The sequence below is a fragment of the Dendropsophus ebraccatus genome, chromosome 10, assembly GCF_027789765.1.
Source record: "Dendropsophus ebraccatus isolate aDenEbr1 chromosome 10, aDenEbr1.pat, whole genome shotgun sequence".
In the NCBI taxonomy this organism is placed as follows: domain Eukaryota; kingdom Metazoa; phylum Chordata; class Amphibia; order Anura; family Hylidae; genus Dendropsophus; species Dendropsophus ebraccatus.
In genome coordinates, this window is record NC_091463.1 from 13,133,837 (window position 1) to 13,422,194 (window position 288,358).

At 47.2% G+C, this 288,358-nt stretch overlaps 8 protein-coding genes and 1 long non-coding RNA gene across 21 annotated transcripts; 4 read left to right on the forward strand and 5 right to left on the reverse strand.

The window, feature by feature from the left end:
* Nucleotides 1-8,033: 8,033 nt before the first annotated feature.
* On the reverse strand, nt 8,034-50,585 carry KCND1 (potassium voltage-gated channel subfamily D member 1). Its single transcript, XM_069985868.1, has 7 exons — nt 50,502-50,585; nt 30,248-31,748; nt 16,839-17,001; nt 16,209-16,292; nt 15,034-15,126; nt 14,025-14,257; nt 8,034-9,737 (listed from the first exon to the last, which is right to left on the reverse strand). Exons 2-7 carry the CDS (start codon nt 31,360-31,362, stop codon nt 9,536-9,538), a joined length of 1,890 nt encoding a protein of 629 aa, XP_069841969.1. The 5' UTR covers nt 31,363-31,748; nt 50,502-50,585; the 3' UTR covers nt 8,034-9,535.
* An 11,292-nt stretch (nt 50,586-61,877) lies between these two features.
* GRIPAP1 (GRIP1 associated protein 1) lies at nt 61,878-121,039 on the reverse strand. Of its 2 annotated transcripts, XM_069943331.1 has the most exons (28): nt 120,861-121,039; nt 115,667-115,733; nt 114,749-114,810; nt 114,333-114,359; nt 113,579-113,686; nt 113,358-113,505; nt 112,620-112,750; nt 112,483-112,531; nt 111,994-112,064; nt 111,212-111,247; nt 110,425-110,456; nt 108,712-108,759; nt 108,527-108,626; nt 107,121-107,198; nt 106,902-106,994; nt 105,700-105,834; nt 104,614-104,709; nt 104,327-104,539; nt 103,825-103,938; nt 101,748-101,825; nt 101,453-101,548; nt 100,030-100,086; nt 97,695-97,794; nt 86,479-86,606; nt 80,826-80,948; nt 79,574-79,667; nt 69,825-69,979; nt 61,878-63,902 (listed from the first exon to the last, which is right to left on the reverse strand). In XM_069943331.1, exons 1-28 carry the CDS (start codon nt 120,900-120,902, stop codon nt 63,813-63,815), a joined length of 2,571 nt encoding a protein of 856 aa, XP_069799432.1. In that variant the 5' UTR covers nt 120,903-121,039; the 3' UTR covers nt 61,878-63,812. The 2 variants fall into 2 exon arrangements, with proteins under 2 accessions (XP_069799432.1, XP_069799433.1); XM_069943332.1 differs by lacking the exon at nt 106,902-106,994.
* Nucleotides 121,040-125,094: 4,055 nt separating this feature from the next.
* On the reverse strand, nt 125,095-144,283 carry TFE3 (transcription factor binding to IGHM enhancer 3). The gene is made up of 10 exons (XM_069943145.1): nt 143,935-144,283; nt 138,941-139,057; nt 137,057-137,276; nt 136,242-136,493; nt 135,526-135,618; nt 134,545-134,662; nt 134,398-134,454; nt 130,029-130,104; nt 128,859-129,006; nt 125,095-126,977 (listed from the first exon to the last, which is right to left on the reverse strand). The coding sequence occupies exons 1-10, from the start codon at nt 144,036-144,038 to the stop codon at nt 126,612-126,614; spliced, it is 1,551 nt and encodes a 516-aa protein (XP_069799246.1). The 5' UTR covers nt 144,039-144,283; the 3' UTR covers nt 125,095-126,611.
* Nucleotides 144,284-161,425: 17,142 nt separating this feature from the next.
* CCDC120 (coiled-coil domain containing 120) lies at nt 161,426-189,695 on the forward strand. Of its 11 annotated transcripts, none has more exons than XM_069943140.1 (12): nt 161,426-161,521; nt 174,726-174,774; nt 176,976-177,202; nt 178,568-178,640; nt 180,288-180,421; nt 181,455-181,571; nt 182,753-182,993; nt 183,356-183,406; nt 183,493-183,655; nt 184,288-184,389; nt 184,943-185,830; nt 188,801-189,695. In XM_069943140.1, exons 4-12 carry the CDS (start codon nt 178,604-178,606, stop codon nt 188,907-188,909), a joined length of 1,842 nt encoding a protein of 613 aa, XP_069799241.1. In that variant the 5' UTR covers nt 161,426-161,521; nt 174,726-174,774; nt 176,976-177,202; nt 178,568-178,603; the 3' UTR covers nt 188,910-189,695. The 11 variants fall into 11 exon arrangements, with proteins under 11 accessions (XP_069799241.1, XP_069799234.1, XP_069799244.1 ...); XM_069943141.1 differs by lacking the exon at nt 161,426-161,521 and adding an exon at nt 171,571-171,633; XM_069943133.1 differs by lacking the exon at nt 176,976-177,202.
* LOC138765947 (uncharacterized) lies at nt 176,167-193,086 on the reverse strand. The gene is made up of 3 exons (XR_011358652.1): nt 193,050-193,086; nt 190,974-191,089; nt 176,167-177,079 (listed from the first exon to the last, which is right to left on the reverse strand). It is a non-coding gene; the product is annotated as an uncharacterized lncRNA (long non-coding RNA).
* Nucleotides 193,087-193,127: 41 nt separating this feature from the next.
* Nucleotides 193,128-220,595, forward strand: UBA1 (ubiquitin like modifier activating enzyme 1). Of its 2 annotated transcripts, none has more exons than XM_069943131.1 (26): nt 193,128-193,225; nt 200,959-201,072; nt 201,160-201,218; nt 201,908-202,076; nt 202,254-202,388; nt 203,737-203,843; nt 208,922-209,012; nt 209,352-209,484; nt 209,584-209,681; nt 209,768-209,914; nt 209,998-210,174; nt 210,254-210,364; nt 210,455-210,535; nt 210,940-211,095; nt 211,187-211,352; nt 212,820-213,016; nt 214,164-214,228; nt 214,761-214,956; nt 215,045-215,119; nt 215,198-215,387; nt 215,474-215,562; nt 216,903-216,995; nt 217,284-217,475; nt 217,558-217,659; nt 218,021-218,121; nt 219,661-220,595. In XM_069943131.1, exons 1-26 carry the CDS (start codon nt 193,169-193,171, stop codon nt 219,794-219,796), a joined length of 3,237 nt encoding a protein of 1,078 aa, XP_069799232.1. In that variant the 5' UTR covers nt 193,128-193,168; the 3' UTR covers nt 219,797-220,595. The 2 variants fall into 2 exon arrangements, with proteins under 2 accessions (XP_069799232.1, XP_069799233.1); XM_069943132.1 differs by lacking the exon at nt 193,128-193,225 and adding an exon at nt 196,355-196,465.
* A 9,202-nt stretch (nt 220,596-229,797) lies between these two features.
* On the forward strand, nt 229,798-238,807 carry LOC138766249 (transforming protein RhoA-like). Its single transcript, XM_069943695.1, has 5 exons — nt 229,798-229,896; nt 232,354-232,511; nt 232,830-232,950; nt 236,776-236,906; nt 237,627-238,807. The coding sequence occupies exons 2-5, from the start codon at nt 232,356-232,358 to the stop codon at nt 237,798-237,800; spliced, it is 582 nt and encodes a 193-aa protein (XP_069799796.1). The 5' UTR covers nt 229,798-229,896; nt 232,354-232,355; the 3' UTR covers nt 237,801-238,807.
* Nucleotides 238,808-247,786: 8,979 nt separating this feature from the next.
* On the forward strand, nt 247,787-256,422 carry LOC138766341 (ficolin-1-like). Its single transcript, XM_069943882.1, has 8 exons — nt 247,787-247,900; nt 252,042-252,146; nt 252,257-252,310; nt 252,471-252,506; nt 252,802-252,929; nt 253,223-253,352; nt 254,618-254,752; nt 255,970-256,422. The coding sequence occupies exons 1-8, from the start codon at nt 247,828-247,830 to the stop codon at nt 256,215-256,217; spliced, it is 909 nt and encodes a 302-aa protein (XP_069799983.1). The 5' UTR covers nt 247,787-247,827; the 3' UTR covers nt 256,218-256,422.
* An 8,621-nt stretch (nt 256,423-265,043) lies between these two features.
* Nucleotides 265,044-272,417, reverse strand: LOC138766373 (class I histocompatibility antigen, F10 alpha chain-like). The gene is made up of 7 exons (XM_069943949.1): nt 272,360-272,417; nt 271,488-271,748; nt 266,998-267,276; nt 266,375-266,647; nt 266,015-266,101; nt 265,176-265,205; nt 265,044-265,066 (listed from the first exon to the last, which is right to left on the reverse strand). The coding sequence occupies exons 1-7, from the start codon at nt 272,415-272,417 to the stop codon at nt 265,044-265,046; spliced, it is 1,011 nt and encodes a 336-aa protein (XP_069800050.1).
* Nucleotides 272,418-288,358: the final 15,941 nt, after the last annotated feature.

A 288,358-nucleotide genomic window follows, 5' to 3' on the forward strand; every position in this document is an offset into this window, starting at 1 on the left:
TAGAGTGCTCACTGATCAAATACTATGGGATCTGCTGTTATATCTAAGCAGTAGAGTGCTCTCTTATTATATAATAAGGGATCAGCTCTTATATCTCAGAAGTAGAACACTCTCTGATTATGTAATAAGGCGTCTGCTGTTATATCTGAGCAGTAGAGTGCCCTCTGATTATATATTAAGTAGAGATGAGCGAACCAGGTTCGGGTTCGAGTCCATCCGAACCCGAACGTTCGGTATTTGATAAGCGGTGGCTGCTGAACTTGGATAAAGCTCTAAGGTTGTCTGGAAAACATGGATACAGCCAATGACTATATCCATGTTTTCTACATAGCCTTAGGGCTTTATCCAAGTTCAGCAGCCACCGCTAATCAAATGCCCAAAGTTCGGGCTCGGATCCACTCGAGCATGCTCCAGGTTCGCTCATCTCTAATATTAAGGGATCTGCTGTTATATCTCAGCAGTAGAGTGCTCTCTGGTTATACAATATGGGATATGTTCTTTTATCTAAGCAGTAGAATGCTCTCTGATTATATACTATGAGATCCACTCTTATATCTCAGCAGTAAAGTGCTCTCTTATTATTAGAGATGAGCGAACCTGGAGCATGCTCGAGTCGATCCGAACCCGAACTTTCGGCATTTGATTAGCGGTGGCTGATGAATTTGGATAAAGCCCTAAGGCTATGTGGAAAACATGGATATAGTCATTGGCTGTATCCATGTTTTCCAGACAACCTTAGAGCTTTATCCAAGTTCAGCAGCCCCTGCTAATCAAATGCCGAACGTTCGGGTACCGATCGACTCGAACCCGAACCCGGTTTGCTCATCTCTAATAATAAGCGATCTGCTCTTATATCTTAGCAGTAAAGTGTTCTCTGATTATATTATGTATGATCAGCTCTTAGCAGTAGAGTGCTCTCGTATTATATAATAAGGGATCTGCTCTTATATATTAGCAGTAGAGTGCTCTCTTATTATATAAGGGATCTGCTCTTATATCTTAGCAGTACAGTGCTCTCTGATTGATATATACGATCCTCTTAGTGCTCAGCAGTAGAGTGCTCTCTAATTATATGGCATCCGCTCTTAGCGCTCAGCAGTAGAGTGCTCTCTGATTATATAATAAGGGATTTGCTGTTATATCTCAGCAGTAGAGTGCTCTCTGATTATGATATATACGATCCGCTCTTAGCGCTCAGCAGTAGAGTGCTCTCTGATTATATAATAAGGGATTTGCTGTTATATCTCAGCAGTAGAGTGCTCTCTGATTATGATATATACGATCCGCTCTTAGCGCTCAGCAGTAGAGTGCTCTCTGATTATATAATAAGGAATCTGCTGTTATATCTCAGCAGTAGAGTGCTCTCTGATTATATTATATGGCATCTGCTCTTATATCTCAGCAGTAGAGTGCTCTGTGATTGTATAATATGGGATCCGCTCTTAAATCTGAGCAGTAGAGTGCTCTCAATACAATAATAAGAAAATGTTCATAATAGTTTTATGATCTTTTATTTTGATTCTTTATCATCAAAATAATCAATTTAAAAGGACAAATGAGATGCAGAGTCTGAAACATCCCCCCTCCCCCCAACAAGGTGACGACAGTCAGACAATCAACATGCATGGAAGACAAGAAGTGACAACTGCTCTGAGCGGGTCCATTATTGGGGACTGGATGTGACGGCTGCTCACAGAGTCCATGGCTCTAAGTAGATGAAGGAAAATCTGCGCATGTTGCTTTAAGGATGTAGTGGTCGTCCGCTGTGTATGTTCTGTGGACGTTGTGTCATGGTGCTCCCTCCAAGCCTTATAGAAAACCTCCAGTCATCACACTTTAACCCATCATTGATGAATATAGATACCAAATGTTATAAATGTCCCATGATGCATCATTTTCCAACCCTTTATTACCATAGCTTGTATGTCACATGACGCTAGGAATATATAATAACAAATAGGGTGGGTGCTGGCCCAGATCTATCATGAAGGGGGGTAATAACCACAAGCTGCTGCATTGTAGAAACCATACTGTAACAATGAATATCTGAAGCGGTAGCAATGTGCAGGTAAAGAAGCATGCTGGAGCGTTCCTTTAAGGACTCTTTTGTGACATACACCATAGCAGCCTAGTAACTGTAGTAGATTAGGTCACTAAAGGGCTATGGAGGCCTGCAGGGCTGGAGAAATCCTATCAGACAAGTAGAAATTTGCTGGCACCTAAGTTTATGGATTATTTGCTATTGATCTCTATCAAGGTTCAAAGTGGCTCCTGCCTGCAGCGCCTCCGCAGGGGAAGTGGTGCATTACACAATTCAAATGGAAATCAATGGGCTGTTTACCTAATGTATGGATGTGCCGGGTCCTCCAGGGCAAGAGATGAAGTCACAAGAGGCTCCTATAACTACGCACCCTAACAGTTATTAGGATGTGTGAGAGAAGTGGTGTTCTGCAGCTCTCACATTAATGAAGTGCAACTCTGTACTCAGTGCAGATACTGTAGAGGTTTCAGGATAGGTGACGTGGTGCACATATTGCAGAAAGGAGAGCAATACTCTGCATTTATCATGCAATATGAAATGCTCTGCAGATACCACTGGCAGGGTGTGCAATGTTCTCGATTCAGGATGGGGAACCATGGGAATTGTAGTTTTGCAGCAGCAGGAGGAGGGTGACTGGTTCCCCATCCCTGTTCTAGGCAGAAGTTGGGTACGGGTCAATCTACAGGTACCATGGACAAGGTGAGCGATTCTAGACAGAGAAAGTAGGAGATGAGTCTGTAGATTCAATGGACACGGGGAGCAATGTTCGGCAGATATCTAGAGCAATAATCTGCAGATGTCAGGATGCAACACTCTGCAACAGCTGATGGTGGCATATAGGATAATCTATAGGAACCACGGACAGCGTAAACATCACTATAGATGTTAAATAAAGGCATTATCAGAGCAACGCTCTGCAGCTAACTAAAAGCAATAGTGACATTCTGCAGATAGAACAGATGGGGGTAGCAGCATACGGCAGATATCTCTGAGTGTAGATGCTCTGCAGGTATCACTGATTAGGGTAGCAACATTCTGCAGATAAGACTGAAAGTAATAGCGACATTCTACAGATAGCACTGATGGGGGTGGCGATGTTCTGCAGATAGCACTGATGGGGCAGTGTAGTTCTGCAGATAGCACTGATGGGGGCAGTGTAGTTCTGCAGACAGCACTGATGGGGGCAGTGTAGTTCTGCAGACAGCACTGATGGGGGTGGCGATGTTCTGCAGATAGCACTGATGGGGGCAGTGTAGTTCTGCAGATAGCACTGATGGGGGCAGTGTAGTTCTGCAGACAGCACTGATGGGGGCAGTGTAGTTCTGCAGACAGCACTGATGGGGGTGGCGATGTTCTGCAGATAGCACTGATGGGGGCAGTGTAGTTCTGCAGATAGCACTGATGGGGGCAGTGTAGTTCTGCAGACAGCACTGATGGGGGCAGTGTAGTTCTGCAGACAGCACTGATGGGGGTGGCGATGTTCTGCAGATAGCACTGATGGGGGCAGTGTAGTTCTGCAGATAGCACTGATGGGGGCAGTGTAGTTCTGCAGACAGCACTGATGGGGGTGGCGATGTTCTGCAGATAGCACTGATGGGGGCAGTGTAGTTCTGCAGACAGCACTGATGGGGGCAGTGTAGCTCTGTAGCAGGGGGGTTCTGCAGGTAGGGGAGTGGACCAGGACAGAGCTGGACATTATGTGACCACCATGTTGTGGCACAATATATGTAATTCTCTATCTAGAAGCAATACAATGAAGAAAAAAACAATCCAAATATTCTCCCCAGGTCTTGTACATCAGGACCATGTGGACAGATACCTAGAACGGTACCTAGTAGAGCGCATAATACCCATACATAGCCCTCCCCTGCCCCCCGCACCCTCACATATGGCTGTGTGTGATTTGTGTGCCCACATGTGCATATATGAAAGTCACAACATGCATAGAACGGCCCATTGTGGCCTGCAGATGGCGCCGTCACCACCCAAATTCTCCCTGGCATCACCCCACTGTAATGCTGCAGATTTCCATCTGTGACCTGATTTTGCTGTCTTTGGCCACGCAATGATTGTACAAGAATCGCACAATGAATGTCATATCAAGAATCACCCCATGACATCATACCTCAACAAGAATCACCCCATGACATCATACCACAGCAAGAATCACCCCATGACGTCATACCTCAGCAAGAATCACCCCATGACATTATACCTCAGCAAGAATCACCTCATGACATCATACCACAGCAAGAATCACCCCATGACATCATACCTCAGCAAGAATCACCCCATGACATTATACCTCAGCAAGAATCACCCCATGACATCATACCTCAGCAAGAATCACCTCATGACATCATACCACAGCAAGAATCACCCCATGACATCATACCTCAGCAAGAATCACCTCATGACATCATACCACAGCAAGAATCACCCCATGACCTCAGCAAGAATCACCCCATGATGTCATACCTCAGCAAGAATCACCCCATAATGTAATATCTCAGCAAGAATCACCCCATGATGTCATACTACAGCAAGAATCACCCCATGACATCATACCACAGCAAGAATCACCCCATAATGTAATATCTCAGCAAGAATCACCCCATGATGTCATACTACAGCAAGAATCACCCCATGACCTCAGCAAGAATCACCCAATGATACCTCAATCATACCTCAGAAGGAATTATATGACATCATACCTCAGCAAGAATCACTGCATGATGTCAGCAAGAATCACCCCATGATGTAATACCTTAGCAAGAATCATATGACATCATACCTCAGCAAGAATTGTACAGTGATGTCATACCTCAACATGAATCGCCCAATGACTTGTCAGCTCAGCAAAATCACACAATCACGTCATACCTCTGCAATAATCATATGATGACATCATACTTCAGCAAGAATCATAAGATGACATCATACCTCAGCATGTATCATATGATGACATCATACCTCAGCATGTATCATATGATGACATCATACCTCAGCAAGTACCACACAATGACATCATACCTCAGCAAGGATGATATGATGACATCATACCTCAGCAATTATCACACAATGACATCATACCTTAGCAATTATCACACAATGACATCATACCTTAGCAATTATCACACAATGACATCATACCTCAGCAATTATCACACAATGACATCATACCTTAGCAATTATCACACAATGACATCATACCTCAGCAATTATCACACAATGACATCATACCTTAGCAATTATCACACAATGACATCATACCTCAGCAATTATCAAGAATTATCAAGAATCATAAGATGACACCATACCTCAGCAAGAATCATATGATGACATCATACCTCAGCAAGAATCATATGATGACATCATACCCCAGCAAGAATCTCACAATGACAGGTTTCTTTAAAAAGAGAAGAAAATGAAATGCTAGGGAGGGTGGTGTGGCTGTCACAGTTGGGCTGTCACCTCCGGGTGGTCCTGGCAGGCGGTGGGCAGGCAGCACAGTGGGGCTGGTGGCATGCAGTGGTCACTGGTTGCAAGGATCAGACTGTTACGTTCTGCGAGGCCTTAGACATGGCGGCCGACGAGAAAGGAAGAAGAAAATCTGTGTGTCCCTGAGTCAGAAGCTCTTACTGATCGTCCCCGCTCCTCGGACCACCCTGCTTTATTATGCATAGTCGCCTAACACTGTAACCTGCGCTGCATGGTAGACCCTGGAACACATTGCCCCTCCATTTATACAGTGCTGTACATATATATACACATACATGCTGTACCTACTGTATATATACACATACATATCATCATCATATACAATGCTGTGCATACATCCACAGGGGCTCTGCATAGTCAGATACATGGCTGTGACTACCGCTCTATACTGTGCATACATGTAGATATATATATACAAGGCTGTGCATAAATATACTGTACATAGCTCTGTGCATCGCCCCCTATAGACGTGTACTGTGCTGTACAAGTATCGCTATCTACAGGTCTGTACATACATGTCCATACCAGACGGCTCTGTATACACACGTGTGCAATGTGTCTCAGTTCCAAATGCAAGGACCCCCTCCCCCAGCGATATATGTATAGAGAATAATATGTGCATAGATTTCCTCTCGGTTTGTGCATTACTCTAGACTACAGAATTGTCCGTCCAGTGGGAACCAAGGTGTCTGTGTGTCCGGTGTGTAAGTCCAGTGTGTGTGTGTGTGTGCGTGTGTGTGGGTACGGTATGTGTGTCCAGTGTGTGTGTGTGTGTGTGTGTGCGTGTGTGTGTGGGTACGGTATGTGTGTCCAGTGTGTGTGTGTGTGGGTACGGTATGTGTGTCCAGTGTGTGTGTGTGTGTGTGCGTGTGTGTGTGGGTACGGTATGTGTGTCCAGTGTGTGTGTGTGTGGGTACGGTATGTGTGTCCAGTGTGTGTGTGTGGGTACAGTATGTGTGTCCAGTGTGTGCGTGTGTGTGTCCAGTGTGTGCGTGTGTGTGTCCAGTGTGTGCGTGTGTGTGTCCAGTGTGTGCGTGTGTGTGTCCGGTATGTGTGTGTTCTTGGATGGATCAGTGACATAGGAAAGAGATGGGCGATGTGATGGATCAGTGACATGGGATAGAGATGTGCTGTGTGATGGATCGTGGACATAGGATAGAGATGTGCTGTGTGATGGATCAGTGACATAGGATAGGGATGTGCTGTGTGATGGATTGGTGACATAGGATAGAGATGTGCTGTGTGATGGATTGGTGACATAGGATAGAGATGTGCTGTGTGATGGATCAGTGACATAGGAAAGAGATGGGCGATGTGATGTATCAGTGACATAGGATAGGGATGTGCTGTGTGATGGATCAGTGACATAGGATAGAGATGTGCTGTGTGATGGATCAGTGACATAGGATAGGGATGTGCTGTGTGATGGATCAGTGACATAGGATAGAGATGTGCTGTGTGATGGATCGTGGACACAGGATAGGGATTTGCTGTGTGATGGAGTGATGACATGGGATAGGGATGTGCTGTGTGATGGATCGGTGACATAGGATATAGATGTGCTGTGTGATGGATCGGTGACATAGGATATAGATGTGCTGTGTGATGGATCGGTGACATAGGATAGAGATGTGCTGTGTGATGGATCGGTGACATAGGATAGAGATGTGCTGTGTGATGGATCAGTGACATAGGATAGGGATGTGCTGTGTGATGGATTGGTGACATAGGATAGAGATGTGCTGTGTGATGGATCGGTGACATAGGATAGAGATGTGCTGTGTGATGGATTGGTGACATAGGATAGGGCTGTGATGTGTGATGGATCAGTGACATAGGATAGGGATGTGCTGTGTGATGGATCAGTGACATAGGATAGGGATGTGCTGTGTGATGGATCAGTGACATAGGATAGGGATGTGCTGTGTGATGGATCAGTGACATAGGATAGGGATGTGCTGTGTGATGGATCAGTGACATAGGATAGGGATGTGCTGTGTGATGGATCAGTGACATAGGATAGGGATGTGCTGTGTGATGGATTGGTGACATAGGATAGAGATGTGCTGTGTGATGGATCAGTGACATAGGATAGGGATGTGGTGTGTGATGGATTGGTGACATAGGATAGAGATGTGCTGTGTGATGGATTGGTGACATAGGATAGGGATGTGCTGTGTGATGGATTGGTGACATAGGATATAGATGTGCTGTGTGATGGATTGGTGACATAGGATATAGATGTGCTGTGTGATGGATCAGTGACATAGGATAGGGATGTGGTGTGTGATGGATTGGTGACATAGGATATAGATGTGCTGTGTGATGGATTGGTGACATAGGATATAGATGTGCTGTGTGATGGATCAGTGACATAGGATAGGGATGTGCTGTGTGATGGATCAGTGACATAGGATAGGGATGTGCTGTGTGATGGATCAGTGACATAGGATAGGGATGTGCTGTGTGATGGATCAGTGACATAGGATATAGATGTGCTGTGTGATGGATTGGTGACATAGGATATAGATGTGCTGTGTGATGGATCAGTGACATAGGATAGGGATGTGGTGTGTGATGGATTGGTGACATAGGATAGAGATGTGCTGTGTGATGGATTGGTGACATAGGATAGGGATGTGCTGTGTGATGGATTGGTGACATAGGAAGGGATGTGCTGTGTGATGGATTGGTGACATAGGATAGAGATGTGCTGTGTGATGGATCAGTGACATAGGATAGGGATGTGCTGTGTGATGGATTGGTGACATAGGATAGAGATGTGCTGTGTGATGGATTGGTGACATAGGATAGGGATGTGCTGTGTGATGAATTGGTGACATAGGATAGAGATGTGCTGTGGAGTGATGTGTGATAGGATAGGATGTGTGCTGTGTGATGGATCAGTGACATATGACTGGGTTGGACAGATCCAACTAGCCAAGTAACCAAAGGGACTGCATTTACTGTCAGCCTCCTAGAAGAAGTCATAGCAGCTTCTAGCGCAGCCTGAGTGACTCTTAATATATTGTCCATTCCTGGGTTAAAGATGACAGAGGAACAATCTGAGTGAATGTGGAATGAGTAGTGGTGATGATGATGATGGAAAAACCTTCTGACCTACACACATATTCATACAGATTCCCCCTAACTCCATGACCTGTAAAGCTTCTGATACCGACCAACCTGATTCTATAAAGGCCCCGACACATTATTACCCTCCTCTCCATCTGAGAAGGTTCTAGATTATAACCTCATGACCTGGAGGATTCGGACCCCAGTACCTGGCACTCTGTATCTGTGATGGTTGCCCTATAACCTGGGATCATACAAAGTCCCCTTACCCTATGTATGTACCCCATAACTATATCCTTTGTATCTGTGATTTACCCCATAACCTGCCCCTAAAGGTCCTGACACCATATTCCTCGCCTTGACCCTTCTTACTCTCTCTGGTCACTGTATGTGGTATGACTGACCCTGGCACTGCCATGTCCTCCCTCACCCTGGATCACTTTAAAGAAGTGACGGCTTACATCTAGTTGCCACTCTCTTGGTCAGGCCCTGATGGCCCAATACAATGTTTAATGGTCCTCACCATGTTGACTATGCCCTCCTGCCAATCACTACTACCCCTAACATTACATAGTAAAGGTTATATGTGCTTTTTATATGGCAGTTTCCTTCCCTCACCATGAATCCAGGGTGCTGTGGTGGAGGTGGCGCTGCGTGTAGATGTGATGGACAATGGAGATGAATAAAGTTGTGCTGTTTTGAATGAGAGAAGTGTGTGGTGTGTGGTGTACATGGTGTGGTTGTGCAGTAGCAGCGGTGGTTGTGGTCACGGTGTGTGTGGTGGTGTCATGGCTTTTGCATTGGTTCTGCTGTCCACATGGAGATGGCTTGATTGTCTGGTATATATGGTTGACGTGAGGTGTTCTGTGTCTGTGTGGTGTCACAGTGTGTCTGGAGACGTCCGGGGTATACCAGACCCTACAAGCTGGAAATCCTGACAGTCTCCTGGTAGTATCTGGCGGTGATGCTGGAGTTCCTCATCACGCCGGCATTTGGTGACGAGGGCTCGTCCGGGGTGTTGGCGGGCGGCGTGGGGATGCTGATAATGGCTGCCGTTAGATCCGACGTCTCACAATTCAGCTTCAGGTTTCCGTGGGTTTTGGCATTGAGACTGGAGCGGCTAAACCGAGAGAAGACAAAACTGCGAATGAGACACAGAAGTTTCAGAGACGCAAACTTTCAGAGACGCCAACCCTGAGGCAATGCCATGGACGTCAACTGGAAAGACTCCTCGTCTATAGTAGAAACCCCCCCCCCCCCCCACTGTGTTACTGTGCAGAGGTGCGGGGTGCTCTCACCCCAGATATTGGAAATGGAATCTTCCGCGCACAGAGGAACTCGCCTTATCCATTATTAATGTGTATTAATGTGTTTATTTAAGCCATTTATCTCATCTATTGGAGTTTAGGGTAATAGATGAGGATGATACATGATGGATCAGTCATTGCATAGTATCAATACCTGCACTGAACCAATGTGTAGCTTATGTCTCATCCCCAGAAGTGTTCTTCATACTTGCTGGGGATTGATAGCAGCAAAACAAAGACAACTTGTAGGTAGGGGGCACAGGTGAGTACAGAGGAAGGGTACGGACTTGGTGAGACCACTGTGACTTCTGATGGGGTGGCCGAGGCAAGGTTTGCTGTGACTACTAGGGGACTGGTAGTTATCCCTGCAAATACTGGGGGGGTGCTGTGACTACTGGGGGAGTGGTAGTTATCCCTGTAAATACTGGAGGGGGGGGGGGGGGGAGTGGTAGTTATCCCTGTAAATACTGGAGGGGGGGGGGGTGCTGTGACTACTAGGGGAGTGGTAGTTATCCCTGTAAATACTGAAGGGGGGGGGGGGTGCTGTTACTACTAGGGGAGTGGTAGTTATCCCTGTAAATACTGGAGGGGGGGGGTGCTGTGACTACTGGGGGAGTGGTAGTTATCCCTGTAAATACTGGAGGGGGGGGGGGCTGCTGTGACTACTGGGGGAGTGGTAGTTATCCCTGTAAATACTGAAGGGGGGGTGCTGTTACTACTAGGGGAGTGGTAGTTATCCCTGTAAATACTGGGGGGGGGGGAGTGCTGTGACTATTAGGGGAGTGGTAGTTATCCCTGTAAATACTGGGGGGGGGTGCTGTGACTACTAGGGGAGTGGTAGTTATCCCTGTAAATACTGAAGGGGGGGGGGGTGCTGTGACTACTGGGGGAGTGGTAGTTATCCCTGTAAATACTGAAGGGGGGGGGGGTGCTGTGACTACTGGGGGAGTGGTAGTTATCCCTGTAAATACTGAAGGGTGGGGGGGTGCTGTGACTACTGGGGGGGGGGGGGGGGTAGTTATCCCTGTAAATACTGAAGGGGGGGGGGTGCTGTGACTGCTGGGGGAGTGGTAGTTATCCCTGTAAATACTGAAGGGAGGGGGCTGCTGTGACTACTGGGGGAGTGGTAGTTATCCCTGTAAATACTGGGGGGTGGAGGGGGCTGCTGTGACTGCTGGGGGAGTGACAGGCGCTGCTGTGAATACTGGGGGGTGGAGGGGGCTGCTGTGACTGCTGGGGGAGTAGGAAAGCACTGGACAGAATGTTTCCACTTAAGGGGAGAGGGACACTGCTGTAACTAATAAGGGGTTCTCTGTTGTGACTACTTGGGGGCAGACACTGACAGGCTCATTCATCCCTGTACAGACCCCTGGGCTGGAAGCAGAGCTCTAGTAATAACTATACAGATAGCGGGGCAGTAAAGGATCTCCCTTGTATACAGTGCACAATGCAGTATATACAGTGAAGCGGAGCAGTTTTCAGGCTCCAGGCCCCTTTAAGACCCTTTACCCACCCCAGTCATCAGTACTGCAGGACGTCTGGATGTTCTGCTCATCCCTCTGTACAGAAATGTCCGTCTTGCAGAAATATATTGTCTTGTTTACCTCTATGTAAAGTGATGTTCCTGCCGGGTCAGTGCTGACAAGTCACTTCACTAGCTGCCAGTCTCCAGTCTGCGCCTGAGTAATGCCTGACAGCTGACAGCCCATCGCCATGCAAGATATACGATGTGGTGGACTAAGTGCAATATGTGGACGGGCGGTGAGCGAGCAGCACAGGATGCTGACTACACACTGCTGGCTCTACACACACACATATATATATATATATATATATATATATATATATATATATATATATATTTGTGTGCTACTGTTCCACTTTCTCATTCGTGCTGCTGATGGGGCAATCCTCAGCTGGCAACATTTATAAGGTGTTCTCATCAGCTGGCAATATTTAAAGGGGGCGCTCTCTAGCTGGCAATGCACATAGCTCTGGTGTACAGTGGATGGCACGGCAATTATGTACAGTGGTTGTCGTGGCTTTGGTGTACTGTGGTTGTCACAGCTCTGGTGTACAGTCATTTGGTACAGCTGTGGTGTACAGTGGTAGTGCGGCTCTGGTGTATAGTAATTGGCATAGCTCTGGTGTACAGTGGTTATCGCGGCTCCGGTGTACAGTGGTTGGCACGGCAATGATGTACAGTGGTTATAAAGGCTGTGGTGTACAGTGGTTATCATGGCTCTGATGTATAGTGGTTATCGCGGCTCTGGTGTACAGTGGTTATCGCGGCTCTGGTGTACAGTGGTTGTCACAGCTCTGGTGTATAGTACTTGGCGTGGCTCTGGTGTACAGTGGTTGTCATGGCTCTGATGTACAGTGGTTATCGCGGCTCTGGTGTACAGTGGTTATCGGGGCTCTGGTGTACAGTGGTTATCGGGGCTCTGGTGTACATTGGTTATCGGGGCTCTGGTGTACAGTGGTTGTCACAGCTCTGGTGTACAGTGGTTATCGCGGCTCTGGTGTACAGTGGTTATCGGGGCTCTGGTGTACAGTGGTTATCATGGCTCTGATGTATAGTGGTTATCGGGGCTCTGATGTACAGTTGTTATCGCGGCTCTGGTGTACAGTGGTTATCGGGGCTCTGGTGTACAGTGGTTGTCATGGCTCTGATGTATAGTGGTTATCGCGGCTCTGGTGTACAGTGGTTATCGGGGCACTGGTGTACAGTGGTTGTCACAGCTCTGGTGTACAGTGGTTGGCGTGGCTCTGGTGTACAGTGGTTATCGGGGCTCTGGTGTACAGTGGTTATCGGGGCTCTGGTGTACAGTGGTTATCGCGGCTCTGATGTATAGTGGTTATCGCGGCTCTGATGTATAGTGGTTATCGCGGCTCTGGTGTACAGTGGTTATCGCGGCTCTGGTGTACAGTGGTCATGGCTCTGATGTACAGTGGTTATCGCGGCTCTGGTGTACAGAGGTTGGCACGGTAATGATGTACAGTGGTTGTAAAGGTTCTGGTGTACATTGGCTCTGGTGTACAGTGGGTGGTATGGCTCTGGTGTACAGTGCTTGGCACAGCTCTGGTGTATAGTAGTTGTCGTGGCTCTCATGTACAGTAGTTGCCGTGGCTCTGATGTATAGTAGTTGGCGTGGCTCTGGTGTACAGTGGGTGGTATGGCTCTGATGTACAGTAGTTGGCGTGGCTCTGATGTATAGTAGTTGGCGTGGCTCTGATGTACAGTGGTTGGCATGGCTCTGGTGTATAGTAGTTGTCGTGGCTCTGATGTACAGTAGTTGGTGTGGCTCTGATGTATAGTAGTTGGCGTGGCTCTGGTGTACAGAGGTTGGCACTGCTCTGGTGTACATTGGTTGGTATGGCTCCGATGTACAGTAGTTGGCGTGGCTCTGATGTATAGATGTTGGCGTAGCTCTGGTGTATAGTGGTTGGCACAGCTCTGGTGTACAGTGGTTGGCATGGCTCTGGTGTACAGTGGTTGGCATGGCTCTGGTGTACAGTGGTTGGCATGGCTCTGGTGTATAGTAGTTGTCGTGGCTCTGATGTACAGTAGTTGGTGTGGCTCTGATGTACAGTAGTTGGCGTGGCTCTGGTGTACAGAGGTTGGCACTGCTCTGGTGTACATTGGTTGGTATGGCTCCGATGTACAGTAGTTGGCGTGGCTCTGATGTATAGATGTTGGCGTAGCTCTGGTGTATAGTGGTTGGCACAGCTCTGGTGTACAGTGGTTGGCATGGCTCTGGTGTACAGTGGTTGGCATGGCTCTGGTGTACAGTGGTTGGCATGGCTCTGGTGTATAGTGGTTGGCACAGCTCTGGTGTACAGTGGTTGGCACGGCTCTGGTGTACAGTGGTTGGCATGGCTCTGGTGTATAGTGGTTGGCACAGCTCTGGTGTACAGTGGTTGGCATGGCTCTGGTGTACAGTGGTTGGCATGGCTCTGGTGTACAGTGGTTGGCATGGCTCTTGTGTACAGTGGTTGGCATGGCTCTGGTGTACAGTGGTTGGCATGGCTCTGGTGTACAGTGGTTGGTATGGCTCTGGTGTTTAGTGGTTGGCAGCATTGAGTGCCGATCCACTCACCTCTGGCTGAGACCCTTCTGTACATGCAGGGTGTCCAGCTCTTGCATGCTGCCACGACTGACGGAGACAGTGGAGTTAGCAAGTCGTATGGCACGGCGCTTGGCTCGTCGCGGGCAGCAAGACGTGGTCAGACCCTGCTGGGACGAGACGGAGGTGCTGCGGCTGGTCCGGTAGCCAATGGACTCTGTCATGAGGGCCTCGCTGTAGGTATGCTCATCTGTAAATTCATGGCACTGGGAAGAAGGAAGAAGAAGAGAGAGGAAGACAGCAATACAAGCTCAGAGCTCAATTGTGAAGCATTAAGCGTGAAGATGTTGGTCAGTATGGAGATCTTATGCCACAATGCCAGACGTCAGCTAGAGCAATGTGAAGCACTGGAGTAGAGAAGAGGCGTTCTGTGTGGTGATGGATCGCACATCTCTATCTGGAATCTGATGGATGAATCTGGCTGATGCATAGAGAACACTACATACCGGAACATATGGAGTCTACAGTGATGTGCTGGAAGGGAACTGACCTCACAGATGAAGCACTAGCCCCATACACCAGTGGTATTAAATCTGTACCTCCCCCTTTACTGATGCAAAACTACAATTCCTATCATGCCAGGGCAGCCAAAGCTTTAGGCATGATGGGAATTGTAGCTCTGCAACAAAGGGAGACTGTTACAGATGCAGATGGGGACTCAATATCACATTACTGATGCGAGGGTCTGGGGTTCACATACTTTTGGCCATATAATGTTTATACAATATATATTTAACCAACATTCTACAAACGAGGTAGGATTCTACTTTATGTTATTAGATCCACAATTGTAATCAGATTTTTTTCTTCCATTTCACATATACAATAATGATAGAATTCTATATATCTTTATTCACCACTAGGTGGAGCTGGAGAGCTTATTGTATACAGTGTATACATTGACCTTCATAATAACGCTGTATGCGGTCAGATCATCATTGTGTAGGATATCACAGACATATAGACGTCTATAGGTTCTTACCGTGGTCTTCTCCAGACAGTGCAGGAGGTGGTGATGCTGGAGCTCGAAGGCCGAGCGGTTCTTTATGCAAAGGGCGTGCAGTTCAGTATCCTCCTAGGAAGAAGATAACATTGAGAACTGATAAACCACTATAGAATCTGGGCAAGTAACTTTGCTTCTCCTCAGCCGTTCTCCTTGTCATTCCTTGACCTCTAAGGCGGCTCTGATTTCCCCTTAAGAACTCTTCCCTGTCTCATCACCTTACTGATATCCCGTTCCTATGCCAGATGCCAATATAACGTCTTGCCCTTATTCCGTCCCGCCAGCGATTTCTTCCTCATTGATTTTTTTGACTGCGTCTTCACAGCTTGCACCACTCTGCAAACGCCTCGCTTCTTCACGCCTCTAGTCACCCCCAGAGCTGCATTCACAATTTTGACAATTTCTAGCAGCAGGTCTTGACAGAGGGCATTCTGCCAGCCCTTCTGCCTGTTCCCCTAACCTGTGCAAAACTACATCTCCCAGCATGCTCTGACTGTCTATGAGGGGCATTGTCTTATTGGATCAATACAGGTCAGGCTCTGTATTGTGCCCAATGTAGTATATACACTAGTACATAGATGCTACCCTCCAGCTGTAGCAAAACGACATATCCCATCATTCCTTGACATACAAAGCATGATGGGAATTGTAGTTCAGCAACAGCTTGAAGGACACATGTTTGACCCCAGTGTTCTGTACAGAAACCTGATGTAGAATAGAACATAACATCAGTACAATGCATTATGGGACTTCACCTTCTACAGGTAGTGTCTAGTGTGCAGTGGATGTTAGAAGTGAATTGACAGCCTGCAGAATTATGATTGCAGCTCTGGATGTGATTAAAGTTTGGAAGCATTTATCACTTAGGATCAGTGGAGTATAAGAAGAAAGGTGTCCCTGCTGCTATCCGCCACCTAGGTTACTGACTTTAAAGGGGTGTTTCACCAAAATTGTTTTTCTTTCAAATCAACTGGTGCCAGAAAGTGCCAGAGAGTTGTAATTTACTTCTATTAAAATACTCAAGTCTTCCAGTACTTATCAGCTGCTGTATGTCCTGCAGGAAGTAGTGTATTCTTTCCAGTCTGACACAGGGCTCACGTCCTGCGGATCTGGGTGTGAACAAACCCTTCATAATTCATAGGAGCGTCCCTTACCTCAAGGCCTCCATTCTCCTTGTAGCGCAGGAAAGCGTTGGTTGTGTTACTCTTTGCTAGTCTTATCCTGGCCAAGCGGATTTTCTGCAAAAAGTTAAAGAAAGATCACTAACGTGTTAACCCTTGCAATAAAATGTCCATATACCCAGCCCCATATATCCATCCTGACTCCTTAGTAAGCTCCGCCCATTCATGACTCAAGAATTAGGATTGGTGCTGGAGCTTTGTAAATTTACTACACAATTAGGTCACTGGGGGCGCTATTGTATTCAGCTCTATGGAAAGACACGGTGGTGAAAAGTAGTACTGCAAGTTACAAAAACAAGCAAAATTTTATATGAAGTGTATATAAATTATTCAAAACACTTTTTAAAGGGACTTTATGAGATCGTAAAAACATGGCTGCTTTATTCACATCTTATTACATGAATATGCTTTATTTCGGGAAATAAAGCCCTGCTGAGTGGCTATACCAGACACAACCTGTGGGCCAGAGGGGCGCTGTGTCTACAAGTAAGCAGTCATGTTTTCCTAATCTCAAACAACCCCTTTAAGCATGATGAAGCCTTAGCCAGGCATATGATACAATACTGTATGCATGTAAATAATAACAGCAGAGGAGGCCCTTACTTGCTGTGCCCGGCGCTTGTCGGCTCTCTGGTTTTGGTGATAAATCCGGCTGAAGTTGGATACGATGACAGGGACTGGTAGCGCAATAACCAGCACTCCACTCAAGGAGCAGATGGAACCAAAGATTTTGCCAGCAATGGTGTCTGGTACCATGTCTCCATACCTGAGGGGAGAGCAAAGACAACCCATAACTAGGCAAAGTTCATTCCTGCATGAATTAAAATCCAGGACGCTGCGTTCCCTTTACAAAGGCGATGAGATTAATGTACTTGCAGCATAACAGGATATATAGTTCATTATTAAAACATTAGACTATAACATAAGAAATACATCAGCTTTCAAAAAACCTTGCTATGAAATGAGTGCAGTACCGGCTTTGTCCTGACTTGTGGTGGCGCTGTTGTACAGCTGGTTCTCAGCCATCTGTCCCTGATCTCTCATTCATCCTCAGTAATATTTCATATTAGTAATGACCGCTCTATTTCTGGCATCTCCCATTAATCCAAGATGTGTAAAAAAAAAATAGTCATTAATGAAAAGTGACACCGAACAGCGAAATATAATTATAGCGTAAAAGATGCCGCCGTCCGCCTGTAATTAGGTGGGCACAGCAGCACAGAATATTTCAGAGACAGAGCATTCGGCTTTGTAGAGCCAGTGACCTGACAGGGTCCTGGTGTGAGTGACAGGAGCGATCAGCAGCACAGAGCATTTCAGGAAGACATAAGCTCACCTTGTAGGAGGCGGTGTGCATGGGGTCAGAGCTGCAGGTGAGAGCAGCACAGAGTATTTCAGGAAGACGTATGCTCACCTTGTAGGAGGCCGCATGATGGGGTGAGGGCTGCAGGTGAGAGCAGCACAGAGCATTTCAGGAAGACGTATGCTCACCTTGTAGGAGGCCGCATGATGGGGTGAGGGCTGCAGGTGAGAGCAGTACAGAGCATTTCAGGAAGACGTATGCTCACCTTGTAGGAGGCGGTGTGCATGGGGTCAGAGCTGCAGGTGACAGCAGCACAGAGCATTTCAGGAAGACGTATGCTCACCTTGTAGGAGGCGGTGTGCATGGGGTCAGAGCTGCAGGTGACAGCAGCACAGAGCAATTCAGGAAGACGTATGCTCACCTTGTAGGAGGCCGCATGATGGGGTGAGGGCTGCAGGTGACAGCAGCACAGAGCATTTCAGGAAGACGTATGCTCACCTTGTAGGAGGCGGTGTGCATGGGGTCAGAGCTGCAGGTGACAGCAGCACAGAGCAATTCAGGAAGACGTATGCTCACCTTGTAGGAGGCCGCATGATGGGGTGAGGGCTGCAGGTGACAGCAGCACAGAGCATTTCAGGAAGACGTATGCTCACCTTGTAGGAGGCCGCATGATGGGGTGAGGGCTGCAGGTGAGAGCAGCACAGAGCATTTCAGGAAGACGTATGCTCACCTTGTAGGAGGTGGTGTGCATGGGGTCAGAGCTGCGGGTGATGGTAGTGGGGCTGTGATGGGAGGCGGAACAGCACAGAGAATTTCAGGAAGACGTATGCTTACCTTGTTAGGAGGCAGTGTGAATAGGGTCAAAGCTGCAGGTGAGAGCAGCACAGAGTATTTCAGGCAGCAATGAGCTGTTCCTGTAGGAGGAAGGGTTAGTAAGTGCTGCAAGTGACATGATCAGTTCCTTAAAGATGGTTATGGGAAATGGGGGAGGGAGCAATGTCTCACAGCAGCACAGAGTATTTCAGGTAGTGGTGTACCCATCTTGTGGATAGCAATGTTATAGGGAAAAAGGGCTATGCTACGATATGGACAGTTTCCTGATTGGAGGTGGATGAAGATAGGAGAGGGCACTGGTAGGGGAATAAGTAATATTGCACAGCAGCACAGAGTATTTCAGGGAGCAGTGTGTTCATCTTGTCGTATGCAGTATTATTGAGACCAGGGCTGTATATAACAGGAGGGATCACCTGATGGAAAGATGGGGAGAGGATATAGGGGAGGCCACACACAGGCAGGGGAAGAATCGTTGTTGCACAGCAGCACAGAGTATTTCAGGCAGCAGCTACATGTTACAGGCAGGAATGTAGCTATCGGGGGTCATCGCTGTGATAGGAGGGGGAAAACAGATAGAACACAGAGGCAGGCGATGAAAGGAGCAGACTCCAACAGCAGCACAGAGTATTTCAGGAGATAAACACATCCTACAGCCCTAGGAAACAGGTGAAGATCAACAGCTTCTACATGAGACAAGAAATCCCTATACAGATCATTAGAAGACATGAGGACGCCCCCTAGGGGCCCCAGTGGGAAGATACAATGATTTTATATTAGTTGCATCTGCTGAGCTATACGCCAGGGGATTCACGGTTCTCTATATAGCGAGCGCAGCAGAAGATCCAGACAAGACCATTAGCAGACGGCAATATTAGCTGTAGATGACGTGTGGCCTCCTGTGGGTCTACTTAGATGTGTCACACTTAACGCCAAAGGCTACATAGGTTGCAGATGAATTTTTAAAGGGATTGTGTGAGATTAGAAAAACATGGCTGCTTTCTTCCAAGAACTTTTGTCCAGTGGCTGCGCCTGGTAATGCAGCTCAGCCCCAACGGGGCTGAGATTCAATACCAGGCACGGCCACTAGACAAAAGTGGCGCTGTTTTTGGAGAAAAAGTTTAGGATGTCTAGTGGGTGACCCCTGCTGGAGAAATGTGGTATTACCTGCAGTGCTTGCAATGAGTCCTCCAGGGGGCGCGGTTTACATTATAATGAGTTGAGTTTTTATACATATGAGATTTATCAAACATGGTGTAAAGTGAAACTGGCCCAGTTGCCCCTAGCAACCAATCAGATTCCATCTTTCATTTTCCAAAGAGCCTGTAAGGAATGAAAGCAGGAATCTGATTGGTTGCTAGGGGCAACTGAGCCAGTTTCACTTTACACCATGTTTGATAAATCTCCCCCTATTATAAAGTCACATAACTTTTCAGTATTATAACAATGGTCGCTAAACGCGTCAATCAGGCAGGGATGCGTCTGAGTGTGTGTGACACCGCCATACACCCTGCCGGGCACATCACTACAGAGCGGCCAATGCAAGCAGACAGGCTCAGGCAAGCAACAAAATGAGCAAGGCCCAGAATCCTTAGCTCCCGGCAGGAGGACGCCGATATCCATAGCAAGCAGATAATCCTATATCTTATACCCCACTGCCTGCCATACTGAGAGGGCAGATACCAGGGTACAAGGGAAAACAAGGAGATGTGCAAGAAGTTAAAAAAAAAAAAAGGATTGCTCTATTTACAGAACTTTACTTGATGGAGCTGCGGTTAGTGCTCCAGAGCTGCACTCCCCATTAGAAATAGGAACCTGTTGGGAACTGTCTGGTCATGGAGGTTGTATAGGGTACAGTATATGGACTCTTCTGTCTATTATTCTTCTGCATGTAAATTAGAGGTAACTCTATACTGCCACCTATAGGTAGCTAACGGTATGTCACTATCCCTCTCTTAAAGGGGTTATCCAGCGCTACAAAAACATGGCCACTTTCTTCCAGAGACAGCCCCACTCTTGTCTCCAGCTTGGGCGGGGTTTTGCTGCTCAGTTCCATTGAAGTGAATGGAGCTTAATTGCAAACCGCACCTGAACTGGAGACAAGAGTGGTGCTGTCTCTGAAAGAAAGTGGCCGTGTTTTTGTAGCACTGGATAACCCCTTTAAAGGGGTGCTTTAAAATCAACTGGCTTCAGAAAGTTATACAGAATAGTAATTTATTTCCATTAAAAAAAATTCTCCAGTCTTCCAGTACTTATCAGCTGCTGTATGTCCTGCAGGAAGTGGTGTATTCTTTCCAGTCTGACACAGTGTCACGAACTGTCCAGAGCAGCAGAGGCTTTCGATGGCGATTTTCTACTGCTTTGAAATTCCCCTTTAAAAGAGAGATTGCTTTCATTCTGGGCTCATTTGCATATGTTTTCCCATGAAGCATTGCCTGTAAGGCTTCATCTCTTCAATAAGAACCAATACCCTCCAATTGTAAGCAATTAATATAGTCCATATAGTCTTTGGCTTTTCAGCTGGTAAGAAACCACAACTCCCAGCATGCCCTGATAGCCTGCACATGAGCAATCCCCAAACTATGGTCCTCTAGTCTGTGGCTGTCAGAGCATGCTGGGAGTTGTAGTTTTACAACAGTTGAAGAGTCACAGATTGGGGAAGCCTTTTATAGTTGCTCCCTTGATGCCTTCAGGGACTAATACACAAGAGGTAGGGACTGTTATGTAGGTACACTTACAACATGGGAGAAGCGTTAATGAGGGGGCGGAGCTGTGACTACCCCCAGTGTCACAAGGCCGGTTGTCATGGTGAGCGCTGTATTATAAAGTGAATCGAGTTGGTGGGTGGAATAATGTTTTTTTTAACAGAAAAATTTGTATAAAGAACCACAGCGTGGACCACCGCATACCAACAAGAGGGGGCTAAAAAAATCCTATAGGGGGTGTGAAGAATCCCTTAGTGAGTAATTACAGTGAGTGATGAGGACGGCTTCTCCGCCCCCTCCCTGCACAGGTCACAGAGCATGCCCACAACACTCTCCCCAGAGAGGTCAATATATCATTTTCTGACAAGGTTGATGAACCAAGGATCTATATCGGTCTAGTGTTTTATTTCTTGTTTTACTAAGGGCTTGATGCCCCCCCCCCCCCCCATGTGTGGCAGCTAGCTCTCAAGAATACTTAAAGGGGTAGTTCTGTTTAGGAAACAGATTTATATACCATCTATGGACAGAACATGGACAGAGGTGGCAGCAGAAAACACTATGTCAGAATGGAGAGAATACACCACTTCCTGCAGGACATAAAGCAGCTGATAAGTACTCTGGAAGACTGGAGATTCTTAGATAGAAGTAAATTACAAATCTGTATAACTTTTTGACAACAGCTGATTTTTTTTCTCCCTCTGGAGAACCCCTTTGAAAACAGCAGTGATGGCTAGGTGTGTATATATATATATATATATATATATATATATATGTATGTTACATACATCTCGGGCAGCAGTGATGGTTAGGTATATATATATTACATACATCTCGGGCAGCAGTGATGGTTAGGTATATATATATTAAATACATCTCGGGCAGCAGTGATGGTTAGGTGTGTGTATATATATATATATCTGTTACATACATCTCGGGCAGCAGTGATGGTTAGGTGTGTGTGTATATATATATATATATATATATATATATCTGTTACATACATCTCGAGCAGCAGTGATGGTTAGGTGTGTGTATATATATATATATATATATCTGTTACATACATCTCGGGCAGCAGTAATGGTTAGGTGTGTATATATATATATATATATATATATATATATATATATATATATATATATATCTGTTACATACATCTCGGGCAGCAGTGATGGTTAGGTGTGTGTGTGTATATATATATATATATATATGTCTGTTACATACATCTCGGGCAGCAGTGATGGTTAGGTGTGTGTATATATATATATATGTCTGTTACATACATCTCGGGCAGCAGTGATGGTTAGGTGTGTGTATATATATATATATATGTCTGTTACATACATCTCGGGCAGCAGTGATGGTTAGGTGTGTGTATATATATATATATATATATATCTCTGTTACATACATCTTGGGCAGCAGTGATGGTTAGGTGTGTGTGTATATATATATATATATATATGTCTGTTACATACATCTCGGGCAGCAGTGATGGTTAGGTGTGTGTGTGTATATATATATATATATATATATATATATATATATATATATATATATATATATATATATATCTCTGTTACATACATCTCGGGCAGCAGTGATGGGCGCTCTGCTCCCCCCGGATTGTGTCAGGTCGCATTACCATACATTAGTATAAGCCTGGATGACAATATCTGCATGTGATAAATTCTCCGCTATCACTGCGGTGCAGTACAGTACGGTATACGCTGCTACAGAGCTGCAAGGAGAAGAGCCATGATCCACTTATCCCCGCTAGATACACAGCGGGATTAACTATTTACATCCCTGGGATTCAAGAATATCCCCTATTCTACAGCAGGGACGGGAAACCGTCAGCCGTCCAGCTGTTGCAAAACTACAGTTCCCATCATGCCTGGGCAGCTAAAGCTTTGATGGCCGCCGCACCCCCTGTAGGAATCCATTACTGACTGGTGATAATCTCATCAGTGAGCTATATCTGCTGTAAATGAGCGCAGGTCCCACTTACTGTAATATAATCCATACAAGATGGCCAAACACTGGATGTAAGTGCTGCTCCCTGCCTGATGTCAGGATAGGAAGCGCAGCCACATGGGGGCACTGCAGGGGTCTGCCCTGCTATGTGTATGCCAGTCTTCACCCCTGATATTACATTATATGATATTTCCCCTCAGCTGCTCTTCCTTCCCTCTCAAAGCATACAGACTCAGCAAATAGACGGAGGCACAATACCTGCAGCTTCATCTCCCTCCTCCCCTCCCACAGCATACAGACTTAGCATATAGACTGAGGCACAATACCTGCAGCTTCATCTTCCTCCTCCCCTCCCCTCCCACAGCATACAGACTTAGCATATAGACTAAAGCACAATACCTGCAGGCAGCTTCATCTCCCTCCTCCCCTCTCACAGCATACAGACTCAGCATATAGACTGAGGCTCAATATCTGCAGCTTCATCTCCCTCCTCCCCTCCCACAGCATACAGACTCAGCATATAGACTGAGGCACAATACCTGCAACTTTATCTCCCTCCTTCCCTCTCACAGCATACAGACTCAGCATATAGAGTGAGGCACAATACTTGCAGCTTCATCTCCCTCCTCCCCTCCCACAGCATACAGACTTAGTATATAGACTGAGACACAATACCTGCAGCTTCATCCTCCTCCTCCTACTCTCTCTCAGCATACAGACTCAGCATATAGAGTGAGGCACAATACCTGCAGCTTCATCACCCTCCTCCCCTCCCACAGCATACAGTCCTCTAGACATACTGTACTGAGGCAGAATACTGCAGCTTTATCCCCCTGCTCCCCTCTCACACACATACAGTATCATAGACAGACAAAACACAGCAATCACTCAGCTCAAGGAGATCAGCGAAAAAAATCCAGTGAAGTACTCAATCAAGAATCTCCACTGATGCCCCCAAAAATTTAAATATGCAAAAAAGGGCTCAGTGGAGCCTCGGTTGCGAGTCTCAAAACACGGGAATAGCCAGATATCACTAGCCTGTTGCTATCCACAGACAGCCGTTTCGGGGTATTTGCCCCTCGTCAGTCTGGAGCAGGATTGTGGCTAGTTGGAGCAATGACATATCAACCAACAAAACACAGTAATGACTGAACTCATGGAGAAATCGAAAAATTCCAATGAAGTACTCAATCCAGAGTCTCCACTGATGCCCCGGCTGTCTGTGGATGGAAGCCTGCCTTGGCAAGTCCTTGTCATGTCGCAATACTCGCACCTTGAGTTAGACTTTGACACTAAAGGGGCCACCCTGTTGTTTCCCTATTTATGTTCCAATACTCGCAACCGAGTGGGGCTTAAGGGGTTATCTATCGGGGTGGTGTGGTGTTCTCCCCATCTGTAGGTACCCCGTGGCAACAGGCTAGTGATATCTGGCTATTCCCGTGTTTTGAGACTTGCAACCGAGGCTCCACGGTCTACTTTTTTGCAGTATCATAGACAGGCCGAGGTAAAATATTGCAGCTCCATCACCCTCCACCCCTCTCACAACATACAGTCCTATAGACATACTGAGGTAGAATACTGTTTCTTTATCCCCTGCTCTCCTCTCACAGCATATAGTATCATAAACAGGCTGCCGCTGAGACAGAATACTGCAGCTTCATTCCCTCCTCCCCCCTCACAGCATACAGTCTCATAGACAGGCTGAGGTAAAATACTGCAGCTTCATTCCCCTCCTCCCCTCTCTCAGCATACAGTCCTGTAGAAATACTGAGGCAGAATATTGCAGCTCCATCCCCTTCCTCCCCTGTCACAGAATACACTTTGATAAACAGGCTGAGGCACAATACCTGCAGCTTCATCCCCCTCATGCCCTCTCACAGTATACAGTATCATAAACAGGCTGGGGCACAAAAACTGCAGCTTTATCCCCTGCTCCCCTCTCACAGCATACAGTCCTATAGACATACTGAGGCAGAATACTGCAGCTTTATCCCCTGCTCCCCTCTCACAGCATACAGTATCATAAACAGGCTGCCGCTGAGACAGAATACTGCAGCTTCATTCCCTCCTCCCCCCTCACAGCATACAGTCTCATAGACAGGCTGAGGTAAAATACTGCAGCTTCATTCCCCTCCTCCCCTGTCACAGAATACAGTTTTATAAACAGGCTGATGAGAATACTGCAGCTTCATCCCCTCCTCCCCTCTTACAGCATATAGTATCATAAACAGGCTGAGGCACAATACCTGCAGCTTCATCCCCCTCATGCCCTCTCACAGTAAACCAGTGGCGTAGCTACCATAGAGGCAGGGAAGGTGGTTGCTATGGGGCCCATGGAGGGAGGGGGCCCAGGGAAGATAAGAGCCTCCTGTGTCCTTTTTCTTAACCCCTTATGTACTGCAGTGTGTAAGTGACCATGTGTTCTCTTACATGCTGCAACACAAAAAAGGGTTAATATAAGCTCAAGACAATTAGCTCTCCGATAACCTCTGACCTCTGAGCTCCTGCAGAAGTCAGGGGTTATCAGTGCAGGAATAGCAGGAGAGCCCTAATTGTCTTCTTCATTGACCCTTTGTGTTACATCATGTAAGAGAATACTGGGTCACTTACACACTGTAGTAAATAAAGGGTTAAGCAAAAGGTAGTCTGCTCCTGCACCTATGTATATAACCATGAGGCTCCTAATAGGCTGTTATAGATAAATACAGTGGACTGACAGAACAAGCAGACATTGGCTTTCTCCTCTGACAGTCACTGTTGTGGTTACATGCAGGGTTCTGTCTCTGGCCACAAGAGAATTTTTTTTTGCCACATCACAGAGTATATATATATATATATATATATATATATATATATATATATATATGGGAAGGGGGGCCCCATACAGTTTTTGCTATGGGGCCCCATGAATTCTAGCTACGCCCCTGCAGTAAACAGTATCATAAACAGGCTGGGGCACAATACCTGCAGCTTCATCACCCTCCTCCCATCTCACAGCATACAATCCTATAGACATACTGAGGCAGAATACTGTGGCTTTATCCCCCTCCTCCCCTCTCACAGCATACAGTATCATAAACAGGCTGAGACAGAATACTGCAGCTTCATTCCCTCCTCCCCCCTCACAGCATACAGTCTCATAGACAGGCTGAGGTAAAATACTGCAGCTTCATTCCCCTCCTCCCCTCTCCCAGCATACAGTCCTATAGACATACTGAGGCAGACTATTGCAGCTCCATCCACCTCCTCCCCTTTTACAGAATACAGTATCATAAACAGGCTGAGGCAGAATACTGCAGCTTCATCCCCCTCCTCCCCTCTCACAGCATACAGTCTCACAGACAGACTGAATGGAATACTGCAGCTTCATCCCCCTCCTCCCCTCTCACAGCATACAGTCTCACAGACAGACTGAACGGAATACTGCAGCTTCATCCCCCTCCTCTATTACTATTATTCACTGTTTTACTCTAGATGACTATTTTGATGGCCAAGGAGGTTCCTGAACATTAACATCTTGCATACAGTGAAAGACTCCAGGGTGCCAGTACATTTATGGACTATGGTTATCAGAAGGTGGAGGCTGGCACAGATGGGCATAGCCTTGTTTAGGTGTCATTTAAGCACCACATTGTTTTATGCCTCAGGCCCTGGCTATTATATATGTTCTATATATATTGTTGGCAGTTTCGGGACGCGTTCCAGGAGAAGGACATTACAGTGAATGCGGCCACAGCTTCGTTTTAAGATTCTTACTCCTAAGGAGAGACTTGGCAGATGGTTCATGTTCACGTCTCGGCCGCGCTAAGATCATTATTCTGAAATACATTAAAGGGAGAACATAAAGGGGGGGTCGAAGCGGCACAGCTTCCAGGATCTGGTGTCATCATGGAGGCTCGGTGATTACACTGCCACAACCTTCTTTCCCATCCAGATTCACGTAACTGGAACAGCGCCACCTAGTGATGGGATTATCATGAAACATCATGTATAGGTATGAATGGCATTCAGAGCATTGCTTATTGTTCAAATACTCTGGGAATACTGATCCTAAAATTAGGGAAGTCCTCTAGATCCAGAGATCTGCTATAAAGAATATCTATCTGGAGGACCCAGCACATCCATACATTACATAAATACCCTATTCATTTCAATGGGAACTTCCCCTATAGTGGTGGTACAGCAGAATAAAGCAGTGTATACAGGGCAGCCTGACACTGTATACAATGTTATCCTTTATATACTATGGATAATTCTATATACAATAGAAGATACTGTAAATAATAATGTGTACGGTATCTTCCATTGTATACAGAATTATCTATAATGTATACAGGATAGTCTAACATTGTACATAGAATTATCTGTAGTGTATACAGTATCTTCCATTGCATATAGTATTATGTACAGTGTATGCAGGATAACATTGTATATAGAATTATCTATAATGTATACAGTCTCTTCCATTGTGTATAGAACTATCTATAGTGTATACAGTATCTTCCATTATATACAAATTTATATATGGTGTATACAGTATCTTCCATTGTATATAGAATTATATATAGTGTATAGATTATCTTCCATTGTATATAGAATTATCCATAGTGTATAAGGTATGTTCCATTGTGTATATATAATTATGTACAGTGTATACGGTATGTTCTATTGTATATAGAATTATCTATAGTACATATGGTATCTTCTATTATATATATAATTATCTATAGTTTATACGATATCTTCCATTATATATAGAATTATCTACAGTGTATACAGTATCTTCCATCATATATATATATATATATATATATATATATATATATATAAATCCATAGTGTATACAGTATTCTCCATTGTAAATATAATTATCCATAGTGTATACAGAATCTTCCACAGTATATAGAATTATCTATAGTGTATACGGTATCTTCCATCATATATATATATATATATATATATATATATATATAAATCCATAGTGTATACAGTATTCTCCATTGTATATATAATTGTCTATAGTGTATACTGTATCTTCCATAGTATATAGAACTATCTATAGTGTATACGGTATCTTCCATCGTATATATAATATTCTATAGTGTATACAGTAGCTTCCATCGTAGCCGTATCTGAAGTCTTTAACCCTTCCATTGCCCGGAAGGGTTTAGTAACCACACATACAGCGTCCGTCTCTCTCGGCCATATTCACATTACAGCCGCTGTAGATACATGTCGGCTCTGATGCACTTCCATATATAATAAATCATTGCTGCTCTTTTATTCCCGCCGCCATCCTGTAAGCGTATTATTACTGCCGTAATTAACCCAGAGCCACCATTGTTTAGACGACGGGGATGTGGGCAGAACATGACAGCTCCCGAATCCTCTGCATTCATCCTGCCAAGAGCAATGCTTCTCTATGATGTACAGCTGTGTCCGTGTATGGATTAGCGTATACATTACATGATATATACAGGGTGAGTCATAGGTCGGCAACCCTTAAGTATTATATGATATGCTGTATATATATAGTTATATATATATCCTTCCTCCATCTTTAATGCCACCATTTTCCATTGGCAGCACCACTGTGTATACATGAGGCTTGGTGCATGGAACTGCCGGGCCCTACAGCCTTCTCGGGTTCTTCACCCATATGTATTTTTAGAAACCCCTGATCAATAATGCAGGCTGAGGTGGGAAATGGAGTGCTATGGCTGCTGCCAAGCTGCCTTTCCCCTTCCCACTGACAGCACAGTACCAGCTAGGAGCTGAACAGCTGAGTCACTTGAGGCAGAGCGGTTGCTGGGGGCATACTCCCTGACTACATTAGGGTTGTCAGGAAGCATGCCCACAGGAGCCCGTCTGCCTCAGATCAGTGATACCTGACAACTACTAAAAGTTTGTCAGGTACCATTGAGGATTTCCTGTATGACTATGTTACTCTTATACTGTTTTGTACGGATCTTAATAATAAAAAAATTACCTGATTTAAAAAAAAAAGTTTGTCAGGCAGCACATCCTTAGCAACCAGTATGTCTCAGAAATGTCAAGCCAAATCGCTACAATAGCATTGTCAGGCCACACATCTTTAGCAATCTGTTTCATATTAGTCAAGCATAACAGCTTCAATATGGTTATAAGGCAGGACATTCTTAGCAACTAGTCTTTCTCAGGTCATTTAAGCCTAATAACTATGATAATGTGTTCAGGCAGGACATCCTTAGCAACCAGTCTGTCTCAGATCAGTCAAGCGTAAGAACTACAATAATGCTGTCAGGCAGCACATCCTTAGAAACCAGTCTGTCTCAGTTCGGTTAAGCCCAATAACTGCAATAAACTTGTCAAGCAGGATATCCTTTGTTATTGTTCTGATAAGTAATGTCTAAAAAAATACAAAAGTGTTGTCAAGCAGCATATCCTTAGCATACTGAAGGCCAACAACTATTAGTGTTAGGCAGTATATCCATAGCAACCAATGTGGCTCAGATCAGTCAAGTCAAATGGCTATGGTTGTCACTCAGGAACCACATGCTTAGCAACCAGTCTGTCTCATGTCAGTCAAGCCTAATAACTATAATAGTATTGTCAAGCAGCACAGCCTTAGCAACTAGTCTATCTTAGATCAAATAAGCCCAACAACCAATAATGGGTTGACAAGCAGAACATGCTCAGTAACCAGTCTATTTTAGATCAGTGAAGCATAACAACTACTTTAGTCTTGTCAGGCAGAACATCCTAAAGTCTTTAGTCTTTGATCAGTTACCATAAAAACTACAATAGGGTTATCAGGAAGCACAACCTTAGCAACATCTCTATCTCTAATCAGTCAAGCCTAACAATTATAATAGATTTGTTAAGTGGCATATCCTTAGCAACCAGTCTGTCTTATCCTAACAACCACTAATGAGTTGCCAGACAGCACATCCCTAGCAACCAGTTTTTCTTAGATCTGTCATGCCGAGTAACTATAATATGGTTGTCAGGTAACATATCCTTAGCAACCAGCCTGTCTCAGTGCAGCCGAGTCTAAGGGTCAGAAGTGACAGATTTATTATTGTTGATGTAGAATTATTGTGTGATAACTTTTTCACCATGGTCACCGTTTCTAGGAAAGGAAATCACAATTAAGTTGCGGGTCGGCATAGTAACAATAACACACTTAATTGCTAACAGGAGATCATGTGACTCACCCTAGTGTTGTCATAGTAACAATCGTGTACCAGAAGGCAGCAGGAATGCTTGTGAACTTCGTCTTGCTCGTCCCCTTCTCGGCATAGAACATCACAGTGGCGAAGATGATGATGGCCATGGTTAAGGAGAAGAGGAGGAAGCCAAGCTCAGAGGCACAGCTCTTCAAGGTGTACCCGAGAATCCGTAGTCCTTGGGAGTGGCGGGAGAATTTGAAGATCCGGAAGACTCGAAAAACACGCAACGTGACAAAGGCACCACTGACATTATCGTTCTCTGGCATGACCAGTTGTATGTAGTAGGGCATGATGGCCACCACGTCAATGATACTCATAACACTACGCATAAACTTACAGCGGCTGGGGGCTGCAAATAGTCGCATGAGGTACTCAAAGGTGAAGATAAGGACACAAGCTGTATCCATGCAGTCAAAGGCTGTCATGTACTTTTCCCCACAGGGCAGATCCTTAAGGCGCCCGGGCGGTGGACGGCAAGGCACCGTTTCCACAACATTTGCAATCACCGAGACGGCAATGAAGAAACCAGTGACATAGTAGAAAACGAGAGCCATAGTGCTGGTGTGAGGGTTCTCAAAGGCCCTCCACAGTCTCTGACGGAAAGTGCTGTCAGGTGGTAGAGGGGTATCAGTAGCCGTTTCCGCCTCTGTATCCTCCGCTAGCCTCTCCAGGTTCTCTTTTTTACGGTCGCGATATTCTTCTAAACAACAATCTCCAATGATCTCCGGTATGATGCCATAGAATGACAGCTCTTCGTCAAAGGCCTGGATGCATTCATGACGCGGGTAATGCAACTTGCCAGTCCGGTAGAAGTTGAGGATGTGTCTGAACATTTCGGGATCGCGGTCGAAAAAATATTCCTGTGTCTCCTGGTTGAAGAAGAATTCTTTCTCGGTGCTTCCTAACAAGGTGTCTGGGTAGCGGTCCAATGTGTTTTTCCATGTCTGGAACTTCCTTCCGCTGACGTTGACCACCAGTATTTCGTCGTTCCTCTTTCTCTTGTCACTTGGAGGCTTTGGCATCGGCCTCTTTGCAAGAGGAAGCCATCCCACCGCCGCCGCTCGGGCGAAGGGTAGCCACGTTGCCACTCCAGCAGCCATAGTTCAGTGGCTAAGTCTTCAGTGGCCACAAGTCCAGTGTTTGGATCCAGTATGTGACCATGAAAAGGTGGACCTTCCTTAGGGAACTAGATGACCATTGGAGAATTCTGGCATTTAGTTCCAGTCCCAGAAGGCAGACATGAAGGAAAGCTCTACCTGTCGTAAGCTCTGGACCGCCAAGGTTCAGTAATGTTCCTGAAGGTCTAGATCCACAGCCGCACCGGAGGCTTAGTCACACCATAGTGCACCATAGTCATCCGCTATATTGCTATTTTTCTTTCCAAATTCTCGCTCTTCTTGGATTCTCTGCCTGCATCCTACAGATTCTTCCTGTGTTCTTCTCCCACACAATCTGTAATTAGATTTCTTTCCAATATACTCTTGTTCTGTTGGCAAATTAAGAAAATATCAGAAAATATAAGATATACAGAAAAATTACAGTCTTATTCAGTGTTTAGTAGGTGCTAAGATACTATGACTCATATACGGACATCAGGATACAGCGCCCCCGAATACTGGATACAGAACATTAATGTTTTTCTGTCTTATATCCTCTACCTTAAAGGGGTTGTCCAGTTTTAAAAATCCATTTCCATTCCACTATCAGGAAATTCTGCATTAACACTTTTCTTAGGGTCCTCTCAAAGTTGAGGATAGTTAGAAGGAGCGTCTCTCACTTTGGAGGACCTGTCCTGTTCAGGTAACCCATTGGTATGAATGGGCACATTGTAATGTAAAGTGAACACACCAGGACTCCCCACAGATTACAGCTGATCACTGGCAGAGGGGAGCTTTACTATCAGCTTATCATCATAAAATCTTTCTCTGAAGAAGTTATTGTCCAGAGTGGAGAACCCCTTTAAGGGTGCGTTCACACCTACAGGATCCGCAGCAGAAAATAAGCTTCGGATCCGGTAAGTGTGAACGTACCCTAAAAGAGTCTTGAGCACCACCTCTAATATGTTATCATGAAAATATAAACCTTCTAATACCTACACAGTCATGAGTCTCCTTACTATCACCTAATATACAAATGAACCTCGACCTCCATCTATACCCACATTCAGGTCTGAACTTTAGAAATTAAAGGGGGGCTCTCCACACTCTTCCATGTAATTAATCTCAATGGTTGGCCTAAAATATTGACCTGAAATATACATGTCACCTGCAGGGGCCAGTTAGACAAGATACCTGGCTGTTTGCGTCCGCTGTTTGCTAGGGCTGTTGGTCATAACCATCGGTGACAACACAGGAATACTATACACCTATATGGCCAGCGCTGTCACCTGCCATCAGAAAGGCTCCCACCCCTCTAGGATTTCTCTATAGAAGGTAACGGCTGTCGGTATCCATTACTGGATGTGGAAACTAAGGCAAAGCTTTGACGTTATTGGGGCAGACGGACTACTCTCCCTACTATCCGCTTTGTGAGTAATCCCCTTCCTGAGCACGCTGCTATCTACCCAGGAGCTGTCATCCCGAGGAATCGGTGTAATGAGGAGACATGGCAGAGCGGGCAGCATTGTCACTCAGGATCCCGAGCACACACGCTTTATCTTTCTTTACTTGCTGTTATAGATGGAAATTCAAGGAAATCTCCATGTTAGTGTGACAGTGAGTAATGTCACTTCTCTGAACCCGATATACTGTCATAGAATTACGGCTCTGGCTAATAGATGGGGATGGGGCTGGGCGGGGTCTGACTCCTCCTGTTATCTTTATCCGGCCTAATAGGGAAGATGACAAAGTGGACAAAACCTTTAAAGAAATACTCTAAGCCTGACTGGTTGGAGCCTGACTCATGAATACAACAGGACACAGTACACACCTTTGCTTTAGTGGTCTTTGAGGGTCTCAGCACCAGAACCAACACTGATCAAAACTTAAAGGTTAAAATGTTATTAGATAACAAAACTCACACAGTAATTGTCAAGTTAGCTACCTATAGGTCGAACTAGATAGTTTTTTTCCCCTTTTGTTTGGGAGCTAATTTGCATATTTCCCCCCCATGATGCATTGCCTGTCTCTATACAGCAGCTGTGTCTCTTCAATGAGAACTAGTACTTCTCCTCCCTGAGCTGCACTGCAGGCCTCTTACTAAGCTGCCTCCATATACCTTCAATGAGAACCAATAACCCCCCCTGTTCTGAAGCCTCTCACCAAGCCATCCAGTACCCAGCACTGTACTGATGAAGGGCCTCAAACAGCTGCCTACAGATAGGTGTCTGGTTTGTTTGATATCTCTAATCATGTTTTAAAGCTTCTTTATTGGTCAGGCACTGACTTAAAGGGCTATTGATGGACTTAGGGAGTCGGTATTCTTCCTCCTTAAGGAGAGCTTATTTGCATAAATATTTCCCATGAAGCCTTCCCTTTTCAATACAAACCAGCACCCCTCATCCCCCTGAGTTACTGCAAAGGCCTCTCACCCAGTCAGCCATTACCCTGTTCTTTACTGATGACCCCAAAACAGTGAGAAAGGAACAGTCGATGGGTTTTTGGTCTGATTTGTTTCTGCCCATATAGCGTGGATTAGACTATATACAAGGGATAATATATACAGTCAAAGACAATGATAAAAAAAAAAAATCTAAAACAAAAAAGACCAAAAAAAATATTGGTCGGCCTCCATAAAAAAGTGAAGAATCACCAGAGATGTATGGAACGGATACAAGAGAAAAATCTTCTGATGCCGTTTATCACAATCCTGACATCCTAATGGGCTCGGAGAATATTGAACTTTTATAGGTCAAGAGAAATACAGTATACTTAATGGATAACATTAGGTCACGGTATCCATCTTGCCGGAGTCCAGGGCGATGATGGACAGTAGTGTTGGGCCTGACTGCACCGCGGCAGGAGACTTGTATTAGCCTTCAAAATGGTGAGTCTGCCAGAGGATGTAATGGTAAGCACTCATTCCTTAAAGGAATTCTCCCGATAACTATGGAGGCTGAGATTAGTACTGTGATGTAATCCAGAGCTGCAATGATAATTCTATTGCTTTTCATTTAAAACAGTTGGCAGTGTAGGTGTCTCTCCATTATACCCTACTGATCTATGGGGTATCAGGTGCAGAGGGAAGCAGCTGTCATCATCATCAGTATAGGAAGGATTCCTTTCGGTAAGAGCAGTTAAGCTGTGACTACATTAGGTAACGCAGCAGAAACAAAATCAATATGCATCTCCGATAACCAATGACTAAAACATAAGTCTGGAGACCGCGGATTTATCCAGTTGTCCCTCTTTTCTTTACCTCTGCAATTTTATAAAGAAGAGGATTACTGACAGTGCGAGAGCCCGGAGATCCTGACAGTGCACTTACAGGACGAGACAGTAACTGTCCATCTATCTATCTATCTATCTCCTATCTATCTATCTATCTATCTCCTATCTATCTCCTATCTATCTATCTATCTATCTATCTCCTATCTATCTCCTATCTATCTATCTATCTATCTCCTATCTATCTATCTCCTATCTATCTATCTCCTATCTATGTCCTATCTATCTATCTATCTATCTATCTATCTATCTATCTATCTCCTATCTATCTATCTCCTATCTATCTCCTATCTATCTATCTATCTATCTATCTATCTATCTATCTATCTATCTATCTCCTATCTATCTATCTATCTATCTATCTCCTATCAATCTTTCTATCTATCTATCTATCTATCTATCTCCTATCAATCTTTCTATCTATCTATCTATCTATCTCCTATCTATCTATCTATCTATCTATCTATCTATCTATCTATCTCCTATCTATCTTTCTATCTATCTATCTATCTATCTATCTATCTATCTATCTATCTATCTCCTATCTATCTATCTATCTATCTATCTATCTATCTATCTATCTCCTATCTATCTATCTATCTATCTCCTATCTATCTATCTATCTATCTATCTATCTATCTATCTATCTATCTCCTATCTATCTATCTATCTATCTATCTATCTATCTATCTATCTCCTATCTATCTATCTATCATCTTTATGGCAGCTATAAACCCTGACCTGTCCAGGGGGGTGCACTCTCAGAAGCGCCGTATAAGCAGCTCTCTTGGCTGACATGGGGGATATGGATGGTGAAAGGTTTGGAGATGAAGGTGTAGTCTCCATGTCCCGGTATATTTAAGGGCAGTTCCTGCAGCTCCATCAGTAAATGGCATCTTAAATAAATAATTTACTGTTGTTTATGGAAGTATTATGTTATGCAGAGCACTCCGCCGCCGCAGCATAGACGACAGCCCCGCCTCCTCATTTGCATAGTGCCACATTGCTAAAATATTGGGAGGAGTTATTGTATCATTGGCCATAACTGAGATATTGGGAGCCCCAACAATTCCCATTCAAGTGAATGGCCACCATGTAATGCTACCGTCTCCCTGCAGCGCCCTCTGCAGGAAAGGGTAATAATCAGACATGTAACTTGCCCAGGACTGGAGGGATCAGCTGACCCACCCTGGCTTCTTTTATAAAGGGGCTGTCTTTGTGAGCAGAAACCTTTAACTATTAATATGGCCGCCTTGTCTTAAAGGGATTGTCCTGCAGTTGATAATGGCTTCTAAGGTGGATCTTACATTCTTGGCAGCAGATTCCAGTCCCATAGATATAGATGGGATTATAGGAGTCTGATCCCTATGCTGTGTATAGCAGCACGCCCAGGACTCTCACCAATGCAGAGACATCATCTCTTGTGGATTTTGCTCGGATTCGTTGTGGATTTGTGGTGAGATCCACAGCAGAACATTCCCTCTGTATGTGGCCCCGGCCTTACAATGTGGCCACCATGGAGAGGAATGGGGTCTAACATTCAGGACCCCTGTATGAGCCCCTAAGCCCTGTAGGCCTGTGTATATGGATGGGATATGCTATGTATTATACACTGGTGAGGACGCCATGACAGCCACCCTAATGTGACACTGATGGATCCGGTCACTCACACTAAGCTGAATTGTTCATTTCCCAACAAATACAGTGAAATCTTGATTATCTGCACTAATGATGCTGTACAGCTGGGGAGTGCTGCTCCGGAGAACAACTTAACTGGAGAACAACTTAATTATACAACAATTCTGAGATACAGATGGGACATAAGATACTGAAATCTACTAAATATGCAGCATACTAATCTATCTCCTATCTATCTATATCTATTATCTATCTATCTATCTATCTCCTATCTATCTATATCTATTATCTATCTATCTATCTATCTATCTATCTATCTATCTATCTATCTATCTCCTATCTATTATCTATCTATCTATCTATCTATCTATCTATCTATCTCCTATCTATCTATATCTATTATCTATCTATCTATCTATCTATCTATCTATCTCCTATCTATCTATCTATCTATATCTATTATCTATCTATTATCTATCTATCTATATCTATTATCTATCTATCTATCTATCTATTAATCTATCTATCTCCTATCTATCTCCTATCTATCTATCTCCTATATATCTCCTATCTATCTATCTATCTATCTCCTATCTATCTATATCTATTATCTATCTATCTATCTATATCTATTATCTATCTATCTATCTATTAATCTATCTACAGTATCTATCTATCTATCTATCTCCTATCTATCTCCTATCTATCTATCTCCTATATATCTCCTATCTATCTATCTCCTATCTGTCTATCTATCTATCATCTATCTATCTATCTATCTATCTCCTATCTATCTCCTATCTATCCATCTCCTATCTATCTATCTATCTCCTATCTATCTATCTATCTATCTATCTATCTATCTATCTATCTATCCATCTCCTATCTATCTATCTATCTCCTATCTATCTATCTATCTATCTATCTATCTATCTATCTATCTCCTATCTATCTGTCTATCTATCTATCTATCTATCTATCATCTATCTATCTATCTCCTATCTATCTATCTATCTATCTATCTATCTATCTATCTATCTCCTATCTATCTGTCTATCTATCTATCTATCTATCTATCTATCTATCTATCTCCTATCTATCCATCTCCTATCTATCTATCTATCTATCTATCTATCTATCTATCTTCTATCTATCTATCTATCTATCTATCTATCTATCTATCTATCTATCTATTAATCTATCTCCTATCTATCTATCTCCTATATATCTCCTATCTATCTATCTATCTATCTATCTATCTATCTATCTATCTATCTATCTCCTATCTATCTGTCTATCTATCTATCATCTATCTATCTATCTATCTATCTCCTATCTATCTCCTATCTATCCATCTCCTATCTATCTATCTATCTATCTATCTATCTATCTATCTATCTATCTCCTATCTATCCATCTCCTATCTATCTATCTATCTATCTATCTATCTATCTATCTATCTCCTATCTATCTATCTATCTCCTATCTATCTATCTATCTATCTATCTATCTATCTATCTCCTATCTATCTGTCTATCTATCTATCTATCTATCTATCTATCTATCTCCTATCTATCCATCTCCTATCTATCTATCTATCTATCTATCTTCTATCTATCTATCTATCTATCTATCTATCTATCTATCTATTAATCTATCTCCTATCTATCTATCTATCTATCTATCTATCTATCTATCTCCTATCTATCTATCTATCTATTAATCTATCTCCTATCTATCTATCTATCTCCTATCTATCTATCTATCTATCTATCTATCTATCTATCTCATATTCTATCTGTCTATCTATCTATCTATCTATCTATCTATCTATCACATATCATCTATCTATCTCCTATCTATCTATCTATCTATCTATCTATCTATCTATCTATCTATCTCCTATCTATCTATCTATCTGTCTATCTATCTATCTATCTATCTATCTATCTATCTATCTATCTATCTATCTATCTCTATCTATAGACAGATAGGAGATAGATAGATAGATAGATAGATAGATAGATAGATAGATAGATAGATAGGAGATAGATAGATAGAAACAGGAGGAAGCCGCACATCCAAAGGTTCATGGAGCAGGTGCTGTACAGAGTCAGTCCCCTGGCTCGGGGATCCCCAAAAGTATGTAAAGATGTTCCGCAGCACACCAGCATGCTTGATAATGATCTCGTGAGGAGGTTGAAACGTCGCATCCTTTGTATTTTTCTGTATTTTATGGAATAAAGCACCTTTTACACGTATGCTGGTGTGCTGGGGAACATCTTTACATAGATAGATAGATAGGAGATAGATAGATAGATAGATAGATAGATAGATAGATAGATAGATAGATAGATAGATAGATAGATAGGAGATATATAGGAGATAGATAGATAGATAGATAGATAGATAGATAGGAGATAGATGGATAGATAGGAGATAGATACATAGATAGATAGATAGATAGATAGATAGATAGATAGATAGATAGATAGGAGATAGATAGATAGTAGATAGATAGATAGATAGATAGATAGATAGATAGGAGATAGATACATAGATAGATAGATAGATAGATAGGAGATAGATAGATAGATAGATAGATAGATAGGAGATAGATAGATAGATAGATAGATAGATAGATAGGAGATAGATAGATAGATAGATAGATAGATAGGGGATAGATAGATAGGAGATAGATAGATAGATAGGAGATAGATAGGAGATAGATAGATAGATAGATGGATAGATTAGGAGATAGATAGATAGATAGATAGATAGATAGATAGATAGATAGATAGATAGATAGATAGGAGATAGATAGATAGATGATAGATAGGAGATAGATAGATAGATAGGAGATAGACAGATATATAGATAGATAGGAGATAGATAGATAGATGATAGATAGATAGGAGATAGATAGATAGATTGATAGATAGGAGATAGATAGATAGGAGATAGATAGATAGATAGATAGATAGATAGATAAATAGGAGATAGATGGATGGAATAGGGGCGCACAGAGGGCAGTGTGATCTCCTATATATCATAGTGAGCCCCTATACTGAGAAGATATTGGGGGGATCAGTCCATTCTCCCCTCTCAGGCAGCTTCCTTGCATTGGACCCCATTCTCCTTATAGATGGGGGGGTTTGTTAGGTGGGACCCCCGGCCTCGGAGACATTGGGGGGTCCCATATGAATAAGCACCTGTAGCTGTGCAGTCTGTACGTGCTGCTAATGCTGTGTGCGGTTCTTGCAGCCACTTAGTGTTCGGCCTCCAGTGACCGCACAGTGTGTACAGGAGCCTGAAGGCCTGTGTATTCCGGATTACCGGACGCTTCCTGTACATTAGCTGCTTAGTGCCGGGCCCGGCTTTATTGCGCTGCGGCTTTCCCCATTACTGGAGTGCGGTAGCGGGAGGTGCCTGTACACACAGCACGGCTCTGCAGCTCATCCATCCCTTGTGTGCTGGAGGTAATGGGGATCCATTCTCACACTGCGGGGAGGAAGCACAGAGCCTGCGGCAGATGGATGCCAGCTGCTGTGTGCCATGCTGCCCTGTATACTGAGCTATATACTGCACGTGTATCATCTACTGTGTCACACACTGCATTACACCATGCCCACCCTGCCAGCTGCCCATATCACTGCCAGCTGCCCACCCTGCCAGCTGCCCACCATCACTGCCTGCTGCCCACCCTGCCAGCTGCCCACCATCACTGCCTGCTGCCCACCATCACTGCCTGCTGCCCACCCTGCCAGCTGCCCACCATCACTGCCTGCTGCCCACCATCACTGCCTGCTGCCCACCCTGCCAGCTGCCCACCATCACTGCCTGCTGCCCACCCTGCCAGCTGCCCACCATCACTGCCTGCTGCCCCCCATCACTGCCTGCTGCCCACCCTGCCAGCTGCCCACCATCACTGCCTGCTGCCCACCCTGCCAGCTGCCCACCATCACTGCCTGCTGCCCACCCTGACAGCTGCCCACCATTACTGCCTGCTGCCCACCCTGACAGCTGCCCACCATCACTGCCTGATGCCCATATCACTGCCAGCTGCCCACCATCACTGCCTGCTGCCCACCCTGCCAGCTGCCCACCATCACTGCCTGCTGCCCACCCTGCCAGCTGCCCACCATCACTGCCTGCTGCCCACCATCACTGCCTGCTGCCCACCCTGCCAGCTGCCCACCATCACTGCCTGCTGCCCACCCTGCCAGCTGCCCACCATCACTGCCTGCTGCCCACCCTGACAGCTGCCCACCATTACTGCCTGCTGCCCACCCTGACAGCTGCCCACCATCACTGCCTGATGCCCATATCACTGCCAGCTGCCCACCATCACTGCCTGCTGCCCACCCTGCCAGCTGCCCACCATTACTGCCAGCTGCCCACCCTGCCAGCTGCCCACCATCAATGCCTGCTGCCCACCCTGCCAGCTGCCCACCATTACTGCCTGCTGCCCACCCTGCCAGCTCCCCACCATCACTGCCTGCTGCCCACCCTGCCAGCTGCCCACCATCACTGCCTGTTGCCCACCCTGACAGCTGCCCACCATCACTGCCTGCTGCCCACCCTGACAGCTGCCCACCATTACTGCCTGCTGCCCACCCTGACAGCTGCCCACCATCACTGCCTGCTGCCCACCCTGCCAGCTCCCCACCATCACTGCCTGCTGCCCACCCTGCCAGCTGCCCACCATCACTGCCTGCTGCCCACCCTGACAGCTGCCCACCATCACTGCCTGCTGCCCACCCTGACAGCTGCCCACCATTACTGCCTGCTGCCCACCCTGACAGCTGCCCACCATCACTGCCTGATGCCCACCCTGCCAGCTCCCCACCATCACTGCCTGCTGCCCACCCTGACAGCTGCCCACCATCACTGCCTGCTGCCCACCCTGACAGCTGCCCACCATTACTGCCTGCTGCCCACCCTGACAGCTGCCCACCATTACTGCCTGCTGCCCACCCTGACAGCTGCCCACCATCACTGCCTGATGCCCACCCTGCCAGCTCCCCACCATCACTACCTGCTGCCCACCCTGCCAGCTGCCCACCATCACTGCCTTCTGCCCACCCTTGCCAGCTCCCCACCATCACTGCCTGCTGCCCACCCTGCCAGCTGCCCACCATCACTGCCTGCTGCCCACGCTGCCAGCTGCCCACCATTACTGCCTGCTGCCGACCCTGCCAGCTGCCCACCATCACTGCCTGCTGCCCACCCTGCCAGCTGCCCACCATCACTGCCTGCTGCCCACTCTGCCAGCTGCCCACCCTGCCAGCTCCCCATATCACTGCCAGCTGCTCACCATCACTGCCTGCTGCCCACCCTGCCAGCTCCCCACCATCACTGCCTGCTATCCACCCTGCCAGATGCCCACCATTACTGGCTGCTAACCACCCTGCCAGCTGCCCACCATCACTGCCTGATGCCCACCCTGCCAGCTCCCCACCATCACTACCTGCTGCCCACCCTGCCAGCTGCCTACCATCTCTGCCTTCTGCCCACCCTTGCCAGCTCCCCACCATCACTGACTGCTACCCACCCTGCCAGCTCCCCACCATCACTGACTGCTGCCCACCCTGCCAGCTCCCCCCATCACTGACTGCTGACCACCCTGACAGCCGCCCACCATCACTGCCTGCTGCCCACCTGGTGCCCTGCTCCCCACCATCACTGACTGCTGACCACCCTGCCAGCTCCCCACATCACTGACTGCTGACCACCCTGACAGCCGCCCACCATCACTGCCTGCTGCCCACCTGGTGCCCTGCTCCCCACCATCACTGACTGCTGACCACCCTGACAGCCACCCACCATCACTGCCTGCTGCCCACCTGGTGCCCTGCTCCCCACCATCACTGCCTGCTGCCCACCCTGATGGCTCCCCACCATCACTGGTGTCAGAGCTCTGCCTGCTGGCTCTCACAGCTCTTCATCACATGTCTCATTCTTTACTAGAGGTCTCTCACAGCTCTCCATCACATGTCTCATTCTTTACTAGAGGTCTCTCACAGCTCTCCATCACATGTCTCATTCTTTACTAGAGGTCTCTTACAGCTCTCCATCACATGTCTCATTCTTTACTAGGGGTCTCTCACAGCTCTCCATCACATGTCTCATTCTATACTAGAGGTCTCTCACAGCTCTCCATCACATGTCTCATTCTTTACTAGGTGTCTCTCACAGCTCTCCATCACATGTCTCATTCTATACTAGGGGTCTCTCACAGCTCTCCATCACATGTCTCATTCTATACTAGGGGTCTCTCGCAGCTCTCCATCACATGTCTCATTCTTTACTAGAGGTCTCTTACAGCTCTCCATCACATGTCTCATTCTTTACTAGAGGTCTCTTACAGCTCTCCATCACATGTCTCATTCTATACTAGAGGTCTCTCACAGCTCTCCATCACATGTCTCATTCTTTACTAGAGGTCTCTCACAGCTCTCCATCACATGTCTCATTCTATACTAGAGGTCTCTCACAGCTCTCCATCACATGTCTCATTCTTTACTAGGGGTCTCTCGCAGCTCTCCATCACATGTCTCATTCTATACTAGAGGTCTCTCACAACTCTCCATCACATGTCTCATTCTTTACTAGGTGTCTCTCACAGCTCTCCATCACATGTCTCATTCTATACTAGGGGTCTCTCACAGCTCTCCATCACATGTCTCATTCTTTACTAGGGGTCTCTCACAGCCCTCCATCACATGTCTCATTCTTTACTAGGGGTCTCTCACAGCTCTCCATCAGATTCCCAGGAGCAGATACTGACACCTTTCCATCTATCTGTTTGACCTCCTCTCTACAAGATATTACTGCGGTCTTCTCCAGCAGTTTTCTCCCCCTTCCTGGACCACTTTCCTTATGGTCCCATCAGCTGCTCCTCCTGTATACTGACAGACAGGTGCTCTTCACAGTCCCCACCAGCTGCCTCTACCTCTTCTTTACCAGAAGTTTGATGTTAGACTCTAGTCGTCTATACATGATAAAGTCAAAACTTACCTCTATTCCTGGTTAACTCTTTGATCTCCTCTCTATAGTTGTTAATCAGCTCTCAGCTCCCTACAATAGTCCCCGCTACTTATCCCCCTTCCCCAGTCCTCTTCTGCTCTCCATCTGGAGCCTCTGTGCTTTCTAGCAACAGTGTCATCCTCCTCTGTTACCTGTCAACAACCAGCAATCCCCTCTCATCTCCCCCAGCAATCCCCTCTCATCTCCCCCAGCAATCCTCCTCTCATCTCCCCCAGCAATCCCCTCTCATCTCCTCCAGCAATCTCCCTCTCATCTCCACCAGCAATCCCCCTCTCATCTCCCCCAGCAATCTCCTCTCATCTCCCCCAGCAATCCTCCTCTCATCTCCACCAGCAATCTCCTCTCATCTCCACCAGCAATCCCATCTCACCTCCACCAGCAATCCTCCTCTCATCTCCATCAGCAATCCCCCTCTCATCTCCATCAGCAATCCCCTCTCATCTCCACCAGCAATCCCCTCTCATCTCCCCCAGCAATCTCCCTCTCATCTCCACCAGCAATCCCATCTCATCTCCACCAGCAATCCTCCTCTCATCTCCACCAGAAATCCCATCTCATCTCCACCAGCAATCCCATCTCATCTCCACCAGCAATCTCCCTCTCATCTCCACCAGCAATCCCCTCTCATCTCCACCAGCAATCCCCCTCTCATCTCCACCAGCAATCCCCCTCTCATCTCCATCAGCAATCCCCTCTCATCTCCACCAGCAATCCCCCTCTCATCTCCACCAGCAATCCTCCTCTCATCTCCCCCAGCAATCCCCCTCTCATCTCCACCAGCAATCCCCCCTCATCTCCACCAGCAATCTCCTCTCATCTCCACCAGCAATCCCCCTCTCATCTCCACCAGCAATCCCCCTCTCATCTCCACCAGCAATCCTCCTCTCATCTCCACCAGCAATCCCCCTCTCATCTCCACCAGCAATCCTCCTCTCATCTCCACCAGCAATCCCCCTCTCATCTCCACCAGCAATCCTCCTCTCATCTCCACCAGCAATCCCCCTCTCATCTCCACCAGCAATCCCCCTCTCATCTCCACCAGCAATCCTCCTCTCATCTCCACCAGCAATCTCCTCTCATCTCCACCAGCAATCCTCCTCTCATGTCCACCAGCAATCCCCCTCTCATCTCCACCAGCAATCTCCTCTCACCTCCACCAGCAATCCCCTCTCATCTCCACCAGCAATCCCCCTCTCATGTCCACCAGCAATCCTCCTCTCATGTCCACCAGCAATCCCCCTCTCATGTCCACCAGCAACCCCCCTCTCATCTCCACCAGCAATCCCCCTCTCATCTCCACCAGCAATCCTCCTCTCATCTCCACCAGCAATCTCCTCTCACCTCCACCAGCAATCCCCCTCTCATCTCCACCAGCAATCCCCCTCTCATCTCCACCAGCAATCCCCTCTCATCTCCACCAGCAATCCCTTCTCATCTCCACCAGCAATCTCCTCTCATCTCCACCAGCAATCCCCTCTCATCTCCACCAGCAATCCCCTCTCATCTCCACCAGCAATCCCCTCTCATCTCCACCAGCAATCCCCTCTCATCTCCACCAGCAATCCCTTCTCATCTCCACCAGCAATCTCCTCTCATCTCCACCAGCAATCTCCTCTCATCTCCACCAGCAATCTCCTCTCATCTCCACCAGCAATCCTCCTCTCATCTCCACCAGCAATCCCCTCTCATCTCCACCAGCAATCCCCTCTCATTTCCACCAGCAATCTCCTCTCATCTCCACCAGCAATCCTCCTCTCATCTCCACCAGCAATCCTCTCTCATCTCCACCAGCAATCCCTTCTCATCTCCACCAGCAATCTCCTCTCACCTCCACCAGCAACCCCCCTCTCACCTCCACCAGCAATCCCCTCTCATCTCCACCAGCAATCCCCCTCTCACCTCCACCAGCAATCCCCCTCTCACCTCCACCAGCAATCCCCTCTCATCTCCACCAGCAATCCCCCTCTCACCTCCACCAGCAATCCCCCTCTCACCTCCACCAGCAATCTCCTCTCATCTCCACCAGCAATCCTCCTCTCATCTCCACCAGCAATCCCCCTCTCATCTCCACCAGCAATCCCCTCTCATCTCCACCAGCAATCCCCTCTCATCTCCACCAGCAATCCTCCTCTCATCTCCACCAGCAATCCCCTCTCATCTCCACCAGCAATCTCCTCTCACCTCCACCAGCAATCTCCTCTCACCTCCACCAGCAATCCCCTCTCATCTCCACCAGCAATCCCCTCTCATCTCCACCAGCAATCTCCTCTCACCTCCACCAGCAATCCCCCTCTCATCTCCACCAGCAATCCCCTCTCATCTCCACCAGCAATCCCTTCTCATCTCCACCAGCAATCTCCTCTCATCTCCACCAGCAATCCCCTCTCATCTCCACCAGCAATCCCCCTCTCATCTCCACCAGCAATCCCCTCTCATCTCCACCAGCAATCCCCTCTCATCTCCACCAGCAATCCCCCTCTCATCTCCACCAGCAATCCCCTCTCATCTCCACCAGCAATCCCTTCTGATCTCCACCAGCAATCCCCTCTCATCTCCACCAGCAATCCCCTCTCATCTCCACCAGCAATCTCCTCTCACCTCCACCAGCAATCTCCTCTCACCTCCACCAGCAATCCCCCCTCATCTCCACCAGCAATCTCCTCTCACCTCCACCAGCAATCCCCTCTCATCTCCACCAGCAATCTCCTCTCACCTCCACCAGCAATCCTCCTCTCACCTCCACCAGCAATCCCCCTCTCATCTCCACCAGCAATCCCCCTCTCATCTCCACCAGCAATCTCCTCTCACCTCCACCAGCAATCCCCCTCTCATCTCCACCAGCAATCCCCTCTCATCTCCACCAGCAATCCTCCTCTCATCTCCACCAGCAATCCCCCTCTCATCTCCACCAGCAATCCTCCTCTCATCTCCACCAGCAATCTCCTCTCATCTCCACCAGCAATCCCCCTTTCATCTCCACCAGCAATCCCCCTTTCATCTCCACCAGAAATCCCCTCTCATCTCCACCAGCAATCCCCTCTCATCTCCACCAGCAATCCCCCTCTCATCTCCACCAGCAATCCTCCTCTCATCTCCACCAGCAATCTCCTCTCACCTCCACCAGCAATCCCCTCTCATCTCCACCAGCAATCCCCCCTCATCTCCACCAGCAATCTCCTCTCACCTCCACCAGCAATCCCCCTCTCATCTCCACCAGCAATCCCCCCTCATCTCCACCAGCAATCTCCTCTCACCTCCACCAGCAATCTCTCTCATCTCCACCAGCAATCCCCCTCTCATCTCCACCAGCAATCCCCTCTCATCTCCACCAGCAATCCCCCTCTCATCTCCACCAGCAATCCTCCTCTCATCTCCCCCAGCAATCCCCTCTCATCTCCACCAGCAATCTCCTCTCATCTCCACCAGCAATCCCCCTCTCATCTCCACCAGCAATCCCCCTCTCATCTCCACCAGCAATCCCCTCTCATCTCCACCAGCAATCCTCCTCTCATCTCCCCCAGCAATCCCCTCTCATCTCCCCCAGCAATCTCCCTCTCATCTCCCCCAGCAATCTCCCTCTCATCTCCCCCAGCAATCTCCTCTCATCTCCACCAGCAATCCCCCTCTCATCTCCACCAGCAATCCCCTCTCATCTCCCCCAGCAATCTCCCTCTCATCTCCCCCAGCAATCTCCTCTCATCTCCACCAGCAATCCCCCTCTCATCTCCACCAGCAATCCCCCTCTCATCTCCACCAGCAATCCCCTCTCATCTCCACCAGCAATCCCCCTCTCATCTCCACCAGCAATCCCCCTCTCATCTCCACCAGCAATCCCTTCTCACCTCCACCAGCAATCCCCCTCTCATCTCCACCAGCAATCCCCCTCTCATCTCCACCAGCAATCCCCCTCTCATCTCCACCAGCAATCCCCCTCTCACCTCCACCAGCAATCTCTCTCATCTCCACCAGCAATCCCCCTCTCATCTCCACCAGTTTGTCCCTATTTGCCACCAGCAGCCCCAGTTGGCCACTTGGAGCCTCCCTTTTGATGTCTTTCAGCAGTCCCTATTGGCACTTGCAGCCCCCTCTGATCTCCCCCAGCCGTCCTATTGGCAACTGCAAACCCCTCATATCTCCTCCCAGCAGTCTCTATTGCCTCTCGCAGTCCCCCTGTGATCACCCTCCTGAAGTTCCTATTACCACCTGCTGCCCCCTCTAATCTCCCCCAGCAGCCCCCTCTGATCTTCCTCAGCAGCCCCCTCTGATCCCCCAGCAGCCCCCTCTGATCCCCCAGCAGCCCCCCTCTGATCAACCCCAGCAGTCCCAATTGCCACCTGCAGCCCCCCTCTGATCTCCCCCAGCAGCCCTCCTGATCCCCCAGCATCCCCCTCTAATCTCACAGCAGCCCCTCTGATTCCCCCAGCAGCCCTATGTGATCTCCCCCTGCCATACTCTCTGATCTCTCCCAACCGGCCCCTCTGATCCCCCTAGCAGTCCCTATTGCCACCTGCATTGCCCCTCTGATCTCCCCCAGCATCCCCTCTGATCCCCCAGCAGTCCCCTCTGATCTCCCCCAACACCCCCTCTGACCCCCCAGCAGTCCCCTCTGCTCCCCCCAGCAGTCCCTTCTGATCTCCCCCAACACCCCCTCTGATCCCCCCAGCAGTCCCTATTGCCCTCAGCAGTCCCTCTTATCTCCCCCAGCAGCCCCCCTCTAAACCCCCCAGCAGTCCCCTCTGATCCCCCAGCATCCCCTCTGATCCCCCAGCACTCCCCTCTGATCTCCCCCAGCACCCCCTCTGAGCCCCCTCTGATCCCCCCAGCAGTCCCCTCTGATCTCCCCCCGCAGTCCCCTCTGATCCCCCAGCAGCCCCCTCTGAGCCCCCCAGCAGTCCCCTCTTATCCCCCAGCAGTCCCCTCTGATGCCCCCAGCACCCCTCTGATCCCCCCAGCAGTCCCCTCTGATCCCCAAGCACACCCTCTGATCCCCCCAGCACCCCCTCTGATCCCCCCCAGCAGTCCCCTCTGATCTCCCCCAGCAGCCCCCTCTGATCTCCCCAGCACCCTCTCTTATCCCCCCAGCAGTCCCCTCTGATCTCCCCCAGCAGTCCCCTCTGATCTCCCCCAGCAGTCCCCTCTGATCGCCCCCAGCACCCCCTCTGATCCCCCCAGCAGCCCCCTCTGGTCTCCCCCAGCAGTCCCCTCTGATCTCCCCCAGCAGTCCCCTCTGATCCCCCCAGCACCCTCTCTTATCCCCCCAGCAGTCCCCTCTGATCCCCCCAGCACCTCCTCTTATCCCCCCAGCAGTCCCCTCTGATCTTCCCCCAGCAGTCCCCTCTGATCTCCCCCCAGCAGTCCCCTCTGATCTCCCCCCAGCAGTCCCCTCTGATCTCCCCCAGCAGTCCCCTCTGATCCCCCCAGCAGCCCCCTGTTTCCCCCCAGCAGTCCCTTCTGATCCCCCCCAGCAGTCTCCGCAGTCCCCTCTGATCCCCCCAGCAGTCCCCTCTGATCTCCCCCAGCAGTCCCCTCTGATCCCCGCAGCAGTCCCCTCTGATCTCCCCCAGCAGTCCCCTCTGATCTCCCCCAGCAGTCCCCTCTGATCCCCCCAGCACCCCCTCTGATCCCCCCAGCAGTCCCCTCTGATCTCCCCAACAGTCCCCTCTGATCCCCCCAGAAGTCCCCTCTGATCTCCCCCATCAGTCCCCTCTGATCTCTGGCAGCAGTCCCCTCTGATCTCCCCCAGCAGTCCCCTCTGATCCCCCCAGCACCCCCTCTGATCCCCCCAGCAGTCCCCTCTGATCTCCCCCAGCAGTCCCCTCTGATCTCCCCCAGCAGTCCCCTCTGATCCCCCCAGCACCCCCTCTGATCCCCCCAGCAGTCCCCTCTGATCTCCCCAACAGTCCCCTCTGATCCCCCCAGCAGTCCCCTCTGATCTCCCCCAGCAGTCCCCTCTGATCTCCCCCATCAGTCCCCTCTGATCTCCGGCAGCAGTCCCCTCTGATCTCCCCCAGCAGTCCCCTCTGATCCCCCCAGCACCCCCTCTGATCCCCCCAGCAGTCCCCTCTGATCTCCCCAACAGTCCCCTCTGATCCCCCCAGCAGTCCCCTCTGATCTCCCCCAGCAGTCCCCTCTGATCTCCCCAACAGTCCCCTCTGATCCCCCCAGCACCCCCTCTGATCCCCCCAGCACTCCCTCTGATCCCCCCAGCAGTCCCCTCTGATCCCCCCAGCAGTCCCCTCTGATCTCCCCCAGCAGTCCCCTCTGATCCCCCCAGCACCCCCTCTGATCTCCCCCAGCAGTCCCCTCTGATCTCCCCCAGCACCCCCTCTGATCTCCCCCAGCAGTCCCCTCTAATCTCCCCCAGCAGTCCCCTCTGATCCCCCCAGCAGTCCCCTCTGATCCCCCCAGCACCCCCTCTGATCCCCCCAGCACCCCCTCTGATCCCCCCGGCACCCCCTCTGATCCCCCCAGCAGTCCCCTCTGATCTCCCCCAGCAGTCCCCCCTCTGATCCCCCCAGCACCCCCTCTGATTCCCCCAGCACCCCCTCTGGTCCCCCCGGCACCTCCTCTGATCCCCCCAGCACCCCCTCTGGTCCCCCCGGCACCCCCTCTGATCCCCCCAGCACCCCCTCTGGTCCCCCCGGCACCCCCTCTGATCCCCCCGGCACCCCCTCTGGTCCCCCCGGCACCCCCTCTGATCCCCCCGGCACCCCCTCTGGTCCCCCCGGCACCCCCTCTGATCCCCCCAGCACCCCCTCTGATCCCCCCAGCACCCCCTCTGATCTCCCCCAGCAGTCCCCCCTCTGATCTCCCCCAGCAGTCCCCTCTGATCCCCCCAGTCCCCCCTCTGATCCCCCCGGCACCCCCTCTGGTCCCCCCGGCACCCCCTCTGATCCCCCCAGCACCCCCTCTGATCTCCCCCAGCAGTCCCCCCTCTGATCTCCCCCAGCAGTCCCCCCTCTGATCCCCCAGCAGTCCCCTCTGATCCCCCCAGCCCCCCTCTGATCCCCCCGGCACCCCCTCTGATCCCCCCAGCACCCCCTCTGATCCCCCCAGCAGTCCCCCCTCTGATCCCCCCAGCAGTCCCTATTGCCACCTGCAGTCTGTGCTCTCAGCAGTGCCTGCTCCCACCAGCTGTGCTGTCTAGCAGGGTGCTCAGTCCTTACCTGGTGTCCCTGCTGTCCGGGTAGCTGCTCCTCTCCTCAGTGGTCCAGCACAGGAGTCACCCCGGGGCTCCTTCCCTCATCTCACAGCCTGGATGAGGAGAGTTCCCCCCTCCCTATCTCCATCGCTCCCTCCCTCCTCTCTCCATCCTCCTCACTCCCTTCTTCTCATCTCTTAATCGTTCTGCAGGAGGAGGAGGAGGGACCTGGCGGAGGCTCCAGCACTGATCCAGGGACCAGTGGGTGCAAGGATTGGGGATCGCATGGGGCATTAACCCCTGACAAGCCAGGCACCACGAGGATTAACCCCTAGATTGCTGCATCCCTCATGGACAGCAGTGTCAGCCTCTGCACTGCAGCACTGGAGCCAGATGTGGGGACAGGATGACAGCAGCAGTAACTTAGAGACCTAGGTAATAGCATGAGAGCAGCTACAGGGGAGGATGGGGGGATTCTATCTGCAGGGAACATGAGGGGGTATTACCCTCTGCAGGGCAGCTCTGGGGTCCAGGGAGTGCAGTGCAGCTGGAGGGAGAACCCTGGGACACAATGGTGGGATCTCTGCACTGCAGTCTGATACAGGTGCTGGGGGATAAACCTGTGCACTGCAGCCAGATGCAGGGATATGATGGGAGTAGTAGTATATGTGCACTGCAGCCAGATGCAGGGATATGATGGGAGTAGTAGTATATGCACTGCAGCCAGATGCAGGGATATGATGGGAGTAGTAGTATATGCACTGCAGCCAGATGCAGGGATATGATGGGAGTAGTAGTATATGTGCACTGCAGCCAGATGCAGGGATATGATGGGAGTAGTAGTATATGTGCACTGCAGTCAGATGCAGGGATATGATGTGAGGAGTAGTAGTATATGTACTGCAGCCAGATGCAGGGATATGATGGGAGTAGTAGTATATGTGCTGCAGCCAGATGCAGGGATATGATGGGAGTAGTAGTATATGTGCACTGCAGCCAGATGCAGGGATATGATGGGAGTAGTAGTATATGTGCTGCAGCCAGATGCAGGGATATGATGGGAGTAGTAGTATATGTGCACTGCAGCCAGATGTAGGGATATGATGGGAGTAGTAGTATATGCACTGCAGCCAGATGCAGGGATATGATGGCAGTAGTAGTATATGCACTGCAGCCAGATGCAGGGATATGATGGGAGTAGTAGTATATGCACTGCAGCCAGATGCAGGGATATGATGGGAGTAGTAGTATATGTGCACTGCAGCCAGATGCAGGGATATGATGGGAGTAGTAGTATATGCACTGCAGCCAGATGCAGGGATATGATGGGAGTAGTAGTATATGTGCTGCAGCCAGATGCAGGGATATGATGGGAGTAGTAGTATATGTGCACTGCAGCCAGATGCAGGGATATGATGGGAGTAGTAGTATATGTGCACTGCAGCCAGATGCAGGGATATGATGGGAGTAGTAGTATATGTGCACTTTAGCCAGATGCAGGGATATGATGGGAGTAGTAGTATATGTGCTGTAGCCAGATGCAGCGGATATAATTGGAGTAGTAGTATATGTGCTGCAGCCAGATGCAGGGATATGATGGGAGTAGTAGTATATGCACTGCAGCCAGATGCAGGGATATGATGGGAGTAGTAGTATATGCACTGCAGCCAGATGCAGGGATATGATGGGAGTAGTAGTATATGCACTGCAGCCAGATGCAGGGATATGATGGCAGTAGTAGTATATGCACTGCAGCCAGATGCAGGGATATGATGGGAGTAGTAGTATATGTGCACTGCAGCCAGATGCAGGGATATGATGGGAGTAGTAGTATATGTACTGCAGCCAGATGCAGGGATATGATGGGAGTAGTAGTATATGTACTGCAGCCAGATGCAGGGATATGATGGGAGTAGTAGTATATGTACTGCAGCCAGATGCAGGGATATGATGGGAATAGTAGTATATGTACTGCAGCCAGATGCAGGGATATGATGGGAGTAGTAGTATATGTGCTGCAGCCAGATGCAGGGATATGATGGGATTAGTAGTATATGTGCACTGCAGTCAGATGCAGGGATATGATGGGAGTAGTAGTATATGTACTGCAGCCAGATGCAGCGGATATGATGGGAGTAGTAGTCTATGTACTGCAGCCAGATGCAGCGGATATGATGGGAGTAGTAGTATATGTGCTGCAGTCAGATGCAGGGAAATGATGGGAGTAGTAGTATATGTGCTGCAGTCAGATGCAGGGATATGATGGGAGTAGTAGTATATGTACTGCAGCCAGATGCAGGGATATGATGGGAGTAGTAGTATATGTGCTACAGCCAGATGCAGCGGATATGATGGGAGTAGTAGTATATGTGCACCGCAGCCAGATGCAGCGGATATGATGGGAGTAGTAGTATATGTGCTACAGCCAGATGCAGGGATATGATGGGAGTAGTAGTAGTATATGTGCTGTAGCCAGATGCAGCGGATATGATGGGAGTAGTAGTAGTATATGTGCTGTAGCCAGATGCAGCGTATATGATGGGAGTAGTAGTATAAGTGCTGTAGCCAGCTGCAGCATATATGATGGGAGTAGTAGTATATGTGGTGCAGCCAGATGCAGGGATATGATGGGACTAGTAGTATATGTGCTGTAGCTAGATGCAGGGATATGATGGGAGTAGTAGTATATGTGCTGTAGCCAGATGCAGCGGATATGATGGGAGTAGTAGTATATGTGCACTGCAGCCAGATGCAGCGGATATGATGGGAGTAGTAGTATATGTACTGCAGCCAGATGCAGGGATATGATGGGAGTAGTAGTATATGTGCTGCAGTCAGATGCAGGGATATGATGGGAGTAGTAGTATATGTGCTGCAACCAGATGCAGGGATATCATGGGAGTAGTAGTATATGTGCACTGCAGCCAGATGCAGCGGATATGATCGAGTAGTAGTATATGTGCTTTGCAGCCAGATGGGTATGATGGGAGTAGTAGTATATGTGCTGTAGCCAGATGCAGCGGATATGATGGGAGTAGTAGTATATGTGCTGCAGCCAGATGCAGGGATATGATGGGAGTAGTAGTATATGTGCTGCAGCCAGATGCAGGGATATGATGGGAGTAGTAGTATATGTGCTGCAGCCAGATGCAGGGATATGATGGGAGTATTACTATATGTGCTGCAGCACTGGAGGCAGATGCAGCGGTTATGATGGGAGTAGTAGTTTATGTTCACTGCAGCCAGATGCAGTGGTTATAACGGTAGTGTTAATGGATATGATGAGAGTAGACATATATGTGCAGCAGCCAGATGCAGCAGATATGATGGGAGTATTGATGGATATGATGGGAGTATTGATATACACTGCAGCACTGAAGGGATGGAAGAATAATGTCAGTGCTGTATCCAGATCCAGGGATCAGTCCTGCAATATAACTGTCAGGTTGGCGGGGGAGGGGGGGGGGACGCCATTGTCAGGTCTCTCCCATTGGGTTCAGGTCAGGGGTCACAGAGTTGTGGCCGATCCTGTGTGGCCCCGGCTGTGGATTAGGGTCATTGCTAGAAGATGAAGCTTGGGCCCAGTCTGAGCACCAGAGCGCTCTGGATCAGGATTCCATTAGGTCCATTGCTTCATTCGGCTTTCCCTCCACCCTGACCAGTCTCCCTGACCCCCACCCCCACCCCCCAAGTGTGATGCTGCCCCCACCAGGCCCCGAATACGCAGAGGAAAAGCTCTCCACAATATGGATTACAGGGCAGATTCCAAGAGGAATCAATAGGAAGCAAATATAGAGGCCAAATCCATGGGAAGAAAAATCTGGAATAAAATCAATACGACGCAACATACACACATACATCTCCTGTATACAGCATGCTGGTATAACCTGGGTATATATACCTGTATATAATTATATATGTATAACCTGGAGATCTCCTGTATATAATTATATATGTCCATCTTTGTCCTGTATATAGTGATGAGGACCATGCTGGTATAACCTGGGGATCTCCTGTATATAATTATATATGTCCATCTTTGTCCTGTATATAGTGATGAGGACCATGGTGGTATAACCTGGGTATATATACCTGTATATAATTATATATGTCCATCTTTGTCCTGTATATAGTGATGAGGACCATGGTGGTATAACCTGGGTATATATACCTGTATATAATTATATATGTCCATCTTTGTCCTGTATATAGTGATGAGGACCATGCTGGTATAACCTGGGTATATATACCTGTATATAATTATATATGTACAGCTGGTATAACCTGGGGATCTCCTGTATATAATTATATATGTCCATCTTTGTCCTGTATATAGTGATGAGGACCATGCTGGTATAACCTGGGGATCTCCTGTATATAATTATATATGTCCATCTTTGTCCTGTATATAGTGATGAGGACCATGCTGGTATAACCTGGGGATCTCCTGTATATAATTATATATGTCCATCTTTGTCCTGTATATAGTGATGAGGACCATGCTGATATAACCTGGGTATATATACCTGTTTATAATTATATATGTCCATCTTTGTCCTGTATATAGTGATGAGGACCATGCTGGTATAACCTGGGTATATATACCTGTATATAATTATATATGTACAGCTGGTATAACCTGGAGATCTCCTGTATATAATTATATATATCCATCTTTGTCCTGTATATAGTGATGAGGACCATGCTGGTATAACCTGGGGATCTCCTGTATATAATTATATATGTCCATCTTTGTCCTGTATATAGTGATGAGGACCATGCTGGTATAATCTGGGGATCTCCTGTATATAATTATATATGTCCATCTTTGTCCTGTATATAGTGATGAGGACCATGCTGATATAACCTGGGTATATATACCTGTATATAATTATATATGTCCATCTTTGTCCTGTATATAGTGATGAGGACCATGCTGGTATAACCTGGGTATATATACCTGTATATAATTATATATGTACAGCTGGTATAACCTGGGGATCTCCTGTATATAATTATATATGTCCATCTTTGTCCTGTATATAGTGATGAGGACCATGCTGGTATAACCTGGGGATCTCCTGTATATAATTATATATGTCCATCTTTGTCCTGTATATAGTGATGAGGACCATGCTGATATAACCTGGGTATATATACCTGTATATAATTATATATGTCCATCTTTGTCCTGTATATAGTGATGAGGACCATGCTGGTATAACCTGGGTATATATACCTGTATATAATTATATATGTACAGCTGGTATAACCTGGAGATCTCCTGTATATAATTATATATGTCCATCTTTGTCCTGTATATAGTGATGAGGACCATGCTGGTATAACCTGGGGATCTCCTGTATATAATTATATATGTCCATCTTTGTCCTGTATATAGTGATGAGGACCATGCTGATATAACCTGGGTATATATACCTGTATATAATTATATATGTCCATCTTTGTCCTGTATATAGTGATGAGGACCATGCTGGTATAACCTGGGTATATATACCTGTATATAATTATATATGTACAGCTGGTATAACCTGGAGATCTCCTGTATATAATTATATATATCCATCTTTGTCCTGTATATAGTGATGAGGACCATGCTGGTATAACCTGGGGATCTCCTGTATATAATTATATATGTCCATCTTTGTCCTGTATATAGTGATGAGGACCATGCTGATATAACCTGGGTATATATACCTGTATATAATTATATATGTCCATCTTTGTCCTGTATATAGTGATGAGGACCATGCTGGTATAACCTGGGTATATATACCTGTATATAATTATATATGTACAGCTGGTATAACCTGGAGATCTCCTGTATATAATTATATATGTCCATCTTTGTCCTGTATATAGTGATGAGGACCATGGTGGTATAACCTGGGTATGTATACCTGTATATAATTATATATGTACAGCTGGTATAACCTGGGGATCTCCTGTATATAATTATATATATCCATCTTTGTCCTGTATATAGTGATGAGGACCATGCTGGTATAACCTGGGGATCTCCTGTATATAATTATATATGTCCATCTTTGTCCTGTATATAGTGATGAGGACCATGGTGGTATAACCTGGGTATATATACCTGTATATAATTATATATGTCCATCTTTGTCCTGTATATAGTGATGAGGACCATGCTGGTATAACCTGGCTCTGTAACACATGTATGGGCCAGCTCTGGCACTATTACAGTATCGGTAATGTATCACCATGTATTCTCTCGCCTTCCCTCAGTGATGTACAGATTTCCTGTCTGGCCACTTGCAGGCCGCGGGTAATTGTGTCTCGTCTCCGGCTTTGTCCTGCTTCGTGTGATGCTCTGACCTGCTCTGAATTGTAAATGTGCAGCGTGTGAGGTTAGCCGGGGCTGCATCGGGGTAATAAGCTGCTGGTCAATGAGCTGTGCTTCTTCTCGGGGCGTCACATGCTGCGGATCGTTGGCCGTCACCAATGTTACGTTAATTGAAAATCTTTACGAGGACGAGACGTGTGACTCACTAAGTCTGCTCATAGGGAACTAAGACCAAGACCTGTCCTCTCTAGCTGTTGCAAAACTACAACTCCCAGCATGCCCGGGAAGCCAGTTTACATTAGATGTGATGCAGCCCGATCCTGGAGTGGATCCATGTGGCCAAAGTTGTACCACACACACTGCCCGTGGTGGGACCTTTATTTTCCGCTCTATTACAGGGTCTCCATGTGGCGTACAGGCCTCAATCATAGCAATATCTTCTAATAGGGCATTTGGTGGGTAAACCAGGGTCACTGGGAGACCACACCCCATTGTTTTTCCTCATAAACACTAAAAGTAAACAAATAAAATATTAAATATATCCCAATAGAACGAGACTCAATGTTCCCTGATTCATTGCAGGATCGGTGCACAGAGGAGTCGCCCCCCGCAGTGTCGGCGCAGCACTGCCAATAGCTGCGCATTTATTATAGCAAATTACGCCATTGCGATATGTCCCCCTCCAGCGAGAAGAGGGGGAAAGTTTACACTTCGTATTATCAAGAGGCAACAAAAAAGCAGAAAAAGTGTAAACGGCATCTGTTCTGCCCGGAGATGATGGAAGTGACGTTTATATCATCGCTGGGATAATTAGACGAAAGGAAAACTGTAATTAGAGGAGAGAGATTGAGCTGGGAGTAAGAAGACAAGACTGCGGCTAGCTACAAGGAGGGACTCGGCCCTTAAAGGGACAGTCCAGGCAAAACTCATGAAAGAGGGCGGAGCGTGACACATAGGTTCAAAGATTGACAAAGAGAGAACTGTTGTGCCATGCCCCGCCCCCATGACACACGGCATCAGCTCCTTACATTATAAGTCTATGTTCACGCAACATATCTTTTCGTAAAAGTACGGCCGTTGTTGCCAATTACAAAAAGATAGGTTGCCTTGTCTTCTACAAAATCCCGTCCGGAATGTATATACATAGTATACGCTCTGGCCAGGATCTCTCGCAGCATCGTAGTAAACCTACATGTCAGTTTTCTGCAGCCGTTCTGTGAGCTGGCCGGGTCACAGAACGGACGTTTTTTTGCGCATGCTCCATGTAAAGGGAGAGTTAGCCATGTATTACAGCTGACTGTCAGTGCCTGTGGCCAGTATAGGTGATAACTCCGATTCCAGCCATTTAACCCAGTAGATGCCATGGTCAACCATAGCATCTAAGTGGTTAGTCCCCTCGGTCATCCAACTATCCCCTAAGCAGTGAGAGCACAAGGTGTTGTGGGTAAAGGGGTACTCCAATACAAAATCTTTTTCTTTCAAATCAACTGGTGTCAGAAAGTTCTAGACATTTGTAATTTACTTCAATTTAAAAATCTTAAGTCTTCTAGTACTTATCAGCTGCTGTATGTCCTGCAGGAGATGTTGTTTTATTATCAGTCTGACACATGGCTCTCTGCTGACATCTCTGGCTGAGACAGGAACTCTCCTGAGTAGGAGAGGCTTTTTTATGGGAATCCCTATAGAAAACCTCTCTTGCTCTGGACAGTTCCTGACATGAACAGAGGTGGCAGCAGAGAGCACTGTGTCAGACTGAAAAGAAAACATTTCCTGCAGGACATACAGCAGCTGATAAGTAGTGGAAGACTTGAGATTTTTAAATAGGAGTAAATTATAAATCTATATACCCCTTTAAGATGGCAGCTAGGGGTCTATTAATGTCAAGGACTGCCATGTTGGGGCTCCTAGTTCACGCTGCCAAAGGCTGGCTATACTAATGGAATGGTCAGATTAAGCAGTGCATTGTACAAGGAGTAACTTGTTCAGGTCCCAAAGGAGGACTAAATGTATAAGTAAAAAAAAAAATGTTAAAAACAAAAACCCACAACCATTAAAAGTGATAATGCATCCTTCTCCTATTTATCTTATGAAATAATAATTAACATAATTGGTAAGATGACGACGTTTGGAAGTAAACTATTAAAATAGAATGTTACTTATCCGCATGGAGAATGTTATCAGGAAAAGGACATTTACAGTGAAAAACTGTACTTGTAAAAACTTTCGGACTTAAAAGGGGAACTCCAGAGGGAAAAAAATGATTTTTTAAATCAACTGGTGTCAGAAAGTTATATAGATTTGTAAATGATGTCAATTAAAAAATCTCCAGTTTTCCAGTACTTATCAGCTGCTGTGTATCCTGCTGGAAGTGATGTATTCTTTCCAGTGTGACACAGTGCTCTCTGCTGCCACCTCTGTCCATGTCAGGATCCGTTTCAAGTCCGCTCAGATCCCGCCTCTGTCACCGACTGGCTGGACGTCATGTCTCCAGCCCGCATCAGACACCAGGAAGCGACCGAAGTGCCGCGATACGGGACCCGCCGCTGGATCCGGGGAGGTGAGTGGACATCTTTTCTCTCAGCCACCTCCTCCCTGGCCAGATCCAAAAATAGCCCCCCCCCCCCCACTGGAGTACCCCTTTAAAGGGGTTATCCAGCGCTACAAAAAACATGGCCACTTTCCCCCCCTCTCTTGTCTCCAGTTCAGGTGCGGTTTGCAATTAATCTCTATTTATTTCAATGGAGCAGAGTTTGAAACCCCACCCAATCTGGAGACAAGAGAGGGGGAAAAGCGGCCATGTTTTTGTAGCGTTGGATAACCTCTTTAAAGAGAACCTGTCACCCGCCATTACGGCGCAGAGCCTGCGCGACCCCCCGGTGGAGCCCTGGATACTTACCTTTTCCTGCAAGTCCCGCTCCTGGACCCGTTCCCGGGATGGAGATCTCGCCTTCGGAAGCTGTACGCGCGCTGCAGGGATGAGTCCGACGCCCATAGAGAATGGCGGCTCCAGCCATTCTCTATGGGCATCGGACTGATCTATGGTAATTTGCATACAGCACGCGCTCACCTTCTGGCGCCAATATCTCCATCGAGGGCCCAGGTCCAGGAGCAGGACTTGCAGGAAAGGGTAAGTATCCGGGGCTCCACCGGGGGGTCGGGCGGGCTCTGCGCTGTAATGCCGAGTGACAGGTTCCCTTTAAAAGAAATGAGTTACAAAACCTGCACACAAACTGGAGACAAGAGAGGGGCTGTCTCTGAAAGAAAGTGGCCATGTTTGTTTATTTTGGATAACTCCTTTAACCTAAATTGTGAAAGTTCAGGTGTGACTGCAGTTAACCCTTGCATCTCTAAAGAGCCCTGCAGCTCCATAGATCTCAGCTTCTTCGGAAACTTCCTAGGGAAATATATTTTCATTCCCTGCAGCGCTCCAACAGGAGACATGAAGCATTACACAACTCTAACAAAACAGGGCAGAACTCACCGCTAAACTCTATACAGAATCCCCAGTAAACGTGCTAATACTTTACTGGTACTGCTTCTGAGTTACATGACCACTTTCCCTTCATTCCTGACTATGGCTAAATTCTAAATGTGGTCCTCAAGGACTAACTGCTGCTCACACCGGGACCACACTTGTGGTCGTTGCCATTTACACTAAAAACTATTGTTCCCTGGAATGGCCGGTATTTGGCCAAGTTCGGCCGATAATCGCTTGGTGCAATAGGACCCTTACTTATGTGTGAGAGAGGGGGCCCAACTGCTGTGAAGCCCCGCCTAGGTGACACTGTGCATACAAGTGAGGGGCCCAACTGCTGTGAAGCCCCGCCTAGGTGACACTGCATACAAGTGAGGGGGCCCATCTGCTGTGAAGCCCCGCCTAGGTGACACTGTGCATACAAGTGAGGGGGCCCAACTGCTGTGAAGCCCCGCCTAGGTGACACTGTGCATACAGGTGAGGGGGCCCAACTGCCGTGAAGCCCCACCTAGACGATACTGTCCATACAGAAGGCAGGGCCCAACTGCTGCCAATCCCCGCCTAGGTGATACTGTCCACCAATTAAAATAAGTGATTTTAGAGCAGAAAGAAAACACAGACAAGTTTTATACAGGTATATATCGAAGGTGCAGCATCTAAGCTTGTTGAGAACCGCACATAGTAAGTGAGGTGACAGTATCCCTTTAATTTTAATACCGGTCACAGCCTGTTGTAAGAGTGGCGCTCTTTCTGGGGGCTGTCATACACTGTGTGCCTATAAAGGGGGCGGCCATACATGTCCAGCTCCCTACTATTAATAAAAGCACCTCTATTATTGATGGCTGTCAGCCCAACACTAAAAGGGGCTGTATTCCTTCTCCTGCTGTAGTCACGCTTGCTCTGGGATTGGTTGCCTTGGTAACATCAACAGAGTGAGGAAGAGATTTATCACCTTTGCCCATAGCAACCAATCACAGCTCTGCTTTCACTTTACCAGAGCAATGTGAGAACTGAAAGCTGACCTGTGATTGGTTGCTATGGACAACAAGGAGAATCTTTCTATAAGACAGGGTGATAAATCTCCACAATAGTTTGCATGGACATTCTGTCATGTGACTTGCATAAGTGGCAGTCACATGACAGGAAGTCTTTGTAGATTTCCGTTCCTGCTACCATGGCAACGCCAGAGCAAGCGCAAGACATAATCCCAAAAAGAATATGTTTTGCATTACACTCTATTGAGTTACACGCCAGGCACAGTAAATCTTTAATGTATTCAAAATGGCCTCCCTCAGAGACTGGCAATGGAAACGCTGCTGTGTATACTAATGTTAGCGAGTAATCGATAGATGAGACAGAAGGTGACGGACTGTCTGCAGAGAACACGGGTCAATTGGCCACATGTCTTATGGGATGAGGCGGAAGGCACACGCAGGCCAGAGGTGGCCCTCAGACGTCCACATTAAGCCTGACTAAATTCTGGTCAGTCGCCAGGCAGTGCCGGCTGGCTGCTCAATGTCAGGTCAGTGTCACCTATGATTCCACATGTGCCCCCCTGCCTGCCAACTTTAGACACCAACGAAACAACACCAATGTGAATGTTCAACACTTTATTTTCCAGTCACGTACATGTTGCAGTCCTGTGCTGGCAGGTGGCATGCGTGACGTTAGAATATGGCTGTTTGGACGTCCTCCTGCACAATATAAAGAAACTAAAGTGTCCAGAAAAAAAAATAAAAATTAAAAGACGTTGGTCACCGCTGGCCGTGGACGGCCAACATACCTCCAGTGTAACATGGTCCGCCCAGTCCAAGACAGACACAATCACGCACAATGATAGATATATATATACAGGTCATTGCACAGGTCATGGTGCATTAAATATATATATATATATATGTATAGCTAGCAGACCCGCACGGCAGTCAGAGCAGAGCACATAACATTATATACAGTATATGGACCTGACGCTTCTGACCGCAGGGCACTGGATACGAGATAAAGCTGCAAGGAGCCGCTCCCACACACATGGCGGACGCAGCCGCAAGGTCTAGCCATCAGCGACAGCATGAATCATAGACTAGCCTACAAAATGGCTGCCTCGGCTGTGTGCAGGAAACACGTCTGCTGTAAGGATATACAAGACTCAGGCCTCACTCATCCTCCTCTACTGTGCTTGGAACCAAAATAAATAGGACAACACTTGCTGGCATCTATAGAGTGCGGGGACTTAAAGGGGGAGAATCTGGGAAATACAGGGTTCAGAAATGAGGACCCCCCTCCTCCTTGGACTACTCAGAATTTCTGTCAGAAGGAGATAATGGGTTAATCAGTAAGGGGGTCGTTCACTTTAGGTGGAATCTCCTCCATAGCTGGCTGAGATGATGGAGGTAGTTGTGACATGACTACGTCCAAGATGGCAGTCCAGCTCTGAACCCTTTTGTCAGACTGGTTGCTATGAACTCTCTAACAACCAAAACATTTCACATCATGTGAAAAATAACTCAAGTGCTAGTTTATGGTTTACCTGGCCAGGGCAGGATCAAGGAAGATCGGAGTAGTGTCACCACATCTCTTAAAGGGGTTCTCCACTTTAGACAGTCCCTATTTGTCAGAGTGTTCCTTCTCAATCAGCAGAATACACAGAGTCCACCTGCGGGCGCCCCCAGTGATCGGCTGTAACCTCTGTCAGTAAGTGATCAATTTCCCTGCAGCGCCACCATAGGGAAAATGAAGCATTACACCACGTCTATTCACATGAATGAGCTGTCTGTAATACAGGACTGGTCAGGTCCTCCAGATATATAGAGACTCTGCTTGCACTCCACTCATGGCTGTGTACCCAGTCACCTTGGTATTACAGGAGTGACAGGAATCAGATTATAATTCTCCCCGTAAGTGTGCGGCAGATCTTTGGGGGGCACCTTGTAAATATAATAGGAGGAGGTAATTGAAATGTTCCTTTTCACATTGAACATCAGAAGGATATGTGAGATGAGAGTGCTGGCTGGTTGCTTAGCTCTAGTAGTACCATCTTAAAGTGCAAGTCCACCTTATAACACCATTTTGTTTTTAGGTCCTAACCGTTATAAAAAACATGTTGCCCTCTGGCACCGGTAACTATGCCCTTAGGGTCTAGAGGGGAATAGGCCTCATGCAGCGGATGGAGGTGGCCATGCCAGGATGGCTCTATGCATCGGAAAGGAAGTATAAAGAATTAAGATAAAATCCAGAGAGAAGAACATAAAGGGGGACCAGGAATATTGCAAGGTGGAGGTGGGGGACCCTATGTACATCACCATTATTCCTGTCCTTACATTATATCCTGGACTCACTGCAACCCCACAACATCCGGAGAAGAGAGGCAACGGAGATAAAACGGACGCACATACATGGAATGCACAACCTGGGGGGACGTAAGACTAAGAATGGGGGGGGGGGATGTCCACATCCAGATCAACTAAGTCACCAAGGGGCTGCAGCTCTAGTGGGAAGAGTGAGATGATCGGAGTAAAGCCGCAGTCCGGGTCTCAGCTTTTGGACGGGGTCTGGGGGCTCCCCTGGGCGGACACACATTCCTTGCTTAGTCGGACGATCTCCTGGGACAAAGCCTCTAGGTCCTGCGTGAAAGAAGGAGAAAGGGTTAAAGCTCTTTACAGGATTAGTAAAACATGGCGGCTTTCCTCCAAAAATAGCACCACCCCTGTTCTCAGGCTGTGTGCGGTATTACAATACAGCTCCATTCACATCAATGAAATTGACTTGCAATACCATCCATAAACTGAGGACTGGTGTGGCGCTTTTTCTGAAAGAAGGCAGCAATGTTTTCTCTAATCCTAGATAAATCTGATCCTCTAAAGCATGAATGTGATTCAATATGGCCGCCACTCCACCTCTCACAGTGTTATCTCGCTATACCCCTTATGTAGGGCACGACTAGATGTCTGGGAAAGTAGTGCCCTGTATCTCATTACAGACTTCGATACCTTGGCTCAGTAGAGAGTATCACCCTAGAGATTAGATACACAAGCTGTTACTGTATTAGTAGTATATGGTCCTGCAGGGTATACAGATGGGTAGTATATAGGGGGGATAACTTTATTAGGAGAATTCCGCTACTTGTCCCATTCAGGCATGGCCGCCACTTGTCCTATCACTTTCATGTCTGTGGACCATCCCCCTCCCCCGGTGTTGAGCGATCATGTCTGTCACGTGGCGCCCCATGCCTCGTACATGAAGGTTAAGGCGACACTTAAGAAATCTGCTTCTCCCAGCAGTAGGAAGAGGCTTTTCATGTTGCTATTCCCAGGCTGCAGGTTCTATGCAATCGGAAAATCAATGGGATGGATTCCTTGCACAGTGGCAGCCTGAGATCTGTTTGACCTTCTCATGTCCTGCTGGTATACAAGAAAGGAACAATGGCAAGAAATGTGCCAGGAGTGTGCCGGGCTGTGTGCATAGAGACCGGAGGGGACGGGCTGTGTGCATAGAGACCGGAGGGGACGGGCTGTGTGCATAGAGACCGGAGGGGACGGGCTGTGTGCATAGAGACCGGAGGGGACGGGCTGTGTGCATAGCGACCGGAGGGAACGGGCTGTGTGCATAGCGACCGGAGGGAACGGGCTGTGTGCATAGAGACCGGAGGGGACGGGCTGAGTGCATAGAGACCGGAGGGGACGGGCTGAGTGCATAGAGACCGGAGGGGACGGGCTGTGTGCATAGAGACCGGAGGGGACGGGCTGAGTGCATAGAGACCGGAGGGGACGGGCTGAGTGCATAGAGACCGGAGGGGACGGGCTCAGTGCATAGAGACCAGAGGGGACGGGCTGAGTGCATAGAGACCGGAGGGGACGGGCTGTGCGTATAGTGACCGGAGGGGATGGGCTGAGTGCATAGAGACCGGAGGAGACGGGCTGTGTGTATAGTGACTCGATGGGACAGGCTGTGTGCATAGAAACCGGAGGGGACGGGATGTGTGTATAGAGACGGGAAGGGGGGGGTGGGGGTTGGGCGGGCTTTGTGTATAAAGACCGGAGGGGACGGACTGTGTGCATAGAGACCGGAGGGGACGGGCTGTGTGCATAGAGACCGGAGGGGACGGGCTGTGTGCATAGAGACCGGAGGGGACGGGCTGTGTGCATAGAGACCGGAGGGGACGGGCTGTGTGCATAGAGACCGGAGGGGACGGGCTGCGTGCATAGAGACCGGAGGGGACGGGCTGTGTGTATAGTGACCGGAGGGGACGGGCTGAGTGCATAGAGACCGGAGGGGGCGGGCTGTGTGTATAGTGACCGGAGGGGACGGGCTGAGTGCATAGAGACCGGAGGGGGCGGGCTGTGTGTATAGTGACTCGATGGGACGGGCTGTGTGCATAGAAACCGGAGGGGACGGGATGTGTGTGTATAGAGACGGGAAGGGGGTGGGGGGTGGGGGGGTGGGCGGGCTTTGTGTATAGAGACCGGAGGGGACGGGCTGTGTGCATAGAGACCGGAGGGGACGGGCTGAGTGCATAGAGACCGGAGGAGACGGGCTGAGTGCATAGAGACCGGAGGAGACGGGCTGTGTGTATAGTGACTGAAGGGGACGGGCTGTGTGTATAGTGACTGAAGGGGACGGGCTGTGTGTATAGTGACTGAAGGGGACGGGCTGTGTGCATAGAGACCGGAGGGGACGGGCTGTGTGTATAGAGACCGGAGGGGACGGGCTGTGTGTATAGAGACCGCAGGGGACGGGCTGTGTGTATAGTGACCGGAGGGGACGGGCTGTGTGTATAGTGACTGGAGGGGACGGGCTGTGTGTATAGTGACAGACTGTGTGTATAGTGACTGGAGGGGACGGGCCGTGTGTATAGTGACCGGATCCTTTATTTCTCAGTGTCCCTTCACACACATTACTAGAAGTAGGAAATATCGGGCATGTGATTCACAGTGTAGTGTAAACCATTTACAGTAAATTACGGAGGCATTTGTACAGGCCATAAATGAATTATCCCTCTCACTGTGCACCGGGATTCAGTGCTGAGCCAGGACATTGTGAGTCAAGCTCAATGCAAACAGCTTCATCATTATGACTTGAGAAAGGCTTTACTGAGATCCTGCCATTGATTGATATCCCTTCCTTCCCCGGCAACACAACTGGGGATTCACGCTACCTGCTCCTCACATTGTGAAGGGAAAGAAATACATCACATCCACTGCTGGGGGAATAACTCTTCCTATTGAGCAGACCTCCCTAACTCAGACACTACTACTCTCATCCTCCCTATGAGACCCTTGGTGTGCGGCAGATGTTACTACTGAATGGGGAAGTAGTAACGTAAGCTGTGAGATGTTATTAGTGAATGGGGAAGCTATAAGATGTTACGCACACAGGTATACTGTATCCAACCACAGGCCATTGATTTCCTTTACACTTTCTGATCTAAGCAACATAAGTCGGAGGTGACCACACGTATCCTTCCTCCAGCCCGGTCCGCTCTGCAGAGCAGTATCATCTTCCGGCATAGTCTGCAGTACAGCCGGCTGTATGGCGATACTCTGCGGCCCAGGACACACTGTATGGAGTCCGGTTCAGTCCAGTGCACTGGCAGAGGGACAGCCCCTGAGTGCTCCTGTATCAGCACATTGCTAAAGCGGTCATTTCCTAGTATTGATTAAAAGTCTTGCAAAATGATTAGGCTGATATTGCCTCCTGGCTTATTCTGCACTGAGCTTTCCCCTATTACCTGCCTCAGCAACATCAAGCGACAGGAGACCTCAGCTAAGTCACGGGATTACCCCAGAGGGGGGCCGGGCTTAGCGCGTGTCCCCCTTTCTGTAACGTTTCCACTCACTTTATAAAGAGAGCGGAGACGACTGCCGAGTGGGCAAGTATTTTCCCTATCACCAAGTCACGGAGCTCGGAGAGTGTGGGCTGCATTTCCCAGCATGCCGCGTGCTGTACAGAGCTTCGCAAGGCGAGATAGGAAAATAAATATAAAGTGTGTAATGCGAGACTGTAAGACTGAAGCTGCAGGGGAAACCCAACAAAATGGTCATTCTTTAGTATGTGGGGTATATGCGAGAGAACCAGCTATGGACGATACACTATACTGGCATGTATCTATATGATCTGCTGCTCCATGTACATGGAGGGGCCACAGAGCCACCCCCACTGTTAAATGATTCTTGGTTTTTGCACAGTATGCTCAGTTTGTTCTTTGCTAGTCACCCCAAGCACTAGCGGTCCCAGCATGTGGGCTCCGGTAACAGCGGGCACAGCTCATCATGTCTCTGAGCACGCTGCTATAGTCTCTCCGGTTGAAGTGGTTGCCTCCCAGGATTCACTTAGTCTCTTGTTGTGTTGAAATCATAGAGAGATCTCATACAGAGAGCAGAACGGGTCACTGGAGGGGGAGGGTAAATGCTGTAAATCGGCGCTCCATTACAGAGACTATTACACGGCTCGATGATCGTGCGGCCCCGGTGTTAATCACGAGTCGGCCCCACATCTGTGATAATGCCGGAAAATGTGCTGCTGCTTTTTGTCAGAAGTGAGCGATCAGCGAACAGCAAGCATTTACTTGTTCATCAGCTGATCACTGGCCCTAGTACACAGGGTGATATCTGTCTCATATAACCAATAAGCAGCCGGTGTTATAAAGTCAGATATGGTCACCTCGGGGAGCTGAACCCCACCTAATGCTGTGCTGAGCAGGAATAGTCAGCTGCAGGCTCCATATCTGGCTGTATCCCTGGCTATATCTGGTTGTATCCCTGGCTATATCTGGCTGTATACCTTGTTATATCTGGTTGTATCCCTGGCTATATCTGGCTGTGTACATGGATGTATATCTGGCTGTATACCTAGCTATATCTGGTTATCTATGTGTATGTATATCTGGCTGTATACCTAGCTATATACCTGGCTGTTTACCTGGATGTATACCTTAAAAATTACGGCGTGAGGCAGTCGAAACGTTGCACCTTGCTACTTGTTTGCTTTGCTGTATACACTATGAAGGGTACGCCACAGGCATAAGCCAGGGAGAAGGTGCAGATTCACCCCAGTACCCCTCCCGTACGCCCGGATCGTCCGATGGGCGGGCTAGCGGAGCTTGCGGAGGCGTGATGAGGTGGGGAGGAGGTGTGGCCTCCTCCAGCGCCTCATTTATCATGATTTACGCCTGCTCGCAGGCGCAAATCATGACACAAATCTACACCTGCTGGAGGCAGGTGTAGATATGGTACGCCGGGCGCAGATTCGGGCGCCCGGCCGGCAGGATTCACTAAGAGGCGTAAACCTCTTAGTGAATCCTGCCGAGAAAAAGGGGGCGGGGCTTAATATAAGACTGGCGTACTTGTACGCGGGTCTTTATAAATCCCCCCCTATGAATACTGTTTGATGCACTGATGCTTTGCACAGAATAAATGTACAACTTTTCTTCACCTGAACCTGGATATGCCGCGGAGTATCTTTTGAACTTTAGCTACTTTGGACTATTGGTCACGTCCAACCTGCAGGCACCCACTACTGCATTGAAGGATTGTTGCTTTATGATTTTGTTTCCTCTGGTTGTTTACCTAGCTATATCTGGCTGTGTACCTGGCTGTATACCTTGCTATATATCTAGCTATATACCTGGCTGTTTAGCTAGCTGTATACCTGGCTGTATACCTTGCTACATATCTGGCTGTGGACCTGGCTATATATCTGGCTGTGTACCTTGCTATATATCTGTCTGTGTACCTGGCTGTTTACCTAGCCATATATCTGGCTGTGTACCTGATTGTATACCTGTCTGTATACCTAGCTGTATATCTGTCTGTTTACCTGGCTGTATACCTGGCTATATATCTGGCTGTGTACCTGGCTGTATACCTCGCTATATATCTGGCTGTGTACCTGGCTATATATCTGGCTGTGTACCTGGCTGTATACCTCGCTATATATCTGGCTGTATACCTGGCTGTTTACCTGGCTGTATACCTAGCTGTATACCTGTCTGTTTAACTGTCTGTATACCTAGCTGTATACCTGGCTATATATCTGGTTGTGTACTTGGCTGTATACCTGGCTATATATCTGGCTGTGTACCTGATTGTATACCTGCCTGTCTACCTGGCTGTATATCCTGCGGTTGTATATAAAGGTTGGATCAATCCAGATAACCATGTGTACGGTGACGCTGCTGCATCTGCTTCCATAGTGGCCTCCTGTCAGTATTCTTGTTGTACACAGCAGCACTCGTCCATCTCATTTATCTTCACTCATCCCATCTTGTGTCATGGTAGCATCCTCACCGTCTGACCTGATCAGTAGCCTCCTCTGTTTCCCGCCAAGACAAAAGACTTTTGCTCTTCCAAAGCCAACAACTATCCTTACTGATCCCGCCTATAAACATGGAAGCTCAGCTGACAGTCTCCTCTGGTGGGAACCCCCATGCACACTAGACATTGATGTGATCCCACTGCCATCGGCGGGTCCGGCCGTCACACGTCTATTGTGTACGGCCAGCTTACTAGTTATGATCGGTCACTTATCTGGAGTCATGGCGCGCTCACCTTCTGCAGGTGCATGTTCTTGGTTAGCTGCTCCTCCAGCATGTTCTGCAGCTTCTTGTTCATCTCCCTCAGGTTCTCATCACCCGGTTTCACCAGATCTCGGAGGACACTGCTGAGGCTGCTGCGGTCTACCTGCCCGTGCATGGCCGACACATCTGCAAGAAACAGAAAAGATGGCCGTCACTGGATGGGTGTCATAGACCAAATATCATCAGCTAGGGAAGGAACGGGGAACTTTCAGCTGCTCAGCTGTTGCAAAACTACAAATTCACTTCATGCATGATAGGAATTGTGGTTCTGCAACAGGACTGAAGGTTCCCCATGTCTGAGCTATAGGAAGAGCAGATCCTTTTAGTTGCCCTACTACAAGTTCTCATGCCCTGCAAACCTGGGGGGCTTCCTCCATTACAATGAGTATAATCTTCATCCGTTTCTCACCAGCTGAATCCCCCCCCCATTCGTCCGCCCGCTCCGTCCTCGGCACACCCTCACCTCTCCGCTTTCTGCCCTAGTAAATAAAACATCAGCCAATCTTCCTGCAGCTAAATTATTCACACCTTGCAGCCCCCCACTTGCTGACTGCCTCAAAAAAATCCACAATGCGTGTCAGGTCCTGTTAGTCTCGGATCAGGCGGACGGGGGTCGAAGCCAGGCATGGCTGTGTGATCCATGATTGGAGAAGAAGCCTGACACTGCATTAGGCACGGCCGAGTCCCCTGACACCAGGCTATACTAAGCGAGCCGTCAGTCATGGTGGGTCGGGGGGGGGGGGGGTGTAGGGGGTACAGTCTGAGCTCGGCTGGCACCAATAACGTGATGATGACAGGGCTGAAGTCATCCAGATTATATCCATCCAGCATGGCCTGATCACTAGGGGGAACTACGTCAGGCCCTGGCGGTAACATATGTCAGACTGGCAGGGAAAGCGTTAGAGTCTTACACCAAGCGAGGAGTCAGGCATCCAAATACATTATGAAGTCAGTGTGTTACCCAATCTATGCCAGACCACCTTAAATATTATACAGCAATGGTTAACCCTTTCCAGAGCCCCTGACATAAAGCCAAGTCTTCTCCTTTAAGTAGGATTCCGGCCTAACACGGCGATATTAACCCCTAATCCTCCAAAGCCAAGGGCCGCATTACTGAGCTATGCATCGCATTGATCGCTGCCAAAGACCTACTTATCCTCTCTCAGGATACGGCTCTATACCATTCCAGCCTCTTATTTAACTGGCGCATGTGTCTGAGAACCGACTATTTCCTGACAATCGATGTCGGTAAATTTTAGCCCCTTAATATATTATTTCTCTAATCATAGTCTAGCAGATTTGGCGGCCCCTTATGTTAATGCTAGTAAATCTATTCTAATGGATCTATTAATAACGTCTTGTACGAGAGGCATGAGTCCGCCATGCCGAGAATCAATGAGAGCCTCACTGTGTTGTATAGAAACCCCAGGTGATGTCACAAAATGACATCACAGCTATGACAGCTGTGCACCCATTTGGCACAGAATCTCCTTAGAGGGGTATTTAGCTCAAAAATAACTTGCTGCCCATGGGGATAACATAACAAACAGCGTCTCCTTACCTTACCGCACTCTCCTGGTGTCCTCCTGCGTCATCTTCAGGTCCCCAGCTAAGCGATGCCGCCTCCCACTTCTGAGGGTGACAGTCTGCATCACTGGCCCAAACAGTCTGGCTGTTGGCTGAGCTGTCTGTCACACCCAGACAAGTCTGTTTCGGAACGTTCAACTGGGGCCCGAAGATGGCGCAGGAGGATACCAGGAGAGTGCAGAAAGGTAGGAATACACTGTTTCTTATATTATCCTCATAGGTATCAACATAGTTTTGTTTTTAGAGGAATGCCCCTTTACCCTTATACTGAAGTAAGGAAACCATCAACAAGCAGGCCTAGCTGCTGCTGATGGACCTAATTATGACTTCAATTATTATTCCTCTAATTGCTTACGTACAAGCTAACATGGGAGATTTAGGTTTGACTAAGCCCGGTTACTGAAACCATATGGTATTCACATTATTGGTAACAGATCCACTAACTGCTGCTTGCTGACTGTTTCAGGATTTTTTTTTTATTTTCTTTTAAATAGAATCTCAGATCATCTTCCACCATTTCCATTGATACTATGAGTTATATAACAATTATTATAATACTGGTGATTTTTGGGTAACCCCCTGGTAAGGGGACGCCGCAGCCGCCGTCTACCTGTACCCGACAGCACTTTTTGAGCCGTCAGGTATGAAGCATTAGTCCGATGGCCACTTAAGTTTTGCTGAAATATTAATGGAGTTGTCAGGATGTTAAGTGAATCTTTTTGGGCCTCTGTGGAGCTCAGCAGATTCCCTGATTCCACCATAAATAAGAAGAGACTGACATCATAGAGCGCAGGGAATGGACGAGGTCACAGAGAAGCTACATCACCGCACTGTCTACTGTTTATATGGCGCTAACCTGCTCCATAGCGCTGCACTCACCACACTAGTCCTGTAACCTCAGAGCTCACAATCAAATCCCACACACACCAGCTGCAGAGGGTTCTACTTGACATAAGCGGCACCTCTGTATCTGGCGGCCGTGTAGAGGAGTTATCCAGGGTCAGAAAACACAGCTATTCTCTTTAGCAAAAAACAGCGCCGCCCCTGTCCTCAGGTTGTGTGTGGTATCACAACTCAACTCCATGTACATTGCTGCAATACCGCACCTAAACTGAGGATGGGAGAGGTGCTGTTTCTGGAAGAAAGCGGCAGTGTTTTTGTAGGCCTGGATAACCCATTTAAGGTGTATTCCTATCATTTCCTGTCATAGTATATTGCTAGGCTATACCATAACATTACGATCAGGCTTCTAACGGACCTCTCATGTCTATGGAGCACAGGTCGCACCTTGGTGTCCTAGGTTATGGGCAACTTACCCTGTTTCTTCCTGCAATATTACAGCAAATAATGGGGATGTATTGGGACACTTTAAATATTAAGTGCGGCCTTCCAGTAAAGGTGTATTCCTATCATTTACTGCTAGGATATACCGTAATATGATCAGCGAGGGTCATCAGTAAGGTTTAGCTTACCCTAGCCGTATGCTGATCGTATAGGTCCACCTTAAAGGGGTATTTCACTCAAACATAACTTTTGAAATGTTGCTGCCCATGGTGAGACTAACAATTCCTTCCATACTTATTATTATCTATTCAGTCTCCTTCCCCCAGTTCTCAGGCTACTGCTTTCTGCTGAAAACACAAAAATCAGTGTGTGAGCTTTTCTCTCTGTCTCCTCCCTCCTCCCCCCCATCAGACAGCTGATGTAAACAAGTCCCTGGCAGGCTTTTTTTTCTGCAACTTTGTAGCTTCTTTGTAATGCCGGCAGTGAGCTCATCAGCATCTTGACCTCAGAATAACCCTCCCAGCATTACAGAGAAGCTACAAAGTTGCAGATAAAGCCAGTCAAGGACTTGTTTACATCAGTCGTCTCAGAAGGAAGGGGGGAGGGGAGGACAGAGAGAAAAGCTCACACACAAATTTTTGCATCTTCAGCAGAAAGCAGCAGCTCAGAATTGGGGGGAAGGAGACTGAATAGTTAAAAACAAGTATAGATGGAATTGTTACTCTCACCATGGGCAGCAACATATCAAAAGTTTCAAGAGTGGAATAGCCCTTTAAAGTGGACCGATCACTATACCGGATGGGGAGAGAAGCACACGGCTGATCGCTTCTCTCCCCGGTCTCTGTACCTGTGACTGAAGCGGCCCCATTGTCTTATTCTGTAATTCCGCCTTGGTCACCTGCCATAGGGTCGGGAAAGAACAAACAAAGCACACGCTTCTCACGGCTCGCTCTAGAGTAGGGGTCTAAACACTCAAAACTTTTGACAATATGTAAAAATTATTATAATTTTTTTAAAGTGGCAGTGCCCTTTTAAATATTAATAATGAAAATCCTTCCATTAAAGGTGTGTTCCTATGACTTACTGTTATGCTAAACCACCAGTACAAGTCCTTATATTGTGATCAGTGCGGCTCTGATAGGAGATTGTACAGCATTAGGCCATGTTCACACAGTGTAAAATAAGGGCAAAATCAGGCGTATTTGGATAACTATGGCCTGAAATAACGATCAGGTTCTTTATTTCAGGCCGTATAATGAACATAATGTTACGGCTTATGTTATCACTCATAGTGGAGAAACCTCCCATAAGATGCCATCATAACCATTAGGGAGGCTGGCTCTATGAATACCATGATCTCCCTCTCCGTCTTTCATAAGTTTGTAGGTCGCGTTTTAAGGCTTCGCAAGTGGAGAGAGAAGGAGGGAAGAAGATCCAGTGACAATCCAAGGACGGATAGAGAGAGGAGAGCCAACATAAGCCGAGGAAGAAGAGGGGGGCATACAGGCAAGGATGCCAACGCAGACTGGCAAACAGGTGGTGGGAGGAACAGTAGCGCTGGCATCTCCCCCCACATCCGCTCAGACACCCACAGCGCTTGGCAATGAGCGGAGATGAACTGCGAGCTGCTGAAATCTCTACAGGAAAGTGTTTACTTAATGAGAGCGAGCGATGGCTTACACGAGTAAATAACCGCAAGGAGAGGGGAGAAGAAAGGCCGTGTTATTGGCAGTGCTTCCTCCCATGCTGCGATCCTGAGTAAACACAGCGAGCCCCCCGCCTCTCACCGACATCTATTTAAGATGCATTAAGCCGAGTAAAGAGCTAATGAAGCCCAAACCTCAGAAAGGAACCGGCGAGATCTATACCAGGACTGTACAGGGCCAGCACCGACCGCAGGGGCTTCTGGGACCCATGGGGGAAGATAGGAAATACATGGAGGAGGATGGGATAGTATAGGAGTGAAGGAAAGAGAAGTGTAGACCCTGAACGCCATAGGTTATATGTTCTCTGTAGATATATTAGTTGTGTTACCTGATACAAAGCTCCAAATCTGCAGCACTGGCATAGAGCTGAAACAGATCACACAGAAAAGAAGTGTACTGTATAGGACATAGAGCGCCCCCTACTGTATGCAGAGAGGTCCTCCTACTGTACATATACAGAGCGCCCCCTACTGTATGCAGAGAGCGCCTCCTACTGTACATATACAGAGCGCCCCCTACTGTATGCAGAGAGCGCCTCCTACTGTACATATACAGAGCGCCCCCTACTGTATGCAGAGAGGTCCTCCTACTGTACATATACAGAGCGCCCCCTACTGTATGCAGAGAGCGCCTCCTACTGTACATATACAGAGCGCCCCCTACTGTATGCAGAGAGGTCCTCCTACTGTACATATACAGAGCGCCCCCTACTGTATGCAGAGGTCCTCCTACTGTACATATACAGAGCGCCCCCTACTGTATGCAGAGAGCGCCTCCTACTGTACATATACAGAGCGCCCCCTACTGTATGCAGAGAGCGCCTCCTACTGTACATATACAGAGCGCCCCCTACTGTATGCAGAGAGCGCCTCCTACTGTACATATACAGAGCGCCCCTACTGTATGCAGAGAGCGCCTCCTACTGTACATATACAGAGCGCCCCCTACTGTATGCAGAGAGCGCCTCCTACTGTATGCAGAGAGCGCCTCCTACTGTACATATACAGAGCGCCCCCTACTGTATGCAGAGAGCGCCTCCTACTGTATGCAGAGAGCGCCTCCTACTGTACATATACAGAGCGCCCCCTACTGTATGCAGAGAGCGCCTCCTACTGTATGCAGAGAGCGCCTCCTACTGTACATATACAGAGCGCCCCCTACTGTATGCAGAGAGCGACTCCTACTGTACATATACAGAGCGCCCCCTACTGTATGCAGAGAGGTCCTCCTACTGTACATATACAGAGCGCCCCCTACTGTATGCAGAAAGCGCCTCCTACTGTACATATACAGAGCGCCCCTACTGTATGCAGAGAGGTCCTCCTACTGTACATATACAGAGCGCCCCCTACTGTATGCAGAGAGCGCCTCCTACTGTACATATACAGAGCGCCCCCTACTGTATGCAGAGAGCGCCCACTACTTTGCATACTGTGCGCTCAGTATATGTACAGTAGGAGGCTCTCTGCATATTGTATGGTCAGTATATATACAGTAGGGGGCGCTCTCTGCATACTGTGCACTCAATATATGTACAGTAGGAGGCGCTCTCTGCATATTGTATGGTCAGTATATATACAGTAGGGGGCGCTCTCTGCATACTGTGCACTCAGTATATGTACAGTAGGGGGCGCTCTCTGCATACTGTGTGCTCAGTATATGTACAGTAGGGGGCGCTCTCTGTATACTGTGCGCTCAGTATATGTACAGTAGGAGGCACTATCTGCATACTGTGCACTCAGTATATGTACAGTAGGGGGCGCTCTCTGTATACTGTGCGCTCAGTATATGTACAGTAGGGGGTGCTCTCTGCATACTATGCACTCAGTATATGTACAGTAGGGGGCGCTCTCTGTATACTGTGCGCTCAGTATATGTACAGTAGGGGGCGCTCTCTGTATACTGTGCGCTCAGTATATGTACAGTAGGGGGCGCTCTCTGTATACTGTGCGCTCAGTATATGTACAGTAGGGGGCGCTCTCTGCATACTGTGCGCTCAGTATATGTACAGTAGGGGGCACTCTCTGTGCATACTGTGTGCTCAGTATATGTACAGTAGGGGGCGCTCTCTGCATACTGTGCGCTCAGTATATGTACAGTAGGGGTCTCTCTCTGCATACTGTGTGCTCAGTATATGTACAGTAGGAGGCGCTCTCTGCATACTATGCGCTCAGTATATGTACAGTGTAGAGAGCGCTCCTACTGTACACACACTGACCACCAGTATGGAGACAGCACCCCCTACTGTACACTGTACATATACTGAGCTCACAGTATGCAGATAGCCCCCTACTGTACATATACTGAGCTCACAGTATGCAGATAGCGCCCCCTACTGTACACTGTACATATACTGAGCTCACAGTATGCAGATAGCGCCCCCTACTGTACACTGTACATATACTGAGCTCACAGTATACAGAGAGCACCCCCTACTGTACATATACTGAGCTCACAGTATGCAGAGAGCACCCCCTACTGTATATATACTGAGCTCACAGTATACAGAGAGCGCCCCTTACTGTACATATACTGAGCTCACAGTATGCAGATAGCGCCCCCTACTGTACACTGTACATATACTGAGCTCACAGTATGCAGAGCGCCCCCTACTGTACATATACTGAGCACACAGTATGCAGAGAGAGCCCCCTACTGTACATATACTGAGTGCACAGTATGCAGAGAGAGCCCCCTACTGTACATATACTGAGCGCATAGTATGCAGAGAGAGACCCCTACTGTACATATACTGAGCGCACAGTATGCAGAGAGACCCCTACTGTACATATTCTGAGCGCACAGTATACAGAGAGCGCCCCCTACTGTACATATACTGAGCTCACAGTATGCAGAGAGCGCCCCCTACTGTACATATACTGAGCTCACAGTATGCAGAGAGCGCCCCCTACTGTACATATACTGAGTGCACAGTATGCAGAGAGAGCCCCCTACTGTACATATACTGAGCGCATAGTATGCAGAGAGAGACCCCTACTGTACATATTCTGAGCGCACAGTATGCAGAGAGAGCCCCCTACTATACATATACTGAGCTCACAGTATACAGAGAGCGCCCCCTACTGTACATATACTGAGCGCACAGTATGCAGAGAGAGCCCCCTACTGTACATATACTGAGCTTACAGTATACAGAGAGCGCCCCCAACTGTACATATACTGAGTGCACAGTATGCAGAGAGCCCCCTACTGTACATATACTGACCATACAATATGCAGAGAGCGCCCCCTACTGTACATATACTGAGTGCACAGTATGCAGAGAGCGCCCCCTACTGTACATATGTTGAGTGCACAGTATGCAGAGAGCGCCCCCTACTGTACATATGTTGAGTGCACAGTATGCAGAGAGCGCCCCCCTACTGTATATATACTGAGCACATAGTATTCAGAGAGTGCCCCCTACTGTACATATACTGAGCTCACAGTATTCAGAGAGTGCCTCCTACTGTACATATACTGAGCTCACAGTATACAGAGAGCGCCTCCTACTGTACATATGTTGAGTGCACAGTATGCAGAGAGCGCCCCCTACTGTACATATACTGAGCGCACAGTATGCAGAGCGCCCCCTACTGTACATATACTGAGCACACAGTATACAGAGAGCGCCCCCTACTGTACATATACTGAGCGCACAGTATACAGAGAGCCCCCTACTGTACATATACTGAGCGCATAGTATGCAGAGAGCCCCCTACTGTACATATGTTGAGTGCACAGTATGCAGAGAGCGCCCCCCTACTGTATATATACTGAGCACATAGTATGCAGAGAGCCCCCTACTGTACATATACTGACCATACAATATGCAGAGAGCGCCCCCTACTGTACATATACTGAGCTCACAGTATACAGAGAGCGCCCTCTACTATACACTGTACATATACTGAGCACACATGCAGAGAGTGCCCCCTACTTTACACTGTACATATACTGAGCACACAGTATGCAGAGAGCGCCCCCTACTGTATATATACTGAGCACACAGTATGCAGAGAGCCCCCTACTGTACACTGTACATATACTGAGTGCACAGTATGTAGAGAGCGCCCCCTACTGTACATATACTGACCATACAATATGCAGAGAGCGCCTCCTACTGTACATATACTGACCATACAATATGCAGAGAGCGCCCCCTACTGTACATATACTGAGTGCATAGTATGCAGAGAGCGCCCCCTAGTGCTCATACTCTGACCTCATAGTAACACAGTATGTAGACAGCGCCCCCTAGTGGAGGCTACAGACAGAATGATATCTTTTACCCCTATTCTATGCAGTGGTTGCAGAGTTCTGAACACTACACAGAGACATGAAATGAGTCTGGACACAATTTTTGGACCTAAAATAACATTGCGTTTAAACAGTAAGGAAGAGAACATTGCTTGTCTTTCCTCTGGAGGGGCCGATCAGCTGTTCCAGTGACCACAACACTCGTGCAAGCACTGCAGCCTTCAATGTTGCCTTCTGTACTATCAGTAGTGATGGTACCACAGCGCTGCCCTGGTCACTGGAGAGGGACGACGCTGCGCTACCCTGCAATGCCTCTACTAACACCAGGAATAAACACTGAGGAGACTGGTGGGGAAGAATGATCCAATCCTGAGGAAAGACAATCAGTTTTATATAACTAGAAAACCCACTATAAAAGGCCGCTTTAAAGGGGTTGTCCAGATTTGGAAAAACATAGCCGCTTTCTTCCAGTAGCAGCGTCCTCAGTTTGTGTGTGGTACTGCAGATCAGTTCCATTGAAGAAAATGGAGCTACCTTGTGATACCAAACACAACCTGACGACAGGGGTGGCGCTGTTTTGGCAAGAAAGTAGCTGTGCTTTTACTAATCCTGATTAGGACAAGGTGACAGGAGACACTCATTTCGCTTTCTCTGTCTAGGCGGCTCCATTATAAAAGTCTGTAGGGCTGCCTGGATGGAAATGATTGACAGCAGGGAGCTGAAGCGCTGTACTGTGCACTTCTCCCTGCTCCTTCTCCTGATCTCTATATATGTAATGAAGCAGGTGCTCAGCTCTGCCTGTAATCCGGGTATGAATAAGGTTATACATCCGCCATATTGTACACCTGCCTGGCACATGCCACCCATCACCCGCTGCACCCACCTATCCGGCTGTCCATGACGTAGGCCTCGATGATGGCGCTCTTCCTGCACAGATCCTCGGCCATAGATGCGCTGCTCACTTCTAAGTGCTTAACCTGCAGGAGAGACATTAAACCCAAATTAAATCCATTGTCAGCGCCGGAGAGAGATAAAAGTGAAGGATGAGCGGTGCGGACGCTGCAGTGAGCGGGCGCTGCCGCCGTACATGAAGCCGCTCTATTACCATTATGTACATTAAAAGCCATGTTAACACAGCAGCCATCCAGGCAGCCAGGATTGTTTATAGCCCCATCACCCCGCGCTAAGGAGAGCGAGAAACCAGGAGCCGCTGATAGAGAGCGCCACTCCTGCCTACTGGCTGTATCTGGTACTGCAGAGAGGCGACTAGGCCTGAAAATATATAAACTTCAAAGTGGTGCCATCCCTTCCTCAGGTAAGTGACGCACATGCACCCGACCGTTCACATAATGGAGAATGTGACCCATCAGACCAGATACCTTCCTCCATTCCTCTATGTTCCAGCTCTGATGCCACAGTAGACACTCCCTGGTGGACAGAGGTCACATGGGCTCTGCCCCGTCTGTAGGGCCCCATACACAGCAAGCTGCCATATCTTGTGTGACCTGACTCCTTTCTATCATAGACAGCAAAAACGTATGAGCAATTTGCTCTACAGCAGCTCTCCTGTGGGATCAGATCACATGGGCTAGCTCTCACCCCCACACATACATCTCCATCCAACATCAACCTCAGGATCTAAATGATCACTTGTTCATAACATATCCCACCCCTGAGAGGCGCCATTGTCACCAGATATCAGTGGTATTCACTTGACTTCTTGGGTTTTATTGTCGGATAGCTGATCAGGTTGGATAGACAGACAGACAGATAGATAGACAGACAGACAGACAGACAGATAGATAGATAGATAGATAGATAGGAGATAGATAGATAGATAGATAGATAGATAGATAGATAGACAGACAGACAGACAGATAGATAGATAGATAGATATAGATATGAATAGAACATAGGTACATAGGTACAAACACAGCTACTTTCTTGCAAAAATAGCACCACCCCTGTCCTCAGGTTTTGTGTATTATTACAATTCAGCAGCTCACTATACTGTAAATGGAGCTTAGCTGCACAACCCCACACCCAAACTGAGCACAGGAGAGGAGCTGTTTCTTGGAGTAAGCAGCCATGACAGTCTAAGTCTGGATAACCCCTTTAAGACTCGTCCATGTTACCTTTTCTTCCAGCATCCATTTCTCCTGCTGGATTTCGGCCAGTCTCTGGAACAGGTCGGACACCTCCTCGTCAGAGAGCTCGGCTGGTCTCTGCGGCTGGGACTGGGGGCTTCCACTGTTAGACTAGGGAAGAGAACAGGCATTTAGGACAAGGCATGAACACTTTTACCTTAAAGGGGTGCTCCAACAGGAGGTAAAAAAAAAACATTGTGCAGAAGCATATAGCACTGCTTACATGTCTGAGCCAGTTCTAAATCCACGAAAAAATCTATTTGTTCTGGGGGTCTTAGTTCTGCGTTTTGTGGCCGTACTTCCTGGTTCAGCAGTTACTAATAACTACAAGTCCCAGAATGCATTGCTTTGTCTCAGCTGTTGATCACAGTCCTCCACCCTGCCCACTCCCCGAAGCTGTTGCAGAACGTCTAGGCTGTGAGCACACATTGCATTTTCATTGTGCTACCAAATTATTTAATTGCAGTGCTATCATGTCATTGTGGTCCCGGACACCCAGCACGCTGTATTCTCTACCTGTAACACCACACAGCACTGTATTCTCTACCTGTAACACCACACAGCACACTGTATTCTCTACCTGTAACACCACCCAGCACGCTGTATTCTCTACCTGTAACACCACACAGCACGCTGTACTCTCTACCTGTAACACCACACAGCACGCTGTATTCTCTACCTGTAACACCACACAGCACGCTGTACTCTCTACCTGTAACACCACACACCACACTGTATTCTCTACCTGTAACACCACACAGCACGCTGTATTCTCTACCTGTAACACCACACACCACACTGTATTCTCTACCTGTAACACCACACAGCACGCTGTATTCTCTACCTGTAACACCACACACCACACTGTATTCTCTACCTGTAACACCACACAGCACGCTGTATTCTCTACCTGTAACACCACACACCACACTGTATTCTCTACCTGTAACACCACACAGCACGCTGTATTCTCTACCTGTAACACCACACAGCACGCTGTATTCTCTACCTGTAACACCACACAGCACACTGTATTCTCTACCTGTAACACCACACAGCACGCTGTATTCTCTGCCTGTAACACCACACACCACACTGTATTCTCTACCTGTAACACCACACAGCACGCTGTATTCTCTACCTGTAACACCACACAGCGCACTGTATTCTCTACCTGTAACACCACACAGCGCTGTATTCTCTACCTGTAACACCACACAGCACGCTGTATTCTCTACCTGTAACACCACATAGCACTGTATTCTCTACCTGTAACACCACACAGCACGCTGTATTCTCTACCTGTAACACCACACAGCACTGTATTCTCTACCTGTAACACCACACAGCACGCTCTATTCTCCACCTGTAACACCACACAGCACGCTGTATTCTCTACCTGTACCACCACACAGCGCGCTGTATTCTCTACCTGTAACACCACACAGCGCGCTGTATTCTCTACCTGTAACACCACACAGCACACTGTATTCTCTACCTGTAACACCACACAGCACACTGTATTCTCTACCTGTAACACCACACAGCACGCTGTATTCTCTGCCTGTAACACCACACAGCACGCTGTATTCTCTACCTGTAATACCACACAGCGCTGTATTCTCTACCTGTAACACCACACAGCACACTGTATTCTCTACCTGTAACACCACACAGCACACTGTATTCTCTACCTGTAACACCACACAGCACACTGTATTCTCTACCTGTAACACCATACAACACGCTGTATTCTCTGCCTGTAACACCACACAGCACGCTGTATTCTCTACCTGTAACACCACACAGCACACTGTATTCTCTACCTGTAACACCACACAGCGCTGTATTCTCTACCTGTAACACCACACAGCACGCTGTATTCTCTACCTGTAACACCACACAGCGCGCTGTATTCTCTACCTAATAATGGATAACTAGATCCAAGGTCCAGTAGGAGGTATCATTAAATTGTAATCTACTGAGGCATAAACCCCAAAGAACACCTATATTCCCTATTGGTTAAAATATAACTTTTATTAAAGGAATAAATAAATCGCTAAATCGCTCAAGGGCTGAGATAGGCAAACCCAGTCACAGTGTCTTCTCTTGTATATATACTTTGTAGGATAGGAGGCATCTATACTCTCAGGGGTGTCTTGCTTTATCCCCTCTGGGTTAGTAAATTGTATGTGGTGACTCAGAAGTGAGTACTGACCGTTCATTGATGCACCCCTATCCCCTGTGTATATTGTTCACTATCTAGTACAAAGGCAGACTGTCCAAAGCCTTTTAACTCACTGTTCACATTCTGCGTTTATTACTGTTTGTCAAATTCACTTTATTACTTCAATTCTGTTTTATTTATTCCTTTAATAAAAGTTATATTTTAACCAATAGGGAATATAGGTGTTCTTTGGGGTTTATGCCTCAGTAGATTACACTGTATTCTCTACCTGTAACACCACACATCACACTGTATTCTCTACCTGTAACATCACACAGCACATTGTATTCTCTACCTGTAACACCACACAGCACGCTGTATTCTCTACCTGTAACATCACACAGCACATTGTATTCTCTACCTGTAACACCACACAGCACACTGTATTCTCTACCTGTAACACCACAGAGCACGCTGTATTCTCTACCTGTAACACCACATAGCACGCTGTATTCTCTACCTGTAACACCACACAGCACGCTGTATTCTCCACCTGTAACACCACACATCACACTGTATTCTCTACCTGTAACACCACACAGCACAATGTATTCTCTACCTGTAACACCACAGAGCACGCTCTATTCTCTACCTGTAACACCACACAATGCTGTATTCTCTACCTGTAACACCACACAGCACGCTGTATTCTCTACCTGTAACACCACACAGCACCCTGTATTCTCTACCTGTAACACCACACAGTACACTGTATTCTCTACCTGTAACACCACACAGTACACTGTATTCTCTACCTGTAACACCACACAGCACGCTGTATTCTCTACCTGTAACACCACACAGCACCCTGTATTCTCTACCTGTAACACCACACAGTTTACTGTATTCTCTACCTGTAACACCACACTGCACACTCTATTCTCTACCTGTAACACCACACAGCATGCTGTATTCTCTACCTGTAACACCACACAGCACCCTGTATTCTCTACCTGTAACACCACACAGCACGCTGTATTCTCTACCTGTAACACCACACAGCACCCTGTATTCTCTACCTGTAACACCACACAGCACGCTGTATTCTCTACCTGTAACACCACACAGCACACTGTATTCTCTACCTGTAACACTACACAATGCTGTATTCTCTACCTGTAACACCACACAGCACACTGTATTCTCTACCTGTAACACCACACAGCACACTGTATTCTCTACCTGTAACACCACACAGCACACTGTATTCTCTACCTGTAACACCACACAGCACACTGTATTCTCTACTAGAAACACTACACAGCACGCTGTATTCTCTACCTGTAACACCACACAGCACTATATTCTCTACCTGTAACACCACACAGCACACTGTATTCTCTACTAGAAACACTGCACAGGACGACGTATTCTCTACCTGTAACACCACACAGCACGCTGTATTCTCTACCTGTAACACCACACAGCACGCTGTATTCTCTACCTGTAACACCACACAGCACTATATTCTCTACCTGTAACACTGCACAGGACGACGTATTCTCTACCTGTAACACCACACAGCACGCTGTATTCTCTACCTGTAACACCACACAGCACGCTGTATTCTCCACCTGTAACACCACACAGCACGCTGTATTCTCTACCTGTAACACCACACAGCACGCTGTATTCTCCACCTGTAACACCACACAGCACGCTGTATTCTCTACCTGTAACACCACACAGCACGCTGTATTCTCCACCTGTAACACCACACAGCACGCTGTATTCTTTACCTGTAACACCACACAGCGCGCTGTATGCTCTACCTGTAACACCGCACAGCACGCTGTATTCTCTACCTTTAACACTACACAATGCTGTATTCTCTACCTGTAACACCACACTGTATTCTCTACCTGTAACACCACACAGCACGCTGTATTCTCTACCTGTAACACCACACAGCACGCTGTATTCTCTACCTGTAACACCGCACAGCACGCTGTATTCTCTACCTTTAACACTACACAATGCTGTATTCTCTACCTGTAACACCACACACCACACTGTATTCTCTACCTGTAACATCACACAGCGCTGTATTCTCTACCTGTAACACCACACTGTATTCTCTACCTGTAACACCACACAGCACACTGTATTCTCTACCTGTAACACCACACAGCACACTGTATTCTCTACCTGTAACACCACACAGCACACTGTATTCTCTACCTGTAACACCACACAGCACTGTATTCTCTACCTGTAACACCACACAGCACCCTGTATTCTCTACCTGTAACACCACACAGCACACTGTATTCTCTACCTGTAACACCACACAGCACACTGTATTCTGTATCTGTAACACCACACAGCACACTGTATTCTCTACCTGTAACACCACACAGCACGCTGTATTCTCTACCTGTAACACCACACAGCACGCTGTATTCTGTATCTGTAACACCACACAGCGCTGTATTCTCTACCTGTAACACCACACAGCACCCTGTATTCTCTACCTGTAACACCACACAGCACACTGTATTCTCTACCTGTAACACCACACAGTACACTGTATTATCTACCTGTAACACCACACAGCACTGTGGATTGCACAGAAGCCAGTTTTCTTTACTTCCTGGAAGTCAATCAACTACCACTGTGGCAGAACCATGCAGAGACAGTAATACAGTATATAGATACATCTATAAAACTTATGTACTTTTTAGAATTATTTTTTTCACTATCTGGAGTTGCCCTTTTAAAACCCTCCCCACCACTGGAGTTGCCCTTTTTAACCTCTGCAACTATGTTTTTTCTTTTCCCGGAAGGAGTGCCCCTCTTGTTCACAGACTCCATCTGGCTTTAAGGCATCCTTTAAATGAGGCCAAGACGCAATACTATGAATGAACAAAGGTGGCGCTGTTTGTGCGTGGACAGCAGAAGCTTTTGTCATCCTCTACTAAGTCTTTATTGTTTCCGAGTACAATGCATTAGGTCTGTGTGAAGTACGGCACATCACGGCCAGGCTATCATCAGTCATCATTTCCTATGCCGGCGCTCCTTGGGATGAATTCATCACAGATCGCTCCGTGCCACGCGCATTAACTGAGAGCAAAGATCCCGCCAGACAATTAACCCGCTTCTCTGGTTTTCCTTGTAAGGAGATCAGAGTGTCTGGAGGAAAGCCACCCGGGCAATCATAATAGGTCTGGTAATATCTGCTCGCTCCATTACAAAGTCCTATCTGCTACAGACCCGGAATTACTGAAGATCTGAGGGCGCTCGGGGTCGTCACATCTTCTGGTAATGCTAATGTTGTATACAAGGAGAATCCAATGACATCTAGCAGCAGAAAAGCTGCAACTCCCAGCATGCTGGGACATACAGGGAGTTGTAGTTTTGCAACCACTGAAGAAGTGTAACTATTAGGGCAATGTGTCTCCATACATGCCATACCTTATTGCTGCTGGGGGTGGCGCTCTCCTTCATGATCTCCCTGTAGCTGAAGGATGAGACGCTGCTGCTATCACCCGTCTGCGTCCGGCTGGGAGAGCTGATCTCCGCCAACACCAAGTCCTCCAAACCTAAGGAAGAAAATGTGGGTTATTAAGAAACTTGGAGGCAAAGTGCATGCACTATACACAGTGATAGGACTCCCTGACACCACTATACACAGTGATACGACTCCCTGCCTGCACTATACACAGTGATACGACTCCCTGTCACCACTATACACAGTGATACGACTCCCTGCCTGCACTATACACAGTGAAAGGACTCCCTGTCAGCACTATACACAGTGATACGACTCCCTGCCTGCACTATATGACTCCCTGCCTGCACTATACATAGTGATACGACTCCCTGCCTGCACTATACACAGTGATACGACTCCCTGCCTGCACTATATGACTCCCTGCCTGCACTATACATAGTGATATGACTCCCTGCCTGCACTATACATAGTGATACGACTCCCTGCCTGCACTATACACAGTGATACGACTCCCTGCCTGCACTATACACAGTGATACGACTCCCTGCCTGCACTATACACAGTGATACGACTCCCTGCCTGCACTATATGACTCCCTGCCTGCACTATACACAGTGATACGACTCCCTGCCTGCACTATACACAGTGAAAGGACTCCCTGTCAGCACTATACACAGTGATAAGACTCCCTGCCTGCACTATACATAGTGATATGACTCCCTGCCTGCACTATATGACTCCCTGCCTGCACTATACACAGTGATACGACTCCCTGCCTGCACTATATGACTCCCTGCCTGCACTATACATAGTGATATGACTCCCTGCCTGCACTATACATAGTGATACGACTCCTTGCCTGCACTATACAAAGTGATAGAACTCCCTACCTGCACTATACAACTCCCTGTCTGCACTATACACAGTGATACGACTCCCTGCCTGCACTATACACAGTGAAAGGACTCCCTGTCTGCACTATACACAGTGATACGACTCCCTGCCTGCACTATACACAGTGAAAGGACTCCCTGTCACCACTATACACAGTGATACGACTCCCTGCCTGCACTATACACAGTAATAGGACTCCCTGTCTGCACTATACACAGTGATAGGACTCCCTGCCTGCACTATACACAGTGATACGACTCCCTGTCTGCACTATACACAGTGATAGGACTCCCTGCCTGCACTATATACAGTGCTAGGACTCCCTGCCTGCACTATACACAGTGCTAGGACTCCCTGCCTGCACTATACACAGTGCTAGGACTCCCTGCCTGCACTATACACAGTGATAGGACTCCCTGCCTGCACTATACACAGTGATAGGACTCCCTGTCTGCACTATACACAGTGATAGGACTCCCTGCCTGCACTATACACAGTGATAGGACTCCCTGCCTGCACTATACACAGTGATAGGACTCCCTGCCTGCACTATACACAGTGATAGCACTCCCTGTCTGCACTATACAGAGTCACAGGACTCCACTGAACTATACACAGTGATAGGACTCCCTGCCTGCACTATACACAGTGATAGCACTCCCTGCCTGCACTATACACAGTGATAGCACTCCCTGCCTGCACTATACATAGTGCTAGGACTCCCTGTCTGCACTATACACAGTGATAGGACTCCCTGTCTGCACTATACACAGTGATAGCACTCCCTGCCTGCACTATACAGAGTCACAGGACTCCCCTGAACTATACACAGTGATAGGACTCCCTGTCTGCACTATACACAGTGATAGCACTCCCTGCCTGCACTATACAGAGTCACAGGACTCCCCTGAACTATACACAGTGATAGGACTCCCTGCCTGCACTATACACAGTGATAGGACTCCCTGCCTGCACTATACACAGTGATAGGACTCCCTGCCTGCACTATATACAGTGCTAGGACTCCCTGTCTGCACTATACACAGTGATAGGACTCCCTGTCTGCACTATACAGAGTCACAGGACTCCCCTGAACTATACACAGTGATAGGACTCCCTGCCTGCACTATACAGAGTCACAGGACTCCCCTGAACTATACACAGTGATAGGACTCCCTGCCTGCACTATACACAGTGATAGCACTCCCTGCCTGCACTATACAGAGTCACAGGACTCCCCTGAACTATACACAGTGATAGGACTCCTTGAACTATACACAGTAACAGGACTCCCTGCACTACACAGAGTGTGGTTTCTGTATGTGCACTATGTGGGGCTGCATCCTCATCCTCCGGAGCAGCCATCACTTCCAGCATTCCTTCAGCTCAGCACTTTCCACCCTGTGAGGACGGCTTCGGCTGTTCTGCCTCCCACCTCCTGACTCATCACAGCAATGAAATATTAATGCCCTGCTGAAACTCTTAATGCTTCTAGTGGGATTATGGGGAAGGAGGGAGCAGCAGGGCGGCCTGCGCTAGAGCTGCGGAGGGGCGGGAGACGGGGTCCCCATACACAAAGCCATGAATATAGCCTGGTGACGCTGTATCCTCCTCTCTCTGAACTGGTCACCCCGTCATATACACCCTCCCCCCAACCATAGCCAAGAGAGTGCACAACCCCCGAAGGGGATCACCGGCAGAATTTCCACTCCGTACTGGAATACACTGTAATATTTATGGGTACACAATATATTTACTAGGGACAGCGGAAAGTTAATATATTCCACATCCTCTATAGGACACGGGCCGCACCATCACGTTCCTATTAATGTGATATGTCCAGAGTCAGACAGTCCATTCAGCTGTCTCCTCTGTTCCTGGAAACTTGTGTGCCAACCAATATGGCCGCCATGATAGCTGGGACAGGACTGCAACCAGCTTTTCCGGACTCTTAAAGATACGTCTACTGCCCCTAGAGTGGTGTTTCCCAGGCAGCATCTCTTTAGCTATTGCAAAACTACAACTCCCATCATGCACTGACAGCATATGTCCGGGCATAATGAGAGTCATAGTACTGCAACTCCCACCACATGTGCTTTGCAAGCACTGAAGGTGGTATGAGCATGATAGGTGTTGTAGTTTTGCAACTCTCAGTCTATGTAGTCACAGTCAGGGCATGATGGAAGCTGTAGTTTTATAACATCTGGAGAGCTGCAGGTTAGGTAACACTCACATAGAGGATCAGCCTATGAACAATATGTCAGAACATGATGGGAGTTGTAGTTGTGGAACAGCTGGAGAGCTGCAGGTTGGGGACACTCACTTGGAGGATCAGCCTATGAACAATCTGTAAGGACATGATGGGAGTTGTAGTTGTGGAACAGCTGGAGAGTTGCAGGTTGGGGACACTCACTTGGAGGATCATCCTATATGAACAATCTGTAAGGACATGATGGGAGTTGTAGTTGTGGAACAGCTGGAGAGCTGCAGGTTGGCGACACTCACTTGGAGGATCATCCTATATGAACAATCTGTAAGGACATGATAGGAGTTGTAGTTGTGGAACAGCTGGAGAGCTGCAGGTTGGGGACACAGGCCATAGTATCCAGTATATTAAGGAATCAGTAAGGCCATGATTGGATTAGTAGTTCTGCGCCAGCTGGAGAGCAGAGAGTGACCCGCTGGGACCTCACCCTGCAAGCTCCCAGTATCAGGAGGAGTAAGCATCTTTGGAGGGAGAAGGCAGACGGCCATACTGGACGTCACCCGTCTTTCTCAGATACTGAGCAGGATCTGCAATACTCTGACAGCAGAAGTCGGCCTGCGGACTATTTTCGGTTCATGCAGAGCAGGGGTCAATGTGAAATCAATAAATAAAAGTCATGCCGAGGCAATTTCTCCTATCGATTGACCATTACGTCCTGAGAGAAAACCTGGATTCCTCCACAAATAGTTTATTTTTACCCTATTTCTATATACCTGTTCACTGGGATATACAGAAATCTGCCCCATCAATAGTTAGCTGCATCCATAGACTGCAATGGAACAGCACCCCTAGTGGCCACTAATATTTCATTACATTGATATAATACAGTGTTTACCAAGGGTAGGGAACCTTGGCTCTACAGCTGTTGAAAAACTACAACTCCCATGATGCTAAAGCTTTGGCTGTCCAGCCATGATAGGAGTTGTAGTTTTGCAAAAGCTGAAGAGCCAAGGTTCCTTACCCCTGGTGTATACTATTCTAGAGACGATATCCTGGACCATAGTCATTGTGTGCATGCTCTATACTGGTGGTCCCCGACCACTTTTATCGGTCACCCATGAGCCTTTAGGTCTTGCATTTGCTAGAGAGTGATTAAAGGGTGACTTGCCCTTTAAGTCCCTATGCCTATGGATTATGTATGTCTTGCAGGGCTGCAGTGATGATGAAGCAGGGGACGCGCAGCTTAGTGGCAGAATTATATGAAGCCCCAGGTGACGAGACGGGCATGAAACGCTCCTGACCCCAGACGCTCTCATTGACTTGGAGGCTTAGTACTGCAGCAGGATCACTTTACAGCGTGCGGCTCCACTGCAGAGTATTGGAGATATTGTGTCAGGGCTAAAGGAGGAAAACAAAGCCCTGACAGCTCCATTTATAACCGGGCAGCCGAGTACTGGCAATGATGTGGAGATAACAAGACGTCTCTGGAGGCCGAGCCTCACACTGCAGAGCCTGGAGGAGAGCGGAGCGAGGAGCACGTACACTGCGCCTGGCATCACACTGCCCGGGAATAACAGGGAGATGTGACACACTGCCCGGGAATAACAGGGGGGATGTGACACACAGCCCGGGAATAACAGGGGGGATGTGACACACAGCCCGGGAATAACAGGGGAGATGTGACACACAGCCCGGGAATAACAGGGGGGATGTGACACACAGCCCGGGAATAACAGGGGGGATGTGACACACAGCCCGGGAATAACAGGGGAGATGTGACACACAGCCCGGGAATAACAGGGGAGATGTGACACACAGCCCGGGAATAACAGGGGGGATGTGACACACAGCCCGGGAATAACAGGGAGATGTGACACACAGCCCGGGAATAACAGGGGGGATGTGACACACAGCCCGGGAATAACAGGGGGGATGTGACACACAGCCCGGGAATAACAGGGGGGATGTGACACACAGCCCGGGAATAACAGGGGGGATGTGACACACAGCCCGGGAATAACAGAGGGATGTGACACACTGCCCGGGAATAACAGGGGGATGTGACACACTGCCCGGGAATAACAGGGGGATGTGACACACAGCCTGGAAATAACAGGGGGGATGTCACACACAGCCCGGGAATAACAGGGGGGATGTGACACACAGCCCGGCAATAACAGGAGGGATGTGACACACTGCCCGGGAATAACAGGGAGATGTGACACACAGCCCGGGAATAACAGGGGGGATGTGACACACAGCCCGGGAATAACAGGGGGGATGTGACACACTGCCCGGGAATAACAGGGGGGATGTGACACACAGCCCGGGAATAACAGGGGGGATGTGACACACAGCCCGGGAATAACAGGGGGGATGTGACACACAGCCCGGGAATAACAGGGGGGATGTGACACACTGCCCGGGAATAACAGGGGGATGTGACACACAGCCTGGAAATAACAGGGGGGGATGTCACACACAGCCAGGGAATAACAGGGGGGATGTGACACACAGCCCGGGAATAACAGGGGGGATGTGACACAATGCCCGGCAATAACAGGAGGGATGTGACACACTGCCCGGGAATAACAGGGGGGATGTGACACAGTGCCCGGGAATAACAGGGGGGATGTGACACACAGCCCGGGAAAAACAGGGGGGATGTGACACACAGCCCGGGAATAACAGGGGGGATGTGACACACAGCCCGGGAATAACAGGGGGATGTGACACACAGCCCGGGAATAACAGGGGGAATGTGACACACTGCCCGGGAATAACAGGGGGGATGTGACACACTGCCCGGGAATAACAGGGGGGATGTGACACACAGCCCAGGAATAACAGGGGGGATGTGACACAGTGCCCGGGAATAACAGGGGGGATGTGACACACTGCCCGGGAATAACAGGGGGGATGTGACACACTGCCCGGGAATAACAGGGGGGATGTGACACACTGCCCGGGAATAACAGGGGGGATGTGACACAGTGCCCAGGAATAACAGGGGGGATGTGACACACAGCCCGGGAATAACAGGGGGGGGATGTCACACACAGCCAGGGAATAACAGGGGGGATGTGACACACAGCCAGGGAATAACAGGGGGGATGTGACACACTGCCCGGGAATAACAGGGGGGGATGTGACACACAGCCCGGGAATAACAGGGGGGGGATGTCACACACAGCCCGGGAATAACAGGGGGGATGTGACACACAGCCAGGGAATAACAGGGGGGATGTGACACACTATGTATAATCCTGCAGTATAAGGAATAACACAGTGTGGACTATGTATAATCCTGTATATCACAGTCTGGACTATGTATAGTCCTATATATCACAGTGTGGACTATGTATAGTCCTATATATCACAGTGTGGACTATGTATAGTCCTATATATCACAGTGTGAACTATGTATAGTCCTATATATCACAGTGTGGACTATGTATAGTCCTATATATCACAGTGTGGACTATGTATAGTCCTGTATATCTCAGTGTGGACTATGTATAGTCCTATACATCTCAGTGTGCACTATGTATAGTCCTATACATCTCAGTGTGGACTATGTATAGTCCTATACATCTCAGTGTGGACTATGTATAGTCCTGTATACCACAGTGTGGACTATGAATAATTTTGTATAACACAATGTGGACTATGTATAATCATCTGTAACACAGTGTGGACTATGAATAATTCTGTATAACACAGTGTGGACTATGTATAATCCTTATAACTCAGTGTAGACTATGTATAGTCCTATATATCACAGTGTGGACTATGTATAGTCCTGTATATCACAGTAAGGACTATGTATAGTCCTGTATATCACAGCGTGGACTATGTATAGTCCTATATATCTCAGTGTGGACTATATATAGTCCTATATATCTCAGTGTGGACTATGTATAGTCTTATATATCACAGTGTGGACTATGTATAGTCCTGTATATTACAGCGTGGATTGTATAATCTCCAGCATTAGGGTCTCTTGGAGACGCCATCAGTGGGATCATTGTTCCTGCCGGAGAATCCTGAGTATTACAGAGGAAATAGATTCTCGCCCCGGTCCAGTAATCTTCCCATTAGCTCCAGTAATAATAACCTCAGCAGGATATCACTGGGGACTGACCGCCCACCCGTCAGTCATGGAGGCGCACCATCACTATATTACTGATCCCCTCCCCACCCCCCCAGAGAGTGCGCAGCAATGATGACTACTAGAGGATGGCAGAGGTGACGGGGGAGGGAGAATTAGATCAGGAGATGGAGAAAGAGAGGAGAAGAAGGGTAATGGAAAATGGGGAGACTAGAGATATCTAGAGGAGAAGAGGGAAGACTGAGGAGAAGGTGGAGGAGGAAGAGGAGTATGGACAACATGACAGAAGACCATCCAATAGACAGAACTGCATTACTGAGGGATTCTGATGCCATGTGTCAGCTGCAATACTGTCACAGACACCATCTACAGCTATAACTCGCAGCCCTCCCATCATGCCCGGACAGCTGAAGCTTCAGATCCCCATCCCTGCCGTACAGAGACACATTCTCCATGATAATGTCTGTGTGGCTAGCCGCGAGGAGAATGAAGAGCTCTCCCCTGGACTCTGCTACCCCGCACTATGCCGGCTCCACCTGTGTAGGAGATAATGTATCTGCACAGTGTAATGAGCCGTCCGCAGATAATTATATTCAGCGTTTAGAGTGTAATTTGCCAGGAATAAAGCAGATCCATCAGCCACAGATTCCCTCTCTGGTTTTAAGGAATATAAAATGATTTCCGCAGCTAATGGGGCCGGAGCGGACACAGCTACTGCTGTATACACCGGGCCCTGCTTATATATATATATACACGTGAGGGACCCCTCTATATACATCTCCTGTACACCCACTGCACCGCACCGATATACACCTGGGTTCACCAAACGGTCGTTCTCCACCTGCTGCAAAACTACAACTCCCAGCATGCCTGACCAAGAATGGTATTGGGGTATGGCACCGTCTCCTAACCTCTAGTTCTCTAACGGCTGCAAAATGACAAGGCTGTCGGGTCATGATGGGAGAATAATTCTGCAATAGCCCGAGAGACACCGCTTAAAAGGACACTGGCCTAGAGGTCTGTCCTAGGGAAAGTATATCAGCGAATAATGGGAGTTATAGTTCTGCAATAGGTGGACAGCCATGGATACAGCCTGCAGTGGAAAGCATGGAGGTTTCCATCCTATGTGCTGTGTAAAGCATGGAGGTTTTCATCCTATGTGCAGCCTGCATTGTAAAGCATGGAGATTTCCGTCCTATGTGCAGCCTGCAGTGTAAAGCATGGAGATTTCCGTCCTATGTGCAGCCTGCAGTGTAAAGCATGAAGATTTCAATCCTAGGTGCACACCGCAGTATAAGGGCCAGTTCACACAGGGCAAAAGCGGCAGAATTCCGCTGCAGAGCTCTCCCCTGCAGAGTCCCGCGTGCCTCAGTGTCCCACAGTGTGTCAATGGGATGGCTCGCGCACGTCTGCTTCCGTCACTCTCCGCTCAAAGAGTGCCCCTTTAGGAGCCATTACTCCCTGCATTACTCACCTGTACAGAGCGGTTAGCCGTAGCTTGTGCTGTCTGGGGCGGTGGCGGTGAGTAATACCTGACTCACACTCGCATCCACTGCTTTAATTTCCTATTGAAAAGGAATTAAACCACCGGCGTGATTTTTTTCCAGCCGTTTTAATCCTGCAGTTTGTCCATTTGTAAACTAATGGGAATGATGTAAAGGCGGCCATTAGGGTAATTGGATTTTTATGTGAGATTAGAAGGAGCCACTTTACTGTGTTTGCTGTTTTCCTGAGGATCCGGTCCCGCGCTCGATCATCCGTGCGATCTGGTTCTCCCGTTCATCCGTGTGAAGTCTGACGCCGCCGCTATTCCCAGGGAGGCCGTTCTCATCCGGCCGGTAAATGATTGGATTTTCTCTGGTGATCGGCTCTGTGGAGAGCGGCCGCCATTGATCAGCATCCTCTTATAATTGTATCTTGTGTGGTATACGGCTGGGTTCTTATAACTCCGGCACAGCAGAGGCCGGCAGTGTGGGGGGACGGGATAATAATCCGCTCATTGTGGGAAATTATCATTACCGAGATTCATGAGAAACTTTACAGCAATTCCCTAATATACGGAGTGAGAGAAAACATACCGGACAAGTACATGTCGCACAGACGCCTATCCAGGGCGCTCATCATCAGTATCTCCTATTATAAGGCTGTGTTCACACTGGTGCTTCTTCCTATTGTATTTTGTGACGTGATCTATTGGGGTCTCGGTGCTGAGACCCTCCCCAATGTAGCTGCATAGGGTTAATCTGTATCCAAGATGCCAACAAACACTGCAGGTACTCTAGGCCTCCTTTGCATCACATTATACATATCCCAAGGTCAGGTTCACTTTACCCCTTTACAACAGATGACATATGGAGTATGCGGTGGGCTCTCCACACATGGCGGAGCTGTGCATTACAGCTGACACTCGCCGCCAGCGCCTGGAATAGGAAATGACTCTAATCTGTTTACCCCCTCCGGATAGGAGTCAATAGCAGCCGCGACATTAGATAAGGTAATGTGTAATCACATCAGGATACATTATAAAGAATTGCTGTGTATCGTACTGCATAACAAAGAACAAAATTGTATGGAACCCAACTACACGTCCCAAGTGATCCGACTCAATAGAAGAACGGAGACATTTATTCTGTAACTTATATCTTGACTTCCACATATTCAGCTGCTGTGTTCTGCTTTATGTTCTCTATATAAGGATCCTACATATGGATCCCAGTACAGAGGTAACACAGATAGGGGGTCACTCAGTATGATCGCTGCTGCCCCCTTCTGGGCATTACCTGCAGCGATATACAGAATGCTTACAGGTATCAGCAATGTTTATGCAGCTCATGGAGACTCCTGAGGGTAAAGAACAATGCCAGGCATATTACAGCGCCTCACTCAGGCCTCCTCAGTAATGTACAAGGCCATCTGCAGCTTTACCTGGGGAAGAGGACGCAGTAAAACCTTCTGAACCGTACCAGCACACGTTAACTCACAAGGAGCTTCCAGAAATACATACAACCCAATGACAAGAACTGGGCACCAAAGAAAGAAGTTTACCAATTGGTCGTCTATAGGGAATGTTAATAGGGTTATCCAGTGCTACAAAAACGTGGCCACTTTCTACCAGAGACAGCACCACTCTTGTCTCCAGTTCAGGTGTGGTTTGCAATTAAGCTCCATTTACTTCAATGGAAATGAGTTACAAAACCTGCACCCAAGCTGGAAACAAAAGTGGTGCTGTCTCTGGAAAAAAGTAGCCATGTTTTTGTAGCTCTGGATAACCCCTTTAAAGGGGTTATCCAGCGCTACAAAAACATGGCCACTTTCCCCCTACTGTAGTCTCCAGTTTGGGTGGGGTTTTGAAACTCAGTTCCATTGAAGTAAATGGAGCTTAATTGCAAACTGCACCTGAACTGGAGACAATAGTAGGGGGAAAAGTGGCCATGTTTTTGTAGCGCTGGATAACCCCTTTAAGGATCCGATAGCCGTTGACCTAACTCTTATTCAGGTAATAGGGAATACATCTCAGAAAACCACTGTCCCCCATCAAGAGCCCCCAATCCTCCATCACACTTCTCTGTCCCCATCCAGAGCCCTTTCTTTCCCTGCTTAGGTCAACCTGATATTACTGATGACCACTGTGCCCATAGATAGAGGTGGGCCCCTCCCCCCCCGATAGAGGGAGACCACATGACTGCTACGGGCCAGGGCTAAACTGCACAAAAGTTTGAGATCTGCCATAAAACGGAATAAAATAATAAATTAGCATTTATTTGCAGTGAGCGCCACCTAGTGGTGACTGAAGTTTTGTCATGAAACTAGAGCTCATTAGAAGATATGTTGGGCTTTAATAAACGTATATTGGGTAGGGACCATTCTGAGTGGTGCTGAGGCCCTGGCCAGAGGTAATACAGCTGACCACCAAAGAACAGACCAATGATCCCATATCAGAGGTGAGGGGTCACCTGCACACTCACCTGTCCGGGTTTTACTATTGGTCAGTATCTCCTGGAGACGCTCCTGCAGTTTATCCGCCCTCTTCCGTTCTAGGTGCAGTTGTCTTTTCAGGTCTTTTAGCTACAAGGAAAGGCCAATATCTATAAAATGCATATTATCATGTTCTGTCAGGGCATGATGGGAGTTGTAGTTTTGCGATAGTTAGGAGCCACGGGTTAAGGAACCCTAGTCTATGGACAGACTTTAACATGGCAATGTAAATATTCAGTAAATGTGGTAAAATACACAATAAATCATCTATAACAATGAATTCTCCTGTCACGGCTTCTATCGTCACCGTGCTCATTGGCTGATAATAATAACCCCTACCTGTAAGTCACTGGAGATGTGACCTCATATTTCTATGACCTGAATAAAAGAGCTACATCTACCAAGGGAGCGCTCCGCTGTATTATACTATACTTATATGTACAGTCATTAAAGGGGCCGTCTCATCACTTCATCTTCAAGGTTCTCCTAAAACCCCATAAGACTTAGGGAAGGTGCCGCCATGTAGACTGCTGAGTGATCAGACAGAGCAAGGATGACGTTCTCGGCCCGATTATAGAGAGAGATGTCTACCACCCTCTCTATTCCTCTCTGAACTGATCTCTATGATCAGCGCTGGGAAGAAACATGGAGCTGAGCAGGGAGGAAATAAGAGGAGACACGAGGGGAAAAGAAGTCTAGGAGAGAGGAAACATGGGAAAAAGTGTGCGAGAGAAAAGCCTCAAAAGGGGCTGTCTGCCAGAGAAGAAGGGGGGAGCAGTCTATGAAAGAGGAGGCATAAGGAGCACTCTGCAAGAGAGCGTAAGGAGCAGTATTTGAGGGAGGGGGTGTAAGGAGCAGGCTCTGAGGGAGAAGGTGTAAGGAGCAGTCTTTGAGAAAGGGGGTGTAAGGGCCCTATTCCACCGGACAATTATCGTTCAGATTATCGTTAAATTGCTCGAATCTAAACGATAATCTTTCGGTTGAAATGCAGTTAACGATTAACGACCGAACGAGAAATCGTTGATCGCGTTATAAGACCTGGACATTTTTTTATCCTTGCTCGTTCGCAAATTGTTCGCATTGAATAAGACGTTGTTCGGTCATTCGTAGTAGATACGAACGCAATTGCGAAGAAATAGCGAAGAAAAAACAATCGCAAATACGATCATAAGTAAAAATTATCGTTCCATGGAAATGAGTGAACGTTTTCAGGTCTTTCGCAATAGCGGTCGTTTGAGATTGTTAATCGTTAATGATTATGCGAACGATAATTGTCCGGTGGAATAGGACCCTAAGGAGCAGTCTTTAAGGGAGGGGGTTTAAAGAGAAGCCTTTGAGGGAGGGGTTGTAAGGAGCAGTATTTAAGGAAGGGGGCATAAAGAGCAGACATTGAGGGAGGGGGTATAAGGAGCAGTCTTTGAGAGGGCGCTGTAAAGGGCCGTCCTTGAGAGGGGGGTGTAAGGGGCAGTCTTTGAGAGGGGGTGTGTAAGGGGAAGTCTTTAAGGGAGGGGAGTGTAAGCGGCAGTCTTTGAGAGGTGGGTGTAAGGGGAAGTCTTTAAGGAGGGGAGTGTAAGCGGCAGTCTTTTAGAGGTGGGTGTAAGGGGAAGTCTTTAAGGAGGGGAGTGTAAGCGGCAGTCTTTTAGAGGTGGGTGTAAGGGGAAGTCTTTAAGGAAAGGGGTGTAAAAAGAAGCCTTTGAGGGAGGGGGTGTAAGTAGCAGTCTTTGAGAGGGGGGACATAAAGAGCAATCTGTCAAAGAGCGGATATAAGGAGCTGTCTGAGAGAGAGGGAGCATAAGGAACAGTCTGTATACCACAGGGAGCAATGAGGGAGTAAAGGGGGAATAGGCAGCAGTCTGTCACAGTAATGTCTGTTCAATCTGGTCAAAGGGCCCTTTTACACATAGAGATATCTGACAGATTTTTTTTTAAGCCAAAGCCAGGAATGGATTTGAAAAGAGGAGAGATCCCAGTCTTTCCTTTATGACCTGTTCTCTGTTTATAGTCTGTTCCTGGCTTTGGCTTCAAAAATCTGTCAGATAACTTGGTAAAGATATTTGTGTGTGTAGAAGGACCCTTAGACTTTGTGAAGCAGGGAGAATGCTGATGCTAGGATGAATAAGTAACCCTTTATACAGGTATACAAGATTAACCCCTTATCCACTTGAGACCCCCCACCGATTCTAACATTAACCCCTTCACTGCCGTAGTTAACACAAAAGTTATTATAAACTACTCCAGCTGCTTTGCTTCTGCAACATAACAGCACCTCGCTGTGGTTTAAAAAGGAAACCCCTTTACTACTTGGCAATAAGGACATATACTTACAGCCGCGCTCCCCCTCTTCTCCAGGATTCTCTGTCCATCTGCTGTGTCCTTTACTTCCTAATTATAAAAATACATAAAAATATTAACCCCTTAAGGACAGAGCCAATTTCTAATTTTTGCGTTTTCATTTTTTCCTCCTTGTGCTTAAAAGGCCATAGCACTTACATTTTTCCACCTAGAAACCCACATGAGCCCTTATTTTTTGTGTCACTAATTGTACTTTGCAATGACAGACTGAATTTTTTTATATAGTACACTGCGAAACCAGAAAAAAAAAATGTGTTAAAATTGAAAAAAAAAACGCATTTTGTTTATTTGGGGGGTATTTGTTTTTACGCCATTCACCCTGGGGTAAAACTGACTAGTTATATATGTTCCTCAAGTCGTTACGATTAAAATGATATTTAACATGTATAACTTTTCTTTTATCTGATGTCCTGTAAAAAATTCAAACCATTGTTAACAAATATACGTTCCTTAAAATCGCTCCATTCCCAGGCTTATAGCGCTTTTATCCTTTGGTCTATGGGGCTGTGTGAGGTGTCAGTTTTTGCGCCATGATGTTTACCATGGATACCTTGATTGCGCATATGCGACTTTTTGATTGCTTTTTATTACAATTTTTCTGGATTTGATGTGACCAAAAATGCGCAATTTGGGATTTTTTTGCGCTTACGCCGTTTACCGTGCGAGATCAGGAATGTGATTAATTAATAGTTTGAGCAATTACGCGCGCGGCGATACCAAACATGTTTGTTTATTTTTATTTATAACCTGGGAAAAGGGGGGTGATTCAGACTTTTATTAGGGGAGGGGGCTTTTTATTGATAACAACACTTTATTTTTTTTACACTTATACTAGAAGCCCCCCTGGGGTTAGGGTTATTCCCCCTGGGGGACCTCTAGTATATACTCACTGATCTCTCATTGAGATCTTTGCTGTATACTTATACAGCAAAGATCAATAAGATCGGCACTCGTTTGCTTTCGGCTGCTGCAGCCGAAAACAAACGAGTGCCGAGCCGGGGTCGGCGCCATCTTGGAGCGGACCCCGGCCGGCACAACACACGGAGGACGTTGTCCCGGAGAAGCGATTTCCCTCACTAGAAACCAGGGAACGGCTGCCTCCGGTAACCGGAGGCAGCTGTTAACTTTGACAGCTGCCTCCGATTACCTTATTAGCGGGCACGGCGATCAGACCGTGCCCGCTAATAGCCGCGGTCCCGGGCTACATGCGGCACCCGGGACTGCGGCGGTTCAGGGCGGGGTCGACGCGCGGCCCCGTTCTGAACGCCCTTAACGACAACAGGGCATAAATATACGCCCTTAAGGGGTTAATAAATCCACATGATGGAGACATGTAACCCCCTGTATGAATGAACAGTCTGTGTGTAGTCTGTGCCCCGGCCGGCCATGTTCTCACCTGCTTTAATCTCTCGATTGTTTCGTTCAGAGCATCCTTGTCTTTCTCTGCAGCTTTTATCTGCTCTATCAGAGTCTCCAGCTCCTGCTCCTTCACCTGTGGAAGTGAATATGACAAAGTCAGCTGTCAGCAGGGCTTCAAGGGGCAGATCAGCAATAAGCAGTCTATGCTGATGACTTCTGTTCACTAGGTGAACGTCTAGGTCACATGACTTGCTTTCACCAGATAATGATATCATAATGGAGGACAATGTTCTCAGCTTCACAGCACATCTAACCTAACGTTTCGGCCTTACCTGCAGATCGCCTGTATGCTCCTTTCGCAGTTTGGCCAAATCTTCTTCGTGCTGTAAATGGTTCCTCTCAATTGTCTCCTAAGATAGATATCAGGTATATTACTACACATAATGCCGACTGTATTATTTCTCTTCACCCTTTTCCCAATTATACATAACCCTGGGGACATTCCCAGTTACTCTTCTATCTCCAACTTTACCACAGTCATGTCTGCAAATACTGCCTAATTATTAAAGTGACTGTACCACCAGACCCAGGCTGAAGCACTGGAGGAGGGCCAACCCACTCTTAGTGGGAGGAAACCCTAGCCCCTCTATGATAGGGTTCTGTTGATTCTAATCGAGTTCCGTCATGGAGGGGCGGGGGTTTCTTCCCACTAAGGGTGGGTCGGCCCGCCTCCAGTGCTTCAGCCTGGGCCTGGTGGTACAGTCACTTTAAAGTACCATAACAAGGAAGGTTTGCAACTCAGTACTCCATGAGAGCTGGTGGCAAACAACATGACTACTACCCCCTTAAGACATGGATGGGGAACCTTCATCCTTACAACTGTTAAAAAACTACAATTCCTATCATGCCACTTGACTTTGGCTACGCAGGCATGATGGGAATTGTAGTTTTCCAACAGATGGGGGATTGAAGGTTCCCATCCATAGCCCTAAAATAGTCTTAGTGTGCTGTCCCAGCACAGGGCGTTGTTCCTTAGCACCTGTGTAAAGCTTTTTCTAAGGTTACCCAGTAAGAGAAGGAGTACCTTATTTTCCCCACTAGGTGTCACTACTGTTTTTATGTCTTTTATGCACAGCTGAAGAGTATTAGGGTTAACTGTGTTGTATCATGTGTTGTATGCTGACCAGTCACAGGTACTCTCTTATGCTATCCTTCTTCTCTTTCACCCACACCACTCTTAGGAGGGTTAACATTAGCCCCTGTAGGAGGAGTTAACCTGGTGGAGGAAGTGAGTCAGTCTCTAGTTAGTTTCCAGAGTGAGAGGACACACAGAGACCTAGTTCCTACAGAAGTTAAGCCAGGGCCTAGCAGGGACTAGGGACCAGATATGGTAACAGAGAGGCTTTCCCCACGCCAGGAACCTCTCAAAAACGTACAAGGCAGTCTCCTGATACGAGAGGAGCTGACCTCAGTTGGACAAAGCTACCAAGAATAGGTCTACGTATAGACCATAGGCTATATGTGAGTACAAGTATAACTTATCTTCTTCTTACCTACACTTCAGTTCCGGCAGAGCAAAATATCCTACATTCGGCAGGGCTCCTCTGGCAATTACTCTCCTCTTCCTTCTCTTCACAAAGCACTTACTACTACAAGCAACTACCTTTACAAAGCACTGGTTTTACTACACTGTCAGACACTATGTTTTCCAGTATCAAGATTGTACTGTTCACCTTAAACTTTGTTCAGTAAAGTGTTCTATTTATGTACTAAACTCACGGGACTCTGTCTTATCTTCCTGCACCCACTGCCTACCTTGGGTTATTTTTCCTCTCTCTGTGGGTGGCAGTACAACATTCTGGGGGGGGGAAGGGGGGGGGTCTACTACCACTCCAGGTTACCGTGACAAGTGTCCAGGGGACCAGCAACACTCCCGGAGGTTACCAACCATTTGGGAACAAACCAGCCAACACAGGTACTAACATCACACCTGTATAGTACCACAGTACTGGCGTCAAGAATAACAACATAACACCATTGGCCGAGTACCACATTAGCTGTCAAGACAAACGTCTATTCCCCCTGAATTCCCCATACACACATGCACACTGAGCTTAGCAGAGATACATCCACACTAAAGATGAGCACGACTCAAGCATGCTCCCAGAGTCACGCTCTCCAACTTCAAACACATTAGATCATCAACCCGTCCCACCAGCAATCATCTATCATGCATGACCACCATTAGGGCCTGTTCACATCTAGTTCGTGCCCTATGTGTGGTTTACGCATCCAGACAGCTCAATAATTCTCCACTCAGGATATTCCAAAAGAGCACACTGCCCTATGTGTAAGATCTACGTGTAGTCTCTAGGACTGGAACAGTAACCCGACTAAGCCCGCACTTACTTCTGCTTCCTTTAGTCGCCGCTCAAACCAGCCTTTGGTTCCTTCTAGTGACTGAATCTGTAAGCGGAGTTCCTCTGTTGTTTGCTGCAATCCTTCCAACTCTCGGCATCTAGCCTGAAGAAACACAGCATTGTGTAACCAGTATATACAGATACATACAACTATTCACTTCCTATTGTTGTTACAGTCTCAATAGGCGCTCCTCTTCACTGTTTTCTGATAACCTCTGATCCTTGATGGATCCCAATATTATTGCAGGGGTTCAGAAAGGTCGCAATAAACAGCACCCAGTAATGATCCAATTTAATGTAATACAGGTATGAGCCATGGCTTCCAGCAGATCCCAGCGTTTCCTCCTATATTCTTACAGGCTGATATTACTCCATGTTTATCATGAACTCACATAACATCTGATGCCAGGTGCTTGGTACAATCAGTAAACCTGCTTCTGGCCCAGGTCATACAGGTCATATCATGGCTGTCACCAGTCCGTGGACATTACCTTTTCATCCCTCAGCTGACCTCTCAGCTCTTCCTCCCCGCGGTTCTTCTCCTCGTGAAGCTCCCTCAGCTCCTTCTCGTACTTGGCTCTTATACTAAGCACTTCCTTCTCATGCTGGAGCTTGATGTTTCCCACCTCTTCTTTGTGCCGGGCCTTCTCTTGCTGCATTTCGATGGCCATCTCGTCCAGCATGCCTTTCCTCTTATCCGCACTCTGCAAAAAAACAGGAGCGTGTCTCACCCGCTAGATGTAATAACGGGAAAGGGAGATCCAAGAACAAGAAATACCTTTCTGGCTTCATCAAGATCCTGCTGCAGCTGCTGAATGTCCTGCTTGTGTTCCTGTATCTGCTCCGCAAGTCGCCCATTGGCACGGCCGGACTCCTGACCAAAACACAGAGAGATGAGTGATAGAGAAAACTCACTACATATACCTGAAGGCAGCATGCCTATGGTTATGAGACTTTCTAAAGTAATTCTCCAGTGTTGTAAGGAACTTTCATTGCTCACTTCCAGTCCTGATCGTGTGATCGGTGGGAGGTCCTTATAGTGGAGTCTCATAACATACAGTGCAGGGTGACCACCGCATGGCCAGGACAAATATAGATTACCATGAAATTTTAAAAACTTTTGTTATGTTTGGGTCAGAGTGTTTGGACCAGTAGGGAGAGTGAGAAGTGCACGCTTAGCATATTCTCTCCTGGATCTGTGCCACGTGATCAGGATGTAAGTCTATAGGGCCATCTCGCTCCCATAGAGCCAAATACAAGTGCCAGTCAGATTCTTTGCTGGGCCTTCACACAGCACAAGAAATCGAGCTACTGGGCTGAACGAACGTTCCCTGTATTATTTGTGCAGCCCTGATATATGTAAATAAAATAAACCGTACATACAGGATATGCATATATCAGTGCTGTCCCCTCCAGATCACGAGCAGCAGTCTATACTTACCATCCCCACTGCTTGTGATCTAGCATCCTGCTCTCCAGTCCTCCGGCTGTATCTTCAAGGCCCCGCCTCCAGCGGCTGTCAATCATTCTGGAGGAGGTGGCGGCCTAAAGATAAAAGTAGCGGCCGAGGACAGGAGGGAATCTGGTACATAAGCAGCGCTGATGGTCAGTATACACTGCTTATCTGTGCTGTCACTTTCCATCTATCGTTATTGGCCACACATAAACCTATTTACACAGGAAGACGTGTGACCGGTAATGATAAATTCTGAAACAGAAGAGACATGAGAGATCAGACTCTCTCGGTGGTGCAGCCTCAGGCCTGTGATCCACTACTAAGGACTCAGAAAATCCCAAAGAAAATAAAAGACTCTCCCCTTTTCACTGACACAATAACCCTATGATCACTACTGTTGTCTCCCACCTGCAGCTGAGTTTTCAGGTCTTCTCTCTGGGTCAGCAGAGCCTCCTTCTCATTCTGAAGCTGCTGAAGTTCGGCCGTCAGGGCTGCACTTTGGTCCCGTAATAGACTTAGCTCCTGGGTCCTGGACGTCTGAATCTACATAGTAAAGAGAATGGCTCAGATTTATCAAAGTGTGCAACATAAAAAGTGGTGTAAACAGAGCAACCAATCACGGCTCAGCTCTCTGCTCTAGTAAATGTAAGCTGAGCTGTGATTGGCAGCTGTCAGCAGTTTACACCACTCTATATGTTACACCGTTTGATACATTTGGGGCCATAGACGTGATGGATATCAATAAGATTATAATCCGGAAGATGCAAAAGCGTCAGCATCATACACAGCGATGCAAGGGTTAACTGTGCAAATTGTGTGTGGATCTAGTGGTGATCAGATACAAGGTGTGGGGGAGGGGCTGAACAAATCATTAAGAATCATCAATAATCTGCTATTGATTCAGGCACAAGTAGATGTATTTGTATTGTACAGATGGTAAATACGTTCAGCTTCAGTGCTTCTCCCCACTTAATAACACAGCTGCCACATCAACCTCCCATTCACTTCAATAAGAGCTGAGCTGCAGTACCTAACGTGGCCACTACACAATATATGGCGCTGTCTGCTTCTGTTTCTTTCTATTGCATATGCAGATGCCGCAGCTCTGATAAACAGGTCCTGGACCCCTGAGTCAGACTCCCACCGATCTCAATAAAAAAAAAAAAAAGTTCTGGAAAAAAACTTGCAGCCCACATGATTCAGGTTAAAGCCTAATGTTTGAGCAGACAAATGTTAAGATGGAAGCGTTCTTTTCAGCACTCTATGAGTGCCGCTGCCTCTATGTGTACTTGTGGTCACATGACAGATCCCAGGATGGCCGGAGCATCAGGAATATAGTGACAGCAGTCACTATAACAGGGTAGATCAGAACCTAAACACACCAGGCAGGGTTATAAGAGAAGCTGCTGCCATCAGATACATCCACCTGTATACAGCCACACATCTGCCCTGTTCACACAGAAGGGAATCAGGCATTTAGTGGCTTTAATACCTATTGATTAAAAATTTGGCTCGAGGCAAAAATAATCAGTTGTCAGACATGATTGAGAGGATTTGTGTTACTTGTGGTACTTCATAGGATTGGGCTGATGGTGAAGGATGGTATATACCTGCTCCAAGGCCGCCAGGTTGGTACGCAGGGCATCATTCTCTGACAATATGTTGTCAACCTGCTCCTGGCTTTCTGCACTTTGCCACGCTACCTAAACCCGGGAAACCAGCCGCAGAGGCGAGCAGAAGACAGGAGAAGAGCGGAAAGAGGAGAGTTCAGTGATAGGAACAGAAGTCAGTGTTCAGCTCTGGCGGGACTTGTGTCAGGGACTGTATACCTGCTCCTGCAGACCGTGCAGCGCCTTGTCATGGTCTTGCTTCAGGCTCTGGATCTGCTCCTTCAGTTCAGTACACGTCTGTAGAGAGAGAAAGTCATATACAGCACAGAGAGATCACCATCAAGCGACTCTTCAGCTGTTGGGAAACTACAACTCCCAGCTGCCACAGGGTACGTCGAGGGTTGTAGTTTTCCAACAGCAGGAAAGCCGTAGGAGACGGTTGACAAAAGGCAATGGCTGTTCTAGAGTTGTGAGATATATTTCTCATCATTGAGGCGGAAGAGGAGAATGACATTACCGCACCTTATTTTATATCACAAGGGCTTTGGCCCCTGTCTGCCCCCTCTGTCCAGGTGAGAAGGATGGTATGAGGCAGACTGTATACGACAATATATACAGTGAATCCAGAACAGGATCACCTCCTTGTACATTAGCCTATGTGGCTCTCCCCCTATAAGCTGCCTTCTGTCTGCTTCCTTCCTATCTACAGCCGATGTGAGCTGCCCTCCTTGACTGCTCTCCCACATACCATGTGACGGGTCCTTTATGTATAGATTTCATGTCCACCCACGGCCACAAATGAGCACCATAGAACAATAAATCGAGTGGCCTGGCTACAAGAACGATCCTTGTATCATTCCCATGGCCATAGAGACTGACAGCACAGGTCTGAATACATCCATGCAGTGAGTTTTCAGAACATACCTTCAGCACTGCTGTGTGACCTGGCATCTTCTCACTTTCCGGCCCCCACCTGTACCCTACTATTGTCAATCATTCTGGAGGAGTCTGATACAGTGCTCTATGCTGCCACCTCTGTCCATGTCAGAAACTGTCTGGAGCAGGAGAAGGTTTTTATGGAGATTTGCTACTCCTCTGGACAGTTTCTTACATGGTCAGATGTGGCAGCAGAGACCTCTGTGTCAGACTTGAAAGAATAAACCACTTCCTGCAGGACATACAGCAGCTGATAAGTACTGAAATACTGGAGATTTTTAAATAGAAGTAATTTACAAATCTACTAAACTTTCTGAAACCAGTTGATTTGAATAAATATGATTTATTCCTACTCTTCTCTGCTACTATCTCCTCCATTAGTCCTGAGAATCGGTGTGTTGCTGTATCCCCTTCTCAAGCTTTCCTGTACAACACTTACAGTGCACTAGTGAAGGGGGCAGAGAGCTGCTTCAGGTTGAACGCCCTTCATTCTCAGGACTGGTGGGTATCACAGAGGTCCGACCCTCACCGATAGCACATGGAAACAATCTGTCATTACTTTATAAGATGGCAAAACTCTTTTCACTTTGGATTCAGGAAGTGGCAGGGCAGGGGTGAGGCGCAGTAAAAGTTCCTGATATAAAAGAATTTCACAAACATTTCCTAGATGTACATGGGCCCTCGGTTACCTGTTGAGCAGCATTCAGGTCTTGCTGCAACTTCTGGTTCCGTAAGGTTAAGGCTTTCAGCTCTTCCTCTTTTCTCTGCTGGATTTCCTCTATTTTTGTCCTGGTTTGGAGACAGTAAAAGTCACAACAGTGTGGTCACCCTGCACCCTCCCCCAGACCTGTACAGCCTTGGGTAGCAGACTCACCGGCTGTCATTGTATAGGGCTTCCTTGTCTGTTTGGAGGCGGAGGTAACTGTAAGGGAGGAAAGAAAATATTAGAGATGGACAATGGCTGAAGGCAGGATCCATATATATGACACTCTGGGTGTTATTACACGGGCTGATGGGGGTCCGATAATAACTGTAAAAGAGCACCGATCTGCTAGATTCAACGGCCTGATTATCGTTTAACATTGCATGGACATTGTTACCACTGTATATGTAGCAAGAAAAAGAGGCTTCAGCTCACCCTTGTTTGGCAATGCGTGGTTATAATATCATGCAGTTCCCCAGGAACCAGGAGCGCGTGAAGAAAAATTTGTGTTGCGGGCCGTCACCCGTATGACTGGTATCAAAAACCAAGGGATATTCACAGCTCCTTAAAAAGTATATTCGTTTTTATTGGTACAACTTAAAAAAAGGCAAGAACATTAAAATCGCGCCGACGCGTTGCGGAGGAGACCCTCCTTAATCATGGTATGATTAAGGAGGGTCTCCTCCGCAACGCGTCGGCGCGATTTTAATGTTCTTGCCTTTTTTTAAGTTGTACCAATAAAAACGAATATACTTTTTAAGGAGCTGTGAATATCCCTTGGTTTTTGATACCATTGTTACCAATGTCCTTGCAGCCCTTGCTTAAACTTTATACATTACCTATCCAGGCTGCAAGGCTCCTCTTGCGGTCTTCTCCCCGGGTCCCATGCGTCTCAGCTGACAGGCTGCTCAGCCAATCACTGGCCGAGGCGACCTGTCAGCTCAGACAGACCGCTCTGAAGCTGGAGCGCGCGGGAGAAGACAGCAAGAGGAGCCCTGCAGCCTGCATAGGTAATGTAAAGTCAGTCAGTCGCCGGACGCGCACCGCTATTACACGTAGCGAACCTATATCTCAAACCTATATCAACGATCAGCCAATGATCGTTGTCATCAGCTGATTGTTGTATTTATTCTACAGAGCGATAATCAGTGGAGTAGGCCCCTCTGGCCTGCAGACCTGACTCCCAAGATGCCAGATCTGTGCTTAGGGAGAAGATTTCATAGCTATCATATATATTTTCTGGGACTAACCGTCAATATCAGAACAGGTGAGGTGGTGGTGGTGGGTCTGACCTTCTGCACCAATCAGCTGATTGAAGGGGCTGTGATGCTAGGACAAGTACTTTACCAGGCACAGCTCTGTGCTTTATGCAGTGGCTATGCCTGGTACTACACATAGCTTAGTACTATTCAGTCAGTTGGGTATGAGCTGCAGTAAGCTGCAATACTAGGCATGACCACTAAGGCTTTTAAGGAGTCTCATGTCAAATCTATACAACATTTAAAGGGTACCTATTTTAAATAAACTTCTGAGGTTTGTATGGGTGCTGAGACCCCAGCCACTTGCTAGAATGAAGGGGCAGACGCGCACAGCAGCACACACTCTGCCTCTTCTGAGTCTCGGTGCGGTGGATGGAATCATAATGGAGCCTATGGAACTTCCGGTAATCGCTGCCCCTTCATTCTAACAAACGGCAGGCATCTTGGCACCCAGACCCTGAGTAATACAAACCTCTGACATGTCGCTACGGTATTACATGTCAGAAGTTTGTTTAAATGATGGGTACCCTTTAAATGGATTTTCTCATCCTAAATCGACATCACATAGTGTGGAGTCTATACAGTCGGCTTTCTCCACCCTTTACTGTATTCATCCGTCACTTACCTGTCATGTTTCTTCTTTAGCTTTTCAGACACCTGTAAAAAAAAAAAGCATAAAAACTTAAGAATATGAGAAGAATATGAGCAAAGTTCCAATAATTTCAGACTGAATGCCGGATCACCAGAAACGCCCAATCATTGGATAATAATGTGTTTATTACAATTACCTCTACAAGGATGTCACCCGATAACATACAGGGCTATAAATTCCTGCTAATTCAACACAGGACTATACCTGTCAGGCAGACCCTAGTACAGGCAGTATGGGCCTGCCATTGTTCTGGATTGTCTGTCCCAGCATCTGAGGGTCAGGTCACACCACAGCTACATGTATGTGCTATTTATGAATCATTTACTCCTAGGGAACTGACTCCCATGTAAAATTAAAGGGATTTTCCAGTCTTCTGTCAATGAACCTTTCATTGTAGAACTCTTCTTTCAAAACACAATTGCTCACAGTTTCCAAGATGTCAAAACTTTTGCCATTAGAGTCCAGACCTGATCCCTTCACGATCTGCTGTGGCCATATCCAGTATGGTCGATCCTAAACACATCAGCATCACATAACTCTGCCGTGTCTGGGTAATTTATAATACTATATCAGAAAATGTAACATGTATCGGTTCAGGCTGTTTAGCTCACAGAGTGTGGCACTGCCTGCATACAACTGTAGCAAACCCTCAGCTGTGAGAAGGATTAGGTCTGCATTGGTTTTGAGCCTCCAAAATGGTGATAAATTGGAATATAAAGTATTAGACTGTGGCAGAGCTATTCTTTATGCGCCTTCATACCTTTGTGTTTTCCTCTTGAAGCTTGGAGATCTCCCCCTGCACAGAAACAAAGAGAACATCAGATAGCAAGGAAACGGCACTGGTGCAAAAGATCAAAAAGGGGTCATCAGGATACGAAGAAAACATTAATGGCTGTAAGCAAGAAAATAAAAAAAAATTAAATACATACTCACTTACCTGATTCCCCTGGCTCCCGCCACTGTGCTTCCTACTTCTAAGAAGGACTTATCTCAGCACTGACATCCCCTTCAGCCAATCAGTGGCGGCAGCAGTGTCCCGCCCCATTCAGTGGCTGATCCGGCCGTCACTGCTGACATAAGTCTTTCTAGGAAGTCAGTAGAAGAGCGGAGAGTGGGAGCCAGAAGACATCACAGGTGAGTATTTTATAATTCTTATGTTGTTCCCAGCCATATATTTTCGGTATCCAGATAACCCCTTAAAGTAAACTGCATATTAAAGCCTGAGTTTCTAGAATGTCTGCTACAACCAGACCGGACAGGAGCTGCATGAATACCCACCATCTAACAGTCAGGGAGTCACATGTCATCATGCACCCATGGCAGCAGAGGGTTGTCACTTACTACTTCATGAGACATGTAACAGTACACCATGCAGGACACAGCTCTAATCTAAATGGAACCGCCCCAGTAATGATGGGAGGAGAAGCTCTATGATATATGAGAAACTTCTGATCAAAGCCTCTGAGGGCAGCAGAGCTACAGCGTCACGGCACATTGGGCAGCGGAGTATTATCACAATGGCTCCTGCTTCGCAGCACTGACCTGTAAGGCGCTGATCTTGTCTCTTAGCAGTTTGTTCTCTTCCGTCTGTGTCGCCAGTTTCAGCGTTACTCCTGGAGGAACAGAGAACAAAACAGATGATAGAGGACTACTGAGCCCAGCATGTGCTGTATACAGAGAGGACTACTGAGCCCAGCATGTGCTGTATACAGAGAGGTCTACTGAGCCTAGCACGTGCTGTATACAGAGAGGACTACTGATCCCAGCATGTGCTGTATACAGAGAGGACTACTAAGCCCAGCACATGCTGTATACAGAGAGGACTACTGAGATCACCCAGGGCCATTGATTGTTGTCCTTCAAACGAGTAAATAATATAATCAGAATTTTATTAGATTCATAAATACTCTCCGCTGTGTGGGTGTGTAGTATATATATATATATATATATATATATATATATATATATATATATAAAATCAGTGTAGTGTGGTGTATACGGCAGAGCTGACTCACTCCGCAGCCCACTCACCCTGCAGATCATCATCCCTCAGCTCCCAGCTACGGGCCAGCACACCGTCCTGTAAGAGATGGGTGTCATCCTGTAATGTCTATATGGGATGTGTCTATCTCACACATTATACTACACACCAGCTCCCTGTCCATCACCTGCTGTATATGAGCCTGTCCATCTGTCTGGCCATCCTGGGCCTCACCCTCCGGGCCAGTGCGGAGGCCATTGGCTTGGGGTTCTTGGCTCCTTAGTGACGCTATTTCCTTCTCGTGTCGTTCTTGAAGAGCTGAAAACAACAAAAGAACAATTTCATACAGACTCATAAGCATCAGCTGGGTAATGGCCAATATTCAGCTTCCCCAGACATCTGAAGGACAAGTCTGCCGCATCCATTATGTATCAATATGTAACCAGTCTGGGAAAGCTGAGTGATCAGGATGACACTCCATATCTGCAATATACGACCTATTTAAGGGTCCTATTACACGGAGCGATTTTTAAGGATTAACGACTAACAATAAACGATCACAAACAAAATTGTTTATCGTTAATCTGAAATCGTTCACCATATTACACAGAACGATGGTCGTTAGTTACGTTCGTTACTAAGATGGTTTATTCCTTCTGATCCCAGCAACACAATGAACAATGTGCTATTACACTGAACGATTAGTGAACAAATGTGGAACTTGAGCGAACGAATGTGGAATTACAGCGAACGATTAACGATAATTTTAGGATCAGATCTAAATCAACGCTCCACGACATACGAACGATTTTTTGATCATTGCCTGCAATTACACAGAACGATTATGGTTTAAATTTGAACGATTTAACGATTTTTCGCACAATAATCGTCCCGTGTAATAGGGCCCTAAGGTTATGTGTCTTACAGCCAATGGTCCTCTGTAGTGCAGTGTTCTCAGCCTGAAGTCTCCTCAGCTCGCCCTCCTCCGCCGCCCCGGGGACTGCCTCCTGAGACGGACCACCTTCCTTCAGCTGCCGGTTTTCAATTTCTAGTTGCTCGATTTGGGAACATAGCTGCATAGAAAGCCAGGAGTGAGCCCAGAGGAGACATGACCCCCCCATCCCCCCACAGATGACGTCACCCTACCTTGGACAGCTCCTGCATCAGCGTGCTGTTCTGCAGCCTGAAGTCATCCTCCTGACTGTGGAGTTTTCCTTGCAGCATTTCATTCTCGCCCAACAACGCCTCCACCTCCTGCACAGACAGCGAGCGCATAACTCACACTTGGCCGTCAGGTATAACCTCGCTGCCAACTGCACCCCCCAACACCCCCTTCTCCGCCATTAGCCAATACAATACTGCCAGTAGAGCCCAAGGTCTGTCCCCTGTGATCCCCAGCTTCTTCTACAGCTTTCCCATCATAACAAATAGATCAGGGGTAGGGGAAGCTAAAACTTGGCTCTCCAGCTAGTGCAAAACTACAACTCCCATCATGCCTGTACAGCCAGAGCTATAGGAGGCGCTGCAGAGAGATAGTAATAGCTACATGTCATCCACGATAAGTGTCAGCGGCTTACAATGGTTGCCATCCTCATGGAGGACATGTACATGCTCGGCTGAGATGAATGTGCACACATATGGGGGTAAACAAGCGGCCAGCCATATACAGTGTATGGAGGATAGGAGAGCGGCTCGTACAGCTCCAGAGAGATTGCAATAGTTGCATTTCATCCATATACGATAAGTGTCAGCAGGACCGGCTTACAATGGTTGCTATCCTCAAGGAGGACATGTACATGCTCGGCTGAGATGAGTGTGCACACATATGGGGGTAAACAAGCGGCCAGCCATATACAGTGTATGGAGGATAGGAGAACGGCTCGCACAGCTCGGCTCTCACCTGGGCTTTCTTGCTTTTGCTGAGTGCCTGTGAAGAAACCAGAAACGTAAGTGAAATACAAGAGAAAACACAGACATAGAAGACACAAGCAGGAGGGCGGCCGTAACATCAGGGCCCACACAGCCGTCACTGCACTGGGTTCAGGTTACAGATGGTTCAAGGAACCGTCCAGGTAAAACAAATGTACTGTCCTGGGGGAGAAGGGGTGGTGTCTGACACTAGAGGGTCCTTGTGTCAGGCTCCGCCCCCTGAGACCCTCACCAGACATAACACAATGTGGTGATCAAAACAAACACAAGGCAACCAATCAGGCCGAGTCTCTGGAAGGTTCTATGGCCTCTGTAATGTCCTGGATAAATCCCCCCATGTTCTGCCGGCAGCGTTCCCTACAGGGGGGCAGCAGCCACAGCACCCACCTTCTGAGCCTTCTGAAACTCCTTCTCCAGGGAGCCATGTTTCTGGCGGAGTGCTGAAAGTTCTGGAAAATATAAAATACATAAAGAGAGTTTATACATTATACGACTGATCTCTATAGAACCCCCCGGGCTACAACAAGATAGTAAAGGGAACCCCCACCTTATACTATTACTATAGCTTTAAGGAGCCCCCACTTTATACTATTACTATAACATTAGGGGTCCCCCACCTTATACTATTACTATAGCATTAGGGGTCCCCCACCTTATACTATTACTATAACATTAGGGACCCCCCACCTTATACTATTACTATAACATTAGGGGTCCCCCACCTTATACTATTACTATAGCATTAGGGGTCCCCCACCTTATACTATTACTATAACATTAGGGACCCCCCACCTTATACTATTACTATAACATTAGGGACCCCCCACCTTATACTATTACTATAGCATTAGGGGTCCTGCACCTTATACTATTACTATAACATTAGGGACCCCCCCACCTTATACTATTACTATAACATTATTGACCCCCCACCTTATACCATTGCTATAGCATTAGGGGTCCCCCACCTTATACTATTACTATAACATTAGGGACCCCCCACCTTATACTATTACTATAACATTAGGGACCCCCCACCTTATACTATTACTATAGCATTAGGGGTCCTGCACCTTATACTATTACTATAACATTAGGGACCCCCCACCTTATACTATTACTATAGCATAAGGGACCCCCAACCTTATACTGTTACTATGGATACAAGATGGCATTGCTCATGTGATGCGGAGTCCCCTCTGCCCTCAGACCTGTGGTAATTCTGCTTGGTATTAGAGGCAGACTGGTTGCTAGATGTAAGATGAAGGTGAGGCTAGTCAGGGATGGTGGGGGTCATCCACTCACCCTGGTTGTTTTTCCGCAGGTTGTCAGACAGCTGATAGTTCTGGGTCCGGAGCTCCAGGAGCTGAGCCTGTTATAGAGGAAGAAGCTAGAATAATGAAGTGGCTGATAACAGAGAACAACAGATGTGGATTGGGGGTTGCTGCCCCTTTAAACAGAACACACTGACCTCGTACCACCCGTCTCCTCCAGTCACACGCAAACCTAGTGACCCCGCAGGGCAAGGGATGCAGAACTAACCACAGCCATTCACTAACATGTGACCGGCCACCCCGCTGCATGCTGGGAGGATCAGGCTGGCTGGAATGTGGGGAATGTACTGGGGAGAGCGACCAGTGTCTACACAAGGACCTGTATGCTGACATCATGTGCCCACACCCTGCGGGGCCAGAGATGGTGGGCAGTGCCCTGCGGGGCCAGGGATGGTGGGCAGTGTCCTGAGGTGCCAGGGATGGTGGGCAGTGCCCTGCGGGGCCAGGGATGGTGGGCAGTGCCCTGCGGGGCCAGGGATGGTGGGCAGGACCCTGAGGTGCCAGGGATGGTGGGCAGTGCCCTGCGGGGCCAGGGATGGTGGGTAGTGCCCTGAGGTGCCAGGGATGGTGGGCAGTGCCCTGAGGTGCCAGGGATGGTGGGCAGGACCGAGGTGCCAGGGATGGTGGGCAGGACCCTGAGGTGCCAGGGATGGTGGAGAGTGTCCTGAGGTGTCCCTGTCCTGAGAGTGTCCTGACAGGAGAGTCCAGCGCTCCGTCATTCTCTATGGGTGTTGGACTCATCTCTCAGCGCGCGCGCCGGGCTGCAGCGGCTGAGATCTCCGTCACCCGACCACCTCCAGAAGCGGGACCCGGCGGGATTAGGTAAGTATATGGGGCTCTAACGGGGGGTCGGGAGCCTGTCACCCCGGCACGGGGGGTGACAGGTTCCCTTTAAGTGGCTCTATAAGTCAATGTAATGACAAGGGAAAAACCAAGGCTAAGTAACCACCCACATACAGCTGTTTCGGGGGTGTTGCCCCTCATCAGTGTGGAGCAGGATTCTAGGTGGGAGCAATGCCTAGTAGAGCCATAAGAGAAACAGATATCTGGCTAGTCCTGTGTTTTGAGACTCTTCAATGAGGCTCCACATGCTCTTCTTTTGCATATTCATGTTTCCCAGGGGACAATGCACCTAGGATTTCACTGCATTGAGTGCTGTCACTAGCAGCCGGCAGTGTTATCATTTGTCTGGTCTCCCTGAGATCAGCGATCTGTTTCTCTTATGGTTACACATCACGGGCACTATGTGGGATGACAGCGGGCACACGTGCTGCAGGTATATGGGGTGTCTATGGAACATCTGGTAGCCATGTCTGATATAGTCTACACATCTGGCAGACAATCCATCATCCTGGGCACACCTGGCAGGCATGCTGGCACACCTGGTGGCCAGGTCTATTATTCCAGGGCACAATGGTCAGACATGTCTATTATTACAAATCCAAGAAAGAAGACACACAAAAAAGAGAGAGGACGGGGGCGCCTCCTGGTGTAGTCCGTCAAGAATCCCGATTTTGAAGGGGAGAAGGATGAGTAGCACTCACCTAGTAGAGTTGTGCAAAGATAGGCACGACTCTATGAAGCACATATGAGAGCGGATGAGACACCGCAGCTCCTGCCAGGGATACGTCAAGGGAGGCGTACCAATCGCAATCTTGAAAACGGCCACAGCGGGCTCCTGGACCATAGAGCGGGCTCCTGGACCATAGAGTCCTGGCTTTGTACGGGCGCAGATGCTCAGTAGAACCACACTGTTAAGTGGTTTATTCCGCATAAGAGGTTTATTATGGATACACAACGCGTTTCGGCCACCAATTCCAGGGGGGCCTTTCTCAAGTGAACAGTATTGGCATGAATAGGCAGTTTAAATAGCACATCACATCAGATGACTTCTGGGTCCTGGAAGTCATCTGATGTGATGTAATGTGATGTGCTATTTAAAATGCCTATGGTCCAGGAGCCCGCTGTGGCCCGTTTTCGAACCAAGAAAGGTAACGGCATCCCACAAAGGCGGATATAATGAAAAAATAGAATTTATTCCAGCATGGCACAGATGCAACGTTTCAACCGCAATGGTCTTTTTTAAGCAAGAAACGATTGAAACGTTGCATCTGTGCCATGCTGGAATAAATTCAATTTTTTCATTATATCCGCCTTTGTGGGATGCCGTTACCTTTCTTGGATTTGGACTTTGTTGCCCCATTTGGACACTGTAACTATTGCATCCACTAGATAATTGCTTTGTAAATACTGACTGGCAAGTCAATGAAGAGGAGTGCTATAGTGTGTCTATTATTACAGGCACAGCTGGCAGGCAGAGCTGTCATCCTGGGCACATCTCATATCATCTCCACACCTGGCAGGCATGTCTATCATCCTGGGCACACCTCATATCATCTCCACACCTGGCAGGCAGAGCTGTCATCCTGGGCACATCTCATATCATCTCCACACCTGGCAGGCATGTCTATCATCCTGGGCACATCTCATATCATCTCCACACCTGGCAGGCATGTCTATCATCCTGGGCACATCTCATATCATCTCCACACCTGGCAGGCATGTCTATCATCCTGGGCACATCTCATATCATCTCCACACCTGGCAGGCATGTCTATCATCCTGGGCACATCTCATATCATCTCCACACCTGGCAGGCATGTCTATCATCCTGGGCACACCTGGCATCCACCTCTATAATGCTGGTTACTCCTGGTGGCCATCACTGGCACGTCTAGTATCCCAGGGCACAGCTGGCAGGCATGTCTATCATCCGGAACACGCATATCTATGATGCTGGGTACACCTGGCAGCCATGCTGACATCACAGGGGCCCGCTACTGACACGTGACATCACAGGGACCCGCTCCTGACATGTGACATCACAGGGACATGCTACTGACACGTGACATCACAGGCACCCGCTCCTGACACGTGACATCACAATGACACGCTCCTGACAGACATCACAGGGACACATGACATCACAAAGAACCGGTCCTGACACGTGACATCACAGGGACACATGACATCACAGGGACCTGCTCCTGACACGTGACATCACAGGGACACGCTCCTGACACATGACATCACAGGGGACACATGACATCACAAAGAACCGGTCCTGACACGTGACATCACAGGGACACGCTCCTGACACGTGACATCACAGGGACACGCTCCTGACACGTGACATCACAGGGACACGCTCCTGACACGTGACATCACAGGGACACGCTCCTGACACGAGACATCACAGGGACATGCTCCTGACACGTGACATCACAGGGACACGCTCCTGACACATGACATCACAGGGACACATGACATCACAAAGAACCGGTCCTGACACGTGACATCACAGGGACACATGACATCACAGGGACCCGCTCCTGACACGTGACATCACAGGGACACAATCCTGACACGTGACATCACAGGGACACGCTCCTGACACGAGACATCACGGGCACCCGCTCCTGACACGTGACATCACAGGGACACGCTCCTGACACGTGACATCACAGGGACACGCTCCTGACACGTGACATCACAGGGACACGCTCCTGACACGTGACATCACAGGGACACGCTCCTGACACGTGACATCACAGGGACACGCTCCTGACACATGACATCACAGGGGACACATGACATCACAAAGAACCGGTCCTGACACGTGACATCACAGGGACACATGACATCACAGGGACCTGCTCCTGACACGTGACATCACAGGGACACGCTCCTGACACGTGACATCACAGGGACACATGACATCACAAAGAACCGGTCCTGACACGTGAGATCACAGGGACACATGACATCACAGGGACCTGCTCCTGACACGTGACATCACAGGGACACATGACATCACAGGGACCTGCTCCTGACACGTGACATCACAGGGACACATGACATCACAGGGACCTGCTCCTGACACGTGACATCACAGGGACACATGACATCACAGGGACCTGCTCCTGACACGTGACATCACACGGACACGCTCCTGACACGTGACATCACAGGGACACATGACATCACAGGGACCTGCTCCTGACACGTGACATCACAGGGACACATGACATCACAGGGACCTGCTCCTGACACGTGACATCACAGGGACACATGACATCACAGGGACCTGCTCCTGACACGTGACATCACAGGGACACATGACATCACAGGGACCTGCTCCTGACACGTGACATCACAGGGACACGCTCCTGACACGTGACATCACAGGGACACATGACATCACAGGGACCTGCTCCTGACACGTGACATCACAGGGACACGCTCCTGACACGTGACATCACAGGGACACATGACATCACAAAGAACCGGTCCTGACACGTGAGATCACAGGGACACATGACATCACAGGGACCTGCTCCTGACACGTGACATCACAGGGACACATGACATCACAGGGACCTGCTCCTGACACGTGACATCACAGGGACACATGACATCACAGGGACCTGCTCCTGACACGTGACATCACAGGGACACATGACATCACAGGGACCTGCTCCTGACACGTGACATCACAGGGACACGCTCCTGACACGTGACATCACAGGGACACATGACATCACAGGGACCTGCTCCTGACACGTGACATCACAGGGACCCGCTCCTGACACATGACATCACAGGGACACATGACATCACAGGGACACATGACATCACAGGGACCTGCTCCTGACACATGACATCACAGGGACACATGACATCACAGGGACACGCTCCTGACACGTGACATCACAGGGACACATGACATCACAGGGACCTGCTCCTGACACGTGACATCACAGGGACACATGACATCACAGGGACCTGCTCCTGACACGTGACATCACAGGGACACATGACATCACAGGGACCTGCTCCTGACACGTGACATCACAGGGACCTTGCACAGATAAATGCCCCAGTCTGCACAGCATTCACCACACACATACAGGATGACAATGACTGGCAGCTCGTCAGCTGGCTCCTCTTCCTCCATTCATTTCAAAGGCTGCAGAGACCGAAGCCACAAGCGACAGCTGTGCCACATTAAAGCCTCCCCAGCCGGTCAAACGTGACGTCACCGTGTTGTTTCTCATGACGTCACACGTCAGCCGTCACCTGAACAGGCCTGAGAGCAGCCTCACCTGCATCCGCTGGAACTCGTCCTCAGACAGAGCCTGCGCCATCTTCCTGTCACCCTCCGCAGACACCGGCACTGCACCCCCGCTTCCCTGTTCAATGGTATCGTCCAGCAACCACCATAGAGAGAAGCTGACAAGAGGACAGGAACTGGGCGCTACCAAGGAGGACGCAGCAGCTGGGATAGAACGACAGAGGGGCGCACGCTCGCCACCTGCTGGCCGTACGCTGCATGGCACCATGAAGGATGTTTTTCCAATTTTTTTTGTTGCTTTTTTCCTGCAAGTACAAACCGGTCTGCGACATTGTTCTTGACCACAACTGCAAAACCGGAGAGAGATTTAACTAAGTTCACAGAGGATTGCTTAGATTTGATGCAACAGACTCTGAGTATTAACCCTTTAAGCATGCAACCATTTGTTTTTATTTAAAATCTTAGTTGTGTGAACATGGTCTTATAGTAAAAATTACCATTTTGCACCGTGATCCATAGTCTGTATCGGTATCATACTGGGATAGACGGTACGTTGTTGCCATTTTTTTTTTTTTTTCATGTTTTAATGGGAGCAAAAAAAAAAAACAGCAAGTCTGACCCTTGGGATTTTTTTTACGGCGTTAATCTTGTGGGGTAAATAACATTATATTTTATTAATTTCCGCACGCTGTGGTACCAGTTATGCTTATTTTTGGGGAGTTTCTTTTTTAATTGGAAAAGAGGATGTTTTCAGTAAAAAAAAAACAAAAACGTAATCAGTTCTAGTTTCATCCTCATTCCTTTTGCCCCCGTAGAGATCCTGTCCTGGTCCCGCTCCTGGTCACCTCCGGCGGGCAGCACCAGGGTGGCATCCAGGCCCGTTCAGTAAGTTCACTCCAGCTGACCCCTCCCACTAGATTTGGGCAATGTCGTGACTATGTCGTACATGACTATACGTGACTATGTAGCCACAAAATAACAGCAATGCTGAAGGGGCAGCTACATGATGTGCCGACAATAGAGATGAGCGTAACTGGAGCATGCTCGAGTCCAGTGGTTTAGCATTCAAATACTAGTGATTGAAGAAGTTGGATGCAGCTCTAGTAAGTCCTGGAAAACATGGCTGCAGCCATAGACCATAAGTTGTATCCATGTTTCTCAGGGCGGCATCCAACTTCTCCAGACGCCAGGAGTCAAATGCCGAGCCTTCAGGTTCGGAGAACGTTGCCTAACCCAAACAGTTTGGCAAGTCCACTCAACACTACTCATACGCTTATTAGTCTCACAATAATACAATATACACATAGGTATGGACTGAAGGAGTCACATATAGTCTTCTGCCTGTCCCCAGCTTTGGTTTGGTAATTCTATGTTCTACTTTTTGTGCATTTGTTGATTTTGCTACAGCCAATGGTACTCGAGATTGGAACCCCCCCCCCCCCCGGTAGGATCATGGTTTGGGTCTGTTTTGCAGCATCTGGGTCAGGACGCTGTCATCATTGATGGAACAATAAATCCTGAATCTAATATCCATGAGCTGAATCTTAAGAGCGCACAGGTCATTCTACCATAGAATGGTGAAAAAAGAATAAAGGGAAAGATTTGCAATGACCAAGTCAAAGTCCTGGCCTTAAAGGGAACCAGTCAGTGTAAAATCTACTGGTGATTTAACGATGACTGGTTCCCATTCCTCCCGTGCAATTCTTGCTTCAGGTCCTTCCACAACATTTCTATCGGAGCCAAACTTAAAGGGGTACTCCAGCGGGGGGGGGGGGCACTTTTGTGAGTGGATGTCTTTTCCCTAGGCCACCTCCTCCCCGGTTCCAACGTGACGTCTCAGGTCCGCTCAGCCACCCAGTGAAGGAGGCGGGATCCGTTTCAAGTCCGCTCAGATCCCGCCTCCGTCACTGAGTGGCTGAGCGGACCTGAGACGTCACGTCTCAGGCCGCGTCAGACACCCGGAAGCGGGAACAAGGCAACGGAGCGCCACGATGCGGGACCCGCCGCTGGAACCGGGGAGGTGAGTGGACGTCTTTTCCCTCAGCCACCTCCTCCCCGATCCCAGCACAAAAGTGCCCGCCCACTGGAGTACCCCTTTAAGGCCATAAAACACTGGATTTATAGCTGAATGCACAATTTTCTTGTGATTGATTTCCTTTAATTTGATAGAAAAGTTGTGAAAAGACCTGAAGTGAGAAATGCATGGGAGGAAGGGGAAACAGTCATTGTAAAATCCCCAGTAGAGCTATAAATATGGCCCAGGAGTGGTTCCAGGCATATAAGTAATCGCTATGACCATTACCTATATGACCCGAGTTTGTAATACTTACCTATGCAGGTAGGGGGCGTCCGGGCCTCCTCACTAGCCATAGGCTGTATCCCAGTTTTCTAGCCGGTCCTCAAGCTGTATCCACCCTCTCCACGGGAGTCAGAAGCCGAGAGTTCAGGTTCATACGAACCCGATCCTCGGCCGGTTTGCTCATCTCTAGTGACTGCTGGCATGATATAGCTTTGGCAATCAACTCTCTGGGAGCTTTGGTGCTCGGGGACGGCCCCTCTGCCAGGGAGGCATGATTACTGAAGCTATTTCCTGCCAGCCGTGACTAGTTACAAGCAAAGTGCTGCCCACATGCCTACACAGGTAAGTATTACAAACTACTTTTTTGCGCCATATTTGTAATGTTGATAGTGATTACTTATATGCCTGGAAACACTGCTGGGGGCCAAATAGGGGCGAATTTATTACTCTACTGGCGAATTTATAAACATTGGTTCCCTTTAAAACAAGAAAATTGTACCTGCAGCTATAAATACAGTGTTATATGGCCACCAGCCCCCAAGTAATGGCCATCAGCATTACTCATATGGGCCAAATATTTACATTTTAAATGTCCTGATTGGTTCCCTTTAATCTTCTTCTTGCCCTCCAGGTGTTGCAAAACTACAATTCCCATCATGCCTGGACAACCAAATCCCTTGAAGCTGAATGGCAGAACTAATCAGCAATTCCAGAAATGTTCAGATGCAGTAATTGCTGTACGAGGCGGCCATACCAGATACCGAAAGCAAAGGGTCACATACTGAGGACACGTCAGAAGTTATTACTAATGGCGGGAACCCTTTGACTCATTCTTTTGGTTCTCTTTTTCTACTTCTAGGAAAATCTGATGTGGTTCTCAAGGGTTCACAAACTTTCAATCATTTCTGAATATAATAAAGCTGGGACCTCATAATAATATTGGGGCCTCATCCCTAGTGTCAATGAAGTTGTAACTCTTTCCTGCAACCAGGGGATGGAGAATCTATGCCCCTCCAGCTGTTGCAAAATTTCCCATCATGCCTAGACAGCCGATTTGTAGTTTTGCAACAGTTTTGCAACAGGGCCAAAGGTTCCCCATTCATGAAGTACAAGAACACCCCCTAGGTGCGCCCTCTTGTGGCGCTGTCAAAGCTGTTGAAAAACTACAATTCCCATCATGCCTGGATAGCCAAAGCTTTAGCTGTTCAGGCATGATGTGAAATATAGTTTTGCAACAGCTGGAGGGCCGCAGGTTTGACACCTGTACCTCAGAGGGAGAAATGTAGTGGGCGTGCTTAGTGCATGTCTTTACCTCAGTGTCTGGTGTTGCAGTGGGGGGCAGTAGTGGGTCGTCTCTCACCATGTACCCTTATGCATTGCTTAGATCAGGGATGGGGAACCTTTGGCCCTCCAGCTGTTGCTAAACTATAATTCCCATCATGCCTAAAGCTTTGGCTGCCCAGGCATGATGGAAGTTGTAGTTTAGTTTTGCAACAGTTAGAGGGCTGGGGGTTCCCCGTCCCTGGTGTAGATGGTGAATCAGTACTTATCTAGGGCAGGATAGTACATGTCCAATGTCAAAATTACATATTAAAAATCCATGATTATGCGAAATCCCAAACATGTATAATCTAGCAGCACGGGAGCCCCTGGGAGACAATCTGTGAGAGTGTAAATTGTGTATCATCACATTGTTCTCTGGAGACATCCATTATAGCTCCTATAGAACTGACTGGTATAAGGAAATTAGAATGTCTCCTCCGTCATGGATTGATCTATGGGAAAAAACACATGCAGTAGCAGCTGTGACCATGAGGTGGCGACACAGAGTGCTCATTCACATTCTATAGTAAAAGCGAGGACGTTCCCATAGCAGCTTCTCCCTTCGGATCGGGCCATCTGCGCTCCTACGTCCCTGTAGTGCGCTGTGCTCAGGGTAAGAAGCCGGCGGGCAGCAGACAGGTAGTAGTGTGTAAAATGTTTTATTTAAAGTATATAGTAACATTTAGTAGTTTGTAGTATATAAAACACATAACATAATTCTCTATATAGAAACACATTCTCAGCGAGGAAATAGGGGTGAGACCTGCACCCACAATATACTCGCTATCCAATATCTGCCCCCCCCCCAAAGAGACGCTTGTATCTAAACACTCACCAAGCATGTGACCATCAACCGCACTCTCTAACGCAAAGTTCACCAAGCTGCCACTCTCCAGCTGTTTCAAAACTCTGACAGCAGGGCATGCTGGGCATTGTAGTTTTGCAACACCCAGAGAGTCTCAGCTTGGCGCCTGTCAGGCTGTACACTCTCTCAGTGACCCACCCAGACATATAAGTGCTACTCTCATACCGCACAGCCCAACATTTCCTGACACCCCTCTTAGAAGCTAACCATACACATGAAACTGAATATATCACTTCTATGGCCATCTTAGGTCAATGCTAGAGCCACAGACTCAGATTGCCATTGGAGTGAATGGGAGTTCAGCACCCATATGCCCACCATATTGTCATACTGTATCTGTACCCTATAGACTGCCATGGATTCACGTATTCTCATATGTAGCTGATCCAGATTAGTGTTTTTATCTATTACAATATGAGCGGCCCTTTAAATGGCACAATCTATGAAGCCATGGATAGACCGGTTACCGGGGTCTACTATCTACTGTCCATATGGGAGACCCCAAAGGGCCAAATAAAAAAATAGATTGTTACCAATATGGCACCATCATACTCACTTTTCTGCTGTATAATGCCCCATGACATTGATAGGGAACCTTCGGCACTCCAGCTATTGCAGTACTACAATTCCCATCCCGCCTTGGCAGCCACGTATGCTTGGTTGTCCAGGAATGATGGGAATGGTAGGTTTGCAACAGCTGGAGTGCCGAAGGTTCCCCATCACAGCCCGAGTGTTCACCAAGAAAGATCTTGAGCTTGGTTCTCACCCAGACGCCATCCCTGTCTTGCACCATGCCCAGTTTAGTATCGTACACCATGTTGTGTATCAGACACCATCTCACCAGTCTATACACAGTAAGTCATCCACTCATAACCAGACACCATTGTGCGCCTCCCACCCTGCCATCTCCACTCCCTGATTCACGCTCATCACCCATCATGCTCCTCGCTCCACACTTTGCATTGTGCTGATGCCGTGTTTAGGGGGGATGACTGGCTCGCGACTATACGAAAGATGTAAGAATGAACTACAGGTTACTGTCTCCTCTACAAAGTCTTTGCTTGCCCACATCCTGTCCTCACCAAGCAGAAAGGAATAGGGAACCGAATATTGCCTCCCCACCCCCGTCAGGGTGGTATCAGGCACTACGGTCAATCCCAAGAGTGACTTTTTGGAGAAGGAAAACGCATGTGTCAGCCCAGTGGAAGGAATACGGACTGGGAGCTCTTGGCATGATTTTAAAGAAAGGAACTAATGGAGTCACATGGTTAAAATGTCAAATTTCCACGGACGGATCAAGAGTCGTCCTCCATGCTAAAGCTGCTGTGGCGGCTGCTGGTCTTCGAAGCTCCGGGAGAGACGGATGAAAGAAGAGGATCCGCTCCTCCTAAAGGTGACATCACGTCATCCATAAGAATGTCTGCAATGGCCGAGTCCCCAGTTAGGCTCAGCTGAAAATTCAGGCTCTGGTCAACTAAGTCATTGAGCTGGTCTGCGAAGTGAAGGGTGTCGAGGTCTAGGGTGGAGGGGTTCATGGGCTGGGTGGGTTGGCCACCAAATCTTGACATTACTTCAGACATTGGCTCAATCTTGGGAACATCTGCTGACATGGTGGGTGCAGTGTTCTGAATCCCATGTAGCTGGGCCTGCATTTCCAGTTCCTGTAAGATAACATTTGAGTCATTGGTACACTGATGCTCCTATACCATTGGTACACTGATGCAACTATACCATTGGTACACTAATGCTCCTATACCATTGGTACACTGACGCTACTACACCATTGGTACTCTGATGCTACTATACCATTGGTACACTGACGCTACTATACCATTGGTACACTGATGCAACTATACCATTGGTACTCTGATACTTCTATACCATTGATACACTGATGCTACTATACCATTGGTACACTGATGCTCCTACACCATTGGTACACTGACGCTACTATACCATTGGTACACTGACGCTACTATACTATTGGTACACTGATGCTCCTATACCATTGATACACTGATGCTACTATACCATTGGTACACTGATGCTCCTATACCATTGGTACACTGATGCAGCTATATCATTGGTACACTGAAGCTACTATACCATTGGTACACTGATGCTACTATACCATTGGTACACTGATGCAGCTATATCATTGGTACACTGAAGCTACTATATCATTGGTACACTGAAGCTACAATACCATTGGTACTCTGATGCTACTATACCATTGGTACACTGATGCTCCTATACCGTTGGTACACTGACGCTACTATACTATTGATACACTGACGCTACTATACCATTGGTACACTGACGCTACTACACCATTGGTACACTGACGCTACTACACCATTGGTACACTGACGCTACTATACCATTTGTACACTGACGTTACTATACTATTGATACACTGACGCTACTATACCATTGGTACACTGACGCTACTACACCATTGGTACACTGACGTTACTATACTATTGGTACACTGACGCTACTATACCATTGGTACACTGACGCTACTACACCATTGGTACTCTGATGCTACTATACCATTGGTACACTCACGCTACTATACTATTGGTACACTCACGCTACTATACCATTGGTACACTGACACTGTTGTACCATTGGTACACTGATGCTACTATACCGTTGGTACACTGACACTGTTGTACCATTGGTACACTGACGCTACTATACCATTGGTACACTGACGCTACTATACTATTGATACACTGATGCAACTATACCATTGGTACACTGACGCTACTATACCATTGGTACACTGACGCTACTATACCATTGGTACTCTGATGCTACTATAACATTGGTACACTGACGCTGCTATACCATTGGTACACTGACGCTACTATACCATTGGTACACTGATGCTGTTATACCATTGGTACACTCACGCTACTACACCATTGGAACACTGATGCTACTATACCATTGGTACACTGATGCACCTATATCATTGGTACACTGACGCTACTATACCATTGGTACTCTGATGCTACTATACCATTGGTACACTGATGCTCCTATACCGTTAGTACACTGACGCTACTATACCATTGGTACACTCACGCTACTATACCGTTGGTACACTGACACTGCTATACCGTTGGTACACTGACACTGCTATACCGTTGGTACACTGACACTGCTATACCATTGGTACACTGACACTGCTATACCATTGGTACACTGACACTGCTATACCATTGGTACACTGACACTGCTATACCATTGGTACACTGACACTGCTATACCATTGGTACACTGACACTGCTATACCATTGGTACACTGACACTGCTATACCATTGGTACACTGACACTGCTATACCATTGGTACACTGACACTGCTATACCATTGGTACACTGACACTGCTAAACCATTGGTACACTGACACTGCTATACCATTGGTACACTGACACTGCTATACCATTGGTACACTGACACTGCTATACCATTGGTACACTGACGCTACTGTAATCCTCCTTCCTATATAACACATGGAGTGCCAATTACCTGTACACGCAGCAGCAGGCTCTGGTTAATGTGCTCCAGTTTACGCTGTCGGCCCTCCAGCTCGCGCACCCTCATCTGATCTTTCTGTAGCTTCCGGATATATTCTACTGAGGCCTTCAAGATGGTTCCTTTGTTCCAGCGCAGCTCCCTGTAAGGGGTGAAGAGACGAGACATATACGCAATGATGCAAGAGATTAAAGACTGAAATGAAAAGAGGACAAGGGGCAAACAGGGCCATTAGTAGTGTCACATTAAATGATGTCACACCCAGCTGTAATTATATGATGGCTATATACTGCAGTGGTAATACCATGCTATATATATAGCAGAGAGGCCAAGAGACGGTGGTGATTACCCTGCTGGATGGGCTATAGAAGTAATACTACTACAAATACATGGGCCATAGCCCAATGCATATATATAGATATGAGGACAGATGGGAATATAGGTGGACTTTACAAGGGAGGGAAGATACAGGTTGGACTGTCACATTTTGGGCAGTGCAGCATAAAGGGTTAAAGAGGTTGTTCATCCATTTTTTTTTCTTTTAAATCAACTAGTGCTGGATATTTGTAATTTACTTCTAGTCTTCTAGTACTTATCAGCTGCTGTATGTCCTGCAGGAAGCGGTGTATTCTTTCCAGTCTGGAGAGCAGGAAAAGATTTTCTGTGGGGATATGTCACTGCTCTGGACAGTTCCTGACATGGACAGAGGTGGCAGCAGAGAGCACTGTTAGACTAGAAAGAATACACCACTTCCTGCAGGACATACAGCAGCTGGTAAGTACTGAAGTTTTTTTTTTAATACAAGTGGATTACAAATCTCTGGCACCAGATTTTTTTATTTGTGGTGAACAACCCCTTTAATGCCTAGCTTGACCACAGTCATAGAGGCTGATACAGAGCTGACCAACAAATCTTACAGTGCCAAATCCCCTTGTGTTGCATAGCAATGGGCCACCTATTTGATAAGACCACCCTTTATCAATTCTCCTATATCTTATGTATATTCTTCTTTAAGAAGACCACCCCATAGAAGACCATTTACTTTTCAAGGCAAATTTGGGTGGTCATCTCAAAGAAGCTTCATTGTATATTAATCCATAAAGGCCATTGCTTTCTATAAGATGTTACACAGGAGGGAAAAGTAACACTGCTAAAGAAACTTACGGGTCACTGGATTTAGGGATCAGCATCCCGAGCTCTTTGATTCTATCATTGATGTTGAATCTTCTCCGACGTTCAACTGCAAAGGGAAAGAATATGGTCAGTGGGTGATATGGCTCAGAACTGGAGACAATGGTGTAATGTTGCCCATTGTAATCAATGGAATTAGGATTTGTGACCATCTGACTGGCTGCTACCGTGTCTAAACAATGGTCAGCCGCCTCCTGGTTCTTCCCAGATCTTTAGTATTATATAACAGGGAGGAGAAGTGTAAGGAGCATTGTGCGGCCGTCCTTTGCAGCCAGGACTGAACATGTACGGGCAGATCGGCTGCACCTCCAGGCCTGGAAGATGTTCCCTTATGTTACAGGAATGCCGGCCCAGCCTGTCAAGCCAGTTTCAATGTTATTCCTACTGACAATGACTTTTGTTTCGATCTTGTTACCATCACGTCACCCTCATTCACCCTTTGTATTTGCAGTTGAGGAACTTGTGGTGAACGGGTGAAGCAAAATGTGATCTTATGCAAAAAGATGTAGAGGGAACGTCCGATAGATGGGGAAGTGAAAACGTAGGAAGCATGCCAACAGGGTGATGTGTATGAGGCATGACTGCGGATAGATGTGTAGTGTGTGTACAGCAGGGTGATGTGTATGAGGCATGACTGCGGATAGATGTGTAGTGTCCGTGTACAGCAGGGTGATGTGTATGAGGCATGACTGCGGATAGATGTGTAGTGTCCGTGTACAGCAGGGTGATGTGTATGAGGCATGACTGCGGATACATGTGTAGTGTCTGTGTACAGCAGGGTGATGTGTATGAGGCATGACTGCGGATAGATGTGTAGTGTCCATGTACAGCAGGGTGATGTGTATGAGGCATGACTGCGGATAGATGTGTAGTGTCCGTGTACAGCAGGGTGATGTGTATGAGGCATGACTGCGAATAGATGTGTAGTGTCCGTGTACAGCAGGGTGATGTGTATGAGGCATGACTGCGAATAGATGTGTAGTGTGTGTACAGCAGGGTGATGTGTATGAGGCATGACTGCGAATAGATGTGTAGTGTGTGTACAGCAGGGTGATGTGTATGAGGCATGACTGCGGATAGATGTGTAGTGTCCGTGTACAGCAGGGTGATGGGTATGAGGCATGACTGCGGATAGATGTGTAGTGTCTATGTACAGCAGGGTGATGTGTATAACTGTGTACAGCAGGGTGATGTGTATGAGGCATGACTGCGGATAGATGTGTAGTGTCCGTGTACAGCAGGGTGATGTGTATGAGGCATGACTGCGGATAGATGTGTAGTGTCTGTGTACAGCAGGGTGATGTGTATGAGGCATGACTGAGAATAGATGTGTAATGTGTGTACAGCAGGGTGATGTGTATGAGGCATGACTGTGGATAGATGTGTAATGTGTGTACAGCAGGGTGATGTGTATGAGGCATGACTGTGGATAGATGTGTAATGTGTGTACAGCAGGGTGATGTGTATGAGGCATGACTGTGGATAGATGTGTAATGTGTGTACAGCAGGGTGATGTGTATGAGGCATGACTGCGGATAGATGTGTAGTGTCCGTGTACAGCAGGGTGATGGGTATGAGGCATGACTGCGGATAGATGTGTAGTGTCTATGTACAGCAGGGTGATGTGTATGAGGCATGACTGCGGACAGATGTGTAGTGTCTATGTACAGCAGGGTGATGTGTATGAGGCATGACTGCGGATAGATGTGTAGTGTCCGTGTACAGCAGGGTGATGGGTATGAGGCATGACTGCGGATAGATGTGTAGTGTCTATGTACAGCAGGGTGATGTGTAGGAGGCATGACTGCGAATAGATGTGTAGTGTCTATGTACAGCAGGGTGATGTGTATAACTGTGTACAGCAGGGTGAAGTGTATGAGGCATGACTGCGGATAGATGTGTAGTGTCTATGTACAGCAGGGTGAAGTGTATGAGGCATGACTGCGAATAGATGTGTAGTGTCTGTGTACAGCAGGGTGATGTGTATGAGGCATGACTGCGGTCGGATAGATGTGTAGTGTCTATGTACAGCAGGGTGATGTGTAGTGTCTGCGTACAGCAGGGTGATGTGTATGAGGCATGACTGCGGAAAGATGTGTAGTGTCCGTGTACAGCAGGGTGATGTGTATGAGGCATGACTGCGGAAAGATGTGTAGTGTCCATGTACAGCAGGGTGATGTGTATAACTGTGTACGGCAGTTATGTGATGTGATGTGTATGAGGCATGACTGCGGATAGATGTGTAGTGTCTGTGTACAGCAGGGTAATGTGTATAACTGTGTACAGCAGGGTGTTGTGTATGAGGCATGACTGTGGATAGATGTGTAGTGTCTGTGTACAGCAGGGTGATGTGTATAACTGTGTACAGCAGGGTGATGTCTATGAGGCATGACTGCGGATAGATGTGTAGTGTCTGTGTACAGCAGGGTGATGTGTATGAGGCACGACTGCGGATAGATGTGTAGTGTCTATGTACAGCAGGGTGATGTGTATAACTGTACAGCAGGGTGTTGTGTATGAGGCATGACTGCGGACAGATGTGTAGTGTGTGTGTACAGCAGGGTGATGTCTATGAGGCATGACTGCGGATAGATGTGTAGTGTCTGTGTACAGCAGGGTGATGTGTATAACTGTGTACAGCAGGGTGATGTGTATAAGGCATGACTGCGGACAGATGTGTAGTGTGTGTGTACAGCAGGGTGATGTCTATGAGGCATGACTGCGGATAGATGTGTAGTGTCTGTGTACAGCAGGGTGATGTGTATGAGGCATGACTGCGGATAGATGTGTATAACTGTGTACAGCAGGGTGATGTGTATGAGGCATGACTGCGGATAGATGTGTAGTGTCTATGTACAGCAGGGTGATGTGTATAACTGTGTACAGCAGGGTGATGTGTATGAGGCATGACTGCGGATAGATGTGTAGTGTCTATGTACAGCAGGGTGATGTGTATGAGGCATGACTGCGGATAGATGTGTAGTGTCTATGTACAGCAGGGTGATGTGTATAACTGTGTACAGCAGGGTGATGGGTATGAGGCATGACTGCGGATAGATGTGTAGTGTGTGTGTACAGCAGGGTGATGTGTATGAGGCATGACTGCGGATAGATGTGTAGTGTCTATGTACAGCAGGGTGTTGTGTATGAGGCATGACTGCGGATAGATGTGTAGTGTCTATGTACAGCAGGGTGATGTGTATAACTGTGTACAGCAGGGTGATGGGTATGAGGCATGACTGCGGATAGATGTGTAGTGTCTATGTACAGCAGGGTGATGTGTATGAGGCATGACTGCGGATAGATGTGTAGTGTCTATGTACAGCAGGGTGATGTGTATAACTGTGTACAGCAGGGTGATGGGTATGAGGCATGACTGCGGATAGATGTGTAGTGTGGGTGTACAGCAGGGTGATGTGTATGAGGCATGACTGCGGATAGATGTGTAGTGTCTATGTACAGCAGGGTGTTGTGTATGAGGCATGACTGCGGATAGATGTGTAGTGTCTATGTACAGCAGGGTGATGTGTATAACTGTGTACAGCAGGGTGATGGGGATGAGGCATGACTGCGGATAGATGTGTAGTGTCTATGTACAGCAGGGTGATGTGTATGAGGCATGACTGCGGATAGATGTGTAGTGTCTATGTACAGCAGGGTGATGTGTATAACTGTGTACAGCAGGGTGATGTCTATGAGGCATGACTGCGGATAGATGTGTAGTGTCTATGTACAGCAGGGTGATGTGTATGAGGCATGACTGCGGATAGATGTGTAGTGTCTATGTACAGCAGGGTGATGTGTATAACTGTGTACAGCAGGGTGATGTCTATGAGGCATGACTGCGGATAGATGTGTAGTGTCTATGTACAGCAGGGTGATGTGTATGAGGCATGACTGCGGATAGATGTGTAGTGTCTATGTACAGCAGGGTGATGTGTATAACTGTGTACAGCAGGGTGATGGGTATGAGGCATGACTGCGGATAGATGTGTAGTGTCTATGTACAGCAGGGTGATGTGTATGAGGCATGACTGCGGATAGATGTGTAGTGTCTATGTACAGCAGGGTAATGTGTATGAGGCATGACTGCGAATAGATGTGTAGTGTCTATGTACAGCAGGGTGATGTGTATAACTGTGTACAGCAGGGTGATGTGTATGAGGCATGACTGCGGATAGATGTGTAGTGTCTATGTACAGCAGGGCCGCGTGCGGGGAAACACGCATAGTCCTTGCCATATGTGCTGCTTGCTGTATGACCATCAGAAATCTCTGGGCCCATATTCCTGTCTCCATAGTGTACAGAGGATGCACAGAGCCCCTATTATTATTATACTTACTCAGATTGTGATTGTCTTTCTTCTGCCGCTCCTTCATTATTGCTTTCACATCTTGGTCTAAGGGGAAGGAGAATGAAATAAGACTGAGCTGCCTTCCTTTGTACGTCACACAGTCCACACCAAAGAGCCTTCTTCTTCTTCACTTACCTGAATATTCTTTCTTAATGTTTGGCAGGTCGGCGGGGCAGGAGTTGCTCACAGTGATGGCAGGAGTGGTCATTCCAGGTGCACAGTACATGTCCAAGAGATTACCAGACACAGGAAGCTGAGAAAGTATATATGAGATGGTGTTAACACAGTACTGTAGTTATTGTGGGAAAATGACTGTAATCTTATATTATTGCAGCCTGAAAGATGTATATGTATATATATATATATATATATATATATATATATATATATATATATTCTGGTTTATCAGATAGTGACGTATATAAGGCGCCATTCACACGTTTGTAAAATACTGTCTGTGCATGGACAGTATTCTGCAGACCAGACAGCGGGGCTCCCAGCATCAGCTCTGAAACTGTTTAAAGGTGTACTCCAGTGACATTTTTTTCCTTTCAGATTAAGTGGTGTCAGAAAGTTATATATATTTGTAATTTACTTCTATTTAAAAAATCTCCAATCTTCCAGTACTTATCAGCTGCTGTATGTCCTGCAGGAAGTGATGTATTCTTTCCAGTCTGACACAGTGCTCTCTGCTGCCACCTCTGTCAATGTCAGGAACTGTCTAGAGCAATATTAAAGTAGTAAAACATCTCATGCTCTGAGGCATCCTGCAGGACATAAAACAGCTGATAAGTACTGGAAGACTGGAGATTTTCAATTTTTTTTAAACTGACTTGGAGCTCCCGGCATCATAATGAGTGCTGATGTGGGGAGCATCAAGGTCCAGACTGCAGAATACTGTCCATTTTGCAGATGTAAGAAAGCCCTCTACAGGACACTTCTCATTCCCCTCCATTGCCCTGTTTCTCATATTAGGGCACCGCTGGGACCCCTCTGTATGAATGGGCTGCGCTTCCTGCCACAATAAGATTTCACATGTAGTCTTGTATGATTCTACAGCAGTAGCCCCTAATGTTACCAGATATCAATACTAAAGAAATATCAGGTATCACTTACTGTGCTGGGTAGGTTTGCTCTCTCCACATAGCCCATAAATTCGTCATTGAGGCTGGACTCCAAGCTTATGATCTCATCGATGACATCGTCAATCTAAAATGGCGAATAAAAACTCTTACAGAAGAAAGATACAACTCCCAGCATGTCGTATCAACCACGAGCTGCAGACCTCTATTATGGCTATGAGACGTGGGAATATACCTAATGGAAGCCCCAGATGAAAGAATAGGGTCCCTTATGTGATAACAAGAGATGAGCGCAACTCCAGCATCCTTGTATCTGTCCGAACCAAAGCGTTCGGCATTTGATTACCGGTGGCTAAAGAAGTTGGATGCAGCCCTAAGGCTGCCTGGAAAACATGGATATAGCTATAGGCTGTATCCATGTTTTCCAGGACTCTCTAGGACTGCATCCAACTTCTTCAGCCACCGGTAATCGAATACCCCATGCTTGGGTTCGGACAGACACAAGCATTTTCGAGTTGCGCTCATCACTAGTGATAATGTTTTGGCTGATCCTGCCAATCATTGATCTTGCGGGACAAGAAAAGGAAGAAAGTTGTCCCATAAAGATGCTACTGGTTCACCCCAACATTACCATTTATCATCAGACACGAGTCTGCTAATATCAGGAGTATTAGGCCCCATTGCCCATGAGGATGCGTTCACCTCCCTGGCTGACCACATAGTATGTATGACACCTCCTTTAGCACCTACCTCTTTTTCAGAATTAGATCCAATTTTCAGCATTGCTAGAGGACTATTAGGAGCACTGCTGGCCGTAGGGAGCAAGGTCTGTTCAGGCTGGGGGGATGCTCCGGTAGAGGCAGGGTTAATGGTAGTGGTACTGGGGGCAGAAGTGTGTAAGGGCATCTTAGTCCCCATGGTGGTGGAGAGGTACTGCTTGACCTGCTGTCTCTGGGACTGCTGGATATGATACTTTGTCGGATTTTCTAAATGGGTCTGAACCTGAAAAACATGGAGACGGATGAGAACATGTAACATGGTTGCTTCATATAGATAAGATGTATGCATGCACGCGGTGGCCTCATTCCTGGAGGGTTACGTCACCCAACCCGCATTTCTAAGCATTACTAAGCACGAGTGAAATGCAGAGTGGAATTTGGACTAAACCTACATAAACTAAAAAAAAAGCTATCAAGTGGCAGAAAGCAGAATAGTCAGGGGTGTTGGGAACTTTTACAGCTATTTTTCCGCATTGACAACTTACATCATGCTGGTAAAAGGGGATTTCCACTCTGGTTAAGGAGGGGTTAACAGACAGAGCACCAATAGATACTGCCAAAATCTGGTCCGAGGTTGAGGGCTCAGCCAGGATGGCCGTATGCTTACATGGCTGTGATCGTATACATGGGTATGAATAGGAGTCTAATCTACAGGCTGGGAATGGTGGCATCAAATTTGGGCAGTGCCAGTCATGCCCTCATTCTTTCTTGTCCATAAAATTAATTGTCTGTACATAGAATATTATGGCAATGCTTCATGCCCTCATAGTTCCATTACCCTCTTACCTTTAGGACCTCCAAGGGCACCTGTGCCGGGGTGGGGCGGCTACCATTGCTGACACTGATGGCAGGAGTAGATGGCGCAGTAATCTGGACTTTCTGCTCTTGTTCTCTCCTCTCCTGTTCCTGGGCCTGAGCCCTCATCAACTGCTGCCGGAGTAGGATACGTGAAGACATTGTGCCCGGTGTCTGGAAAGAGGACTGGGGAGACTCCGATGGGCTCTGACTGTTAGGAGTGAAAAGAGTGAGAATGATGCCCAGTCTATATACTACATATACTGCATATATTATTAGGTACTTTTTGCAGTGCTGTTTCAGTACTTAAATGACGCTGCAGCTTGTTCTCCACCCAGCCTATGAGCTGCTCTGTTCTGCACACATTACATCTCCCAGTCCCTCTATACACAAGCATACTCAGCTTGATAGAGCGTGCATGTGGAGGAAGCTGCTGCCAGACACCTCTGGCAGCCACTTATGTCACTTAGGAATGTAAGGATCGGACATGCTGTAATCCAACAGCTTCCTCCATCATCAGGAAACATTAGATGATGATAGTTCTGCACTGGGTTCAGCCAATCTATATGGCCGACTTTAGTAAAAATGTATAGGCATGGCTCCTGCTAAACATTTAGCATCCCAGGACTCCCATATGATCACTATAATCAGTGCATTATCATCTGCTCCTATCTATGACAGCCTAATGCAGCAATGGTGTGATGTACTGTCCAGGACAATTAAACGCTTTAATACATGTAAATGCAGATTTCTCAATAGTATTAATCATGCAGATGCGGCTTCGCCGGCAGTACATTGCACAATGGTGTGGGATTTCACAACTGCTTCCAGCAGAAGAGAGAGAGACGTGACAGCAACCCCTTACACATTAGATGCAAGTCAGCCAAGCTTGCCGATATATAGGAATATGGCAGCAGCCGCTTCCCCTAGACCAGGGGTAGGGAACCTTCGGCCCTCCAGCTATTGCAGAACTACAACTCCCATCATGCTAAAGCTTTTTCTGTCCAGGCATGGTGGGAAATTTAGTTTTGCAACAGCTGAAGGGCCGCAGGATTGACACTTGTAGTCTAGATGAAATCCTATGCGGGCATATAACAAGGATTGTCACCCACCCCTCCCTGATCATATAGTGACAGATACTTGCTATCTCAAGCACGTTGAGTGTTCGGCATTTGATTACTGATGGCTGTGGAAGTTGGATGCAGCCCTAAGAAGTCCTGGAAAACCTGTTTTCCAGGGAGCCACAGTCCAAACCCGAGCGCTCTTGAGATTGGCTCCTCTCTAATACTTGGTTGAGTACATATCACTATGTAACCAGCCAGTTGTGTAACCAGCCTTGTACTAGCGGCCATGTTGGTTATCAACCACCAAGAAGAGATAATACTAATAACCTGAATAGATTTTCAATCAGCCAGAAGGTAAAGCATTTAGAGGAACACTCCACCAAAATGTAAGCACTGTCAAATACATGGCATGACAGGCCCCACCCTCTCGGGCTTTGTGCACAGTATAAAACAGAATGTGTCAATTTTTTGGAGTGTTCCTTTAAGGCGTCGACAGGCGAATTCAGAATTTGTTGCAGAAAAATTATTATAAGAAGGAAATTTCTGCCATATGTGAATTCCCCATAAGCTGGACAGCCCTTCTCCATTCATAAGGAATGATAGGTTTCGTTGCTGTCAGGATCTATTTTTTTGCACTGTAAAATGCTGAGTGTGCGCCGGCTGGTGCCAGGTATTATCAGGGCGGTTGTTTTTGTGCCATACGTCTGCCGCTTATCTCTTCTTCCTGTTGACTGCAGGACTGCGGGTGTCCTGTGAGGTCTGCTTTCTTCCTGTCTGTGTGTCTGAGCACATCCTGTATCTGATATCTCACCTAGAGGGGATCGGCTGGCTCTTCAGCTGGTAAAACTGCTCCTCGCTCGGCTCTAGTGCGGTTTCAATGTCGTCAATGTCAGCGACAATCCCGGACTCGGGCAATATGGGGCTCAGACTGTTGGGATGAGATAAAACAGGATGTTGTTATTATTATGAGAAATTCTCAATGACAACACATAGACACAATGGGCCGCTGGGCCATTACTAGAAAAGCATACCTGCGTTTTTCCTAAAACAGCAGCACCACCTCTGACTTCAGGTTGTATGTGGTATTACAACTCAGCTACATTTAATGGAACTGAGCTGTGATAAGAGACACAAAGAGTGACAAGCGATGCTGTTTCTGGAAGAAAGCGGCCATGTTTTCCTAATCCTGGATAATCCCTTTAAGTAAACAACATAGGAAAACAATGCAATTTTCTAATTTACTTGCTTTAGTTAATCTAATTTACTAATACGTATGCTTGCTGTCAAGTGAAATCAATGTTACCCTGGCAGAATTTTAGGGGTATTCCTTAGCATAAAGTTAATATATGATATCACAGTTCTCGCTGTCCAGTGGGTATCCTATCTCTGCAATGCCCCATCCCCATGGATCTTGAGGAGTTGCACAACAACCCTCTTGTAAACAAGTGACGGCATATTCTAGCGATACGCCATCTTGTGACCTGTCTGGAGTACCTTATGTCAGGCTTAGCGCTGCCTTATAGTCAATGGGATCTATGAGTGTCTTTGGCGTCCGACATGCAATGGATCCGCCATCATTGTTCTTCTTCAATGACGGAACAGAACAATGTAAAAGGCAAAGCAGGTGAGAACCCAACCTGTCGGCAGAACACTGGAATCAGCCAAGCGTGTATGTGTTTTCAATAGAGAGAGAGAATACATATGGCGGCCACTTATCCTCCAGGGCATCGTTCCCCACCTGTGGCTTTCCAGGTTTTGTAAAACTACAATTCCCAGCCTTCGCTGTCCGGGCATGCTGGGAGTTGTAGTTCTGAAAATGCTGGCGAGCCACTGCCATAAGGAAACCAAGTATAGAGTGGTTGCCCATAGCAACCAATCAGATCCCAGCTTTCAGTGTCCAGTGCCCCCCCCCCCAAACCTAATTGGTTTCTATGGGCGACTGTTTTACTTTCTTTTTGCATCACAGGAAATGGAGCAGTTGCCCATAGCAACCAATCAAATGGCTACTTTAATTTTCCACCATTGCTTAGAAACATGAGAGCTGATTGGTTGCTATGGGCGGCCATTTTCTGCCCGTACTAGTTACTGCCGTATACATGTATCTAGCACCTATACATTGAGTTGTTTGCAGAGTGATTCATGCTCACTACTAATATGGAGGAGGAAGCTTCCGGGCCTGGCATATGACCCAGCTTCCCTGCTCAGGAAACATGATGCTCTGTGGTGTCCTCACACTGAACCCTGCACTACTGAGGGGAGGGGGACCCTATATGTATCTTCTATGGATTCACTGGGCACTGCATGAAAGCTATTGCTCTCTGATATCAGCCCATGACTATGTGTGGTTCTGTACATATACCAGGCTGACTGTCTGATGGTGACCCCCATACATATGCACGCTCAGCTCGACTGAGCATACACGTGTCTTGGCTGGGAGGAGGCATAATCCACTGGTGGAGCATTCATGTCAACCAACTTTATCAGGAACGGACAAAACTAAGAAATGGCAGAATAGAAGGTCAACACCTGACAGTCAATCAATCTGCTGTGCGTCATCCATCATGTAATAGACCCACCGCCACCAATGAACAATGGCGGGTCGGCTCACTGGATCAGTATGGCGGCTCAGACTTCAATGAACGTTGCTTTTCGCCCACATCTATTGTTTGCATTTCCTTCGATACCAGATGAAACATTTACTTTACATTTGCATTTCATTTGTCGTGCTCCCAAATCGCTTCCACATGTTCTGCATTTCTCTTGTCCCGGAATATCCTCATGTTTTTAACAAAGCACAAAGACACGGGCGGGACGTATCTATAGAAAGCTCAAGTCTGCAGAAAGCAGCAGCTAGTAATTCTGTTACCTACTCCAGAGCTGCATTCAGAATTCTGCTGGTTACTCTCAGCTACAGACTACTGTACAAGTGATCTCTACATCACTGTCAGTCACCTGGGCTTCTATAATGCTCCACTTTTATGAGAACAGGGAAAGTGGCAGAATTTTGAATACAGCTCTGGAGTATAGTTTATGTGGAAAATGTTATAGGATTTATTTTCATTCTACAACTTAATGGATGGCTCCTATAAATATAACCTGGAAGTGTTTCTTTAAGAATCTAATGTGCGTGTTCATGTATAAACCTTAATGTTACATTTCCCGTCATCAGCATTTACAACCTGGTGATAAAGCTCTTCTGCACATTGCAGGATCCATCTTATCATCCACCCTGTAAATGGACTTTCCACACAGTAGTGGAAACAAATCTCATCTCTCCTTATCTCTACAGACCACATATTTCTGTACTGAATGTTGCAATATGGCTGCATACCGTACCACAGCCCCCGCTGCAAAACTCAGCATTCAGGTTATATATATATATATATATATATATATATATACTATATTCTACTCAATGCACAATGACAGCCCCAGACTAAAGCCCATAGACTGCCACTATACGACCATCAAACACACGTGTGCCCAACAGCTATCTATTCTACCAAATGTCATTTTATATATATATATATATATATATATATATATGCATGCTCACTTTGGCCAAGCATGCATGTGTTCTCAATGAAGAAGAGGGGACTAAGTCACTGTCACCTATCTAGCTGTATCTCCATTGTGGTCTTCTTTCCCCATTCAGTTGAATTTGCTAGTGAAGTAAGAAGTATGTAACATGAATGAAGATTGGCCTCCTGTAGTATTGGTTTTCCTGCCATTTTGGGACAACAACTCTCAACAGGTGTCTATGAAAGTCAGGGTATGGTGGGAGATGTAGTTGCACAACAACAGGAGAACCGCTGCAATCACTGCTGGTTTAGATCCTGATTCATCTATAAGTTTACATGTATGTTATTTTATTCAGGCTTAGAAAAATATGGACGCTTTCTGCCAGAAACAGTGCCACTCTTGTCCTTAGTTTGGGTGTGGTATTGCAGCTCAGTTCCAATAAAGATTTATCTATCAGCTTACATGTATGTTTTTTTATTCAGGCTTAGAAAAACATGGACGCTTTCTGCCAGAAACAGTGCCACTCTTGTCCTCAGTTTGGGTGTGGTATTGCAGCTCAGTTCCAGTGAAGTGAATGGACCTGAATTGTAATAACACAGACAACCTGACAAAAGGGGTGGGGCTGTTTTTGCAAGTAAGAGTGCACAACCAGAATACAGTCTAACATTACACTATTGCTTGATCCTGGAGAAACGAATGAAATATTCCCTGGCAGGAGATCGTTCTAACACAGGTCCTCTGCTTGCCTCTGCAGATTAGATGTCTGATCGTAAAATCAATAGGACATAAGTCGTGATGATCAACAAGTGACAATATGAAGGTAATGGACTTTTCTGGTACAAATGAAACAACACAACGTGTTTCGGCTCCTTTGAATCACACTGAAGCCTTCATCAGGCATAGAAATGAATGGGATCTGCCAGAAAACATCTCATGTGTTTGCCAGATGTAAAGAGAACCTACACACACCTAAAGCAGTGGCTCCCATCACCCATCACCCATCATGTCCCGGACAGTTGAAGGCTAACCGCAATATGATGGGAGTTGTAGTTTTGCAAGAGTTGGAGAGCTGAAAGTTAGGGCTCACTGGCAGCAGGCTGTCAATGCATGATGGGAGTTGTAGTTCTGGAATCACAGGAGAGCCGCAGGTTGGTAACCATTTAAGTCTTGTTCTCCAGCTGTTGCAAAACTGCAACTCCTATCATGCCTGGACATGAAGGAGTTGTAGTTTTGCAATATTATCCTATATAATATTTTAGAAAAAAAAAAAAGAATGTTGCAAGGAAAAAACATGTTTCGCTGCTACAATCGACCCAAATCCCCCCAAATGTATGACAGCACAGGCGAATACACCTCACTCTATTGTGCTGAGGATTTTTCAGGCTCTCGTCTATGTCATTTATCCCTCGTAGCTCTTTCTACTATTACACACCTATTGCGTGTTTTGTTTTTCAGTGTACTTCATGCGACGGACATTAGGGGGCGACAGCGAGACCCCTTCTATAACATGCCGGGGGCCATCAAACTGTGACAACACAGACTTTGCCGGAGTTGCACAACTTCTAGTTAGTGGAGGGGGTGGCGGGCACAGTCCGGCTATGTAAGCCATTGTCTGGATAGAAGAATTAACCCTTAGTAATACGATTAGCAGTTTGCCTATCGATTAACCCCTATAATGCTGAAACAACTGTTCGATCAGAGCCCTAGTAAGTGTAAGTGCTCGCCGATATACCTTTAGGATCCCGCCTGGAGTCATGCCCGGCATGTGTACTGATAGATGCCAATGGCTGTGCCCATGTGTTTTCATCCGCCGCCTGTTTCTGAATGACTAAGCAAAAGCAGAGTATTGCTCCATCCTCCCCCCTGCGCACGACGCCAACAGCGCTGCCCATCTCTACATGCAATATGTATACAATGTCCACGTAGAGCCCCCATGGCGCCTCGAGGGGTACGAGTACCAAGATGGTTAGACTGTGCATCCAGATACGGAGCCGAACAAGCCATGCCCACCCACCTCCTCCAACAACAACAGCAACGCTCCTATACGCACCCCTTATCTATACATACAACACCCCAACATCTCTACATACAGCACCCTCATATCTATACGTACAACACCCCAACATCTATACATACAACACCGTAACATCGAAACGTACGACACCCCAACATCTATACGTACGAAACCTCAACATCTATACGTACGACACAGGAAAGAAAGGGGGGGGCTACATTCAATGGCAGAAAGTTGCCGGTGCATTATGATTTCAGCTCTGGCGTTACCTGAGCAGCTGGATGCTGTCAGCGCTGGATCCCACCAGGACATAGACTGTGTGCTGTGGGTTGTCGTGCACTTTGGGGGTCTCACAGCTTATATCATGAGACATCGCTGGTGAGTTCCAGAATTCGTAGCTGGGGGTCCCTGTCACTCCGATGGCTTAGGCCCCCTCCTGTCTGACTTTTTGGGGGAGGGTCCGCTTCTTCCTAAGCTTACGGTATAGAATATCTGGTGCGTCGTGGCCTTTCGTAGATTCTGTGCCTATTGCGTGGCTCGGCCCGGCTCTGCCTGCGTCTCCACTATGGGCTCAGTTCATACTGTACTTCCCATAACTGGAACAGAGCAAAACAAGCCCCCCCTCCTCCTCTGCTTGCTGTCTCTGCCACCCCCTCCCTCACTTTCCTGGCCACCCCTCCTTCTTACTCTTCCTCTCTGGGCTGAGCTCTGCCACTTGCACCCTTGCTGTCCTGGATCAGGTGTTTTCCTGCAGCTCAGCTCTTCCCATGGCCCATGGCCGCTCTCTGGCAAGTAAAGGGTAACGATGACTCATAGACTAGGGAAATTCCGCAGCAAGCATGGGCTGACATAGGGACAATAGGGCAGCCAATCACCGGCCACCAACAGGGGACGTCATCTGTTAACCCTGTGCTGCCTGCCAGAAGGGCAGTGTAAACACAGGCTGACGTCAGCTGGGTGAGAAATCGTATTGATTTTTCCATAGGTCTTAAATATAGAACATTCTTGTTTATTTCTGTATTTTTCTCCATTTTCCCATAGGACGACTGCGGCATCTCACAAAACGTCATGGTCCGGCCCTCCTGTGCTAGTGAAACTACTCCTCCAATCCTCAGTGACATGGTGGGAGTAGTAGTGCCACATAAGCACTAGACCGGACTCCAGGACATTTACATCGGTACATGTGTGAATACAACCCCCATTGTATCCTGAATGTTACACAGCATGATGAGAGTGACGCCTTTGCCAAATCCTGGAATCCACCAGTTTAAAGAATCTCACAGAGTATTTATAACGGTGACGGTCACTACAACTCCCATCATGCCCTGGTGGTTGCGGGTGCCGGTATAATCATGGTGATACTTTTGCAACATCCTGAAATACGTGGGTGGCAGATGGTCACAGAATATTTCTATCACTTATATGCAACCTTTAACTCTACATTTGTTGTGCAACTACAACTCCCATCATGCCCTGGAAGTTGTAGGGTTTCAGCATGATAAGAGTGGTATGGTTGCAATATTCAGGGATTCATGGGCTGCGGACCACTGGTTAGAAGCTGTTCACAGAATATTTATACCACCAATCTACAATCTATAACCCTACAGCTGTTGTGCAACTACAACTCCCATCATGTCCTGGAAGTTGCAGGGTGCCAGAAATGATAAGAGTTCACAATATCTGGGGATCCACAGGTTGTTAACCCCTAGTCTGCCGCCTATCATAGAACATTTATAGCTGCCATCTTCAATCATTACCTTGTGGAACTACAACTCCCATTGTGCCCTGGAAACGGCACACAATGAGAGCGGTAAGTCTGCAGTGTCTGGGACTCACAGGTACATTCACAGCAGCCATCTTTGGCCTATAGCTGATGCTCTGCCTATAGCCATTGTGCTCTGGAAGATGATGGGGGGCGGGGGGGGGGGGGGTATTTGGTTAATAAGGGAAGTTAAGAGACCCCATACACATAAGATAGTGGAAATTATCCTATTGAGAGGACATTAATGTGTATGACTAGTTTAAGACTTTCATAACTTTCTTCTAGTAGGTTTATCCCATGCACCTTGCTCATACCAAGATAAGGAATCAGTCTCCTTCCTCCTCTGGCAGTAGACAGTATAGTCAGTCAATCTTCTTGCTCCTCTGGCGGTGGACAGTATAATCAGTGAATCTTCTTGCTCCTCTGGCGGTGGACAGTATAGTCAGTCAATCTCCTTCCTCCTCTGGCAGTGGACAGTATAGTCAGTCAATCTCCTTCCTCCTCTGAGAGTGGACAGTATAGTCAGTCAACCTCCTTCCTCCTCTGACAGTAGACAGTATAGTCAGTCAATCTTCTTCCTCCTCTGGCAGTGGACAGTATAGTCAGTCAGTCTTCTTCCTCCTGTGGCAGTGGACAGTATAGTCAGTAAATCTCCTTACTCCTGTGGCAGTGGATAGTCTAGTCAGTCAGTCTTCTTCCTCCTCTGGCAGTGGGTCACTCTCCTTCCTCATCTGACAGTGTACAGTATAGTAAATTAGTCTCCTTCCTCCTTTGACAGTGTACAGTATAGTGGATCACTCTTCTTCCTCCTCTGGCAGTGGATAGTCTAGTCAGTCAGTCTTCTTCCTCCTCTGGCAGTGGACAGTATAGTCAGTAAATCTCCTTACTCCTGTGTCTGTGGATAGTCTAGTCAGTCAGTCTTCTTCCTCCTCTGGCAGTGGACAGTATAGTCAGTCAATCTCCTTCCTCCTCTGGCAGTGGACAGTATAGTCAGTAAATCTCCTTACTCCTCTGGCAGTGGATAGTCTAGTCAGTCAGTCTTCTTCCTCCTCTGGCAGTGGGTCACTCTCCTTCCTCATCTGACAGTGTACAGTATAGTAAATCAGTCTCCTTCCTCCTTTGACAGTGTACAGTATAGTGGATCACTCTTCTTCCTCCTCTGGCAGTGGATAGTATAGTCAGTCAGTCTTCTTCCTCCTCTGGCAGTGGATAGTATAGTCAGTCAGTCTTCTTCCTCCTCTGGCAGTGGATCAGTCCCCTTCCTCCTCTGGCAGTAGCAGTCTTTTCACTGTCCCTGCAGTGTCTCTATTGCATAAGGATGTTTATACTGAATCACTATGCAGAGACCTGACCATTGGAGTATTGGTCTTTACCTGTTAATCCTTTGTTATTTGAGGGTCTAACAAAAAAACAGCAAAGTCCAGAGACAACAGAGGAGTCTGGCAGTATCTTTCTCCCTGTTCTGAATACAGGCATGCTCACCATGGTCAAGCGTACATGTATGGGGGGAATAGCTTTACCTCTATGCCACCACAGAATCAATACCAGGCCCAAAGCCTGAGGCTGCACTACCGATCCTCTAAGTGATAGATCATCCAGCTACCTGGCTCCAGTGACAATAGGAAGGGCAGCTCTGCAGCACATACTTCCGCTATAGGAAATACTGTGTATCTTTTGGGCTGTATGAGGCCTATTGATGCTGGGGTGTGAGGACACTACAACCCTTATACTGTGGCTACACATTGACAGGTCTGTGGTAAATCTTTAACCACATTTACAGCTATAGGTTAGTGGCGTGCACTGGAGGTGATAAGCATGATGGGAGCGCTGCATTTCTCTACAGTGATGTAACATAGCTTGTGAATGATTAGACAGATCATACAGCCCCATATAGACTACAGAGCGGCTCTTCTGTTCTGCCTGGTGGAGGGGTCCCCAGCAGATGACCCCCCTCTATGATGTGTATATGGACAGGGGCTCATCCCTTTCACCCAGCAGGAGGGATTTGTCAGGAAAAGTTCAGCAACTTTGTTCCTTACTATCTACAAGACCTCTGCTCGCTCAATGAATGGGAATATTCTTGCTACAGTTGTATCCAGACAGACAATCCTCTGTGAGAGGATGGGAATATCCCTTTAAGAAGCCTTAAAGGGATATTCCCATCTCAGCTAATGTAGTTACACTTTCAGTCTTCAGCAAGTTAAATGGTTTTGTGAATCCATTTATTTAGCAAACTTGTCACCATCTCTTGATATGCTGCTCCCACTGTTCACAGCACGTTGTCTAGGTTACCAACCACCACTCTGCTCTAAAAGCAGGTGTACACAGCTATAATGTAGATCTATAGAGATAAAGGGGGAGATTTATCAAACATGGTGTAAAGTAAAACTGGCTCAGTTGGCCCTAGCAACCAATCAGATTCCACCTTTCATTTTCCAAAGAGTCTGTGAGGAATGAAAGGTGGAATCTGATTGGTTGCTAGGGGCAACTGAGCCAGTCTCACTTTACACCATGTCTGATAAATCTCCCCCAATGTGTATATGTACAGTATATTATACATAAATATGTTTACTATAGCTATTTATACACCAGACAGCCCACTGCTTTTAGAGCAGAGCGGTGGTCTGTAACCTAGAAAACGAGCTGTCAACAATGGGAGGGAAAGGGCAGCCTATCAGGAGAAGGAGGCAAGTTTGATAAATTAATGGATTTGCAAAACTATTTAACTTGATGATCCTTACATGTATAACTATGTGTTAACTGAGATGAGAATACCCCTTTAAGGAGGGTTTTGGGGTCATCAGTATCCGATCAGTGGGGGTCCACACCTATTACTCCCACCGATCAGCTATGGTGCTGTCATATACAGAGAATCTAATGGTTCTGTACATTGATTAGAATGAGCTGCAGTACCCCAGCACAACCACTACACAGTGCACGGGGCTGGCGAGCAGCTGAGAGTACCAGGGACTGATCAGATATCGATGGCTGGTTGAGAGCCCCTATAAGCGTAGGATACCTGCTCAGATACCTTGGAGTAACATTTCACTGCAGGAAAGAGAAACACACAGTATATTACAAAGCTGCAGAAGTTTCCATCCTACTTTTCAGGGTTAGGGTGGGTTAACTTCACACTATGGAATCTGCACGGATAAGTTCTTGCGGATTCAGTCACTCGTATCCGTTCACAGTGGCGTGCACATCCGCTGGCTCCATAGACGCCATTCTATGGTCGGCCCGATTCCGCTGTCTGCTGAAAGAATTGACATGTCGGTTCCTTCTGCAGAAGGCGGAATTCACACGGCCATAGAATGGTGTCTATGGGACGGGCGGAGATTCACGCCACTGTGAACGGGTACAAGCGATGGAATCCGCCGGAACTTATGCGCACAGATTCCATAGTGTGAGCCCACCCTTATGTGATGATGATGATGATGATGATGATGATGATGATATTGCTGGCAGTGATGAGATTGATGATGATAGTGATGACACTGATGATGGTGGTGGTGATGTGACTGATGATGATGGTGGTGATGACACTGATGATGATGGTGGTGGTGATGACACTGATGATGGTGGTGATGGGATTGATGATGGTGGTGATGAGATTGATGATAGTGGTGGTGATGAGATTGATGATGGTGGTGGTGATTAGATTGATGATCGTGGTGGTGGTGAGATTGATGATGGTTGTGGTGATGAGATTGATGATGATAGTGGTGGTGATGAGATTGATGATGATGATGGTGGTGGTAGTGATGAGACTGATGGTGGTGGTGATGAGACTGATGATGGTGGTGATGAGATTGATGATGATGATGGTGGTGATGAGACTGATGATGGTGGTGGTGATGAGACTGATGATGGTGGTGGTGATGAGACTGATGATGGTGGTGATGAGATTCATGATGATGGTGGTGGTAGTGATGAGACTGATGGTGGTGGTGATGAGACTGATGATGGTGGTGGTGATGAGACTGATGATGGTGGTGATGAGATTCATGATGATGGTGGTGATGGGATTGATGATGGTGGTGGTGATGAGACTGATGATGATGGTGGTGATGAGATTGATGATGATGGTGGTGATGGGATTGACAATGGTGGTAGTGATGACACTGATAATGGTTGTAGTGATGGGATTGATGATGGTGGGGGTGATGAGACTGATGATGGTGGTGGTGATGACACTGATAATGGTTGTAGTGATGAGGCTGATGATGGTGGTGGTGATAATTATGCTGATGGTAATGGTGACAGTAATTATAATAGTGATGGTCGTGAAATGGATGATGATAGTAATCATGACAGTGATGATAAGGTTGATAATTATGGTGAAGATATTGATAAGGGGGGTGATATTGATGCTGGTGGTGATAGTAATTATAATAGTGATGATTGTGAAATGGATGATGACAGTAATCATGACAGTGATGATAAGGTTGATAATTATGGTGAAGATATTGATGCTGGTGGTGATAGTAATTATAATGTTGATGATGGCAAAATTGATGTTGATAGCAATGAGGATGATGCTGAAGATATTAATAAGAGGGATAATAGTGATGATAAGGAGGATGAAGATATTGATACGGAGGGTGATGCTGATGATAATAATAATGATGATGGTGAAAATTGTAGTAATAATAATGATAGTGATGGTAATGGTAATGATGGTAATGATAGTTAGTCAGTAAGCTGATGCATGCGAGCACGGCCCTCACATGGCTGATAATTATATGTAGTTCTCTGTAATATCTGATTTGTCTATGTATGTACCCCCCAGAATTGTAAAGTGCTGCCGGATCTGTTGGCACTAAATAAAAATTATTATTATTATTATTATTATTATTAATAATGATGAGGATGATGGTGACGCAGATGGTGAGGAGGATTGTAATTACAATGATGATGATAGTAATGGTGATAGTAATGATAATGATGGTGATAATGATGGTGATGATAGTAATGATGAGGATGATGGTGACACAGATGATGATAGTAATGGTAATGATGGTGATGATAGTAGTGATAATGATGGTGATGATAGTAATGATAGTAATGATAATGATGGTGATGATAGTAATGATAATGATGGTGATGATAGTAATGATAATGATGGTGATGATGGTGATGATAGTAATGATAATGATAATGATGGTGATGATGGTAATGATAATGATGGTAATGATAATGATGGTGATGATGGTGATGATAGTAATGATAATGATAATGATGGTGATGATGGTAATGATAATGATGGTAATGATAATGATGGTGATGATGGTGATGATAATGATGGTAATGATAATGATGGTGATGATGGTGATGATAGTAATGATAATGATGGTGATGATGGTGATGATAATGATGGTGATGATGGTGATGGTGGTAATGATAATGATGGTGATGGTGGTAATGATAATGATGGTGATGATAGTAATGATAATGATGGTGATGATGGTAATGATGGTGATGATGGTAATGATAATGATGGTAATGATAATGATGGTAATGATAATGATGGTAATGATAATGATGGTGATGATGGTGATGATAATGATGGTGATGATGATAATGATGGTAATGATAATGATGGTGATGATAGTAATGATAATGATGGTGATGATAGTAATGGTAATGATGGTGATGATAATGATGGTGAGGATGATGGTGACGCAGATGATGATAGTAATGGTAATGATGGTGATGATAGTAGTGATAATGATGGTGATGATAGTAATGATGGTGATGATAGTAATGATAATGATGGTGATGATGATGATAATAATGATGAGGATGATGGTGACGCAGATGATGATAGTAATGGTAATGATGGTGATGATAGTAGTGATAATGATGGTGATGATAGTAATGATGGTGATGATAGTAATGATAATGATGGTGATGATAATGATGGTGGTGATGATGATAATAATGATGAGGATGATGGTGACGCAGATGATGATAGTAATGGTAATGAGGAGGAGGAGGTCTTGTTTTGGTCTGTGACACTAGAGGGCGCTCTTGTACAACATTTCAGCCTTTGTTGCTGCGCAGCTGGAGATTAGAACTTGTTGCTGTCTTGCAGGGATAGAGGCGATGCTGGATGAATGTAACTCTGGGAATATGGCGGCTCATCTCATGAGTAATCACAAAACACATGACTGCTAATACGTGTAACCCCATACAGAGCCGCACCTCTGCACAGCGCCTTCTAGTGTCAGGGGGAGAGAACTGCAGCCCCAGCATCCCCACGCCTGATTACATCTATGGAATGAGAAGCCTCCAGGTATAGTGTATGCTGACAGCTCCAGAGCTCAGGTTAGATACCAAGCTGATGGGCTGCAGGCAGGCAGAGGATGATGGGGGTTGTAATATTGCATCAGCTGGAGAGCCACAGGCTGGGGGACACTGACATACAGGAGAGGCAGCTGCTTCATAGGACAACTACATCTCCCATCATGCCCTGACAGCCCTCAAAGCTACACCCACCCTCTTCACTGATCCCTGTACACTGCAATACAGATCACTGATCCCTGTACACTGCAATACAGATCACTGATCCCTGTACACTGCAATACAGATCACTAATCCCTGTACACTGCAATACAGATCACTGATCCCTGTACACTGCAATACAGATCACTGATCCCTGTGCACTGCAGTACAGATCACTGATCCCTGTGCACTGCAAAACAAACCACTGATCCCTGTTCACTGCAATGCAGATCACTGATCCATTTTCACTGCAATACAGATCACTGATCCCTGTACACAGCAAAACAAACCACTGATCCCTGTTCACTGCAATGCAGATCACTGATCCATTTTCACTGCAATACAGATCACTGATCCCTGTACACAGCAATACAGATCGCTGATCCATGTACACTGCAATACAGATCGCTGATCCCTGTACACTGCAATACAGATCCCTGATCCCTGTACACTACAATACAGATCACTGATCCCTGTACACTGCAATACAGATCACTGATCCCTGTACACAGCAATACAGATCCCTGATCCCTGTACACAGCAATACAGATCACTGATCCCTGTACACAGCAATACAGATCACTGATCCCTGTACACAGCAATACAGATTACTGATCCCTGTACACTACAATACAGATCACTGATCCCTGTACACTACAATACAGATCACTGATCCCTGTACACTGCAATACAGATCCTTGATCCCTGTACACTGCAATACAGATCCTTGATCCCTGTACACAGCAATACAGATCACTGATCCCTGTACACAGCAATACAGATTACTGATCCCTGTACACTACAATACAGATCACTGCTCCCTGTACACTACAATACAGATCACTGATCCTAGTACACTGCAAAACAGATCACTGATCCCTGTACACTGCAATACGCAATAGACATCACTGATCCCTGTACACTGCAATACAGATTACTGCTCCCTGTACACAGCAATACAGATCACTGATCCCTGTACACTGCAATACAGATCACTGATCCCTGTACACTGCAATACAGATCACTGATCCCTCTGCACTGCAATACAGATCACTGATCCCTGTACACTGCAATACAGATCACTGATCCCTGTACACTGCAATATAGATCACTGATCCCTGTACACTGCAATATAGATCACTGATCCCTGTACACTGCAATACAGATCAATGATCCCTCTGCACTGCAATACAGATCACTGATCCCTGTACACTGCAATACAGATCACTGATGCCTGTACACTGCAATACAGATTACTGATCCCTTTACACTGCAATACAGATCACTGATCCCTGTACACTGCAATACAGATCGCTGATCCCTGTACACTGCAATACAGATCACTGATCACTGTACACTGCAATATAGATCATTGATCCCTGTACACTGCAATACAGATCACTGCTCCCTGTACACAGCAATAGAGATCACTGCTCCCTGTACACGGCAATACAGATCACTTATCCCTGTACACTGCACTACAGATCAATGATCCCTGTACACTGCAATACAGATCACTGATCCCTGTACACTGCAATACAGATCACTGATCCCTGTACACTGCAATACAGATCCTTGATCCCTCTGCACTGCAATACAGATCACTGATCCCTGTACACTGCAATACAGATCCTTGATCCCTCTGCACTGCAATACAGATCACTGATCCCTGTACACAGCAATACAGATTACTGATCCCTGTACACTGCAATACACTGATCCCTGTACACAGCAATACAGATCACTGATCCCTGTACACTGCAATACAGATCATTGATCCCTGTAAACTGCAATATAGATCACTGATCCCTGTACACTGCAATACAGATCACTGATCCCTGTACACTGCAATACAGATCACTGATCCCTGTACACTGCAATACAGATCACTGATCCCTGTACACAGCAATACAGATCACTGATCCCTGTACACTGCAATACACTGATCCCTGTACACAGCAATACAGATCACTGATCCCTGTACACTGCAATACAGATCACTGCTCCCTGTACACTGCAATACAGATCACTGATCCCTGTACACTGCAATACAGATCACTGATCCCTCTGCACTGCAATACAGATCACTGATCCCTTTACACTGCAATACAGATCATTAATCCCTGTACACTGCAATACAGATCACTGATCCCTGTACACTACAATACAGATCACTGATCCCTGTACACAGCAATACAGATCACTGATCCCTGTACACTACAATACAGATCACTGATCCCTGTACACTACAATACAGATCACTGATCCCTGTACACTACAATACAGATCACTAATCCCTGTACACTGCAATACGCAATAGAGATCACTGATCCCTTTACACTGCAATACAGATCACTTATCCCTGTACACTGCAATATAGATCACTGATCCCTGTACACTGCAATACAGATCACTGATCCCTGTACACTGCAATACAGATCACTGATCCCTTTACACTGCAATACAGATCACTGACCACTGTACACTGCAATACAGATCATTAATCCCTGTACACTGCAATACAGATCACTGCTCCCTGTACACTGCAATACAGATCACTAATCCCTGTACACTGCAATACGCAATACAGATCACTGCTCCCTGTACACTGCAATACACTGATCCCTGTACACAGCAATACAGATCACTGATCCCTGAACACTGCAATACAGATCACTGGTCCCTGTACACAACAATACAGATCCCTGATCCCTGTACACTGCAATACAGATCCCTGATCCCTGTACACTGCAATACAGATCATTGATTCCTGTACACAGCAATACAGATTACTGATCCCTGTGCACTACAATACAGATCACTGATCCCTGTACACTACAATAAAGATCACTGATCCCTGTACACTACAATACAGATCACTGATCCCTGTACACTGCAATACAGATCCTTGATCCCTGTACACTAAAATACAGATCACTAATCCCTGTACACTGCAATACGCAATAGAGATCACTGATCCCTGTACACTACAATACAGATCACTGATCCCTGTACACTGCAATACAGATCCTTGATCCCTGTACACTACAATACAGATCACTGGTCCCTGTACACTGCAATACAGATCACTTATCCCTGTACACTACAATACAGATCACTTATCCCTGTACACTACAATACAGATCACTTATCCCTGTACACTACAATACAGATCACTTATCCCTGTACACTGCAATATAGATCACTGATCCCTGTACACAGCAATACAGATCACTGATCCCTGTACACTACAATACAGATCACTGATCCCTGTACACTGCAATACAGATCACTGATCCCTGTACACTGCAATACAGATCACTGATCCCTCTGCACTGCAATACAGATCACTGATCCCTGTACACTGCAATACAGATCACTGATCCCTGTACACTGCAATACAGATCATTAATCCCTGTACACTGCAATACAGATCACTGCTCCCTGTACACAGCAATACAGATCACTGATCCCTGTACACAGCAATACGCAATACAGATCACTGCTCCCTGTACACTGCAATACACTGATCCCTGTACACAGCAATACAGATCACTGATCCCTGTACACTGCAATACAGATCACTGATCCCTGTACACAGCAATACAGATCCCTGATCCCTGTACACTGCAATACAGATCCCTGATCCCTGTGCACTACAATACAGATCACTGATCCCTGTACACTGCAATACAGATCACTGATCCCTGTACACTACAATACAGATCACTGATCCCTGTACACTGCAATACAGATCCTTGATCCCTGTACACTGCAATACAGATCCTTGATCCCTGTACACTGCAATACACTGATCCCTGTACACAGCAATACAGATCACTGATCCCTGTACACTGCAATACAGATCACTGCTCCCTGTACACTGCAATACAGATCATTGATCCCTGTACACTGCAATACAGATCACTGATCCCTGTACACTGCAATACAGATCCTTGATCCCTGTACACTGCAATACAGATCACTGATCCCTGTACACTGCAATACAGATCACTGATCCCTGTACACTACAATACAGATCACTGATCCCTGTACACTGCAATACAGATCACTGATCCCTGTACACTACAATATAGATCACTGATCCCTGTACACTACAATACAGATCACTGATCCCTGTACACTGCAATACAGATCACTGATCCCTGTACACTGCAATACAAATCACTTATCCCTGTACACTGCAATAGAGATCACTGCTCCCTGTACACTGCAATACAGATCACTGCTCCCTGTACACTGCAATACAGATCACTGCTCCCTGTACACTGTAATACAGATCACTGCTCCCTGTACACTGTAATACAGATCACTGCTCCCTGTACACTGCAATACAAATCACTGATCCCTGTACACTGTAATACAGATCACTGATCCCTGTACACTGCAATACAAATCACTTATCCCTGTACACTGCAATACAGATCACTGATCCCTGTACACTGCAAAACAAATCACTGATCCCTGTACACTGCAATACAGATCACTGATCCTAGTACACTGCAATACAGATCACTGCTCCCTGTACACTGCAATACAGATAACTGATCCCTGTACACTGCAATACAAATCACTTATCCCTGTACACTGCAATAGAGATCACTGCTCCCTGTACACTGCAATACAGATCACTGCTCCCTGTACACTGCAATACAAATCACTGATCCCTGTACACTGCAATACAGATCACTGCTCCCTGTACACAGCAATACAGATCACTGCTCCCTGTACACAGCAATACAGATCACTGCTCCCTGTACACTGCAATACAGATAACTGGTCCCTGTATACTGCAATAGAGATCACTGGTCCCTGTACACTGCAATACAGATCACTGATCCCTGTACACAGCAATACAGATCACTGCTCCCTGTACACAGCAATACAGATCACTGCTCCCTGTACACTGCAATACAGATAACTGGTCCCTGTATACTGCAATAGAGATCACTGGTCCCTGTACACTGCAATAGAGATCACTGGTCCCTGTACACTGCAATAGAGATCACTGGTCCCTGTACAGGTTCCCAACAAGACATGATATCAACCTGAATGGGGCCCTCTTCTCCCTAGGGCCACCCGTAGAGGGGTATGGGCTTCTTCCAGGGTACATATACCCTTATTCATGGGTGAGGAAGATGAAGATCGGGAGCTGCCACCAAAAACTACACCTGGAAACCCAAGCAATGGTCACATTATGATGATACACTGTACCAGCCCCTCAGCTGTGTGAGCAGGACTAAGGGCCCTATGACACCAGCAGATTATCTGACAGATTTTTTTCAGAGCCAAAGCCAGGAACAGACTATCAACAGAGAACAGGTCATAGAGGAAAGACTGAGATTTCTCCTCTTTTCAAATCCATTCCTAGCTTTGGTTTAAAAAATACAGTACAAAGAATTGCTGTCATTGGGCCCGTTCCCACTACGGAATCCACACGGATAAGCTCTGGCGAATTCACTGCACGCTCCTGCTTGAACATCTGGCATGGATTCTGTAGAGGAAATGGGCCCATTCAGATGACTTTCAGGATAAGATGCTGCGTGTACATGAGGAGCAGCACTACATCTAACTATTATATCTTGTATATGGCGACTTTATTTCTTATTAAATATTGTGTTTAAATAAGGGGAGTGAAAGGAGTCAGATAAGAGGACAAGGATACAGAAGCATTTTTCTCTGATAAGATATATTATAAAGTTTCTTCTATTTGCCTGTACTCTCCTGTTGGTGTGAAGGGGCAATTATACATATGAACTGCTGCCCTACTCATTGTCTGTGGGAGCTGCTGGAGATGGTCGGAACCCCATTCTTGAGGTCACAAAGGGGTCCCAGTGGTTGGACCTCCAGCGATCATCTGAGTGTTTCTTCTGCATGTGACCCCAATGGCTTCCCTTTTAGGCTTGAACTTGAGCTTGCACTTTACCCCTTAGCCACCAGATGGCGCACATCCCCAATCAGTCAGGACTAAACCTTCACCTGAGACGTCGCTATTTCAATGGCTTCCCATGTGTGGTAGATGGTGAATATCAGAATACATCTGATTTTTAGAGCAATACTTTTTTTTTTCATATTGACCCGTCAAGAATAATAAAATCTGATGCATCGTTGTCACGGTAACTTGCTTTTTGTGTCTCTCAGCTGCTGTAACTATGGCGATTGTCATGTTGCGTTCTCTATGTTGCTAGGACTCCATGGGGAGATGGAGTCAAGTGAATTGCTACACAATAGTATTTGTTCCCTATGGATGAAATAAGCCTCCATAGGGGGGCCTGGGACCCGGGTGGTCCTAGCACCTGAAAAATCTCACTTTAGAGAACTATGCCACTAGAGGGAGCTCATTACACATGTATTTCTTATAGAGGTCAATGGGAGTTATATAAATCGCTGTGCAGTGAGCTCCCCCTAGTGGTGTCTGCAACTAGACAGAATTTCATTATCTTCCTATGACTGGGAGCAGAGCAGAGGATTTGGAGCTGACACATGGGATGAATGGTGAACCTGAAAAGATAAAACAGAATGACATAGATAGATAGATAGATAGATAGATAGATAGATAGATAGTAGATAGAAAGATAGATAGATAGATAGATAGATAGATAGATAGATAGATAGATAGATAGATAGGAGATAGATAGGAGATAGATAGATAGATAGATATTCCAAGAAATCGCCCTCAGCACTCCAAAATACGGAGAAATCAAACGTGATTTATTTCAGATCATAGTGATACAGCACAGCAATACAGTCCATAGCAACGTTTCAACGACCCTCTGTCGTCTTTTTCAAGCATGCTTGAAAAAGACGACAGAGGGTCGTTGAAACGTTGCTATGGACTGTATTGCTGTGCTGTATCAGTATAATCTGAAATAAATCACGTTTGATTTCACCGTATTTTGGAGTGCTGTGGGCGATTTCTTGGAATATATACGAGAAGGTTACTGGTCAAAACCACCTGCTGGCACCTGCCATCTTCATTGTACAAGTAGTGCTGCTTACAAGATTCTTCAGACTAGATAGATAGATAGATAGATAGATAGATAGATAGATAGATAGATAGATAGATAGATAGATAGATAAGATAGATAGATAGATAGATAGATAGATAGATAGATAGATAGATAGGAGATAGATAGATAGATAGGAGATAGATAGATAGATAGATAGATAGATAGATAGATAGATAGATAGGAGATAGATAGATAGATAGATAGGAGATAGATAGATAGATAGATAGATAGATAGATAGATAGATAGATAGATAGGAGATAGATAGATAGATAGATAGATAGGAGATAGATAGATAGATAGATAGATAGATAGATAGATAGATAGGAGATAGATAGATAGATAGATAGATAGATAGATAGATAGGAGATAGATAGATAGATAGGAGATAGATAGATAGATAGATAGATAGATAGATAGGAGATAGATAGATAGATAGATAGATAGATAGATAGGAGATAGATAGATAGATAGATAGGAGATAGATAGATAGATAGATAGATAGATAGATAGATAGATAGGAGATAGATAGATAGATAGATAGATAGGAGATAGATAGATAGATAGGAGATAGATAGATAGATAGATAGGAGATAGATAGATAGATAGATAGATAGATAGATAGGAGATAGATAGATAGATAGATAGATAGATAGATAGATAGATAGATAGATAGATAGATAGATAGGAGATAGATAGATAGATAGATAGATAGATAGATAGATAGATAGGAGATAGATAGATAGATAGGAGATAGATAGATAGGAGACAGATAGATAGATAGATAGATAGATAGATAGATAGATAGATAGATAGATAGATAGGAGATAGATAGATAGATAGATAGATAGGAGATAGATAGATAGATAGATAGATAGATAGAAGATAGATAGATGATAAATGTCAGTCTGTGGTACATTCAGTAGTTTTAGCAGATTATGAGCGGCTATCCTATAGAAGTAATAGTAGGGGTTGCTGGGATGCAGACAGAATACTGATTACCTAGGTTAACCCTTCCCTGGCTGTGGCCAAGGGCCCCCATATGACAGTGCCTGTGTATTCAGCCCCCTCCCCCTTCCTGTTTCCCACTATCCTCTCTATTCAGGACACTACAGGACTGTTTTCTATCATATAAAGGGATGTCACAGGGACAGGATATGAGCCTCAGTCAGACCTGCTGCCAAATCCATTAACCCCTGCACTGCCAGCACCCGCAGGGGACAGGCCCATCTCCAGGGCTCAGCAGTGGGTCCATTCCATTCATACACTGAGCAGGACCCTCACTCCTCATGCTCCAGGTGTATCTCTGTGTCTGCCATTGTATTCAGCACAGGATGGATGGACACTGACACTGATGTATCAGGGGCCCCTCTGCCCATAGGCCCCTCAGCAAGGCCTGAATACCCAGGACACCTCTGTCCATTGGACATTAGCAGCAATAAGGATGCTGATCTAATACTTAGTATTAACATCCAGGCTTTGGTTGATGCCCAAGGCAAACCTGGCACCATTTATCCCCATGCTGCTATTGCACTGGCTGGATGGGTGACAATGTAGTGACCAATACAGCTCCACCTGGGTAGTCAGCCAGCGCCCCAACAGGATGCCAGCGCTATGTGCAGGTGCACGTCACCCCCGTGCCCAAGACACCTGAGAGAATGAGTTATCCATGGACTGAGGGCATCACCTGGTGATGCACCTGTTCTCCCTATGCAGCCAGTGAATGGGTGACATGTAGCAGGGTACTGAATGGGTTAAGTATATATGCCAATATGTTATAACACTATTGGCACTGCATTGGTTAGGTTGTTGTCTATATAGTGTGGCTATGAACGGGTAAAGTACCAGCCTATGCCCATACACTGTGGTACTGATTAGGTTAAGCACCTGTGCCCATACACTGTGGTACTGAATGGGTAAAGTACCAGCCTATGCCCATACACCGCGGTACTGAATAGGTTAAGCACCTGTGCCCATACACTGTGGTACTGAATGGGTTAAGCACCTGTGCCTATACACTGTGGTACTGAATGGGTTAAGCACCTGTGCCTATACACTGTGGTACTGAATGGGTTAAGCACCTGTGCCCATACACTGTGGTACTGAATGGGTAAAGTACCAGCCTATGCCCATACACCGTGGTACTGAATGGGTTAAGCACCTGTGCCCATACACTGTGGTACTGAATGGGTTAAGCACCTGTGCCTATACACAGTGGTACTGAATGGGTTAAGCACCTGTGCCTATACACTGTGGTACTGAATGGGTTAAGCACCTGTGCCGCCCCCCTCTCTCTCTCTCTCTCTGGTAAGGAAGAGGTTAAACCTTGATTCCTGGAATTTTTGGAATCCAGAACCTTGAGGTCGGACCGTACCAAATCACAGACAGGTCTGCTGGGGGAGGGAGGATCGAGGAGAACCTCTGTGGGGAATGGTTTGATCTGGTAGCCAGGGCTCCCCCCGGGTTGGACGCGCAGTTGGTGCGTTCCGCTGGAAGCTCCTGTGTGAGCGGAGAGTGCAGGTTGGTACCTGCGGCCGGAGAGGTGAGATCGGCGGCGCCCGGTAAGTGCGATGTGATCGGCTGTGCCCGCTGTGTGTGCCCGGGGTGTGCCCGCCGGAGACCACCTGACGGCCGCCGATTACGGTGTGTGTGATGACTGATGTACGTTACTATAGTGTGAGCAGGCGGATGTTTACACTTAGCTCCCATACATTGTATCATCTGAGGGGTGCTGCGTGGACGGGGAGGAGGACGGGGGGCCACGGGGGGTGGAAGGGGGGGCCACGGGGGGGGTGGAAGGGGGGGCCACGGGGGGGGTGGAAGGGGGGGCCACGGGGGGGGGTGGAAGGGGGGGCCACGGGGGGGGGGTGGAAGGGGGGGCCACGGGGGGGGGGGGTGGAAGGGGGGGCGGTGGAAGGGGGGGCCACGGGGGGGGGGGTGGAAGGGGGGGCCACGGGGGGGGGGTGGAAGGGGGGGCCACGGGGGGTGGAAGGGGGGGCACGGGGGTGGAAGGGGGGGGCACGGATATAATGGAGGTGTATTATTCCTGTATACCATGGATGTGTATGTATGATGTCCTGTATACCATGGATGGGTATGTATGATGGCCTGTATACCATGGATGGGTATGTATGATGCCTGTATACCATGGCTGTATACCATGGATGTGTATGTATGATGTCATGTATACCATGGATGGGTATGATGCCTGTATACCATGGATGTGTATGTATGGTGCCTGTATACCATGGATGTGTATGTATGATGTCCTGTATACCATGGATGGGTATGATGCCTGTATACCATGGATGGGTATGTATGATGCCTGTATACCATGGATGGGTATGTATGATGCCTGTATACCATGGATGGGTATGATGCCTGTATACCATGGATGGGTATGATGCCTGTATACCATGGATGTGTATGTATGATGTCCTGTATACCATGGATGGGTAAGTATGATGTCCTGTATACCATGGATGGGTATGTATGATGTCCTGTATACCATGGATGGGTATGTATGATGTCCTGTATACCATGGATGGGTATGTATGATGGCCTGTATACCATGGATGGGTATGTATGATGCCTGTATACCATGGCTGTATACCATGGATGTGTATGTATGATGTCATGTATACCATGGATGGGTATGATGCCTGTATACCATGGATGTGTATGTATGGTGCCTGTATACCATGGATGTGTATGTATGATGTCCTGTATACCATGGATGGGTATGATGCCTGTATACCATGGATGGGTATGTATGATGCCTGTATACCATGGATGGGTATGTATGATGCCTGTATACCATGGATGGGTATGATGCCTGTATACCATGGATGGGTATGATGCCTGTATACCATGGATGTGTATGTATGATGTCCTGTATACCATGGATGGGTAAGTATGATGTCCTGTATACCATGGATGGGTATGTATGATGTCCTGTATACCATGGATGGGTAAGTATGATGTCCTGTATACCATGGATGGGTATGTATGATGTCCTGTATACCATGGATGGGTAAGTATGATGTCCTGTATACCATGGATGGGTATGTATGATGCCTGTATACCATGGATGGGTATGTATGATGTCCTGTATACCATGGATGGGTATGTATGATGCCTGTATACCATGGCTGTATACCATGGATGGGTATGTATGACGGCCTGTATACCATGGATGGGTATGTATGACGGCCTGTATACCATGGATGGGTATGTATGACGGCCTGTATACCATGGATGGGTATGTATGACGGCCTGTATACCATGGATGGGTATGTATGACGGCCTGTATACCATGGATGGGTATGTATGACGGCCTGTATACCATGGATGGGTATGTATGACGGCCTGTATACCATGGATGGGTATGTATGATGCCTGTATACCATGGACGTATGATTCCTATATATGAAGTGTTTGTTATACATCTTGGGTCCTGTATATTGTGTGCACCATCTGTTATATATGTATGTGTACTGCTAATGTACAGTATACATGTGTGACGGGCGCCGTCCTCTGTATACATGTGTGACGGGCGCCATCCTCTGTATACATGTGTGACGGGCTCCATCCTCTGTATACATGTGTGACGGGCGCCATCCTCTGTATACATGTGTGACGGGCGCCATCCTCTGTATACATGTGTGACGGGCGCCATCCTCTGTATACATGTGTGACGGGCGCCATCCTCTGTGTACATGTGTGACGGGCGCCATCCTCTGTATACATGTGTGACGGGCGCCATCCTCTGTATACATGTGTGACGGGCGCCATCCTCTGTATACGCGGCTGATGGGCGCCATCCTCTGTGTACATGTGTGACGGGCGCCGTCCTCTGTATACATGTGTGACGGGCGCCGTCCTCTGTGTGCATGTGTGACGGGCGCCGTCCTCTGTATACATGTGTGACGGGCGCCATCCTCTGTATACGCGGCTGATGGGCGCCATCCTCTGTGTACATGTGTGACGGGCGCCATCCTCTGTGTACATGTGTGTGACGGGCGCCATCCTCTGTGTACATGTGTGACGGGCGCCGTCCTCTGTGTACATGTGTGACGGGCGCCGTCCTCTGTGTACATGTGTGACGGGCGCCGTCCTCTGTATACATGTGTGACGGGCGCCGTCCTCTGTGTGCATGTGTGACGGGCGCCGTCCTCTGTGTACATGTGTGACGGGCGCCGTCCTCTGTGTACATGTGTGACGGGCGCCGTCCTCTGTGTACATGTGTGACGGGCGCCGTCCTCTGTGTACATGTGTGACGGGCGCCGTCCTCTGTATACATGTGTGACGGGCGCCGTCCTCTGTATACATGTGTGACGGGCGCCGTCCTCTGTATACATGTGTGAGGGGCGCCGTCCTCTGTATACATGTGTGATGTTAGATTATTATGGTGTCTATTATCTCTATACATTACATATATGCTGTATGACATACGTCTGATGCTCGGTAGATCACACCTGTTTCTATGGCGATGTTCACATTTGTGTTTGGTTTTTGTTGTCAGGCATTTCAATTTTTCATAGTTTTTTTTCTTGCTTCAGTGATCTGTATAGCGAAGCCTGATGTTACATGATGTATACTATATACATGTATATGACTGATCGGTATAGCGGAGCCTGATGTTACACAATGTATACTATATACATGTATATGACTGATCGGTATAGCGGAGCCTGATGTTACACAATGTATACTATATACATGTATATGACAGATCTGTATAGCGGAGCCTGATGTTACACAATGTGTACTATATACGTGTATATGACTGATCTGTATAGTGGAGCCTGATGTTATACTATATACATGTATATGACTGATCGGTATAGCGGAGCCTGATGTTATACAATGTATACTATATACATGTATATGACCTACAGTATGTCTGTAGTGATCTGTAAAGCGGAGCCTGATGTTATACTATATACATGTATATGACCGATCTGTATAGCGGAGCCTGATGTTATACTATATACATGTATATGACTGATCGGTATAGCGGAGCCTGATGTTATACAATGTATACTATATACATGTATATGACCTACAGTATGTCTGTAGTGATCTGTATAGCGGAGCCTGATGTTATACTATATACATGTATATGACCGATCTGTATAGCGGAGCCTGATGTTATACTATATACATGTATATGACTGATCGGTATAGCGGAGCCTGATGTTATACAATGTATACTATATACATGTATATGACCTACAGTATGTCTGTAGTGATCTGTATAGCGGAGCCTGATGTTATACTATATACATGTATATGACCGATCTGTATAGCGGAGCCTGATGTTATACTATATACATGTATATGACTGATCGGTATAGTGGAGCCTGATGTTATACAATGTATACTATATACATGTATATGACCTACAGTATGTCTGTAGTGATCTGTATAGCGGAGCCTGATGTTATACTATATACATGTATATGACCGATCTGTATAGCGGAGCCTGATGTTATACTATATACATGTATATGACTGATCGGTATAGTGGAGCCTGATGTTACATGATGTATACTATATACATGTATATGACCTACAGTATGTCTGTAGTGATCTGTATAGCGGAGCCTGATGTTATACTATATACATGTATATGACTGATCGGTATAGTGGAGCCTGATGTTATACAATGTATACTATATACATGTATATGACTGATCGGTATAGTGGAGCCTGATGTTATACAATGTATACTATATACATGTATATGACCTACAGTATGTCTGTAGTGATCTGTATAGCGGAGCCTGATGTTATACTATATACATGTATCAGACTCTATACAGTAAGCTGGTCATCCCCAACCGGTGGCTCTCTGGTTATTACAGAACTACAACTCTCATCATACCCTGATAACAAAGCTGGTGATCTCCAACCCGTGGCTGCTGGTGCCAAACTACAGCCCTCAGCTGTCGGCATGATGGGAGTTGTAGTTCAGCATCAGTCTTCCACCCCTGTATACCCATATAGCTGGTGCTGTATATGACTATTATAGGGTCGGCCCCCGTACCATGACTAGACGGCACACTGGTAACCCGCCACCATGTCGTCTGCCTGCTGACAGATTGTTTACCCTTGTTTCCAGCGCTCGGGATGTCGCAGCATATGGGAGTTCTCATTCTCCCCATATGCGCAGATTCGCAGGCGCCTGTCATCTACTTGCCGGGAATCCCTTACACCCGTATCTGGTATGGCCGCCATTGCAGTTCGCACAGTGCTTGTTACTCTGCTTTCCCAGCACCCTGAATGGCTTTGATATAATTTTATTCATCTAGTTAGAATTGCCAGCATGATGACCCCTATTAGCACCCAGCTTTCCCAGGAGCAGATAGACACCAGCCTGTCTTGCTGCGTCCCCTTGTGCACGTTGGAATCCTATCTGAAGGGATTTTATAAACAGGAAATAATCTGCTAATAAAAATAATTGATGTCGCCACCTACGGTGCTAATTACTGGTAATCTGGGCGGAGGCGGATGCTGCGGTACAGGTGACCGGAGAACGTGTTCTGGGTGTACAGGGCCTGCCGTCACCTTCCTCCGGCCACTTGTGTCATGGATGTCAAACCTGACGCCTTCCAGTTGTTGCAAAACTACAATTCCCATCATGCCTGGACAGCCAAAGCGAAGCTTTGGCTGTCCAGGCATGATGGGAATTGTAGTTTTGTACAGCTGTTCCCATATGGGTGTAATAGACCCCCAATAGTCTCCCATGTGGTCTTCATAGTTGGCCTGTAACCCTACAGATGTCCCGCTAGGACAGGGTGTCACTTTGTTTTTCAGGGGGCTGGGAAAGTTGGGTGAAATTGTCTTCCTGTATAAGGGATAACAACTTTACCAAAAACAGAACTAAGAAGAGACTGCACGAGGGTGACTTAAAGGGGCAAAATTCTTTTTCTTTCAAATCAACTGGTTTCAGAAAATTATATAGATTTGTAATTCACTTCTATTTAAAAATCTCCAGTCTTCCAGTACTTATCAGCAGCTGTATGTCCTGCAGGAAGTGGTGTCTTCTTTCCAGTCTGACACAGTGCTCTCTGCTGCCTCCTCTGTCCGTGTCAGGTACTGTCCAGAGCAGTAGAAAATCCCCATAGAAAACCTCTCCTGCTCTGGACAGTTCCTGACACGGACAGAGGTGGCAGCAGAGAGCACTGTGTCAGACTGGAAAGAATCCATCACTTCCTGCAGGACATACAGCAGCTGATAAGTACAGGAAAGCTGGAGATTCTTATATAGAAATAAATTACAAATTGATTAATTTTTGCCAGAGTACCCCTTTAAGGACTTGGTGTATGCGTGGGGCTTGTCTCTGATGGTAAAATATGTTGATGTAGCTCAGGGGCGCCCAAAGCTCAGTCCCCAGCGGCCATGTTTCCTCCTTAAGTCAGGTCATTGCCAGCTTAGACTCTAACGTCGCCGTGCTGGTTATAGTGTAATGTAATCTCGTATTGTTATAGTCCGTCACCTTGAATCGTCCTGATACCTGACGCCATAAAGAGAACCGGTTTATTCAGTGTCTTTTGAGTGGGGGCACCCCAAAACTGCAGGGGTGTAACCATAGCGGGTACAGAGGGTGTGGGATAGTAATAGAGCTCTCTTTCCGATATAAAGGGGCCCATTATAATTCGGTATGAGGGGCCCACAGTTATAAACTAGTAGCTATTGAGAGCGCTCAGACATGAGAGGAGTTTTACTTGTCTTCTGCAGGAGAGTCCCTTTACGCTCCTTAAAGGGGTTGTTCACCAGGAAAAAAAAAATTCTTTCAAATTAACTGGTATCAGAAAGTGCCAGAGATTTGCAATTTCCTTCTATTAAAAAATCTCCAGTCTTCCAGTACTTATCAGCTGCCGTATGTCCTGCAGGAAGTGCAGACTCTCCAGTCTGACACAGTGCTCTCTGCTGTCACCTCTGTCCACATCAGGAACTGTCCAGAGCAGTAGCAAATCCCCATAGAAAACCTCTCCTGCTTTCCCGGCTGGAAAGAATACACCACTTCCTGCAGGACATACAGCAGCTGATTAGTACTGGAAGAATTGAGATTTTGTAATAGAAGTAAATTACAAATTTCTGGCATTTTCTTGCCCTAGTTGAGCTGAAAGAAAAAGTAAAATTGGTGAACAATTAAAGAAAACCTGTCAGAAGGCGGAGCATGGCTGTTATTTAAAAGACAATAAAGAGATTTCTTGCACCGCCTGCTCACCAGGTATAATGCACATAGGATCCCTTTAAGAGGCTGCCACATTGACTGATCTCCGCTTGGTTTCCTGCTGCAGGGGAGATGTAATGCTCAGAGGGATGGCTGTGTAATACAAGGATGACAGAAGAGGGACCCCCCTCCATGATGGCCATATGCCCCGCTAGGCCTTGTGGTCAGTGGTTGTCTCCACCAGACGTGTGCACCTGGAGCCTGTGTCTGGCCTGCTATATATACATACATGTATGTAGACTCGGCACAGACGCCCTGTGGGAATACTTGACTGTGACTGTAGAGGTTGAAGACGGCCGCGTCTTGAGGTTGAGGATTAACGCTGAGGGATTATGTCACAAGAAGCCACGTTGCGGGCCCCGACGGATTGCAGCATGTTCTCTCTAACACACCAGAGAGATGAGGTCAGACATGAAAGCTGTAGCCTAAAGTGCAAGGAGCAAGTTCTGACAACGCTGTCAGCTTTCCGACCCGCAACCACTGCAGCTTTTAAAGAGGAAGTGCACTTTAAGTAGGTCTGTCATGGAGACATGTCTGAGAGGCTGTCAGCGGGGGTCCGCCACTAATGGCTAGGAGAAAGGGTGCTGTAGGGAGCGCCGCCTCATTTAAAGGGGAACCCCGTGTTGATAGTTACCGTCTTTTTGCTCTATTAGAGAGGGGGTCTCTACTTATAGGGGGAGATTTATCAAACATGGTGTAAAGTAAAAATGGCTCAGTTGCCCCTAGCAACCAATCAGATTCCACCTTTCATCCCTCACAGACATTTTGGAAAATGAAAGGTGGAATCTGATTGGTTGCTAGGGGCAACTGAGACAGTTTTACTTTACACCATGTTTAATAAATCTTCCCCATAGGGTCCACACATCTTAAAGGAACACTCCATTTAGCTAGGCCACACTAGGGTAATACAGACGTGTTATATGGCAGATCCTGGCCTGACTGCTGGTCATCGTTCATGTGGTAGGGTCAGGATGTACGAAGGGAGAAATGTGTGGCATGGGGGGCTGCATTCATTAGACCTTGTAATGGACAACAAATACAGCCACGCAAAGTGGACTTCCCCTTGAATTCAGCAGTCAGGTCTCGGTGATCTTACCCATTATCTGCAAGATGATGGGTAGAGCCAAAGAGGAACCTTTTTTCTTTTTTCCTCTCTGACTGTGAGAACAATGCAGCGTCTGTAAGTCAGAGCCATCCGTTCAGGAACCAAAAGGATTGCTCCATCCTTGGCCGCCTCCAATTACTTCTAGTAACTACCGTATGGTCGACTTACGGGAAATGGGGAAGATGAAAAGGTTCTCGTAGATCAGGCGGTGTCACCTAACTTTCCTGGAACTGGAAGACTTGCCCTTCAGGACCTTGAAAAGATGGATGGCTATCCTTGTGGGAACTTATGGGAGCAGTGCTGGCTCAGTCTGGAAGGCTGGGTAGTAACCAGGGGGTTCCTCATTATGGTTCCCACTAGGGTTGCATCCAGCTTCTCCAGACACCTAATAGGGAGGTCTGCCTAGTAATGCAGTGATGCATCCCCTGCTTTGCATACTAGACAGATACTATAACATTGCGAGCATTCCGGCCGTGTGATCAGATGTCAATATTATCTGAGGTGTGTCTATTATTCCTGGCCAAGTTATCCAGCACACCCCGAAGCCACTGGGATGTGATATCATGAACGTGCCCCATGGCAAGTGGCCCTGTGGGTATCTGTAATATGCACTAAATTCAGTCCCCCGAATCTGGACAGCCCCTTTAAACCGATGCAAAACTACAACTCCCATTGTGCCTACGGCTGACAGGGCACAGTGGGAGTTGTAGTTTTGCAACAGCTGTAAAGCATCAGTGCAACTGAATGCTCAGCCTTTTCAGACTGACTATAGTGTTCATAAATGTAATCCAGAAGACACCCCTGCCCCCATCACTATAACTCGTATCTACAGTGCCGAGAACTTCCCGAAACATTTCCATACATAGGTGTGAAGGATATCAGCGCTGCTAAATTTAGGGTTTGCGGCCCTTTAAGAACTCTAGTTTCCCATCAGCTCGGTTCTACAGCCTGTTTCCCTATTTATATGCAATGGCGCAGACCATAGATACTCACTGTATGCTTATACCTTGACCTGCCACCTATAGAAAGGCAGCCATTTTTAGGGGTCTGCTAATATTCATATGAATGTGGAAAGACAGGAAGTCAAGCCTCATGAATACTTACAAGTGAGACGTAGACTGAGTGGTAGACGCCACTTAAAGGGGTAATTCAGACCTAAAAATAAAACATGGCTGCTTGCTTCCAGAAACAGCACTCCTCCTGTCCTCAGTTTGGGTGTGGTATTGAAGCTAAGTTCCATTGAAGTGAACAGAGCTGAATTTTAATAGAAAAACGTTGTCAAGCTGCCCCTTCAAGCATTGTAACAATGGGGGAGATATCTATCGGAGGGTAGGTTTACACTACAGAATCCGCACGGATAAGTTCCGGCAGATTCTGTGGCTTGTACCTGTTCATGGCGGCGCGCATATCCACCCATGCCATAGACACCATTCTGTGGTCGGGCCAATTCAGTGTTCCGCCGAAAGAACTGACATGTCTATTCCTTTGGCGGACAGCGGAATTGGCCCGGCCGTAGAATGGTGGCAAGGAGCCGGCAGATATGCAGGCCGCCATGAACGGGTACGAGCCACCAAATCCACCAGAACTTATCCATGCAGATTCCGTAGTGTGAACCTACCCTAACAGTAAAACTGTCGGTTGCCCATAGCAACCAATCACAGCTCAACTTTTTTCTTCTTTTTTACCAGATCAGTTGTTAGATTTAAAAGCTGAGCTCTGATTGGTTGCAACAATGACAATTTTCCGTAATTGAGGATGACTTATGAAAATGTTGTTGCCCATAGCAACACAGCATGACTTTCATTTTTTTTTTTTCTTCTTTTTTTTAAAGATCCATGGTTGCAATGAAAGATGGGCTGTAATTGGTTGCTGTGGACAACTGACACTCTTTATAAGGGTACGCTCACACGTACAGGATCCGCAGCAGATTTGATGCTGTGTTCAGTTAGATGAAATCCGCTGTGGATCCGGTACCTGTGAACGTACCCTTAATCTGTTTTATGCTTAAAGGGGAGGAGCCTGACACTAATTTTGCAGTGCCACACCTACTTTTGTAGCTATACCAGTGTATTAGTTTATTTTGTTGTGTTCCTTTAATTTTTTTTAAACCTGTGACCCTGTCTAAAGGTTCAAGGAGCTATAATAGAAATCCAGTATGTTATAATTATACGCCTACAATTGTGATCCAATATAAAGTTATAAAGCAATAAAAAAAAAACAATGGGCAGGTGCTTCTAACACCCCGGGTACACCTTGCCACATCCGTGGCATAAGAGCTGCGGGCCAGAGACGAGGACAAGTGCCTGAGCAGTACGACAGGACAGGTAAAGTGCCCAGGATTCTGTGGTGGCATCAGCGGGCACCAGGGCCACATCTGGATTATTGTTATCCTTTATGGAGCTGCAGTGAGGGCTCCAGAGCTGAGCTCCTGATCTACAGGAACTGGTGGCGTATGCAGGAAGCCTGCAGAGAGCTCTGGTCGGGGAGCTGGCACAGCTGCGGGTGAGTCAGGAGGCAGCCGTGGCGTGTTCACACCTGCTGGGTGTAGGGAAGGTTCATATTGAGCAAGGGCTGTGCGGATAGACATTTCCTGCTGGGCCAGATACCAACCTGTACTGGGGCTGATGTATCTAAACCTGTTGTGTGATACTGCCTGCTGAGCTGGTATATCTAAGCCCGTCGTGTGATGCTGTTGACTGACCTGGTCATCTAAGCCTGTTATGTGTGATGCTGTTGGCTAAGCTGGTGTATCTAAGCCTGTTATATGTGATGCTGTTGGCTAAGCTGGTGTATCTAAGCCTGTTATGTGTGATGCTGTTGGCTAAGCTGGTGTATCTAAGCCTGTTATGTGTGATGCTGTTGGCTAGGCTGGTGTATCTAAGCCTGTTATATGTGATGCTGTTGGCTGATCTTGTATATCTAAGCCTGCTGTGTGATACTGTCTGTTGAGTTGTGTATCTAAGTCTGTCATTTGATACTGTGTGTTGAGCTGCTGTGTCCTAACTTGTCATAGTGTATATAAGCTTATCTGCAGAGCCAAGTATCTAAATGTGCAAGCAAAATATTTGGCCCCTAGAAAGAAAACTGGGATATATCCAGACATGTAGCCATCGCCCCGTAGTGAGTGCAGCGTTCCTGAGTGACGTGTCGTGTTATTGACCCAGAGAGCAGGGTATGATGATGTCATCCTGACGCTGGGATGATGTCATCATTACCTGTACAGTGATGACAGCAGACAATGGGTCAGGATGACAGCTCTCTGAGCCAGAGGCTTACATGATCTCTAACCTAGATGAGTATCACTGTGATACCTACATGCCTGGTGCCCGTCTGCTTCTTGGCAGCAACCCATGGAAAGCTGGATGGGCATCTATCTGTCTGTAGGTACAAGTTGCACCTATAGGGCCATAGAATTTTTACTTTGATCTTCTGATTGGTAGCCACTAGAGATGAGCGAACTTGGAGCATGCTCGAGTCGATCCGAACCTGAACTTTCGGCATTTGATTAGCGGTGGCTGCTGAAGTTGGATAAAGCCGTAAGGCTATGTGGAAATCATGGATATAGTCATTGGCTGTATCCATGTTTTCCCGACAACCTTAGAGCTTTATCCAAGTTCAGCAGCCCCCGCTAATCAAATACCGAACGTTCGGGTTCAGATCGATTTGAATCTCTAGTAGCCACATCTGAGTCCTATGTCTGGGAAAGTTAGGTGATAACCTTCCTGGACCCATACCTGGCAGCCATATTGGCTATCACCCAGCTTTCCTAGGAACAGATTGTGAAATAACACGTGGACGGTTGTGACACATGAACAAAGGATCATAAATTCATCTGCATCTAAAATTATCACATTACATAATTGTTCTGTACCAGCGCAGGGCAGGATAAGTACAGGACAAGCAAGGCTAAGAATAAGGTGAAGCACATGTAGTGTCTTGTGTCAGAGCAATAAACCAGAATACCCAAGATAAAGGGGTGCCCTAACCCAAACCTGCTCTGTAACAGTACCCATGAGTGCTGGGTGGCCATACTGACCCTAACCTGCTCTGTAACAGTACCTGTGAGTGCTGGGTGGCCATACTGACCATAACCTGCTCTGTAACAGTACCTGTGAGTGCTGGGTGGCCATACTGACCCTAACCTGCTCTGTAACAGTACCTTTTGAGCGCTGGGTGGCCATACTGACCATAACCTGCTCTGTAACAGTACCTGTGAGCGCTGGGTGGCCATACTGACCATAACCTGCTCTGTAACAGTACCTGTGAGCGCTGGGTGGCCATACTGACCCTAACCTGCTCTGTAACAGTACCTGTGAGCGCTGGGTGGCCATACTGACCCTAACCTGCTCTGTAACAGTACCTGTGAGCGCTGGGTGGCCATACTGACCCTAACCTGCTCTGTAACAGTACCTGTGAGCGCTGGATGGCCATACTGACCCTAACCTGCTCTGTAACAGTACCTGTGAGCGCTGGGTGGCCATGCTGAATCCCTGGCACGTGTCAGATCTGTTTCTACACAATAGAGAACAGGTTCTATGGATGAAATCTATAAATAAGGATCTCCTGTCAGAGGGATCAGCAGGTGGTAGGGCCGGTGAGCCCTGGTCGTCTGCGCTGTACTGAGCTAGGTGTGCCCGGACAGCCATATTACAGGGAGGGAGTGTGATTATTATAAGCATATAATTGCCGCACCAATGACGTCAGCGCAGTGGACACTGCCAACAACACACTGTTATTTGTACTTGGAAACTTTTTGTCACCCCCCACCACCACCACTATCCTGCAGAGACCTGCCCTAGTGAATCACCCGTTGCTTCCGTGTAACCAATCCTTCCGATACCTTTACAGCAGGTTACATAAGGCGCCGGGCACAGATCAGACGGCCACATGGGACCTGCCATCTCCCTGGTAAATAACTACAACCAGACACATTACTAGAGCACAGTGCACCCCCATAAAGGGTAAACTGTACCCCTCTCATATTGCTAATAAGTGCTGCCATCTTGGAATACGAGGACCATGACTAAGGCTGGGTTCACACTACGTTTTCGCATTTGTGCGCATCCGTTTTTCCATTGACTTCCATTATGAAAAAAATGGATCACAACAGATTTTTTTTTTTTTAACGTACACAAAAACATAGTTGACCTCAATTTTTTGAGTCTGTAAAAAAAAAAAAAGGATCCGTTTTGATCCGTGTTTTTTTTATAATGGAAGTCAATGGAGAAACTGATCAAAACGAATGCACAGAAAAGCATCAGTTTTTTTCATCTGTTTTTGCAAAAAACTGATAGAAAAAAAAAAGGATTGCAAAAACGTAGTGTGAACCCAGTCTAAGGCTGAAAGGAAAATGAATTGCGATATCGTATTATAGCACTACACTCATTTTTATGTTCTTGTTTCACTGTCTTTTCAGGTTTGGGGCAGCGTTGTGAGGTGAATGGCCGTCTGCTGGGTCACTAACGGTAAGAGGGCGAGAAGCGTATGTGTCTATAACATGGGGGAGGGGGATAAGCGTCAATCAGACACCTCTAGTAACATAGGACCTGATATGCTGATGTGGCTGGGGGAGACACTGCTGCAGTATAATCCACCTTCCCTTTAGCTTCTCGGCTGCTCAGGCTCGGTGTGCTGCGGCTGTTTCTTTCCTTTCTGCTCACATAGCACCTTGCAGACCCAGAGCATCAGTAACCCCCCCCCCCCCCCAATTTGTAATGTACTATCCTATATAAACCATCAGAGCAGTGCCAGCCCGTCCAGTCCAGTGCAGGACCTGCACTATGTCATGGCATAGCAGAGAGGAGCCAGAGAAGTGATAGGAACTGGCTATGTATGTACTAGTGGCAAATAGCCCATCTCTGGCCCTGCCCCATGAACTGTAGAGAATACGAAGAAGCTGTGTATCATGGAGGGGGCTCAATAACTAGTGACAGCAAAAAAAATCTTTTTAAGGACAGATTAAGGTTCCTAGTGATACCCCAATAATTGTGCCTCCACACCTGCTGCTTTAGAAGCGGTAGGGTATCATGTAGGCTGATTACTTGGCACCTTAAAGGTGAAGGAAGATTTCCGCAGCTCTCTATCTAGGTATGTGCAGAATGTCATCCACCCTGTAATCATACAGGATTTCTGCAGATGACTTCTCTACACAATGACGGCCCTTGTGTTGGTGGCAAGTACCGATCTGACCTAAATCACGTTAGGAATGTAGTGGTTTTGCGAGGCATTCTGCCATATTGTCATCATCCAGCTTTCCTCGAGTGCTGAATGGCCAGTCTGTCCTAGGATTGTGTGTTGTAAACTGTATAGGTATCACATGGAATACAATCAACTATATTGTGGAAGTGTCATGTCCGTTCAGATTCCACATTGCATTGCCTGGATTTAGAGTAGCCGTAGTGAATGGGACAAACCCACGTCCAAGACCTTGTCCGAATCTGCAATACCATAGTAGTCAGGGATGACTGCATAAGGTTTGGGTGACTACTTCTAAAATGGCCTCATATCATAGCGTCACCCAGCTTTCCTAGGATGAGATATCACTAAAAGGAGTCTGAATAAAAGAGAAGGACGACTGAAGGGTTTCTTGAACAGTTCTTGAGTTCACCTGTAAGGTTACAGTAGATCTGATGGGAGAGGATGAGGTCAGCATAATAGTATTTGTATTGTAATTTGAGGAGAGCAAATTGTGCAGATACCAGCGAGGCGTGGACAATGGCATGCATTGTGTTAATGATTGACAGAGCGCGGGGATCGGTGTTGTGAAACTTTTTTCTATTCTGGTTCGCCAGTCGTTACATCAGAGGCTCAGGACACCTAGATCCCGTGTGACGCCGGATTCAGGAACAATTCCAGTCTTGTTACACAGGATTACATATTTGTTTGCCGAGGTGACACGGATGCCTGAGCTCTCGGTGATTCAGCTGTAACCTTTGGCAATGTGACACCAGGGGGGAGGCGGGTGAGGAAACTGCATGGATGGTGGCACACAGGAGTATGCTGGAGGAGTCATGGAGCAAGGTATGTGCGGCACCTTGGGCATCAATCATATGGGGTGAGCATATGCTCAGGATGGTTGGTGCTAGCGCCAACCAGTTCTGTGGCCATTGATGGTCTGGCTTCTAGAAAGCGGCATACATGGCAGTGCTTCTTCATACTGCCATCATAAGCTTGTGCCAGGACTGCTCGGCCACTTCTTTCTTTTAGCTTTTTTGCAGTATGTAAGGGAATGGGTTAACCCAAACTGCCCCCTATACACCCACAGGGCACTATATGCCCATGTATACCCTATAATGTATTATGTTTAGGTCTTCCTACATCTCCGTGCACTGCAGCACTTTCCTATATGGCAGTGATTTCTTGCCTCATGAATCAGGAGGCTCTGGATGAACAGTACAATAATTACTGTGACACTATAGGGGGGGAATGAGCCTGCCTAGTGGGATAGACTGATGTGCCATTCAGGGTGGGTGGAAAGCTGGGTGACTGTATGGTTCGGTACAGTAGTGATTACCTTAGAAGTAAGGGGTTAAAATCGTGGCCTGTTCTGAGACGTCTCGGAGGCATCTTGCTGCTGACCTTGTAAACGTAAGTGTGTCGCGTCTCTCTGGGCCTCCCAGCCATATAGTCCTTGTCATGTCATGTTCATGAAATGTATTTCCGACAGGGCGGCTGGCTGCTCCTCTTCAGTAAATATTCATGTCCGACGCTCCGGAAAACATATTTGGAGAAATTGCATCCGACATGTGGAAGAGACGTGAGAGAGGCCGTCTAAAAGAAAAAACGGATCCCCAGTAAATAGACGTCCTGAGCCGTCCTCGTCTGCCCTGTCCTGTCCGTCTCTGGGAAAGCTGAGTGACAACCAATATAGCCACTAGTGCAGCTCCCATAGGGGTAATCATCCAGCTTTCCTAGACTTCTGAATGTAACACAGTGATCTGCTTTAGTCTGCTATTAGTCCTGTGTTGTCGGACCCTTTCGGTCATGCCAGCCCTGGGGGCTTCTAAGCTGAGACCACCAAAGAGGGGAGGGGGCACCAAGCGACTCTTAAGGGCTTGTTTAGGATGATCACTGGCACTGTGCATACTGGGAGTTGTAGTGCACATAGCCAATGATAAACTACACTTAGGGTATCTATGTGTGGGGATAAATTAAACATTTCTCAGTTCTTAGCCCTGGTTGTTATTGTGGCACTGCAGGCATGGCGGGGGTCCCAGCCTTCTATGTGGTGCTAAGCTTTAACAGACCGCTGGGTCCCCTCTGCCCACCATGAGACTGTAAGGCCTGAAAAAGTGAATTTATTAAAAATATTGGCTTTGGCTGCCCATGCCTGATGGGAATTGCCTGAGGGCCGAAGGTTCCCCATCCCCACTGTAACACTTTGTGGGGGAGATTTATGGTGCGGCGGAACATTCCTTGTTGTCCATAGCAACCAGTCACAACTCACATAGCAACCAATCACAGCTCAGCTTATAGACATTCATGAGCTCTGGTAAAATGGAAGCTGAGCTGTGATTGGTTGCCATGAGCAACGAAGAACATTCCTACTATAAGAGCGCGCCATAAATCACCCTCTATGGCCGTGATTTTACAGCTTTTCCTGTCAGACCCCTTTTTGTCTCCAAAACAGCTGGTTTTGTGAATCGCATGAGGGCGTTTGTGGTAGCAAAAAAAATCTGAAAAATGTTTGGGAAAAAAAAATGTCAAAAACAGGGCTAAAAAGTAAACTTTTTGCACGAGATGTGTACCAAAAAAAACTATCAATACCGATCCAGATTTGTGTTGTGTATCGTGCGTTTGTGTTGTGTTTGCAAAAAACAAAAAAAACATCTTGACTTCCTATTGTGCCGTTCCATGTCGGCTGCCTTTATCTATAAAGCAGATGTCCTTGGAGTTGGTGTTTTTCGTTCCTTTGACATGGAGCATTTGGTGTCTGCGTTGGCGGCAGGAGGGGGGGGGGGGGGAGTCTGGGACTTGCAGAAGTTTATTGGTGCACCGCTCAACTTTCCTCCCCCCCCCCCCCCTCTCACCTTCCCCCATCAATCTCCTTTCTTTTCTCATTTCTATTCAAATCGCTCCTTATTGACATGGCAGAAGCCACTTCCTTGATGGCAGAGCCCACAGGGCAGAGCACGGTGCGGGGGATGAGGGTCTCGAGTGGTCCGCTGCTAAGCTGTATATACTCCTTGTGTATATACTGTATGTCTTACTGTACTGACATTATTAGTATTATTGACCCTTCTCCTTTTATCCTTCTAGGCTTCTCTCGACGCTGATAGGAGCTGCGCAACAGACATGGAGGTCAAGGGTCCCTGTGGCCTCTCCACGTCAGGTAACATGCTCTATATAGGTATATAGTGTATACCCATCCATAGTCCATTTGTTTGGGTTAGCAGTAGTGTCCAAAATTCAGCTCTTTAGCTGTTGCAGAACTACAACTCCCAGCATACTCGGACAGCCAATATGTCATTGTTCTAGTTAAAATGTGAACCTCCAGCTGTTGCGAAACTACAAGTCCCAGCTTGGCTGTCCGGGCATGCTGGGAATTGTAGTTTTGTAACAGCTGGAGTGGAACAGGTTGGACGCCACTTATCTAATGTGCCAGACCCTCGTCTGACATATTGGGGTCCAGTATGATGGAGCACATTCATATAGAATTCTACATAGGAAATATGTAGGTGTGAACATAATATAGAGAACCGCCACCTAATGCAAATGTAGCCCTTTTTGTGTAAAGTCCATAGCCCCAGGCCTCCATACTAATCCCTGAGACTATACAAGTAAGAGCTGTATACTACGGTCCTTCCCCCGGATTCTTTGACCTTTGCCCTCTCTCATATGGCTATCTGGGCCGCCATACACACCTCACGCCTCCATACTGCACCCCTGCAGCGGGACCACTCAGCAGCTGTCACCCAGCACTGCAGGAATGTGATGCTGCCCGGCTGTTGTGCTGCTCACAGATCATTATCGGCATCAGGGGCTTGTGAACAAGTCAGTGCAAGTGTGAATACAGCTGTGTACATGCTAGTATGGCCCTATAGGCGGGTGGGTAAGGTCATACTGTGAGACCACATGGAGGGATGAATGCCCCTAGACCACCACCATCTAGGGGCTAAACCACCCCCAACTCTATCAACACATACTTTATAGTACTGTTATATAGGCACCACATGGCAGTAATATAGGTTCCTTGTATGATGGTATTTAGGCACTGTATAGTACTGTTATTTAGGCACCACATTGTAGTATTATATGTGCTCTATGTGACGGTATTTGGACACTGTATAGCACTGTTAAGCACTACATTGTAGTATTAAAGGTGCCCTGTATGATGGTATTTGTGCACTTTATAGCACTGTTAGGCACCACATGGCAGTATTATAGGTATGCTGTATGACTGTATTTGGGCACCACATGGCAGTGTTATAGGTACGCTGTATGACAGTGTTTGGGCACCACATGGCAGTATTATAGGTGTATGATGGTATTTGGGCACTGTTATAGTACTGTTATTTAGGCACCACATGGCAGTAATATAGATACGCTGTGTGATGGTATTTGGACACTGTATAGCACTGTTAGGCACCACATGACAGTATTATAGGTACGCTGTATGACAGTGTTTGGACACTGTATAGCACTGTTAGGCACCACATGACAGTATTATAGGTGCCCTGTATGACAGTGTTTGAGCACCACATGGCCATATTATAGGGGTATGATGGTATTTGGGCACTGTATGTGTGGTGTTGGATGCTAACATCCGTTTCCTCATCTTGATGCCAGTCCCAGTCCATACCAGTGTGCCTGACCTGTACACTCCTGTCCTCTGTACACATCTCTGGAGTTAATACTCTGTACAGAATGGCTGTGATATTGTGCAATGTCTGTAACCAGGGAGATTCTGCCTCTCCTCATCCTCATGTAATCTATGTGCAAATGTGACCCATTGTGTTTCCTGTGCCGTTCTCTCCAGGTGGCGCCCTCTTTGATTCCTCTTCTAAGCAGAGAGCCCAGCTGATCTCCGACCTCTCCGAGAAGCAGCGAGATCTGCAGGAGTCTCTGAGACAGAAAGTCAATGAGCTGCGGAGGCTGTGCCTGCAGGAGGCGGTGGGTAATGGGGGTGAATATACAACAAAACCAGGGATCCCCAACCTGGTGCTTTCCAGCTGCTGCAAAACTAAAACTGAAGGCTGTCAGGGCATGCTGGGAGTTGTAGTTTTCTAATAGCTGGAGAGCCACAGGTTGAAAATCAATCATCTTGTACCTAAATAATTAAGAGTTCACACTCAGTACCACCGGGGGTGGGGGGTGGAGTGACGACCGCCCTGAGGACATTTGGCACTCCAAGCAGCGGTTGTCACTTTTCGAGCCCTGCAGCTGTTATATGCACATATGTAAGTAAACCTTCCCTGGAGATATCACACGGAGTTTATAACCCTTCTTAGCAATCACCCTTCTGAAATGGCTGATAACAGAGAACAATAGATAGCATATCTATTCCCCCCCCCCCCAGTAAAATAGACTTAGTCCCTTTTAAGACTGGCTTACAAGCCTTGTAAATGAATGTCAGATATTGGTGACTGTACGGCCTGGCACGGCCTGCCGGCTTATCCCTGTGTGTCCCGAGCCGTGATCCCTGCCCCCACTGCTGTCACATAGGAGCTAATGAGGCTTTACCGATTTCTGCTGCCTATTGACTTAAAGCAACAGGCTTCGTTTTTTTTTTTTTTAGTATTCCACTCTGCTATGGCACTGTATAGCAGAGTGACCGGTGATTGAGGGTTATCCCGATCGCTCTGCTAGACTGCAGAGTTACTTACACAGCTTCCTCAAGAGTAATGTCTATCCTAATGCTAACATAGAATATAAATAGCAGGGGAGGTTCAGAATCTGTATGCAGCACTGTTAGTGATTTGAACTGTTTCAGAATCGGGGCTTAAGCAGCCCTGCAGTTCCCAACACAGCCATTGGTGTCAACGGAGGGGCTGTTTCACCCTTTACTGCAGCTACTTAGTGTAAAAATGTAAAAAAAGGTAATATAGTTAACTTTATTAAAGAAATGTAAAAAAAATAATGCTGGAATACCCCTTTAACTAACGTTAACCATAATAACTCTGTAACATGTCATTCTTTTTTATAGGAACTAACGGGGCAGGTCCCCCCGGAGTACCCACTGGAGTATGGAGAGAGACCCCCAGTCGTCGCAAGGAGACAGAGAGCATTTCGAGTAAGCGCGGCCACTGTAACCAGAGCAGAGGTCAGTACATGCCTGGTTTTAGGATCACAACTGCAACCTAAAGGGGTGCTCCAGCGAAACAACTTTTCTTTCAGATCAACTGGTGCCAGAAAGTGTCAGAGACTTGTCATTTATTTTTATTTAAAAATCTCCAGTACTTAACAGCTGCTGTATGTACTGCAGGAAGTGTTATTCTTTCAGAGGTTTTCTATGGGGATTTGCTGCTCTGGACAGTTCCTGATATGGACAGAGGTGGCAATAGAGAACACTGTGTCAGACTGGAAAGAATACACCACTTCCTGCAGGGCATACAACAGCTGATAAGTACTGGAAGACTTGACATTTTTAAATAGAAGTAAATTACAAATCTCTGCCACATTCTAAGTTTATTTAAAATAATTTTTTTTTAAAGGGAAACGCCACCTTTACTTCTTATACAGATATCCTTGAGGTGTGACCCTCCGCAGTGAAGGGGTCTCTGCAATTAATTCTCTCCTGAAGGGTCCATTCACTCGTACAGGATCTGCTACAGTTATTATATTCATGTGGCTGCCGATAGGTTTCCACCACATCAGTCACTTCTCGTACCCCCCTCGATCATCATTTTTTCCTGGCATGTACACAGCCTAATCCTGACGTTATTTCCAGCAGGGAGAGCGAAGATTCCCAGACTAAAACTGAAAGGCGTGCTGCATCTCAATGAGCATGGCTCACGTCCAGTACAGTCAGGTGCTGTTTTAGGATCAGGCAGCCTGTCCTTGGTAGAAAACGCTGTGATGTCCTTGAGGCTCATTTCTCATGGCGTTGTTGTTCGTCCTCCAAGGATTTGGACTATTATGAAACCATTTGCCGATATTGCCCTACTGATTTATTATAGATTATAGGAGATGAGATCTAGGACTGCCATCTACTGGCTATTCTTAGTACTGCAGCTGGTATAGTCTATTAGGCCCTCCAGCTGTTGCAAAACTACAATTCCCATAATGCCTGGACAGCCTTTGGCTGTCCAGGCATGACTGGAGTTGTAGTTTTGCACCAGCTGGAGGGCCTAAGGTTCCATATCCTTAGGTGTGGTCTCCATCTGCTGTGAGACTACAAGTCCCAGCATAGCCTTACAGTACACATTGGTACATAACGTTCCCCACAGTGTGTGGCATAGTAACCTTTAGGATGACCTGGGCTCTGCCTGTTGTTTCCTGCAGGAGGTACAGCTGGAGCGCTTGGAGCGGGACTTTGCTTTGCAGCTGCAGATGGCGGAGGCGGCCCGGAAGCTGAGTTTGGCAGCTGAGCAGAGTGCGGAGCTGACCGTGGAGCAGCGCAGGAAGCGGAGGCTTGTGTATCTGGATGCACTGCGTAGACTGCAGGAGTTAGAGGAGCAGAGTAACAACCTGCGCAGGAAGCTGGGTCTGAGACCCACGCACAGAGTGCCCCACAGTCTACTGGGTGAGTTACTGCCAAGGTGTGGACTGGATATGTAGGATTTCATTTGTCCTTGGGGAGATAAACCACATCCAGAGGAGTCTGACAACAGTACATATGCACTCTCACCCAAACCTAGTATGCATGTGTATGGGGTTTAGGAGTACTAGCCACTCAGTCAGCCAGTTATCCTGTCTGTATGTCCTTCAGATAGCTGTGGACCATGCCACACCACTCTCCTATACACATGCACACCTGGCTCAGTGTTCTTGTGTTATTAGTATGGAGAGAGGAATGGAAATGTATGGGGGAATCAAGAGCGATAACTATGTCTGTGGCCAGTTTACAGGCCCTATCCCATGAGGCTTTGCTTTCTCTCCTTGCAGATGAGGCGTACCAATCGGAATGCAGCTCACTATCGGAGAGCGCCAGCCATGGTGAGAACCCTGCTGACTGGTGATGGTTCAGTGAGGAGGCTGTGGGGTATGATGGATTTATATGTAACCCTGTTGTTCTCCTGCAGATGACGTCCTGTCATCCGGTATGCGGCCGTCTCCTCCCAGACTGTCTGAACACTCCCGAGCTGTCTCCAGCAGTCCAGAGAGACGGGTGGGATGGAAGGCGTCACCTGTGGAACTGTACTGTGAGGTTCACAACCGGCGCAACTCCATGGCAAGTACAGCAAGGTGAGTGCGGAGGGATAGGCCCGAGGTCATGGTCATAGTAGGGTTAAAGGGGTACTCCAGTGAAAACCTTTTTCTTTCACATCAATTGATTTCAGAAAGTTATATACATTTGTAACTTCAAAATCACAAGTCTACCAGTACTTATCAGCTGCTGTATGTCCTGCAGGAAGTGGTGGATTCTTTCCAGTCGGACACAGTGCTCTCTGCTGCCACCTCTGTCCATGTCAGGAACTGGCCAGAGCAGTAGCAAATCCCCATAGAAAACCTTTCCTGCTCTGGGCAGTTCCTGACATGGACAGAGGTGACAGCACCATTACCTGCAACAAATCTATGTAACTTTTTGAAACCAGTTGATTTTAAAGAAAAAGATTTCCGCTGGAGTATCCCTTTAACGTCTCATAGGGCTGCTCAGCGGCTTTGGTACACCTTTATTCATGTGGTTTTATTTGGTACTGCAGCTCATCCCAGTGGAAGTGAATGGAGTTGAGCTGCAGAACCAACCACAATCATGTAGACCTTGCTGGTGCTGTATAGGTTGCTGTGTGGTCTTTCTGTGGATCAGAGGGGGTGGTTATGAAACGGCTTTGTATAATATACTGGTTTGCTTAAATAATTGGCTTTTTCACCTGCAGCCCCACTCGATCATTTCCTCGAAGTCTGTCCAGTCTGGAGGGCCGGAGTGTCCCCGCTACCCCCATCCTGAGTCGTAATGCCTGCAGCAGCTCTGCCCTGAGGTGGGTATCGGTAGGACATAGAGAAGTTGAGTTGTTGACTATTACAGTGGGATTGGCCAGACATCTATGGGGTCCTCATGACGGCAGATGTCAGGGAAGAGAAGTCAGTGGGTATGGACGCCCACAATTATGGACCGTGCACAGTGCAGGAGGCTAAAGAAGATATGAGCCTAGAATCCATGTTCATGTCTATTGTCCTATAGAATACAGTGGATCCTATACTGTCTGCAGTTGTGACGACAATTCTCACAGCTATATTTATATATATATATATATATATATATATATATATATATATATATATATATATAAAAATGTGTTTTTTTTAACATTCCCCATTGAAGTTTATAGGTGCTGTTATTGCTTGTGTGAACATACCCTTAGGCGGTCGGCTGCTCCGTCTGAACTCAGCAGAGTGCCGATATGTGTATGTTGTGTATGGCCAGCTTGTGTATGTTGTGTATGGCCAGCTTGTGTAAGATATGTGTATGTTGTGTAAGTCGCCAGCCATTTCTTATAGATGAGCGGTGTCTGATGTTGCTTCATGTTGCAGGTCAGACAGCTCCGGATTATCTCAGAGACAGTGGTCTGGTAGCCAGGACTCCCAGGTGGGCTTCCCCACTGATCGCACAAACATCCATTCAGCACGGAGTCGGCGCAGTAACAGCTCGGAGGCTTTGATCGAGAGACCCCCTCCTACAGAGACCCAGGGAAAACCATCCTTCAAAAGCTCTGAAGCTCTGAGCGAGCGCCCTCCTCCTGGGGCCGTGCCCTCTCACCACCAGCAACGGGGGACAAGATCTCCAGACCCCCGGACCCCTAGCAGTAACGCTCGGCTTCCTTATGAAGACATCTTGCTGGATTATTACATGGAACGGCAGCAGCAACAGCAGCAGCGAGGGTGGGTGGAACCCGATGGGCACTGGTGGGTAGAACCTGAAGCCCCGTGGTGGGCAGATCCTGACGGTAGCAACAACAGCCATTACTCCCGACGTGATGGCTATTACGAGGGGTACCCGGGTAGTCCGGCCCTGCGGAGCCGTGCTGAAACGCAACAGCGCAGGAATCCTGCCCGCAACAAGTCATGCGGCCCCCATATGACTGATTCATCCCACTTCCAGCAACCTTGGCACTCATCTGATGGCTTCCAACAACGCCCCGCTCCTCAGGTCTCCCATCCAGGGCCACGTTCCCGGAGCCAACCACGGGCTCCACCACCTGAGACCATGGAGAGGAATGTGCACAAAGCTTTGGCTCTGGAAGGACTACGGGACTGGTACCTACGCAATTCAGCAGCGCCGGCTGGAGTGCAGAGAGGCCCCATCCCTCCGCATATGCAGTATCAGAGATACTACCGCCCCGGCTATCACGATGGACACTATCAGGCTGGATCCCCTCTTCCACACTCCATCAGTTTCACTGGGGCCCCAATGCATGGCAGGTATGAAATTCTCTACTAGAAGCCGCCGCGCTCATACTCCTCTCCAGTTCCGTCCGGCTCTGCTACGCCATTAGAGTCTATGACACTACAGCTTCAGTAATATTATAACCTTCACTTATTCCTGTCCAGGCCTAATGCATTTCACATATAATGTTATAAAAAAATCTTTATATTAAAGGGGCTTTCCAGTATTACAGCTCCTGGCCTCACATCTGCAATAAATGAACAACTCTGTAGGATACGGAGGTTGGAGGAGACCATAGTTCTCTATTGAGAGAAAGACTAATCCTACAGGAACCACACTGTCTGCCAGCGATGTGCGGCCATAAGAAGCTGTCATACAGAGGGATCTGTCTGCTTGGCTGTAGATGGTAACTGCACCATGCACAAAAACAACAGTGCTGGCCATAGCAGCCAATCACACAACAGCTTTACTTACCCTAAAGGGTATGTCCACCTCTAAACACCATTGTATAGTCTATATGTAGGCTGAGTAATGTTAAAAAAAAAAAAAATACTTCTGCTGATAGGGTCACTGTGTACATACATTCTGTATTATACCCCAGAGCTGCACTCACAATTCTGCTGGTGGCGGTCATTGTGTACATACATTAATGATCCTGTATTACATCCCAGGGCTATGGAGTCGGTAAGCCGCAGCTCCGACTCCTGCTCCTTCATAAATGGCCGGTCATATACCAGGGGAGTTATTTCTCACACTGGCTCAGCAGCTTCTCCCTAATGTCCTACATGATCCTGGGGCGACTTCTGAGGGAATAAGGAAAGATATAAAGCAGCTTCTCCTGTGTGTGCAGTGGATACAGCCAGTCTCCAGCCTCCATGTCCTGAACAACTCACAACTAGACTACAAGGAGCAGGTGGTCTTTTAGTTTCTAACTAAATATTCACCATACAAGAAACACTGCTAACAATGCCAGATACCTGTAATACGGGGGTCGCACATAGTGATATAGAGGGGTTAGCCATAGTGATATAGGGGGGTCACTGTGGGTGTGGGGGCACGCCATAGCGCACACACACACAACCTGTTGCAGCCATAGCATACACACACACAGCCTGCTGCAGCCATAGCATACACACACACAGCCTGCTGCAGCCATAGCACACACACACAGCCTGCTGCAGCCATAGCGCACACACACACACACACACACACACACACACAGCCTGCTGCAGCCATAGCATACACACACACACAGCCTGCTGCAGCCATAGCATACACACACACACACACACACACAGCCTGCTGCAGCCATAGTACACTGAAAAAAAACACCACATTGAGGACAGAGGTTACTGCTACACTACTTATGTCTTCTCCTCCTCTATATTACACAGGATATCTCCATATTACACTGCTGCTCCTATACAGTCATCCAGCATGAGAACAGCACAGATCTCCCCCACACAATGGACTCTTCCAGTTCAGAAACAAACTGCCAAATAGTGACCGACAACCTTTCCATGACCCCCCTGATGTAATAGGGCCAGTGTCCTATTACTGATATATTCCCCGACCACCCTTATGTAATAGGGCCAGTGTCCTATTACTGATATATTCCCCGACCACCCTTATGTAATAGGGCCAGTGTCCTATTACTGATATATTCCCCGACCACCCTTATGTAATAGGGCCAGTGTCCTATTACTGATATATTCCCCGACCACCCTTATCTAATAGGGCCAGTGTCCTATTGGAATGTTGCTCATAATATATATTAATGAGCAAAACTTATAAAATTCATATCAAAACTCAATTTTAAATTGTTCTAGGATTTTTTTTAAAGCTGGAGTCTGAGTTGGTACATTTTTCCAACTATGACTCCACAGCCCTGTTACATCCTGTGTTATACTCCAGAGCTGCACTCACTATTCTGCTGGTGGGGTCACTGTGTACATACATTACATTACTGATCCTGAGTTACATCCTGTATTATACTCCAGAGCTGCACTCACTATTCTGCTGGTGGGGTCACTGTGTACATACATTACGTTACTTATCCTGTACTGATCCTGAGTTACATCCTGTATTATGCTCCAGTGCAGCATTTATAATTCTTCTGCCCAGTATTTCCCTACACCACATGACTGTATAGTATTACATATTTGATGATAGCTGTACAGTGGGGTTTGGAGGTGGTGGACCTATGAAAAGTTTGAATTCCTTCTATACCTTGCGATCAGTGGTAACAATTGGCTATATAATCCAGCATGGCAGCTCCTACTGCTCCTGATCACGTCTACCGCCACCTTATTGCCGGCTGGTGAATTCCAGCAGTGATCTGGTTGCGGTGGGCAGCACTCCCTCGGAGGGTGGGCTGGGATCGCTGCTGCGGGGAAGACTTCTTCCCAGTAACATTATATCTGAAAGCTTTTCCTTTGTGAAATAATTGCTTTGTATTTTGGATGTATCCCTTAAAGTGTAGCTCCACCTTGTTCAGCTGTATGGGGCCCTGGATATACAACAACCCCCGAGTATATTCTTCACAGCTATGAGCCCCATTGAGCACTTAGAGTTTTGTCTGAGTGATAGGTAACATGGCTTCCATTACATAGGCACCCAACTTTCCCAGAGTCCTGCATAGCAAATTCTCCCTGACTATTCAATGATGTGAGATTTGCCGCAGTAATGGCGGCCATGTTGGTTGTCACCCAGCTTTTTATGGTGAGGCTACACTTTTCCCTCTTTGTGATTGTCAGCTGTTGTGTAAGTTTCTAATGCTTTTGTTTCTGCTTTCCCCATCTCTTCTGTCCTGTCTCCATCTTGCTCCACCCATAACCCCCATATTACACCTCCACCCATTACACACACACTCTCTAATCCGCTTTTTCTATTTTTCTAACTTTCCGCCAAAAAACGCTCATTTCAACCCAACGCCCCCCAATCGTATCCTGCCCCACGCACGTCCTACACCCCCCTCCCCCATCTATCACTGGCTGTCTCACCAGACACTTTTCAGAATACGTTGAAGAAGAATTGTACAACCAATCGGCCGGGCTGAGCCGGACACAAGGACATCGGTCGGCCGAGGGCACGCCGCCCGGGACATTAGTCTGACACTGGACCCTGATCCGTAATAGACGCGTCTGATTCCACCGCCACCAAATGAAGAGCGATCTTCCAAGAGAAAGAACCCGGAAACCCTCCACCGCCTGTTCCGCAGCAATAAGACCAACATGAGTGGAGATAGAAGCAAGAGGAACTCCCCCCGATCTCCGCCATCGCCTCTAGTGCAATAAGTACCCCCCCACCCCTCGATTTTGCACCAATTTGGGCAGAAGGAGGTTTATTTGCTGCAAAGGGGAATGTTCTATATACAGTATATATATAATATATATTTTCGTTTTATGGTCACCAATGCCAAGTAACTATCAAGACTGAAGTTCCTCCCTGGAGGGGGTGTAATATATATATAATTTCTATGTCCAGGTGGTTATTATGTGTTCTGTACAGTCGCCAGCATTCGTCCCCCGCGGTGAAGTGAGAAAACTATTTCTGACGGACGCTATAATGATCTCACCTGGAGCTATGACCTTCAAGAGGATGTAGCAGAGCTCAGCGGGCGACAACGGCCACCACGGACCTCCCTACTGTATATTCGGCTGTCTTCACACTGAATGTTATGAGTAGAGACACTGGAGAAATGTTATGGGGGGCTGAGGTTTCCCCCGGGATGAAGGGGGCCGAGCTGGACTCGCTGCCTCCAATGGGTTGGGATTATCATAAGGAAAAAAACAAAAAACTTTGTAAAATCTTGTGGTTGCTTTTACTGTTACTAACACTGAGTTGTGACTGGATAACACTGTGCAATATGTACAAAGTGAAGATTTTATTGGGGGAGGGGGGGGGCGACCTTAATTTGTTATTGGTTGGGACAGTTTATCAATAAATGATAAAAGAAAAATAAAATTTGTTGTTCACTGAGATAATGGCCGATCCTGTATACAGGAATTACAGGGTTACAGCTGTATTGTACTCCAGAGCTGCACTTACTATTCTGCTGGTGGGGTCACTGTGTACATACATTACATTACTGATCCTGAGTTACATCCTGCATTATACTCCAGAGCTGCACTCACTATTCTGCTGGTGGGGTCACTGTGTACATACATTACTGATCCTGAGTTACGCAACCAATCAGAGCTTAGATTTCATTTCTCTTATCATTTAAAGTAAAAGTTGAGCTGTGATTGGTTGCTACAGGCCTTAAATCTGTCCCCATTATTCATATACAGTAAAATTCTATTAATCCGGCATCAATTATCTCAGTAAGGAGTTAAAGGGGTCATACAGAACTAGGAAAACATGGCGGCTTTCTTCCAGAAACAACGCCACCCTTGTCTTTAGTTTGTGTGTGGTAATGCAGATCCGTTCCATTGAAGTGAATGGAGCCGAGGACAAGGGGGGTGCGCTTTCTGTAAGAAAGCAGCTAGGTTATTGTAATCCCTTTAAGCCACTACATGAGAAGCCTGGCAGCAGCTTTCTTCTACCCCCCCCCCCTCCAGAACCTATGCCCTCACAGCAGGGCTGAGTGTACATGTATATGAAAAGATACAGAAAATAAGCCAAATAAGAATTCACGTGACCACCATCTAAGAGGCGGACGACTTACAGAAGGTTGTTTGTGGTATTACACGTCAGCTCCATTCACTTCAATGTATCGGAGCTGCAATACCGCACCCAAAGAAAATGTTCTTCTGAGCCTGGACAATCCCTTTAAATTTCCAGACTCTGAGTTACCTCAGATCCCTGGTATGCCTGTAGGACGTTGTATATTGTAACCAACACCTGCTGCAGTAGTGCTGTGCCGTACCTTACAGCAGGGGTAGGAAACCTTGGCTCTCCAGCTGTTGCAAAACTACAACTCCCATCATGCCTGGACAGCCAAAGCTTTAGCTATCCAAGCATCATGGGAGTTGTAGTTTTGCTACAGCTGGAGGGCCAAGGTTTACTACCCCTGCCTTACAGGGATGGGGAACCCATAGCCCTCCAGCTGTTGCAAAACTACAACTCCCATCAAACTATGGGATACCTGTATTATGACTGATGGGGTGGGGCATGACACTAGACTTCTTTGTGTCATGTCCCTCCCCCTAAGGTCCTTTACAAGTCCAGTCTTACCTGATATCTCACCTGTGGTTGGTCGGCTGAACCCTGACTATAAGTTTATTTCCCTGATTTCTTCGTGTTCATCATTAAATATTCGCTTTTTCCCCTGTAATCATCTGTTTTTGGTCCTGCAAGAAAAAAAAATGTAACAGAATAAGTAGAGGCTGTACCGTAATTGTGCACAGACACGATAGCATTGGTTATACTGACACAGTATCACACAGCTGGCTGGAGGTGCATTCACAATTCTGTTGACTTCAGAGCTGAAATCTCCCAGCATTCCTTACTGGTTCAGTGGCTGCATAGACTCTGCTCTGCTGATTTCCTTATCGCTGAGCTGCTTTGGTGATACACTGGTTAACTGTTTAATTGACAAGTAGCTTAAATATTAAAGGGGTACTCAAGCGAAAATGTTTTTTTTTTTCAAATCAGAAAGCTATATAGATTTGTAATTTACCTCTATTTGAAAATCTTCAGTACTTATCAGCTGCTGTATGTCCTGCAGGAAGTGGTGGATTCTAATCATTCTGACACAGTGCTCTCTGCTGCCACCTCTGTCCATGTCAGGAACTGTCCACAGCAGGAGAGGTTTTCTATGGGGATTTGCTGCTGCTCTGGACAGTTCCTGACATGGACAGAGGTGGCAGCAGAGAGCACTGTGTCATCCTGGAAAGAATCCACCACTTCCTGCAGGACATACAGCAGCTGATAAGTACTGGACGACTTGCGGTTTTTAAATAGACGTAAATTACAAATCTCTGGCGCCATTTGACTTAGAAGGACATTTTTCGCTGGAGTATACCTTTAATACCCAGGATCAGAACAAAATAAAGATATCTGTTCACTATTGTGTAGGACTGTGTTATGCTCGGACCCCGTATCCCTGCGGCATCAGCAACAGATCCTGTTAGGCCTGGACATCCTAAAGCTGTCCTGGCATGATGGCAATCCCAGCTGAAAGGTATAAGGTTTGGCCTCTATGAAGGGGGGGCACTTGGAGTGTACAATGGTCAGGTAGGTGGTCGGTGTCACAGTAACCTCCACATGATGCCAGGACACAAGGTCTCCAGCAGAACATTGTCCATCACACTGACCCCGCCATCTGGTCTTCTTCCCATAGTGCATCCTGGTGCCATCTCTTCCCCAGGTAAGTGACGCACAAGCACCCGGCCGTCCACATGATGGAGAACACGACCCATCAGACCAGACATCATATTCCATTGCTCCAGCTCTAATACCCATTGTAGACACTTTGGGGGTCTCTTGGGCTGTGACCGGTCTGCAGAGCCCCATACACAGTAAGGAGAGATGAGTGAATGTACATTACAAATGAAGCAAAGTGCTTGGTTTGCTCCACAGTCGGCTTATATGCCGTCTGCCTTTGATCTCCGAGCCGCTCCACCCCGGAGCACCTGGAAAAGCTGGATCCAGTCTTGAGAAACTTCTCCCAGCACTGGTTCCAGCTTTTCCCGGCATGAAGATCATAGGCAGGCGGCGTATAAACCAACAAAGAAGAACATCACAGCGAGCTGCCATATCCTGTGTGATCTGATTCCTTTCTACCATAGACAGCAGGAAGCTTTTCAGCAGTTTGCTTTATGGCAGCTCTCCTGTGGGATCAGGCTGATTGATGGGACTCTCTCCAGCAGTCAGTGGATTTGATATTTTGGCTGTAATGTAACCTGTAACAAAGCCAGTAGTCGGCGACCAGGCCCTGTGGCGGTGTCCTTCCTAACTCCACATAGACATGGAACCCATTGACTTTTACAAAAAGTGACACCTGCTGGATATATCACCCCCATATTACATACAGGCTGCAGATGTTCCAGCCATAGAGCAGCATCATGTCAGCTGCTGCAAAACTACAACTCCCAGCATGCCCTGACAGCCTATGGGTTTAAGGTCACGCTGGGAGTTGTAGTTTTGCAACAACAGGTTTGGGGGCACAGCCTTACTAAGTGTACCCCTACATCCTCAGCCACAAGTGGGTCCCCAATCCCTGAGACACAAACCATTCCTTTACCATCCCCCCCCCCCATCACTGTATATGGTACATTCCAACCACCTCACATCTCCCCCCTTCCTTACACCAGCAGCGGTCTCTCCCAGTCGCGCCCGCACTGACGTCATTCCAGTAGATCCCCGAGCTTCACTATGTCATCAGCATGCGCCGCTCCCGTGACGTAATCTCGTGCGACGCGGGAGACATGGAGAAGCGGCCGGCGAGGGACAGTGACAATTCATTGTGTGATAATCGTTCCCAGGTAACGGAGTGGAGGATGGCGGCCGGGGTCTGAGCCGGCTCCGGTGCTCTGTCTCTGAGGGGCTGATGGGTGATGTGGGGCACGTGTGTGCCGGGGAGATGCACATAATAGACCGGGGGGAGGGGAGGCTGCGCACAATGTGGGGAGCTTAAATACTCTGCACCCTTACACGTGGACTAGCTAACGGGCTGCGGCTACATACCGGACCGCCGCCGCTTTATAGGAGCGCTCGGCAACCGGTGGCCTCCAGCTGATGTAAAGCACGAACGAGCCTGAGCCTCCAGGTGGGTGTAGTACTGCAGCCCTGCCGCTGGGGGCGCTGTGCTACAATAATCCTATACTGGGGAATTGTTATCTATGCAATTGTATCACTTATGTTGTACTCACACGTGACTGCTGGGAGCCCACTGTCACCAAGGATGGGGGGTCCTGTCCTCAGACCAGAGTCTGTATCTATGGGGTCCTTAGGATGTATTGGTTATCCATACTGGGATCGGACGCCTAGTATAAGATGTATGGGACCTCACTGTCACCAAGGATGGGGGGTCCTGTCCTCAGACCAGAGTCTGCATCTATGGGGTCCTTAGGATGTATTGGCTATCCATACTGGGATCGGACGCCTAGTATAAGATGTATGGGACCTCACTGTAACAAGAATGGGGGGTCCTGTCCTCAGACCAGAGTCTGCATCTATGGGGTCCTTAGGATGTATTGGCTATCCATACTGGGATCGGACGCCTAGTATAAGATGTATGGGACCTCACTGTAACAAGAATGGGGGGTCCTGTCCTCAGACCAGAGTCTGCATCTATAGTCATTGGGATGTATTGGTTTTCCATACTGGGATCGGACACCTAGTATTGTATCTATGGGACCCTGCTGTAACCAATAATAGGATTGACCAGAGTCTGTATCTATGGAGTCATTGTGATGTATTGGTTAGCCATAATGGGGATCAGTATTGTATCTATGGGACCCCACTTTAACCAAGAATGGGGGGCCCAGTCCTGAGTACCAGGCTCTCTTTCTATGGAGTCATAGGGATGTATTGGCTATCCATACTGGGATCAGACACCTAGGATGGTATCTATGGGACATTTCTGTAACCAAGAATGAGGGGTCCAGAGTCTGTATCTTTGGTTGGGATGTATTAGCCATACTGGCATCAGACACCTAGTATAAGATGTATGGGACCCTAGGTTCTGTATCTACAGAGTCATTGGATGGCTGGGCCCCCACTGTAACCAAGAATGAGGGGTCCAGAGTCTGTATCTATAGAGTCATTGAGATGTATTGGTTAGCCGTACTTGGATTAGACACCTAGTATAAGATGACTGGGACCCCGCTGTAACCAAGACTGGGGGGTCCAGAGTCTGTATCTGTAGAGTCATTGGGATGTATTGGTTAGCCGTACTGGGAACAGACACCTAGTATGAGATGAATGGGAGCGTCCAGAGTCTGTATCTATAGAGCCATATCTGGGGTCCCATCTGTCACCCCACCCTCCCCTCTGTCAGACATTTATTGCTTTACCTGCTGATCCCTATCAGACATGGATTGTGTTCCTTGTTAATCCCTATTATTAGACATTAATTGTCCCTATTGATCCCTAGAAGGGCATTGATTTTTTTTTTTTCCCTTATTGAATATTGATTACTTTCCCTGTCGCTTCCTATCAGACAGTGATTGCCTTTCCTGTTGATCCTGATGGCCGTGTTCACACATCGCAGTACTGCATCTTTTCTGGGCAGACACTGCAGTGCCGCACACAATACTGAAATGAAATTCTATGTGTGTGAACATGTTGGGCGTTGACTGGCCGCCCTGTTGATCCCTATCATCCCTACTAAGCAATTATTAAGCTTTCTGTGTTTCTTTGGTTACATAATTCTAGTGTCATTAGTTATGTGGCCTCTATTGTATGAATTGGCTGTCTGGGCTTCATCAGATCGTGTATGACAGGGATGGGGAGCCTTCACTCCTTCAACTGTTGCAAAACTGCTGCTGCCATCACGCCTTCAGCTGTCCAGACATGATGGGAGTAGTAGTTTTGCAATAGCTGGAGAGCCACAGGTCCCCCATCCCTGCTGTAAGGTATGAGGTGCAGCCTCCATGATGGGGGGACTTAGTGTGTACAATGGTCAGGTAGGTGGTCGGTGTCGTAGTAACCAGATGATGCCAGGACACAAGGTCTCCAGCACCTATAACCAGATAAATGCAGCAGAACAGCGATGGTGTGAACACCGCCTTATAGTAATCAGTGCAGATGTGTAGCGGTAGGTGACACCTTCCTCAGCACCGCTACATGGAGGATCTATGAGGGGGTGACAGTACCATGCTGAAGACCAGTGACTGTTGCCCCTATTAACCCCTTATGTTGCTGGCTGAAACCTGAGGCTGCACCACTGAGACCTTACCCTGACAGTTCTTCCTGTCCTGATTGGTTAGGTGCGTGGTTGTCATGGAGACAACATCCTGGCTGAGGTAGAGGTAGTAATAGGTACATATGTGGGGGCGCTTATACGCTTGATAATCTAGAAGCTGGAATCCTCAGGACGCCTCAGTAGTGCAGCCTCATTGCGCATTGGCAGCCATCACTTAGAGGCCTTGGTGTCCAGCTCTGGCTTTCAGGGCATGCTGGGAGTTGTAGTTCTGTAACAGCTGGAGACTCCCATATGGTTGCCATTGCTATCTGAGCACCACAAGTCCCAGCATCACCTGTTGTATAACTTTTAGGGAGCCACTTGTTGCCTGTCTGTGTATATATAGTGAGGTGTTTCCTATGGAGACCACGCACATGGGCCGCACATGTACAAGTAACCGTTATGTCACATGTTCCCCCCCCAAAAAAAGAAAAGACGTCCATATTTGATAAGGATTACTGATGCGTTCCGCTCTGGAACGCAACGCCATTTTATTCCTAAAGGGCTATTGGTCGGCGCCGCTCACGTGACAAGGTGAGGCGCGCTCCACGGCGCCCCGCCTCTCAGTCTCTGACACGCAGACACGTGGTTTGGAAGCTGTCAGAGCGGACGCAGGCAGTGTGGGCGTGTCTCGGCACCGTCGCCGGCTCCTATTGGAGAAAGTCGGTCACGCCCACGCTGTATATTTATGAGGCCGGGCGCGCTGCGCTCTTTTTCTGCCGTGTTCCGGGCAGCCGCCATCTTGTTTTTGTGTTAGGCCGGAGCCGGTTGTGCGCGGAATTGAGGGAGAAGAGCGGGGCGCGCCCCGGTGGGATTGGTGAGTGACGGCTCCCGGAATGTGACAAGCGTGTCTGCCGTGATACCTGTGGGGTTCCTTTAAATTCCTGGGGTGACTACCTCATCCCTGTCAGCCCGAGCTGTGTTGTCACTGAGTCATCCAGATTGCCTGTGACACTGTACACAGCTCTGCCCTCCCTATACTACACCTGTGCTCTATAGATACACCCTATACTCCTCACAATATACACTATTTATCACTTAAAGGGATTTTTATCTATTTTCATTTGATCCTTTTTTCCCCTCAGGATCACATTTTATTTCCATTGACTGTATTATTTTATGCTGTGATCTTGTCAGTCGGCGCTTTTGACGGCCGTTGCGCGGCGCCATATTGATTGGTTCTGAGGCGACACATCTGGACTCTACCTATAAAACCTCTCAGGGCGTCTCTGATTGGCCGTGCTCAAAGTATTGCAGAATATACAGATGTGTAAGGAGTGTCGGTGGTCACATGACCTGTAAAGTTTTACTAGGGTTGGGGTGCAGGAGAGGTATAAAGGGGGTCGCCCTCACTATGGGAAGGGGGTCGGAGTGGTTGCTATGGGTGACGGCTGTGGTCTGGGACCCATTGGGATCTATAGGTGACTGTATACGGGTGAGGCACAGGTTTAATTCATTTACTGTAATGGATTCCAGCCCGGGGCGTGTGCGGGCAGAATCTGACGCCGGCGCCACCCTCAGCCCGGAGCTTCCTCTTCCTGGAAAGGATTAACCCCCAAGTGCCCAAAGCTCCGTGTCATGTTGCAGAGTCAGTCCCAGCGTCCTATACATCTATAGCAGCGATTCCCCCATCCTGAGGCTCGCCAGTGCCTGCAAAACTACAACTCCCAGCATGCCCTGACAGCCAAAGGCTTTCAGGGCATGCTGGGAGTTGTAGTTTTGCAGCAGCCTGAGTAGGCCAGGTTGGGTGTTGTAGTTTGCTTAAACAGGGCAGGCTGGGGGTTGTAGTTGTGCTGCTAGGGCGGGCCAGGCTGGGGGTTGTAGTTGTGCCGCTAGGGCGGGCCAGGCTGGGGGTTGTAGTTGTGCCGCTAGGGCGGGCCAGGCTGGGGGTTGTAGTTGTGCTGCTAGGGCGGGCCAGGCTGGGGGTTGTAGTTGTGCTGCTAGGGCGGGCCAGGCTGGGGGTTGTAGTTGTGCTGCTAGGGCGGGCCAGGCTGGGGGTTGTAGTTGTGCCGCTAGGGCGGGCCAGGCTGGGGGTTGTAGTTGTGCTGCTGGGGCGGGCCAGGCTGGGGGTTGTAGTTGTGCTGCTGGGGCGGGCCAGGCTGGGGGTTGTAGTTGTGCTGCTGGGGCGGGCCAGGCTGGGGGTTGTAGTTGTGCCGCTGGGGCGGGCCAGGCTGGGGGTTGTAGTTGTGCCGCTGGGGCGGGCCAGGCTGGGGGTTGTAGTTGTGCTGCTGGGGCGGGCCAGGCTGGGGGTTGTAGTTGTGCTGCTGGGGGGGGGCCAGGCTGGAGGTTGTAGTTGTGCCGCTGGGGCGGGCCAGGCTGGGGGTTGTAGTTGTGCTGCTGGGGCAGTATAGGCTGGGGGTTGTAGTTGTGCTGCTGGGGCGGGCCAGGCTGGGGGTTGTAGTTGTGCTGCTGGGGCGGGCCAGGCTGGGGGTTGTAGTTGTGCTGCTGGGGCAGTATAGGCTGGGGGTTGTAGTTGTGCCGCTGGGGCGGGCCAGGCTGGGGGTTGTAGTTGTGCCGCTGGGGCGGGCCAGGCTGGGGGTTGTAGTTGTGCCGCTGGGGCGGGCCAGGCTGGGGGTTGTAGTTGTGCCGCTGGGGCGGGCCAGGCTGGGGGTTGTAGTTGTGCCGCTGGGGCGGGCCAGGCTGGGGGTTGTAGTTGTGCCGCTGGGGCGGGCCAGGCTGGGGGTTGTAGTTCTTCCACAGCTGACAGGTTAAGGCTGGGCGATCTCTAGCGTTCCTGGGGTCGGCCATGTTGGAAGCTGTGTACAGTTTCGGAGCTGTCAGCATTGTGTACTGATGTCGGTCACTCTGAGTGACGTCTTCTGTTTTTGTGTCCAGAAATGTAAAGGAAAATGCTGCACATCACCTGTTATATCTTCAGGGCTGCCTCACATGAGATCATAGACCCCCCCCCCCCCAATGCTTTCCTCTCTCCTCTTACCGCCTATCACTTGGTATAACACACATTACATTGCACTGCCCTCCCTCCAAGCCACGCCCATCTGTCAATTTAGGAAAATAGGAACCTAGACTCATTATTCTGGGACTGGAACTGGAGACGTTTTGCACCAGAAAGGCGTCATCCAGGTCCGAGCACATTGGTGACTGTACAGCACAGAGGGGCACTAGCTGCTTAGGGGGGGCCTGGTGCGGAGGGGCTTTTCAGGATACAGGTGGCAGACGGTAGAGTTAGATACGTATTAGATACATGTAGGACTAGATATGTGCAGGATACACAAGGCGTATCACTCAGTGAATATGGGTGGCGGCGGCTTTATGCTCCTGCCCTTCTGACCTTGTGAATGATGTCCCTGCTATCGCCTCCACTGTCAGTGATAGAGAAGACATCTCCGGATCGGTGACGGACGCGCTTTAAAGCGTAACTGTCTTGGTTTTGTTTATTGCAGAAATCAGTAGTATAAGCGATTTTAAGAAACTCTGTAATAGGTTTCATCAGCCAAAAAAGCCTCCTTCTGTACTCAAGACGCAATCTCCCAGCCTCCCCCCCTGACTTCTTATCTGTGCATTATCAGGCAAACACGTCTTCATTACAGAGAAGCCAGTGAAGACGGGTTCTGCTCTCTCCATTGTAAGCCTATGGAGGGGGGAGGGGCTGAGGGAGATGAGGGAGCAGGAAGAGGTGACATGAAGGTCAGCTGTTTGTAGACTCTCTGGGCACCTAAACCGCAGGATTCTGGGGTCAGAAAGGTCAGTGCTTATCTATGAACTTACTGAGAGAAGATTGCAGGGTGTTGTACTGTGCAGGACTGCTCCGTGCTCAGTCACTCCTAACAGCCCCTCCCCTCTCCATAGCCACATAATGGAGACAGAAATCCTGCTTCATCTGATGTGAGGGGGGAGGCTGGGAGATTGCTTTTTCAGTCCAGAAGGAAACTCTTTTAGTACATAAAACCTATTACAGAGTTTCTTAAAATCGCTTGTACTGTTGATATTTAATGTTTTCAGAAAAATGACCCTGAAATGACAGTTACGCTTTTAAGTCTTTCTCTGATCTGGATGTTAGTGAAGAAGTCGCTGAAGCCGTCATTATACGGAGGATAGGCTTTATTATAGGGGGGTTAATAACCGGGGGGACGGGGAGCGATGTCTGCTCCTTCATATCCAGGAGCCAATGTATGGAGGGAAACAGATGAGGCCACAGTGCCGCCTTAGATCGTGGGCACTGTAAAAAAATAAATAAATAAATAAATAAATGGATGCATCTGGCTGTTCAGATTCCAAGAATAAAAAGAAGCGCAGGCTAAGCTCTTCACTCCATGTGGTGCTGCAGGAGATATAGGAAGTCTATGGGGAGAGAAGTGCTCAGCTTCGTGCTTCTCCCTGCTCTAGCCATCTGTGGCTCTTTTATTATTGCATTAAAATGTTATCTTTTATATAAACCATAAATCTAATACAATTATATCTGAAACAATCCCCTCAAAACCACAGCCAACCCCCAAATGTGTGCGACTTCATATCCCACAGCTCCTTATCCTTTGTATTCATGGAACCACAGTGCCTGTACGGCGCTCAGCACCGTGAGTGAAAGTGAAAGATTTGAAATGAACTTCTACTTAAAAATCTCTAGTCTGCCAGTACTTATCAGCTGTTGTATGTCGTGCAGGGACTGGTGTACTCTGTCCATGTCAGGAACTGTCCAGGGCAATAGCAAATCCCCAGAGAAAACCTCTCCTGCTCTGGACAGTTCCTGCCATGGACAGAGGTGGCAGCAGAGAGCACTGTGTCAGGCTGCAAAGAATACACCACTTCCTGCAGGTCATACAGCAGCTGATAAGTACTGGAAAGCTTTTTAATATAGATGTTAATTACAAATCTGTATAACTTTCTTAAACCTGTAGATTTGAAAGAAAACTATTTTTGCCGGAGTACCCCTTTAACCTATGGCTCTTCATGTTGCAGAGCTACAGGGCATGCTGGGAGTTGTAGTTCATCGACCTGCACAGCATTGACCTAAGATCTCCTAGTGACAACGTTCTGGCTGTTTCCTGATCCTGTCCATTCAGGGGGCTGATGCCAGGACACCGCGGTATACGCCGGCGCGCTGCTGGGCAGAGAAATCTGTAAAAACAGTCGATTAGACTTCAGTAAAAAAGCTAAAATGGCAACAGAATAGAACGTTAAAAAAAAACGAAGGAAAAAATGTCCTAAGGGGTTAAAGCTGGAGGAGAGGAGAATGGTGGTGGATCCCTGGCACACAGTTACAATGCTGGGGTCACAGCTGTCGCGTGGGGGGGGGGAGGTATCGTCCGCTACGTCTCCTGCTATAACCTGATCTCTTCCTCTTATCCGCAGATGTCCAGCTCGCCGGTGTCTAAGAAGCGTCGCGTGGCCGGATCTGATACAAAGACGGGTTCAAACTGCGCATCCTCCAATTCTGTGAGCACAGAGCAGACTGCGCCAGCCAACGTAAGTCAGCCCCCCCGCATTGCGTGGTCATGGGTTACAGGTCAAGTGGTAATGCTCTCCGGTGCTGACTGTACGCTTTTCTTTCAGGGCATGGCTCGGAACGGGAATGACGCCGAGATCGATGAGGGCTTGTACTCTCGTCAGCTGTGAGTATGAGCGGGCATTGTGGGGGAGCTCTGCTGCCAGTACTGTGCGGCCCACCCTATGGGGCCTCTTTAGCACCACGTCAGAGATTCTCTAGTATGCTATCCAATGGGCACGTATCAGGGCTCAGGCTAAAAAGGGTTGTTTACAAAAAAAAAATTTCTTTCAGATTAGCGATTGCCAGAGATTTGTAATTTACTTCTTTAAATAATCTCCAGTCTTTCAGTACTCATCAGCTGCTGTATGTCCTGCAGAAAGTGGTGTATTCTTTCCAGTCTGGAAAGTAGGAGATGTTTTCTATGAGAATTTGCTACTACTCTGGACAGTTCCTGTCATGGATAGAGGTGGCAGCAGAGAGAGCACTCTCTGACTGATGAGAATATACCACTTCCCGCAGGACATACAGCAGCTGATAAGTACTGGAAGATTGGAGATTTTTTTAATAGTAGTAAATTACAAATCTATATAACTTTCTGAAACCAGTTGAATTGAAAGAAAAAGATTTTGCCGGTGTTCCCCTTTAAGGTGTACAGCATGAGCTCACAGATCCCAATAGGGGGCACAAGTGTAGAGGGGGTTCTATCAATAGTGTGTGTGTGTGTGTGTGTGGGGGGGGGGGGGGTTCTATTAATTGTGTGTGTGTTTCCTGGCTCTGGCGTGCGATTTATGGCGGTCTACCTCTTTCTTCCAGATATGTCTTGGGCCATGAGGCGATGAAGCGGATGCAGAACTCCAATGTTCTCATCTCAGGGATGAGTGGTCTCGGTGTGGAGATTGCCAAGAACATTATCCTGGGGGGTGTTAAATCTGTCACTATCCATGACCAGGCAAACACAGAGTGGGGAGACCTCTCCTCTCAGGTGAGTGACCGCAATAGTGGAGCAGAACCTGCGTACTGCTGCTCCAGTGACACAAGGGACCCCCCGCTCTCATCAGCGATCGGACCCCTATAAGCAGATACTTATCTTGTGTTAATAGTTGGATATCCCTTTACTGTGTTCCTGTGATGCATCCCCAGTCGTGTTCTTTTTTCACAGTTCTACCTCCGTGAGGAAGACATTGGCAAGAATCGGGCAGAGGTTTCCCACCCCAGACTGGCCGAGCTGAACACCTACGTGCCTGTATCCGCCTCCAGCAGCCCCCTGACTGATGAATTCCTCTCCAACTTCCAGGTAAGTGATACAAGGACCCTGTCAGCCGACCAGGACCCTTCATGTTACTGTGTCTGATTGAGTTATTATGCTGAGCTGAGAAGGTTGGGGGGGGGGGGGGGGGCTATTCCTCCATGTAAGAGCTGCTTAAAGTGCCTGAGGTGCAGGTGACCAGCTTTGGGCCTCTGCCTTTCTCCTCAAGAGTAGATTAAAGAAGTTTTCCCAGCTATTTTATTTCTTTCAAATCAACTTGTGTTCGAGATTTGTAACTTACTTCTATTTCCAAATCTCAAGTCTTCCAGTACTTATCAGCTACTGTATGTCCTGTAGGAAGTGGTGTATTCTTTCCAGTCTGACACAGTGCTCTCTGCTGCCCCCTCTGTGTATGTCAGGAACTGTACAGAGCAATAGCAAATCCCCATAGAAAATCTCTACTGCCCTGGGCAGTTCCTGACATGTACATGGACAGAGGAGGCAGCAGAGAGCAGCGTGTCAGACTGGAAAGAATACTGCAGGACATACAGCAGCTAATAAGTACTGAAAGTACTTGAGATTTTTTAATAGAAGTAAATTACAAATCTCTGGAACTTGTTGCTTTGAAAGAAAAAAATGTTTCTGTAGCGCTGGTTATCCAGCGCTACAGAAACATGGCCTCTGTCTTCAGTTCAGTTAGGATTTGCAATTAAAGGGGTTATCCAGTGCTACAAAAACATTGCCACGTTCTTTCAGAGACAACATGACTCTTTTCTCCAGTTCAGGTGCGGTTTGCAATTAAAGGGGTACTCCAGCTGGGGACACTTTTTTTTGCTGGGACCGGGGAGGAGGTGGCTGAGGGAAAAAAAGTCCACTCACCTCCCCGGTTCCAGCGGCAGGTCCCGCATCGCGGCGCTCTGGTTCCCGGCCCCATCCAGGTGTCTGACGCGGGCCCGAGATGTGACGTCTCAGGTCCGCTCAGCCAGCCAGTGACTGAGGCGGGATCTGAGTGGACTTGAAACGGATCCTGCCGCTGGAACTAGGGAGGTGAGTGGACTTTTTTTTTCTCCCTCAGCCACCTCCTCCCCGGTCCCAGCGAAAAAGTGCCCCCCCTCTGGAGTACCCCTTTAAGCTCCATTCACTTCAATGAAACTGAGCAGCAAAACTCCGCCCAAGCTGGAGACGAGAGTCGGGCTGTCTCTGGAAGAAAGTGGGCAAGTTTTTGTAGCGCTGGATAACCCCTTTAAACCCCTTAGAACTGAGTCACATAGGTCTGTAGGGAAGTTGCTTACTGGAGTCGTCATGCATCCATGGGTGTAGCAGTTTCTCTGGGAAGGAGTCTGGTTTATTGTATTATTATTTATACATTTGCCTCAATATCTCTTATGTTTCCCAGCTTGCGATTCTCACCCATTCAACACTAGAAGAACAGCTACGAGTGGGAGAGTTCTGCCACAGTCACAATATAAAGTTCATTGTAGCCGACACCAGGGGTCTCTTCGGGTGAGTAGTTATTGGGTATTTATTCTTTGGTCGTAAAGGTGTCTTCTATGCAAATGCATTAAAGGGGTACTCCAGGGAAAATCTTTTTCTTTCAAATCAACTGGTTTCAGAAAGTTATAAAGATTTGTAAGTACTGGAAGAATCTCTAGTCCTTTAGTACTTATCAACTGCTGTGTGTCCTGCATGAAGTGGTGTATTCTTTCCAGTTTGACACAGCGCTCTCTGCTGCCACCTCCGTCCATGTCAGGAACTGTACAGAGCAATAGCAAATCCCCATAGAAAACCTCTCCTGTTCTGGGCAGTTCCTGACATGGACAGAGGTGGCAGCAGAGAGCACTGTGTCAGACTGAAAAGAATACACAACTTCCTGCAGGACATACAGCAACTGATAAGTACTGGAAGACAAGCTTTTAAAATATAAATAATTTACAAATATCTCTAACTTTCTGAAACCAGTAGATTTGAAAGAAAAAGATTTTCGCCGGAGTATCACTTTAAAGTAATACCTATATTTTCAGTAGACTTCTGATACGTCATAGTGACAAGTCAGAAGTTTGTGTCTGTGGGGGTGTAAGTGCGGAGGTCCCCCACCCAATCTCTAGAGTGAAGAGGCAGAAGCGCTGCATGTACTGTACCCCTTCACATCCGCTCTGCACGTTGCCGGACGCGCTATATGGAGTTTGTGGATTTCTCATCAGCTTGCAGTGTAATTCTGTATACCGATCAACAGAGCAGAGGTGAAGGGCGGCAGCTGCATACTCCTCCTTCCTTCTAGTGATTAATGGCAGCCTCAGCACCTGGCCCCTCACTGATACAAGGTGACGTGTCAGAAGTTTGTTGAAATGATAGATGGGTCACAAAAAATAACCCTTTTTCCATGTCATAGAAATGTATCTAAACTTTTTGTTGGTCAAAATCTGCGTGTTAGATCTCAACCGGTCAGGAAAACGAACTAGAAGCCATCCATGCGCATCACATTCTCTCCCGGCTCTGTGTCACATGACCAAGACTGCATAATATAAGTCTATGGGGCAGTCATGCTTGCGTGGACACATCGGGGGATGGGGTTGCATTCTCTTTCTGCCTATTCACCGAATTTGTCGCAGTCTGAACACTCAGACTAAGACTGATATGACATTTCACAGAGATGTTAAAGGAGAAGTTCGGCCAAAAGTATTTTTTAATATGTTATAACATAAGGAAAGTTAGACAAATTCTTAATATACACTTATGGGAAAACACATATACTGCTTTTTTCCTCAATTAAGTAGATCATGCAGACTTCAATTTCTCTAAAAAAAAAATGTGACGTCACAAACCGAACCAGAGCAGGGCTGGGTGTAATTCCTACGAAGCTACCAGCAGAGGGCGCAGTATATGGAGAATTTACATTGTAATTGGGTTGCAGTCATCCATAGAAGCTTGTGCACTCAGAGTGGCAGAAAGAGGCTCCCCGGCACCAGTCCAACCTGAATCGGTTCCCCTAGCCCCCAAAAGGACCCCCCCACACACACACCCGTCCATCACACTGGCCACCCTTCCCTAGCCCTCCTGCACCTGTCCATGCTGCTGGCCGCCGTCTCTCTTCAGCCGCACATAGCCATTGACTGTTGCGGGAGAGAGAGAGGCCGGACACAGGACCAAGCAGCGGGGTGAGTGATTGCAGCAGGAGAGAGCGGGGAGGGAAGCCGGAGGCAAGGACGAGTGAGGGGGGCGGCCGGTGGCGTGGACGGGTGCGGGGGAGCGACCAGCAGCATGGTTGGGTGCGGGGGGCGGCTGGTGACATGGTCGGGGGGGGCAGCCAGTGACTTGGTTGGGGGGGGGGGGGGGGGCCGCCGGCAGCATGATCGGGTGCAGGAGGGCTAGGGGAGGGTGGCCAGTGTGATGGACGGGTGTGGGGAGTCCTTTGGGGGGCTAAAGGAGCCGGTGCAGGTTGGACTGGTGCCATGGAGCCTCTTTCTTCCATCCGGTGAGTGCACAAGCTGCTATGGATGACTGCAACCAAATTACAATGTAACTTCTCCATATACTGCGCCCCCTGCTGGTAGCTTCTTAGGAATTACACCCAGCCCTGCTCTGGTTCGTGACGTCACATTTTTTTTTAGAGAAATTGAAGTCTGCATGATCTACTACATTGAGGAAAAAAGCAGTATATGTGCATTTCCCATAATAAGTGTATACTAGGAATTTGTCTAACTTTCCTTATGTAATAACATATTAAATACTTTTGGCCGGACTTCTCCTTTAAAAGTTCATAAATGTTTTTTTGTGTGTGAAGGGTACACTTTATGATCCTGAGTGAACTTCTGCGTCTTGCTCAGGCTCCATAGGGTGTGGTTGGGGCAGTACATTAGGTTGGTAAATCACTGATTTGCAGATATTGTATTTAGCTGCACCTTAAAGGGGTTGTCCAGCGAAAAAATGTTTTCTTTCAAATCAACTGGTATCAGAAAGTTAAATAGATTTGTAATTTACTTCTATTTAAAAATCTCAAGTCTTCCCATACTTATAAGCTACTATATATCCTGCAGGAAGTGTTGTTTGTTTACATTCAGAAACAGTGCTCTCTGCTGACATCTCTGGTGGAGTCAGGAACTGTCCTGAGCAGGAGAGGTTTTCTATGGGGACTTGCTGCTGCTCTGGACAGTTCCTGACTCCGCCAGAGATGTCAGTAGAGAGCAATGTTTCTGAATGTAAACAAACAACACTTCCTGCAGGATATATAGTAGCTAATAAGTATGGGAAGACTTGAGATTTTTAAATAGAAGTAAATTACAAATCTATTTAACTTTTTGAAACCAGTTGATTTGAAAGAAAAAATTTTTTCGCTGGACAACCCCTTTAACCCTTTGAGGACCAGGCCCAAAATGACCCAGTGGACCGCGCAAATTTTGATCTTAGTGTTTCCGTTTTTCCCTCCTTCCCTTCTAAGAGCTCTAGCACTTTCAGTTTTTTATCTACAGGCCATGTAAGGGCTTATTTGTTACAGGAATAGTTGTACTTTGTAATGGCGTCTTTCATTTTACCATAACATGTATGATGGAATCCCAAATATATTATTTATGAAGATATAAATTGGTGAAATCGCAAAAAAGAATGCAATATGGTAACGTTTGGGGGGTTCCTGTGTCTACGTTATGCACTATATGGTAACAGCGACATGACACTATTATTCTATAGGTCAGTCCGAACACAACCACATGCAGGTTACACAGATTCTCTAATGTTATATATGTATTTTTTTATGAAATCCTTTTTTTTGGCAATTAATTATAAATAAAATGGGACTATTGTGACGCTTATAACGGTTTTATTTTTTCACCTACGGGGCTGTATGGGGTGTCATTTTTTCCGCCATGATCTCTAGTTTTTATTAATACCATATTTGTGAAGATCGGACGTTTTGATCACTTTTTATAAATTTTTTTATATATATAATGTAACATAAAATCGGTAATCTGCGCACTTTTTCCCCTCTTTTCGTGTACGCCGTTTACCGTTCGCAATGACACTTGTTATATTTTAATAGATCGGACAATTACGCACGCTACGGTATATTATATGTTTATCTATTTATTTATTTTTATATGTTTTATTTATATAATAGGATAGGGGGGTGATTTCAACTTTTATTGGGGGAGGGGTTTTGGGGTAGTGTGTTAGTGTTTTTAACTTTTTTTTTTTTTTTACACATTTGAAGTCCCTTTGGGGGACTTTTACATAGATTAGTTTGATTTCTACACTGATGAATGCTATGCCATAGGCATAGCATTGATCAGTGTTATCGGCGCTCTGCTCATTGAGCCTGCCTGTGCAGGCTTAGAGTAGCAGAGCGCCGATCGGACCGCATGGAGGCAGGTAAGAGACCTCCAGCAGTCCGTTTTACCGATCGGGACCCCCGCAGTCACACTGCGGGGGTCCCGATCGGTAAGTGACAGGGGACTCCCCCTGTCACTTACACCTAAACGCCGCGGTCGCGCCGCGATCGCGGCGTTTAAGGGGTTAATGACACGCGGCAGCGCGATCGCTGCAGCGTGTCATTGCCGGTGAGGTCCCGGCTGCTCACTGCAGCCGGCCCCCACCTCCTATGAAGCGCGCTCCGCTCCGGAGCGCGCTTCATAGCGGAAATAACACCCAGGGCGTACAGTTACGCCCTAGGTCGTCTGGGGACAGACTTCCATGGCGTAACTATACGCCCTGGGTCGTCTAAGGGTTAAGGAAGTAGTCCATTTTTTTTTTTTTTAAATTAATATTCCACTTCAAGCCTCATTGCAGGCTAGTGCATGTTCTTACCAATGATGATCTGCAGTGCAGCTTCATTCCGGTACTATGGCTTTGCTCTGATCCCTCTGGAGTCCATGTGAGCTCAGGAGACCGGATGTCAGGGTCTCCATTGCATCTCTATGAGAGCGCTCTTATAGAAATGCATCGGAGACCCCAACTTCCAGCCTTCAATAGACCTGTAGAAAGAAGAGCTGCAACGTGAGCATTGCCATAGGACTAGAACAAAGCCGCACTGCGGGACACCAATCATCATTGGTAAGCATATGCATCAGCCTGCAGTGTGTGTGGCCAGGGGAAGAATTAAAAAGAAAAAACTGGACTTCTATTTTAAATTTCTTTACTGGACCCATAAGGCCATGTTCATATGTATTCTGCCCCCAGAAAACATAACCCTCAGTAAATTTATCTGCATTTAATGCAAATGCATATTCTCTCTGTCACAGATTGACACTGAGTGATGTCAGGGTTACTACAGTGAATCCACAGTCTGTCAGCCTTCGATTTTTGTACTTTGGTTTTATAATACCCTTCAGGTTTGTCATAGACCAGGGAACCTTGGCTCTCCAGCTGTTGCAAAACTACAACTCTTATCATGCCTGGACAGCCAAAGCTTTAGCTACCCCTGTCATAGACAAATACTGAGCATGTCAGCTTAGTCTAAGGGCTCAAGAATGTGTGATGATCCTTCGGGTCTCCGGTCTGGATTATAGGAATCGTACAGTACAATAGCAGTGAGGGCGGAGGGATTTGTTCTGTCCTGATCGTATTTCATTTGACTTTTTCCTTGGTTACAGGCAGCTGTTCTGTGACTTTGGTGATGAAATGGTCGTCCTGGATCCCAATGGAGAGCAGCCCCTAAGTGCCATGATCTCAATGATTACAAAGGTAAGGGATGTGCTATGCATACTGGGGTCTCTATTCAACATACTCCACTGTTACCGAATGACGTGTCGACAGCTGTCTGGTCTGTTCGGCTGAATTTACCACTATATTTGACATGCACTTCAATGGCAGCTGCTCTGCAGTAACCTGGGGCCTCCGATTCTGTGGCACCACGGCAGTGCTGATCAGGTGATTGCAAGGGCTGTGGATTTTGGCTGCCCGCCAATCACCCATTGATGTCCTGTCCTGTGAATGCAGCAGGAGAGGAGGCGACCATCGGGACACGATTTGTAGATGTTTGGACACCATTGCAGTATGATACAATGGCTTATGTTTCCCTAGGATAACCCGGGCGTGGTCACCTGCCTGGACGAGGCCCGTCACGGCTTTGAAAGTGGCGATTATGTAACCTTCACTGAATTACAAGGCATGACTGAGCTGAACAACTGTGACCCGGTAGAAATCAAAGTCCTAGGTACGATCATCCTTGGTGTCTTGTATCACAGTAACCTGTCCCCAGTCGTATGTGCATCTGTATATAGAGAGTTGCATCATCCTGGTTCTCTTCCCGCAGGACCATACACATTCAGCATCTGTGACACAACCAAGTTCTCAGACTACGTCCGCGGGGGCATCGTCAGCCAAGTAAAAATGCCGAAGAAAATCAGCTTTGTAAGTGGGGAATGGGTGCTCGGTTATGTTTCTCTTCCCTTGTTGCAGAGGTCACCAGTGTCTTTATATATTTTGTTCTCCTCTAGAAACCCTTAAAGGAATCCATCCTGGAACCAGAGTTTCTCACCACAGACTTTGCCAAGTTTGACCATCCGGGCCAGTTGCACTTGGGCTTCCAGGGTCTGCACGCTTTCCAGAAGAAGAACGGTCGGCTTCCAAAGCCACACAATGAGGTTGGCGGCCATGCCTCTGGTGTGCTCTGCATGTAATATTGTAATGATCGGTGATGGCTGATTCCCATTTATCTCTGTATCAGGCCGATGCCAGCGAGTTCCTGGCTCTCACCAAAGAGATCAACGACAAGTTATCAGGATCTGCAAAGCAGGAGGAGCTGAAGGAAAGTCTTCTGAAGAAGCTGTCCTTCCAGGCCACTGGAAACCTGGCCCCAGTCAACGCTTTCATCGGAGGGTTAGCGGCACAGGAAGCCATGAAGGTACGGCACATATCCCGCTTCTTCTCCATGTGGGTCACTTTGCCGTCATTGGTTGCTCTGACTGTTTTTCCGTCCGCAGGCCTTGTCAGGGAAGTTCATGCCCGTCATGCAGTGGTTGTACTTCGATGCCATAGAATGTATGCCTGAAGAAAATGAAGATTCCCTTCTGAACGAGGAGAACTGCAGTCCTGTAAGTGCCTCCTCCTGAACTCACATTATGTATGACTTATCTGACACCTTCAGCTTCTTCCTTTATACGTTTTCTGCTTTGCCCCAACAGAGGAAATCTCGCTATGATGGGCAGATTGCTGTGTTTGGATCAGACTTCCAGGAGAAGATTGGCAAACAGAAGTACTTTCTGGTACGTGACATCTCCTTCTATTAAACGCGTACTCCGCAATTTTTTCATTTATTTCAAATCAACTGGTTTCAGAAAGTTACAGAGTTTTGTAATTTACTTACTATTTAAAAATCTCCAGTCTTCCAGTACATATCCGCTGCCTTATGTCCTGCAGGAAGCGGTGTATTCTTTCCAGTGACACAGCGCTCTCTGCTGCCACCTCTGTCCATGTCAGGAACTGTCCAGAGCAGAAGAGTTTTTCTAGGATTTGCTACTGCTCTGGCCAGTTCTGGACATGGACAGAGGTGGCAGCAGAGAGCACTGTCTGAATATATCACTTCCTGCAGGACATCCAGCAGCTGATAAATGCACTATGTACTATGTGAAATTCAAGCAGTATATGTGTGTGTTCTGTTGCTCTGCAGGTTGGTGCTGGAGCTATTGGCTGTGAGCTGCTGAAAAACTTTGCCATGATAGGTCTGGGGGCAAGAGAAGGAGGCGAGGTCATAGTGACAGACATGGACACCATAGAAAAGTCCAATCTGAACAGACAGTTCCTCTTCAGACCCTGGGATGTTACAGTGAGTGCCGCATTACTATCTCTGTCGCCAGTCTGTACAGTCCCTTCTGGTTTCCAGTTCACTGACTTTGTTGATTCCTGTCACGTTACAGAAAATGAAATCTGAAACGGCGGCCGCAGCTGTAAAACAGATGAACCCGAACCTGAACGTCACAGGGCACCAGAATCGTGTGGGAACAGACACGGAGAAGGTTTATGACGATGATTTCTTTGAAGCACTTGATGGCGTAGCCAATGCACTTGATAATGTGGATGCCAGTAAGTCTACTGAGAGCTATACTAAGCAAAGGAGTCTGCCTACGAAGTGAAATGCCATTGCACCCCATACATGCATGGAGCCATGGATGGTGGATGGACATGACTTGTATATAGTGTGAATTGTCATGCTTAAAGGGGTACTTCAGCTAATTTATTATTTTTCTTTTAAATCAAATTTTTTATTTACTTCTATTTCAAAATCTCCAGTCTTCCAGTACTTATCAGCTGCTGTATGTCCTGCAGGAAGTGGTGTATTCTTTCCAGTCTGACACGGTGATCAATGCTGCCACCTCTGTCCATGTCAGGAACTGTCCAGAGCAGGAGAGGTTTTCTATGGGGATTTGCTGCTGCTCTGGACAGTTCCTAGCATTGACAGAGGTGGCAGCATTCATCACTGTGTCAGACTGGAAAGAATACACCACTTCGAGCAGGACATACAGCAGCTTATAAGTACTGGAAGACTTGAGATTTTGAAACCGAAAGAAAAAATTGTCAGAGTTCCCCTTTTTAATGGGGGATTAGGGCGGCATTGACACAATAGATGCCCTGTTTGTATCTCTGTAATGATCTAGACTCCCGGTTTTGGGGTCCCCACAGTTCCTAGTGTATTATAGATGGTTTGTTCAGGTTTGAGTACCACAATGGCTTAAGGGATCATGAATGTTTACGTATTGTCAACAGAAGTACAATGTGATGACATCCCGGAAAGATACAATAATAGACCATTGTCCAGGGATAGAGCTGTACTGTCAGTCTGTAGAGTTGGTACATCACCAAATGGGAATAGATCACAGGAAGGGTGAAGGATCTAAAGTGAAAGTCAAGGGCTGTGATCACCTGCACAGTGTTCCATAAGGTCCTGTGAGGGTTGGCTCAGTGTACAGGTAAAGGGCACCTCTCATTTCTACAACCTTTCATGTTTCCGTGACATATCAGACATTTGTATTGGGGGGTCTGGTTGCTTAGATCCCTCCACCCATCACTAAGATGAAGGGGAAGAAGCCCATGGCTGCACCTTCTCCATCTCTAGTTAAGGCAATTGGTAAATGGAATTGTCAGAGGTGCCATAGCCTTTAGGATGGGCGAATGTGGGTCCATTCATCTGTTTATTGTTTCATTGGTCCGGATGCTTCCAGGGCTCCTCATGTAGAATGCAGAACAGCCATGACTGAGGCTTCAGGGGAGCAGGAGGTAGAAGAAACATAAGACACACAAGTCTCTTATTGCCAAATAGAGAATATATAGGGGTCGATTATTTGTGAAGGCCGGACACAGTGACTCCATTGTAGCTGCAGGGGCTGGATGCAGTGTAAGGAGGCCCTGTGCAGTCATTATACCTGGATACTATTAAGGGCTGACAGTGTCAGGATGCACAGGACAGCTGTGTTATATCTGTCCTTTAGCCTTCATGTTTGTCACCATCTTCTGTTTAGTTCTCACTTCTTTCTGTGCTGTCTGTGCCCATAGGGATGTACATGGACCGGCGCTGTGTGTACTACCGCAAGCCACTCCTGGAGTCTGGAACCTTGGGAACCAAAGGGAATGTCCAAGTTGTCATACCTTTCCTCACAGAGTCCTACAGCTCCAGCCAGGACCCCCCAGAGAAGTCCATACCAATATGTACCCTGAAAAACTTCCCCAACGCTATTGAACACACCTTACAGGTAACTGGAAAGAGAGGCGAGCGGAAACTGCTTTGTGATGGTGTAATATTCCCTGGTTAATGCCTAAAAGGTGTCGGTGTATACAACTCACATCAATGGCCGAGCGATATTCCGGTGGTTGTAATAAGGCTGGACCACACTGAGTTTTTGCCATACATTCAAAAAGGGGGGGGAAACCATGCTGTGGTATGTATGTTCAGCCTCAGTTTTCCATTGACTTACATTATAAAATAAAAGTGATGGAAACAGAGCCGTGTTTTTTTTTTCTATTTCACCATGTTTGTACATTAAAATTACTAAAACTGGTGCAAGAATGCATTGTAAACCCTATTATTTGGAAAACTGATTTAAAGGGGTATTCCCATTCTAACAAGTTACGCCCTATGCATGCTATTCATGCGCTAACTAGGAGATTGTAGGAGCCCTGTGTGATCTTGAGAACAGAGACTCAGTCCCCACTGGATGGAGCGGTGGGTCTAGTGTATTCGCCACAGCTTTATTCATTTTCTATGGAGCTGCCGGAGATGGATGAATGCAGCTTAACGATCTCTGTAGATCATGAATGGAGCTGCGGCACGGATACGCAGTCAGCTGATCCGATTTGGGGTTCTCGAGAATGCTGGGATCCCTCCACCATCTTAGTTATGCCCCATCCCATGTATGCTCAGGATAGAGCATAACTTGGAAGGATGGGAACACCCACTTAAGGCCCATTTACATTGTTTTGGGGCTGCTTTGGATACCTATAAGGTGTATATATACTGCAAAAAAAAAAAAAAAGTTAGGAAAAGACCATAGTTTAATAGTTTTATTCATTAAAATAAATAAGTGTGCTATGGTATATGGTGAAATACTTGGCTGCACATCTGTGCTTGTGTCCGTTCTAATGAAGGCTCTTAGGTGGGACCCCCCTTTATTAGATATTCATGAAATGTCCAGTATATAGTCAGACACAGTTGTACATGCACACAGCTGCCACGTACAAGGTTCATGTGTAAGAGGTGACAATTACTTATAGATGTGACTTCAGATTTATAGTAAGGAGAATTATTCTAACACTTTATCAGCAGCCGATTGTATTGCGGTCAGGATGGAAAGGGAAAGGTGGGTGCATGGAAGTGACCACATCCTCTTTCTTTGGTTTTAGTGGGCCCGGGATGAATTCGAGGGACTCTTCAAGCAACCAGCAGAAAATGTCAATCAGTATTTAACGTGAGTAGCGAACCAAAACCATTGTTCTATATATAAATCTATCTTAACTTTTTTTTTATATATATATATATAATATATATATATATATATATATATATATATATATATATATATATATATATATATATATATATATATATATATATATATATATATATATATATATATTTAAGAAATACTCAGGGTATACCTAATAGAGTGAAAGGTCTGAGGGGTGGGTGTATGACACAGGAGAGGATTGCTGTCTTGCTCTGCTCCTGCAGGCCCCGGCATTAGCCATAACACAATATACTTGATTTGTCTTGAGTTTATGGAAATGGCTGCTGTAGAGTAGAAGCTGCTACTGTTGTGTTCATATGTCGGAATTCCCCAGTTTGTGACTCTTCTGCAGCTGCTACACTACAAGTTGGACCTCACTGCTACAGAGGAAGTGCAGGCTGTTTGAGCATGCTGGGAGTTGTAGTCTAGCGATAGGTGGAGAGCCACCTCACTCTGATAATTGTCTATAATTCCTGTTCAAATCGGCCATCAGGGACCCGAAATTCATGGAGCGGACATTGAAGCTGCCTGGTTCTCAGCCTCTGGAGGTGGTAGAAGCTGTGTACAAAAGCCTTATAAATGACAGGCCCAAATCCTGGACAGACTGCGTGTCTTGGGCCTGTAACCACTGGCATACACAATACTCCAACAACATTCGTCAGCTCCTGCACAACTTCCCACCAGATCAGGTTAGCAGCCGTACACTGTAGCATTCAGCATGTAGATACGGGACACAGGAGAGAATCCATCCTTACAGCTCTGCTTTGTATTTTGTAGCTGACCTCTTCTGGTGCGCCCTTCTGGTCAGGTCCCAAGAGATGTCCCCACCCGCTGACCTTCGATGGGAACACAGTAAGTCCTAAGAAGTTCTAGTCGGACATGTCTGTGGTTGAGGTTATAAGGCGACTTATACTGTGTTCTCCTTCCCAGCCTTTGCACTTGGATTATATCATAGCAGCTGCTAACCTCTTTGCACAATCCTATGGTATTGCTGGATCCACAGACAGATCTGCCGTCTTAGAAGTTCTGAAAAATGTCAAAATAGCAAATTTCACCCCCAAGTCTGGAGTGAAAATCCACGTATCGGACCAAGAGATGCAAAACGCACACGCTTCCATGGGTATGTACCACTTCTTATCCCCTTTCCTTAAAAAGAGACGGACAATGGCATTAACATGAGACGCAATTGTCCACCTTGGTTTGTAGATGACAGTCGTCTGGAGGAGCTGAAGCAGAATCTCCCCACGCCAGAATGTCTCTCCGGCTTCAAGATGTTTCCCATTGACTTTGAAAAGGTTTGTGCCTCACTATAAATGGGGAAGCTTTTGGCCCTCCAGCTGTTGCAAAACTACAATTCCTATCATGCCTGGACAGTTAAACTTTGGCATCTTAGGCATGATGGGAATTGTAGTTTTGCAGCAGCCAGTGGTTGGACAGCTATGGTTAATAGCAGGGATAGGGAACCTTCGGCCCTCCAGGGGTTTAAAAACTACAGTTCCCATCATGCCTGGGATTCCAAAGCTTTAGCTTTCCAGGCACGATGGAAATTGTAGTTTTGCATCAGATGAGAGGCCGCAGGTTGGCCACTTATGTATAAAGAATCATTGAGAAGGTGACCCCACTATAAGCTCCTCTTTGGGGATCCCACACTCTGGGTCTGTTCTATATTTGTATCTATGCCCCCTGCTGTGCTGAACCATTACACAAGTCCTATTGAATCAGTGAGTGGTTCTTGTAAAGCCTAGATCCCCGAGGTCCTCCATAGTGAGAGTAGCTTCTCCTCAGGCAATCTCTTTAATCTCTCACCGGTGTACGGCTCTGGAAGAGACTTGTTACACAACGCCCTGATATTAGGGTGTCACATAACAGAGCTCAGACAGTCACATTCTCCTAATCCTCCCAAACTCACTGCTACACCGAGCGTTAATATATTCTGAATGTAGAGAGGAAGATTATCCGCTGCCAGATACTTTTATCTTCCCCCTAGAATAGTTAATATCCATCATGGCTTATCCTTCTGTCTTCTGACATCATCAGTTGGGAGACACCCATACACATTAGATGGTCCGCCAGTGCCACCACCATCTGGGGGGGTTTGGCGTCCTGTTGCTTTTTACACAGAAACAAATCACTGTAGAGGTATTGTCGTGTATTATAGAAGCGATCGAAAGATCACGTAAGGGCCTAGTGCAGTGTTGTCAAACTCATGGCTGTTTAGCCGTTAAACTACAAATTACATCATGCCTGGCTGTCCAGACATAATGGGAATTGTAATCTTACAACATGGAGGGCAGAAGGTTGATGCTTGGTGTCAAACCCAGACTCTCCAGCTGTTACAAAACTACATTTCCCATCATGCCTGGACAGCCAAAGCCTTAGCTCCTAGGCATGATAGGAATTGTAGGACCTTGCTATCCTTATGGATCTAGAGCAGTGTACCCTAACCTGTGGTTCTTCAGCTGGTTCAAAACTACAATGACCTTCATGCCCCAATAGCCTTTTGGTATGATGGGCATTGTAGTTTCACAACAGTTGGCGAACCATGTGTTTTGGCTTTGGACGGTTGATGCATGATGGGAGTTGTAGTTTTTGGGAATGAGTCCTGGTTCCTTCATAACTCATGTCTGCTTTATAGGATGACGACACAAACTTTCATATGGACTTCATTGTGGCTGCTTCTAACTCGAGAGCTGAAAATTATGACATCCCGCCTGCGGACCGTCACAAGGTACGTGCTCCTGTATATCGCTCATCCATCTATCGTATAGGTCTGGTGTGATTGTGCTTCAGTATGAGGTGCTCTTGCCTGGTTGTGATCTATAATTTATTGTCTGCCGGCCTGGTAATAGTCCCAGGCCGGCCGCGCAATAAACTATTATAGATCACAACCAGCCCAGAGCACCCCTTACCAGGCCGGCCGCGCAATAAACTATCACTAGGGCACCTTAGTACAGTAACTTTACAGCAACAGTAAAGTGTGATCTGACAAGGTTCTCTTCTTACCTCCCTTTTGCAGAGCAAGCTGATCGCAGGGAAGATCATTCCAGCCATTGCCACAACCACAGCGGCAGTGGTCGGCCTAGTATGTTTGGAGCTCTACAAGATCGTTCAGGGGCACAAGAAGATTGAATCCTTCAAGAATGGCTTCATGAACCTGGCCCTGCCATTCTTTGGCTTCTCTGAGCCCATTGCAGCGCCAAAGCACAAGGTGAGTTGTCATCTTCGGTCGTCTGCTTGGCTCCTTGCCTTCTCCTCGATGTCCTCTGAGTGTATATCTGAACTCTTCACAGTACTATGAGCATGAGTGGACTCTATGGGACCGGTTTGAAGTCAAAGGTGTCCAGAGCAACGGAGACGAGATGACTCTGAAACAGTTCTTAGACTACTTCAAAGTGAGTGCCCTACTTTACTGTAGTGTTGCAAATTGAGCATCAGGCTGAACTCTGACCTTGATGCCTTATGATGTAACTCTCCAGCTGTAGCAAAACCGAAGCATGTAGCCGCAGCTATAGAGCCTCAGGATTGGATACACTGCCGTATCACCTACGGGTGATACTGCCTGGATCCGGCCCTCTGGGGAATAGAAGAGACCCCTCTTGTAGGTGCCGTAGTATGTCTCCTAGAGCCATTGTCCTAGGTGGGGGAGTTGAGAACCATGAGTCACATTCGCTCTGTAGGATCTGCTTGAGCGATCAGCCGTCACTGATTAACTAGCCGGGTGATGTATAAACCAGGTCTACTTATTGTTTGCAGAAAGAACATAAGCTGGAGATCACAATGTTATCACAGGGAGTGTCTATGCTCTACTCCTTCTTCATGCAAGCTGCCAAGCTGAAGGAGCGTCTAGAACTGCCGTAAGTATCCTCCATCTTATGTCCTTGACTGGTTGCTGTTTGGTCTGTCGCCAGCTTCCACCACCAATAGTAAAAGTTATGTCAGTGCAGCGGGATTTTAAGGAAATCTTCCAATAGTAATAAATATAGGACATTAGACGACTTCGCAAGAGACTGCCTTGTAAGAAAAAACTGTCAAAAATACAGGTAAACCCCGGTGCAGAGGACGACTGATGGTCGTCCATGGAGACTCTCGACCTCTTGGAGAAACAAGGAAGTGATGATGGACGCTACGTTCACTTGAGAAATTGGGTTTACCCGGAAACATAGGGGGAGATTTATCAAACTGGTGTAAAGTAGATAAGGCTCAGTTGCCCCTAGCAACCAAAGTGAGAGGAATTAAAAGTGGAATCTGATTGGTTGCTAGGGGGGGCTGAGCCAGTTTCACTTTACACCATGTCTGTTAAATCTCCCCCATTGTGTCTGTCTCCAAGAGGGTGAGAGTCTCCATGCTAGGGTGATGTTATATACTTGTATTTGATGAACTGTCTATTTTAACTTTTTTTTTTTTTTTTTATCCTTTTACTAAGAAGCCTTGTGTCCTATAGCTATTACCATTGGAGGCTTGCTATACTGAGACTATTGGACACCGTTCACACAGTGCAGTAAAGAGTGGGGTTTACTACTGTGATATTACAGTAAATCTGCAATTCACATTCCAAACTGCTAACGCTGGAGACGCTTGGTACCTTTTTATGCTTTTATTCTCTGGTTCAAGTTTTGAGAGGCGTTGCAAAGTCCCAGAAGTGCTGAGAGCTGTGCCGCCTCCTTGCTCCACCTCGGTCTTCCAGCTGATTGTCAGGTAGAGATGGGAGGGGGAACAAGGAGACATTACAGCCCTCAGCACTTTAGGGGATTGGAACGCCTCTTTTACACTGGAGATTAGAAACACTTTTTATGTTATGGAGGCGCAGATGGATATGTGAAAAGTACCATGTGTCTCCTCAATCTGTGTCGGCAGCTTGGAGTGTAAAATGCAGGATAGCGGGTAAGTATGCGATTGTTGGGACCCCCACTGATCAGGAGAGTCCATTGTCCTGAAAGAATATAGTGCTCCTTGTGTACTTGCACTGGGAGGCTCCATACTCTTTGACAGTCCCATAGTGAGTATATGGAATGGCTATGAAGCGCAGCTCCCAGTTGTATCGTATGCAGTGACTCCAATCGTTGCGCCTGTCCTGAAGCTCCATTGACCTCAATGCTGAACCGTGCAGGAAAGTGAGGTCATGGAACCTCTTTCCTGTATGCTTTCCCGCATCCCATTGAAGCTAATGTGAGCAGGGTTTCAGACACTGACACCGCTTGATGTGGTATTTGGCTCAGTTGCAATGGTACTAGTGTCCGCGAATAGACCCAAGAATTAGCTGATGACTGGGGGGGGGGGGATTAGGGGTCATCACTCAGCTTCCCAATCGTAATGAATGCCTGTTATACATCTATATTAGACCAGACAGTCTGTACACGGCTCCTGTTGACTCTCCAGTTTTGTCTTTTTTGCAGGATGACGGAAATAGTCACAAAAGTGTCCAAGAAGAAGATTGGGAAACACGTGAAAGCTCTGGTGTTTGAGCTGTGCTGCAACGACGAGGAAGGCGAGGACGTGGAGGTCCCCTATGTCCGCTACACCATCCGTTGAGCCTCCCCAGATCTCCGGCTACAGTGCACATTGGGGAGGGGTCTCTGGAGCAGATGATTGGCAATGGGCACAGGTGTTGGGGGGGGGAGGAGGGAATTTTAATCAAATTAAACAAAAAAAAGTTTTGGGAGTTTTAAAGCCTGACTGTTCTGCTATTAACCCTTCAGTGCGGTGAAGGGAACATGACTAGGGGGGTGCACGAATCTCATTGTAATGTAATCCTATCACCTGTCTGGTATCGTGTGAGGTTTGTGATCATTTTCTGTGACCATTTTTAACACCTAGAGCCAACTAACCCGCACCCTGTCCTCTCACTTCCAACACCCCTGTAGAGGTGCTGACTCCCAAGCCTGATCCTCTACCCCCCCCCCCCCCCCCCTGAACCAGTCCAGTCTCTTCAGCGCCTCCCTCTCCCAGGGGCTCCAGCCACCAATGACATTTCCTGCTCCATGTACTTGTACTGTTAGTCGTGTAGTGCACAAGTTTGCTTAACCCTTCAGCCGCATGAGATGCAGTTCTGTAGGAGGAAGGGTTATTGGCTGTGAAGAATTGAGCTGGAGAGTGCTGTGCTCTTACTTGTAATACCAGCTGCATGGGGAGCATCCGATGATTCTTATTATTTTTGCCTTGCCCACACTAACACCATCCAGACCGTGCCAGTGACCTGAGGGCTAAAGAGCAGTAAGAGATAGCTTTAGTGTAATGAGAACCAGTACTGCTGTTCTTGTAGAAATGTCTCTTTATACTGTGTTTTGAAATCTGAAAAAAAACAAATAAAAAAAATAAGAAAGGAATGAAATCCTGGTGATCTGTATGTTATTTTATGTATGAGCGGCATTCACTATTCTGCTGGTGGGGTCACTACATTACTGATCCTGAGTTACATCCTGTATTATACTCCAGAGCTGCACTCACTATTCTGCTGGTGGGGTCACTGTGTACATACATTACTGATTCTGAGTTATTATAATCCCACAATGCATTGCTCTTTATAGAACTCCCATGAACCTTGATAGTAGAAAATGGAGATAGGACCCTCCCAGCATGCTCTGGTTCGTCTGAACACTCCGCATTTCTTAGCGATAGCTGAAGAAGTTGGATGTAGCCCTAGGGAGTCCTGGTGAACATGGATACATCCTGTGGCCTATTTTCCAGGCAGCTTCAGGCTCCTTTTACACACACAGATTATCTGACATGTTTTAAAGCCTTAGGGTGGGTTTACACTAGGGAATTCTCGCGGATAAACTCTGCGGAATTCCGCTGTCTAGCCGCGCGGCTTTCCGCGGAATCCACAGATACCATTCTATGGGCCGGCTTAGTCCGCTATCCGCTGAAAGAACTGAAATGTCAGTTCTTTCGGCGGAATACGCCGGCCCATAGATTGGTGTCTATGGAGCCGGCGGAAAGGCCCGCGGCCGTACTGCGGAATTCCGCAGAGTTTATCAGCGAGAACTCCGTAGTGTGAACCCACTCTAAGCCAGGAATAAGTTTGAAAACTGAAGAAATCTCAGACTTATCAGTGTGTGTAAAAGGAACCTTTAGGGCTGCATTCAACTTTAGCCACCAGGTAATCAAATTCAGAGCGTTGGGATGAACCTCAAGAGAGCGCCCTCTACTGGCGGAAGGCGTAATGCTGCCCCTGGACATGAGTGATTTACGAGGCTGAGGGCCCGTGGCTCCTGGCCTGGAGACGAGGTGCTGTGTCTGGAAGAAAGTGGCCGTGTTTTTCCAACACTGGATAACCCCTTTAAAGCGACTCTACCCATAATCTAACCCCCCCCCCCCCCCCCCCCCAAACCGCTTGTACCTTTTGGATAGCTGTTTTTAATCCAGGATCGTCATGGGGTCCGTTTGGCAGGTGATGAAGTTATTGTCCTAGAAAACATCTTTTTTTTTTTTTTTTTTTTTTTTTTTTTTTTTAGGGTAGCTTTACACACACTGTATCCGCAGCAGAATTGATCTAATCTACTGAACACTGCATCAGATCTGCACCATCAAATCTGTTGTGAATCCTGTATGTGTGAATGAACCCTTAAAGGGGTTGTGCAGCGAAAATCTTTTTCTTTTAAATTAACAGATATTAGAAAGTTATATAGATTTATAATTTTACTTCTGTTAAAAAAATCTGAAGTCTTCCCTTACTCATTAGCTGCTGTATGTCCTGCAGGAAATGTTTTTTCAGTTTGAAACAGTGCTCTCTGCTGACATCGCTGTCCGAGACAGGAACTGTTCAGAGCAGGAGAGTTTTTTTCTATGGGGATTCATAGAAAACAGAGACAGTTTCGGAAAGACATGTCAGCAGAGAGCACTGTATCAGACTAAAAATAAAACATTTCCTGCAGGACATACAGCAGCTAATGAGTATGGGAAGACTTGAGATTTTTTAATAGAAGTAAATTACAAATCTATATAACTCTGATATCAGTTGATTTGAAAGAGATTTTCGCTGGACAACCCCTTCAAACTTGCAGCCCTGTGTCAAATTGTGGTGGCCTAGAGGACCCATGCCCTAGGTTTGCACCATCTCTCTGCCCCTTCTCCCCGCTCTCTTAACCATTAGGAGTGCTCCTAGAACAATTTCTGCTATTAATCACCTGTGTGAACACTGCACATGAGCTGGATCGTTGAGGCATCTGTGCAGTGTTCAGACAAGTGAAGAATAGGAAAAATCCTACCCAGTGGCATGCATAATAGTGAGCAGGGACGTCTTACCCATTGGGCATGGTAGGCGGCTGCCTGGGGGCCCTTGCGTCCTAGGGGGCCCCTGCCCGCTGTGACAGCGGGCAGGGGCCCCCTAGGACGCAAGGGTCCCCGGACAGCTGCCTCCCATGCCCAATGGGTAAGACTGCCCTGCGTGCCCCCCCATCCCCTTCTCTTGCGACCGCAAGCACTTTCTTGCTTGCGGTCGCAAGAGGAAGTCCGGCCCCGGCTGATGCGTCGCTCCCCGGGGGATTCTCCGGGAGCGCACGCATCAGGAACACTGAGCTTCCGGATGTGTGCGCTCCCGGAGAATCCCCCGGGGAGTGACGCATCAGCCAGGGGCATAAGAGGAGAGGAAGCAGCGACGGGGGAGCGCTGGTAGGTGAGTTGGGTGTTTGTTTTTTTTATTTGCTTTGCAGGGGGGAGCCAGCTATAAGGGGGGAATACGGGGGAGGGGGAGCCATCTAGAAGGGGGGAATACGGGGGAGCCATCTATAAGGGGGAATACAGGGGGGAGCCATCTATAGGGGGGATACGGGGGGGAGCCAGCTATAGGGGGGGATACAGGGGGAGCCATCTATAGGGGGGGGATACAGGGGGGAGCCATCTATAGGGGGGGGGGCTACAGGGGCGAGCCATCTATACAAGAGGGGGGAGCCATCTATAGGGGGGGGGGCTACAGGGGCGAGCCATCTATACAAGAGGGGGGGGCTACAGGGGCGAGCCATCTATACAAGAGGGGGGGATACAGGGGGGAGCCATCTATACAAGAGAGGGGGGGATACAGGGGGGAGCCATCTATACAAGAGAGGGGGGGATACAGGGGGGAGCCATCTATACTAGGGGGGGATACAGGGGCGAGCCATCTATACAAGAGAGGGGGGGATACAGGGGGGCCATCTATAGGGGGGGGATACAGGGGGAGCCATCTATACTAGGGGGGGATACAGGGGCGAGCCATCTATACAAGAGAGGGGGGGATACAGGGGGGAGCCATCTATATGAGGGGGGGGGGATACAGGGGGGAGCCATCTATATGAGGGGGGGTGATACAGGGGGGAGCCATCTATATGAGGGGGGGTGATACAGGGGGGAGCCATCTATATGAGGGGGGGGGATACAGGGGGGAGCCATCTATAAGGGGGGTATACGGGGGAGCCATCTATAAGGGGGGTATACGGGGGGGGAGCCATCTATACAGGGGGGGGGATACAGGGGGGAGCCATCTATAAGGGGGGTATACGGGGGAGCCATCTATAAGGGGGGTATACGGGGGGGGAGCCAACTATACAGGGGGGGGATACAGGGGGGAGCCATCTATAAGGGGGTAATACAGGGGGGAGCCATCTATAAGGGGGGTATACGGGGGGGGAGCCATCTATACAGGGGGGGGATACAGGGGGGAGCCATCTATAAGGGGGGTATACGGGGGAGCCATCTATAAGGGGGGTATACGGGGGGGGAGCCAACTATACAGGGGGGGGATACAGGGGGGAGCCATCTATAAGGGGGTAATACAGGGGGGAGCCATCTATAAGGGGGTAATACAGGGGGAGCCATCTGTAAGGGGGGGATACAGGGGGGAGCCATCTATCAGGGGGTAATACAGGGGGGAGCCATCTATAAGGGGGTAATACAGGGGGAGCCATCTATAAGGGGGTAGTACAGGGGGGGAGCCATCTATAAGGGGGGGATACAGGGGGAGCCATCTATACAGGGGGAGCCATCTATACGGGGGGGATACAGGGGGGGGAATACAGGGGGAAGCCATCTATAAGGGGGTAATACAGATGTGCAGTGTGTATAGAGATGAGGATGGTGACAGAGTGTGGAGCCTAATATGTCTGTCTGGCAGATTCTGTGGATTCGTGGCTCGGAGAAGTTCTCATAATGGCACAGGGCAAATGGAAAAGAAGATGAAAAGGGAAGAACTCCGATCAGAGAAGACGTCCCATGTAAGTCACTTAATGTATCTGCACTGTAATGTATATGGTGTACAGAACCTGTGTAGAGCTGGGTACCTCTATATGACTGGATGAGGTGATAGTGATCTGTGTATAGTGGATTAGTCAGTAGCAGCGGTGGTGTTAGTCAGTATGCGGTGGTAATATTTGTTGCTTGTTATCTGTCATATATATAGAGAAGGGCAAAACAACATGTCTCATATAGGGAATACGGGGGAGCCATCTATAGGGGGGGATACAGGGGGGAGCCATCTATAGGGGGGATACAGGGGGAGCCATCTATAGGGGGGGATACAGGGGGAGCCATCTATAGGGGGGATACAGGGGGGAGCCATCTATACTAGGGGGGGATACAGGGGCGAGCCATCTATACAAGAGAGGGGGGGATACAGGGGGGAACCATCTATATGAGGGGGGGATACAGGGGGGGAGCCATCTATATGAGGGGGGGGGTGATACAGGGGGGAGCCATCTATAGGGGGGATACAGGGGGGAGCCATCTATAGGGGGGATACAGGGGGGAGCCATCTATAGGGGGGGATACAGGGAGGAGCCATCTATATGAGGGGGGGATACAGGGGGGAGCCATCTATATGAGGGGGGGTGATACAGGGGGAGCTATCTATAGGGGGATACAGGGGGGAGCCATCTATATGAGGGGGGGGGATACAGGGGAGAGCCATCTATAAGGGGGTAATACAGGGGGGAGCCATCTATAGGGGGGGATACAGGTGGGAGCCATCTATATGAGGGGGGGGATACAGGGGGGAGCCATCTATAGGGGGGGATACAGGGGGAAGCCATCTATAGGGGGGGATACAGGTGGGAGCCATCTATATGAGGGGGGGGGGGATACAGGGGGAAGCCATCTATAGGGGGGATACAGGGGGGAGCCATCTATAGGGGGGGATACAGGTGGGAGCCATCTATATGAGGGGGGGGGGATACAGGGGGAAGCCATCTATAGGGGGGGATACAGGTGGGAGCCATCTATATGAGGGGGGGGGATACAGGGGGGAGCCATCTATAGGGGGGATACAGGGGGAAGCCATCTATAGGGGGGGATACAGGGGGGAGCCATCTATAGGGGGGATACAGGGGGGAGCCATCTATACTAGGGGGGATACAGGGGGGAGCCATCTATACAAGAGAGGGGGGATACAGGGGGAAGCCATCTATACGAGGGGGGGATACAGGGGGAGCCATCTATAGGGGGGGATACAGGTGGGAGCCATCTATATAAGGGGGGGGATACAGGGGGGAGCCATCTATAGGGGGGGGATACAGGGGGGAGCCATCTATACGAGGGGGGGGGAACAGGGGGGAACCATCTATAGGGGGGGGATACAGGGGGGAGCCATCTATACGAGGGGGGGGGATACAGGGGGGAGCCATCTATACGAGGGGAATACGGGGGAGCCATCTATACGAGGGGAATACGGGGGAGCCATCTATAGGGGGGGATACAGGGGGGAGCCATCTATAAGGGGGGAATACGGGGGAGCCATCTATACGGGGGGATACAGGGGGGAGCCATCTATACAGGGGGGGGGATACAGGGGGGAGCCATCTATAAGGGGGTAATACAGGGGGGAGCCATCTATAAGGGGGTAATACAGGGGGAGCCATCTATAAGGGGGGGATACAGGGGGGAGCCATCTATAAGGGGGTAATACAGGGGGGAGCCATCTATAAGGGGGTAATACAGGGGGAGCCATCTATAAGGGGGTAATACAGGAGGGGAGCCATCTATAAGGGGGGGATACAGGGGGAGCCATCTATACGGGGGAATACAGGAGGAGCCATCTATACGGGGGGGATACAGGGGGAGCCATCTATAAGGGGGGGATACAGGGGGGAGCCATCTATAAGGGGGGGGGGAATACAGGGGGAAGCCATCTATAAGGGGGTAATACAGGGGGAGCCATCTATAAGGGGCCAATACAGATGTGCAGTGTGTAGAGAGATGAGGATGGTGACAGAGTGTGGAGCCTAATATGTCTGTCTGGCAGATTCTGTGGATTCGTGGCTCGGGGAAGTTCTCATAACGGCACAGGGCAAATGGAAAAGAAGATGAAAAGGGAAGAACTCCGATCAGAGAAGACGTCCCATGTGAGTCACTTGATGTATCTGCACTGTAATGTATATGGTGTACAGAACCTGTGTAGAGCTGGGTACCTCTATATGACTGGATGAGGTGATAGTGATCTGTGTACAGTGGATTAGTCAGTAGCAGCGGTGGTAATATTTGTTGCTTGTTATCTGTCATATATATAGAGAAGGGCAAAACAACATGTCTCATATAGACAGAGGGGCAACAACATGACTATTATATTATATATGAACCATGTTGTTTCCCTGTATTCTGTATACAGGGAAACAACATGGTTCATATATAATATAATAGTCATGTTGTTGCCCCTCTGTATATATGAGACATGTTGTTTTGCCCTTCTCTATATATAAGCCATGTTGTTTCCCTGTATATTGTATTATACAGTATACATACAGGGAGACAACATGGTTCTCATATATAATAGTCATGTTGTTGCCCCTCTGTATATATGAGACATGTTGCACTGGTGTGACAATAAACCCTGCAGATTGCTGTTGGAAGTGCTGTCTCCATTGCGTTTTTTGGATACTTTAAAGCCAACCTGGTCTGGTTTGGTGCGGCACGCACGCACGGTTATGTTTTGTTTTTGCGCTGCTGAAAGACTGTGTTGTGAATTAAAGTTTATGTTAACAATAATTTGTATTTTTTATTGTACGTAAATGTACTGGCTAGGGGCGGGGTTGCAAAGATGGGGGGGTTTTGATGGCGGGGGCTGGGGCCCAATTCGAACCTCTGCCCAGGGGCCCATAATGCTGTTAAGACGGCCCTGGGTGCAAGCCTAGGACATAGGTACTCTAGGCCACGCCAATTAGACACAGGGCCTAAAAGTTGTTTTTTGAAGACACAAACTGCATCACCTGCCGAACGGCCCCCAGGACAGATCTTGGATTAAAAGCAGCTATCTGTGTATTTTTTATGTTCTTTTTTTTCCTCCCTCCCCTTTGTACCTGCAAGGATCAGACCAACCTGTAAATTAGTCGTATATAGGTACCCACAAGCTGGAGCCCCTCACCAAGTGGTTTAGCCTCCACGCTGTAGATATGTGAGGCTTTGGACTATCAGCTTTTGGACAGACTCCTGAATATATGTGCACCACCCCTGTTCCTATGTTATTAGTGCTATATCAATCGCGGATGTCCTATCCTTGTTGCCTGTTTCTCTTTATTCCATTGTATACTGTACAACTTGTAACTACCATGTTATTTGCTTTATCTCCAATAAAAAGAGATTTGGTATAAAAAAAAAAAAAAGCAGCTATCTGGCGGTACAAGCAGTTTGAGGGGGCAGATTGTGAGTCGCTTTAAAGGCTATCTGGAATTCCAAGCTATCTGAAATTCCAGATGCCCCCATGGTGTTTTATGGGGGCATCGTGATAAAAAGTCTGGATAGATTTTCCTGAAACATGAAGGGGGCCATAATAGGGGCCTTTCTTATCTATCTGGAGATGCGCTATAGGGAAAAGTGTATTGGGTATTGTATTCATAGAATTTAGTGTAATTTGGTCCCATTGCCCCAGGTGTACAACATCCCACCCCATCCAATGCAGTCTGCTCTTACAAGCTGATAAAAGCACAGTGCTGTAATAGGAGGCTCCACTATAACAAGTCTCTATGATGAGACGTATTATAGGGAAGTGAGAGTATGTAGGAACCACAGCAACATTACACAGCAGGTTCGCTGAGGGCAGGGACTAAACCTCATCTGGTATTGGTACAAAGACTGTGCCTGCCGGCAGCTTCATAGGATGGGTGCCCATGGCTTAGCAGCTGAATGCCACCCTTATATCACCAAGCACAATGCCAAGCGTCAGGTAGAAGGGCGTAAAGCCACCATCACTGGACTCTGGAGCAGAGGAGATGTGTTGTGTCTAGTGGGTGAGGTTTGTTGGAGGGGGATGGTACTATGGGGGTGGACCTCCTTGAGGGTCGTTCATGGCTTAGTTCTTATGTGCATAATTGTCACTTCCAGCTTTGTGGAAACAGTTTGGGCCTTTTTGTTTCCTCCATGATCGTGTCCAGCGAGGTCCATAGAGACATGGAGGAAGGAGTCTGTGGTGTGGTGGTGGTGGTGGGGGGGGGGATGATTGGCCGCATAGAGCCCAGACTCCAACCCCATCCAACCCCATATTAAAGGGAAGCTCCATTGGACTTGTTTTTTTTTAAGCAACTTACATTTAAATTAAAAAAAAAAAAAACTCCCCTGCCCTGATCCCACAGGCTGCGGATTTTAAAAGAGCTGGACCCTGCAGGACCTGGAGCCAGTCAGGCTACAAAACCATCATTAATGAAGTGCAGATCTCCTTGTTTAAACGGCGAATGCAACATTTTTTCTTTTCTGTTGTGGAGCCTTATTGCAGCATTAATTATTTTCATCTTCTTGGTTTGATCCCTGAGGCTCCGACCACTTGGATCTCCTCCGAGACTTTGAAATCTTTTTCTCAGACCTGTCATATGTGACCCTGCACTATAGAGGGTTATCAGGTTATGTCTTGTCCAGTTCCACCCTGAGGACATGTTCAAACAACGTAAAACAATGGCCGTTGTTTTTAGTGTCAAACAATGGCTGCTGTTTAAGATGTTCTTCCGGCAAATAATGCTTTATCAGCCACAGGAACATAGCCTTTCTGTGTTCTCAATCCACTCCTGGTTTTGGCTGCAATATATTGAGAAATCTACTAAGACACGGCCTATATGTCAGTATATCCTTTGCAAACGCCTTTTTGACGTGCGCCTATCTAGTTTTTGCAAAACTACATCTTGTTGGTTGTCTGGGAATGCTGGGAGTTGTAGTTTTGCAACTGCTGCAAGGGAATGCTGGGAGTTGTAGTTTTGCAACAGCTAGAAAGCCACAGGTTGGACATCGCTACCCTATGCTATAATTTGAGCTTTTATTAGCATGTAGCAGCCGAGAACAGAAGCCACAGGCAGGAAACAGTTATACAGCTATACACACTGATGCCTCTTAGAGGATAACTTTACTTTTATTAGACATTTACTGGCCGGTGCTCCACCCAGCTTTACTTATATACAAGTGCCCTTATTAAATATGGCCGCCACATCTACCCGGTCATGTGACGAGCGCACGCATTATACGTCACTCAAGGATTCTAGCGACTGGCGGGCCTGTCATGCTCCTGATTGGCTGATTTTAGACGTCAATCACATCCTCTTCCTGTCACGGTTACGTTCTTGCGGATCGGCCAGCTATTGGCTCTTCGTGCTGTCAATCTTGGGTGGTGCTCGCTGCGATTGGTTGAGGAGGCGGGTGCTTGACACGTCACAGCTGATCGGACGGGTGGAAGCAGCGGGATAGAGCGGACGGTAAGTAGGTCCTTACCGGGGGCGGAATGCGACCCTGAGCGCCTGTTTCGCAGAGAGGAGTCGCTGTGCTGCCCGGTCCAGTAGGAATCTCTCCTCTGGAAAGAGAACTCGCATTTAGGGTGTTTCCCGCCTGGGTGTCACATGACGTCACTGAAAGAGCGCATGACGTCATGGGAGGGTCTGATATACGTAATGGACGGGATTTAGTGGCTCAAAGCGATGAGGAGTGGTCGTTTAGAAGTGTATAATGTTATACTGACATCGTGCCGTGTTAGTGACGTCATGACGTATGGGCGGGGCTATAAATCAAGAGGGAAGTAGCAGAAATTACATTGTTATATTACATTAGCTGTCCTCCAGCAGCACCAGCAGAATAGTGAGTGCAGCTCCGGAGCATAATACAGGATCAGTAATGTATGTACACAGTGACCCCACCAGCAGAATAGTGAGTGCAGCTCTGGAGTATAATACAGGATCAGTAATGTATGTACACAGTGACCCCACCAGCAGAATAGTGAGTGCAGCTCTGGAGTATAATACAGGATCAGTAATGTATGTACACAGTGACCCCACCAGCAGAATAGTGAGTGCAGTTCTGGAGTATAATACAGGATGTAAGTCAGGATCAGTACAGGATCAGTAATGTATGTACACAGTGACCCCACCAGCAGAATAGTGAGTGCAGCTCTGGGGTATAATACAGGAAACAATCCTGACACCAGGGTCTTTGCAGTAATCCATGGAGATGTATGGTGACTGGTAGGGATGAGTGAATTGCTAAGCTCCTTTCCCTGCTGCTCCACCCCGGGTGCTGGGGAAAAGATGGATACAATCCTGGGAAACTTCTCCCAGTTTCCCAGGATTGTATCCAGCTTTTCTCCAGCACCCGGGGTGGAGCGGCAGGGAGAGGGTATCCAGCTTTTCCCCAGCACCCGGGGTGGAGCTGCAGGGAGAGGAGAGGGTATCCAGCTTTTCCCCAGCACCCGGGGTGGAGCTGCAGGGAGAGGAGAGGGTATCCAGCTTTTCCCCAGCACCCGGGGTGGAGCGGCAGGGAGAGGAGAGGGTATCCAGCTTTTCCCCAGCACCTGGGGTGGAGCGGCAGGGAGAGGGTATCCAGCTTTTCCCCAGCACCCGGGGTGGAGCGGCAGGGAGAGGGTATCCAGCTTTTCCCCAGCACCCGGGGTGGAGCTGCAGGGAGAGGAGAGGGTATCCAGCTTTTCCCCAGCTCCCGGGGTGGAGCGGCAGGGAGAGGAGACGGTATCCAGCTTTTCCCTAGCACCCGGGGTGGAGCGGCAGGGAGAGGGTATCCAGCTTTTCCCCAGCACCTGGGGTGGAGCGGCAGGGAGAGGGTATCCAGCTTTTCCCCAGCACCCGGGGTGGAGCGGCAGGGAGAGGAGAGGGTATCCAGCTTTTCCCCAGCACCCGGGGTGGAGCTGCAGGGAGAGGAGAGGGTATCCAGCTTTTCCCCAGCACCCGGGGTGGAGCGGCAGGGAGAGGAGAGGGTATCCAGCTTTTCCCTAGCACCCGGGGTGGAGCGGCAGGGAGAGGGTATCCAGCTTTTCCCCAGCACCTGGGGTGGAGCGGCAGGGAGAGGAGAGGGTATCCAGCTTTTCCCCAGCACCCGGGGTGGAGCTGCAGGGAGAGGAGAGGGTATCCAGCTTTTCCCCAGCTCCCGGGGTGGAGCAGCAGGGAGAGGAGACGGTATCCAGCTTTTCCCTAGCACCCGGGGTGGAGCGGCAGGGAGAGGGTATCCAGCTTTTCCCCAGCACCTGGGGTGGAGCGGCAGGGAGAGGGTATCCAGCTTTTCCCCAGCACCTGGGGTGGAGCGGCAGGGAGAGGGTATCCAGCTTTTCCCCAGCACCCGGGGTGGAGCGGCAGGGAGAGGAGAGGGTATCCAGCTTTTCCCCAGCACCCGGGGTGGAGCGGCAGGGAGAGGGTATCCAGCTTTTCCCCAGCACCCGGGGTGGAGCTGCAGGGAGAGGAGAGGGTATCCAGCTTTTCCCCAGCTCCCGGGGTGGAGCGGCAGGGAGAGGAGAGGGTATCCAGCTTTTCCCTAGCACCCGGGGTGGAGCGGCAGGGAGAGGGTATCCAGCTTTTCCCTAGCACCCGGGGTGGAGCGGCAGGGAGAGGAGAGGGTATCCAGCTTTTCCCTAGCACCCGGGGTGGAGCGGCAGGGAGAGGGTATCCAGCTTTTCCCTAGCTCCCGGGGTGGAGCGGCAGGGAGAGGAGAGGGTATCCAGCTTTTCCCCAGCACCCGGGGTGGAGCGGCAGGGAGAGGAGAGGGTATCCAGCTTTTCCACAGCACCCGGGGTGGAGCGGCAGGGAGAGGAGCAGCACTGAATGGCCGGCGGCATGATGAGCGGAGATGAAGCCCAGTGCTTCCATTTGCTTCGCTCAGCGCTCCGCTTCTCTCCAGTCAGCGGCAGCTGTGACATCCTCTTCCTTCTCTCCTCACAGAAATGGCTGCCATACGTAAGAAGCTTGTCATTGTTGGTGATGGGGCCTGCGGTAAGACCTGTCTGCTCATCGTCTTCAGTAAGGACCAGTTTCCTGAAGTCTATGTCCCCACCGTCTTTGAGAACTACGTGGCCGACATAGAGGTCGACTCCAAGCAGGTAACAATGGCCGTGAAGGTGGAAACAATACAGAAGAGCAGGAACATGGAGGGAGGAGGGGGCCGGGATTACATAATATATATATATATATATATATATATATATATATACACACACACTGAGAGACCCTTCCCAGCCCCTGGTGGCGTGCTTATTCACAACATAGTGGGATCCCATCCCTGTTACCAGAGCACATAAACTGAGACCCCACCAATGTGACCAGGGTGGGGGGATTCATGGCTACACTCGCTGGGTTATACCATTTAACAAAGTAGGAAGGGGGGCTGACAGCAGACTAATGCTTTGGTTTTTTTGCAGGTGGAGCTGGCTCTCTGGGATACCGCCGGTCAGGAGGACTATGATCGCCTCAGACCCCTGTCTTACCCCGATACTGACGTCATCCTCATGTGCTTCTCCATTGATAGTCCTGACAGTTTGGGTGAGTATCCAGAAATTAGCAATAAAGTCTCCAGTCTCTGCACCTCCTGCTCCCCTTCATAATCACTGCTGTCCCTGTCTTGTTCCCATTTGTTGTCCCATAGCGTGTAATTCCCATTGTGTCACCACCGGGGGGCAGTGCAGGCAGCTGAAGTTTTCTCTGTTTCTGTGGCTCGGATCCCCACTGAGGAGATAGATACAAGGGGCTGTAGTGGGGCTGCACAATAATGGCCTAGATCGATTAATTGCACATGTAGCCGCTGTAATGATAATTATGACACGCCCCTTTTGGACGCCACACCCACTTGCCTTGCCTAACTGGCAATATTTTGATTCAAAAAAGTTAAAGAAAAAAGTAACTCACTGAGTAGCAACCCAAGGCTGTGGCATTTAGTCTATTGCCATTATTATTATTTGTCATTATTAGGGGGTTAGCAGAGTATGACTATATTGGGAGCACGTAGGGATTGGAGGGCAGATAGGGGTGTATGACCATACAGGGAGCACATAGGGATTGGAGGGCAGATAGGGGTGTATGACCATACAGGGAGCACATAGGGATTGGAGGGCAGATAGGGGTGTATGACTATACAGGGAGCACATAGGGATTGGAGGGCAGATAGGGGTGTATGACCATACAGGGAGCACATAGGGATTGGAGGGCAGATAGGGGTGTATGACCATACAGGGAGCACATAGGGATTGGAGGGCAGATAGGGGTGTATGACCATACAGGGAGCACATAGGGATTGGAGGGCAGATAGGGGTGTATGACTATATTAGGAGCACATAGGGATTGGAGGGCAGATAGGGGTGTATGACCATACAGGGAGCACATAGGGATTGGAGGGCAGATAGGGGTGTATGACTATATTGGGAGCACATAGGGATTGGAGGGCAGATAGGGGTGTATGACTATACAGGGAGCACATAGGGATTGGAGGGCAGATAGGGGTGTATGACTATACAGGGAGCACATAGGGATTGGAGGGCAGATAGGGGTGTATGACTATACAGGGAGCACATAGGGATTGGAGGGCAGATAGGGGTGTATGACTATACAGGGAGCACATAGGGATTGGAGGGCAGATAGGGGTGTATTACCATACAGGGAGCACATAGGGATTGGAGGGCAGATAGGGGTGTATGACCATACAGGGAGCACATAGGGATTGGAGGGCAGATAGGGGTGTATGACCATACAGGGAGCACATAGGGATTGGAGGGCAGATAGGGGTGTATGACTATATTGGGAGAACATAGGGATTGGAGGGCAGATAGGGGTGTATGACTATATTGGGAGCACATAGGGATTGGAGGGCAGATAGGGGTGTATGACCATACAGGGAGCACATAGGGATTGGAGGGCAGATAGGGGTGTATGACCATACAGGGAGCACATAGGGATTGGAGGGCAGATAGGGGTGTATGACTATATTGGGAGAACATAGGGATTGGAGGGCAGATAGGGGTGTATGACTATATTGGGAGCACATAGGGATTGGAGGGCAGATAGGGGTGTATGACTATATTAGGAGCACATAGGGATTGGAGGGCAGATAGGGGTGTATGACCATACAGGGAGCACATAGGGATTGGAGGGCAGATAGGGGTGTATGACTATATTAGGAGCACATAGGGATTGGAGGGCAGATAGGGGTGTATGACCATACAGGGAGCACATAGGGATTGGAGGGCAGATAGGGGTGTATGACTATATTAGGAGCACATAGGGATTGGAGGGCAGATAGGGGTGTATGACCATACAGGGAGCACATAGGGATTGGAGGGCAGATAGGGGTGTATGACCATACAGGGAGCACATAGGGATTGGAGGGCAGATAGGGGTGTATGACTATATTAGGAGCACATAGGGATTGGAGGGCAGATAGGGGTGTATGACCATACAGGGAGCACATAGGGATTGGAGGGCAGATAGGGGTGTATGACTATATTAGGAGCACATAGGGATTGGAGGGCAGATAGGGGTGTATGACCATACAGGGAGCACATAGGGATTGGAGGGCAGATAGGGGTGTATGACTATATTAGGAGCACATAGGGATTGGAGGGCAGATAGGGGTGTATGACTATATTAGGAGCACATAGGGATTGGAGGGCAGATAGGGGTGTATGACCATACAGGGAGCACATAGGGATTGGAGGGCAGATAGGGGTGTATGACCATACAGGGAGCACATAGGGATTGGAGGGCAGATAGGGGTGTATGACTATATTGGGAGCACATAGGGATTGGAGGGCAGATAGGGGTGTATGACCATACAGGGAGCACATAGGGATTGGAGGGCAGATAGGGGTGTATGACTATATTAGGAGCACATAGGGATTGGAGGGCAGATAGGGGTGTATGACCATACAGGGAGCACATAGGGATTGGAGGGCAGATAGGGGTGTATGACCATACAGGGAGCACATAGGGATTGGAGGGCAGATAGGGGTGTATGACTATATTAGGAGCACATAGGGATTGGAGGGCAGATAGGGGTGTATGACCATACAGGGAGCACATAGGGATTGGAGGGCAGATAGGGGTGTATGACTATATTAGGAGCACATAGGGATTGGAGGGCAGATAGGGGTGTATGACTATACAGGGAGCACAAAGGGATCAGGGTATGATCAGACTATAAAGGGGGCACAAGTAGTGATGAGCGAATACTGTTCGATCGAATAGATATTCAATCGAATAGTAAGGTATTTGATTTATCGAATAGTTTGCCAAATATTCGATAAATATTCGACAAGCGTTCAAATCCCCCAGCTTCCGTTTTTTACCTCCAAGTGGTCGAATAGATGTTTTTCAATAATCTAATACATGTACCCATAGACTTTAATGGGATCGAATATTCGGGAGATATTCGTTCGAATATTTCACTCATCGCTCATCACTAGGCACAAGCTATGGACTATGACTATGGACTATGTCTCCTATAAACCAACCGACCCCTCAAATTGTCACAAAGCAAGCCTCCCCCACCCCCCCTTCCCATTCACGCCTGGACCCTCCTGCTCTGACGCACCGGGGTGCTCTGATGACGGGTGGGGGTGCTCTGATGACGGGTAGGGGTGCTCTGATGACTGGCCGGGTGGGTGGAGGGTACTTTAAAGACGTGCGGGGGGGGGGGGCAGGCAGGGTTGGTGTGCTCTCACCTGGACCCAGCTGCTCCTTCACCTGCTTCTCTGACACCGGCGTCCGGGGCAGGACAGTAACGTGTAGCGCTCAGGCCGTGTGGGGTTGGGGGGGGGGGGGGTTTGCCCTGTCACGGGACGGGTGCAGAGGGGCACTCTGACAGGTCGGGCAGCTCAGACCGAGAGATAGAAATATGCGGATCTGACACGCCGGACTAGGTGCAGGGGGTACCTCAGACAGGGAGATAGAAATATACCACAAATACTGCCCTGGTATTAACCGACACCAGAGACGGAATCGGTATTTTTGCAGTATATCGCCCAGCCATAGGCTGTAGTACTACATATGATCTACTGACAAGGAGCGGTTATGGCTCAGAGGATCCAGATCAGGGGTGTTAAACTGGCCGCCTCCAGCTGTTGCTTTATGCCAGCTTTGGCTGTCCGGGCATAATGGGAATTGTTGTGAAACAGCTGGAGAGCGGCAGTCTGACTCCCATGATCCATATCATCTGTGCATTGAATAGCATATGTGATAATGGCCGTCTGCTCTGTGTGACCAGCAGGGTCTCTGCCCTGGCAGGGCCTGACCCTGGAGTTGGTTGTTGATAGGCGCCTGATCCCTACACACCTATAGAGATTGTGGAAGGGTCTGAAATTGTAATTTTGTTTCCAGAAAACATCCCAGAGAAGTGGACCCCGGAGGTGAAGCATTTCTGCCCCAACGTGCCCATAATACTGGTAGGAAACAAGAAGGATCTGAGGAATGATGAGCACACCCGGCGTGAGCTGGCCAAGATGAAGCAGGTGGGTGCCCCGGGGGCTGCGCTCACCCCTGAGGGTCTCTTAGTGAGGAAAGGGAAGGCTGGTGCATTGGAGGGCCGGATTGTGTTCATACAGATGAAGGCACAAATTCCCCTTAAAGGGCTTATCCAGTTAGGTAAAGTACATGTGATGGGGAATGATCCCCCTCTTGGAGCCTAACTTGTCATTGGGTTATCTGTCTCCTTCCCCCAATTCTGAGCAGCTGCTTTCTGCTGAAGACACATAAAACTGTGTGTGAGCTGTTTTCTCCTTTATAAAACGGCTCATGTACACATTGTCCTTGGCCGCCTGTGTCTGCACTCTGTAGTGCTGGAAGGGTGACCTCACTGTGATTAATCCTACTGGCATGAGAGTGCAGAGACAGCCGCTAGGGACAATGTGTACATGAGCCGTCTTGGAAGGGAGCAAGGGGAGACAGAAAGAACAGATCACACACAGTTTTCTGTGTCTTTAGGACAAAGCTGCAGTTCAGAACTGGGGGAAGGAGACTAATAAGGTAATCACATCTATGGAAGGAATTGTTAGTCTCCAGGAGGGGGATGATTCCACATGTAGTTTACTCAAGCGGATAACCCCTTTATGGTCTGCAGAGTTCCCCTTTAAGCAATAGTCAGTGCTGGGGCACCCTGATCTGGTGTAAGATGGATCAGCAAGTGTCAGGCTGGGACACTGTAACCGTGTTGATGTTGTTTCTCCACTCAGGAGCCGGTGAAGCCAGAAGAGGGGCGGGATATGGCAAATAGGATCAGCGCCTTTGGCTACCTGGAATGCTCCGCTAAAACAAAGGACGGTGTGCGGGAAGTGTTTGAGATGGCGACAAGAGCCGCGTTACAGGCCAAGAGAGGACGCAAGAAGAACACGTGCAATCTCCTCTAAAGTGCAGCCGAACAGCAAAAGAAAGAGAACCCCCCCATTGCCCCCTCCCCTCCTTCCTCACGCATTCCGTCTGCTCCCCCCTCTGCCCACCGGGCTCCGGTCTGTGCCTTGGGCTGATGAGGGGCCCGTGATGAAGCTGGGCACCACTCCTTCTATGTCTGCCACACTGCCTTATTGCAAAGGACCTTCAGAAGAGGTCAGCGAGGGGGGAGATGACGCCAACACCTGCCGGACCTCCCCGCTAATCACGAGACGCGGACGGTCCCATCCAGGACCACAGTCCTTAGGATATTTACAAGATACCGTCGGGCTCAGGTGCCATGATTCTTAGGACTCTTGAAGGAGTTGGTGACATCTTTTGCAAGTTCTCAACATATTGGGGGGAGGGGGGGCGACGGGCAGTGCCATGTTCTCCGTGACCTCTCCGAAATAACCAGCGCTGGTTCAGGGGGTACACGGAAGCAGAATTTGGGGGATTTTATTCTGCTTCACAAAAACTGATCTTCCCTTTCTATATATACATATATATATGTCTGAGATGTTTGTACATGAGTGAGCTGGGCCGACTCATCCCAATCGGGCAACGCTCTCTTCAGCTATTGTGTGACTGCGACCCCTGCTGGGATCTGTAGTACCACAACAACTCAAGAGCCCCCGGGGAAGCTCTTCTCTGCCTTACAGACGGCTGTGATGTGGGCCAAGAGCTTCTTATGTCAGGATGGGGTTAAGAAACAGGAAAAGGAAGCGGTTTTGCAGAAGAGCGGAGCTCGGGGCGTTCGCTCTGATTGTTTCTGTGCCATATCATGTCTCCCCCCATCCGGCGTCTCCTGATGGTTGGGCCCGACAGTCGCTTTATTTTCTGTGTGTTTTAAAGATGTCTAATTTTATTCCTCTTTTAATTGTTGATATTTTCTTTTTTTTTTTTTTTTTTCCTCGAAGATTTACTGAATCCACCCTTTCTCAGCAAGCAGAATTTCACAATAAAACTGTGTAGTCATGTTTAGTAACTCGCCTCCTGACTCCTTATTATATTGTGGGTTCATTGTCTTATGTGGAGGGGGAAATAAGGCTTAAAGGGATACTGCGGTGAAAATCTTTTTCTATTAAATAAACTGGTTTCAGAAATTCTTCCAGTACTGTACTTATCAGCTGCTGTATGTTCTACAAGAATTGCGGTATTCTCTCCAGTATGACACAGTGCTCTCTGCTGCCATCTCTGTCCATGTCAGGAACTGTCCAGAGCAGCAGCAAATCCCCATAGAAAACCTCTCCTGCTATGGACAGAGGTGGCAGCAGAGAGCACTGTGTCACACTGGAAAGAATACACCACTTCCTGCAGGACATACAGCAGCTGATGACAATTCACACTATCTGAAGTTGATCTGAAAGGAAAATATTTTTGTCGGAGTACCTCTTTAAGAGGTGTGAGCCAGGAAGCAGAGTTATGAGGCAGCACAGTGGAGGGGCAGGGAACATTTGGCCCTCCAGCTATTACAAAACTACAATTCCCGCCAAGCAGGAATGATGGGAATTGTAGGTCCGCAGGTTCCCCATCCCTGGTGTAGAGGAAATAGATGATGTGTAGTTGTTCTGTATTCCAATGTGTTGTAGAGACAAGGTAGAAAATAGCACTGGTATATGCGAGCTCCACAGATGTCAATGGAAAAACCCAACAACATAGCTTAGAGACACAGATCTCTCATCTTATGAGCCAAAAAGGGAAAGGGTGCCTTGGATCCCTATGCTCTCAGCCCTACACCATCTCCAAAAAGCTAGTACTCCGCCTTTAAAATGCCTTGTCATTATAAAAAAAAAACAAAAAACTTTTGACATGCCAAAAGTTTTGATCACTCAGACTAATCTCTGAAACAGAAAGAAGCGTTCAGTTGTGTACTTCGCTCCCCTGTACCTGCTTTTAATCCAAGATCTGTCCTGGGGTCCGTTCAGCAAGTGATGCAGTTATTGTCCTAAAAAACAACTTTTAAACTTGCAGCCCCGTGCCCAATGGGCGTGGCCTAGATTCTGTATGTATTAGGCTGGCACACCCTCTCTGTCCCTCCTCATCATTACGAATGCCCCAGGCAGATTGTCTCCTATTCATCACCTGTGTCAGCACGGCACATGGGCTGGATCGTTAAGGCACCTGTGCAGTGTTTAGACAGGAGAAAATGTTCAGGTGGCATTCCTAATGATGAAGAGGGTGGGGAGGAGGTACGGAGGGGTGGTGCAAAGTTAGGGCACAGATTTAACAATTGTTAACAGTTGTTTTTTAGGACAATAACTACAACACCTGCCGAACAGACCCCAGGACAGATCTTGGAATAAAAGCAGCTATCCGAAGGTACAAGTGGTTTGGGGGGTCAGATTGTGGGTACAGAGTCGCTTTAAGCAATCTCCATTATAAGTAAAGAGCTCATCTCGTCCAGGGGTCCTTGTAGAGATGGGCTTTGCTGCTCCTGCTTATAGTTAGAGCAGTGGGGATCTGAGCTCTTAGGGGTCATTCACACAGTCCGTGCACGGTCTGTATATTTGTTCGTTCTGAACTTCAGAATTCATGATGATCCTGTCAGTGGCGAAACTATTTAAAGTCTTCCTACTACTGTAGTGACACAGCCGCGTAAAGATTTAGGCCATGTTCTCACACAGTATTTTGCAACCAAAACCAGGAATGAATTGAAAACACAGAAAGGCTACGTTCACACACTGTTGAAATTTAGTGAATGGCCGTCATTTCAAAACAACGCCCTCCCCCTTTTTTTTTTTTAATAGCAATTATTTGCCATGAAATTACGGCCTTCCACTCAATATCGACGGTGTGTGAACGTCGCCTTTCTGTGTTTGCAGTCCACTCCTGGTTTTTCTTTAAAAATTCTGCCCAAAATACTGTGTGGGAACAGAGCCTTAAACTGTTGTGGAGCTCACGGTATCAATATGAATGATGATGCCGGGAGTTGTGAGATTCTTTCCGTAGCTCATCGTCCATGCATGACTGTAATTGTGGGACGTGTGATCTTAAGACTTTTGATGTGTGAAATGTTTTCTTCTAAAATGAGCGGAAGACTTTATGAGACAAGTGAATGCATGAAGTATAAGCCGTTTATATGTGAATGGATAGATAACATGAACTTCCTATACCATGGATGGGGAACCCCGGCCCTCCAGCTGGTGCAGACCTACAATTCCCATCATGCTTTAGCTTTGGCAGTCCAGGCCCGATGTGAGTTGTAGTTTTGCAGCAGTCGGAGGGCTGCCCTCGTATAATTGGCTGCAGGGGTTCGGCTTCATGTCCTAATATGACTTTCTGCTGAACGATATATAATTCTGTCGGCTTCAAGCCTTCCGCAAACAGTGTAACCACTTCCTGCCGGCCCTGCGCTGTGTCATGATACTTCCCCATGTGGTGCACGCTGATGCTGGACATCACAGAACACTTCATGTATACCGATGTGACAGGACTGATGTCAGGCCGCTGTCAGACATCTGTAACATGGTCGTGTTTCACCTTTTCTGTTACAGCCTCATCCCCCACATTTTTACTAAACCGAATAGAAGCGTATGGTGATCTGTGGTCACTGAAGAGATTACCTCATGGCGACAGCCCTTTGCTTCATAAAAGGCTTTACTGCCCCTGCCGCGGCCCGGGGTGCTAAGGGGTTACGCAGCAGGTGGACTCTGGTGGTTTCTCTTGGGCACTTGTCATGGTGGCCAGGAGCGGTGTTACACGGACACACGGACGCTGGTAGTGGAAAGTGTAGAGCATGAGTTAGGTCGCATTCCGTGTTCCGCACAGAACACGGACGTAGAAGGCCTGTACCGCAGTCTGTTCCCCATGCTGCTGGGAGCAGGAGAACTGTACAGAGATGCGCAGCTCTGTCATCACAGCGCAGGGCATATCCGTACATTTCCCCCGCTCCCAGCAGCATATCAGAGATGCTGCCGTGCGGGGAACAGACTCTGGTGTTAAGTGTTTCTGTAGAGAATCCTCGTGCTCACGGTTAGAAAAGAACTGAATAGAAGATTGCCTTTTGCCAAACCACCCCAGCGACTGTCAGGTTTGGTAGCATGAGCCCCATTCTTGAACAACTGGGCGAAGCTAACCTCTCAAGACTTCAGGAGTAGGCCAGGCAGATATCAGTGGGATACTTCAGCCTAGGCTCTTTGTCCCACTGAGGATCAGTCCCTTGACTCTGTAGACTGTCCTGACTAGATAAGAAGGATCCCAGGCCTAGACAAGGTTGACGCAGGTGACAGCTAACCCACCTGGGATTAGCAGTGTATCTGTCTGGAAGGTCTCTCTGAAGGAAACTGTGTCTTTGTTGTTGTTCAGGATTTTTACCCATTGACTATGGTAGAGAGTATCTGCAAAGAGCGTCTGTTACTCTGGAGGATCTGTACTGTCCTGCATTACACAAGTAACCCTCTGATTTGAACATGAACTGTGAGAACTAGTATTTTCTGATGGCACATTCCCTTTAAGCAGATGCAGCATATACAGGAAGGAGAACTGTTTGGTCAGTGATGTCATGAACTATTTGTGAGAATGCATTACCACAACTGGCCACAAGAGGGACACAAAATATTGACTATGGCAAACTCGAGAGTTCTGTTCAACATACAATTTTCTTTCTTGTTTAATCATATTGTTATAGCCATACAAAACACAAACTACTGAGTTTACAAGATATATCTTTATTAATCACATTGTTAAATAAAAAGATTAAAAAAGAAAAAAAAAAACATACATTAAAATGACAGTGGATATCCTGTAGGGTGTATAAACTATAACAAAATCAAACACCTAGATTCCCACCAGAAAAGCACTTAGTAGGAATAAAGACAAATGTACACAATGAGTTACCAACTCAATCTCCCCCCCCAATGCGATCGCGGTGGGGAGATCCGTTGTAATGAGCCGGGCCGGGGCTCAGTGTCTGAATGATGCTGATCCTGGGTCAGCAATCTATTCAGATGGTCTGCAGCAGACCATTATAATAGAGCACCGATCTGATGGATCATTGCTCTATTATATACACAGCATTGATCTCAATGGGAGATCAGTGCTGTGTATATAGAAGTCCCCCAGGGGGATCAGTGCTGTGTATATAGAAGTCCCCCAGGGAGATCAGTGCTGTGTATATAGAAGTCCCCCAGGGGGATCAGTGCTGTGTATATAGAAGTCCCCCAGGGAGATCAGTGCTGTGTATATAGAAGTCCCCCAGGGAGATCAGTGCTGTGTATATAGAAGTCCCCCAGGGGGATCAGTGCTGTGTATATAGAAGTCCCCCAGGGGGATCAGTGCTGTGTATATAGAAGTCCCCCAGGGAGATCAGTGCTGTGTATATAGAAGTCCCCCAGGGGGATCAGTGCTGTGTATATAGAAGTCCCCCAGGGGGATCAGTGCTGTGTATATAGAAGTCCCCCAGGGAGATCAGTGCTGTGTATATAGAAGTCCCCCAGGGGGATCAGTGCTGTGTATATAGAAGTCCCCCAGGGAGATCAGTGCTGTGTATATAGAAGTCCCCCAGGGAGATCAGTGCTGTGTATATAGAAGTCCCCCAGGGGGATCAGTGCTGTGTATATAGAAGTCCCCCAGGGGGATCAGTGCTGTGTATATAGAAGTCCCCCAGGGAGATCAGTGCTGTGTATATAGAAGTCCCCCAGGGGGATCAGTGCTGTGTATATAGAAGTCCCCCTGAGGGCTTCTAATTACTGTATGTGAAAAAAAGAATTAATTGTTTTTATTAATAAAAAGCCCCCTCCCCTAATAAAAAGCCAAATCACCCCCCGTTTCCCATTTTATAAATAAAAATAAATAAACAAACATGTTTGCTATCGCCGCGTGCGTAATCGCCCGAACTATTAATTTATCACATTCCTGATCTCGCACGGTAAACGGAGTTAGCACAAAAAAATCCCAAAGTGCAAAATTGTGCATTTTTGGTGCATCAAATCCAGAAAAATTGTAATAAAAGTGATCAAAAAGTCGCATATGCGCAATCAAGATACCGATAGAAAGAACACATCATGGCGCAAAAAATGACACCTGACACAGCCCCATAGACCAAAGGATAAAAGCGCTATAAGCCTGGGAATGGAGCGATTTAAAGGAACATATATTTGTTAACAATGGTTTGAATTTTTTACAGGCCATCCGATACTAGAAAAGTTATACATGTTACATATAGTTTTAATCGTACCGACTTGAGGAACATATATAACAAATCAGTTTTTCCATAGGACACACGGCGTAAAAACAAATCCCCCCCAAAGAAAAAGAATTGTGTGTTTTTTCAATTTCACTGCGTATATAATTTTTTTCTGGTTTCGCAGCATATTTTATGCCGTCATTTAAGCCTGTCATTGCAAAGTACAATTAGTGACGCAAAAAATAAGGGCTCATGTGGGTCTCTAGGTGGAAAAATGCAAGTGCTATGGCCTTTTAAGCACAAGAAAATTAGCCTGGTCCTGAAGGGGTTAATTGTTTTCCCTTTTTTCTGCTGGATATTACCCACCACACCACTAGGTAGCGCTACCGGTAGTAGGTTTGTTCACCTTATGTCTTTGACATGCTGAGATTCATTAAGGCACACCGGTGAGTGCAACAGGTGAGCTGGATTTTTTACTCTAATTTTTGTATGTAAGGGCCCTTTTACACAGAAAGATTATCTGACAGATTATCTGCCAAAGATTTGAAGCCAAGGCCAGGACTGGATTTGAAAAGAGGAGAAATCTCAGGCTTTCCTGTATGACCTGATCTCTGTTTATAGTCTGTTCCTGGTTTTGGCTTTAAATCTTTGGCAGATAATCTTTCTGTGTAAAAGGGCCCTTAGACGTGTGAGACGGCAAAATGTTTTGCACTTTATACCTATGGAATAAATTTTATCTGTGGACTTTAATAAAGCATATGTTTTTATGGGATTGGCCTGGCTGTGGATCTCTCTCTTCTATTCATGCTTTGCTCATGCAGAGCACCGATCTGACAGTACACTGCAACACACCAGTATTTCAGTGAACTGTGTAAGACAGGCATGTCCAAACTTTTTTCGAAGAGTGCCAAATTTGATGAAGTGAACATGTGCGAGGGCCGACCATTTTGCTTGACATTCTTTGGACCATTAAAATGAATGCAAATAAACTTTTTTTTACAAAGTTTATTGAAAACGGTACACTTTTCATACTTAAAAAATCCCGGGGCACACCACCAGCCAAAATGGCACAAAATGACACTAAAACAGGACATATTATACATATAGTTAATAATATAGATTCTAAATGTATTTATACTCACTCAGTGTGAAACCTGGGCCTGTTTGATAAACACAAAAGGGATATCCCTGTTTCTCTCCCCCATCCCCATGTTTTTCTCCCCCCTGCTTCTCTCCCTTTTCTCCCCATCCCCATGTTTCTCCCCCATCCCCATGTTTCTCTCCCCCCTGCTTCTCCCCCATCCCCATTTTTCTCTCCCCCCTGCTTCTCCCCCATCCCCAGGTTTCTCTCCCCCCTGCTTCTCCCCCATCCCCATGTTTCTCTCCCCCCTGCTTCTCCCCATCCCCAGGTTTCTCTCCCCCCTGCTTCTCCCCCATCCCCATTTTTCTCTCCCCCCTGCTTCTCCCCATCCCCATGTTTCTCTCCCCCCTGTTTCTCCCCCATCCCCATGTTTCTCTCCCCCCTGCTTCTCCCCATCCCCATTTTTCTCTCCTCCCTGCTTCTCTCCTGTTTCTCCCCCATCCCCATGTTTCTCTCCCCCCTGCTTCTCCCCCATCCCCATGTTTCTCTCCCCCCTGCTTCTCCCCCATCCCCATGTTTCTCTCCCCCCTGCTTCTCCCCCATCCCCATTTTTATCTCCCCCCCTGCTTCTCTCCTGTTTCTCCCCCATCCCTGCTCACCTTCCTTGAGATGCTCGCCGCGGGCGCCGTCCCCCTCACCTACTGGCCCGGACGTTCTCCTCCAATCAGGGGAGACCGGGAGCGTGGTGCGCCACGCTCCTGGTCTCCCCTGATTGGAGGAGCACGTCCGGGCCAGTAGGTGAGGGGGACGGCGCCCGTGGCACACTGGTTGGAAAGCACTGCTCTAGTGCACGGGAAAGGAAAGCTGAAATCTCGGACATTGCGAGATTTCGTCTTTCCTTTTCTGTGCACTAGAGTGGCGCGTTGTTGCCGGATACCTGGGGGGCCGTAAAAGTTTGGAACGAGGGCCGCAAATGGCCCGCGGGCCGGACTTTGGACATGCCTGGTGTAAGAGAACTGTGCCGAACTATTAATATAATAAATATATGACAGCCCCGAAATAATTTTTTCTTTTTTTCATTAAAGGGAACCTATCACCGGGGACGCGGGCACAGAGCCCGCACGGCCCCCTGGTGCAGCCCCCGGATACTTACCCTTTGCGGCGAGTCCCGCTCCTGGAGCCGGTCCCGGGACGGAGATATCAGTGCCAGAAGCGGCGCACGCGCGCTGCTAAGGTGAGTCCGACGCCCATAGAGAATGACGGCTCCATTCATTCTCTATGGGCATGGGACCCAGCAGCGCTGATATCTAGTAACACAGAGAGCTGTGCACTGAATTACAAGGGAGGATGGTGGGATAGTTCACCGTCACCATGACTTAATCTTCATGGCGGGGACAATGGCACCACGAGTCATGGTGTCTGGAAGACTGGCAAAGGCTGGAAGTACTCCTACAAGTATACCGAAAGAGCATATAAGAACATATAGCATATGCTGCTTGGGACTTTAAGGAAAGATTCTCATACTTTTCTATATTTCCCATAGAAGTGAATGATGCAGTTGCCGATTACCCGGACATATTGTTCCAATAGGCCCAATAACACTTAAGAGAAGGATTGCAGCACATTGTAAAGGTGATCATGGGATCGGTCAAAAATAACGTCACATGACCCAGTGACAAGATTCAAGTGCCGCCAAGGGACCGCTACCATAGAGACAGCAATGTGGTGAGCCCAGCATCAAAGCCATAAGAGGAACCTGAGGTAAGATGGTCAGCGAGCGGAGGGGATGGTTGAAGCCTACGGCTGGACCCCCACCATGACCCCCAACCCGTCCATATTTCCGTAACCACGCATTGTGCCTCATATTGGAAGCCGCCACGGTTGTGATAGGATCCGGGGGCGGAGCATGACACAGACTTCCTCTTTAGATTTCTGTGAATCCGCGCGTAAGTAAATCCACCAGTGTCTGTCACCAAATGTTGCTGACAGTGAGGTAGAACGAGTGCTTGTAGAAGTAGGTCCTTTGTAGAGTGAAGGAAGAGGAGTTGCAAGGGGAACCCTGCCCAAGGTAGTGAATGTACTCTGCCGGAACAGGTGTAGAGGTATAGAGGTAAGGAGATACTCGTACTCACAGATTCCAGTAGTGGCTCTAAACCACTTTATGCCCCTTAGTTGCGAGGTACCCATCCTAGGTGGGTAATACGAGCCCCAGTCTTCAGTTATCTGGGTGTAGCAGGCTTCCGAGACTTCCCAGTCGTCCTGTGCTGCGCAGTAGGATACGTAGACCTTTTCCCTGGTAGCTTTGTCCTACTGCGGTCTGGCGTGGGAAAAGGTTATGCTAGGTGGCTTTTCTCCCCTAAGGTGAGCTTAGCACTGCATAGTTACTTAAATTACTAAAATAAAACTAATAGATGCTATCTTCGGTCCCTGACCCTGTCTATATTTCCCTAACCATGCATTGTGCCTCATATTGGAAGCCGCCACGGTTGTGATAGGATCCGGGGGCGGAGCATGACACAGACTTCCTCTTTAGTTTTCTGTGAATCCGCGCGTAAGTAAATCCACCAGTGTCTGTCACCATGGTAACTGTAAATTTCCTGACTTCATTGTTTCATAAATTCCCTGGAACTTGAGGAAGTAATTCTGATTGGGAACAGAACATACCAGTATAGAACAATGCACACTGGGGCGGGGGCCATTATATAACCAGGGGCCGTGCCAGTCACCAAGACATATATGTTATTGATGTAGCTGAGCACCAGACCTGTACAAGTATAAGGGATAGGATCCATCACTCACTATGAAGACTTGCTGGTTTTCCCTGCTCTGGATCTCTGTGATGGTTCTTAGTAATGCTAAAGACTCATGTCCAGGTAAGCCGACCAGCCACAGACTGGGCCCCTCATGCAGTGGAGGTGGTTGCCCCCTCTTACCTGGCCTGGTGAGTGTAAGTGAGTGGTGATGGATTCAGTGTGTGCATCACTGCTCAGGACTGTGCAGGAGCAGGGACTCTGGTAATAGACAGGAGTCCCTGCTCATTTACATACGCACTCTATGCCTATAGGTGGCATCATGGAAACAGAGTAGCATTGCACCAGTCATGTTGGGGGCCACTATATCAGTAGTCTTGCCTCTAATGGTGGAGGATGTGCCACACAGACTGATAAGGAGTAAGCACCTGGGATAGGACTCGGGAAAAGGCATGGTATAGGAAATGGAAAATAGGTGACTTGGGGAAGGGTATAGGGATGACGAGCCAGGGTATACGGATGACTCAAGGAAGGGCAGGTTATTGGGATGACTTAGGGAAGGGCAGGGTATAAGTGCCGTATGCTAGGGTAGCTATGTGGTGTTGTGGCAGCTCTGTGGGTGTAGGGTCACTTTGGTACTATACACAGTGGCCAGGAGTGGTGTTGTAACCCACCCCTGGACTATCGGGCAGTAAGCTTGAGGTTTAGATAGCCCAAGTGTGAACTGGTGTACAGGTGCAGGTGCAAGAAAGAATAGAATAGAGTCCAATGACTTAACCAGAGCAACTTGGTATACTGTTAGAAACTTCAGTGCAATACACCTATGTGCACTTTGGTAACTGCAGGTGCAGGCAGTAGGTAGTATGGGAGGTTGTGACAGCAAGGTAGAGCAGAGGAACATCTTGAAGGGCCTGTCCAATGTAGCAGTGTACTCTGCCTGGATAGCATAGTTAAGAATAGAAGTAACAGAAGAAGGTACTTGTACTCACGTATAGATACTTTGGCTCTTACTGCCCTTTGCCCTATAGTGCCAGGGCACCCATCTTGCTAGGGTAGTACAAGGTTCCAGATCCCTGTGCTGGGTTGAGAAGACTTTTCAAGACTTCCCAAAATAGCCGTGTGTTACAGTAGGATACATAGGCTTAAACACTGCTTTGTCCTACTGGGGTCAATATTTAGCCTCAGGTATACTCCCCTGTGTGTTGCTGAAGGTATCCCTGTCATGGACATGGTGTTCCTAAGAGGAAGTCACTCTCTCCTAAGGGTCTAGCAGTGCATGCTAGTGGTAGTTACTTGTATAAAGAAGAATAAGTCTCTAGGTGCCTGACAAGGGTTCTGGGGTACTTATATACAATAAGTACAACAGTAACACCTAGTGGGGAAAAACACAGAATACAGACTCATTCACCCCCTTCTGTGAGAACCTTAGTGAGTCACTTTGCCTAGGTGCATAAGAACTTAGCGGCACACCTTTGCTGGGACACTACATAAGGATGACTTGGGGAAGGGTAGACTATAACAAGACTTTGATAGGGCAGGGTATTGGGATGACTTGGAGAAAGGAAGAATACGACTTAGGGAAGAGCATAGTATCGGGATAACTTGGGGAAGGGTAAGACATAAAGAAGCTTTGGCCAGTTCTCTATCCCCAATGGTCGGTAACCTCCGGGAGTGTTGAGGGTCACTTGGGCACTTGTCACGGTAGCCTGGAGTGGTAGCAGACCCACCCAGGATATTAGTACCGCCACTCACAGAAAGGGGAAATAACCCAAGTATACAGTGGTATGGGTGGGTGCAGGTGCTTACAGATTTGACTAGAGTCCTGTGAGTTTAGTCAAAAATATAACACTTTACTTAAGTAAGACTTGAGTTGAACAGTACACGTGATACAGTAGCGCATATCTTGACACAGACATGTTGTGACAGTGAGGTAGAGGGAGTGCTTGTAGAAGTAGGTGCTTTCTAGAGAGAAGGAAGAGGAGTTGCAAGGGGAGCCCTGCCCAAGGTAGTGAATGTACTCTGCCGGAACAGGTGTAGAGGTAAGTAGATACTCGTACTCACAGATGCCAGTAGTGGCTCTACACCACTTTATGCCCCCTAGTTGCGAGGTACCCATTTTAGGTGGGTAATACGAGCCCCAGTCGTCAGTTATCTGGGTGTAGCAGGCTTCCGAGACTTTCCAGTCGTCCTGCGCTGCGCAGTAGGATATGTAGACCTTTTCCCTGGTAGCTTTGTCCTACTGGGGTCTGGCATGGGCAAGGGTTATCCTAGGTGGCTTCTCTCCCCTAAGGTGAGCTTAGCACTGCATAGTTGCTTAAGTTACTAAAAGAAAACTGTAGATGCTATCTTCTGTCCCTGTCAGGGTTCCTGGCTAAGCCAGGCCCTGGCTTAATTTCTGCAGTAACTAGTTGGTTTTGTGTCCTCTCATATTGAAAACTAAGTACGAACTAACTAACTCACTTCCTCCACCAAGTTAACTCCTCCTACAGGGGCTACACTAAACCTTCCTGTGAGTGGTGTGTGAGAAAGAAAAGCTGATATAAGTTAAGAGAAACAAGCACCTCTGACTGGTCAGCATATAAATGTGGTGCAAAACAATTAACCCTTGGTGACTTCAGCTGTGCAACAGGCTAGACAAAACAGTGGTGACACCTAGTGGGGAAAACACAATACCACATCTCCCACTTGTGAACCCGAGAGAGTGACTTACTCAGGTGCTCTAGACACCACCAGTGGTGGGACACCACAAAGTGATTTGGGGAAGAGCATGGTACAGGGATAACTTGGGGAAGGCTAGTATATAAAGCAGGCAAAGAAAAAAGGTCAGGTCCTCAAGAAAGACAATATAGTAGAACAATAGATCAAGTCTTGTGGAGATAAAATCAAATCATGCATATAGGAGATTAAAACACAAGGGGATTAACAATGATAATAATGATATACATCATACATACGGGAGATTAAAACACAAGGGGATTAATGGTATAATAAATGGGTTCGATCATAAAATCAAGAGGATATGGTATACCAAAATTGAAAATTTCTTTTTTCAATTTTGGTATACCATATCCTCTTGATTTTATAATCGAACCCATTTAATATACCATTAATCCCCTTGTGTTTTAATCTCCCATATGCATGATGTATATCATTATTACCATTGTTAATCCCCTTGTGTTTTAATCTCCCATATGCATGATTTGATTTTATCTATTTGATATATTACAGTAAATATTAACTCTATTTCCCTTATATACTGCCTTCTCTCTGTCTCCACAAGACTTGATCTATTGTTCTACTATATTGTCTTTCTTGAGGACCTGACCTTTTTTCTTTGTCTGTATACACTTCTCCTAGGGTATAGGAGTTTCTTCCAGGTAACCTCGTTAGGCATCTAATTTGCAGTTGATCTCACACTCATCCTCTGTTTTTAGTATATAAAGCAACTTGGGGAAGGGTAGGATGTAGGCATGACTTGGGGAAAGGTAAGACATAAAGCGGCTTGGGGAAGGGCAGGGTACAGGGATAATTTGGGGAGGGGCAGGCAGGGTACAGGGATAACTTCGGGAAGGGCAGGGTATAGGGATAACTTCGGGAAGGGCATGGTATAGGGATAACTTCGGGAAGGGCAGGGTATAGGGATAACTTCGGGAAGGGCAGGGTATAGGGCTGACAGGTAAGGGCAGGACATAAAGTAACATGTGGAAGGGAAGGGTACAGAGATGACTTGGGGAAAGGTATAGAGATAACATGTGGAAGGGCAAGGTAAAGGGCTGATTTAAGGATATGGAGATACTATGGGGAATGGCATAAGGGTCCAGTGTAAGGATGGATAAGGGAAGGGCAAATTATAAGGCAAAACGTGGAATGTCAAGGGACAGATGGTTGAATTGGACAATGAGAGGTGCACATGGTAAAGAAGAGAGGTCGACCTTAGAGAGTGAGGGTTGTAGAGGTCTGGATATTGGATTGTGTGATATAGGAAATGACAGGGAATAAGGTGCAAGGTAGAGAACAGCCTGGTAAAAAAGAGGTTCCATACTGCATTGTGTCCCCTAAGCCATGTACTGATAGTACTGTACCATGGTGGGGGCTTGGGGAGTGTTAATATCCACAGGCTAGGGGGGACAAATTCTTGTCTTGCTCCAGGCTCAGGCAATCCACAATATGTCTCTGTCTACATATAATAGGGCCCTGCTGGCACTGCAATCTCTACTGCCCCCTATCTCTACAGCTGAATGTTTTTTCTTACGCCTTCTAACAGAAGTGAAGATTGTTGGACTGGGAGACTCTGACAAGTTGTCCATCCTTAGAGGATGCCCGGGATTACCTGGATCTCCTGGACTGAAGGGAGAACCTGGAGAAAAAGGTGATTTGGGATTAATCCAGACAGTAAAGCTGGCACAGACTCCATTCCTGAATGTGTTATCCAAGTACTTTCACAGTAAATGATGCCATTTTTTGTCTTTTATTTCCTAGGAGAACGAGGTCCTTTTGGAGCAGCCGGGAAAATGGGACCAACAGGTCTTAAGGGTATGAAGATCAAGGCTCCTCCTTACTGTTTCTATATCTATAAAACAGTCCATTTTTAGTTCACTGCATCAAGCAGGCGCACATTGTTTCTTCTCTGTATGTACCATACATGGACTCGGCCTAAAAATTACTAATAATCTTTGAATTTGATCAACTATAGGTGAAAAGGGAGAACCCGCTAAGGAGAACAATTATGGTGAGTGAAGAAAAAAATCACAGCTCTATGGTTTTCTTCAGAAACTGAATTCAATTTACTATAAAGGAAGAACTAAAAACCTGTGGCACCCCAGCTATTGCAAAACTGCAATACCCAGCCGTAGGTTGTCAGGGCATGCTGGGAGATGTAGTTTCGTAAAACAGCTGGAGAACCACAGGTTGGAAGACATTGAGCCGGGGAAGGGAATGGAGGGGAAAATGTATGTCTATAAAGTCGGGGTGACTCTCTGACAAACGTTATGGGGTAACTGTGGCCACAATTGCATATCTTTCAGCTGCCCGGAACTGCAAGGAGCTTCGAGATCAAGGAGAAGTCCTCAGTGACTGGTACACCATATACCCAGAGGATGGCGCCCCTCTCAAGGTGCTGTGTGATATGCACAATGATGGAGGCGGCTGGATTGTAAGTGGATAGGTTACTGTGTGCCAAAACTTTTTGCTACTTTTTTGTATAGTTTGTGTTTCAGTTCCTCACATGTTCAAAATCTCTGCTTGCTTTGCTCATATGACATGTAATAGAGCAATGGCTTGTCCGGACTGATACATTGTTACAAGTCTTCAGCTTTTAGAGCAGGACTAGGTCAGGACAATGCAGTTTCTATCCAGTAACAACTTACAAGCAGAGACAATGCAAATGTTAAGGATAGGCTCCTGGTAGGAAATAACAGGCAGATCACTACTCCCATCTCTCTCTAGGTGTTCCAGAGGCGTTGGGACGGGTCGGTGGATTTCAGCCAAGACTGGAAGTCCTACAAGGAAGGATTCGGCAGCAGGATGACAGAATTTTGGCTGGGAAATGATAATCTTCACATGTTAACATCCAAAGGTTACTTCCTATACTTTAATGTATTAGTGGAAGGAATGGCCACATGACAGCCCACAAGGCGAACTCTAAGGGCCCTACTACACCAACAGATTATCTGAGAGATTTTTTTGAGCCAAAGCCAGGGATGGACTATGAACAGAGAACAGGTAATAAAGAAAGGACTGAGATTTCTCCTCTTCTCAAATCCATTCCTGGCTTTGGATTAAAAAAATCTGTCAGATAATCTGTTGGTGTAATAGGGCCCTAAGGCTGGGTTTATATGGATCCAGTGATCTGGTGGCGTCTCCCTCTGGCGCAGTAGCAAAACACCGGATTGAAATGGATCTTTGAACTTGTTTAAATCATCTGGCGCTTCAATTGGGACACTGGATCTCTGGACAAGCCAGGCGGCAGAACGCAGCTCACAGTGCTCTGCCATCCGCCTTTGATAGTTAATGGAAAAAATGATAGAACAACTAATGACAACTGATGCATTTTTGCCAAAAGAATGATGCCAGACCGCCTGTTACATGTAAACCAAGCCTTGGGGCCTTATTTCCCAGAGTGATAATCGGCTGAATCAGACTATCACTCCGTGTAATAGAGAGAATGATCAGCTAATGAAATGATCATGTGCTGATCGTTTCTTTAAGTCCAGACCTAAAATCATTGTACGTTGGGTGCACATTGTAATGTGTAATAGCAATGTGTGGCCGGCGCCTGATTATTGTATAAAATATTAAACTATTAACTTACCTTATTACGTTCCCCAGTGTCCTCGGGGGCCTTCCCTGGTCTCTGCAGCTCTGCCTTTTGTTCCGGTCTCTACACTGAAAGGCTGCAAGCCGCTCGGCCAATCACTGACTGAGACAGGCCACACCCAGTTATAGGCTGAACGGCCGACGGCCAAGACCGGAACAAAAGGCAGAGCTGCAGAGATCGGGTAGGCCCCGAGGACACTAGTGAACGTGGTAAGGTAAGTTAATACTTTATTTACACGAAAGGCAAAGGCTGCACGAACATCGATAATGATGTCCGTGCGGCCCTTGCTGCTTGTGTAATAGCAGATCAGCGCTCATTTACAGTTTATGGCCCCTTAGAGTTTTTACTAAAGGTTACAACATAGGAGCAAAAAGTAAATAGAGCCTCATTATTTACAGCAGTCATGGGTAGATCTGATTTATTCCTACAGCACATGACTGTTCTGAAATACTCTGCACTGCTCCATGACAGGCGTAAAAAAAAAAAATGAAAATTTGAGAAAACAACTCTCATTCTGTCCGCAGGTACCTGGGAGCTGAGAATAGATCTGCACGACTTTGAGACAACAAAATCTTTTGCGAAATATTCATCATTCCAAATCCTTGGAGAATCCGAAAAGTATAAACTCATACTGGGGACATATAGAGGAGGGAACATGGGTGAGTGATCCCCCAATATACCATCATCCCACCATAAGAAGGCTTCTGGTCAGATACGGTTCTATATAGATGGGATCTATGGCCCAGGACAGATTCACCCCCCCTCGGAGGTGAATTATGTAGACCACTCCTTCTTGGAGGCAGAAAGGTTGATCACCTCTTGTCAGAGTTGGTAGAAACCTTCAGCAAGGACTTGATTAGTTTCTGGGAGAGTTAAAGGAGGACTCTGGCGAAAGTAATAATTTTCCGGGGGCTAGGAGCAAGAGGGAACATAATAAACAAGAGCTACTTACCCTTCCCCATCCCTCCGCAGTACTGCATAACAGTTTCCGGGACTCATTTTCCCTGAGTTGCGATGGATTGCCCGCTCGATCATTCAGTGACTGCATCGGTGTCCATTAGCATAGTGACGTCCCTTCAGAAGGGGATCCAGGGGTCCGGCGGGAGTCCCGGAGCGGTAAGGCAGAGCTGTGGAGGAACAGGGAGAGGTAAGTACAGCTTGTTTATTATGTTCCTCCATGCCCCTTCCTCCTAAAAAATTATGATTTTCTCCGGACTTCTCCTTTAAGCCCTTTGCTGGAGCCTGTTATATCTCAGGGCACTGTCAGGCAGGATGACAGGAAAGGCTTTGGGCCTTGTTGCGTGGAGAGCTGAGCTCGGCTCCAGTACTAGCAGTCCACTTCTAGGCACGTGGCTCTGACTCACTAAGTGCTAAGAAGGAGGCTCCATCTACAGGTTCTAGTACGTTCTGTCATTAAAGTGAGTATGCTAATGAAAGCTTATGGGACCTGTCTCACAAGCACTTAACAGTTTCACCATTAGGGGGCAGCAAAACTGTATGAAGATACCACAAAGCAAAACAGCTGTGAAAGTTGGGTGCGAGCCTCTGTGGAAGCTATAACGACGGCCATACTAGGTAATACCCCTGATGTGTTCAATACCAGACCAGTCCAGTCAAAGAAGGTTGTCAGAACGGTACATATAGGCAGTCACACTTATGGTTCGTTTACACAGGCAGATTTATCTGATTTTTGAAGCCAAAGCCAGGAATGGATTTGAAAACAGGAGAAATCTCAGTCTTTCCTTTATGACCTGTTCTCTGGTTATTGTCTGTTCCTGGTTTTGACTTAAAAAATCTGACAGATAAATCTGTCTGTGTAAACGCACCCTTACTGTGGTTACTTATCAGACAGAATTTGCAATTTTTCCCTTTTCAGGTGACTCCTTCAGCTTTCATAAAAATGCATTGTTCTCCACCAAAGACCAAGACAACGATAAGCATGGTGGCAGCTGCGCTCAGATATGCAGGGGAGGGTGGTGGTACGTGGACTGTCATAACGCAAACCTGAATGGACAATACTATGTGGGCCAACACGACCCCACGGCCATCGGCATCAACTGGAAGCTTGGCAGAGGGTTTAATTACTCCTACAAAGTCTCTGAGATGAAGATCAGGCCCAAGTGACGCGGGAGAAATGCAAAAAGTAAGTTCTGCATTGAACTGTGAAGGAGAACTTTGACATATACAGAAAACGAGAGATACACAATGTAGATGTGGTCGATATATCAGCCTCTTTTAGTAGGTTAGAATGCCCTAATAGTTTCCCTTAGTAAAAAACCTTATGGTATTAAAGTCAAGAATAATGTCCAGGCTGATGTGATGTTCTTCATCGTGGGGTTGAGAGTTGGCCGCTGTTTCTCCGAGCCCAACAGCCCAGTAATTCTCTCTACTTCCCATGGGACCGGTGATGGTATGTTATAGGATGATGTTGATCATACTGGATCTAGTTGAGCAGACTTATTATTAGTCTACTATTTAAGGTTAAAGATTGTTTTCATCAGGTACAGTCACCCCCAAAGACGAATCAGCCACCCCAGGCCCATGTGTGCTCCACATCCAGGTATCCGATTGGGATTCTTCTGGAAACATTTTCTAGAAGTAAACTTGCAATAAAGAAAAGAAACACAACAAAATAATCTGAGCAAATGACATTGATTTTTCTTGCTTTCTACGCAGATCATCTAGGTTTGCTATTTAGGGGTTATCCTGCGCTACAAAAACATGGCCACTTTCCCCCTACTGTTGTCTCCAGTTTGGGTGGGGTTTTGAAACTCAGTTCCATTGAAGTAAATGGAGCTTAATTGCAAACTACACCTGAACTTGAGACAACAATAGGGGGAAAAGTGGCCATGTTTTTGTAGTGCTGGATAACCCCTTTAAACCCAGCTAGTTCTCTCGTTCATGGCCTTAGTGTCGGCACAGTACAACCTCAATTCTGGCTCCTGTGTCCATTGACCTCAAGCTACCTGGTCTAGTTGTCTTCTGACCCGGCCTGCCCCTGGACTCTGCCCTTACCTTGCCCCTTTTGTATTTCCTGTTCCACAGCCCCATATATATACTTGCACGTCCTGCTCTGGCGTCCATCTTCCTGGCTTCTGCTCCCGGTGTCCATCTTCCTGGCTTCTGCTCCCGGTGTCCATCTTCCTGGCTTCTGCTTCTGGTGTCCATCTTCCTGGCTTCTGCTCCTGGTGTCCATCTTCCTGGCTTCTGCTCCTGGTGTCCATCTTCCTGGCTTCTGCTCCCGGTGTCCATCTTCCTGGCTTCTGCTCCCGTTGTCTATCTTCCTGGCTTCTGCTTCTGGCGTCCATCTTCCTGGCTTCTGCTCCTGGTGTCCATCTTCCTGGCTTCTGCTCCTGGTGTCCATCTTCCTGGATTCTGCTCCCGGTGTCCATCTTCCTGGCCTCTGCTTCCAGTGTCCAGGCTCTTGGTCTGCCCTGCTATATGTCTGGTTGTGTGGTTCTCCTGTCATCACTGCTGCCGACCAGTGATAATTCTGGAGATCTTCTTCCATAGATGCCATCTTCCAACTTTACCAGCATCAAACCAATTGCAGACATATGGATCCACAGACAAACTTGTGACGTTACTTTGCTTGAACTTATTCCTTTCCTTTTTGCTCTTCTATCTCGATAAAGTAACGTTTAATCCAAGTTTTACACCTTGACTTTGGCCAGAAAAATGTATTCCAATGACTGGAAGAATCCATCACTGTCCATATGTCTACTGCCTGCCCTGGAGAAAAGCTACTGTCTTGGCCGGTTGCTTTTGATAATAGTCTGAGAAGGCTATAACCACACAGAATTATAGAAAAATAAGAGATTTATTACAGAAAACAATACTTAGCTGCAGTAACAGATGGTACAGATGCATAGATGTTCCTTCCACAATGAAATGGGGAGCCCCATTGTATATTATGGACTAGGCCAGCTAATACAAGGCCAGCTAATCTATACATATACGATACATTGCTTCCTATCACATCAATAAGACACTTTAATATTCTTTAATAAACCCATCTGGTTACAGACGCCATGTTTTAACCAGCTTGAAATATCCTTTTAACATCAATGGAGTCTTTTGGGCACCATTAGCATAAGCATTAGCATAGCATTTTGTCCAGCATTTCTAAAAAAAATCTGCAGATGTGAACAGAGCCTTAGGGCCCTATTCCACCGGACGATTATCGTTTGCATAATCGTTAACGATTAACGATCTCAAACGACCGCTATTGCGAAAGACCTGAAAACGTTCGGTCATTTCCATGGAACGATAATCGTTACTTATGATCGTAATTGCGATCGTTTCTCTTCGCTATTTATTCGCTATTGCGTTCGTATCTATTGCGAACGACCGAACGATGTCTTATTCAATGCGAACGATTTGCGAACGAGCAACGATAAAAATAGGTCCAGGTCTTATAAAGCGATCAACGATTTCTCGTTCGGTCGTTAATCGTTAACTGCATTTCAACCGAACGATTATCGTTCAGATTCGAACGATTTAACGATAATCTGAACGATAATCGTCCGGTGGAATAGGGCCCTTAGACTGCTGAGCCAACTTGCGTCTACTACTGGGCAACTGCTGAGGCTATCCGATGGGGTGGAAGCTGGAAGTGTCATGGCTGCTTCCTATGCTCTGTATGTTTTGCTTATTGAGGATGCATAATTGATGCATTAAATATGACAGCCATCTCTCTTCCTTTGCCGCTGGACTTTTGCTGCAAACACAGCTATTTTTTTTTTTTTTTTTTGCAAAAACAGCACCACCCATGTCCTATGGTTATGTGTAGTATTACAATTCAGCTTCATTTGCGTCAATGGAACTGAGCTGCAATACTACACCCAAACAGAAGACAAGAGTGGTGTTGTTTCTGGCCATGTTTTTCTAACCTAGTTGTCAGGCTGTGTTTGGGGTCCGCTGACTGCATATATGTGTAGTATAGGATATAATGGAAAATGATGTCTATTACCCACAACGGCTGCTTTCGGGTGGTTACCATTTGCGTTCACATTTTTAGAACCTTTCATCTACTTTTGAACATACTTTCTATCACCAGACTGCTCGTGTCCTGTATACTGCCATATAACAATGTACAACTAACTAGTATACATATCCATCAATACAAACATACTTCTCTACTTTTGTAAAGGAATACAATATACAGTGTCTTGTTACCTAAAATGACAGAAATCACAATTATTACACGGTCCCTGTACAAGCAGTATCATAGGACGCAGAAGAAGACGGTGATCCAGCACAAACAGCAATTCAAAATTGCTTCACAGCATAAAATATATCTAGTAGACAGTATATATGTAGCAATAAATAATGAGGTAATGACAGTTTAATATTAATGAAATCATTAAAGGGGTTATCCAATATTAGAAGAAGCACGGCTACTTTCTTGCTTAAACAGCGCCATCCCTGTCCACAGGTTGTGTGTGGTATTACAATTCAGCTCCATTCACTTCAATACCGCACCGCACCCAAACTTCAATACAATACCGCACCCAAACTTCCTGTATGTCAATAAATTCTCCACAGGGAAAGACAAAAGAGTGGATGCGTGCCGCAATGGTAAAACCCCTGATCATTGATCCTGGTTCTGTTACGTTTAGAATATGTTTGTACTATACCGGGAGATAATCTGTTAACTATTGTAGCTGCGAAATACATATATAGCAGCCCCCCTGTAGAATTCTGTAAGGTTTGTCATTTTCCTATAAAATATGTATAGTCTGATGCGTGGTCTTACTGATCTTTGTGAACTGGGCTCTATATGGTGATGTAAGGCCCCTTCACACATCAGTATAATACTGTCAACATGTCTGATGGGAATAGATGTGCAAAAGAATTGTTCTAGATCCTTCCACTCATGTGAAACTCTGGACCCTGCTCCGTGCGGTTCTGTGCGGCTCCGTGCGGCTCCGTGCGGTTCTGTGCGGCTCTGTGCGGTTTTGTGCAGCGCTGTGTGGTTCTATGCGGCTCTGTGCGGTTTTGTGCGGCTCTGTGCGGTTCTGTGCGGCTCTGTGCGGTTCTGTGCAGTTCTGTAAGGCTCTGTGTGGTTTTGTGCTGCTCTGTACGGTTTTGTGCGGCGCTGTGTGGTTCTATGCGGCTCTGTGCGGTTCTGTGCGGCTCTGTGCGGTTCTGTGCGGCTCTGTGCGGTTCTGTGCGGCTCTGTGCGGTTCTGTGCAGTTCTGTAAGGCTCTGTGTAGCTCTGTGTGGCTCTTTGAGGCTCTGTACATGCGGCAGCACTTGATCAAAGCAGAAGAGGGGACCAGGGCTTAGATAACACTGCAGTTCCACGGCACAAATGTTGGTGGCAGCAAAGGGGCGAGTGTCGCCTCTTACTGCTGACATTTTTTAGCCTCCGGGGTACCCCTTTACTATCCATGAAATATCATTAGTTAATGGAAATGACATTATTGCAGGATTAATTACCATTACAAACGATGATGCAAAACCGTGACTGAGATGGAAAAGGGGAGATTCTTAGCAGTCCCATCTGACTTGTCTGGTTCTGTAACAACAAAACATACAAGATGCTAATATTGGAAATCATAACTATACATAAACTAAAAAAAAACACAGATTTCAGCACTAGCCCAAAAGGTCTGCCAGTCAAGTCAAGGGAGAGGTGCAGGGCTGGGATAGTGGGGAGGTGCAGAGTGTGGTGTCCAACCACGGGTGTTTTTTTTATCTCTCCTTTGCACCTCTCAAAAAGCTTCCTCTTTTCAGGTTAAGTGGGGATAAAGTACTTTTGAAGTTTTGCCACTAGATGTCAGTATCTTCTCTATGTCTATGTATTCCTATGTATTGCACAGCTGAGGAAGGTAATAGGTTAATGTTTTATATGTATCATGTGTTGTTGTGGACCAATATGAGGTGCTTTCTACTTCTAAACAATCTCTTTTCTCCTTTCTTTTGCACACATTCATTCCCACCACTCACAGGGAAGTTCTCTTTAGGTCCCCGTAGGAAGAGTTATTTGGTGGAGGAAGTGTAGCCTCAGTTCTAGTCAGATTCTCGTGGGAGAAAGACACACAGAACAAGTGTCCCTGCTGTAGCTAAGCCAGGGCCCGGCTTATGCCAGGACCCTTGTTCAGGACCAAAACAGGCAGTCTAGTCTAAGACACAAGTATGTACAGGTGCAGCTGGAGATAAACAGATCTTTTATTACTATCACTACATTTACTATGCAGTGCTAAGCACTTTAACCTCTTAACGACGCATGGCGGGTATACCCGTCATGCGGCCGTTAAGGGTAAACAGAGAGGGCTCCCGGCGTGAGCCCTCTCTGCAGCACGCGGTCCCCGGTTGCTATGTGCAGCCAGGGACCGCGTGTATTAGCCGGCGCGGCCGATCGCTGCGGCCGGCTAATTAACCATTCAAATGCCGCTGTCAAAGCTGACAGCTGCATTTGAACAGTGAATGTGGCCCCTCTCCCTGGTGTCTAGTGGGGGATCTCCCCCCCGCGATGCGATCGCGGCGGGGAGATCCGTTGTACTGAGCCGGCCGGGGCTCAGCGTCGCTCCGACGCTGTTCCCGGCTCGGCAATCTATTTAGATGGTCTGCAGCAGATCATTATAATAGAGCACCGATCTGATGAATCATTGCTCTATTATATACACAGGATTGATCTCAATGGGAGATCAGTTCTGTGTATATAGAAGTCCCCCAGGGGGCTTCATATTACTGTAAGGGAAAGTTAAAAAAAGTGTTTTTATTAATAAAAAATCCCCTCCCCTAATAAAAGTCTGAATCACCCCCCTTTTCCCATTTTACAAATAAAAATAAATAAATAAATAAACAAACATGTTTGGTATCGCCGCGTGCGTAATCGCCCGAACTATTAATTAATCACATTACTGATCTCGCACGGTAAATGGCGTAAGCGGCAAAAAATCCCAAAGTGCAAAATTGCGCATTTTCGGTCGCATCAAATCCAGAAAAATTGTAATAAAAAGTGATCAAAAAGTCGCATATGCGCATTCAAGGTACCGATAGAAAGAACAAATCATGGCGCAAAAAATGACACCTCACTCAGCCCCATAGGCCAAAGGATAAAAGCGCTATAAGCCTGGGAATGGAGCGATTTTAAGGAACATAATTTGTTAACAATGGTTTAAATTTTTTACAGGCCATCAGATACAATATAAGTTATACATGTTATATATCGTTTTAATCGTAACGACTTTAGGAACATATATAACAAGTAAGTTTTTCCATAGGACACACGGCGTAAAAATGAAGCCCCCCCAAAGAAAAATAATTGCGTTTTTTTTTTTCAATTTCACTGCGTATATAATTTTGTTCTGGTTTCGCAGCATATTTTATGGAAAAATTCAGCCTTTCATTGCGAAGTACAATTAGTGACGCAAAAAAAAAGGGCTCATGTGGGTCTGTAGGTGTAAAAATGCAAGTGCTATGGCCTTTTAAGCACAAGGAGGAAAAAACGCAAAAACGAAAGTTAGCCCGGTCCTTAAAGGGTTAAGGCAGAAGAGTCCAGGAACACCCTAACCCATGCCGAGAACAAGTCTAGAAAGTGCAGGGCAGTATCCTGAAACAAAAAAGGAACTAGCCTGGATAGGACAAAGCTACCAAAAGAGGTCTACATATCCTATCTCGCAACGCAGTTAACTGGGAAGGCCCGGAAGCTTAGCTACACCCAGATAACCACGACTGGGGCTTGTATCACCCTATTAGGATGGGTTACTCGACACTGTAGGGCAGAAGGTGATCAGACATAGTCTATACGCGAGTACAAGTAAAGTATTCACTATACAGTATATTTCTTCAAAGTTCCGGCAGAGTATATTGCTACACTGGGTCAGGGCTCCTTCGACCAACTCTTCTCCTCTATGCTACTCAACTCTCCAAGCACCGCTACAACTACCTCTCTTCTACTCTACTTCTCTAAGCACCTCCTCAAGCACAAACAAGTTCCAGCACTACAGTCTGTGAAAATTCATCTATTCTACTGAAGTGTATTGTACTACTGAAAGACTGCAGAGTAAAAAGCTGTTCTATTTTCATCACTGGGACTCAGTCATCTCTTCCTCTGCACCAGCACCTATACACACCTTAGCCACACCTTGGGTCATCACAGCGTGTCACTGGTCGAGTACCACAGTTGGGATAATGGTGGGATGCGGGGCTGGGATAGAGTGTGTGTGTGTGTGTGTGTGTGGTGGGGGGGGGGGTGCAGGCCTGGGATAGTGGGAAAAAATATAGAAAATAATGAACTTTAGCACTATATGCTAATTTTTTGAGAAGGACCTGTAAAGTTATTATGGATTCTGCCCAGTTTTGCTGTTATCCAGCTGCAGTCACCTCCACGGATTGCAGAGAATCATCAGACCTCAGTCCACTCCGACACGCTCCCTGCTCCTGGCCCCCACCCTCCGTGTCGGCATCACGTGTCCTCAGTCCCAGCACAGTGAAGTCACTGAGAACACTGATGGGGTGGCTGCTGTTAGAGAGGGAGACAGTGATCAGCGCAGCTAACTAACAGCAGCCACCCGGTCACCCCCAGCCCCCTCACCCCCTGTGTCCAGAGCCTCCCGGCAGCACTCACCCGCAGCACACAGCCCCCCGCCCCACAACCAACCGCCCCCCCATCACCCGTGGCATCCCTCACTCACCCGCAGCATAGCCTCCGCATTCACCCGCGGCACCCCCCCCCCCCGCCCGTGGCAAGCTCCGCCTCCCGCAATCGCCCGTGGCAAGCTCCGCCCCCCGAGATCGCCCGCGGCAAGCTCCGCCCCTCGCAATCGCAGCGTCACCGCCAACTCAGCTCTGCTACGCCGTCACCGCCAACTCAGCTCTGCTACGCCGTCACCGCCAACTCAGCTCTGCTACGCCGTCACCGCCAGCTCAGCTTTGCTACGCCGTCACCGCCAGCTCAGCTCTGCTACGCCGTCACCGCCAGCTCAGCTCTGCTACGCCGTCACCGCCAACTCAGCTCTGCTACGCCGTCACCGCCAGCTCAGCTCTGCTACGCCGTCACCGCCAGCTCAGCTCTGCTACGCCGTCACCGCCAGCTCAGCTCTGCTACGCCGTCACCGCCAGCTCAGCTCTGCTACGCCGTCACCGCCAACTCAGCTCTGCTAGGCCGTCACCGCCAACTCAGCTCTGCTACGCCGTCACCGCAGCTCTGCTACACCGTCATCCCCAACTTAGCTTTGCTACACCGACACCGCCATCTCAGCTCTGCTACACTGTCATCATCTCCTTTATTGTCTCAGCTCTGCTACATCGCCATCATCAGGCAGAAGCATTGCATGATGGGAAATGTAGTTTCCTATCTTGGATATAGATCGGCTTTTAGAAAAACTTGTAACTCAGAAACGGCAGCAGCTAGAAAGATGGGAGACGGCTCAAAATACTCAGAGGGACTTGGTGAGTAAGGCCAGCTAGGTTTGGGAGCATTACATTTTTTTAGCTCTTGGGGGAATACCCCTTTAATTTAATCCCAACCTTTGCCTGCCACTGTACTTAGATCCAATGTAAGGCTATGTTCACACACAGTATTTTGGTCCTCATATTGCAACCAAAACCAGGAGTAGATTGACAAATAATTGGCGTTATTTTAAAACTTTGTCCGTTGTTATAAAATAACAGCCATTATTTGTCATAAAATGACGGCCATCGACTAAATTTCAACAGTGTGTGAACGTAGCCTTTCTGTGTTTTCAATCCACTCCTGGTTTTGGTTGCAATATGAGGACCAAAATACTAAGCAAAAATACTGTGTGTGAACCCAGCCTTATAGTGTTGTTTTCCTTTAAACATCTGATCACATTGTGACCGATCACTGTATTGGAAATTTATACAATAACCACCTCCCACCATCCCAGGTGGTTTCTCCTAATTCCTGATCCCATATACCTGACCTGGCGGCATCATTTACATAACACATGATCACTCACCATAAAGCTGGGGGGGTCACAATGAAGATATCTGTGAAGCTGTAAAAAAAGGAAAAATCATTAAAAGGAAATTCCACCAGAAATGTGAATATAAAAAAACATTGTATAGTCTGAGCTTTATTGTTTTCTTCATATGAACAATACTCACTGCAGGGTGACGTGTACACAGCTTTCTTTTCTAAAACACAGAAGATGGAATTAGGAACAGGAACCTGAAGAATCCATTATCAATGCTTCCATATAAAAGAACAGAAGAATAACGGAGGATATAAGGGAACCTGGCATACAGACCACACCAGATTATATATATGTGTATGTGTGGGTGGTTATGTATGTGAGTGTGTATGTATGTATGTATGTGTATGTATGTATGTATGTATGTATGTATGTATGTGTGTGTATGTATGTATGTATATATATGTGGCCCATGTATGTGTATGCATGTGTGTGTGTATGTGTGTGTGTGGGGATATGTATATGTGTGTGTATTTATGTATGTGTGTGAGTATGTATGTGTGTGCCTCATGTATATGTGTGTGTGTGTGTGGTTGATGTATGTTTGAAAGAAATGTGACAAGAAAGTGGGGGGTCTGACCTTTATACCCCCCGGTGATCTCCTTTGTTTTGAATACAGCCATGGGTTGGCACATGACCCACGGCTCCATAGAGAATAAATAGAGCCGCGGACCACGTGCCAACCCATGGCTGGTCACAAGCAGTCCATCAGCTTTTTGTGTGCAGCACCGGACTCCGCAACCCCCATAACAATAAGGTCATGTGCCCTGATGGAAGAGATCAGTCAGAATCAATGAGGGGAATCTCCAGTGCTGTCGGTATTGTCTGTAGTGAGCGCAGCCATGTGGATTATATACAAGGAGGGTGGCATCACTGTGTATATACTGTGTGACTTCAGTGTGGAAATAGTCATCAATACAATCACTGAACAATATACAGTATATCCTGGTCAGGAGAAGCAGAGGCACTTACTTATATATAGGAGAAATCCAATGACAACACAAGTGACCACCACAGCTATGACTACAAGGATCTCCCAGGAGCTCGACTTTTTTGGTTCTAGTTAGAAAGGAGAGAGGTAAATGTGAGATTATACAGAGAGCTCCATGTATCAGTGATTCTAAGTCCATCTAACACATTGTATATGTGCAGAATGTAGATTAAGGCCTGGTTTACACATCGTAAGACACCGGCCGTTCTGTGACTCGGCCGTGTATACATTCCGGCCGGGATTCCATCTGACTGCAGTGATTTTACAATTACTGCACATGTCAAAATCATGATCGCCGGTTGTGACATATTCCATTGTCTTCTGCCTCGCCCTCCACTCACCCCACTCAATGCTCAGTGGCTCCCCCAGGCTGCTGTGATCCACATAACAGGAGTAACTGTGGCCCCCTTTGGGGATCACCTCCGTGCTGACCCTGATCTGGTAGGTGCCATCAGGATTGGGGAGGGTGTGTGTGCTCTGATATGTGGGAATCTTGTCTTTCTTGTTCTTCATCCACTTCACATCCACTGGTTTGGGATGAAATCCATACACCTGGCAGTGAAGTGTCAGAATCCCATCTCTTTCCTGACCGGATACCTTCACCTGTGGCCGAACTGAGAGAATCAAAGCAGAACATATAAATGGCCGCCCTGTAGCACATGTCCATACCATGTCGCTACCAGCAGCCCTGGCAATTTACAGGGGTTATCCAGTTTTAGAAAAACATAGCTGCTTTCTTTCAAAAACAGTGCCACACCTGTACTAGAGATGAGCTGCAATACCACACACAAACTGAGGACAAGTGTGGCGCTATTCTTGGAAGAAAGTAACAATTTGTATCTAATCCATCCAAGTATTTTAACCTATGAGATACTGCAGTCAGTGGTCAAGGCCCCGCACACATCACACACATACAGGAGGTGGAGGAGACCATGGATTTGGGGGTATGATATTGGGCGCTCACCTCTCCTCTCCAGATCTTTTCTCCCGTACTCCACGTACTTCTTCAGCCACTCGATGCAGATATTCGTCACATAATGCTTCTTTACCTCCCCCACTTGTTCCTCTGGACTGTTCCATCTCTGTGTGGAGATCTGAGCCTCGGACATGGTGGGGATATATGTCCATGTCAGTGTGTCCAGGGACATGAACTCCCTCCCATCATATCCGTACTGATCATATCCTCGGATGGCGCCGTCATCTCTCAGGTCACAGCCATAAATGCGCTGCACAATATGGAAACCTGCAGAGAGGAACATGTTACACAGAGCACAGATATAAAGACTCCCCTGCGGTATACAGGTGTTTTGTTGGTTCCCCATGTGTTTACTGGACGTGAAATCTACAGATCTTATATCCTCCCCCTCTCACTGTTGAATATGGAGTATTAGCCCCCTTCTGGTGGATGGTGTCTAGTGATCTGTTTATCCCCTTCATCTGTATACTGTATATAGTGGTCCTACTGTTTACACCCCTCCTGGTATATAGCCTATATTAACACAAGGACCAGACCCCAGGAAGGAGTTTCTCTGGTGTTGGATCTAGCTAGTGTAGTCTCAGGAACAAACTCAGGAGAAGAACAGAGGAGAGCCCCCCACGGACCTGCTCTGCCACCCATATATCTTACACAGGATGATGGTGGCATCCTAAGGGGAAATGAGGAGATTAGACTAAAACCCTCATAGACCAAGAGAAGGAGGATGCCTAGACCAGCTCCAACAGGTGACAGACAAGTACATGTACATACAGAGAGGTAACCATCTTAGTATGGCCCCCTGGTATGGAGGTGTAAGCATCTTGGTATGGCCCCTGTTGTGAAGGGGTAACCATCTTGGTATGGCTCTCTGGTGTGAAGGGATAACCATCTTGGTATCGCCCCCTGATGTGGAGGGATAACCATCTTGGTATGGCCCCCTGGTGTGAAGGGATAACCATCTTAGTATGGCCCCCTGGTATGGAGGTGTAAGCATCTTGGTATGGCCCCCTGGTGTGAAGGGATAACCATCTTGGTATGGCCCCCTGGTGTGAAGGGATAACCATCTTGGTATGGCCCCCTGGTATGGAGGAATAACCATCTTGGTATGGCCCCCTGGTGTGAAGGGGTAACCATCTTAGTATGGCCCCCTGGTATGGAGGTGTAAGCATCTTGGTATGGCCCCCTGGTGTGGAGGAATAACCATCTTGGTATGGCCCCCTGGTGTGAAGGGATAACCATCTTAGTATGGCCCCCTGGTATGGAGGTGTAAGCATCTTGGTATGACCCCCTGGTGTGGAGGAATAACCATCTTGGTATGGCTCTCTTGTGTGAAGGGATAACCATCTTAGTATGGCCCCCTGGTATGGAGGTGTAAGCATCTTGGTATGGCCCCCTGGTGACTAGGAATAACCATCTTGGTATGGCTCTCTGGTGTGAAGGGATAACCATCTTGGTATGGCCCCCTGATGTGGAGGGATAACCATCTTGGTATGGCTCTCTGATATGGAGGGATAAACATCTTGGTATGGCTCCCTGGTGTGGAGGGATAGCTATCTTGGTATCGCTCCTTGATGTGGAAGGATAGCCATCTTGGTATGGCCCCCTGATGTGGAGGGATAACCATCTTGGTATGGCCCCCTGATGTGGAGGGATAACCATCTTGGTATGGCCCCCTGATGTGGAGGGATAACCATCTTGGTATGGCCCCCTGATGTGGAGGGATAACCATCTTGGTATGGCTCCTTGATGTGGAGGGATAACCATCTTGGTATGGCTCCTTGATGTGGAGGGATAACCATCTTGGTATCGCTCCTTGATGTGGAGGGGTAACTATCTTGGTATGGCCCCCTGATGTGGAGGGATAACCATCTTGGTATGGCTCCCTGGTTTGAAGGGATAACCTTCTTGATATGGCCCCCTGGTGTGGAGGGGTAACCCTCTTGGTATGGCTCTCTGGTCTGGAGGGATAACCATCATGATATGGCCCCCTGCTGTGGAGGGATAACCCTCTTGGTATGGCCCCCTGGTCTGGAGGGGTAACCCTCTTGGTATGGCCCCCTGCTGTGGAGGGATAACCCTCTTGGTATGGCTCTCTGGTCTGGAGGGGTAACCCTCTTGGTATGGCTCTCTGGTCTGGAGGGGTAACCCTCTTGGTATGGCCCCCTGCTGTGGAGGGATAACCCTCTTGGTATGGCTCTCTGGTCTGGAGGGGTAACCCTCTTGGTATGGCCCCCTGCTGTGGAGGGGTAACCCTCTTGGTATGGCCCCCTGCTGTGGAGGGATAACCCTCTTGGTATGGCTCTCTGGTCTGGAGGGGTAACCCTCTTGGTATGGCTCTCTGGTCTGGAGGGGTAACCCTCTTGGTATGGCTCTCTGGTCTGGAGGGGTAACCCTCTTGGTATGGCCCCCTGCTGTGGAGGGATAACCCTCTTGGTATGGCTCTCTGGTCTGGAGGGGTAACCCTCTTGGTATGGCCCCCTGCTGTGGAGGGGTAACCCTCTTGGTATGGCCCCCTGCTGTGGAGGGATAACCCTCTTGGTATGGCTCTCTGGTCTGGAGGGGTAACCCTCTTGGTATGGCTCTCTGGTCTGGAGGGGTAACCCTCTTGGTATGGCCCCCTGCTGTGGAGGGATAACCCTCTTGGTATGGCTCTCTGGTCTGGAGGGGTAACCCTCTTGGTATGGCCCCCTGCTGTGGAAACATAATCACCCCAGTGTGACTACCACTCTAGTTGAAGCAAACCATCTACTCTTGTTGGACGCTAAAAGGGTACAATCCTTGGGATTCTTGGGGTCATGAAGATCATATTTCACCAAGGCCCACTGACATCAATACAGAATCCTTGGCGTTCTACAGAGCTCGGAGACAGCACATAAGGTAATACTGTATCTGTTGCTGCATTCTATTAACACAAACAAGGACTGAAGATCAGTAACAACAATATCATTATCTACATTTGAACCTTTCTTCTGTTTTACCAATACTAGTTTTATACTTTTATAACTTATCTCAATCTATATGGAATACCAGCTCTCACTATCACATGACTAACAGTACCTGGATGCTATACAGACATTGTGTTTTCTATATTTTTTTTATACTTTTATCTATCTATCTATCTATCTATCTATCTATCTATCTATCTACCTATCTATCTATTTTTTTTATTTTATTTTATTTTTGTACCAAGCATTTCTTACTGTGCAGTGATGTGTTATTCATTTTAAATTATATTGATATATATATCCTATTTTTATTACATTTGCATTATACTTTACAAATATTATATATACTACTATAACCCTTGGGGGTCCTCCTACTTTTCTCTATATATCCACATTTATAGTTCATGTGTGAACGGGTACACACTTTGGAGTGACACTCGGGCACTGGATAATCTTGGTGTGGGCCGATTCCCCTTTTTTCTCTATAATATATAACTGTATAGTTTAGAATCTAGATTTGGACAATTCTAGGCACTTTCCTTGGCATATACATATTACTTGTGGCTATTGCATCATTTAGCATCAGGGTCAGTTGCTTTGGAGGCGGTATAGTCCATTGCAGGTCACTAATGGTGGAATCATAGAGGATGTTAAACCTCATGGTGGGGAAGAGTGTTGTAATGGTAACGTCATCCAAGGCCAGGCACGGTGGTTAAACGCAGGGGTAAGGATCCTCAGTAGGGTCATTGGTGCATTCAGTGTAATGTACATTATCTGATGTTTAAGTATATGACACGCTTTATGCACAAAATGGCCTCCACCAGGTATATGCCTGCTTCTGCATATCTCCCTTTCCTGTTTGATACCTTTGTAATGAAATAATCCTAAATTGATGAAGCTGCTTATGGTGAGTGCCAACTGCTGTTTTTTTCCCCATGACATATATATGTTTATTAGAACATTTAGGGAAAGTATGGGTGCTTACAGCATGTGATGAATGATGCAGCAGGTGCTGTAGCCTTACTTTATCATGCCTTGTAAAAGCATTGCAAGTGAGTTTCCATGCATGGCTCCGCACCACCTTTAGGCTGCATTCACATGTTCCGGGAAGTTGTCCGTGTATCCGTGCGCACAGACAATTTTACAGCCCATTGCTTTTTATTGGGCCATTCAGACGTTCCGTGATTTCACGGATCCGTGATCCGTTCCGTTTAAAAATAGGACATGTCATAACTTGGAACGGAAGCACGGAACGGATTCCCCAATAGAAATCAATTAGATCCGTGTTTTTCATGGATGTACACTGATGTGATATCCGTGTTCATCCGTGAAAAACACGGATGTGATGTAATCAATGTAATTTAAAATGCTGTAAAACAGATCCGTGAAAAAAACGGAGACGGATGCAAAACGGATGAAAAGCGGACTGTTTTGCGCGGATCACAGAGGTAGCTAGCAGATCACAATCACGGACCGGGAAAAACACTGAACGTGTGAATGCAGCCTTAGTATATACAGTATATTGTCTCTCACCTCCGGTCTGGTTGAAGCGCCTCATCACTATCTTCACATTATTTTGCAATGTAGCCTCATTCCCTTTAGCGATCTGTGTCTGTGCCTCCCAGTATTCTGGTTTCACTTTCTCCATCCACCGAACCTTGGGTCGGTATCTCCCGCTGTCTGAGTTATAATTCACAATCTCCCGATCATCCACATATCCTACTATAGAGAACTCAGGCAGCCCGGCCCCCGGAGCCGAGACCGCCGTGTGATAATAGCGCAGAGAGTGACTGTCTGAGAGAGAGAAATAGACATAGAGTGCTGAGAACCCCATACACCTTAAACTTTGATCAGCAGCTTGTTTGGGCATCAATTTAAGGTGTATGGGACTCTAACGACTGTTCACTGATGTCGGTGGAGATAGACGTCAGGTGTGATGGAAAATCACTGCCCGATCCCTTTGTTTCGGGAGAGATAAGAAACAGCGAGAACCCCTTGGCAGCTTACTCCGACACACACACTCCCACAAACTCAGTGGTGTGTAGCAGACAGTATCATTTATGGCCACTCCATAAAACATGCCGCCCTTCAGAGACTCTACAAATCTGCCACCCTGAGCCATAAACTCATTTCGCCTCATGGCAGAATCGGCCCTGCCCCGTCTCTGTAGTTCATGATGAACTAATCTGTGCCAGGAAAATCAACTAGTTGATTTCATTCACTTTAGCTACGCCCCCAACTGGCAGCATGGGGAATTACATCTCCATACTGCAATATGATCACAACGATCTCTGGTGTTACATAAAAGAACACTGACAACAGACTAACTGAACACAGACATCAATACACAAACAGCACAGGATACGTATAAGACATAACACACATATAGCATATCACATACTCACCACAATACACCATAGGTGGGTAAAGGAGAAGCACAATGAGGGGCAGCATCTTCCTCATCCTAAGTATGATATATTGGGGCTCACAGGAGACAAGAAGAGACAAACAGGAAAGTAGCTGAATATTATTCAGTGTCTTATATACTGAGGGGGACAGGACGGCAGACTGAGGCTAGCTATATATATAGAGAGAAGGTGAAAGTGAAAGACACAATGCTGAAGTTGGTTTCTTTTTCAGCAGTTTCTAATTGACGGGAATTTGAATAAGTAACAGGTGTTTTCAAAAGGTTAAATAAGGTTGGGCCACTGATCTCACACTGACAACATGTAGAGAGGGATGCCCCGCATCATAATCAGTTGAGTCCAGCCTGGCCCAAAGCAGTTCTGGGTGTTGAAATTGGCATTAAAGTGGGCAGATGGGCATTTTTTCTTGATCTGAATAAGTAACCAACTTCAGCATTGTGTGAAAGATGGAGGGACATAATGAGCTCTGCTGTGTAAGATGGGGGAGGGGGGCTGTAACAATCATGGTAGTAGTGATATCAGAGTAATATGTGCAGAACATCCTGTTATATATAGATGCTATACAAAAGTGAAAATGAAAGATGTGGTCATGCAGTGTCCCAGAACATGCAGACTACTACTCCTATTATGCTCATTGAAACGAGGATCGTATTTCAGGGTTGTCAAAGTCATTTGTATTTCCTCCTCTGAGTAAGCAAAGGGATTATTTGGATAGCCTCAGAGTAGAGTGCCTCTTTTGTAAAACAGTATAATTTTCTAGTGTCAGAGTCTGAAAGCTCCTCCTCTGAGTAAGGGAAGTTAGTTTATATATGCCTCAGAGAAAGTCTAGTTTATACAGGAGTGTATTTTCTCATCCAGTCTCATATTTTCCTTATTGTCTATATTGTGTCTATAGCTGGAAAGATTTAGTTGAGCCAGTTTGTATTCAGGTTTCTCTCAGGTTTCCTTCAGATTCACTTGGGCCAGTTCTCATCAAAGACCTCGTTGTATATGTCGTCCTTTGTACTTCCCTTCCTTGTGTCTCTAGTGTTGGTCGCCCTGTTTTGTCTCCACACGTTAGTTACCACACATAATCATTTCTAACATTTACACTTGTCCATACACTTTGCACCTTGGATATCTTTTCGTATGTCTGGCCTACGGAATGATTGTGTCGTGTGATTGAGTGGTATGTATGGAGGCCTCAACTGTATGTCTGCTTTTATTGTTTTTCCTCTTTCTCTTCCAGGTATCCAAGACACTACACAAACACGCCAAGGAAGTACACAGGTCTTCACGTTCTTTCTCCAGTAGGGTAACACATTTAACAGAAAACCTACTGTCTAACTGGCTGGAACATGGAGGGTCACCCGCCAGCAGTTAAGTTGTCCTGGCTTACACGTCAGATGGTTCACGCACTAGCTACCTGGTCGCCAGAGTGCGTTAGGCACCCCTAGGTGAAGTCCTGCCACTAGGGTTTCTCGTTCTCTCTCTTGGGCGTGGGAAACACACACCTCATCACATTCATCCTCCAAATTCATTCCTGTTGTTTAACCGTCCCATTGTTTTATGTTCGATAATCAAGATGCTACCTTCTAGATTCATTTGCTAGGGAGGTATGCAGTGTCCCAGAACATGCAGACTACTACTCCTATTATGCTCATTTCTATTGCTATGTCAATGCCTGTTCTGGTAATTGTTTGCACTGCAACTGCTGCTAGTATCCCCCTGGTATTCTTTGGTTATGTGTATTCTCATGCATATTCATATATATTCCTGTGTATTATTACATTGTACAGTGGTATGCAAGGCTGCTGATCACGTGACCGTGCCAGTGCCCTGTAACCATGGTTCCTCCAATGGCCGACTAGCTCTGGCCAGGGGCAACCATGTGACCTCCCACTTCCTCCTAACAAGTGAGTCTTCCCCCTGCTTCCAAGCAAGGAGGGTGTGTGTCGTCTCTCTCCTACCTCACAGGAGTTGGACATATCGCAGGTCCCACTTCACCACTAGAAGTGTGGATCAGGTGCTCTGCTGTATTCAAGTCTTCGGCTGTATCTGCCTGCTCAAGTGTCCGGAGTTCCTTCTCTCATCTGGGTGTCATTCCGTTATTTCTCATCCTCGTTTCAAGTATTCACAGCAAGTATTATTCTCAAGCTAATCCACCCAGCAACGCTATTTCTCTCATACTCCTACTCCCATCATCCGGCACGTATTCTCACAGCCTATGCAGCATCACTCCTGCTTTATTTGTCAAAGCCTGCTATATACCCGGTTGCAACAGAACTGTTGCTACTAGTTACCTCATCTATAATAAAACCGCTGTTACTGAACCCTGGCATTGGTGTCCACTAACTGGTGTCCTGACTAGGTGCAGCGAAGAATCGCATGCCCATCATCACCCGCAGATTCCACAGACCGGCCCTACAGCTGTGCCGCCCTCAGGCCTATACTGTGACAAGTATACACCCTGCAGCTGCCCCGGTTATTGCCCGCTCATAACAACAGCACTGCGGAAGTGGCCCCCAGGGGCCATTTTTTACATTGTTATTTAATCAGTTAAATGACCGTCATCAAAGATTGGTCCATGTCAGTTATTAGGTCCTGAGTAGTGATGAGATACTTGAGAAAATCTCCGTTTCCTGTAAGTTTGGGCGCTATTTCTCTTTGGTACATCCTGCGATCACGTGGGACCCATACATGTTGATAGCAGCGATTGGTTGGCCAAATCAGATGACCCTGCCACATAAAAAGAGCGGCCGGCAAGGCTCGGCTCACATGTATGCCAGAAGAGATTAGGGACAGATCTGCTGCTGGTCAGGGAGAGCGTTAAGGAGGGAATTAGCATTCCAGTAGGCAGGGAATACTAGCGAAACAACCAAACAGCCCTTGTAAGGGCTTCAAATCGTTTTTAAATAGTATTACTACAGACTGCTGGCTGGGACTTGCAGTGCAGCTACCACGATTTCAGCAGCACACTGTGGTGACCGGCTGCTGGCAGAAAGAGGGCATTAGGTGTTGCATACACACCCCTAAGTAGTGCTCAGTACTATTTTATTATTTTGTGGCTGGTGTTGCTGCTGTAGTACATTGTATTGCTGTGATTTGTAGTACACCTGCATAGAACTTCACTGCTCATTGTAAGGGGGTGTCACAGAGTGTATTGGTGCAGCCACCACCAGATTGTATCTCACAGCCCCCCAAAAACTATTGGGACTACTAGTATATTTCCAGAATTCTGTCTTTCTTACTCAAGCCATATCTAAGTTTACAACTGCTTGCAGAGTGTAAAGGGGGTGTCACAGAGTGTATAGGTGCAGCCACCAACAGATAGTATACCACAGCCCCCCAAAAACTAGTGGGACCACCAGTATATTTTATGATTTCTGTATTTCTTACTGTGGGCATATCCAAGCTCACTGCTAACTGCCCTGTGTAAGTGCTGCTATACACCATATAGCAGCACTTACACACAGACTCTATACGACTACCTCCAAAAGTAGTCTGAGTAATATATTTTCTTGGCTTGCTGTGATCTGTAGTGCAGCTATCTCCGTCTTGACTGTGCAGTGTCCATAAAATGGTGAAGCCCAGGGGTAAGGGCAGTAGCTGTCTTTGGCACCAAGCACCCCAAGCAATCGCTCGCTGCTTTGATCTGAACTGTAACTATGAGCACTCGTAATGAGCACTCACAGTTACATGCACATACACAGGGGGTCTATATACTACTTGGGGCAGCAGAATGGGGTCTATTTACAACTGGGGAAGCACACAGGAGGTCTATATCCAAGTGGGGGAACACACAGGGGGATACATACTACTGGGGGAGCACACAGGGGGTCTATATACTACTGGGATAGCACAAAGGGGGTCTATATACTACTGGGGTAGCACACAGGGGTCTATATACTACTGGTGGGGCACACAGGGGGTCTATATACTACTGGGGGAACACACAGGGGTCTATATACTACTGGTGGGGCACACAGGCGGTCTATATACTACTGGGGGAACACACAGGAGTCTATATACTACTGTTGGGGCACACAGGGGGTCTATATACTGCTGAGGCAGCACACAGGGGGTCTATATATAACTGGGGGGGGCACACAGGGGTCTATATCCTACTGGGGCAGCACACAGGGGGTCTATATACTACTGGCAGGGCACACAGGGGTCTATATACTACTGGGGGAACACACAGAGGGTCTATATACTACTGGTGGGGCACACAGGGGGTCTATATACTACTGAAGGCAGCACACAGGGGGTCTATATATAACGGGGAGCAAACAGCAGGTCTATATATAACTGGGGGAGCACAAAGGGGGTCTATATATAACTGGGGGCAGCACTCAAGGGGTCTATATACTGCTGGAGGAGCACACAGTGGTCTATATACTACTGGGGGAGCACACAGGGATCTATTTAATACTGGTGGAGCACACAGGGGGTTTATATACTACTGGGGGAACCACACAGGGGGTTTATATACTACTGGAGGAGCACACAGGGGTCTATATCCAAGTGGGGGAGCACACAGGAGGTCTATATCCAAGTGGGGGAGCACACAAGGGGTCTATATACCACTGAGGGAGCACACAGGAGAGCTATATACAAGTGGGGGAGCACACAGGGGGTCTACATACTAGTGGTACAGCACACAGGGGGTCTATATACTTTTGGGGGAGCACATGGGGGGCTATACATAACACACAGGCGTCTATACACTACTGGGGGAAGCACACAAGGGGTATATACTACTGAGGGGAAGCACACAAGGGGTATATACTAGTGGCGGCTGCGCACAAGGGGTATATACTACTGGGGGCAGCACACAGCGGTCTATTGTTGGGGAGTGCGTGTTGAGGGGGGGGGGGCGACATAACTTTGCTTGGGGCCCCAGAAATGCCAAGACCGCCCCTGGGTAAGGGTCGAGGGTGTGGGGTTCCAAGCGATGCAGTGGGCAGAGGCCGTGATTCAGGGCAGGGTGACACAGCAGCACCCATTAAGGAGGGAGCAGTGGCACACAACGCAGACATTCACTCCCTAGTTTCTTCTCTCAACTTACGTGGTCTCAGGGTACACCACTATTGAAACCGTAGCAGCGTGAACAGGTGCTGACGTGGATAACGGATAATGTGTCCAGTAACTTATCCACCACCCAGTCTTCCACGCAGTGCACCCTTACTAGCCAAGGGAGTGGAACCCTTGCTCCAGAAGCTCAGTCTTGGATTCAGAATTGGAGGAAGGGCTGGTGGTGGATGATGACGAGGTGACTGACCTTAGCTGGGTGAATAAGCCTAGTGACAGTGCTTCCGAGGGGGAGTCAAGTTCAGCCACAGGACCAGTTGGAAGAGGAAGAGGGGTGGGCAGAGGGAGAAGCAGAGCCAGAGCAAGTAGATCAGCAACTGTTTCACGGAGTCAAACTCCCATGGCCAGGCCTAGATGTTCGCAAGTCTGGAGGTTCTTTAAAGAAACTGCGGATGACCGACGGAATGTAGTGTGCAACCTGGGCCACGCCAGGATCAGCAGGGGAGCCACCACTCCAGACTGCTGGCTGGGACATGCAGTGCAGCTACCAAGATTTTAGCAGCACACTGTGGTGATCGGCTGCTGGCAGAAAGGGGACAGCAGGTGTTGCATACAGACCCCTAAGAAGTCCTCAGTACTATTATATTATTATTACTATTATGTAGTATATACCACCATCTTTCACAGGGCAATTTGCAGTGAGCTTTGATGTGACTGCAGTCATAAATGAAGAAATAAGAAAATATACTGGGTACACTAGTTTCTGGAGGTTGTCGTATACAATCTGTGGGTAACTGCAGCTATATAGTATATGCTACCATCTTTCACAGGGTAATTAGTAATGAGCTTGGATGTGACTCACCACTTCTCCCCACCGCTGATTGCATTTTGAGTTTGAGTTTGACTTGGAGGTGCTGGGCTGCCCTGCCCCTAGCGTGTTGTCAGAGCGGGTCTTAAGTGTAGCTGGTGGCATCATCAGTCGCTAATAAGCTCACCTGCCTGTCAAGTGACAGCGCTGTCAGGCTGACGTTTATTAATTTTATTATTTCTTTATTTCTTATTGCAGAATTTGCAGCCATATTCAAGATCCCTGCTAATTACCCTGAGTAATAAGCAGTGAGCTTGGTTGCGTGTGACAACAGGCTGAACCTCACATATGTACCTTGTCTGGCCCACGTCTTCAACCTAGTGTTGGTGTGGTTCCTAAAAAACCTACTCCAATTTGGCTGACTTGCTCACCAAGGTGCGCCGCATCTGCATTTCCGCAAGTCAACCAGGGAAAGTTACCAGAACTGCAACAGTCAAATTCAAAGTCAAATTCAAAGTCGGATCAATAATGATTTGGACGGGGGGCCGTCACGTCCGGATGTAGGACGCTCTGCTCTGTGCTCCTCCCCCTGGCTTTCTGGTGCCGCCGCTCCCTCACCTCGCTCATGTGCTGATGATCCGGCTGGCCGGTCCGTCCGAGGTCCCCGGGACGTCCACGCTGCTGCCTGAATGGAGTAGCTAAAACTGCCAGCTCCGAAATATGGCCATAAAACAGGGGAGCAGTTTCTTCCGAGCCGGTCTGGTCCATCGTAGCCTGTGGAGGCTAAGCAGGTACTATCGGTGCTAGTGCTCTTGTAGATGCCAAAGCGGGCAAACGGAACGGCCGACCTTGGCAGGTCATGTGACTTCTCCTTTTAAGCCCCTGTGACGCTGAGGTATGTCGGCTAGCCCCGGATGAGACCTGACTGCTTGGACACTGTGCTCCTGCCTTGCGTCCCCATTTATCGTGGTCGGGATTCAACGGGGTGATATACTGCTCTGGGAGGAGCGGACTACTGGAGGTGACTGGACTAGAGTCTGGTGCAGCAGTAAGCATAATTGTTAACTTCTGATTTGTGCAGGATTGCACTGCTACCGAAGCTCTGCATACGGCATATTATATTGTTTGTCTGTCGGGCAGTTAACCCCTCCCTTCTCTGTTTATAGGATCTGTGGTGGATTTTGGAAAAAAGGATAAGAATAAAGTAAAAGGGGGTAGGGGGGAAGGGGAAAAAAAAAAAAAAAAAATGTCTGGAAAAGGGACAACGAAAAAATCTAAGAGTAACCCCCCGCCACAAATGGATAAGTTCCTCAAATCCCCAGGTGGGATGGGTAAAATGATCAGCACCCCCTCTGCCTCTCCTGCTTCCGTAAGAGCTGAACCTGCTGGGTCAAGATTTGCAGTGTTGCATGAAGAGGGCGATCATTCTCTGGTGCTGGGCAGTCAGGATTCTGCTCCTAATATTACGCTGGACACTATTTTCTCTGAGTTGAAAACTTGTAATAAGTCCCTCTCTGACTTAACGCTCACGGTGGGAGCACTATCAGCTGATATTAGCTTCATCAGAGGAGACATGAATAAGATGAGAGAGAAAGTTTCAAATTTTGAAAAATCCATTCCTACAATAGAGAGTGAGGTGGGGGAGCTGAAGAGCAAAATGGATGATTTTAACCATCAGCTGTCCAGCACCAGGGACAAATTAACTGATCTGGAGGATCGTTCCAGACGAGCAAATGTCAGGATCCTTGGTCTCCCTGAGGGGGTGGAAGCCGGCGACCCAATCAAATTTTGCTCTGCTTGGTTGTTGGACACGTTCGGCCAGGAATCCTTCTCCTCTATGTTTGCGCTGGAGAGAGCGCATCGGGTCCCGTTCAAACCTCTCCCTCCAGGCAGCCCCCCCAGGACGATGCTCATTAAAACCCTTTGTTCAGGGGATAGAGACATTATCCTTAAACTTGCCAGACAGAAAGTGATCATGTATAATGGAGGAAAAATTTCGTTCTTCCCTGATTTTTCAAGGGCGACTCAGGAGAAGCGGATGTCATTTAGAGCCGTCAAAAAGAGACTTCATCAGGCGGAGATATCATTCTCCTTAATCTTTCCTGCTAAATTGAGAGTGACGTATAAGGACACAGTACATTTTTTTGCCAGGTCACAGGATGCTTTGTCTTGGATGGAGAGCGAGGGTTTATGATTGCTTATTTTTTATCCTGTGTCATTTGTTGGGGTGGCGGTGCTGGGGGGCTAGGGGGGCGGGATAGAGCAGCATGACGGGTAGTATAGAGCTCTCCTTGCTCTTTCGAGTTTGGGGGGGCATGGGGGGGAGTGGGGATGGGGGAGGGGAGGGGTTGGGGGGGTGGGGGGGGGAGGGGGGGAGAGAGAGGCATGGAATTGATTTTTTTTTCTTTTTTGTTTATTTCTTTGTTTTTTGCGGTTTCTTATTCTCGTTCTTTTTCTTTTTTGGGGTGGTTTGGTTGCTTCTGCTGCGATTCTTTATTTCGTTATGGGGGATGTTCTTAAGTTTTTCTTTTGGAATGTGAGGGGTCTGGGGGATCGGGTAAAGAGGCGGGCTGTATTTGATGTAGTTCAAAAGCACTAGCCAGGTTTGGTAGGCCTAGTGGAGACTCACTGCACGATGGACTCGTTGGATAGGCTGAGACGCAGATGGGCGAGCCACTCTTACCAATCTGTCTTTTGGAGTTACTCGGCAGGTGTCTCCCTCCTTATACACAGCAGAATTCCTTTTCAACTTATTGGTAAGAAAATAGATTCCAGAGGTAGATACATATTTATCCACGCGATGGTATTTAACACAGAAATGATTATAGCCTGCCTGTATATCCCTCCCCCATTCTCCTCGCATATCCTAGTTGAGTTGGTTAAATTTGGTTTGGAAAGGGGTGATATTCCACTGATTATTTGTGGGGACTTTAATTGTGTCCTAGATCCTTTACAGGATAGAAGGGGGAAGCTTCAGTCCAATTCCTCGGCCAGATCTCCCCTGGGGAAATTTATGTCTGAAAGTGGCTGGAGGGATGTGTGGCGGTGCTTACGGGGGGAGGAACAGGTGTTTTCATGCTTTAGTTCCTCCCACCTGGCAGCATCACGAATTGATCTGGCGATATGTAATGAGTCAATGTTGGGGTGGGTGTCAGGTATAGCGTATGAGGCTCGGTCCATCTCCGATCACTCCCCTCTTCTTGTTTCTATCAGGGGTCCTTGGAATAAGAGCTCTTTGAATAGGTCCCCCAGAATTAATCCTTACTGGTTAACTATCATAGATAGAAAGGATATGATCGGAGATGAGATCAAGTACTTCTGGGAAATTAATAAGGGCTCGTCGCATTTTTTTTTTGTATGGGACTCCTTGAAAGCATTCCTCAGGGGATTATTGCATAGAGAGATTAATTATAAGAGGAGAGTATTCCGTGAGAAAGAGCTTGGCCTAAAGAAAATGGTGGATGATGCAGAGTACGAGTTCGCCCACAATTCCTCTCAAGCAAATGGACAGGCAGTAAGGGACACCCAGAAGGAGTATTCTGCCTTCCTTCTTAGTAAGGCACAACATAACATCTTTTTTAAAGGCAGGAAACACTTCCTCGAATCCGGAAGACCGGGCAAGTATTTAGCTTCTATAATTAAGGAGCACGAGAATAGGAAATCTATAATGGCCTTAATTAATGGGGATAGGGGGCCATCCAATGATCCTGGGGTTATTAAACAGGTTGTTTATGATTTTTTTGTAGAATTATATAGGAGTGAGGGGGTTTGCTCTGAGACAGAAATTGATGATTTTCTGGGTCCCCTCCCTTTCCCTAAACTGGATCCCTTATTAAAGGGGGAACTTAACGCCCCAATCACGGTAGATGACCTTAAATTGGCTTTAGACAGCTTTAATGGTCAATCCTCGCCAGGTACCGATGGTCTCCCTTTTGATATTTATAGGGAATTTGCTGATGTACTTCTTCCTTATTTAACTGAGATATGTAATGAATCCTTGGTAAATGGTGCCCTTTCGCCCTCTATGAGGGAGGCTTCTATAGTGCTTATTGAGAAAAAACATAAGGACCCACTAAAAATTGAATCATATCGCCCTATATCACTCATAAACTGTGACTGTAAGATATTGGCGAAGGTTCTGGCTATAAGGTTGGGGAGGATTGCCCCTAAGTTGATTGGTATCGAGCAGACCGGCTTTGTGCCAGGCAGGGTCATTCATGATAATATAGCCAGGACCTTCGCGAATTTACAAATTGAAGATGAGGCCCCCCGCTCCATCCTGTCGCTTGACGCAATGAAGGCGTTTGACAGGGTGGAGTGGGGGTTCCTATGGCGGGTTCTCAGGGCCTTTGATTTGGGTGAGAATTTTGTGAATTGGGTTAAATTACTTTACGCACGGCCTGTAGCTAAAGTTTCGGTAAATGCAGAGTTTACAGAATGGTTTACATTAGAGAGGGGTACAAGGCAGGGGTGCCCTCTGTCCCCCTTGCTGTTTGCTTTTTTTTTAGAACCTTTGGCCATATTGCTTAGGAACTCGCCCAGGGTGGAGGGGTTCGGAGTAAATGGCCGTAATGAAAAATTTCTTTTATATGCGGATGATGTCATCCTCTTTTTGAGGGGGGCGGAGGGCACTCTTCATAATGTGTTTGAAATTATCTCTAAGTTTGGGAAGTACTCAGGGTTACAGATTAATTGGGGGAAGTCCTCACTAATGCCGTTAGGGGGGAAACCCCACATACAGACTTCTTTGGTCCATGTTCTTGGTCCCGAGGAGTCTCTGGAATATTTGGGGATCAAGATTGGCCCTACTATAGATAAGTTTATCCCTTTGAACCTGAACCCCTTGATGGCCAAGATCAATAGTAAGATTGATTTCTGGTCAAAATTGCCTATTTCCATGGCCGACAGGATGGCAATTGTGAAGATGACTCTTCTCCCCCAGATTCTGTTCGTACTATACTCTTCCCCTGTTTGGATACCTGAACGTTGGTTTGGGAGGCTAGCCCGGGTGCTAAACTCTTTTATTTGGGGTAAGAGAAGACCAAGAATAAGGTACCAGGTCTGGACTCGGTCTGGGGGAGAGGGGGGTATGTCTCTCCCCGATTTTCAGCTCTATTTCCTGGCAATAGGTGCGCAGGCCTTGAAGAGGTGGAGAGTCTCCCCTGTGATTCAATATATTTTGGGGCAGGTCAAGTGGGGATATGAGGATGTTTTTGTTGGGTTGGAGGCTGGGTTTGGGGGCATAAAAACTTTATCACAGGCAGAGTTATATTTAAAAACCTGGAAGTCTTTGAAACGCATATGTAGAATAAAGGGGTGTTTGACTTTCTCTCCTCTTTGGGGTAATGTTTATTTAACAGAATTTTTTAAATCACTGGATTTTCAATTTTGGTTAGTTAAAGGGGTAAAATATATGGCACAAATAGTGAGAGATGGGGAGTTGTTGCCTATTTCTGAGTTTCAGGAGAGTTATGCTTTAACTAATTCACAGGGGTTTTGGTATTATCAACTCTGTCACGCTTTTAAAGCAACAGACTTAAGTGTAAATTGGGTAGTGGATTCGCACTGTTTGGTGGATTTTATTAGGGACCAACCACTGGGAAAGAGATATTTAGCTAAAATTTATAAAATGTTAATCAAAGAAAAAGGGGATTTTGTTTTGGATAGGGTTAGGGAGAAATGGGCACTTAGGATTGGTATTATTTCGGACGATGATTGGAGGTATGCGGTTAGTAATATTCAACACGTTTCGAGGTATCCTGCACACAGGCTGATTCAATATATGATCTTATACAGGTTATACTTATCCCCACTTGGCCTGTTCAACAGAAATTGCAGGGGAGACTCCACTTGTCCTAAATGTCAGAGTGAAGGGGCTGACTTTTTTCACCTATTGTGGGAATGCCCAGTAGTTTTAGATTTCTGGGAATCAATTAAGAACTATGTAAAGAGGAGGAAAAAATTGGAGTTGGGGGAGGATGTATGTAAAATTTTGCTGTTGGGGTTCGGACATGATGGGAGGAGTGGTACTCTAATGAACAAACTTACAGCCCTGGCTAAGGTCTTAATAGCGAGGAATTGGTTTAGCGTTCGTGCCCCGGTGTTAGAGGAATGGATTGAGCTAACGGAAAGAATATATAATTATGAGGAATGCAGAGCAAAACTTATTTCCCCCAGGGCTTTTAAAAACCATTGTAATATTTGGGAAAGATGGAAAACAGTGTAACCCTATCACCTCTTTTGTATTGGTGTTGTGAATTATTTTTTGTCGAAGGTTTTTTTTTTTTTTTTTTTATTTACTTTATCTCTCTCTCGTCTTTTCGCTCCACGTCTCTCTTGCTAGGGTGGGGGGTTGGGGTGGTTTTTGGGAGGGGGGCGGGGAATATGATGGTTTAATTATTATTTTTTGTTGTAATTACTGTTGGGGTTATATTTGTAAGGAAAAAAAAGGAATGTTTGGTACATTTTATGTATTTATGTAGAAGTTAATAAAAGATATATATAAGATAAAAAAAAAAAAAAGTCAAATTCAAAGTCAAAACAGTAGTATGGGGAGAAGTGGAAAGTCACATGATGCAGGGAATGTTACCCCAACTGCTACAGTCAAATTCAAAGTCAAAACAGCGGTGGGGGGAGAAGTGGGGAGTCACATGATGCAGGGAATGTTACCCCAACTGCTACAGTCAAATTCAAAGTCAAATTCAAAGTCAAAACAGCGGTTGGGGAGAAGTAGGGAGTCACATGATGCAGGAACTGTTACCCCAACTGCTACAGTCAAACTTAAATTAAAAGTCAAAACAACGGTGGGGGGAGAAGTGGTGAGTCACATGATGCAGAGAATGTTACCCCAACTGCTACAGTCAAATTCAAAGTCTAAACAGCGGTGGGGGAAGAAGTGGTGAGTCACATTATGCAAGGAATGTTACCCCAACTGCTACAGTCAAATTCAAAGTCAAATTCAATTTAGCATCCTTGTCTTGTCCATTTCAAACCATATTATGTGTGGATGTCATCTTATGGGTGTCTTCTGCCGTCTTTTCACCAGTACCTTCTACCATTTTTGGATGTTGTAGCTGTTTTGAAGGCAGGATTGACCAGGTCTTTCTAATTAAATTCCGGGGCCTCTTAAGAAGACTGTATTGTTATTCTTCGTCCCTACCTCCAAAGATATGCCTCTCACGCACAACTGCATGAGGGTGTGAAGCTAAATCTAGCCATAATCTGGCTATTTAACTTGGATGATTGTATTGTCCATCTTGGTCTGGGTCAGTGGTGTCAGGCTAAGTTTTTGGGTGGTCCTTATGCTACCTGTGTTTAATTGGTTCCGTGTGTTCTCTCTGCCATGCTGTGTCAGGCAAAGTGTTTGGGTGGTTCATATGCTACCTCTGTTTGAATGGTTCCCTGTGTTCCCTTTTAGGAACCTCATGGCAGTTGCTGCCCCTTGGTACTCTACTGTGTCAGGCCTAATTTTTCCACGCCTGCCTCATCTAAAGGCCGGTAAAGGCCACTTCTTTATGGTCTTTTTTTTCTAATCTTCAATTTAAATTTTGAAATTAAATCGACTTCAATTCAAGTGCTATTTTGCAGAGCTGTCTGGTCATCTATTGTATCTCCAAGATACACGCCACTGTTCAAAGGAACAGACATTGAAAATGGTGGATCCTAATTTAGCATCCTCCTTGTCTTGTCCATTTCGTACCAGACAATCTGTGGATGTCAACTTGCAGGTGTTCTCTGCCGTCCTTTCATTTTATAGATGTTTCAAAGGCAGTAGTCAGCTACTGGTCAGTCTAGTAATTTAAAAAACAACAAGTTATTAAGGGGGGGAGGAGGGGAGCTGTCTGCTTGTCATGCACTGGCAGTCTGGCAACGTTCAAAGGAACAGACTGTGAAAATGGTGGATCCTAATTTAGCATCCTCCTTGTGTTGTCCATTTCGTACCAGACAATCTGTGGATGTTGTTGTAGCCTTTTTGAAGGCAGGATTGACCAGGTCTTTTTAATAGACAAGCTACCGCACTTGCCCTCTCTTAGAGACTCTTTAAAGGATTTAAAGTGTATTCATTCAAATTCAATTTGGGTGGTTCATCATATGCTACCTCTCTTTTAATGGTTCACTGTGTTCTCACTGTAATGCTGTGTCAGGCTGAGTTTTTGGGTGGTCCATATGCCTACCTCTGTTTTAACCAGGCTGTTACCCAGAATTTGGCATAATGGTGCGATTAGGCAGCCTCAGAGACATCCATACATGCTGCCCCTGCTGTTTCCTGTCCATTTCCGTGGTGTTTCCATTATTTTCTGAGGTTGACAGGTTTTCACACAACCTTCCCTCTACCAAACTTGGGTCCCCTGCAAAAATGCTCGCGTTTAAATGGATAAATGGATGCTTGCTTTGTACGTTGTAAACGTTTAGCAACAATGACATTTTCATACTTTTGCTCAACTTGAAGTAGTGAATCAATCAGTAACTGATTGCCCAGTTCAGCAGCAAGCCATTTATGCTGCCTGACACTTAGAAGAGCATCGCTTAATGCTATTGGTTGCTCTAGAGCAGTGCTTCTCAAACATTTTTTTCTACTGGAGCCTCACCCAACAGACCAAGACAATGTCTGGGCCTCACTATCTGTAGTAAAAGTCCATTTAAAAGCTGAAAATAATGCTAGAGCTACCTTTCACTCATCTCCCAAGCTCTATATACTAATAAAGCGAGTACAAAATAAATTAATAATGTTGCTAAAATTGAGATTTTTGCAAAAAGCAAAAGGCCTGAGCAGATCATAGTTACTTTTGTGTAAACTGGCTCCCCAGCTGGGCCTCACCAACAACTAGGGGGCGACTCACTGGTGAGGCCCGCCTCACAGTTTAAGAAGCACTGCTCCAGAGGAACCAAGGGCCCCCCATCATTCAGCTCAGGATCCTCAGGATCAGAATCACTGTCACCAATCACTACCAGAGAATCTAAGTTGTCACCAGTGTGGAAGCATTCAACATCTTCATCAATGTGTTCCACGTCACTGGTCACATTACCAGCCTGACACAGGTGAGCGAGATGGTTAAGAGATTCAACTGTCTCATCAATATCAGAGAGGAAGTCATCCACATGAGCTGCTAACTCAAAGCCACTCTTAAGAAAACACTTAAGCCCCTATTCCACGGGTCGTTTAAAGGAGCAATATCGTTCGTATTCGGCCGATATCGGCCGCTACGAACGATATTCATCCCGTGGAATAGAGTGCAACGATCAGCCGACATCGTTCATGTCGGCTGATCGTTGCAGTCGCTTGTTTTTCAACATGTTGAAAAACAAGCGACTGATATAGCAGCGATCTGCTGCCGTCGCTCTGTTGAATAGGAGCGTCGGCAGCAGACGCTGCTATATCCTATGGGCTGCCCGGACGATCAGCGATCCCCCCGGCAGCCCCCCCGCCGCCCCTCCTGCACTCACCCGCTCGCTGCTGCCGCGTTGAATAGCGGCGGCAGCGAGCGGGGAACGAGGAGCAAACGAGCGCTAATAGCGCTCGTTTGCTCCTCCAAACGACTCGTGGAATAGGGGCATTAGTAATAGTGTCAGCCTTTACATCTGCCCAAGCACTCTTTATCCAGCTCAGTGCATCAGAGACATTGGTCGCTTTGGATAACATGTGCACTGATGTGACTTTGTCCACTTTGGCAATAATAGAGTCTCTTCCTATAATAAATTTTGAAGCAACGGATAACCCCTTGATCCATTGGTTGCAGACATGATGTGGTGTTTGCTGGAAAGATCTTAAAGGGCCTATTACACGGGTCGTTAGAGGAGCAAACGAGCGCTCTCAGCGCTCGTTTGCTCCTCGTTCCCCGCTCGCTGCCGCCGCTATTCAGCGCGGCTGCAGCGAGCGAGTGTGGGAGGGGCCGCGGGAGCTGCGGGGGGGGGGGGGCTGCTCGGAGGATCGCTGATTGTCCGGGCAGCCCATAGGATATAGCAGCGTCTGCTGCCAATGCTCCTGTTCAACGCAGCGACGGCAGCAGATCGCTGCTATATCAGTCGCTTGTTTTTCAACATGTTGAAAAACAAGCGACTGCAACGATCAGCCGACATAAACGATGTCGGCTGATCGTTGCACTCTATTCCACGGGCCGATTATTGTCCGTAGCGGCCAATATCGGCCGAATACGGAC

What these genes read in the sequence shown, in the direction of transcription:
- LOC138766249 (XM_069943695.1), top strand. Translation starts at nt 232,356, where the DNA reads ATGGCTGCCATACGTAAGAAGCTTGTCATTGTTGGTGATGGGGCCTGC. An exon ending in TAGAGGTCGACTCCAAGCAG is followed by an intron (nt 232,512 to 232,829) that starts GTAACAATGGCC and finishes GTTTTTTTGCAG; the next exon opens with GTGGAGCTGGCTCTCTGGGA. An exon ending in TGATAGTCCTGACAGTTTGG is followed by an intron (nt 232,951 to 236,775) that starts GTGAGTATCCAG and finishes TTTTGTTTCCAG; the next exon opens with AAAACATCCCAGAGAAGTGG.
- KCND1 (XM_069985868.1), bottom strand. Translation starts at nt 31,362, where the DNA reads ATGGCTGCTGGAGTGGCAACGTGGCTACCCTTCGCCCGAGCGGCGGCG. An exon ending in ACTGTCTGGAGAAGACCACG is followed by an intron (nt 14,258 to 15,033) that starts GTAAGAACCTAT and finishes CCTTCTTCCCAG; the next exon opens with TGCCATGAATTTACAGATGA. An exon ending in CAGAAGGGTCTCAGCCAGAG is followed by an intron (nt 9,738 to 14,024) that starts GTGAGTGGATCG and finishes CTCTCGGTTTAG; the next exon opens with CCGCTCCAGTCTCAATGCCA.
- TFE3 (XM_069943145.1), bottom strand. Translation starts at nt 144,038, where the DNA reads ATGTCTCATGATATAAGCTGTGAGACCCCCAAAGTGCACGACAACCCA. An exon ending in AGCCAGCCGATCCCCTCTAG is followed by an intron (nt 137,277 to 138,940) that starts GTGAGATATCAG and finishes CACTCCTAACAG; the next exon opens with TCAGAGCCCATCGGAGTCTC. An exon ending in ATCCCTAAATCCAGTGACCC is followed by an intron (nt 129,007 to 130,028) that starts GTAAGTTTCTTT and finishes CACCCCTTACAG; the next exon opens with GGAGCTGCGCTGGAACAAAG.
- LOC138766373 (XM_069943949.1), bottom strand. Translation starts at nt 272,417, where the DNA reads ATGAGGAAGATGCTGCCCCTCATTGTGCTTCTCCTTTACCCACCTATG. An exon ending in GCGCTTCAACCAGACCGGAG is followed by an intron (nt 267,277 to 271,487) that starts GTGAGAGACAAT and finishes TCCTCTCTGCAG; the next exon opens with GTTTCCATATTGTGCAGCGC. An exon ending in TGTGTACACGTCACCCTGCA is followed by an intron (nt 265,067 to 265,175) that starts GTGAGTATTGTT and finishes CTTTTTTTACAG; the next exon opens with CTTCACAGATATCTTCATTG.
- GRIPAP1 (XM_069943331.1), bottom strand. Translation starts at nt 120,902, where the DNA reads ATGGCGCAGGCTCTGTCTGAGGACGAGTTCCAGCGGATGCAG. An exon ending in GACAGGCTCATATACAGCAG is followed by an intron (nt 112,532 to 112,619) that starts GTGATGGACAGG and finishes CATCTCTTACAG; the next exon opens with GACGGTGTGCTGGCCCGTAG. An exon ending in ACCTGAAAACTCAGCTGCAG is followed by an intron (nt 104,710 to 105,699) that starts GTGGGAGACAAC and finishes TGTTTTGGTCAG; the next exon opens with GAGTCCGGCCGTGCCAATGG.
- CCDC120 (XM_069943140.1), top strand. Translation starts at nt 178,604, where the DNA reads ATGGAGGTCAAGGGTCCCTGTGGCCTCTCCACGTCAG. An exon ending in AGTGCCCCACAGTCTACTGG is followed by an intron (nt 182,994 to 183,355) that starts GTGAGTTACTGC and finishes CTCTCCTTGCAG; the next exon opens with ATGAGGCGTACCAATCGGAA. An exon ending in TGCAGCAGCTCTGCCCTGAG is followed by an intron (nt 184,390 to 184,942) that starts GTGGGTATCGGT and finishes TTCATGTTGCAG; the next exon opens with GTCAGACAGCTCCGGATTAT.
- LOC138766341 (XM_069943882.1), top strand. Translation starts at nt 247,828, where the DNA reads ATGAAGACTTGCTGGTTTTCCCTGCTCTGGATCTCTGTGATGGTTCTT. An exon ending in CGCTAAGGAGAACAATTATG is followed by an intron (nt 252,507 to 252,801) that starts GTGAGTGAAGAA and finishes CATATCTTTCAG; the next exon opens with CTGCCCGGAACTGCAAGGAG. An exon ending in TCACATGTTAACATCCAAAG is followed by an intron (nt 253,353 to 254,617) that starts GTTACTTCCTAT and finishes TTCTGTCCGCAG; the next exon opens with GTACCTGGGAGCTGAGAATA.
- UBA1 (XM_069943131.1), top strand. Translation starts at nt 193,169, where the DNA reads ATGGAGAAGCGGCCGGCGAGGGACAGTGACAATTCATTGTGTGATAAT. An exon ending in GGTAGAAATCAAAGTCCTAG is followed by an intron (nt 209,485 to 209,583) that starts GTACGATCATCC and finishes CTCTTCCCGCAG; the next exon opens with GACCATACACATTCAGCATC. An exon ending in TTCCAAAGCCACACAATGAG is followed by an intron (nt 209,915 to 209,997) that starts GTTGGCGGCCAT and finishes TCTCTGTATCAG; the next exon opens with GCCGATGCCAGCGAGTTCCT.